The sequence below is a fragment of the Perognathus longimembris genome, chromosome 28 (genome assembly GCF_023159225.1).
Source record: "Perognathus longimembris pacificus isolate PPM17 chromosome 28, ASM2315922v1, whole genome shotgun sequence".
NCBI lineage: Eukaryota > Metazoa > Chordata > Mammalia > Rodentia > Heteromyidae > Perognathus > Perognathus longimembris.
This window is the reverse complement of record NC_063188.1, coordinates 101,272,749-101,522,540: the sequence shown is the minus strand read 5'-3', so window position 1 is coordinate 101,522,540 and position 249,792 is coordinate 101,272,749. Positions and strand designations below refer to the sequence as shown.

The following is a 249,792-nucleotide window of genomic DNA, read 5'->3' as shown; positions in this document are numbered from 1 at the left end:
GACTAGCAGTGCTTAGTGAGCACCCCTCCTCCAGGCTCTTTGCTCATCTCATCACAGGCGGTCGATCATACAGGACAGACTCCAGCAAAGCTATCAAGGAAAGGCAAGATGGCCTTCCAACTAGGCTCCCCTTCCTCTCTCTTTTCCTGCCTAAAATATGTAGTTAGGCATCTCAGCAAAAGGGCAATCTCTGGAAAGACGTGCAAAAGCAACTGGTAAGTGTATTGCTTCAGGAGTGGGGTCAGAGGATAGGGGAGGTACTCCTATTGGACCTCCTTTTATTCCTGTCACACACATCTTTTTAAAACATGAAGGGGCTGGGGGGTTAACTCAATGATAAAAAGCACTTTTCTGACATGCATGAGGCCCAGAGTCCAATCCTTAGCACAGCAGAACAGCAATAACAAAACAAAAAGTTTTTTTTAAAAAGTCATCTTTCCAGGGTCAGCTCTAGCCTCTAGGCAATAATAACCAATGAGACACAGCCTGCCCTACTGACAGCCCCAGGCTGCACATTTCTTTGGTTATCGTTGCTGGAGGGTGACCAGCCTGGAGGTTTTATCCTAACTCTGGAGGTGCAAGACCATGGTTAAAAATGAAGATGAAATCTGGCCTAGGTGGCTCATGCCCTAATCCTATCTATTTACTAGGAAGCTAAGATTGAGAGGATCCTGGTTCCAGGCAGAGTTGGAGAGACACACTTCTCAATCAGGAGCTGGACACAGTAGTCCATGTCTGTTTAGCTAGCTACAACAGAAAGTATAACATAGGCAAGCCATGACTTCTCAGGAAGCAAGACTTTATCTGAAAAAATAACCAGTAAAAGTCAGTATGGAGGCCTGGCTCAGTGGTAAGAGCCTGTCTATCAAGCAGAAGAACCAGAGTTCAGGATGGGGTGGGTACCTGGAGCAGTTATTCAGTTGTGATGACTTACATGGCTCAATTTTGGGTATATTACATTATTCTGAGATTGCTGCAGGGTGGGGAGGGAAAAAGAAAGTTGAAGGGTTGGAACTAGGAATGTGGCTTAGTGGGGGTGCTTGCCTAGCATGCATGAAGCCCTGGGTTTGATTCCTCAGTACTCTATAAACAGAAAAGGCTGGAAGTGGTGCTATGGCTCAAGTGGTAGAGTGCTAGCCTTGAACAAAAGCTCAGGGACAGTGCCCAGGGCCGAGTTCAAGTCCCAGGACTGGCAAAGAAACAGATGGAAGATGAATGTTGAAATACATGACAACTATGTGACAGGTAAAGAGAAAGTTTTAGAGAGCTATTCTGATCAAAATACAGTAAACATCTGAAATACTAGGCTGAAACCCTTTGGTACAATTAATACACAGTAAAAAAATTATTAAGAGCTGGGCACCTGCGGCTCATGCCTATAATCCTAGCTACTCAAGAGGCTGAGATCAGAGGATTGTGGTTCAAATCTATCCTGGTCAGGAAAATTCATGAGACTTTTACCTGCAATTAACCACCAAAGAGCCAGAAATAGTGACTCAAGTGATAAGAGCAGCCATGGACAGAACGACTAGTGATTCACACACAGACACTGAGTTCTAGCCCCAGTACCAGCACAAAAAAGAAAAATAAACAACAAAAAACAAACAACAGTGAGCAAGATGAGCCAAGTGCTGTTAGTGGCTCAGGCAGGGAAACCAAGACTTAAATGCAATTAACCAGCAAAGAACTGGAAGTAGAGGTGTGGCTTAAAAGGTAGGATGCCAGACATGAGCAACAAAAGATGTTTGAAGGGAGGGGTAAGCACGAGAGGACAAGGCCTAGGAGTTCATGTCCCAGTTCCTGCATACATATACATACATACACACACACACACACACACACACACACACACACACACTTTTCTTTGTACTGAAACATCTATTCGATATAACATGGCAACTTGAGATCATCCTGAAAAAATTGAATTACTACCAGAAAGACTTCTTTGGCACAAGTTAATGACAAATCCACCTGTTGAAAGACAACTCCATGTTTGGAATATAATTTAATGGGCCCATTCAGATCAAACAACCAAAACCAGGTAAAAAGAAAAAACAGATAACATAGCCTCTTCCCTCAAGTCACATTGTTTTCAAAAATAAATTTCAGAACAGAGTCACTATGAACAAGTTTAATTAAAAATATTAGTTTGCAAAAAAATCAATTGTGTACATTGTTCCAAGTTTCATATTTTATTTTCTAATTGCAGTCGTTTGCATCTGATTTCTTTACATTATTCCACAAGATGGGAAAGAAAACCTCAAACCAGCCAGTACTATTTATTTGTCATGAATCTATACTAAAACGTCTGACGCATTAGACTTCAGATGAAATACTCCCATAGCCATCAAAATTAGTAATTATAAACTTTCTCTAATGAAATATAGTGCAGTTGGTATTCTATAAAATATCTTCAAGCAACTTTTGAGACTTCCATCTGTTAGTCTTAAATTGATAGCAAGTATACTAAATATTGTGTCCACATGAGTACAAATATATATTCTACATGTTCCTTCTATCATAGGAGTCATATGCTGCAAGCAAAAGATAAGGTAAATAGTGAATATAGAGGACATGCACTTTCTCTTCTGTAGCCCTGGCTAACAAAGCCAAGAGGGAGACACTGCTCTAAGTGTGTTACACATACCAGCATCTACCTTATTAATTCTCCCAACAGTTCTGTGGGATAGATATTGTTTTCAGCATCCCTGCCTTCAGGGTGAGGGGTGTCGAGATGAGACAAGCTGGAGAAGGTGCAGGTGGTAGCTTGGTAGAGGGCAGAGTGCAAGTTAGGGTTCAGATCATATAATCCCAGCCAGAGCCCCCTACTTGCCCCTTCTTCACACACTGCCTCCTAAGTTCCTGGTGTGTGCATACATTCAATATACTTACCAAATCACGCAATCTGGTGTCTTTCTTTCCATACTATACCTACACTAAAGTCAGATTATTCTTGTCCAAATAGGAAGAGGAAAAACAAAGATTACAAAAGGACAATGGCTTCATGTAAACTAAAAGCACAACTGTAGTACTGTATGCAAAAGTCATGGGAGTTCTAACAGTATAAATGATACTTATCCTAACTAAGCAGGATAGATAAGCATCTCTTACCAATACAAATTCCTTTCATCTTTATGACAACACAAAAAAACCTTTAATTCTGACACATTAATCATTGAATCACTGTCAATACTGGATGTTATTAAATCTGCACACAATACAAACCAAGTAGAAATCTAGGTATTCTATTCAAAACATGCATTTACCTATTTGATTGCTCAATTACCCTGCAGTCAACACTAACAGTAGTTTTTACCTACTCATAACTTAATGTTTATGTAAGACATTCAATATTAAGTTCAATTACAAGCCATTTTTACCTACTTAGTCACAGTTCCAGATATGAAAAGTAATAGATCAATGGGTACTTTTCAACCAAATATAAAAACTTCCATCACACATAATTTCCACACTCCTAAAATGGGCTCTTTAGTAGCTGGATATCCAAGAAAAGACTTAACTACTAAATCTTAGCCAAGTCCTTTTATATACAATGTTTGGTTTGACATAGCTACATTAGTTAACACTACATGTATATAGTCTAACTGGAAATAGAATAAAGATATGACCCCATTAAATTTGTTTAGATGGTGCTAGGAAATGGAGATAGTGCTTTGCATAACCTTATCAAATTAGTAGAAAGGACCACACAAATTTAGCAGTAAAAAGCATTTATAGATTTCATTTATGTTCTCTCTGGGCATTGGCTTAACTTTCAGAGGACGGAATTTTTTTCCAAGAGCCATTTGGATGTTTGTGGTCTGTTCCCTCAGGTACAAAAAGATCTCAAAGGCCTTACTAGACAGCCTGAGGGGCTGGACATTCTCCATACAAAACATCCCCCAAAGGAAAGTTTTCGTGAGGATTATTTTTCCAAGAAGCATTTTTTATATGTGCTACATTACTTTTAACTTTTTCCCTTGCTGCTGCTCTTGGGTCTTACACTCAGGGCCTAGGTGCTGTCCCTGAGCTTTTTTGCTCAAGGCCAGTGCTTTACCACTTGAGCCACAGCTCCACATCCAGCATTTAGTGGCTAACTGGAGCTCAGAGCCTCATGAATTTTCCTGTCAGGGCTGACTTCAGACCATGATCCTCAGATGTGCACCTCCAGGTTAGCAAGATTGCAGGCGTGAGCCCTACCTTAACATTTTTAATCATGATTTCAGATTCTCCAGGATACACCAGCAGGGACTACCTTGTTACTATCCACATGGGTGAGTCTTAAGTTATAAATAAAAAAAACACACCCTTAAACTCCTTTGTAAACCTAATATATGCAGAGTTCCCTCATGACAAAATATCATGGAAGGCTTAAGATCAAGATACAGGAGCTGGGAATATGGCCTAGTGGCAAGAGTGCTTACCTCGTATACATGAAGCCCTGGATTCTATTCCCCAGCACCACATATATAGAAAATGGCCAGAAGTGGCGCTATGGCGCAAGTGGTAGAGTGCTAGCCTTGAGCAAAAAGAAGCCAGGGACAGTGCTCAGGCCCTGAGTTCAAGCCCAGGACTGGCCAAAAAAAAAAAAAAAAAGATCAAGATACACTGCAACGTTCCTTTTATACAGGAGCCTTAATACCTTAGGTTTAGAGTACTTATGAAGATAGTGGCTAAGTATACTCCTCAAGAGTGGTTTATTTTGCTATTAAAAACCAGTCAGGGGGCTGGGGATATGGCCTAGTGGCAAGAGCACTTGCCTCGTATACTTGAAGCCCTGGGTTCGATTCCCCAGCACCACATATACAGAAAATGGCCAGAAGTGGCGCTGTGACTCAAGTGACATAGTGCTAGCCAGGGACAGTGCTCAGGGCAAGTCCAAGGCCCAGGACTGGAAAAAAAAAAAGTCAGGCTAGGGGCTGGTGGCTCTGCCTGCAATCCTAGCTACTCATTCAGGAAGCTGAGATCTGAGGAGCTTGGTTCAAAGACAATCTGGGCAGAAATGTTTGTGAAACTCTTATCTCCAATTAACCAGCAAAAAGCCAGAAGTGGAGATGTGACTCAACTGGCAGAATGCCAGCCTTGAATGAAAAAGCCATGCAAGAGCACAAGGAATTGACTTCACAGCCAAGTGTGTACAACAGAAAAAAATGAGCCCTTGATCTCAGATGCATTCCACCTAGAAGTTGTCAGAAACTTCAGAGAATAGGAAGAGGATTACAGAAGATCTGCTTTTGTTGTTGTACATCCTAAGGCTTGAACTCAGGGCCCAGGAGCTGCCCCTGAGGTGTTATCCTCAAGGCCAGTGCTCTACCACTTGAGCCACAGCACCATATCCTGCTTTTAGGTGGTTAACTGGAGATAAGACTCTTTTGGCTTTGTCTTCCCAAGCTGGCCACCAATGCCTGGCTAGATCTGCTTTTCATCACTGTGGCTAACAGGTCTGACTAGCCCACCCCTAATGTCATTTTATTAGTTGTTAATAACTCAATTAAATAAGGGCCAATCTAAAGTCTCAACGTAAGCAAAAACCTCGCCTAAAAATCTGTCTTCATAATATACCCTTAATACAAGGTCAGGGTGTAATATATAGTGACATTTTACTGTATGGCTCTCAGCTACAGCTGTTCTATTTCAAAACTGGGGACTATCTTTCATTAAGTTTATTATTCCTCCTCTTTCCTCAGATATAGGTTGAAAAAGGTATATTTATGCCAGTTGTTATGAACCTAAATCTTCATTTATATACATTTTATAGGCTTACAAGCCACTCAAAATTAAAGATTAAAAGATTACATTTACATAACTTCTAAAAATAAAACAAAAAACTATCTTTCTGATCTGAAAAAAATATTCTAAACACATACAACAACAAAAAAACACTTTTGCATCTTTGGGAAATTTTCTTATGCACACTAAAAAAAAAACACAAAAAACCCTCATCTCAACAATTCTGTCAGTATTTCCAATATTAAGATAACTGGGTGCCACCTAGTGTTCAATTTCTGCAACAGCTAACATAACAAATTAAAAATTGCAGTTAAAATCTAGGTTCCAAAAACTATTTTGGAAATGCTTTTTTCCCCAAAATGATAAGATCATGAAAAGAATGTGTAGGATATCAAAATTAGTATAAAATACTAATGCTACTTAAATATGAAAAACACAACTATCAAGTTTGACATCAAATACAGACTTCGTCCCTCATATTGTAACAAACCTCAAAGAACCATCTAGGTAACTTGCACACACTTAAAGACTGCATAATCAACAGGCCAGTCAAGAGTAGGACTTAATCATAATTCATGAGTAGGAGGCAAACAAACTGTTTATTCAAGACATCAATTTACTTACTAGATGTGATCAAAGTAGCAAAAGCAGTAATGCTTTTTTTAACTTTTAAATTAAGTGTGGTCTTAACATAATGTCAACAGTTTTTAAAGAAACAACCTTAGTAATAAGGCCGTCTGCCTTAACGAATTACAGTCATGCTATTAAGTTTTGAATCTTCTTTAAGAGTTGCTGCCAGATTTCATACTGCCGAACAATCCGAAAAACTGGAATGTAAGATGCTGAATCGCACTAGATCTGAAAGACAAAAGAACATCAGGTCAAAGAAAAAAAGATAGCTAAAGAAAATGTCCACTGCCTTAGGCTGAGAAACAAACCCAGTGTGAAGAAGAAATACCCACATACCAGGCTTTTCTCAAGTGTAGCCTGTCAGTTAACTTCAGATCCTTCATAATATTCTGTTATGTACAACATTAAAGCATAAGGTTTTCTTTGCTTTTGTGCTAGTAATTTGCTATTTTATATTTTGGAAGTGAGCAGGCACACGGGAGCACACTTGTCCAATTTAAGAACAAGTATGTCCTAATTATTTTTCTCCATCTGGATATAGAAATACCTACAAAAGCTATAGCACCTACCAAAGCACATGGAAAAAGGTCTCAGGGAAGAAGTAGGGTTCTAGAAAGATCTCACAAATGCTCAAGAATGGAAATTATTTTAATAATCACTGTCTTTACTATCTCTCTTCCAGATTGCTGGGCATTGGAAAGCATTGAAACAGATCGTGAAGCTTTAATCCTAAGAAAATCTTCACCTTGCCTAGATCCTTAATCTATCACTTGGGTGTGTATGGTTAGGCTCCTTTATCTTCTAGAATCCTATCTCAGTACAGCTGTAAAAATGTTTGGTGCACTCCTTATTCAACAATATACCAGCTATGTGTCATTAATCTTACTGCCAAAATATTGCTAACTGTTAATTTAATTAAAAATCTTTTAGGCTGGGGCTAGCAATGTGGCTTAGTGGTAGAGTGTTTGCCTAGCATGTATGAAGCCCTAGGTTCGATTCCTCAGCACCACATAAACAGAAAAAGCCAGAAGTGGAGCTGTGGCTCATGTGGTAGAGTGCTAGCCTTGAGCAAAAAGCCAAGGGCAGTACTCAGGCCCTGAGTTCAAGCTCCAGGACTGGCAAAAAAAAATCTTTTAGGCTGAATATCAGTATCTCATGTAATCCTAGTTATTCAGGAGACTGAGATCTGAAAATCAGGGTTCACAATCAGCCCAGGAAAATTCACAATTCTTTGGTGTGTGCTGGTCTTGGGACCTGAACTCGGCCTGGGCACTGTCCCTGAGATCTACCACTTGAACCACAGCCCACTTCCAGCTTCTTGGCGGTTAATTGGAGATAAGAGTCCCACAAGCTGGGTGCTGGTGCCTCACATCTGTAGTCCTAGCTACTTAAGGGGCTGAGATGTGAAGATGAAGGTTCAAAGCCTACCTGAGGAGGAAAGTCTATGAGACTTTTACCTCCAATTAACCACCAGAAAACCAGAAGTGGAGCTGTGGCTTAAAGTGGTAGAGCACTAGCCCTGAGCACAAAAGTTCAGGGACAGCACCCAGGCCCAGAGTTCAAGCCCCACAACCACTAAAAAAAAAAAAAGTCACACAGACTTCCTGCTGGGCTGGCTTCGAAATGTGATCCTTGGATCTCAGCTTCCTGAGTAGCTAGGAAAGGCATGAGCTATTAGTGCCGAGCTGAATTCACAACTCTCATCTCTCCAAATAACAAGCCAAAAGCTCAAACTGGAAGTATGGCTCAAGTAGTTGAGAGCCAGCCATGGGCAAAGAAGCTGAATGAGAATATGCAACTAGAATTCGTCGCAGTGTGGGAAAATTGAATAGTGTCTGTACTTAACATGTATACTTTTTTCTTATCATTAATCTCTAAAATAATACAGGATGACAACTACTTACTTAGCATTTTCATTGTGTAAGGTATTAATATGTAATATAAAGAATATATGCAGGTCTTACGCAAATAATATAATAGCTTTTTATATAAAGGACTTGAGTATTTGAAGTGGTGTGTGTGTGTGTGTGTGTGTGTGTGTGTGTGTGTGTATGTGAATATACCCATGCATGTGTGTACTAAATCAATTCCTTGAAGTGACTGTAGAATCCCAGTGGTGGGTTATTACTCTCCCAGGCCTGGCCTTCCTATCTCTGAAAATCTTTGGTAATTCTATTGTACAACCCTGGCGTGAACAACTGTTCTAGGTATTATGAAATTACATTTCTTAATCAAATCAAACAATATTTTTAGACGTAAAACAACCCAAACCAGACTGAAGAGTATCTTATGATATCCTAATCAGTTCTTAAATTTATATTACTAAAAGATCAAGTTGTAAACTGTTAATTACAGTAACAACAGAAGAGCAGTGAGACACTGTTGTGGGTACTACTTTATTACTAGGAGAAACTATTTTCCTCAAAATACATACTAATTTCAAACCAGTAGTATGTCAATAGTGAACACTAAACAGATAAAATCATGAATTTGCCAATAGGCTTTTATTTTATCAAGGATTTCAATGTATGTTCTAATTTCAATGCTTTATATAGAGAGCTGGTTCAAACAGGATTTTTTTTAAAGGCAGTCATACTACATACCTAATTGGGATGATATGGCTATATCACCATGTCTACTGTATAATAATGATTCTTTTATTTCACTTGAGCAAGTACATTCCTTTGATATGATCTTGTATTTCCCAATTGCCTACTAAACTTGTTTGTGTGCTGGGTGCCAGTGGCTCATGCCTGTAATTGTAGATACTCCGGAGGCTGAAACTTGAGGCCAGTGATTTGAAGCCAGCTAGGACAGGAAAGTCTGTGAAACTCTTATCTCCAACTAAGCACCTACAAATCCAGAAGTGGAGCTGTGGCTCAAGTGGTAGATCACTAACCTTGAGCAAAAGAGCTCAGGGATAGCGCCCAGGCCCCAAGATCAAGCTCTAGAACCAGCACATACACAAAAAACCCCAAAATGTTGGTGGTGCAGAGGACAGAACCTGTAGCTTGGACATGCTAGACAACCACTCTACATTTCACTTACGTATCCCTAGCACTAAATTTATTTTTTTCAAAGCTTGGGGTTGAACCTTGGTCCTGACACATGAGCTACAACACCAGTCCTAGCTACTTTTTTTTGGTGGTATCAGGGTTTGAACTCAGGGCCTCATGCCTGCTTTGCTTGTATGCTCTGCTGGTACTGTACCACTTAAGCCACTAGCTTGATTTTTTTTGTCAGTCTTGAACTCAGGGCCCAAGTGCTGTTTCTGAACTTGTTTTGCTCAGGCTAGCAGCACTCTACCACTTGAGCCACAGCTCCATTCCCATTTGTTGGTTTTTTTTTTGTAGTTTATTGGAGATAAGAACCTCACGGACCTTACTGCCATGGATGGCTTTGAACTGTGATCCTCAGATCTCAGCGTTCTGATAAGCTAGAATTACAGGCTTGAGCCACCAGTCCCCAGTCTGGTCCTATTTATTCTTAAACAAGTTATGACTAAAGTAAAGTCAGGTGTGATGGTGCATGCCTGAAATCACAGCAATCAAGAGGCTAAGACAAGGGGGTCTAGAGTTCAGAGCTAGTATGGGCTACATAGTGAAATCCTGACCTTTTTTTTTTTTTTTGAGATCCTGTCTTAAAATCAATTTTTAAAAACCTAGCATATGGCCAGAATAAACAAATGAAGACTGTAAAAATGCATACATGTTCACATACTTTGTCCATATTCCCCCTCCCACCTCTCTCTGATCCCTTCCCCTTTCCCAAATAGTCACCCATGCAATCCCTCCAACAACTCAAATACTCTTATTATTTAAGAGCTCTATGTTTCTAATATTAAAGAAACTGAGCAGAAAGACCTGATTTTGGAGTATAATTCTTAAACATGAGTTTAAATATACTTACATCATCAATATCTTCATCATCGTCCCCAATGTCATCGAACTGAATTTCATCATCATCTCCGGGCCCAAAGGTATCAGTTTCATTGATTTTAGCTAAAGACACAATTAACAAATACATTCATGACGTAACTGAAATGTTTCTATACATAACTGTCTACTTTGCAGGTGGGTCTGATATAAAATGTGGTTACTAAAAAAAAAAAAAAAAAAAAAAAAAGAAAGAAAGAAGAAAGGGCTGGGGATATGGCCTAGTGGCAAGAGCGCTTGCCTCTTATACATGAAGCCCTCGGTTCGATTCCCCAGCACCACATATACAGAAAAATGGCCAGAAGTGGCGCTGCGGCTCAAGTGGCAGAATGCTAGCCTTGAGCAATAAGAAGCCAGAGACAGTGTTGAGGCTCTGCGTCCAAGACCCAGGACTGGCAAAAAAATAAAAAATAAAAAATAAAAAAAATAAAATGTGGTTACTATAAAAGGAAACTCTTTCTAAGCCAACCACATAACTTTATCAGTGCTTTTATTGCAGGAAGAGCCTTCCAAACTTCTTCCTACTCTACAGAGTATATTGTATCAAGCTCCATGTAAATGTTGTAAATGAACTATACAAGTTGTAGGTGGGGAAGGGAGGGATAAAATGGGAGACAGCCAGGGTAGGGGTCACATTATTCAAAAAGAAATGTATTCTTTACATGCCTTATGTAACTGTAACCCCTCTTACATCACCTTTATAATAACAATAAAAAACTTTTTTAAAGTTCCATATAAGGTCACTGTTGTGTCAAGATCAAAGGCTGTTTCTTGTTCACAAGGGCATTTTTACCAAGAAAGGTTTTAATTACATTAAGTCTGAAGCAGTTGCAATTTATAGATAAGCTTCCAAAGAGGTTTGAGCACATGTGAACAACTTCATTTCCTTGAAAGCAGCTAATTCAACTATCACTAGATAGACTTGCTGGTCAGAAATATTTGGTCAAATCATGCTTATTCCTAAGCAATGAAAATGAACCAAGAAATGCTAGTATTTCCAGACATATTAGCACCTCCTAGATCACAAATGCTAAGTAAATCATTAGCAGGCTTTTCATTATTAGACTAAGCCATGTTTTCACAAAACAAGCCCAAAATAAGTGCTGGGCCCATGCCTATAATCCTAGCTACTCAGGAGACTGAGATCCCCAAGACTTGAGGATCAAAGTTACCTCAACTCAGACAGAAAAGTTCTTAAAACTCTATCTCCAATTAGCCAGGAATAAACTGATGATGTAGCCTGAAGATGTGGCTCGTCATAAAATGCGAACTGAGCAAGCTCAAGGCCCCAAGTTCAAGACCCAATATGGGCACACAAAGAAAATAGCCAGGCATCATTGGCTTATACCTTTTGTAAATCCTAGCTACTTACTCAAGAGGCTAAAATCTGAGGATCCCGGTACAGAGACAGTCTGGGCAGGAAAATCCCTAAGACAAGTACCAAAAACCCAGAAATGGAGCTATGGCTCAAGTGGTAGAGCACTAGCTTTGAGCACAAAAGCTCAGGGATAGTACCCAGGTCCTGATTTCAAGCCACAGGACTGGCACTAAAACAAGAATAAAAAAGAAGCAAAGAAAAAAATGTATTACTTTTGTATAGAGAGAACAAAAACAATAACTAGTTTTATTTTTTTTAATCCTCCAGGACACTGATAAAAGGATACATGGATTGAAAATTGACTTTATAACAAAATAATTCCTCTTTTGACTGGTATCCTGCAGAATTATGGAGCTTATAAACTAATTTCAAAAAAAAGTTTCTTTACCAAATACCAACAGATAAACCAAACATATGACAATATAAATTCTGTCATTACCATGTTCTGGAAGCTCGCCATATGCCTTCAGACTTCTGGCTTCATCTGCGTTGTATTTCAAAATTACATCAGCTTTGTTATCCTTAAGATGAAACAAACAGCTTTCAGAACTGATTGTATTGATATACATGTTATTTCATAAATTATTTTCAAATTGAATTAAAAATCAATTTTAGCTTGGCACCGGTGATTCATGCCTATAATCTTCGCTACTTAGGGAGGCTAAGATCTGAGGATGGAGATTTGAAATCAACCTGGGGTAGAAAGTCCAGGATACTCTGATCTCTAATTAACTACCAAAAAGCTGGAAGTGAAGCTGGGAATTCCGTGGTAGAGTACGAGCTATGAACAAAAAAGCTCAGGGACAGCGCCCAGGCCCCAAGTTCAAGCCCCAGGACCAACACTCTCAACTGTTTTGCTACAATCTCTTTTTCTTTCAAAGTTTTCTTCTATTCTCTGGGAAACATGCTGAGAAATAGCTTAAATGCCTGATTAATAATTACCAAATTCAGAAAAGACATTTATAGCTTTCACTTTAATAAGAGCAGAACTGTGTACATTCAAGCGTATGTGTGTGTGTGTCAGTGTCAGTACTGGGGTTTGAACTCAGGGGTTGGGCGCTGTCCCTTAGCTCTTCTGCCCAAGGCTGGTGTTCTATTACTTAGGCCACTGCTCTACTTCTGGCTCTTTGGTGGTTATTGGAGATAAGAGTCTTAGGGGTCTTGGGCTGGGGATATGGCCTAGTGGCACAAGTGCTCACCTCGTATACATGAAGCCCTGGGTTTGATTCCCCAGCACCACATACACAGAAAACGGCCAGAAGTGGCGCTGTGGCTCAAGTGGTGGAGTGCTAGCCTTGAGCAAAAAGAAGTCAGGGACAGTGCTCAGACCCTGAGACCAAGCCCCAGGATTGGCCAAAAAAAAAAAAAAGTCTTAGGGGTCTGAAGGACTTTCCTGCCCTGGCTGGTTCTGAATCACAATCTTCAGTTCTCAGCCTCCTGAACAGCTATGAGTCACTGGTGTCTAGGTGTTTCTTCAATTAGTTTTTGTTATTATCCTTTAATTAGAAGTCTTTTGTCTTTTGTAATAGAAAAGTTTTCTGGGACCATAAATTGCAGTGATAAAACATTACAATTAAGTAACAGACTAGTAACATGGCCTAAGGAAATATACCATTCCATGTAGCTGTGCTTCTCAGGATATGTATCAATCAGAAGCTCCTGGAGCTTCTTTCTTGGAAGATAAGAGTCATAGATGTTAAGTGAAGACCACAAATTTGTACTTTTAAGTTTTTGGGTGTTTCTAATGTAAAGTGACACTAAATATTGCCTCCAAACATTGCTACTCAGGCTGGTGGCTCACACCTGCAATCCTAACTACTCAGGAGGCTGAGTTCTGAGGACCATGGCTCAAAGCCAGCCTGGGCAAGAAAGTCCATGAGACTCATCTCCAAATAACCACCAGAAAACTGGAAGTGGAACTCTGGCTCAAACTGGTAGAGTGTTAGCCTTGAGCAAGTACTCAAGAACAGCACCCAAACCCTGAGTTCAGGCCCCATGACTGACCAAAAAAAAAAAAAAAAAAAAAAAGAAGGATCTGACCCAGTTAAGGGATAAAACCTCAAGGACACACTGTTTTTTTGTTTTTTTTTTTAAAAACTGTAAAGTTTTAGAAAGCTACCTTTTTAAAAAAAATGCAGGAAATGATTGAGGGGGGTCTGAGGTAGGGCCCAAGAATGTACCCAGGAGGACTAAAGTTCCTGATCTGTGGGCCACCCTTAGATTACATAGTCAGAATGTTACTCCTTTTGGAACTTTGGTGCCTTTCCAATAGGAACCTAATTCTTCCTAATTATGGAGATACTATTAAGATCAAAAGAAAAAATGGTTTATGAATTTAAAGCAGGTTTTCTCAACCAAGGCACTAATGATTGTTGTGGAATGCTATCTTGTATAACGCAGGATGCCTACATGCCAGCTTTCCTCCCACCTTTTCTGACAATAAAGCCTCCAGACAGTCATGTCTTCTGGAGAACAAAACTGTCCATGTTTGACAACCCAAAGCTTTAAAGATTTTTAATTCTTTATTCTGGAGTACTAATTTAAAAATAAAACCTTATAAACATAAAAGTATAAAAAATAAAAACATGATCAAGGCTATATGTTATCAAATGGGGGATGAGTTGCTATAAAGGTAGAAATCAAAAAAATCTCCAAGACTCACAATGAGTATAGAATCAACTCTGAGAGCATGAAGGGCAATTACTATTTTTTCTCTTACTCGTCTAAACTTATAGCACATACCTATGTCACAAAGGATACATATTATAATAATAATTACTTGTGTGCCTGTCAGCTATGGGATAGAAGTTAGACTCACTTAAAGATTATACTTTTAAAAGCTAAAGGACAGAGCCCTGGCCATAAGTCAAGTCCCAACACAGACACACGCACACGCGCACACACACACACACACACGTCTAGCACAATGCCTAAAACTGGCTCTTGGCATGGTTCATCATACTCAAGAAGTATACAAATGACTATTATTTACATGTAAATACCAAGGTGAAGCCCCTTTGAACAAACATCATACACTAAAACAACAAACACACACAAAAAAAACAGGTCTTGTGTGAGGTGGGGTACTGGTTGGAGGGGGGGCAATTAGAGAGGGTGAAATAGGGTCAATACTTTATCTACATGTAGTCATGTCATAAAGTATGGAATAAATGTATGAACATGCACAATGAAATCACCATGGTTTGTTGAGAATGAGGCTGGACAATGTTCCAAGAGTGAAATTACAGTGTTCGTGTGTGAGGGGAAAATCAGAACCAGCCAGGACAGGAAAGTCTATGAGACCCATAAGACTCATATCTCCAATAATCACCAAAGAGCCAGAAGCAGAGCAGAGGCCTAAGCGATAGAAGAGCAGTTTTGAGCAGAAAAGCTAAGGGACAGTGCCCAAACCCTGAGTTCAGACCCCAATAATGACTCTTATAAAGAGTTCAATTGTAAATAGACTATTGTGGCTGTAAAAAAAAAAAAGAAACCCCCTTGTACATCTAATTGGTGCCAATAATAAGCAATATGGGTGGAGAAGAGAAATTCAAATGTAATACTTACCTGATAATCACGGAGGCCAACCAATATGATGTCTGAGGTATTTATCCAAACCTACAAAAGAAAAGTTATTGCATGTTATATTTAAAATGAATCAAGAATTTTCAGAGAGGGGCTGGGGATATGGCCTAGTGGCAAGAGTGCTTGCCTCGTATACATGAGGCCCTGGGTTCGATTCCCCAGCACCACATATACAGAAAATGGCCAGAAGTGGCGCTGTGGCTCAAGTGGCAGAGCGCTAGCCTTGAGCAAAAAGAAGCCAGGGACAGTGCTCCGGCCCTGAGTCCAAGCCCCAGGACTGGCCAAAAAAAAAAGAAAAAAAAAAAAAAGAATTTTCAGAGAAATAGTGATCTGCTCAGAAATTAAAGGATTTGAGATTGTGAACAAGTTCAAGTGGTTATTATATACAAGAATAGAAAATTATATGGTTTTATCTCTGGTCTCTTCCTGTTTTCCTCTCTTCCACATACAGTTTCTAAGCCCTCTTTTAGTTTGGGAACAGGATTAATAATCAATTTACAAAAACAAAAAACCAAAATCATGCCTGCAATCCTAGCTACTCAGGAGGTTGAGATGTGAGGATCATGGTTCAAAGCTGGCCTTGGTAGGAAAATCCATAGGATTATTACCTCTAATTAACCACCAGAAAATCACAAGTGGTTCTATGGTTCAAAGGGCCTTGAGCGGAAAAAGCTCAAGGAAAGCACTCAGCTGCTAAGTTTTTGTCAGCCCACAACCGACCAAAAACAACAACAAAAAACAAACAAAAACAAAAAAACAAAACTCAACCAAGGAGCTATGCCCTCATCCACAGAGAATTAAGCAACTTGATTCATATATAAATTTCCTAATACCCTTTACCGCTATCCTCCCATCCCCTAGCCCCTCACCCACACAGAATGGCTACCTACCAGTCCTTTTCAGTCTTCTTAAAACATAGTTAATTCTCTAGCCTTTTCCTCTTTCATATCATTAAATTTAAGAACCAAGCTGTTTTGAGAGTATCCCTCAGCTTGGACTTGTGGGCTATTTCCTTCTTAAATATTTTGGGTAGGAATACAACATAGGTGCCTTGCTGTGTGAGTTTGTAGGTAAACTACTGGCCCCCATAAAGTTTTGAGGTGAAGGCTGGGGATTGTACCTCAGTGGTAGAGCATAGTGTGCTTACATTGTGAAACAGTGTGCGCGTCAATTTTCTCCCTATAAATGATTTTATTTTTGCACAAAACAAATCTCCATACTTACCTTTTTTCTCAATTTCCCCCTAATATGACATAACCTCTTTACACCATCAAAACACATTGCTTCTAATCGCCCGTTTCCCAACATTTTGATCACTTGAGCATATTCTGGGGGGACAAAGAGGGTATGAAACATTACTCAGTCTTTTGATAAAAGCAATTTTAAATGTCTACACAAAATTGACAAAGAGTTAAAAAATTACATTGGCTGAGAATAAATACATACAATGTAAGTATAAATAAATACAAGGAATTTAAACATCAAGCCAGTTAATGGTAGAGCTAGAGACTCTGTAATGCTATTTCTTTTACAACCCATGTCTGCTGTTAAACATGCTTTAATTATCTACTCATTTTGAGTAAGCAGACTCCTTACTGTCTTCATGACTGCATGCTGTTCCTGGAGATCAAAGGTGGACTGTCTCAGAACGTATGCCACACCTCATCCATTTCTTACATTGAGATCCTCACCCAACTTTGATCTGTTCCCGAAGAACTTTTACAGGTAAAAGCTCATGGAATTTGTAGTATAGGTAGTTCTTTTGATAATGTTCTGCAGTTCTTAGAAAGTCAGAAAGATGTTCCAAAACAAAACGGCAAGTTTTTAGCCAGTATCTTTTCACTGCCTATGTTAAAGAACTCTGAGAAAGGGATTATGGATTATGAGACCTGAGGGGGGAGGGTGGCAACTCAGGGACACAGATTTTCAGGGGCTGACATGTGGAAGTGAGTTAACACAGCAGGCCTACTACCTCAAGATGATTGGTTCACTCAGAGGCAGCCTCTCCTCCAAAGTAGAGAAGAAAATACAGCAAAGAGGGGCTGGGGATATGGCCTAGTGGCAAGAGAGCTTGCCTCATATACATGAGGCCCTGGGTTCAATTCCCCAGCACCACATATACAGAAAACGGCCAGAAGTGGCGCTGTGGCTCAAGTGGCAGAGTGCTAGCCTTGAGCAAAAAGAAGCCAGGGACAGTGCTCAAGCCCCAGGACTGGCAAAAAAAAAAAAAAAAAAAAGAAAATACAGCAAAGATTGGGGGTAGAGAGCCCTGTCTACCCAAATAAACCACTGGGGGAGGCACAAATGATTAAGGCTAAGAAACTGTTTCATATTTTAGTGGTTTATAGGTACAGCACAAGGGCTCAAGCATCCCAGTATTGCAAAAGGGTAAAGGGAGAGGAGAGCAAAACCGTACAGTATGCTTATGAAACTATAACCCCTCTGTATATTACCTTTATAATAATGATTAGAATATTAAAAAAACTGTACAGTAAGAATATACTCACCAACAGTTCTATTATTATTGACCATCTACTAGATAACATATTAACATTAAATTACCTGAGTGTGAGACATGATTCTACTGCAGTCACACAGATAATATGCTTTCCTTCACTGGACCCCAGTGGCTCACATCTATAATCCTATCTACTCAGGAGGCTGAATTAGTGTGAAATCAGCCCGGGCAGGAAAGTCTGAAAGATTATCTCCAATTAGCTAGCAAAATAGCAGACCGGAGGTATGGCTCTAGAAAAAAGCTTGCTCTTTGGAAATACACGATGAAGTAGCAAAGGGAAAATAGCATGGCTTCAACTACATTTGAAATAGTTCAGGAAAACATACATGCTTCTATATACATGTATAAATTAAAGGAATTCACTGTACCCATACTACTTTTCTGTAGAAGTTTGGCACAGTGAAACACACCTATAATTCTCGTACTCTGGAGGCTTGGATAATATGGCAAATTCATGGCTGCATGGGCTACCTAAGATTAGAGGAAAATGCTGGTAGCTCACTCTTATAATTCTAGCAACGCAGGAGTCTGAGATCTGAGAATTGCAGTTCAAAGCCTGGGTAGGAAAATCCATGAGACTCTTATCTCCACTTAATCACCAAAAAGTGGAGTCGTGGCTCAAGTGGTAGAATGCTAGCCTTAAGCACAGAAGTGCAGGGACAGTGCTTAGTCCCCTAGTTCAAGTCTGGCACAAAACAGAAAAAGAAAAAAGCTCACTCTGAAAACCCTGTCTCAAACACAAACAAAAAGAACAAAAAACAAGGGCTCATGATGTAGCTCAGTAGTAAGAGCATTTGCCCAACAAGTATAAGACCCTGGAACCAATCCCTCAGTACTACAAGAAAAGCTAAGTGGAACCTACCAAAAGTTTAAACCTGACCATTATTGACATTGGAGACTGTCTTTTTTTTAATTCTATTAAGTACTTAGAATAAAACAAATCCTTTATTTAAAAAAAGTTCTAGAAACTTCCCAAATTATTACTGCTTACCTTGTCCGTCTTCCTTGAACACCAACTCTCTTTTCTCAGATTCATTCTCATTCTTACCTCTGCGTCTGTTTTTACCTCCTTTACCTAATGGTTTTTACAGAAAAAATGAAAGAAGATCTGAGTTATTTGCAAAGCACTGAGGGACATATCAAATGAAGGCTTCTAACATACATCACCACACCACCTTCCCTACTCTTCATGGAATTTCCTTTGACATGACTGACAAAATATAAATCTTCATTCTAAAACTTAATTTATGTTGGGCACCAGTGGTAACGTCTGTATAATCATAGTTACTTAGGAGGCTGAGATCTGAGGATTGAGGTTTAAAGTCAGTGTGGGCAGAAAAGTTTGAGATTCTTCTAATTATAATTACCAAAAAGCCAGAAGTGGAGCTGTGGCTCAAGTGTTGAACACTAACCTTGAGCACAAAAACTCAGGGACAGCACCCAGACACACAATCACTTTCTCTTGGGATGAAACCCAGGATCCAACACAAGCTAGGCAATTGTTTTGTGTCTTAAATAAGTGAAATTATATAATTAAAATACTCAACTTGGGACTGGGAATGTGGCTTAGTGGCAGAGTGCTTATCTAGCATGCAAGAAGCCCTGGGTTCGATTCCTCAGTACCACATAAACAGAAAAAGCCAGAAATGGCACCATGGCTCAAGTGGTAGCCTTGATCAATGAATCCCAGGGACAGTGCCCAGGCCCTAAGTTCAGGCCCCAGGACTGGCAAAAAAAAAAAACCAACAAAACAAACCAAAAAAACGCCACTTATTTTCTTTTACACAGGTGGTATTTAACTGATACCCTTGTTTCTATTTTGAGTACAACAGCAATGCTGGCAACTACTATGCAATAATACTACATCATATTTACCTGTCCCAATCACTCTATAAGGTATGTGAAGTCATTTATTCCTACTTACCATGTTCAATGAAGTTCAGGGATGTTAAATCAATATACTTGTATATCCTCAAGATTCTTTGTTTTAAAATACATGAAAAAAAACTATGTTGAAAATTAACTCTACAACTTATGGGCAGGGTCAGGAAGGAAAAACTAGGAAAGAAAAAAGGGGTGGATATTGTCCAAATAGAAATGTACTCATAAATGACTTACAAAATAGTAACTCTTCTCTACATCACATTTATAATAACAATAAAAAATAAAATACATGAAAAACTAAGGCAGTGGCTAGCTGGGTGCCAGTGGCTACCATCTGTAATTTTAGTTACCTAAGGGTTCAGAGTTGGCCCAAGCAGAAAAATCTGGGACTCCATCTCCAAAATAACCTGCAAAGAGCTGGGCCTGGAGGGTAGGGCTCAAGTGTTAGCTGTGAGCACAAGCAAGCCAGCAAGCTAGCCAGCCAAGCCAGGGAAAGGCCCTTGAGGAAAGGAAGACCCAGTTTGAGCAATAAAAAACTAATTAGAAAAAAAAAACACTAATAGCATAAATACAAAGCATCTAGTGGTGTAAAAAGGAAGCATTCATATATGCTTATACAAAGTTTATTTAGAAAACCAAATATAAAACATTAAATAAAAAGTAACCTGGGGGGGGCTGGGAATATGGCCCAGTGGTAAAATGCTAGCCTCGTATACCTGAAGCCCTGGGTTTGATTCCTCAGCACCACATATATAGAAAATGGCCAGAAGTGGTGCTGTGGCTCAAGGGGCAGAGTGCTAGCCTTGAGCAAAAAGAAGCCAGGGACAGTGCTCAGGCTCTGAGTTCAAGCCCCAGGACTGGCCAAAAATAAATAAATAAATAAATAAGATAAATCTGTGAAAAGAAAAACAAAACAATAAAACCAATCTGTGTTATAATTCTTAAATTCAAGGGTAATGGATTCTTAGTGTATATTATATTTCTGTATGCCTCAAATGTTATTTGTAAAACAAAGATTTATTTCTTGTCAACTTGGGCAGAATTAACCATACCTTAACCATTTCCTTTTCTATTTTATTGCTGTGAAATGAAATGTTCTTTATTTCTTCTTTGAAAGAATGATATCAGGCCTAAGGATATAACAAAGTAGTATAAAATCAAACATAGTAAGTCACTGTTTTGTTTTGCTAGTTTTGCCAGCACTTTACCACTAGGCCATATTCCCAGCCCCCACGGTTAAGTTTTTATCTGGCTATCTTTCTGAAAGATCATTTAGTCCCTAGATGAAATAATAAGTTGTTTTTTTTTTAAACTCAGGGCTTGAGCACTACCACATGAGCTATCGCTCCACTTCTGCCCTTTTCTGTGACTAACTAGAAATAAAAGTCTCATAACCTTTCCTGCCTGGGCTGGCTTCAAACCAGGATCCTCAGATCTCAGCCTCCTGAGTAGGATTACTGGCATGAGCCAGCCACTGGTGCCCAGCCCAAATGAAAAAACTTTCAAATCCTTTTTTAGAGCAAGAGAACTGTTTCAGGGAAATTTCTCAGATGGGATCTTTCCAAAAATGAACCTATTATTCACCTAAGGGTGGAGTCAACAGAAGGGAGGTGACTTAGTGTTACAAAAATTTATTGAGCATCTTCTAATTGCCAAGTGGTAGCAATGCAATATGATTAAGATAGATACTAGTCTGTCCTAGTCTAGTGAGGGAAATGGAAACATCATCCCTAGAAATAAAGGGGCGAGTAAGATGCTCATTGAAGTGATCCAGTTACCATCTCAGAATTAAGAAAAACACTATTTTTATGACCTCATTTCCCCTAGAATTAGTAAAAAATCCTTGCTACAAATACAACTTACAAGCTTCAATTCTGAGAACAGTGAGGTGGCCTGGCATGAGAGGACTGCACCAAATTCTGTACAGAACTGTGACCAAGTATTCTGTGAGTAGTGACAGCTACAAAGAATAAATACAGCCAACTGTCCAGTGAGAAAGAGTATAGTAGGCATGATTCAAGGGAGAAGATCTAAAGGATAAAATAACCAAAGGAAACGTATACTGAACTGTGTGTTCCATTCCTGTAAGAAATAGTTCTATTTCTGCTGTGCAATTTGATGCGGTCAAAAGATAATTTAAAAAAACACACACCACAGAACTCCTAAGTCTATAAAAAAGTAGAATTGCCTTAGGAGCAGTCTACTTTTACTTCACTTAGGCCTTCCATTCTTAAAGTTTTAAATAAACTCATCAAGTTCGATCATTTGTTAACGTGTTAAGCCCGCCTCGAGGCACCTTAAAGGTCTTTATTCCCGTCACAATGTGTACGCCTGATCTAGAGTAAAAGTAAAAAAAAAAAAAAAAAAAACTTGGTTAAATCGGGATCAAATACTTTCTGTGAAAGAAACCCTGTAAAGAGATGGGGCAAAATAAATCACTGAAAATAAACTTTTTAAAGCCACGCAAAGTATCGCCCACCGCTTAGAAGCGACAGGGAGTTGTCTCCATTAATACTGAACAAGTGTCCATAAAGCAGCTCCGCCAGGAGGACCAGATGGGCTCGAAAGCCGGCAGCACCCTTTCAAAGTTCAGAGGTTTTCCCCAGGGCCTAACTTCCCCAACCCAGAAAAGCCCCAGGACCCCCCATCTGCCAAGTCGCCAAGGCCCCGAGGAAGGCGTCCCCACGGCTTCCTCAGGAGCGGCGGTCAGTGTGGCGCGAATCCGGGGCAGAAGCCCACATTCTCCCACAGGAGGCCCTACAAAAATGGCGTCGGCTCCACCCCGGTGCCACTCAACTGGGAAACCCAAGTAACTTCCCCGCACCTCTCCCCACATCCGAGTGGGGCAGGCAGAGGAGGAGGGGAAGGCAGGAAGGTCACTGCGGCCTGGGTTGACCCAGAAGTGGCGCGCGGACGGGATCAGGGGAACCCGAGTGGCCGAAAACCTGGGTCCCGGGGTCCGGGGCGGCATTACCTTTATTCTTTGGCATGGTGGTGACTGCGAGGTGGTGGTACCGGTGACTTCTTTGAAGGAGGCTGCAGAGGGCGAGGGACTCCTCCTCTGGCGGACAAGCGGGGCGACTCTGAGGGCCGCGCTGGATGAAGAAAGCGCGGAAGGCCAAGCAACGTGCGCGGGAGCCTCTCAGGAACTGGTTCTTCCGAAATCCGCCAGCGCCCACGCTCGGCAGCAGCAAATGGCGTCGCTGTTACTTGCGTCGCTTTTCCCCGCCTCCCGCCACCCGCAAGCCCCGCCTCCCCCGGCTCAGAGCTACTAGATGGGCAGACGGAATCTTATTGTTGGAGCCGAGGGAGCTGAGGTGTTGGGGGAGGACCTCCGGCCGCGGGAAAGCACACAGGGGAGTGGCCGGGAACCTGAGGCAATTGAGTTCGGGCAAGAATGGGCGGGGCCTACGTCATAGAGAAAGGAAGGGGGGGAATTTGACGTAGCGCCATCTGCTGGCAAGGTTGGGCCTCCGCTGTTTCAATACAAACCCGACTCTCCGGGTTTCGCAAGCTGCTGACTCATTAACCTCCTGGCTGAGTTTTAACGTGGCGCTTTCCCCAGGGGAAGGCCTTCCTGTCATCCATTACCAAAGGGATACTTGCGAGATAGTTGACCAACACATTACAAAAGGCTGCCTTCTCTAGTTCACTGTAAACTTTTCTACGCAAAGGACACATTGATTGCACACCACCAGCACTTAACAAAATCCCTGGTGTGTAGTAGGTGTTCAATACACAGGATAGAAAGAAAGGGAGAGAAGGAAAAGAAAAGTTCAGTGTGAGAGGCTGAAAATGTGTGCAAGTGTCTCCTCAACCTTCGTCTATTGAGGCTCTAACCCCCTAGTACCACAGCATATGACTGTATTTGGAGATAGGGGCTTTGACATGAGATATTTAGGATGGCCCCTAATCCAGTCTGACTGGTGTGAGTTATTAGGACCTAGGTTGAAAAGGTCCTGTGGGCCCCTAGCAAGCCACAGAGAGGCCTCAGAGGAAACCAACCCTGCCCACACCTAGATCTCAGACTTCCAGCCTTCAGAGGTAAGTGAAAATAAAATTTCTCTTGTCTAAACTACCCACTCTGTGGGACTTTACTGTGGCAGCCCTAGTAAACGAATAGAACTGGCTGTACTGGGCAAACCACTTCAAAGTGGGAAAAAACCCTGCCTTATTTTTAAGTAAATTACCTTTCTGCAAATATTAAGTTTTAACATTCTCTCTCTAAGGAACTAGGTGTGCTGAGAAGACACATAAGCTATAATCATCTAATTGGGGGCAGTTGGCAGTGTCTGCAGACATTTCTGGTGGTCACAAGTGTAGGAGGGAGGTTAGGGTGCTTGGATCTAGTTAGGCATATCCAGCCCCAAATCCAACAACAGATGCACTTCTCAGAGGAAAACTAAAAGCTGGCAGGGGACTCATAGTTCTCTTTGACTTATGTTTGCAATGTATCCAAATTATTATTATTATTATTTTGCAAGTCCTGGGGCTTGGGATTCAGGAGCCTGAGCACTGTCCCTGGCTTCTTTTTGCTCAAGACTAGCACTCTACCTCTTGAGCCAGAGTTCCACTTCTGGCTTTTTCTGTTTATATAGTGCTGAGGAATCAAACCCAGGGCTTCATGCATGCTAGGCAAGCACTCTACCACTAAGCCTCATTCCCAGCCCCTATAGAAATTATTTTTAAGACAGGGTCTTACTGCTCAGAAAGACCCAGAACTCGGTTATACAAATCCCAGTTGATGTTGAGTTTTTGATCCTTCTGCTTCCTGCCCCAAACTGCTAGAATTCCAGGCATGCAACAATTTAATGCCTGGCTGCAATTTAACTAAGGATGAAATTTTTGTTTAAATTTTGTTTCCAGGACAAATGATTATGAAATTGGGCTGTGGAGTTACGTTGCTAGATCCAAACTCAGGCTCTGTAGCAACTTTTTCCTCTATGATGATGGGCAAGTTATGTCATTTCTCATCTCTAAATTAGGCAAAGGTACAGCACTTACTACTTTGGATTGTTGCAGAAATTAAATGGATAAAATACCTTGGGTGTTTACCAGTTGTACCTAATATATAAGTAATCAGACTCTAAGTATGAGAGAGACTCCAAATGTTTAACAATCAAAAGGCTCTGTTAATTACCTGATATAAAACTTCAAAGGAGGGCTGGGGATATAGCCTAGTGGCAAGAGTGCCTGCCTCGGATACACGAGGCCCTAGGTTCGATTCCCCAGCACCACATATACAGAAAAAAAAAAAAAACGGCCAGAAGCGGCGCTGTGGCTCAAGTGGCAGAGTGCTAGCCTTGAGCGGGAAGAAGCCAGGGACAGTGCTCAGGCCCTGAGTCCAAGGCCCAGGACTGGCCAAAAAATAAAATAAAATAAAATAAAACTTCAAAGGAGAGGTGACATCTGAGGGACATGTATTGGCAGAAAAAACTGCCTTGAGTGGGAGTGTGCTTGGCATAGTCAAGAAGTAGTAAGGTGGGTACACCTAGAATATAATGAGCCATAGGGAAAGTTGCCACAGAGGCCAAGATCAGTGAGGCAAGGAAATCATATCATTTGTAGTTTTTTTTTTTTTTTTTTTTTGGCCAGTCATGGGGCTTGGACTCAGGGCCTGAGCACTGTCCCTGGCTTCTTTTTGCTCAAGGCTAGCACTCTGCCACTTGAGCCACAGTGCCACTTCTGGCCATTTTCTGTATATGTGGTGCTGGAGAATTGAACCCAGGGCCTCATGTATACGAGGCAAGCACTCTTGCCACTAGGCCATATCCCCAGCCCTCATTTGTAGTTCTTAGTACGATGTAAACAGGTCTTTTAGGCTTATGTGAGGGGGGAGGGCGCCAAGGCAAAAACAGAAATCACCAGATTACAACAATTGTACAAGCAAAAACAATGGGGTGCCAAGATCTGGTGATCAAGCCTCTACTCCTAGCTATTCAGTAGACAGAGATGTGAGAACCAAGGTTCAAAGCCAGCCAGGGCAGAAAAGCCCAAAAGACTCATCTCCAATAAGCCAGTAAAAAGCTAGAAGTAGAGCTGTGGCTCAAAGTGGTGGAGTGCTAACCTTGAGTGAAAACTCGAAGGGACAGTGTCCAGTCCCCAGTTTCAAGCTCCAGGATTTGCCCCAAAGCAAAAGTAAGCAAAGACAATGCTGGTTTTGGAGATGAGGATACCGTTCTGAAATTAGATTATGATCATGGTTGAGCAACTCTGTACATTTACTAAAACTTGTATCCGTTCAGTGGGTGAAATTTATGGCATATGAATTATATCTCAATACAAGTATTGGAAAAAAAGATGGGAGAATGGATCTGAAGAAGGAAAAAGAAAAGGAATGATGAATGAGACTGTGGTTTGAGTTGAGATTAGAAAATACAAATATACAATGGCGTCAGTTTGTGGAATCAATATTGTTAGATCCAATAGCGAGGGTTCGGGGGGCTGGGGATATGGCCTAGTGGCAAGAGTGCTTGCCTCTTATACATGAGGCGCTAGGTTTGATTCCCTAGCACCACATATACAGAAAATGGCCAGAAGGGGCGCTGTGGCTCAAGGGGTAGAGTGCTAGCCTTGAGCAAGAAGAAGCCAGGGACAGTGCTCAGGCCCTGAGTCCAAGGCCCAGGACTGGCAAAAAAACAAAAACAAAAACAAACCAATAGCGAGGGGTCCTCATCTTGAGGCCCCTGACCAGTGCCTTGGTCTGCAACCACTCCAGCCTTACCTTCTCTCTTCTATGGCTGTAACCCATTTGGCTGGCAACAGACCAGGACTTTGAATCAAACAGGTTTTTGAACAGACAACCCCCTTTTTCTCTTTCCATTTCTCCAGGTTTGACTTATTTTTCTAGTTCTCACCATTAGTTCCTTTTATAACAACTCCCACCAGGCAGCTCTCCAATTTCCAAATATCTTGACTGTAAGCAAGAGTGAGTTTCTAAGCTTTGGCTGAAGGATTCTCTCTCCAAGTTTTCTTCCAAATAAACCTATGTTCCTGGTGCCAGTGGCTCACACCTGTAACCCTGACCAATCAGGAGGCTGAGATCTGAGGACTTCAGTTCAAAGAAGCAAAGTACACGAAACTTTTATCTCTAATTAATCACCAAACAAACAAACAAAAAAAAGGAGTCAGAAGTGGAGCTGTGGCTCAAGTGTTAGAGTACTAGTATCAAGTTGAAAAAGCTCAGGGATAGTACCCAGGCCCCAAGTTCAAGTCCCTGCACTGGCAAAAAAAAGAAGAGAGTAGAAAGGGATGCATAAGAAAGAGAATAGATCATATTGCTGTTTTTGTACTTTTAGTACTGGGGATTGAACCAAGGACCTCTTATATGCCTTCTACCACTTGATCTATGCCTCCAGTTGTGGCTTTTTGCTAATTATTTGGAGATAGATCTCACAGATATGTATGCCTGGGCTGCCTTCAAAGCTTGATCTCAGCCTCCTGAGCAGTTAGGATTATAGCTTACCAGCACCTGGTTTCATCCTTTCTTTGACAGTCTTGCTATGTAGGTCAAACCTCAAACTCTCCCGTTTTAGCTTCCTCAATGTTGAAATTACACACATGCATTACTAATTTTTCAATACACATTTGTTGCGATGTGTTACAAAATTGGTAGTAAGCAAGTACAGTTCTGACATTGCCTCAGCATAATGACAAACACACCTGATTCCTACTGTAGATTCCTGAATCCAGTGGGTAGCCCCTAAATCAGCTTTGTAAAAATTGGTTGTAGGACTTGAACTTAGGTCCTGGGCACTGTCCCAGAGCTTTTTGCTCAAGGCTAGTGCTCTACCACTTGAGCCACAGCTCCACTTCCAGACTCCACTGTATCTTAACATTCTCTCCTTGTCTGTAAACAGTATTTTTTTTGCCAGTCCTGGGACTTGAACTCCTGGCCTGGATGCTGTCCCTGAGCTCTTTATGCTCAAGGCTAGCTCTTTACTATTGAAAACACAGTGCCACTTCCAGCTTTTTCTGTGATTAATTGGAGATAAGAGACATGCACTTTCCTGTCCAGGCTGGCTTTGAACTGCGATCCTCAGATCTCAGCCTCCTGAGTAGCTAGGATTACAGGTGCTCGGCTTGGGAAATTCCATCCCAAACAAGCTGTGCACGATGGCATGTGTATGTGATCTTAGCTATGAGAAGAGAGCAGGAGCAGGATTGTCAAGGCTAGTTTGAGGCAAGAATGTAAGAACCTGTCTGAAAAATAACTAAGGTGTCTGCCTAGCAAATGCAAGGTCCCGAGTTCAAACCCTATTCCCACCAAAAAAAAAAAAATCTTCAAATGTACTAAAGCAAAAGGGCTAGGTATGGGGCTCAAGTGATAGAGTACCTGCCTAGTCAGTCTCTGTCTCTCACACACAGAATAAAAAAAGAACCGAGTAGCTGTGGCTCACACCTGTAATCCTAGTTATGTGGGAGGCAGAGAGTAGGACGATAGAGGTATCAGGTCAGTCGGGGCAGAAAAGGGGAGACTCCCTCTTGTAAGGAAGCTGGGGTTGGTGATACATAGCTGTGATCTCAGCAAGGATAGGAAACTTAAACTCTGAAATTCAGTCTAGGCATGGGCCCAGGGGAAAAAGACCCCATCCTAACAACAACCAGAGAAAAAAGGGCTGGAGGCATGGCCCAGAGCTCAGAAGGAAAGCATGTGTATGTGTGCAACTGAATTCAAATGAGGCCATTTGGATAGGGACTGAACGCAACATGATAAGGAGCACCAGGGGCATCTACGAACAGAGAATCCAACATGCCAAGCAAGCCAGAGAGAGGTCTCAGAAGAACCGAACTTTGCATGCACTTTTCATGGTGGAGAGCTTTGAAAAAATCAATTTCCATTCAGTAAGCCACTCAATCTGTGGTATTCATAATATAAAAGTACTGAAAAAGTCAACTAGGAAAAAAGGGCTAACTTTCGTCCTCCATATCATATTCTTTCTCAGCCAACACTCAATAACTTCAATTTTTCTTTCAAATAGGCAGGGATTTATTAGCACAAAGAAAAGGCCAAGTTCTTTTAAAACTGCTTATCGATACTTCCTTTAAGGTGGTTTATTGGATTTATGAGGCATGGTTGGCTGGAGAATAGGGGTTATTTAAATTATGTAAATAATGAATTATAAAAAGGGCATTTCCTTTTTTCTCCTTTTTTGGCAATATTGGGGTTTGGCACTCTACCGTTTGAGCGACACCTCCAGCCCTAAATAGGATTGTAAAAGTGAATGACTCCCATTTTTTAAACCAGATATTCATATATTACACTCAATATTCATATATTACACACTCAAAAGAATACCAGCACTTCAATCCTGAATCCAACATACATTGTGTGAGGGAGAAAGGGGGCATTTTTAGAGTCAAGTCTGGTAGTTTTAGACTTCAAGAAAATGTTTCATCTGTGCCTGGTGATCATTCTTATTTGCTGAATCATTAAGCTTGATACTGGACAAAATGTATGACTTACATGAGTCTGATTTGATAAGTCCTTTATTTAAAAATGATGCACAGCACAATTATTTTGTACTTTTTTCATTTTCTTGTTTTGGTTGTGGGGTTTGTACTCCAGGCCTGGGAGGTGTCCCTGAGCTCTTTTGCTCAAGACTATCACTCTACCATGTTGAGCTAGAGCGTTTTCTGGTGGTGAATTGGAGATAAGACTCTCATGGACTTTCCTGCCCAGGCTGGCTTTGCCATCCTCAGATCTCAGCTTCCTGAGTAGCTAGGAATTACAGGCAAGAGCCACTGGCGCCTGGCTCAATTGTTTTGGTGGTAGTGGGATTTGAATGCAGGGTCTGGCTGCTAGGCAGGCACTCATACCCCCAGCCCATTTTGTACTTGGCTCAGAAAGATTCCTGTTTTAAAGTTCTATCAATATAATTTCACAAATATACTTTGAATAAATTTGTTATTATAAGGGTTTAAATACATAACCAAAACAGTCTGAGAAAAGGGACATACATGCATTTATTTGAAATTTTATTATATAAATTTTCATTTCTTTTAAAGATTACAAAACCTGTTCTATGACAGGAATACAAGCAATATTGTTCCAGGATTATTCATGGATACATCTAAAAGAGCTTAGATTACACATTAATAGTATGATTTGCAAACTTCCCAGATTAGACTCTTAAGTGAAACAATTGAAAGTATTCAGTGATATTTGATCCTTTACAAGCATTTAATTATGGCGGCAGTGCCAAGTATCTGATGCGATTTAACCACCAACAGAAGGTACAATACATAAGAACTTGTGATATGGTACCTTGGGCTTCTGGCATGCCTTACTAGAGAGAAACTAGTATAAAGTAAGATCATATATAATAGTAGAAAAATATTTGTGATTTTTGTTTAAAAACTGCTAAAGTAGACACCCACCCCATTCCCACCCATGGCCAAAAATGCAAAATAATTACATCCCTTAGGTGTATACTTTCCCTTTTATTTAGGGCAAGAATTAAGGTAAACTAATATGTGTATATAATTTTAAGAGTTACAACTCATCACCCATGATTATTAAGGATGCTAATGAATGGCAATACACTGAAGCCTTTTAAGTTTAAAAAAAAAACACAAAGCTTTAGATGGTAAACTACACTTACAGAAACACAAACCAAACTTTCTCCTTATGCCCTTGACTTGTATTTGTTTTATTTTAAATACTTGTGAAAAACCCAGCATACAGTTCATTCAGTTCTACAGCAATAATAGGAGTAAAGATGATCATTTCTATTAGATATTGAACTAATCTACTTAGAGAGGACTATTTTAGTGACTCTCCTCATATACGTTACATATACTGTACTCAAATGGTATGTGCTCTAAAGACAAATTTCTCGAGGCTTGCACCTGTGGACTTAAATCTCTACATTTTCCTTTCCACTAATCTCTATTCAAAATGTCATATACTTTGCTAATTGCTCTGGGATAAGTCGTGGACGTTTAAACAGCTTATCATGCAGTTCAAGGTTATATGGCAAAACAATGAGGAAAGTGCCGTAAGAGGTAGGAAGTAAGCTCTCATCCCAACCCTCGGTATGCCCCATTATAAACAGTTAAAAGACTGGAATCAAAGTGGTAAATTTGAGACCAATAATAATATCAGACTTAAAATAAAACAAAAAAATCCTAAATTGACTTAGTTACTAGCATTACTTGAGAACATTCAGTCACATTGGAACCAGTTACAGGTCACTTGAACACACAGAATACAGCAGTGTCAAAAATACACAAAGCACACTGTAGATACAAACTCTTCTTGGCCATCCGTTTTTGGGTGTTATCATTGTGTAGAGTCTTCACTGGAAAAAGTGGTTAAGTGTGGCTTTGTAGAATACCACAGTCTCAAGAAAGTGAATTCATTCCTTCATTAATTGGTCTCCACCAATGGTCACCTGGGGAGACTGGCAAAATGGAAGCAACCTGGTGCTGAACAGAGGACTGTTTTCATTAGTTGAAATAAAAAGTTAAGTCAACTTCTCTGTGAATTAAATAAGGCTGAAAGCATATATCCAGCTTAGTCACAGGGCGTCAGACCATCCAGAGGGACAGATCTCTAGGACTAGACTGGAACCTCCTGGTTTAAGCACCAAGATTCAGCCGAGGAATCTATATTTGTTAACCATAGACAAAGACCTTTTCTGACCCTGAGCTATCTGTTCTAATACCTAAGTCTCACATGGACAACACTACCCTAAGATATAATTTACTTGTAGAATATAGTAAAGTAAGTTGAAAAATTGTGGGTCAGTTATGAAGGGCGAGGAGTAGAGGCTATTAAAACTTGTTAGGATATGTGTTGTTGGCCTTCCATTGCAAGTAGGCATATTTACACCAAAGCTTCCACATCTTGAATGTTGTTCTGCCAATTGTTTTTAACCTAGGCAGCAGGACCTACCCTACTTCCTTTCCTACCACACGTTCTGCCTTCTCTTGAAGCCTTTGTATTCACCAAGGCACAGCTAGGTGGACAGGCCCATCTCCCTTGATGTTCTCTGACCCCAACAGCAGTTACTTTTTAGGAAGATGAGAAATGGTTGATCTCAAACTGTTCTTTGGAGTGTGCTGCATGTGTCATACGAAAACTGTCACGCACACTCCGTATCTTCCCTCCAAACATGCAAAAGTGCACAAGTGACTTCCCACATGCTCATGGCACCTCAACTTTAGGCCGGGTAAAAGGATTATATCTTTCCACTTTGGAGTCTGCTTGTGAATAAATACATCCATGTCACAAATCTGTTAAAGTCAAAGGTCTAATGAACTTAGACGATATCTTTATAAACCAGAAGAAGCTGAAAGAATTCACAAAAAGTGAAAATAAAAAAGGACAAAAAAACTTACCTTAATATCATCACTTGAAAAGAAAGATACAAAACACATGGTCATGCATTCAGCAATGTCAAAATCCTATCATTTTGGGTATTAAATTGTATTATAAACTAAGAGAAAAGAGTGTAAAAGAGTCCTGATGGTTTAGTTCCTTCTTTCACAGTGAAGTATCTTTAAGACTGGACTGACAACTCCTGGGAGAAGTCCCAGAAAACGGCAGCAACTGGTGAAGGGCAGAAGACTTCAGGCGCTTCAATACCACAAGTATAGAGTCCTGGAACAATTGCAATTTATGGAGAGGCTAATCCAACACAAACACTACACTTCTGGCATCCTGCTGGCCATGACTGCCCCAAGGTAATGAGAACACCCAAACTACTGCTAGACTCATTTATGTTCATAAGCTGCTTTGTAGGCAGAAGGCCGTCTATTTTGTGAACCCAACTTGCTTTTCTCCCTTAAAAATGGCCGCTTGACTAGACAAAGAAGGCAATTATTCTGGAAAGAAATAAACTTGGCATCATAAAACAGTAGAGGACTGCCCCAAGAAATCTAAGGTTTTTTGAATTCAGCTACTGGTCAGGTGGTGATATGAAGGAAAGGCAGCAATGGTGTTATGAGGAAAAAGGAACTAAATGGGAAGAAGTTTCAGTCTCAGCTTGGGAAATTTGGGGTAATTTACAGGAAGTGAATGTTTACTTCTAGCTCTAAAAGACTGATGGACAATACAGCTAAGCAATTATGGAATGGCATAACTGGCAAAAATCTTAAAATATATCTATTTTCTGCTCAGAGTTACATTAACGTTTAAAAAGTGACAAGATTTTGGGATTACTATGGTTTGAAACACTGAAGAGGAAAAGACAAAAAACTCTTTCCTGGCAATGGAAAACAGCTTTTACTAGGTAGCATTCATGTACTCAAGCACTTCAAAAACTTTTTGCTAGATCTTCGGATAGTCTTTCTCCTATTCACTTTTCCTGTATTTGAGATAGAATTACATTTGCTTTCTATGCAGTAACCATTTTGTGTTACTTGGGCAAAGGAATATTATGGATTTTTCTCATTAATAGCATAGAGCAGAAATTAAGGAATGACAAACAGTGGCTTCCATAACATTTGGCTTGGTATGCTTAGGGGATGATTTAAAGCTTCTGGCAGGAGAAGATTTCTGGTATGTAATACCTGAGTACTTATCTATTTGGACACTCTTTACCTGTATGTTTTTCACATTACATATTTAGGGGTACTGATCGGTACAGAAGTTTATTTTGTCAAGTAATATAAAATTGTGGAAATAACAAATTGTGTGTACGTAATGAATGCCGCAACAGATCCAGGGGGTGATTACGAAAAATCATCTCTGCAGTCAAGGGAAATATCATATGGCTATAAATCAGGAGGGATTCAGAAATCACTAAGTGCAGAACATTCACTTAGCCTACCTTAGCTATAATTTCAGGTTAGAAGAGATAACTGTTTGATTAAGAATTAAATTCAACTTCATGTAGAGGCCCGTGGCCTTTATTACATAGGACTTCGATTACTAGTTGTAAATTTTCCTTCACCGATCTCTTGACGATGACTTTTAAAGGCCTTTGATGTACATTAAGTATGGATACTATGTAAGATTCAAAGTGCAAGGGTTATCTCCTTAATTAAGGAAAAAAGAACCCAAAGGAGTTGCAAAGTATATGGAATCACTTCACAGGTGTATTCTTGATTTCATGCCACACACATACGACAACTTTCTATACCATAACAGCTCTCTAAATTAGTCTGACAGAACACCCGATTTTAAGAAACAAACAAATGAACAAACCAGTGAAACAGACACAGGGAAAGATATATACATTTTGAAATATTACATTCAACAGCTGTTCCACAATCTGGCCATGTTTAGGGCTGTCCAACAATACTGTTAATCCAAGTGAACTAGTTAACCAGATTTAATAATCATTGATTAATAATAGGTTCTAAGTTAAACAAGGCATGTGTACATTAAAGAAAGCAGTACAGAAATGTACTGTATATGAACTGTTTACAAAAACATACAAAATGTTGGATGGCACAAGGGATACAGTGCTAATATAAATGGACTGTTTAAGCTAAGTGTTTAACATAAACTGTCCATCCCTATAACTAACAAAGGATATTTAAGGGACATGAAATATTTCCTATAAAAATAATGCTATATGGTGTAGAGTACTTTATTCAGTGTATTTTAGGTGGTATTCATATGTTCATTATTTTTCTAGTTGATTCAGTGATTATATCTCCATCATTGTTTCCATATTCATTCCATCCGAAGCTCCAGGAAAATCTAACTTGCTACCAATCATTTAAAGCGAGAAGAGACGAAAGCAGGAGCAGCAGCAGGAGCAGCAGCATTATGGGTACCAGCTGGGACAGTGTGTGCTTGCAGGTGTCTCTCAGATATGTGCTACCTGTCGCCAGAACTTGTGCTATCAGCTTACATCATGGTACCAGATATCTCACTGAGGTCACTTCACAGGGCTGTTGAGGTGATTTTTTTAATACCTCTCCGCTGAGCAAGAGTAGAGCGGCCTACTGGTTCCAAAACTGGTGACTGATTACGATTTAAAGCAGAATATGTAGCTGCCATGGCACCCTGGCAAACAGGAAAGAAAAAGGTAAAATGACATGTATGCAAATAGGAAATCAAGGTGTTTTTATACAATTTTTCATATGCAAATGTATATAGACATTATTAGTCTCATAATGAAAATAGCCACATTGATTCAAGTCTCTGATTTAACAGAAGCACGGGTCAATTTGGAAAGGTCAAATTGTACATGAGAGGCCAAGGATGGGTTCCAAACAAGTGGTCTTCAGTTTCCTCAGGGTTCTTTAACTTGTCTTGTCAGTGTTTTAATATGAGAGGTTGCAGGGCAAGCTCTTGCAGTTAGAAAAAAATCCGTCCTGACTGACAATGAGTATCTACTTAGGTAGACGGACCAAAATTTAAAAGTTACCCTAAGTTAATTCCATTGCTGATACTTTGGCATGCTTTGAGCTTTTCTTTTGTTAAGTTAACCATGTAAGAGAACTTCATACTTGAACTGGATTCAGGCTGAAAAGGGAAAGGCTCCTGAGGCTCAGCTGGCCCTGTCTGTACTGGAGGACATGCAGAAAATGGGAACTGTGAAGTGCTCACCTTTACTAGATGCGGTGCATCCTGTCTGTTCAATTGGTATTGTGGTAGTTGGTCCCAGTGGACAATCCAAGGATGTCTGAGCACAAGAGCAGCAGTCAGTCTTTGATGAGGGTCTACATGAAGCATCTTTGACACCAGGTCCTGTCAGGTAAGGGAGTAAAAACAAGCTTAATCCTTTGTTTTTATTTCTACTTGATTCTGGTAAGCATTCTTTAATGTGTGCGTGAGCGTGCGCGCACTGATCCTGGGGCTTGAACTCAGGGCCTGGGTGTTGTTCCTAAGCCTCTTATGCTCAAGGCTAGTGCTCTACCACTTGAGCCACAGCTTCACTTCTGGCTGTTGGGTAGTTAATTAAAAATAAGAGTCTCACAAACTTTCCTGCCTGGGCTGTCTTTGAACTATGATCCTTAGATCTCAGCCTCCTGACTAGCTAGGATTATAGTTGTTAGCCACCAATGCCTGGTTCTTTTTAGCTTTTATGATATTTTCCCCTTTGCTTTGATAACTGTAATAATTTAGAGAAAATGCTCCTCCCTGAATGACAAAGGGTTATTTTTCTTTTTTATTAGTGTATATTAATTTGTACAAATGAGTTTTATTGTGGCATTTTATTACATGCATACAATGTACTTTCATCAATATTGACCCTCCTATTATTATTACTCTTTCGTAGGCTCTTCCCCATATTTAAAAACAATTTAAATGGGTTTCATCATTGTATTCTTATACGTGCTTATGAAACACTTAAATGACTACATCTTATGTATCTTTTAAGTACTCTAGCTTTTCATTCATCTCAGATCTTATTTATGGAATTTCCTATAGATTTGGAGGTCTAACTATTCAAATACTTGGGACTTTTATTGTATGATGAGTAATACTGAAAAGCAGAACATAAATACCCACTAAAGGAATTTATTTAGAGTGCTTTAAATGCTCTCCAAAAGATTGTAGTAGACTTTTAATTTTTTCCCTACTTCAAAAGCAACTAATGGTATTACAGATAAATCCAAAAACACAGAAAAGTGAAAAAAAAAACATGAAGAACACCCATAATCCTGTTCTTCTAGACATAATACCAACATCAGTGCCTAGCTATCTGAATACCTTATGTGTGGAGTGGAATATAAATTCACACCATAGCTATATGGTTTTATACATTTCAAAGTGATAATGTTAATTGTGATCTATAAAGTCCAGAGAAGAACTTTTGCATTCAGTGAGGGAGAAACAAATAATTACACAGCAGTAAGCCCCCCCCCCCTTTTTTGGTTTGGGGCACTACTGGGGGTTTGACCTTAGGACCTCGAACTCGCTGGGGAGGTAGCTCTACCATTGAACTATGTTTTCCGCCCTTTCTTGTGCTGGTTATTTTTGAGATACAGTCTTGCTTCCTGCCTACGTATGTGCCAGGACTGAGATACTTATTTTAGGCTTTCAGTTGTAAATAGAATGATAAACATGTGCCATTATGAATAGTTTCTTCCACTGAGACGGAGTCTTGAGGACTTTTATGTTCAGGTTGGCTTATGGCTATGATCCTTTTCTCAGCTGGCACTGTAGTCTTAGCTACTGAGGAGGCTGAGGCAGGAGAAGCATTTGAACTCAAGAGTTTGAGTGACTGACCTGGATAACATATTGAGATTGAGTAAAAAAAAAAATAAAAAATTTAAAACATAAAAAAGAGGTGAAAAAGAGGGACTGGGGATATGGCCTAGTGGCAAGAGAGCTTGCCTCCCATACATGAAGCCCTAGGTTCGATTCCCCAGCACCACGTATACGGAAAATGGCCAGAAGGGGCGCTGTGGCTCAGGTGGCAGAGTGCTAATCCTTGAGCGGGAAGAAGCCAGGGACAGTGCTTAGTCCCTGAGTGCAAGGCCCAGGACTGGCCAAAAAAAAAAAAAGAGGTGAAAAAGAAACAAGTGAAAAAGTTAAGGATCTCCTCTATCAAATTCTAGAAGTAAGCCCAATTGCTTAAAATAAATAAAATTGCAAAATTGCCAGGGAAAAACAAAACAAGTGGTGTGTACCTGTAATGCTAGCTGTGGCTGGAGGCATAGGAAGGAGAGTTATAGTCTGAGGCTAGTGTTAGGTAAAAAAAATGTAAGACTTTATTCACAATATAACTAAAGTAAAAAGGACCAAGGACAGCTCAAGTGCTCTAGTGACTGCTTAGCAAGTGAGGGCCCTTTGTCTAAACTGAAAAAAAAAATACTGCTCCATAGAGTGCAAAAAAAAAAAAAAGGAAAATTTGATCACTGCACTGCTTAATATTTTTTAAAACTTCCATGATACTTAAGAATAAGCTCAGGCTGGGAATGTGGCCTAGTGGTAGAGCGCTTGCCTCGTATACATGAAGCCCTGGGTTTGATTCCTCAGCACCACATATATAGAAAAAGCCAGAAGTGGCACTGTGGTTCAAGTGGTAGAGTGCTAGCCTTGAGCAAAAAGAAGCTAGGGACAGTGCTCAGGCCCTGAGTCCAAGGACCAGGACTGAGAAAAAAAAAAAAAAAGAATAAGCTCGCAATCCTGAACATGAGCCACAAAGCTTTCCGTAATCAGGTCCTTTTGTACTCTTTTTTTTTTCCTCTGCTATTCTCATATTACTATTACCGCCCTAACTGCACAGGATGGACTATCACCTTTGGTTTTCCCATTGACCTGGAAAAGTCTTTTTATTGCTTCTGAAAAGCTTTCCCTAACACCCTTCAAGTGTCGCTTCATCTGTGATCTTTTTTATTTTTTAGCACAGAAGCTGCACACGAGGCATTGTACTGTGTATTTTTGGGTATCTCAAGGAGCGATCTGATCAGGAATTCTATCTTTACTATAACTTCTATCTCCAGGACTTTCATTTATTAAGTACATTTTAAATACTCAATTAACGGAATCAGAAAGGAAATAGGTACCCAGAACTTTATTGCTAGAAAAAGGTGAAGAATACTATTTTATCTCATTTTATTTTGTGCCAGGATTGAATCCAGGGGCTCATGCTAAGTAAATACATGTTCTACCACTGAGTTATACCCTTAGTCTGACATATTAATTTTAAAACTGTTTCTTTGATTCCCACCCCCCGCCACCCATGGTGCTGAAGTTTGAACTCTGCCTTGAGCTTGCTAGGAAGGTATTCTATCACTTGACTCATGCTGCCAGCTAACATTTCATTTTAACTGTAGTAAAAAAAAATAACAACAAGTATTTATTTGAACCTATATACATTTTTTGTGCTGTCCCTGAGCTTTTTTTGCTCAAAGTTAGTGCTCTACCACTATTTTGTTAGTCTTGGGGCTTGAATTCAGGGCCTGAGCACTGTCCCTGGCTTCTTTTTGCCCAAGGCTAGCATTCTACCACTTGAGCCACAGACCACTTCCGTCTTTATATATATATGTGGTGCTGAGGAATTGAACCCAGGGCTTCATGTGTACAAGGCAAGCATTCTACTGCTAGTCCATATTCCTAGCCCCAGTGTTCTGTCGTTTTGTTTTTTTTTTTTGGCCAGTCCTGGGGCATGGACTCAGGGCCTGAGCACTGTCCCTGGCTTCTTTTTGCTCAAGGCTAGCACTCTGCCACTTCTGCCACTTGAGCCACAGCGCCACTTCTGGCCATTTTCTGTATATGTGGTGCTGGGGAATCGAAGCTAGGGCCTCATGTATACAAGGCAAGCACTCTTGCCACTAGGCCATATCCCCAGCCCCGTGTTCTGCCGTTTTAACCACAGCTGTACTTAAAACTTTTTGCTAGTTAATTGGAGGTAAGAGTCTCATTAAGTTTATTGCCTGGGTTGGCTTTGAACTGATATCCTGAGATCTCAGCCTCCTGAGTAGCTAGGATTCCAGGAGTGAGCCACTGGCACTGACTTCTATAAACATTTTTGATGTGCTGCTTACTTCTATAATTTGAACCCCCAAGAAAAATCAGTGAGCTTATTTGCAATGTTTCTTTATTTCCTCTATTTTTTTTCTTATTTCAAAGAGGAAAAGTTCGATCTTTTAAAAAGGAATTTTCTATGAATAAAGTAAAAATAGAGCAGAGCTAGAAAGCAAATCAGTGCTATTCTGGGGATAACAGACCTAGAAGGGCTTTTCAAATGATTTTAGGCATCATTGTGCTCATGAGAAATAGCTTTAAGGCCAAACCAGTATCTTCTGGAAAAGAAACAAAGGAAATGGTCCATTTTGGAGTTCAAGTTAATTGGTAACATGACTTTTTTTTTTTTTTTTTGTCCAGTCCTGGGCCTTGGACTCAGGGCCTGAGCACTGTCCCTGGCTTCTTCCCGCTCAAGGCTAGCACTCTGCCACTTGAGCCACAGCGCCACTTCTGGCCGTTTTCTGTATATGTGGTGCTGGGGAATCGAACCTAGGGCCTCGTGTATCCGAGGCAGGCACTCTTGCCACTAGGCTATATCCCCAGCCCGGTAACATGACTTTTAACATACTACTTTATTAGCAAAATTTGCTAGTAAGTGTATCTGCTCATCATGGATTATGACAAACTATAGTCTCAGAATGTTGTAATAGGACCTACAGATGTAGGCTCAGTGGCAGAGCACTTGCCTAGCATACATAAGAAACTGCAAAGAAACAAAACAAAACAAAAAAGCTTATAGTAGGGCTGGGTATATACTCAGTGAGTAGTAGTAGACTGCATGCTTGCCATGCAAGGCTCTCGATTCAATCCCCAGTACTAAAGATAAAATAAGCTTTAACAGGAAGCCACACTTACTTTTGCTGTATCTGAAACTGAATTCCAGTAACCGCCACTGAGTGAGAATTTTCCACTACCTATTCGTGCGAGTATTTCCTCTGGTGTATCATCAGGACCATTTGCAAAGGGAGTGTAACTAAATTATAATAAAATTAAAACATTAATGAATAAAATTTCTTTAGTTAGTACTCTACACATTTAGCTGCAGATTCCAAAAGTACTTGGAGTAATCCAGCTCATACAATATTTTATTAAAAACTACAAAAAATACCCTACAAAAGAAATCAATGCAAATGAAGCCACAATTTAAGTGAGAAAACATTGATTTATGGGCTGGGAATATGGCTTAGTGGTAGAGTGCTCGCCTTGTATACATGAAGCCCTGGGTTCGATTCCTCAGCACCACATATATAGAAAAAAGCCTGAAGTGGTGCTGTGGCTCAAGTGGTAGAGTGCTAGCCTTGAGCAAAAAGAAGCCAGGGACAGTGCTCAGGCCCTGAGTCCACGCCCCAGGACTGGTAACAAAAATGAAACAAATAAACAAAACATTGGATTTATAAATAAATGACATATTACAGATAAAAAGTACTAAAAATAGTGCTTGGGCATGAGAACAAAAAAGGAATTCTTAAATTAACAAAAAGATTTTAAGACCTTGAGATAGATCTATGAATATGATGTTCCTACATTATAGTATTGTATGTACTACGTAGCATGAGAAAACATGAAAAGAGAGATACTATAATATAGGGATTAGAAAAATCCTACATCATTTACGCAAAATGTTGATTAAATAAATGCTTCAAATCTATGGTACATACTTACCCGGTAAGCATTGTATACAGGAGAACACCAAGACTCCATATATCACAAGCAGCATCGTAGCCTTGCCGTTTTAAAACCTAGAAAAAGTGAAGGAGCATTATTACCATACTAACATTTTCTGTGTGTAGAAGCTGTGAACTAACATTTTTTTACATAGATGTAAATAAGAAAAACTTCAATAGAACATGATTAAAATGAGGCAATTTTTCAATCCTATCTTAGGACATTCTACTACTAATAATTCCTATGTAGAAATTTGTCTTGGGTATATGAATGAATTTATAGTTTCAATATAAGTACACAGAAGAATATAGAATAAGTTGAAGGAAAGTTTTTATTTAATGAATACTGCATGGGGCTATAGCAATGATTATGATTCTTTAAAAAAGACCAATTTCTTTAAAAATTTAGAATCTAGCAGGGGAAATCAGATAAAAATGAACAATTAAACATGGTATTAGATCAAAATCATATCTGAAGTGATACAGGTATAAAGAGGAAGTAATTTATTATTATTTTTTCTTTTGCACAACCAGGGATCCAACTCAGGGTCTCCTGTGAGGTAGGTAGGTTCTTCACCATTAAGTTAGATCCTTTAAGTCAGGTGCTACTGGTGGCTCACACCTGTAATCCTAGCTACTCAGGAGGCTGAGATCCAAGGATTGCAGTTCAAAGCCAGCCTGGGTAGGAAAGTCCACGAGACTCTTATCTCCAAATAACCACCAGAAAAACTGGAAGTGGCGCTGTGGCTCCAGAGGTGGAGCGCTAGCCTTGAGCAAACAGAAGCCAGAGACAGAGCTTGAACTTGGGCTTGAACTCAGGGCCTGGCTTTTTTAGCTTATGCTTGGTCCTCTATAATTTCATACTCCAAGTCTTGCTTTTTTGCTGCTTATTTGGAGATAAATAAATAAAATCTCTTGGATATTCTGTCCAGGCTGGCTTTGAATGATGATCCCCAGATTTGAGTCTCCAGTAGCTAGGATTATAGACATGTGCCTCTCATGTCCCACCGTAATATTAGTATATTTTATTTTGTCAGTTGCAGGGCTTGAATTCAGGGCCTGGGTTCTGTCTAGAGCTCTACCACTTTGAGCCACAGCCTCACTTCAGTATTATGGTGGTTAACTAGAGATAAGACTCTCACAGATTTTCCTGCCCAGGCTGGCTTTGAACCATGATCTTCAGATCTCAGCGTCCTGAATAGCTAGGATTACAGACATGAGCCACCAGCCCTTGGCTCTAAATTACTTTTGGTATGCGCAGGGAGGAAAAACTAGAGGTCTAGGCAGTTTATAGCGAACAAATATGAACTTTAATTTTTTAATTATCTTCTTTTTGTTAGTCGTGGGGCTTGAACTCTGGGCCTGGGTGCTGTCCCTAGCATTCTACCACTTGAGCCACAGTGCTACTTCCAGTTTTCTCTGTGGTTTATTGGAGATAAGCGTTTCATAGCCTGCCCAGCCTGGCTCTGAATGACGATCCTCAGATCTCAGCCTCCTGAGTATCTAGGATTACAGGTGTGAGCCACAAGTGCCGCTAAGTTATCTTTATGTAGTTGTACAAAGGAGTTTTAATTCAACATGTCACTTTGTGAGTATAATGTATCTTGACCAAATGGTCACCTCCTTCCATCATTCTAGTAAAAAGTTGGAAGGGAACAAAGTGAGGAAGGGAAGAGTGTAGAAACAAGCAGGCAGAGCAGCATAGTCTTGGCAAGGAGTTTAGAGTGGTCAGAACTTTAAGTAGGCAATAGAGAGATTGAAGTGCTTTTTATAATATCTTACCAAGGAATTTTAGATCTTTTTATGTAGACAATCTGATATCACTGAAGCATTAAATGGGGAAATAGGGGCTGACAATCTATCTTAATTATTTTCTCAGTAACACTTCAATTAAACAATTGTTAACTATTCTATATTAAACCCAGAAAACAGGATCTTAGACACATTAAAACACTACACACACACTGCCTCACAATTACCTCTGGCGCAACAAAATTTGCAGTGTAACAAGGAGTCATGAGAAGACCATTTTCTGCTCTCAGCTGCTTTGCAAAGCCGAAGTCACAAATTCGAATAGACTCTGGATTACCAGATTCATCAACATAAAGAATGTTGCTAGGCTTCAAATCTCTGTGGACCACCTAATTGAAATACAAATTAAAGAGTCACATTAGCAACATATTTGCTTACTAAAAGTTCGTTATTCACGAATACTTAACAAGATGATTAATGTTGAGCTTTAGATTATCCCAACAGTATAAAATGTTGATAGAGGAATATAAGCCTCTATCTTTGTAACATAGATCTTGGAAGGTCAAGAAGGAGAAAAAAGGAACTGTACTTACCTACTCCTTCTATCCAATGGGAAGCTGGGCTAAGGTAAAGGCAAATAACAATAGCTATGCTCACTATGTTCACTTATCTATTCACTCATTTCAGAGTATTGTCTATCAGGCTCCACAGTATGCTGTAAGGGATCATAGTCAATGTGGTAGAAAAAAATCTGTGACATTCTAGCTGTTTCATACTAGGAACTTGCATGGTAGCAGAAAAGGCAGGGAACAGATATGCTAGGAGATGGTGCAGAGGGGTAAGGTCATTAACTTTACTTATCTTTTTGTGGTACTGGGGGTTTGAACTCAGGGCCTGTGCTTAGTAGATAGGCATTATCATTTGAGCCATGACAAGCTCTTATTTGCTTGAGGTATTTTTCAGGGAGAGACTTGCATTTTTTTTGCCTGGGGTTGTCCTTAGATCACGATTCTCCTATCTGCAGCCTATTGTATAGCTAAGATCACAAGCATGAGCCACCATGCTTGGCTTACAAATATCTTGACAGATTAAATGGGACAGCTATGGTCATCAGGAGTAAAAGGAAAGCTCATGTCTGTAATGTTAGCTTCTGAGAAGGCTGAGAGCTGAGTATTGTGGTTCGAAGCCAACCTGGGACAGGAAAGTCCATGATAATTTTACCTCTAATTAACCATCAAAAAACACAGACACAGAAGGAGGACTCAAGTGGTAGAATGCCAGACTTGAGCAAAAATGCTAAGGGACAGTATCCAGGCCCTCAGTTCAAGCTCCAGGACTGTCACTGTGTGTGTGTGTGTGTGCGTGCGCGCGCGCGTGTGTGTGTATAAAGAATATATATGTATACACACATATATATTCTTTAGTTTTATATTACTTTTTCCTCCTTTAACAATCCACTAGAATACTTTCGTCTTAAGCTTCTTTGACAGGCCTTTTTAGATTTAAATGTTAGTCTTCTATCACCAAATTTAGTCTATATTCTAACGAATCATCTTAGTTTGTAGTTTCTAACATCTAAAGCACTACTTCTCATTACTATTTTGCTAATTAGGAAAAGAAAACAGAACACTAAGATGATTGTAAATCATGAATTCTTCAGCCAATACTGAATTCCACTAATTTCAAGGTGCAATATTGGGAGAAATGTTGACAAACTAGCAGTCAAGAAGCTCAAGAACAAGTGTTTGTGTGTGTGTGTGTGTGCGCGCGCGTGCACGTGCACGTGACAGTCCTGGGGTTTGAACTCGGGGCCTGGGCACCGTCCTGAGCTTCTGCTCCTCAAGGCTAGCACTCTACCATTTGAGCCATAACTCTTACTTTGGGCTTTTTTGGAAGTTGGTGTAGATAAGACTTTCCTGAGTGGGCTGGCTTTGAACAGTGATTCTCAGATCTCAGCCTTCTGAGTAGTTTTTGCCAGTCCTGGGGCTTGGATTCAGGGCCCGAGCACTGTCCTTGGCTTCTTTTTGCTCAAGGCTAGCACTCTACCACTTGAGCCACAGCACCACTTTTGGCTTTTTCTATATATGTGGTGCTGAGGAATTGAACCAAGGGCTTCATGTATACAAGGCAAGCACTCTACCACTAGGCCAGATTCCCGGCCCAAGAAGTAATCTTTAAGTTGGGTGCAGCAGTACATGCCTGTAATCCTAGCACATAAAAAATGAACACAGGGGCTGGGGATATAGCCTAGTGGCAAGAGTGCTTGCCTCGTATACATGAAGCCCTAGGTTCGATTCCCCAGCACCACATATACAGAAAATGGCCAGAAGTGGTGCTGTGGCTCAAGTGGCAGAGGGACAGTGCTCAGGCCCTGAGTCCAAGGCCCAGGACTGGCAAAAAAAAGAAAAAAAGAAAATAAACACAGAAAGGTTTTGAGTTTGAGGCCAGCCTAGGATATACACATAGTGAGATTCTGTCTCAAAAATGATACCCTTTTGTATCATGTATACTGAATATATATGCAGTTTTTGTAAATTAAAACTGTAAAAATATAATTTAAACATGTAAAAATAAAGCAACATTTATCCTAGCTTTCACTCCCACTCCTCTGCTATTCTCCATAGACTCCCATACTTTTAAAATGATTTTTGCCATTTACTAAAAATATGTAATCAGGAAGAAATGAGGGGAGCATCCACCAGCCAGAAGCCAGGTTGACTGCTTGCTTGGCCCCACTAGTTTTAGATGTGACTACAAACTAGGATTACCTGGTTCTGCTTCTAACTTTAAGTAGGACTAATTTCTAATGCCATAGAGTGGCCTAGCTATGTTTTTCAGGTCAGAAGATCTCACCCACCATAAGAATGTAATATAAATAAGCCATGATTTCAAAGTAGCATTTCAACTTCAATGGGAAAAGATTATGTACAGATGGGCTGGGGATATGGCCTAGTGGCAAGAGTGCCTGCCTCGGATACACGAGGCCCTAGGTTCAATTCCCCAGCACCACATATACAGAAAAACGGCCAGAAGCGGCGCTGTGGCTCAAGTGGCAGAGTGCTAGCCTTGAGCAGGAAGAAGCCAGGGACAGTGCTCAGGCCCTGAGTCCAAGGCCCAGGACTGGCCAAAAAAAAAAAAAAAAAAGATTATGTACAGGAAGATCAGTAAGAAAAGGAATCGGACAGTATTGTTTATTATTATAGATAGTAACTTCCACATTTGTAATTGATTTCAAGTATTAAGAAAGGTGCATGTATATGTGGGCGAGTGCGAATAATGGTAAAAAGACTTACCCCTTGTGCATGTAGATATTCAACAGTTTTGGTTATAGTAAACAGGACAGCACTGGCCTCTCGTTCAGAGAAAAATTTCTGTCTAAGAATTTTGTCCAGCAATTCACCTCCTTTCATAAGTTCTGTTACTACATACACATATTTCCCATCGTCATATACCTATAAAATTCAATATCAAAACACAATAACAATGATTTGAGACTTTATTAGTGCTCCCAAATAAAGCTTAACATACTAAAGAGAATTAAATTACTGTATATTCAAAAACTTTTCCCTGTCACAACCAACAGAGAATACAAAACTTGGAAACGAAACTTAATGATAGTCCATGAGACTCTCATCTCCAATTCACCATAAAAAAAGCTAGAAATGAAACTGTGACTCAAAGGGACAGAGCACTATCCTTGAGCACAAAAGTTCAGTGCCAGCATCTAGGCCCTGAATTCAAGCCTCACAATAGGCACGAAAAAGAAAAGAAAAATTACTGAAAGCTCACTAGAATTTTCGATTTGTACTCTAAGAAATTTCTAACTGAAATTTCAGACCTTTCTAGTTTCCTCTCACCACAGTTCCCAGAAACTTTTATTTAGTTCCATAAGAGGTCCATGGTACTGTATAGGTGCCCGAGGCACTATAAATATGGAGAAAATGAAGTAGTACTTTCAAATTCTTTACTCTAGTATAGAGAAGCAAATATCAGTACTGGAGATACTGTAATACAAGTCTGATAAAATTTTTAGAGACTTTGGAAATGGAAATGAAGGAAGGAGCAAAGATGTAAAACAAAGAGTGACAGCTTAGAAAGTTTCCAAGACTAGGCTAGAACAAAATATTTCCTAGACTTCCTTTTGAATTTTTTTGCTGAATTCTTGGATATCATGCTAATTAAAGAAGTCACTTAAGTTGAATAGCTTCACATTTTAATGTGGCTAAGTTAACATTTTTCACCTAACAATGAGCAGTGAAAAGTTAATCTGAGGAAATTAAGGGTTTTGACAATACTCAGACATGACCTTAATGCCTGTGTGAGCATCAGTACCAAAGAAGACTGAATGCTACCTAGGGAGTGGACATGAAGAAACCAAATGTGCTCAGCATTATATAACATGACTGAACACAGGAAAAATACCACAGAAGCAGGCAGGCACTCGGAGGGCCAGGGAGAATGAACTGTCGTTAGTAACACAGGGAGATAGGAGCATTAGCTCGTTCTATGTGGAATATAGTTTGGGGAGATTACAGAAGCACTAATCAATCCTGAATATTAATTAATATTAACATTAGTCATTTATGCATATGTTCAACTAAATTGAGCTACTAAAATATCATTAAAATACTTTCTATCCATTTTTACTTTTAAAAATATTAGCTTACATGAAAAACTTTTAATGCAAAAGCAGAAAGCTATATAATTATATAAATGTATTTTTCTTTATAAAGGAAAGTTATGTCATATATAGTGTTCTCACATCTGCTTCATTAACTTACTATACTGGGATCTTTGTCTACCTTGGTATTTGAAAATATCTTCAAATAATCGTTGCTAAAAATCTACTTACATCCTTTAGGGTAATAATGTTTGGATGCTGTCCATAACGAAGAAGAATTTCAATTTCTTCTGTTGGGTCTCTCTTGCTTTTATCAATAATCTAAAAGGCAAACATTTATCATAAAAAGCTCACAAACATAAACTTTAAATTTTTAGACACATAAATGTCATCTTCTGTAAATATTCTACATATAAGCCCTTTATCAACCTGGTTTATTCAACTACTTTGTCAGATTGTTTAATTAGAAAGTGAATCGATATGGATGAAAAGCCCATAAATTCGAATCCATGAGTCAGATTCTCGGCATGTCTCTACAATATATATTTGTGCATGTTTAGGACTTAACTAATAATTCAAATGCTCAAGGAAACATATCAACAATAGAATTAACATATTTTTTTCTTCCATCCCTGAACACCTTAAGCATCTATAATATCACCAGCATTTGTGTATTGAATTAACTTTACTTAAAAGTACATTAATTGAGCCAGATGCTCATGCCTTTAATCTTAGCTACTCAGGAGGCTGAGATTTGAGGACTGAGATTCAAAGCCAGACTAGGGAGAAAAGTTTATGTGACTCTATAGTGCTAGCTAGCCTTAGCTGAAAAAGCTGAAGGACAATCTGTAGGTCCCAAGTTCAAGCCTCAGGACTAGCACGTATGTGCATGCACACACACACATGCACACAAAACAAAAACAGTTTTGTCAAAGAGAAGACTGTTGTTTAAAAATAGAGCCAGCTGTCCTTAACCTTGTTATTTTCTTGTGTCAGCCTCCAAGTAGCTGGAATTATAGTCATGTACCATTCATTGCCCATGCTCCTTTCTTAAAAGTGTATAATTTTTAATTGGTACTGATATGCATGAATAATAGCTGCTAGGAGTGGATTTTAAATCTAAAAATATTTACCTTCACTGCAAACTCCATGTTTGTAGCTTTATGTATACATCTCTTGCAAACAGAGTATGAGCCAACTCCAATATCTTCTTTTACTTCATATCCATCAGTAAACTGAATACTGTTCCTGTGCAACTGCTACAAATAATATACATTGATGAAAGTACTGTCATGCCTTGAGTGTATTTCATAATAGGGGAATACATTATTCAGCATGCACTGCTGATATTAAATATCAAAGGATAAGAGTATATAAGACAATATAAAATAAAAAATCCTTCTTTATAGCACTTATTCTTCTACAAGTGCATATTTATAGCAAGAAACATGCTCTTTAAACAATTTATTGTTAACAGTGAGACATAATATGTACAAAAGGAAAGCAAAGATACTTGATACGTGGCCTACATTCTTGTCTGTGATTTATCCTCCCCAAATCAGCTATAAGTTATCTGAAGCACCAATGCAAATGAAGAGAAGATTGAAATCTCTGGTGTATAACAAAAGATTTACAAGTGATACTAGTTGTCATTTTGGTCTTTTAGTAGCCACACAACTTTCTTTACCTTCAAGTTATTGCTTTATGCAAATTTAAATAACTAATAACATGTGGTACATGAAGAATAGCAAATTACTGTTTCCAAAAAACAGCTGAGGGAGGTTGTGTTGCCTCTCTTAGCTATAACTGACATTAAACCCTCTTCAACAATTAACTTTTGTATAGGGCAGAACTTGGAATTCTATAGCATATATGCTTGTAAGCGGTGTGCTGGTTGCTCACACCTATAGTCCTAGGTATTTGTGAGTCTGCGATCTGGAAGATTGTGGCTTGAAGCCACCCAGGGTAAAAAAGTCTTGATAATACCATCTCCAATGACACAGCAATAAGCCAGGTTGGGGGTGTGGCTAAAGCAGTAGAGTGCTATCGATGAGCAAGAAATTTGAGTGAGTGTGATGTCTTGTGCTCAAACTCCAGTACTGGCAAAAAAAAAAAAAAGAAAGCCAAATTAAAACAACAACAAAAAACCAGTGTTGGTGGTGCCTATCTATAATTCTAGCAATTTAGGAAGCTGATATCTGAGGACTGAGGTTCAAAGCCAGCCCAGGCAGAAAAGTCTGAGACTTTTTTTTTCCCCCAGAGTTGAGGGCCAAACTCAGGGCTTTGCACTTGCCAGGCAAGTGCTCTTCTGCTGAGCTAAATCCACAACCCCGAGACTCTTATCTCTAACTAACTAGGTGTGGCTCAAGTGCTAAAGCCTGGCTATGAACCAAAAAGTTGAGCCAGAGCACAAATCTCTTCATTCAAGCTTCAATACCAGCACCAAAGACAGCAAAACAAGGCAAGAATATAGCTGGGCACTGGTGGATCTTGCTTGCAATCCTAGCTACTCAGGAGGCTGAGATCTGAGAATCAACATTCAAAGCCAGGAAGGGCAGGAAAGTTTGTGAGACTCTTTATCTTCAATTAACCATCAATTGGGCAGAAATGGAGCTGTGGCTCAAGCGGTAGAAGCCTTGAACAAAGTGCTCAGGGACAGCATTCAGGCCGAGTTCACACCCCTGGACCAGTGCCCACGCGCGCACACAAACACACAATGTAAGTTTGTGGGCCCGTCTAGTTTCCTCTATGATTAAAAAGATGAATTAATTCTTAAAAACAATACATATTCATGCTAGTACTGAGGCTGGAACTCAGAGCTTTGAGCTCTTGCTCAGTTTCTTCTGATTATGGCTACAGTTCTACCATTTGAACTTTGTCTCCATTCCTGGTTGGTTAATTGGAGATGATAATCTCTTGGAGCTGTTCAACCTGGCTGTCTTCAAATTTCCATCTTCAGACCTCAGCCTCTAGAGCAGTTAGAAGTACAGATGTGAGTTACCAGCACCATTTGGTAAGTGCTCTTATTTGTTTTGGTTTTTTGTTCAGATAGGGTCTTTCTATGTAGCCTAGGTCTCAAACTAACAATTCTCCTCCCTTGACTTCTCAAGTGCTGGGATTATACATGTGTGCAACTATGCCAGGCACTATGGCTGCTTTTGTGCTATAACATACGAGTTCAGTAGCTATACAAAACCTCAAATGTTTACTTTCTAAATCTTTACAGAAAAATACCTGACCTCTGTTCTAAGGCTTCAAGGAAACAAAGGATCTCAATTCATCATAGCTGACCTACAAGGTGGGAAGCGAAACTTTCACACTATACCTGATAAACATTTTGAGGCACAAGAAAGGTCATAGACAAGATGGCTATATTTATCTCAGTCATCTTAGAATTCCACTTTCAAGTCAGATATTTAGGTTCATGCAACCTTTTCATGGACATCTAAAAGTGATTTCTTAGAGTAATGATCACAATGATATAAAATGTACGTTAAGCTGCTTACTTAAAGCCAATGTATAAAATGTAATATTATTTGTAGAGTAAAATATATCTATGGCATTTCAAATGTAAAACTGAGACATCCACTCACCTGAACAATTGAATGAACACCAACTGTCTGCATAGCTTGGCTTTCATCATCTGAGGTAATAGCAACAAAACTAAACCCTCGAAATAGCTGATGTGCATTAGCACTAGGTGGAATGCCTGGTGAATCTGAAAAGAATGAAAGTATTTATTCTGGAAGTCTTCCCAGGCCATTATACATCATACATACATACATAAATACATACACACACATATATATATAATACACACACATACATATATATCCTCTTACAGAATACCTCACTGAGGTAATACATCTGTACTGTCTTTTGCTATCATCACCTTCTCAATCTAGAAAAGTTATTTTAGCACCATCCCATTGATCTTCCAGATGGAAATTTTCTTACCTGTGATGTCCAATATGGTAGCCAGTAGCCACATATAGCTATTTAGCATTTGAAATGTGCCTAGTGTGGTTTAGAAACTAAATGTTAAATGTATTTAAATTTGATTAGCTACAGGTAGCTACTGGCGAACATACTGTACAATGCAGCCCTATATGATAACTTGTCAATGCTACATGTGGAAGATTCTTGTATAGAATTCTTGTGCAATTCATGTATAGATTGCTGGGTGAACACATAGCATCAGTTCATATTCTTATAATGGACTTTTTCATCTTTCATAATTTTGTGTAGAACATTAATGTAAGACAATGGTTTTTTGTTGTTAGTGTTTTTGCTTTTTTGTTTCTTTTTAAAGGGGGCAAAAGGAGAGTACAGAAAGGGAGGGAGGAAGGGTAAACAAATGCATTCACGCTATTCAGTATGCTACATACCTTGTGGGCAGGGATGACAGGGGAAACTGATGGAAAGCGAAGGAAGGGGTGACATTGTTCAAAATTGAAATGTACTCATTACCTGACTCATGAAATGGTAACCCCTCTGTATAGCACCTTAATAATAACAATCAAGTTATATTTAAAAAATAAAATTGAAAAACTCTTTGACCTGTGAAATCCTTTTCACAAGGAGGCTTTGGACATATGAAAATATAAAATAAAACCTGAGTAAGAAAAAGAAAGATTATCTGAGCCTTTGCTCTGGTGGTTACTAAGAACTTTAACTGGGAAAATCAATCCCTTTTTGCTTGTTACAATTCCTTTTTTTGTTGTTGTTGCTGGTTCTGGGGCTTGAACTCAGGGCCTGGGCACTGTCCCTGAGCCATTTTGTCCTCAAGGCTAGTGTTCTACCATTTGAGCCACAGTGCCACTTTTGGCCTTTTCTGAGTAGTTTATTGGATTATCGATAAGAGTCTCACTGACTTTCTTGTCTGGGCTGGCTTCAAACCATGATGCTCAGATCTCAGCCTCCTGAGTAACCAGGGTTATAGGCATGAGCCACTGGCACTCAGCTTTATTACTACTTCATCATGGTTCCTAAGTGGGAGGAAGAAAAAAGGTTGATATATAGCAAATTTAGGGGAATTAAGGTTAGTAAAAAGAATTACCTTGGAAAAGATTTTCTGATTGAATAAGAAATGGATTTCTCTACTGTCTGTTTTGGGAGAGGGTTAGTACTGGGGTTTGAACTCCACCTTGGACTTCTTAGGCAGGCACTGTACGATTTGAACTATGCCCTAATCCTTTTACTACCTTGAATACATTTTTATGATTCTTATTTACCTTTGGGAGTTTTTGCAGTAAACTCAGGATCAAAATAAAATGTATCTTCAGGCCTGCCAGTTGCAGGTTTAAAAGGTGGGTGAATTTCTCTTCTATACAGTTTCTGTAGGAAAAAAAGAAATATTTCAGATGTATGCTAATTATAAAAAATATTTCAAGCCAGTATTTTTTTTTGATGGGGATGGAACTGTGACCTTTTGCATGCTAGTCAAGTACTCTACTACTGAGTGGCATCCCTAGCCCTCAAGCAAATTCATACTATACTTACATTCCAGTCTATTGTTGAAAAAAATAAATGTCTTTTAATTTCTTCAACTCCATCTGGTCCCGCACCTATTAAAAATCGAATGGAAGTTTTATTTCAAGGATTCTCTCTCTTTCTCTAGATATCTATGTATGTATGAGTGTGTATTAATATTTGTCTAAATACCAACGTAAAAAATATTCATCTCTCCCAAGAAACCTCCAAACACAAAAACATATAAAAGAAACAAATTAATTAAAAATTTTACCTAATCTGTTCGCAGGATTTCTCTTGAAAAGCATTCGCAAAAGGCTCTGGGCTTCAGGACTCAAAAACTGTGGCATCCCAAGTTTGGCTCTAAATAATAAATCCACATAATATTTTACTTTTTGAGATAAACTTCATTTAAAAAATTTTATTTACTTTTTCTTGTGCCAGTCTTGTGGCTTGAACTCAAGAGCCTGAGCACTGTCCCTGAGCTTATTTTCACAAAGCTAGTGCTCTACCACTTGAGCCACAGATCCACTCTCAGCTTTTTTTTGTGGTGAAGTAGAGATAAGAGTCTCATGTACTTTCTTGCCTGGGTTGTTGGCTTTGAACATTAATCCCCAGATTTCCAATTCTTGAGTAGCTAGGATTACAGCGTAAGCTACCCATGCCTAGCTGATATTTTTCTTTTTAAAATGTCAAAAGGTAAATTCTTTATTTTAAAATACTTGTAGAACCCTTCTGAACTGAACTATAGTGTTTTATCATTAGAGATCCCCTTTACCCAGTCTCCTTAATGCTCACAGCTTATAGAACTATAGTGTTAATACACTATCACGTGCATAAATAAGCTCCTGTATGGATATGCCACAGTTCATTTAAGAATAATAATCTTGAGAAAAATGATAAAATAGAAACAAAATAGAGGAACAAGTTAATATCATAAGGAGAATAAAAGTTTACAGAGTTTTAAGAAAAGTTTGTTTTGTAACCATGGTATCAGTGAAAACTTGGCTGGCAAACACTGCTAAGTCAACTTAGCATTAAATTTGTCTCTGAAAATCAGTCAAACAAGAATAGGATCACTCAAAGAAAAAACAAAACAAAACAAAACACAAAGGGCTGGGGATATGGCCTAGTGGCAAGAGTGCTTGCCTCGTATACATGAGGCTCTGGGTTCGATTCCCCAGCACCACATATACAGAAAACGGCCAGAAGTGGCGCTGTGGCTCAAGTGGCAGAGTGCTAGCCTTGAGCAAAAGGAAGCCAGGGACAGTGCTCAGGCCTTGAGTCCAAGGCCCAGGACTGGCAAAAACAACAAAAACAACAAAAAACAAAAACAAAAGCCCCCCCCCACTCCCCAAAAGAATACCCTTAGGGTTGGAAGGCATGGCTCAGGTGTTAGAAACCTGGCCAGTGAGCAAAAGCATCAGATATTGAGTTAAGAGTCCCCATCTCAGACAAAAAAGAAGAAAAAAGAATAACTTTACTCAAACGCCCTTGCATGTCAAATGATCGTCTTTTCCAAGTAATTACTTTTATGGATAAAGTCCACTTGTAGACCTTATAAGTCTGCATTTCTCTATTGTCCCACCATCCTTCCTTTCTGAGAGTACTGGGGTATGAATTCTGGGTCTTGTTCTTGCCAGACAGGCACTCAGCCTCTCAGGCACTTGAGACACATTCTCATTCCTTTTTGCTTTGTTACATTTGAATAGATTCTTGAATTTATGCCAGGCCAACCCAAACTGTGATCCTCCTATTTACACCTGCTGAATAGTTGAGATGACAGACATGGGCCACCATGCCCAGCTCTTACTGGTTGAAATGGAGTCTTGGAAACTTTAGATCCTCCTCCAGATCTCTGTTTTTTGTTGTTTTTTTCCCAGTCCTGGGCTTTGGACTTAAGGCCTGAGCACTGTCCCTGGCTTGTTTTTGTTCAAGGCTAGCACTCTGACACTTGAGCCACAGTGCCACTTCTGGCCATTTTCTGTATATGTGGTGCTGGGGAATTGAACCTAGGACCTCCTGTAAACGAGGCGAGCACTCTTGCCACTAGGCCATATCCCCAGCCCAAGATCTCTGGTTCTTAAGAAGAAAAATCTGCCAATCCCTTTTTTGTGTATGTGCTGGTCCTGGGTGCTGTTCCTGAGCTATTTTGCTGAAGGCTAGCACTCTACTACTTAACCACAGCTCCACTTTGGTTTTTTCTTTTTTGGTCAGTTGTGGGGCTTGAACTCTGGGCCTGGGCACTGTTCCTGACCTCTTTAGCTCAAGGTTGGCACTCTACCACTTGCACCACAGAACCACTTCAGGTTTTCTGGGGGTTAATTGGAGATAAGAGTCTCACTGGTCTGGCTTTGAACTGATCCTCACATCTCAGCCTCCTGAGTGAGCCACCAGCACCAGCCATTTCTGGCTTTCTGTGGTTAATTAGAGATAAGAGTTTCTTGGAAGAAAAAAAACATTGGTCTACTATTTGGACTCTTGTCAGTCTTCCTTAAGCAATAAAATTAAGGATTGTTATTAGATAATAACTAAGCATTAAGTTAGTTTTGTTAGATGTGGTCATGTAAGAAAACATCCAAACTAAAAAAGGAGGTGAGAAATGTCACATATGGAGTGCTTTAAATATTTCAATTAAGCCAGGCACCAACAGTTCATGCCTGTACTCCTAGCTACTCAGGAGGCTGAGATCAGATCATGATTTGAAGCCAGCCCAGGCAGAAAAGTCTATGAGACGCTAATTACAACTAACCAACTAAAACGTTGATGGAGCTGTAATTTAAGTGATACAGAGGCTAGTTGACAAAGCAAATCAAGCAAGAAGGCGAGGCCTGGCGTTCAAGCCATGGTACCAGCACACACACACACACACACACAAAATTGGTTAAAGTAAGAAAAGGAGTAGGTGAAGCAACTGTGGCAAAATGCTGATGACTGTTGAATCTATGTGATGATGTATTTGTCTACTGTATTATCTTGTTTTCCAGAATTTATATTTGGAAACTTTGATAATTTATAAAACAAAACAACAGCTGGGCATTGATGGCCCACACCTGTAATCTTATCTGTTCAGGAGGCTGAGATACAGAGGATTGTTATTCAAAGCTAGCCCTGGCAGAAGGGTGCAGGAGATTCCATCTCCAAAATAACCAGCAAGGGCTGGGAATATGGCCTAGTGGGAGAGTGCTTGTCTCATATACATGAAGCCCTGGGTTTGATTCCTCAGCACCACATATATAGAAAAGGCCAGAAGTGGCGCTGTGGCTCAAGTGGTAGAGTGCTAACCTTGAGCAAAAAGAAGCCAGGGACAGTGCTCAGACCCTGAGTCCAAGTCCCAGAACTGGCAAACAACGTAAACAACAACAACAACAACCTTAAAAAAATAATCAGCAAAAAGCTGGGTTGAAGGTGTGACTCAGGTGTTATAGTGATGGCTATTAACAAGCAAGCTGAGCTCAAGGCTCTGAGTTCAGACTCAAGTATCAGCAAAACAAAAAAAAAGACAAAAAACAAAACAAAACAAAAACAGGTAGAGGAATGAATGTTTAAGCAAAAGAGATCAAAAGAAGGCAGGAGTAGTGCTCATAATCCCAACATCTAGGCTGCTAATGCAAAAGGATTATGAGTTGGATGCCAGCTTAGGCCACCATAGTAAAAAGGCCATGTCTCAAAAGAAGTAAAACCATCAAATCAAAAATACCAGGAGAGGAATAGAGGTAAGAGAAGCAGATGAGAGTAGGACAATCTAAGGGGAGGAGGGAGTGTCCAACCGTGTCACACACTCCTTTCATCTTCCCCTGTCCTTAACTGCTGCTTTCCCCTTTCCCGCCTTCACACATTAATGGGGGGGGGTCACTATTAGAGAACCCTGGCTTATTATCCTATAGCTCCCACTATCACCCACAATTATTGTATTTTTTGTTTAAATATTAATTCCTCATCTCTCTCACTTCATACGGTACCTGCAGTATGCTTAGCAAGAATTACTTGCTGAACAAACTGTGTGAAAGAATAGTGGTCACCTTGCTGACAACCAGCCATGAGTTTTAGCAATCAGAAGACCAATGAAAAAAACAGTGAAACAGTTTCAGTAGAGTGGTGGGATAAATGACAAGCTATGGAATCAAAGTAGTAAAAAAAAAAAAAAAAGTAATGAAAAGCAGACACTACTCTTTTTTTTTTTTTTTTGGTCGATTATAGGGCTTGAACTCTGGGCCTGGGCACTGACCCTGAGATCTTCAGCTCAAGGCTAGCACTCTACCATTTGAGCCACAGTGCCACACTTCCAGTTTTAAGGTGGTTACCTGGAGGTAAGAGTCTCACGGACAAGTATTTTTTGTTTGTTTTGTCAGTCCTGGGGCTTGAACTCAGGGCCTTATCACTGTCCCTGGCTTCTTTTGTGCTCGAGGCTAGCACTCTACTACTTGAGACACAGCGCCACTTCCAGCTTTTTCTGTGTATATGGTGCTGAGGAATCGAACCCAGGGCTTCATGCATACTTGGTGAGCATTCTACCACTAAGCCACATTCCCAGCCCCTCACGGACTACTCTTTAAAGTGGGTTTGTGCTGAAATGCTGTAGGAAGATGTGCAGTAACAGGGAAGGAAGGCTAGGTCTAAGAAGGGGATTGGTTTTGTCAACATTAGAGCGTGTCTGTAAGCTGAAAGGAGAAAAAAGAAAATGAAGGTTCAGTGATGTGAACATTTATGTAGTACTGACTTCTAACCTTTTGTATTGTAAGAATAACATAAAATGCCCCCCAAAAATCTCTCCAAATAAAATAACCACCTGAAGTACACAGCTCAGTGATTCACCACAAAGTGAATAAGCGATCTGACCATGACATATAACATTCCCAGAAATCTTCATTCAACATAATCACTTTCCTTCTTTTGATTGTAGCTTTTACCATCTAAATATGAGCCCTAAAATACTTTAGTATTGTTCTTGTTTAGTAAACTTTATAGAAAGAATCATATAGTATTTATTTATTTTTTTGTGCCTGAACTTCCTTTGCTCAACTTTCTTCTGGTAATCTAAATTGTTGTATGTACATATTGTTTGTTTTCTTTACAATATGGCACATCATACCCACGGGCCAAAGGCGTGGACCTGTTTTTGTATGGTTCTTTAGTTAAGAATTATTTTAGCTGGGTGTGGTGACACATATGTGTAATCCAAGCACTTGGGAGGCTAAGGGAGGAAGATGGTGGTGAGTTTAGACTATATAGTGAGACCCTGTTGCAAACAGAGAAAAGTAAGAGTTTATAAAACCTAGAGTATTTGCAAATAAATACAATTCCTATTATATTAAACTATATAAATATACTATGATTTGTCTCCTGCTGGTGATGATCTAGTTTCCACTGTTATCAATAATGTTGCTACGCATGGCTTTATATTTGTTTTCTGGTGTACCTTGATGTATATAAATTGCATGCCTAAGAGTGGGATAAAAATATGAAAATACAGATATATTTGTTTGAGGACAAGAACTGCTTTCCAAAGTGGTTATACTAGCATTTATTTATTTGTGTGCATGTGGGAGCCTGCATGTGCAACTCAGGACCTCGGTACTTTCAGGATTTTTAAAACTATTTTTATGGTCTATCTTATCTTGTCTTATCTTAATTCAATCTTTAGATGAGAAGCTTTCTTTTCCAGCTCTGTATTACTTCTTCATAGTAAATTAGGGTTTATATATATGTAGGTATGTTTCTGGCCTCTATTCTATTGTACAAGACTACTTTCTATACTTATTTCAATGCCACATTGTCCTAATTATAAAATTTGATACAAGTAAAGCCAGTCTTCCTATCTTAAGCAAGAGGGATTTAGTTATTCCTCAAACACTATCAACAGTATAGTCGGTCTATCAAGTTCCACATAAAAACTTATTAGGATTTTTATTTAGTTTTCTTCTTCTTCTTTTTTTTTTTTTTTTTTTTGCCAGTCCTGGGCCTTGGACTCAAGGCCTGAGCACTGTCCTTGGCTTCCTTTTGCTCAAGCCTAGCACTCTGCCACTTGAGCCACAGCGCCACTTCTGGCCATTTTCTATATATGTGGTGCTGAGGAATCAAACCTAGGGCTTCATGTATAGGAGGCAAGCACTCTTGCCACTAGGCCATATTCCCAGCCCCTTTTATTTAGTTTTCATTGAAACTCTAGGTTCATAAACCAGGATAGCAGTCACTAGATGGCCACGGTGTACTTATAATGCTGCAAGTGCAAATTGTAGTGAAAAATACATGCTGAATTGCAAATTCAAAAAATAACATCTCAATCTCTTTCAAAGACAGCTTACATGTTGAAATGCTAATCCTTTGGGTACTGGCTTAAATATTTTATTACAATTAATTTTAATTATTAGCTTTTATTGTTTTAAATGTTCTTACTAGAAAACATGTGGCTTACACTACATTCTATTGGATAATATTGGTTTATAAAACCAAAATCCTTATAACATTGGGTCTGTTATAATATAAACATGGGTTTTTCCTCCAAGTTATTTAAATTTTTTTGTTTAAAAATTCTCTATTTTTGGGAGGGGGTAAAGTGGGAGAAAAATGAGTTAGGAGGTAATAAGTTTGACAAAAACTGCCTTACACATGAAACTGTAACCCCTCTGTAATCACACTGACAATAAATTAATTAAAATTCTTTATTTTCTGCATCTTGGTCTTGTATAACTTTTGCCATTTTTCCCTAGAAATTTGATTATTTTGATTTTTATTGTTGATTGTAGGGCTTGAACTCAGGTCTGGGGGCTGTCCCTGAGCTCTTTTGCTCAAGGTTAGCACTCTACCACTTGAGCTACAGTGCCACTTCTGGTTTTCTAGTGGCTAACTGGAGATAAGAGTCTTACAGATTTTCTTGCCTGGGCTGGCTTTGAACCTTGGCCTCTTGAATAGCTAGGATTAGAGGCATGAACCGCCAGTGCATGGCATTTTATTATGGTTTTGATTTTCCATCTTCTGTTACGAGACTACATAAATGAAAGATTTACATATGAGTTTTACTTATTGGCCTTGTAAAAGCTGCAACTTTGCCAGGGTTATTCCAGAATTTATATGGTAACTAGATTTTTCTAAGGACATTACCTAAATAATAGCAATTCTATTGTCCCTGAGCTTTTTTTGCTCAAGGCTAGTGCTCTACCACTTGAGCCACAGCTCTACTTCTGGTTTTTCTTGTGTGCCAGACCTGTGGCCTGAACTCAGGATCTGGGCACTATTCCTGAGCTTTTGTGCTCAAGGCTAGTGCTTTACCACTTTGGGCCACAGCATCATTTCTGGCTTTGGGGTAGTTAATTGGAGATAAGTGTGTCACAGATTTTCCTGCCTGGGATGGCTTTGAACTATGATTTTTAGATCTCCATCTAGTGAGTACTTAGAATATACAGGCATGAGCCACAAGTGCCTGACTTAGTTATTTGTTATACTATATCCAGTAATCTAAAATCTCATTTCTATTATTTCAAAGTATTAAAAAAATCTCATCAAAATATTTTCAATAGGGAGTACTTACTTAAGAATCATAGTCATTGTTTCTTTTCGATCTTTTCCTTGGAAAGGTAGTGTACCAGTGAGCATTTCAAACTACAGAAAGGTAAAATAACCATATGCATTAGTTTTAATAAGCATACAATCTCAAGGCCAGAAGATAAATAAGCATCATCTTAATTATAACTAAGTTTTCTGAAACTACTCCCTATAAAAAGGTTATTCATTATTGTGCCAGTACCGGGACATGAACTCAGGGTCTTGAGCTCTTGCTTGGTTTTTTCCCACTCCATGCTGCTATTCTACCATTTGAGCCACAGCTTCATTTCTCAGGGCCTGAGCACTGTCCCTGGGCTGCTTTTGCTCAAGGCTAGCACTCTACCACTTGAGCCACAGCGCCACTTTGGGCTTTTTCTGTTTATGTGGTATAGAAGAAATCAAATCCAGGGCTTCATACATGCTAGGCAAGCATTCTACCACTAAGCCACATTCCCAGCCTTTTTTCCCTTTTCAAATGAGGATAAGACTGCGACCATTAATAAACCACACAGCCCTGTAAAATAATTGCCTGTAGGCAATTATTTTCCGTTTATTTATTACATATACTATAAAGCACCAAATGCAAAAAATACTTGTTTCTGTTTCATAATATTCACTGTTCATTTTCATTTAATAAGAAAAATAAGAACTCCCACCTCCTAAACAGAACAAAATAACCTTACCATTAACACACCAAAAGACCACCAGTCAGCACTCTGAGTATGACCTCTACGATTAACTACTTCTGGAGCCATATATTCCACAGTTCCACAAAAAGAATATGCCTTCTTTTCATGGTCAATAGACTCTTTACTTAGACCAAAATCTGCCAAAATAAGTATTGATTTCATAAATATCCCACAATAATTTGCACACATCAATTTTAAACTTCCAATTCTACTATTTCCACTAATTATTAGAAATTCTAGTAATACAGTTTTTTTTTTGTTTTTTGGTTCCAGTCCTAGGGCTTGAACTCAGGGCCTGGATGCTGTCCCTGAGCTTTTTTTTCCTTTTTTTTTTCGAGGCTGTGCTCTGCCACTTGAGCCACAGCTTCACTTTTGGCTTTTTGGTGATTAATTAGAGATAAAAGTGTCATGCACTTTTCTGCCTGGGCTGGCTTTGAAACATGAACCTTAGATCTCAGGCTCCTGAGTAGTCAATAAGCATGAGCCACTGGCCTGGCTTACAGGCTGGTTTTTTTTTAAACAGTGTATTACTCAATATTTGTTTCATAATCAACTTTATAGGAAATTTACATAGAGTAGGAGAAAATTTATTTTTATTTGCTTAGTTACACAAGGATATTTCTGTTATAGTTCCAGACAGGTTTATAATGTATTACAAGTAATCTAAGAGAGAATATTTTATAATAAGATGAAGATTTTTACCTGTTAACTTGATATGACCTTCTTCATCAAGAAGAATGCTAAAAGACAACAAAATCAGAAAAAAATTTAAAATCACCAAATAGATTTATGTAAGCTAAAACTGAAAATTCTATGTTTTAAAATGGTATTGAGATTTGAAACCTGAGCCTTGCAATTGTTTGGCAAGCATTCTACCACTTTATTCACATTGCAAACCCTTTCTTGTTTTAGTTATTACTTTGGATAGAGTACTGAGTTTTTGCTTAGAGCTATCCTTAGACCACAATCCAGTTATTTATATCTTCCATGTAGTTAAGATCACAGTCATGTACCACCACACTCAGCCTGCTGAAATTACTGAAAGCAAAGTTAAGATAAATGTGATCATTGGATACTTTAGACTGTTAATAAGGCAATGGCAGTGGGGGAAATTATTTTTCACATATATTTATAAGAGATCCCAAAGGCAATTCCATAAACTTGTATTAATGAGCCAGAGGTACCGGAAAATTATTTGGAAAAGAACCCAACAAGGTCTTTTCAAAGACACTTTTTATTTGATGGTACTGAGAATTGGACTTATTAGAGTCTTACACTTCACTTGAGCCATACATATCTCCAGCCTCTTAATAAATCGGTTATTATTTTTTTTTGCCAGTCCTGGGGCTTGAACTCAGGGCCTGAGCACTGTCACTGGCTTCCTTTTGCTCAAGGCTAGCACTCTACCACTTGAGCCACAGTGCCACTTCTGGCCTTTTCTGTTTATGTGGTACTAAGGGATAGAACCCAGGGCTTCATGTATGTGAGGCAAGCACTCTACCACTATGTCATATTCCCAGCTATACTTCTGGTTTTCTGGTAGTTAACTGTAGATAAGAGTCTCACGGGCTTTCCTGCCTGGGCTGGCTTTTAACCACAATCCTCAGATGGCAACTTCCTAAGCATCTAGAATTATAGGTGTGGGCCATTTGTACCGGTCTAACTTTTATAATGTAAAAATTAAGTTTTTCCATGGATGATAACTAATTCTCTAAATATAACCCACTGTAATATTCTGTACAATAGCTACTTTATAGCTAACATTGTTCTCTAAATACAACTCAACACACAATCTCATAGACTTTCCTGTCCTGGCTGGCTCTGAACTGTGATTCTCGGATCTCAGCCTCCTGAGTAGCTAGGATTACAAGCATGAGCCACTAGCTCGATAAGTATTTTAGTATGGTTAAAATACACATAAATTAACCACCAAGAAGCCCAAAGTAGAGGTGTGGCTCAAGTGGTAGAACACTAGCCCTGAGCAAAAAGGCTAAGTGACAGTGCCTAGGCCTCTGAGTTGAAGGCTCAGTCTTGGTGCATCTGCACACACATGCACATATACACACAAACACAAATTCAAACATGAGGGAGAACAAAGGAATGGGTAACATTGATCAAACTGTACTGTAGTCGTAAACTAATTTGTTGAGTTGAAACTACTTTGTACTTAAAAATAATAAAACTACTTAAAGATAATAAAAAATCACATCACAAAAAAATCAAAGTATATATAGGGATGAAGTGCAGGTAATCTAAATGCAACAATGTGGGAGTTCTTTAATGTCACTTTAAACTACCTTCTGAATAATTATATTACACAGTATTCAACTTAGCATGAATTCTTACTTTTCTGGTTTTAAGTCTCTATAAATTATTCCCAGGCTATGTAGATGGTCTAAAGCAAGTGCAAGTTCAGCCAAGTAGAATTTGACATCTTCTTCTGTGAACATCACCTAAAATAAAATAATACTTTTTATCTCTATTTTCTTTGTGTGTGTGTGATTTTTAAGTATTTGAAGCTAAAATAGTAAAAAATATAAATATGATAATTATACATAGCTTTATCTACAATTTACTCAAGAAAGAAATCTGAAAAATGATCTTATTAGTCAAGCAAAATCACTTATTAAATCTTAACTGGGTACTGTGGGGGCCTCATTTTTACATTCAAAGTAATAACTATATTCACGGTTGTGCCACTGTTGCCCCACCACAGTATTATTTTAGAAGTGAAAGTGATATTGAAAATGTATGCTGAATTGCCATTATTAATTTTACGTCTAAAAATACTATAAAAGAAGCAAGGGTTAAGATAAAGATACATGGTCAAATGAAAATTCTGCTTTCATTATACATTCAAAAGAAAGGAAAAGCACTCTTTAGCTCAAGATTCTTCAATTTAAACTTCTGTGCACTAGAGAAAATATGATACACATAATACTAAAATATAACAAAGCTGTAATTGAAACAGGGTAAAGTAGATAAAAATAGACATTAATTATATACCTCTTTGGATAAGCGTGTAAACAAATCTCCTCCCCTGAGAAAATCCAAAATAAGATACAGCTTCCCTTCAGTTTGAAAAGCTGAATGAAGAAATGAAAATTTTTATTTAATCCATTATAGTTTTAATTTTTAGGTTTATATTAGGTCAAGTCATTCACAAATAATTTATTTTCAGAAAATTAATGATCACATCACACAAAATTTTTACTTAGAAGAAAACACTGATTTCTCTTAGTTTCCATGTGGCACTTCTTATTATGGAAACCAGTAGATTCTTTTTTTTTTTTGCCAGTCCTGGGCCTTGGACTCAGGGCCTGGGCACTGTCCCTGGCTTCTTTTTGCTCAAGGCTAGCACTCTGCCACTTGAGCCACAGCACCATTTCTGGCCGTTTTCTATATATGTGGTGCTGAGGAATCGAACCCAGGGCTTCATGTATATGAGGCAAGCCCTTATCCACTAAGAAGAGGCACATGGCTTTATAGAAAGTTGATGAAAGTTTAAAGATGCTCACATTAGGAATCTTTCTTAACTTTAGGATGGGAGTACATACATGGACTATAAAATAGTGACATAATTACTAGAATAAAATGATCATTATATATTCCATGGCTATCTCTCAGAAACTAATTTTGTACTGTTTAAAATAAATGGTGTAAAATAAAATTTAAGAAGTCATGTTTAATTTCCATAACTCTACTATATGTATTTGCTAAAAACATGCAAATCATATACATTCATATATCATAATACACTTAGGTGGTGAGGGAATGAGGTAATGGGATTAGATAAGTGGTAGTTCAACACTTACCATAATGCAATTTGACAATAAAAGGATGGTTAACTTCTACCAAGATATCACGCTCCATTTTTGTCCGAACACGGTCTCGAACTATAAAAAATATTGCATATATTACATTGTAATTATCTATCAATGATGTTAAAAACAGATTTATTGTCTACTTTAAAATTTGCTTATGTGTATAAAATGTGATTTTATTGTTCTTAAATTCACAAATATAAATATTTTCACTACATTATGTAACCAAAAGAAATTATGCATTGTTATAAAAATCTGTGCTTTAAGTGAAACAAAAATACAAAGAATACATTGATGATTTTAATGTAAAATCGAAAAGTACTTTAATCAAAGTCGTGAATACATTTTTTTTAAAAAAACAAGGCATCTATAAATAACATTATGACAAAAAATTGGATCACCTCATCTCAACATTTGTTAAGTATCTATAAAATGTAGCAGACATGATGAAGGACAGACAAACCCAAAGGTCTATTCTGAGGGAGGAAAGATGACCAGGGAGACATGGAACACTGAAAGAGAAAAGAGTTTTGGAATTTGAAGATACCTCTAAGCTATAAAATGGGGCTAATACTACTGGATCTTTGAAAACATTGTGACCACTTGATGAGATAACGTTTCTACCCAGAGCCTGGTATGTAAGAAATATTCAAGTGAGTGGTAATTATTACCATGATACCCAAAGTACCACACTATGAATATGAATAAGGAATAAAACAATGAACAGTGTAGAAACTCAGAAAGAGCTAGATCAGTTTTAGTTGCGTAGAAAGGCTAGAGGAAAGAGTGAGGGTTAAGGTACAAGCTTTAAGAATTTTCTAGTGGACTTTAGGATGAGAGAAGGCCTAAACAATATTGGGTATGGAGTATCAGCACGAGTAACGTCATGGAGACATGAGTAATGAACAGGAAGGAGGCAAATTGTGGTGGAAACAAAAGTTTATGTGATGGCACAGCAGGAAGAGTTTGTTTGATCCTGAGGGAAAATTTCTCTTACAACAATGAACAAAGTCTACATGGTAGTAATTTGAAATACAAATAACATAATTTTCTATAATTCTTCTATTTTTTTTTTTTTTTTTGCCAATCCTGGACCTTGGACTCAGGGCCTGAGCACTGTCCCTGGCTTCTTCCCGCTCAAGGCTAGCACTCTGCCACTTGAGTCACAGCGCCACTTCTGGCCATTTTCTGTATATGTGGTGCTGGGGAATCGAACCCAGGGCTTCAAGTATACGAGGCAAGCGCTCTTGCCACTAGGCTATATCCCCAGCCCCTAATTCTTCTATTTTTGAATGGTGTATTTTTTTCATTCTTACTGTTGTAAATAATATTGCAATGATATCATAAACTCCTTTTTTGAATTTATGCTTTCAGATTAATTTAGCAATATTGATAACTTTTTATACTTATTGCAAACTGATTCCTAATTTACATTCCCACCATATGAAATGATATTCCACTATTTTAACATGCATTTCTTTGATTTTTTTCAGCAAAATCAAACACTTTCTCAAAGATTATGCTATCTTCTATTTAAACTGTTCTGAAGTTCTTTACACGGAGATTATAATGGTATTTATTACCAACTCCTAACTCTGTTATTCTTTTTATATTTGTTAGCTGGAATTCTGTTGGAAGGAAGAATTTTCCCATCTTCCTCACTAATTCACTTGTGGATTAACTCACAGATTGCTACTGAGTTCAGTGGGTTATTCTTTATTATTGTTAATTGGTGAAGTGTTCAAATTGTTCCAGATTTTGCCAGATTTAACCAAGTCTTTAATATACTATTCAAGCCAAGTACTTTGCTGTTTCCTATTTAAACTAGTTTTCATTGTGCAAAATATCAATTTTTTGTATGGTAAATTAGTTGTAATTTGTTCAACATCTCTTTTATAAGTTCCCTAGATCTGTTAAGTTGTAAAATTCAGATTGGCTGGAGTTTGTTAGTAAAGTTGACGGGAAGACAGTTTCTAGATTGCTCAGGGACATTTCAAACACAACTGTGAAGCCACTAGTTCATTTCCAACTCTTCTACAAACCTGTTTTATCATACAACACAGAAGGTACTCAATATTTGTAATGAAAATATTATACATGTATCATTAAATATAAAACATAAAGTAATGTATTTAAATGTAACTGGAAATAACAGCAGTTATTATAAGTAGTCCCTAAACATCTTAAAACATTATAAGTGACTACAAACTGAAGAGACAAAAATTGACATTAGGAATTAATACATAAGACATCTATAGATTATGTGGCAAAACAAGTAATATTATTAAATAAAAGTAAGTGTGAGTGTGCATGTGTGCTGGTAGCAGAGCTTAACTCAGAGCTTCCCATTGTTGCATGGCTTTTCACCTATGGCTGGTACTCTATCACTTGAGCTATACCTCCAGGCAATCCAGCTTTTTGGCTGATTAAAGATAGAGTATCTCTGCCAAGCTCAGTTGGCTCATGCCTGTAATCCTAGCTACTTAAGAGGCTGAAATCTGTGGATCATGGTTCAAAGCCAGCTCAGGCAGGAAAGTCCATGAGCTCTCTTATCTCCAATTAACCATCAGAAAACCAGATGTGGCTCAAGTGGTAGAGCGCTAGCCTTGAGCTAAAGAGCTCAGGGAAAGCACCCAGGCAAAGAATTCAGGCCTTATGACTGACCAAAAAAAAAAAAAAGATAAAGAGTATCTCATGAATTTTTCAGACGAGATCGGGCGCATTCAGGGTGGTATGGCCGTAGACTCTCATGAATTTTTCTACTATGGCCTGGATCCTTAGGTCTCAACCACCTGAGTAGCTAGGTAGGTTACAGGAGTGAGCCACTGGCACCTAGCACTAAGTATTTTTAAATTTATAATATCGTTTGGGGAGTGGTATTTGATTGTATTTGGTAGCAGTATTCTTGCTACACAGAAGCTCTTCCACCTGAGCCACATCTGTAGCACTATGTCTAATATCTTCTAAATGACTTTTTACATATAAAAGCCAAATCTTGTGTTAGAATTTTCAAAATCCCAGGCTCATCACAAAAATTTACTTGGAGACTAAAAGTCAAGATGATAAGAATCATTTAGAATTAAATCTAGTAAATCAGTAAGTTTTCCAAAATATTAAAACAACTATTAATTTGAAATCCATTTTATTTTTGTTTTCAAACCAAAGTTTACTTGGCTTTGAAATTAATCAAACAAAATTTTAATCTCAAATTCTACTTATTGAAAGCCCAAGATAAACTTCTTTCTTTTGTAATATGGCAATTTCTTTTCTTTCCTCTCTCTCTTTTGTTAACAGTATTAGGGATTGACTTCAAAACCAACCTCTTGCTTAGTATTAGTAGGCAAGTGCTCTATTATTTGAGCCATGCCCTTAGTCCGGGAATTTCTGTTCTTATTTATGTGATTCTCAACACAGGACAAAAAAGTCACTGAAAAAGGCAGTAACAGGAATATCAATTCAGAATTTAAGTAAGTGGTCCTAAGTCATATTCTATATGGAGACCTCCTAGTTTGTTTAGACTACATGAACTTTACAAACAGCAGAAGTACTTACCTTTCAGTGTAGCCTTCTTCAATACCTTCATGGCATAAAGCTGTCTAGCATCAGAGCCTGAGATTTTTTTAACTAAGAAAACCTGTATTTAAAAAGAGAAAAAGTATTATCAAATTTCAGAAACGATATTCCTTTGTTAAAATAAGACTCCTTCATCATAAGCTTATTGTCTTATTATATCTATCAGAATGTACATATATTCTGATCTATTATATTCTGTATGTATGTACATACATTAAATTCTGTATATATACATATATATATTCTGATACATTACAGATAAATTAATTCAAATGTATCCCTTATAAATAGTTATAACTTGAGGTATCAATGTAAGTACATTTTTTTTCTCATTTTGTTATTTGCCATTTCCCAAACAGCATGTGCTACAATAAGACAGAGAAAAGTCCTACACATTTAAAGCATAACATAAGTAGTAATGGCCCTGGTTTAACCAAAAATAAATTGTTTTGAGTCCATTGACTTTTTTTCTGTACTGGGGAATGGAACAAAGGGCCTCACATATGGGCAAGTATTCTACCACTAAACTCTACATAACTCATGGTCATGCTATATCAAGGCTAATATAATCCTATTCATTTTTTTACTATAATATTCAGGTAATTTTTGACCAAACCTTTAAATAGACTTGCCAAATGGACATGAGTTTCAACTCATTTTCTCTACCCTGTTTGTGATCTGTCACAGGTAGGAAGAGAAGCAATTATAATCAAGAATTAATTTCAGAGTACGTTCTCAATTATCTGACTTAGCATACCAGGGCTGGCAGCCTAAAGCCACAAAATGATTCACTGAACTGATTCTAGGGCAAGACATAGTTTTCTTATTTTAAGAAATGGTGCTAAGGTAATAGAATCAAGTAAAAAGCCCAAAGCTCACACAGAAACCCTGAGGCAGAATATGTTGCTCTACTATAATCCTGTCTTCCCTGCCTTTACTAAGCCCCATCCTTTAGCTCCTTTCAGAAAATTATAGGAAACAATCTAGAGAAAGTATTCTTAACCAGTATGCTTCTAATGTAGATTGCTTTTCAGTTAAAGGCAATCATAGATTATGAATACTTTTAAGCAGTAATAAAGTTGACTTCAGCGGAGATAATTAGGATTTATCTGAATTTTTTGTTAAGATCCTCCTATCAGGTCGGTCCTTTCCCATAAGAAAAACTCTTGTGGATGCCAAACTTTCTTCAGCCCTTAGTTGAAAACACCTCAACACTTTTTTCAGCACTTCTTAACTTGAAGAATACTTTAAGAAGCAACTGTAATACATCACCATGACGACTTCGGGAGGCAGGCATACTAAACAATGCCTATTTTATAGCTATCCAAATTAGGGCTTAGAGAAGTTAAAACAATTTGCTTAGTGTCACAGTGGAGATCCAGGAATAAGATCTAGAGCAGCCACCCAGTACTGGGCTTTTGCTCACAGTACTCTTGAACAGCAGGAGTTCCAGCTGCCACCTGACCTTCCTTACCCGAGCATTTCTGACCTTTCTAACTCCTCCATGAAGCTATTCTAAGCTCTGACAGGTCATCCCTGTTTTCTTGGCTTACACTGGCCTTTAAGGATGAGTAAGAAAGGAGACACCCTATTTTTAATGTTTGTTATTTATAGTAAGGTATTTAAGTTACTTAAAAAATAAAAGGAGAAGCATGCTAATTCCTAGGAACTTAAATATTATGTTCTCTTAAATCTAACACATAAAAATAAACTCATCTATTTGTGCTTATTGAGTTGCATGATAACATAATTTAATACCAGATATTATGTGTTTGGCCTTATTTCTCACCACTATTCGATGAGGTCAAGGCTATTGACTCACTCATTAATTCTTTTCAGAACTGTATGCTAGGCACTGTGCTACTGGTTAGTGCTGAGGCATGGCTCCTGCACTCATAGAACATAGAGTCTAGAAGGGAACACAGCTAATAAAGAATTTTACGAGGGGAAAACTGCAATTATGCTGAGGGTTATAAAGCTGAGGTATGTGATGTTGAAAGGGATTATGACCCAGGCAAGACTGATGGGAAACTTCTTTGAGATCACAGGTACAAAAGGAACTAACCAGCTGAGGAAGGGGTTGGGTGGGGCAGGCTATTTCCGGCAGAGAATAAGGACTAGGAAAGGCTTTCTATTGGGAAAAGGCCTGGCATGCTCGAGAAAAAAAAAGGCCAATAGAGGGGCTGGGAATATGGCCTATTACCTAGTGGTAAAAGTGCTCGCCTCGTATACATGAAGCCCTGGGTTCGATTCCTCAGCACCACATATATAGAAAAAGCCAGAAGTGGCGCTGTGGCTCATGTAGTAGAGTGCCAGCCTTGAGCAAAAAGAAGCCAAGGACAGTGCTCAGGCCCTGAGATCAAACCCCAGGACTTGCAAAAATCAAAACAAAACAAAAAACAAAAAAGGCCAATGGATTCAGAACACAGGGTTAAAAGTACATAAAACTCATGTTTTAAAGGTAACTAGGGGTCAGGCTGAGGGGTTCCTTATCTATTATAAGAATTTTTCTTATCATAAAAGCAAATAGAGGTCATTAAAGGGTTAAGGGGTTAAAATCTAAGACTATCATGTAAAAATACACCAAGGTAAGAATAACTTAACTTTGGGAAAACCCAGTTAGGAGATTCCTTCAATAGGCTAGGGAGAGACAGTGGTAGCATATTCTGGAGAGCATTATTTAAAAAATCATTATTAGATCAATAGGAATTGGAGATAGATCAAACTGGTGCTCTCTCTCTCTCTCTCTCTCTCTCTCTCTCTCTCTCTCTCTCTCTCTCTGTGTGTGTGTGTGTGTGTGTGTGTGTGTGTGTGTGTATTGAGAGAGACCTTAAAAAGATGTCAAGAAGGCCTTCCAAGTTTCTGGCTTTACCAGATGCCATTCATAGTAATGGGAAAAAAATGAAACAGGATAGGTTTAAGGATAAGGGAAGGTCACAAGAGTTTGGTCTTAGACTAATTAGTTAAGTTCCTCTATGACATACAAATGGAAAAAGTAGCTGTACATAAGAGTTCAGAGCTTAGAAGAATAATTTAATTGGATCTGTTATGTCGGCAGTATGTGAATTACAAATAAGATGGAGCACAGAGATAATCAATTAGTAGGAAGTACATGGAGATGGCAGCTTAGAATCAAACACGAAGGAACTTTAGTATTTAATCACTGGCTAGAGGAAGAAAACGGGGCTCCAAGAGGTTAAGTAACTAGCTGAAGAACACACAGTAAATAGAAGAAAAAATGGAATTCAAATCAGGCTTAGAGGATAAACTTAAAACCCTTATGTTCTGCCGGCTACTGAGTCTATATTTGGACTAAAAGCATGGTTTGGGTTTCAAAGACATTAACAACTATAACAAATTACCTATGTTACTCAAGAATTGCTAAATAGTCTCACTAAAATACACAAGAGAGTTAAGTTGGTGCTGTTTTCAAGCTTGTAAAACATGACATCTTTAAATGTTTCCTTATAGAGAAGTATTAGGGAATTACTGCACTGTCAAAGCAGAATACACTCTCTGAATTTTCCTCTTGCTGAAAACAGGTCTGGAATTAAAATGCTATAGTTCTCAAAATGGAGTAAAATGTGCCTCAATGGTATTCAGCAGGGGAATAAGGACAGTCTGAAGAAAAATGATTTCCCCAAACTTGGTAGTTTGGGGAAACACTTTTTTTTTCTAGTCCTGGAGCTTGAACTCAGGGCCTGGGTGCTAACTCTTGAGTTTCTTTTGCTCAAGGCTAGCGCTCTACCACTTCAGCCACAGATTTACTTCTGAGCCACAGATTACTTCTGCATTTTTCTGAGTAGTTTGTTGGAGATAAGAGTCTCATATGAGGGAGAGGGGAGTTAGGGGGAGGAGAGAAAATGAAGGAATGGGTAACACTGTTCATAAGGAAATATACTCATTATATAAATTATATAACAGTAACCCCTCTGTACATCACATTTACAACAAATTTTTTTAAAAGTCTCATGGCTTTTCCTGCCTGGACTGGATTGGAACTGTGATCCTGAGATTCCAGCCTCTTGAGTAGCTAGGATTACAGGTGTGAGCCACTCGTACCTAGCTTTGCACTCATTAAATATAGTACTTCCCAATCTATATAGGGACAGGAAAGGGGGCCAATATATAGACAATTATGTGAATTTTAATCATTTAAAAAGCATGACTAAAGAGGTCATGTGGTTGTAATCATAAAATGAATACTAAGTAAATAGTTCCAATTTCTTAAAGATTCCAATATACTTTTGAAATGACTTTATTCATTTTTCCATACTTACTGAAAGAGCTGTAAAAACATAGCAAACTACTGATAGGTAGATTTGGTGACATTTCATAAATATTTCAACTTTCTCATGCGAGGAAATACATACACACATACTTATATGAATTCTAAAAATCAACTATTTTATCCCAAGGTTTTTCAAGTTTTCATTTGGTTCCTTGTATTTTTTAATCTAAACCTTACTTTGTGCCTCTTCCATTACAGTACATATATATGCATATGTATTTTAATTGACACATTATAATTCTACATACTTAGGAGGTAGTTCGATAATCTGATACATGTACTCAATGTATAGTATAATTACCAAATCAAGTTAGCATTAGAAGTACAATTAGCATTCCCTTCTGTTTAAATATTTGTAGCTAAGTCTGATGTTATATGCCTATAATCCTGGTACTCTGATGGCTAAGGCAGGAAGACTGTGGGTTTGAGGCCAGTCTGGCTCTCCAAATATATCTGTAATTTTTTTGTGCTGGGAAGCTTCAAATTCTTCTCTTCTAACTCTAAATAAGGTGCATCATAAATTGTTGTGAGCTATAATCACACTACTATACTGAACTACATTAGGTATTATTCCTGTGTAACTGTATTTTGGTACTCCATTGTCCAACCTCACAAGGCCTTGCAATTCCCATTCTTTAGTGACTACTATCCTAGTTTCAACTTATATGAAACTTCTTTTGAGCTTTGAAAAAAGGAAATGTACTCACTGCCTTATGTATGAAACTGTAAATCCTCTGTACTTCACTTTGACAATAATAAAAAAAAATGTTTAAAAAAAAGAAAGAAATCACATGACTTACCTTTCCAAATGATCCCTGCCCTAATACTTTCAAAAGTTCAAACTGGGAAGGATCTGCCTTTTCATGTCCTTCCTTTACATGATGTGTGATTGCAATTTCTTTGATGCTGCCTTCTTCCTGTTGAAGTAAATATAAGGGGAGAAAACAAAGTTAATGAGAGCTACAGTCCCCCACTAGAAATGAAATAAAACTTAATTTACTATAACATATTAGAAACCCTTAATCTATAAAACTACTCTTTACTGACCTACTGAATAGAAAATATGCCAAGCAAATATACTTTCAAGTTAAATATTAGAGACAAATACCATCCCACTAGATAAGTCATGTTAATTTCCACATGACAGCACTAAGTATTTTCAAGTTTTCATTTCTCCTACTGGAGATAATCAGAATAGATAATAAGAGGGGAACAGAGGATGAGCAGAAATCTGTAAGTAAGAAATTTGAATAATATTGTCCTCTGGCATGGGACAAATACCACCTATATTTAAAGATCCCTGTTTATTGGGGGGCAGGGACTGAAAAATATTCCAGAATGAAGAAGCAGGGTTCTACCATAAAAATAGCTGTTTAAGAAAGAACCTAGTGTGGCTGGGAATATAGTCTAGTGGCAAGAGTGCTTGCCTCCTACAGATAAGGCTCTCAGTTCGATTCCCCAGCACCACATATATGGAAAACGGCCAGAAGGGGCGCTGTGGCTCAGGTGGCAGAGTGCTAGCCTTGAGCGGGAAGAGGCCAGGGACAGTGCTCAGGGCCCAGGACTGGCCAAAAAAAAAAAAAAAAAAAAAAAAGAACCTAAAGTTTGGCTGGGAGTGGTAGTTCATACCTGTAATCCTAACTCCTGGAAGGATGAGACAGGAGGACAGTGGTAGAGGCTTGCCCAGTCAAAAAGTTAGTGAGATCCTATTTCAAAGTATAAGCCAGGGCAGAAGGCCTGGCTCAAGTGGTAGAGCCTAGCAAGCTCAAGACCCTGAGTGCAAACCCCAGTATCACCTTCAAGAAAGGGGGAAAAAAGGAAAGAAATGAAGAGAAAGGAAAAGAAAGGAAAGAAAGAAGGAAGGAGAAAAAGAAGAAAGAAAAAAGGAGGGAGGGAGGAAGGAAAAAAAAAGGAAGGAAGGGAAGAAGCCAATTATGATGGCGCACACTTTTAATCCCAGCTACATGGAAGACCATGGTTCTAGGCTGTCAAAGGCAGAATGCACAGACCCTACTTGAAAAATAATTAAAGCAAAAAGGGATGGGGATGTGGCTACGTGGTAGAGCATTTTCCTTCACCCACTGCTAGCTAGATTTGCACATTTTTATTATTAAAGTAATTAACAAAACTAATACTCTGAGCCAGGTGAGATGGTGTGTGCCTGTGGTACCAACACACTTGGGAAGTACAAGCAGGTACATCTAGAATTAGAGGACATTTTGACCTGCATAGTAAGATTCTGCCTCAAGAAAAAAAAGAAAAAAACAACAACCCTTAATTAAAATTCAGCAATCTGAACCAAACCTTCGTGCTTTCTCCACAGCTTGATCCTGAAGTTCTTGAATGTGTATACAACAGCATTCATATTACCATGATAATATATTGTCCAACTGAAGGTAATACATTAAATTTCTGTTTAAATGGGCCCACAGCAATGATACCCAGGACAACACTAGGAAACTTAAAAAACAAGTAGCTGTGGCTCAAGTGGTAGAGCATCAACCTTGAATGGAAAATCTAAGGGACAATGCCAATCCTTGAGTTCAAGCCTCGAGCATGTGTGCACATGCACACACACACACACACACACACAAATATACACAGACACACACACACACAACCCACTCCATCAAATGCTTAAATTCACAATAAACATTGATTCCTATTTGTACTATGCATTTTTTTGGTTTTGTTTCATTTTGCCAGTTTTGGGGCTTGAACTCAGGGCCTGAGGACTGTCCCTGGCTTCTTTTTGCTCAAGACTAGCACTCTACCACCTGAGTCACAGTGGCACTTCTGGCTTTTTCTATATATGTGGTGCTGAGGAATCGAACCCAGGGCTTCATGCATAAGAGGCGAGCACTTTACTACTAGGCCATATTCCCAGCCTACTATGTATTTTTGTACTACTTATTTTTCTAGTTTCTAACAGCCCTCTACCATTCTTGGGGGGAGAGAGAATTTAATTTGACTACTAATGTGTTCTTAGCCCTTAACCCACACTTCCTATTTCTATGAGAGCCCCTTTCTACCTTGGAGACCTCTCCTATCTCCTTGGATTAGTGGCTTGCTGCAAACCCAATCATCCTGGGGTAGCTTTTCTGGATCTACTATTTTCAATTCTCTATGGGGTTTCTTTTTAGATTATCCCCTATCATTTGTCAAGAAAGGTGATATGGATGAAAACTAAACTTTGCATATCTGTAATGTCATTATTTTGCCTCATACTTGTAGAGTATGACTTGCTATCAAATTTTAGAATTAAAAACAATCTTGTATCAGAACTTTTGATGCCATTTTTTCCATTGCTTTCTAGCATCCAATGCTGCCCATGAGATGAATGATGACAGGGGTACATGGCTAGTGGTAGAATATCTGATTATCTAGCACAAAATTTAAGTTCAACCCCCCCCCCCGCCCCGCCCCAAATCAGAGATAAAGGATGCCCTAGCCTGGTGACCTGTTTCTTGTCCTTGTTTCTCTGAAACTCCATACGGAAGAAGTAAGGATCTTCTTAAGTCTCAGAATACTAGATGCTTTGTGAAGTTTTATCAATTGACCTGAATCATTTAATCTCTATATGGAAATTTAAACATTTCTGATAGTTTCCTTACATCCATTTTTAACGGCTTCTCTTTTTTGGCTATTAGTTGGGTATTATGTCTGGAATTGTTTTGTCACTTATTGCTTTCCTTCTATTTTGTGCCTCCACTTACAGATTGTGTGTGTGTACTGGTCCTGGGGCACTGTCCCTGAGCTAGTGCTCCACCACTTGAGCCACAGCTCCATTTTTTGGCTTTTTGGTAGTTTAATTGAGCTAAGAGTCTCATGGACTTTCTTGTCCCGGCTGGCTTTGAACTGTGATCCTCATATCTCAGCCTCTTGGGAAGCTAGGATTACAGGCATAAGGTACTGGTACCCGTGTCTTTTTGTATTCTGGAAAATCTTATTCTAAACTTGTAAGTCATCTCTTAGTTTTCTTTCATTTTTGGTTACAGTCCTGGAGCTTGAAGTCAGAGGCTGGGCATTGTTCCTGCGCTTTTGTGCTCAAGACTAGCACTCTATCACTTTGAGCCACAGTTCCATTTCTGGCTTTTTCATAGTTAACTGGAGATAAGAGTCTCACATACTTTCCTGCCTGGGCTGGCTTTGAACCACAATCTTCAGATTTCAGCTTCCTGAGTAGCTAGTGTTATAGGTATGAGCTACCAGTGCCCAGCTCTTAGTGAACTTTTTGTTTTGTTTTGTTTTGCCAGTCCTGGGGCTTGAACTCGGGGCCTGAGCACTGTCGTTGGCTTCTTTTTGCTCAAGGCTAGCACTCTATCACTTGAGCCACAGTGCTCCTTCTGGCTTTTTCTACATATGTGGTGCTGAACCCATGGCTTCATGTATATGAGGTGACCACTTTACCACTAGGCCATATTCCCAGCCCCACTTAGTGAACTTTTTAAAAGGCCATCATCCTCCAACCTTTATCCTCTCCTTGCAAACTCAATAGTTACAAATCTCTTTGAGGATTCAAATTTGCATTTAAAAATGTTCTTTTAAACGGGGCTTCAGAGAGTACAGGAAATTTTCCTTGGGGTGAGAGGGGGGAAAAAATCAACATTTGTGGCAAATTTGACAATGGTTTACTTCTAAAACCTTGTCATGGTTTTGTTCTGAATATTTTTATTCCTTCTAAAGCTCAAATTTTGTAAGGTCTAAATTTTTACTTATCAAATAAACTTTTCTCTATTGACTTTTGTGTATTATAGGCTTTTAAAATTATTTTGTTTAATAGCTCAGTGCTCAGATTGTATGCAATGACACTAGGTTATAAGGCCATGAGTATTTTAGAAATGATCTACTAGGACATAATACTAATGCTTGGGTAATCCTGGGCAACAGGTAGGAAATAAACGATATGTTTTTCTAACGCATACCTGGAATCCAATATGATGGATGCAGAGAGGACTATCAAATTTCCAACATGCCAGTAAACCAAGAAGAGACTGACATATACATGTGACAAAAATATGCCATTAAAGCATCTGTTTCTGAAATAAATGTCACATACAAACATAAAACTACACTTTTGACAGTTTGTAAAATTGTGTTTGTGCCTGTAAGTACTTGATGAAGCAGCTACAATTTTATTAAAACTAGAATTCTGTCAACAATGTGGAGTATAGACATAAAGTCACATTACAATCTAAGTGCTATATGCAAACATCAGGTATTTTACATTGTCTGCCACAACTTGTAATCTTTGTCCATTCATCATCACAAAAACACTGTGCACTTAAAACAGTTCCAAATTCATACTGTTATTTTTACAAAGTCTGCTAGGTCCCATTACAGTCAGAATTTTGAGGCTGGCAGTGAATCTGTATCACAATCTGTCATATTCTTCCATATGTCCAACTATTTCTTAGAGTCACCCAGGTTAAGGGTACTGAATACCTAGCACCACTAAAGGTCCTTAAGTATATTCTTAAATAGTCTTTGAAACTTGTTAATCAGAGAAAAATGTTAATCTAATATTTTCTTTTCAAGTTGCAAGGGAAAGCATAATTTGGATACTAACATGTAAAAGGGAATAAAGGATCTGCAATTAATGTTGTCTGCCTTAGTAATAATAAAAAAACACCTCAATAGTCCAACATTAAGGGAACAAACTGGGGGGATGCTAACTGATTTTAAAGAATGATTCAATCTTTGGCATCATGCCCTTCCTTGTATACATAATTTCCTTTTTCCTCCCCTCCCTTGAGTCAGGAAGTGTGGTCTTGAGGCATTTGTATTTTCTAAATTGTTTTAAATGCCAAAAAACATTGTTAAAACTTGGGAGTAAAATATTTAAATGTTCTTTGGTGTTATTGATAGAAAGGATTTTATAACCGTGTTTGTGTAACTATTTGGGGGTAACATAAAACAGACCTTTAAAATGAAAAAAATGTTTTTACCTCTTAAAAGTTAAAGCAAATAGAGTATCATTTTCTTATGGATACCTTGGTTTTCGATTGAAAAAAGATAAATTAACTTTCAGGTTTCACATGGCCAAGAGCCACAAAAAAATTGGTAACGACACAAAATTAGGCTGGTTATTCAAGCTATGATGAAAATCTACATTTTAATTTATTCTCGATTACACTTTCCTTCATTTGCAATTGGAATAATAAATGTGCTCAGTACTTTACATTTCTAACTAAATTCTTTAAAACAGTGTTACAAGCCAGCTGTGTACATTTCTAAGAAAAGTATATTGTTTGTTTTCAGACTGCAGTGGCCAAGAGTAGTTTTCTCCCAATTTGAGATCTCAATCAAACTGAATTCTCATAGCAAAATATAAGATGGATTTTGGCAGAATTTTAAATACAATGCAAAAAACACCCTACTAATTTGACATAGTGACTCTGAAAATTGTGCACACTGTAAGCTAGATAAAATTACTTCCTTAAGGTTTCTTAAGCAGAAGTACTTAAAATCGCTTAAGTTTTTACAGCAATTTATCTTAACAAAAATCTGACAAAAAATTTGACTGCTTAAAATAACACATTCTCCTATATGTTAGTACATTTTCAATTCTGTTCATTCCTAGTTTAATAGTGGAAATTAAAGCCATTTGTCTTATACGAAATTACAAATACAAACACAAACTGTAAAAAATTACCCTAGCACAAAACTAAACATAAAAATAAGTTGTTAAAATACATAAAGGTGAACAGTGTAATATAACTAGCTCGCTTTTAATATAAAAATATTCTTAAATGTTCTACTGAAACTTTTGAAAGTTCTAGTTTTTTTTTTAAAAAAGAATAGCTATCACATTAGCTTAATTATATTTAGCTCCATCTAAAACATTCGCTTTTTAAAAAGAAGCAAGCTTACCTGTATAGAGCGAACACGAAAAGACAAAAACTTAAACATGGCTAAGAAACCATGTTGGTGATACAGGAATTTCTGAGGGTAAAGCTTAAGTTAGAAAAGGAAGGCCAAGCGCCTGCAAGTTTTCTCCTACCAGCTGTTCCAACAATTAGAAAATTTCCTGTCAGGCGGGTCCTGAAAATGCTAGAAAAAGAGGCTGGACAGTTTTCCTGCGGCAAAAGAAAGGAGAAATCTGCCAATAGGGGCACTAGTGTAGCTGATAGGTAGGGAGGCCAGAACAGGAAACCACAACAGATTTTCTGATAACCAAATCCTGTTGAAATGTTCTCTTCTTTGTTCCCAGAAGTCCCGACAACTTTCACAACTAGTAAAATTAATGTTATTATTTTGGAATCCTGAGAAATGCCAACATTTCTTGACTAAAGCAACTGAAACTAGTACCACTATTAAAATAATAAAAGTTGCAGACGTACATGTGGAAGTTTACCCTTTGTATTGTTTATATATACACACTCAAGATATGTTCTCAAGTTGAATATAAGGCTATATATAGACATGCTACTGTTTCCTGTCAATAAGGAAGAGTTTCACAACTATACACCAAGAAGACCACACACAAAAAATGTTTTAAGTGTGATTTACAAGACAAATTCTTCCAATCCTAAATGAAGTAAATTATATTTAAATTTCATTTGGTTATAAACATTTATCAAACAAGTTATAGACTGAGGTCCATTTCCTATTGCTAAAGTCTAAATGAGAAGACAACCTAGAAAAGCAGGTGTCAAATAACCATAACCATCCCTCACCTCTACATTATCCATTAATATTTTAAAGAAGTTCTGTTTTTTGGCTTTTTTCCTTCCTTCCTTTTCTTTCTTTCTAGGGGAACAGTTTTGAATTCAGGCCTACAGCTTGCTAGGCAGGTACTCTTATCATGTGACTCATGTCCCTCAGAAGTTCTTTAAAGATATTTTGGTTTGGAAAATAATTTTGATACCTATCTTGGGGCTTGAAGTGATAGGGCCTGGCTATTGTCCATGAGCCTTTTGGTACAGATTGGCTGTTTACCATTTGAGCCACAGCTCTATTTAGGGCGCTCTGGTGGTTAACTGGAGATAAGAATCACAAGGATTTTCCTGCCTAGGTTGGCTTTGAACCATGATCCTTAGAGCTCAGTTTCCTGGGGAGTTGGGACTATAGGCATGAGCCACCAGAGGAGCCCAGCAGGAAAATACTCTTTAAAGTATGCCAATACTCAGCATGAGTATTGATCATTATAATAGTGGCACTTAAACCAATAGCCAAAGCACTAGCAGCTTTAAGAGCTGAGAGAAAATGTTCCACTTACTGTTGATTTTACCATAAAAACCTCAAATGTTAATCTATACAACCTATAAGAATTTAAATAAAATCATTGAATTTTTAAAACCTAGAGGGACACTAGAAAACTCTAAGAACATAGGTTAAGGATGTAGCTCAGTGGTTGTCTATATGTTTAGCGTGTGTGACTGCGCTGGCTGAATTCCCAGCACAAGGAAAGGAAAGGGGAAAAGAAAAGGAAGCAGCAAGAACAATAAGCTCATTTTCTGGATGAAGAAACTGTGGTCATATGCTGTTTAAAACAGCTCAAGGGAACCTTCAAGGAAATGAGATAAAAACAAGCAGATAATGCCAAGTGCTGATGACTCATGCCTATAACCCTAGCTACTCAGGAGGCTGAGACCTGGAAGATCACAGTTCTAAGCCAGCCCAAGCAGAAACGTCCATGAAACTATAGCTCCAATTAACTAACAAAAATGCCAGATTGGGGTTGTAGCTTACATGGTAAAGTACCAGCTGTGGGCAAGTAATCTTACAGCTCATAGCAAGAGTGCAAGGACTCAAGTTCAAGCCCAACTACCAACATACACTCAGACACACAAAACTAGCAGGTCAAATTCTCTGAGTATTATGAAAGGCATCGTATGTACCACAGGGCCAAGTAACTTTATGATTATGGAATGAACAGTAACTGGAATAATCATGAGTGAAAGACGGATGAAACTACTGCTCACATCTCCAACATGTCTTAAGAGCACTTAAGGCCACTGTCTGTGTACTCTTTTCTGTGTGTGTGTGTGTGTGTGTGTGTGTGTGTGTGCGCGCGCATGCGTATGTGTGTAATGTGCCAATCTTGAGGTTAAACTCAGGGCTTGGGTGCTGTTCCTTAGTTTTGTGCTCAAGGCTAGTGCTTTACCACTTGAACCACAGCTCTACTTCCACCTTTTTGTTAGTTAATGGGAGATAGGAGTCTCATGGACTTTTCTGCCTAAGCTGCTGTGAACTGTGATCCACAGATTTCAGTCTCCTTAGTATCTAGGACTACAGGCATGATCCACCAGTGCCCAGCTTATTTTCCTATTTTAAGTGACAAGTTTTCCTTTTATGCTTTTGTGTCTTTAACAAGGTAAGAAGTACTTGGTATCTAACAGATGCTAAATGCTTGGTTAGCCCATGATTAGATGTAGTTAGATGCAGACTGAGCTGCTGTAAGAAAAAGACCTCAGAATGCAATGTGATGACTCAAACAAGGTAAATACCTACTTTTCCCTCCACATAGAAGTTTGCAGGTAAGAGGGTAGTTTAAGTTTAAGGGAATCAGTGTTTTTTCACTCCATTGTCTCTATCCCCTCTCCTGTCTTTTTTTAATATATATTTTTTATTATCAAACTGAATTACAGAGAGGTTACAGTTTCATACATTAGGCATTGGATACATTTCTTGTACTGTTTGTTACCTCGTCCCTCATTCCCCCCTTCCCCCTCCCCTTTTCCCTCCCCCCCCCCATGAGTTTTTCAGTTCATTTACACCAAACAGTTTTGCAAGTATTGCTTTTGTAGTTGTTTGTTTTTTTTAACCCTGTGTGTCTTGATTTTGGTATTCGCTTCCAATTTCCTAGTTCTAATACCAGTATACCCGGTTTCCAATATACTCAGATAAGATACAGAGAAAGTGTAGGTACAACCACAGGAAGGTGATACAAGAAGATCATCAATAACAGAGGCTACAGTTACATATGGCACGTTGAAAGTAGTTACAACTGTGATATAACAATCGTTTCTGTAACATGGAGTTCATTTCACTTAGCATTATCTTATGTGTTCGTAAGGGTATAGCTATTGGGCTCCTGTGATCCTCTGCTGTGTGACTTGTCTAAATCTGTGCTAATTATTCCCAATAAGGGAGACCATAGAGTCCATGTTTCTTTGGGTCTGGCTCACTTCACTTAGTATAACTTTTTCCAAGTCCTTCCATTTCCTTACAAATGGGGCAATGTCATTCTTTCTGATAGAGGCATAAAATTCCATTGTGTATATGTACCACATTTTCCTGATCCATTCTTCTACTGAGGAGCATCTGGGTTGGTTCCAGATTCTAGCTATGACAAATTGTGCTGCAATGAACATTGTTGTGCTGGTGGCTCCCTCTCCTGTCTTATCTCTACCAAAACTTACTTATTTGCTGGACTCTGGTTGGCACACACCTGTAATCCTAGCTACTCAGTCAGGAGGCTGAGATCTGATGATTGCAGTTTAAAACCAGCCCAGGCAGGAAAGTCCATGAGACATTTTTATCTCCAATTAATCACCAAATACAGCCAGAAGCAGAGCTGTGGCTCAAGTGGTAGAGCACTAGCCTTGAGTTGAAGAAGCTCAGGGACAGTGCCAAGGTCCTGAGCTCAAGCCCAAGAGTAGCAAAAAATAAAAACAAGGATGGATAGATAAATAGACAGATAAGATAATATAGATAGCTAATACAAATTTTGACTATCTTGTAGGTTTAAAAGCACTGAAGAAATATTAAATACTAAGCATTTGTCTGATGTTTAAAGCTAATTCATAAAATCTGGAACAACTTAACAATCAAATCATATTGTTCATAATATCTTATTCCTAGACTGTTCTAACCTGTTTATAGAATTCAATTTTGTCCCAAACACAAGTGCTATGATTGCATAAGAGAAAATACAAGCCATATAACAATATAATGGAAAAATACTTAAACTTCAGACTAAAGAAAACAAGTTTTCCTTTCAACGGAATTGTAATGCAAAAAAAAAGTAGCTGCTGGGAGCTGGTGGCTCATGCCTCTAATCCTAGCTACTCAGGAAGCTGAGATCTGAGGAGCATGGTTCAAAGTAGCCCAGGCAGGAAAGTCCCTGTGAGACTTTTATCTCCAATTAACCACCAAAAACTGGAAGTGGTGCTGTGACTCAAGTGGTAGAGGCCCAGAGTTCAAGCCTCACAACCCCCACCCCAAAAAAGGTAGCCGGTGGCAGGAAAATCATTAATATTTATTGTTTTTACATTTGATTATATGTAAGTATATATATATATTCTAGATCAATGAAGAAAAAAAGGTCTCAAATGGTTTGGGAAATGATAGGAATGTATATCAAACCCAAAAGAAATATCAGGCTCTAGGAACCTAAATAGTTACCACTTATTTAACAAACACTGAACACCAACTGGGTACTACAGGTACCAAAGGCAGATTTGGTAACACTTCTGTAGGGAGTAAAGACAAGGGAATAAGCAATGTGATCTGGCAGAGTTTTGCTGTTAGGGTATATGGAGGTTGATATGGTAGCACAAAGAAAAATGTTAATTCAACGTCTAAGTGAAAGTGCTAAGTTGTGTTGGGAAGATGTTTCAGTTGAAATGATATCAAAGCTAGATCTGAAGTATGACCAGGAGTTAAGTGGAAGCAGATGATAAGGGAAAAGAATTATAGGGAGGAAATATGACTTGTGAAAACACAGAAGCCAAAACAGAAACTGATATATTTGAGTGAGTGAACTTGAGGGCAGGTATGTGGGGCTGAGGAGGATGTGGAGAGAAGCATGCAAAGGACTTGGTAGGTTACATTATAGAGTTTAGACTAGAAGTACAAAAATACTGAATGGTTTTAAAGCAGAAGAGTAAAATGACCTCACTTTTTTCCCACTCTTTTGTTGGTTGTGGGGCTTGAACTCTGGGCCTGGGTGCTCATTCTGCCTGAGCTGTTCAGCTCAAGGCTAGCCCTCTAGCACTTGAGCTACAGCACCACTATGACCTCATTTTTCTGTACTTGATGATGTTAATCCTAATTTGTTTAATTTCTGAAAAAATTAACTTTCCCAAGATGTTGAAAAGCTAACAGGATATGCAACCACACATTCTCTCTCTCTCTCTCTCTCTCTCTCTCTCTCTCTCTCTCTCTCTCTCTCTCTCTCTCCTCTCTCTCTCTCTCATATTAACCAGCTGGAAGATACAGAAGAAACTCCCATTTTCTTTTTCTTCTTTTTGTTTTGCCAGTCCTGGGGCTTGAACTCAGGGCTTGGACAGTCCCTGAGCTTCTTTTGCTCAAAGCTAGCACTCTACTACTTGAGCCACAGCGCCACTTCCGGCTCTTTCTGTTTATGTGGTTCTGAGGAATAGAGCCCAGGGCTTCACGCCATGCTAGGCAAGCACTCTACCACTAAACCACATTCCCAGCCCGAAAAGCCCATTTTCAACATAGCAAAAACTATGAAATATCCATGAACTAAGAAATATATAACTATAAGTAAGAAGCCATAAAATTTGGATAAATGATATATAAGAACATAATAAGTAAATAAATCTTCTTGGATATGAAAACTTAAATTATTTTTCCATGTTACTCTGTAAGCAGATTATAAATTATTATAAATTCAAATAAAAATAACAATATGAACCAGGTGCTGGTGGCTCACACCGTAATCCTAGCTACTCAGGAAGCTGAGATTTGGGGATCATGGTTCAAAGCCAGCCAGCCTGGGTAGCAAAATCCATGAGACTCTCATCTGCAATTTACCAGCAAAAAGCTGTGGCTCAAGTGGAAGAGCACTAGCCTTGAGCAAAAAAGCTCATGGACAGTGCCCAGGACCTATATACACCCACATCATTTTACAATAGACTGTAAAATCCATCTAGAAAATTAAATACAGGATAAGGGGAGATTGACTGGAATATATTGTAAAACTGGAAATTTACCAATGAAACCTGTATAAGTAATGGAAACAAATAAAAATGCTAAAAAGAATTAAATACATAAAACCACAATTTTGAAAAAATGAGAGAAGCTTTTCAAATATGGAAGTAATTGAAAGAGCACATAAAATCAAAATAGTCAAGGGGATGGAAGGTTAAGCTGTCATTCAAACAGACAGGTTAAGTTCAAGCCTCTATTAGCTGCAAATGTAACCTTATTTTAAACATTCTTTGCAAATGTTATAATTAAGATGAGGTTATACTGTGGAGGATGTTGGGGCTGTAATCTGACTGATGTCCTTATGAGAAGAAATTTGGAGACAAAGTCACAGACAACAAGAACAACATGTAATGACTGAGGTAGATATTGGAATGATTTGTCTATAAGCCAAGGAATACTAAGAACTACTGGCAACCACCAGAGGCTGGAATAGATAAGGAAGGAGTTCCTGTTGAAACCTTACTTTCAGAACTTTGGCTTCTAAAACAGTAAGAGAATAAGCTTTTATTGTTTTAAGCTTCCCACTTTGTGGTAATTTCTTAAGGTAGCTCTAGGAACCTTATATAGGGATTAGAAAACAATTTAAAATAAAAGTTATCTCAATTGAGTAGAGAAAGAATGGTAGAATTTTATTTGTACAATAGGGGTTAGGACAATAGGTGACCGACTACTAAAATGTCAAGTGTATCAAAGATGTAAATGAAAAAAAAACAAACAACCCCCCCAAACCACCACAATAAAATCCCAAGCAATAGTAAGTAAACCTGCAAAGTTTTTATAATAAGGATATTCTAAGGAAAACATGAATCTCCTCCCCCTTAAAAAACAAATAAGAAAAAATGAAAATAAGAAAAGAATCCCAGAAGCTAAGTGTGTTTAAAATGATAAATCAATGTTTAAGGATAAAATTTTGGAAGATCTACAATAGACATGGAATTCATAATCAGGATATATTCAGAGATTGTGTAAATGAACAAGGAGAAATGAAACTCAAAAGAAAACTAGACACATTAAAAATGAAAATACCAATAATGTGTGAATAATTAATCTTAATACTCAAGCAGGATGCAAATTAAAATGATGAAATATTAATTATTTAGAGTGGTTCAAATAAAAACATTTTGGGGCACTATTCAAAGAATGGCTGAACAGATACTCCCATGTGCTGAAATTTTTACAATCTTTTTGGTAGGTGTAATTTTGTTTGTTTTGTTTTTTTTGCCAGTCCTGGGGCTTGAACTCAGGGCCTGAGCACTGTCCCTGGCTTCTTTTTGCTCAAGGCTAGCACTCTACCACTTGAGCCACAGCACCACTTGCAGCTTTTTCTATATATGTGGTGCTGAGGAATTGAACTCAGGGCTTCGTGTATATGAGGCGAGCACTTTACCACTAGGCCATATTCCCAGCCCCTGGTAGGTGTAATTTTGCAATCTTTGTGCTAATTCCCATAAGATGTAAATGTTTATACTCTATAATCCAACACATCTTCTTCTAAGATTATATTCTACTGAAATCTAAGTTTATAAAGCTAAATAAAGGAAAATGGCATTAAATGTCAGATATGCATCAATGATTATTAGATAATAGGTTTTAGATACTAGACATTCAAGAGTAAACAAGAGATGAGAGAATGGTTAGTATTCACTTTCTATGTGTGTTAGTATTTTATTTTAATTAATTTATTTTTTGTCAGTTGTGGGGCTTGAACTTTGGGGCCTGGGCACTGTCCCTGGGCTCTTCAGTTCATGGTTAGTGCTCTACCACTTGGAGCCATAGCACCACTTCCAGTTTTCTGGTGGTTAATTGGAGATAAGAGTCTCACGGATTTTCTGGGCACGGGCTAGGCTGGGCTGGGCCCAGCTGGCATTCAACAGTGATCCTCAGATTTCAGTCTCCTGAATAGCTAGGATTACAGGTTTGAGCCACTGGCACCGGGCTTGTGTTAGTATTTTAAAACCAATCTTACTAATTTTTGAATGGTCATTAGCATACTCAAGAATATATTTTGGTCACTTTTTTTGGAGGTGTGGGGTTTGAATTCAGGACCTCATGCTTACTAGCGACGTACTCTACCACTTGAGCCCATTATGCTCTATTTTTGTTTCCTTTTTGATTAGTGCTGGGACTTGAACCTAGGATTGTGCATTTTCTGGGGAGGTACTCTACCACTTGAGCTATGCTTCTAGTTGCTTTAATTATTTTCAGATAGGCTGGCAAGCTTTTTCCCAGAACTGGCCTAGGACCATGACAATCCTACCTTTATCTCCTGCGTAGCTTGAATTACAGATGTACATCACTGTGACTGGCTAAAAGACATGGGAATCTCAATAATATTTTTTGCCTAGGCTGGCTTTGAACTGTGATCTTCCTGATCTCCACCTCCTGAGTAGCTATGGATAACAGGCACAAACCATGACAACAGGTGACAAGTTTCTAATATTACAAAGTGATTGTTCTGCTCAGTTTAAAAATAAGAATTTTATGGTATCTTATTTGCCTCTATCCTTTGTGATACTGTATTTTACTTACAGTTTGCGGATTAATCTCCTCCTCTCCCATAGGTTCATCCATAATTTGCTGTCCATTCTGTGAAAAGCATAGCAAGTAGAAAGTTAGCAAAACACAGTATACATCAAAAGAACACAAAGGCAGACAAAATGTCATTCAGGAATATTTTCACCCTTAAAGGGCTCTAAATGAAGTGAAGAACCATTATCTAAGAATGCACTTGCAAATTTGCAACAGGTTGTGCTTCAAAAGGTCATATGTAATTATTTAAAACCATAAAACACTTTTTCATTGAAATAATAAATGATGATTACCTTTACAGGTGAGCTCTTGAGTTCATTTGAATAGTTAAATGCATTATAAATGGTCTTAGCTAAGCTTCAACAAACAGTCACAACACTTTGTAGTGCAAAACAACTCAATAATTAATCAGTTTTTCTGATTAATTATTGCAGGGAAAATTAAACTTAATCTCTACATCAAAATAAATTCCAGATGGATTAAACATTTAAATGTCTAAAATTATGTAAGCATTAGAATATAGATGAATAATAATCATGAAGGAAGGTAGAAATCATAAAGAAAAAAGTGACAACTGAATCCATAAAAAGTTGAAAACTTCTTCTGCCAGACACACAAAAAGATAAAAGACAAACTGATTACAAAAAAGTAAAGCAACATATGACAGAGTTGGTATCCTTGATACATAAAGAGCTTGTTTTACAAACCTGTAAGAAAAAACGATGAACCTCAACAGAAATGAGCAATAAAGGAAAAAAGAGTTCAGCCTTAGTACCAATCAGAGAAATGCATTTAACCCAAAGATACCTCTTGCCTTTCAAGTTGGCAATGGTTTACAAAATAAATAACAGTGCTAACATGGGCATATGAAAAAGAGTATGCTAGATTTACTGCTAGAGAAAGTATAAATCAGCACAACCTTTCAGGAAGACAATTTGATTTTATATTAAAAAGTAAGTAAAACAACCACCATATCTAAAATTTGGAATGTCCCATGATTTCTACTTTCTTTTTTAAATGGGCAAGTGTACAAAGATGTATACACAAAAATGCTCACCATTTTTTCCAAAAGAACTCCAAATTGGAATCCTAAATTCCTAACAATAGAGAACTAGTTAAATATAGTATGGTACATCCATATAATGGAATACTATGTGGTTATTAAAATGATAAAGATGTAAATTTATTGACATGGAAAGACAATCACATATAATAAGTGAAAAAAGCAGTTTACAAAACAATATGAATTGTATGATCCCATTTTAGACAAATATATACATGTTTCAATGTATATATTTGTATGGGAAAAACTCTGGAAGGATATATACACCAAAATGTTAATAAGTGGCTATCTCTAAGTGGTAGAAATTTTACATAATTTACATTTTTTGTCTGCTTATTTGAGTTTTCTAATGTGCCTACAATATTGACAACCAAATTGGGAAAATTTGCACATGGTGGTACCGCCCTAGGGAAGCTGAGGCAAAAAGAGTGCAAGGCCAAATTGGATTACATTGTGAGATTCTATCTCATCCCCACCCCAGAAGTCAGGAATGCATAGGGTCTTCGTTCATCTTTCCCCACCACTGGAAAAAAAAGAATAGCTCCCTACCTACTTGTTCATCCAACAAGTATACAATGATCTAAGCTGATCATTTTTGGAGCAGTATAAACTGGGAAGTAAAAGGTAGCCTCCCACCACTCCATATACCTCATAAGGCAAATAAAACACGGTTCTCATCCTAGAAGATCTGACCTATAGAGAGGGTTCCTTTCATTTTTACCCATTCATAGAGGATGTTACTAGGTTGGAGATGGTCTCTACAATACCACAAGGTGTAGAAATAGTGCCAAATGCAGCAAATGGCAGGAGGGCAAGTATAAAATCTTCATTTTTCTAAGATAATCTCAGAGGCTACAATATTACCTGCTTCTATGGTAAGAGTAGCTGGACTATCTCTGGGATACTTCTCCTCATAGCTACAATCAGTACTTAACTGACTACTGGGTGACTTTAGTCCCACATCCCCCAAAGAAACCTTAGAGTAGCTCTTAAGAAAGCTGACTTTGACTAGACAAGGATGGCTCATGCCTATAATCCGAGCTCAGGAGGCTGAGATCTGAGGATCAAGGTTTGAAGCCATCCTGAGAAAGAAAAGTCTGTGAGACTCTTACCTCCAATTAACCATGAAAAAGCCAAAAGTGGAGCAAAAAAAGCTCAGGATAGCACCCAGGTCCTTAGTTCAAGCCCCAGGAGACCATACACACACAAAAAGGAATGCTAACATTGGAGATTAACATGTAGGTTCAATCCTATTCTGAAAAAAATATTGTTATAAAGGTGATGTAGAGGGGTTACAGTTACATAAGTCAGGTAAAGAGTACCTTTCTTTTGGGACAATGTCATCCCCCAAATCCTGTTCTTTCTTCTACTAATTATGATACATATGATAGGTTACTTAAATTAAGTTTTAGTTTCCTTCTATATAGAAACTGAAAGTTTTAGAAGTCTTATCTTCAGAGGTTTATTGTGAAGACAAAATGATAGAAAACCATAAGTACTTAGGATACTAAGCATTTAGTAAGTGTGAATTACTTTTTACTATCTCCAAAATTCAATCACTTCACCCATGACCCACCACCCTGCTACCTCTCCTTTATTTTCTATCTTAGTGAATGGGACTATCATTCATGGAGTAGTTCAAAGTATAAAATGTAGTTGAAAGTATAACGTTCTATAACACAGATCTGCTAATGGCTGCCTATGATTTGGCTTTTAGAACTTGGTCTAACTTGAGCTATACTTACATTTGCCATGGGAATAGATTTTGAGAACCATATGCTTCTTGCAATTTTTTTTTTTTTTTTTGGCCAGTCCTGGGCCTTGGACTCAGGGCCTGAGCACTGTCCCTGGCTTCTTCCTGCTCAAGGCTAGCACTCTGCCACTTGAGCCACAGCGCCGCTTCTGGCCGTTTTCTGTATATGTGGTGCTGGGGAATCGAACCTAGGGCCTCGTGTGTCCGAGGCAGGCACTCTTGCCACTAGGCTATATCCCCAGCCCTGCAATTTTTAATATATGCAAGCAAAACAAACATCACAATTCCTAATTTACTTTTAAGTCAAACTGGTACTGTAGAAATCACAGGGAACTTGGACTGATAGGGCTATAGCTACCTCTAAGCTTTATGATCTTAATTAAGCAGTTTGGAATTTCTCTTAGCCTATCACCTTATGTGCTTAAAGTGGGGCTATTTGCCCTGTCTTCCCAAAGGTTATTATTTAATGCAAAATTGAGATAACTCATAAGAAAGCACATGTATAAACTGTAAAGAGTTATATCAATTTAAATTACTCTGAAGATAGTTTCATGAGGATAAAATGGTGTTCCATAGTCCTTTTGATCTTAGAATAAAGTAAAAATAGGATCAGTAAGGGATCGCAGAAGTTTTCTGTTCCAATTTACACATCATTTGTTTCAATTCTTTCTACCCTGTTTTTACCTATACTCAAAGAGTATTAGGTTAAAAAAAAAAGGCAGGCCCACTAGGCAGACTACTATATTGTCTCAGAAAAAAACACAGCACTGCTAGATAAAATTCTTTATTCCATAATAACTTTCTTTAGCTACAAATTCCCTTTAAAAGGATTGTTAATAACTGAAGACTAAAGTGCCTGGAGGCTATATGAAAAGTCATAGGAAGTAACCCTACATCAATGAATGTAAATCACTGGGTCTTGCCTTTTCAAGATAGCTCAAATTTCCTTATATATCATCCTCTCTTCTGAGAACACTGATTCATCTTAAAGAGCAGGATATAGAGCTAGGCATAGTTCCATCTGCCAGTCATCCTAAATTATATGGGGGAGCTAAGATTGTGAGGATCATGATTCCAGGCCAGCCTGGGCAGAAAAGTTCACGAGACTCCATCTCAATAGTGGCATGTATCTGCCATCCCAGTAACTAAGTGCCCAGGCAAGAAGTGAAAACCGCTCTTAAAAATACATAGTGAAGGGCTGGGAATATGGCCTAGTGGTAGAGTGCTTGCCTCGTATACATGAAGCCCTGGGTTCGATTCCTCAGCACCACATATATAGAAAAAGCCAGAAATGGTGCTGTGGCTCCAGAGGTAGAGTGCTAGCCTTGAGCAAAATGAAGCCAGGGACAGTGCTCAGGCCCTGAGTTCAAGCCCCAGGACTGGCAAAAAAAAAAAAAAATACATAGTGAAAAACAGGGCTAGAAGCAAGTACAAGCCCCTGAGTTAAAACTCTAGTAGTGCTTAAAAAAAAGAGTGCTATAAAGAATTGTAAGCAATTAATAATCCAATATTGATATAACCAATACAAAGTAAAGGGCACTAACCCCCCCTCCCATTTACCTAGACATTAAGTTGTTATTAATTCCTTTCATATCTACATTATTATTGGTATGCCTACAACATATTGTTCATGCTGAAGTTCTCTACTGATTCAATCCTCACACTAAAACTAAGCCCTGCACCCTTTATGCTATATCTAGTGCTCTTCCTACTCTTGTGAACAAAAAAGCCTTATAATTTTTTTAACTGGTATGGGAGTTTGAATTCAGGATTTTGTGATCATGTGGTTTGGTTTCCTCTGCAGGCTATCACTTAAGCCATATCTTTGGTCTAGTGTTTTTTTCTGTTGATTGGAGATAAAAGTGTTAACTTTTCTGTTCAGGATGGCTTTGAATCATGAACCTCAGCCTCCTTGTTAACTAGGATTACAAGTACGAACCACTAATGTCCAGGGAACCTTATAAATTCTTAAATCATCTTTTTTCTATCTCTGATACACTGCTACAGTTTCTATAGTCGACTTCAAATTTGTTGATTTCTTTACTATATTCAGCTTCATGTCACCCACAGATTTTTATAATGTATTTTATTTCCTGATCTACTCAGCTAATTTACAGTATATACAAACAAAGCAATATAAGGAAAAAATTTAAATGATCTCAAAGCTAATTTATTTTCTATTGTTTTGAAAAGTATCTGTTGCCTAAGTTTAGCAAAAGATTTAAAATTTTAAACTTAATATTTCAAGTAGAAAAATATGAAAACCTATATTATTTTACGTACCAGAGAAAATGCACAAAGTTTTTTCCATCAAAAAGCACCTTCATTTCAATGAACTAATTTTCATCAAAAAAGGACTCAAATGTTATTTATTTGAAATGATAGTTTCTTCTACAATTAAAAATGTTAAGTTTTCTCTAGGAAAATAACCCTCATAGGTGAATTTGTTTGAAGTAGAATGCATGCATCTATGGAACTATCAAAATGAAATCTCTTTGTGCAATGAAAGCTAATATAAAGAAAAACGACCCTAAGTTTTTGTTTACTTACAGATTAGGTTAAGTGGATCATGTCTGACTCAATACTGTACTTTCTATAGTTCCCAAAGTTCAAGGAGTAGGACTTATTAAGCAAGAAACTATAGTTCTCTGATTTCTAGAAACAAATAGAAACATGTATTCTGAACCTGGACAGGGCCAGGTCTAAACCAGCGTTTTATCACTTACTGGTATATTTACCTGAACATCATTTAAGTTTGTTAAAATTCTGAGCCTCAGTTTCTCCATTCATGAGATGTACAAAATCGCTACCTCACAGGGATGTTGTAATTAGAAAGATTTGCCAAGGGATACTAAATCTTCAGAAAATGCTACTTCTCTTTTGCCTCAATTTGACTATGTGATGTTTATGTTTCTTCAGATAACTTCTAAAGATGTACCACAATAAAAAAGTGTAGGAGAGATGCCTAACTCACAAATTTTTGCAGAAAATTTCCTACAACACATGGTGGAAGAGATCATTCATGTGTGCTATACTATATTTCTGTACCATGTGGCTAAAGAATGAGTATGGACAAAAAATAGTATAAAGGCAAGGCAAATGTATTTATCCTCTCTCATCCCACCATAATGCATGCCAGCCAAAAACACTGTGGAATCTGGCAGATTGCGTATATGCAAATATGTGAGATACTGAAAAAGGTTAAGAGATGCTAATCATGCTTTGTTAGTCTGAAATATATAAAGTCACAAATTGGAATAATCTACAATATGGTCATCAGAACAAATCATATAAAAAAGACTGTTCACTCAGTTTCAGCAGGAATTGTTTTCAAAACAACTTTCAATTTTGTATAAAATTATCACTAAGATCATCTTTCAGGTTTAGAGAAGAACAATTCAATCAGTAATTGGGAATTGACATTTTCAGAACCTCGATAGAATCTCCAAATATTTTAAGGGAAATATGGACATGTTTAAGAATATTTTCTTAATTAAAACTTTCATTTTAAGCAACCTTATCATTAAGACTTTGTTGTAATGCCATGTTACAATGCACAGTCATAGGCTCTTGGCTTTGAGTCTAGAAAGATCAGACCCATCATGTACAAGTATAGTAGGGCTTAGAAATTATCTGTGATTGATACAATTTGACCTTTACATTTGAATAACATACAACTACTGACATATTCTTACCTAGAAATAAACTGTTCATCTGAACATTAGGAGAAAAAGATTCCTCACAGAAAACAAGTCTGAAATAACAGGAAGGCAAAAGGAAAGGAGGGTTCAGAGCCATAGTGTATTACTATGGAGACCCAAGTTGTAGGAATGAACAAGGACCACACTTTTGTAGACCATCCTCAAGTTTCCGCAAGTGTATCTGCCTTCCAAACTCCCTGACATCAGCAGTGGTTTTTCTGCCTACAACATATGCCAAAAGGAGTTCTAACATGAAGGTACTGAGGATGGGGTAGCAGAGATCTCTTTCCAACTCTGGTTAAAATACCATTGTATTTTGTAAATCCAAAGAATCTTCTAAGCAATCACATTGAAACAATAAGAAACAAGCATTTTATATTCTTAATAAGGAATGTATATAATCCTTACCAATGTGACAGGGTTAAGAATCAGCTCCTCATTTATCCTAAGGAAATATCAGAGATGTGCATAAAGACTTATGTACAGTGATATTCATCATACTCATTATACTGAAAAATAGAAAACAATCTAAATGACCAACAGGGGACTGGTTAAGTAAATCATATACATCTACTCATATGTAGGATACTAAGCAATGGTTAAAATTAGGGCCTCAAAAATTAATGATGCAAAAATATGCTTGTAATATATCAAATTATAAAGGATATAAAGCTGTAAGTATGACCCCAATTTTGTATCCTCCCTCCCAACATGGGTGCATGTAAGTGGCAAAACATATAAAATCTTATTAGTAGTTACCTGGGCCATAGGGTTTTCTTCTTTGTACTGTCTTTTCAAAATATATGCATTTCTTATGTATTATTTTTATAAAGAGAAAAAAAACAGCGAATATAATTAGAAAAATCAGCTTATTTCTAGTTACAGTGCCTGCCGTGGTAACTCTAGCTATTAAAGACCTGTTAGCACCCAAGACTGTTCAATTTTCTAGAAAAGGGTAGGGGTGACCTCTGGTTATATCTATATTTTTAAGTTTATGAGGACCCTTTCCGAAGCTTTTTTTTTCTGGTTCTGCAGTTGTAGCCTCAGAAAATAAGTTTTAGGTCTGAACCCACCTCATGTTTTTTGAAGTGTACCTCTACGGGGAATTCTGCTTATGAAACAAGGTATGTTGAGGCAAGAATAAAGAAATGAAAACACAGTAGCCAAAATTAAGTCTGTATTGCAAATAGCAAGTATTAGAACAAACACTGCAGAAAACAGAATCCATGCCACAGAGGACAAACTTGAGTAAATGAAAAAAGGAAAGAAAAGATTTAAAACTATGGAAGACAGACATAGAAATAATCTATGAGTAACAGATGTTCCTAAAGAAAAAGAAACAGAGCAGTTTAATCAATCAAAAGCATAAGAAAACTTTCCAGTTCTGAAAAAAAAAATACCTGAGACTGCAGAGTGAGAAGGTTCAACAGAGATCATCAACACCAAGACATGTCCTGGCAAATGTTTTTAAATTTCAAGGATAAAGATATAATCCTACAAGCATACAAGCAGAAAAAAATAGGTTATTTCAAAGGAACTAAAATCAGATTGACCTCAGATTTCTCCTCTGTGACAACAAAATGCCAGAAGACAACGAAGTAGTGACCTATAGAGAGTCGAAAGGGAAAAGTTAAGATCTAAGAATTTTATATCTCATCCTATGTTTTCATGTACAAAAGTCACAGAAAATTATTCTTAGATCTGCAAGTCTTATAAAATGTCACCATCCTGGTAGTATCTTTTAAGAAATTGTTCAACCTAGACCATCAAAAGAATTAAAAAAAAAGAGGTCAAGAATATTGAAGTAGGAAAGAACTAGGGAAGTATACTGACACCAACTTAACATCTAGAAATAACTGAATAAAAGAATTAATCCCACTAAAAGAAAACTGGTAAATAATGAAGAATAATCGATACAAGTAAAAAACCAACTAAAAGAGCACTTCAGAAAGTTAAAGTTTGTAACTTCAGGCTAAATTAATGGAGGCTCAAAACAAAAGGTTGTAGGAGAAGGAAGATTCCAAATTCTCCATTTTTCTAGCAATGACTATTTTTAGTAATTGTCTAACAAATTTATAAATTTTTGAAAACCACACAGTAATCAAGAATAGATATTACAGTTCAAATCACTAAATAAGATAATAAATGGCAGATAATGGTATTTTATAAGGCATCACATTCAATCCTAAGAGCATGGCATAGCATAATTACTCCTCCTTTACAGTTGGGGAAAATGAACGCTCAGCAAAAATTAAAATTAATTTATGAATGATAGAAGCAGCATTCAAACCCAGGCCTTTCTAGCACCATAACTTTTTCTTCTATATTTCACAGCCTCCTCAAAAACAGTCTACATGGCAGAAGAAAATAATCCACAAAGAAAGAATACATAAAATGACAGAAATCATTACAAAAGTAATAATGCAAGAAATGTAAAGTTTAGTGGAGTGTACTGGGTCATACCTGCAATCCTAGTTACTTGGGAGGCAGATGTTTGAGGAACATGATTCAAGGCTACCTCAAGCAAAATGGTTAGTGAGACTCTATGTTAAAAAGCAAGCCAGGCAAGCCAGGCGTGCAGACCCTATGCCTGCAATCACAGCTTCACAGAAGGCAGAAGAGGATGACAGTCTGAAGCTGGCCTTGGGCAAAAGCATGAGACCTTATCTGTAAAATAACTTAAAAAAGTAAAAAGGGCTAGGGGGCATGGCTCAAGTGTTAGCAAGTAAAAGGCTCTGAGTTCAAACCCCAGTACTATAAACAAGAAGTTTAAAGTGTCTAATAGGATGGTTTTCTATGTATTTGATGCTATTAGAGAATTTTGTTATTTAGTGATGATAGTATGGTAGTTATGTGTTCTGAAATGTCTTTATATTTAAGAAATACAATGTATATAGGACTAGTTTAGAAATAATCCACTGGAGCTCGGGATGGAAACCATGTAGGATGAAGCAAGAATGAAATGACTGGTCATGAATTGATAATCCTTAAGGCTGGGTTATGGAAATATAGTGATTCACTATATTACTCTCACTAGTCTAGTATGTATTTGAAATCTTTCACAATCAAAACTTTAAAAGTTGGCTTATATTTTCTAAGAATTAAGTTTATAATTATAAAAAGTAATACAGAGATAGGCACTGATGTCTCACACCTATAATAATCCTAACTACTTAGGAGGCTGAGATCTGGAGGACTGCTGTTCAAAGCCAGCCCAAGAGGATAAACCTCATCAAGATTCCATTTCCAATTAACTGGCAAAAAGCTAGTATGGTAGAATGCCAGCCAACCAGCAGCAAGCAAGTTAAATGAGCTGGAGACACCAGAGGGCTCTCACTTCGAGAGATATACCATACTACGAGAGGTATACATAGGAAGACTGTGGGATGAAACCATTAAGACACCTTATCAGAGAAACAAACATTTCTACTTAGCTAAAAGGGATGGGGAATGGCTCAAGTGCATACTTTGGAAGCACAAGACACTGAGTTCAAATGTCAGCACTACCCTGAACACCGCCCCCCCAAAAAAAAAACAAATACAAAACAAGAAAATCAAAGGGGTAAACAAAGTATGGAACTCTATCCAGGAGCTGGTGGCTCACTCTTGGTATCCTAGTTACTCAGGAGGCGGAGATCCGAGGATCATATTTCGAACCTAGCCTGGGAAGGAAAGTCTATGAGACTCTTACCTCCAATTACTCACCAAAAATCCAAAAGTGGAGCTGTGGCTCAAGTGGTAGAGCATTAACATTGAGCAAAAAAGGCTCAGGGACAGCACCCATACCCTGAGCAGAAGCCACAGGTCTGGCATACACACACAAAGTATGAAAGTCATTTTGTACAATATTCACTTATTTTAAAAAAGCAAGTATTTTTACCATTAATGCCCCAAAATAAAATGTAAGGCAAAACTTTAATGTAATCAAAAGACTGCTTTATTTGGACTGAAGAAATAATTATTGAATATACACAGTAACAAAATTGCTATTATTTCCTCAGTTCTTATTCTTACCCCCTAGGTAAATTCTAAGTATTAATGATCAGTGATGCTTGTAACAATTTTTGATGTATTATCACCATTTTGCAAATAGGGGAAATTAAGCCATGATGGGTAAATCACTATTTTTAAGCAGTGCATTTCCAGTTCCAATGCCTGGCACAAAATAGGTACTCAATTAATATTTGCTGAATATATGAAAAAGTCTATCTTGCCTAAAGCTAATAAGTAGAGCCTACATTTAAACCCAAATCTAAATCTAAACCTTTGACTTTTTTGCCAGTACTGGGGCTTGAACTCAGGGCCTGTGTCCCTGGCTTTTTTTTTTTTTTTTGGCCAGTCCTAGGCCGTGAACTCAGGGCCTGAGCACTGTCCCTGGCTTCTTTTTTGCTCAAGGCTAGCACTCTGGCCACTTGAGCCACAGCACCACTTCTGGCCATTTTCTGTATATGTGGCGCTGAGGAATCAAACCCAGGGACTCATGTATACGAGGCAAGCACTCTTGCCACTAGGCCATATTCCCAGCCCCATCCCTGGTTTCTTTTTGCCCAAAGCTAGCTAGAACTCTATACCACTTGAGCCACAGCACCACTTCTGGCTTTTTCTATATTTGGTGGTCCTGATGAATCGAACTCAAGGCTTCATGTATACGAGGCAAGCACTCTACTACTAGGCCATATTCCCAGCCCTAAACCCTTGACTCTTAACCACACAAAAATTTTAAAGTGCAGATGTTTAAATTCTGTGTAACTCTATTTTTCATATCATGTACAATTAGCATGTTTTACTTTTTAAACATGAAACTCATGAAAAGTAGTAAATGTTTGTAAACAGTATCAAACATTTATCCACAAACTAAACAAACCTCAAACACAAAAGCAGATGCTTAGGACTATAACATGAAATAAATGGAAACAAAGTGGATGTGAAAGTTTCAGCACACCAGTATCAACTAACATAATGAACAAATAAGGGCAAATCACTTGAAATAATTTATATTAGGATAGGTAAACACCAAACTTAATGGAAAAATACTATGGGCTCTTTATAAAAACTGATTATGTATAGGCCATGAAGTATATTTAAATTCTTTTTAAACATTATTTTGTATTGTTTTTTATAAAGGTGATGTATTGAGGGGTTTTAGTGAAATAAGTCAGGTAATGAGGACATTTTTTTGTTGTTGTTGTTGGTTGTGGGGCTTGAACTCAGGGCCTGGATGCTGTCCCAGAGCTCTTTTGCTCAAGTCACAGCTCCACTTCCAGTTTTTGAGTGGTTAATTGGAGATAAGGATCTCACTGGAACTTTTCTGCCCCAGCTGGCTTTGAACCATGATCCTCAGATCTCAGCATGAGACACTGGTACCCAGCATGAGTACATTTCTTTTTGTCACCCTCTCCTTCGCTCTCTCCCAGTTTGTTCCTCCTGTCCCAACCCATATGTTGTATAGTTCATTTCCAACATAGTGTCTAGTGAGTACACTTTGTCCTTCCATATCTGTGTTCCTCTTGCCCTCCTCAAGGAGATGAACAAACAAGACAAAAAGAAAACCAAACCAACAAAGGAATAAAAACTCATTTCTATTTCCCAGAGTTCATTTTAGCTAAACTCTCAAAGGCAGAAATCAAACATGTTTTCTGATCATGATGAAAATTGAACAAGAAAACAAAGCACTCATAAGTGAATACTCTTCTAACTACTGACACAAAGAAATATGAATAATTGTAAAAGGTTGAAAGTTAATAATTTGTCCAATATACCAGAGCTGTTTTGTTTGCTAAAAAAACTGAGCCTAAGTTTAAATCTAAAGGCTCTACTATCTGTACCTTGCAAGAGACCATGTCATATCACTGTTAGAACTAATGTGCAGGCTCTGCTCATGACTCTATCCATAAAAAATTTTGTAATAAAAGCAGAGAAAACTAGAGTTCTTTAAATACACTGTGTTAGAAAACTATACATTTGTAAATACACTATTCTAAGAAGCTTAGGGTTCATTTTCCTAACACATCATTGATTGGATATAATATTCCAAATTATATCATCTCTTACAAATAGTTCTTCTAAATATATTCATTCTCAATAGGACAATAAAAAAACAAAGAAAACATAAAACCAATTGAACTATGCATATGATAAAAATTAAACATGCTTTGCCATTAAATTTTGACAAACTAGCATGACCTTGGAAGTGTCATTTTTTTTCTGGTACTTATAATTCAGGAGAATTCTACAGAGCGTTGGTCAGCATGAATTTGAAATTATATCACAATCTGTGGGCAAGTTCCTAAGCCTCTCTGAGCTGTGGTTTTTTTACCCATAAAATACATGGCTGAGAGCTCTCTCTGCTTGATTTTAAGGATTAAAGTTTTAGAGTAAGATTATTTAAGAATTTGTGTGGATTATGTACCTGAGAAAATTAGATTCTGTCATAAGGAAGTTTTTTATATTTTTAATTCTACCTCTTTCTCATTTATTTGCATTCAAAATAGTTTTATCTATAATAATCTATAAAGTAGTAATTCTCATGTAAAACAAAAAATGGCAAAGAATTTGTGCTACAAAGTTACTTAAAGAAAAATAAGAAGTATTTTTCTGTACAGATTAAATAATCAAATTCAATTTTATGATTTCTATAAGCCAATCTTACACTATTGTTTTTTGGGGTTTTTTTTTGCCAGTCCTGGGGCTTGGACTCAGGGCCTGAGCACTGTCCCTGGCTTCTTTTTGCTCAAGGCTAGCACTCTGCCAACTTGAGCTACAGCACCACTTCTGGCTTTTTCTATATATGTGCTGCTGAGGAATCGAACCTAGGGCTTCATGTATATGAGGCAAGCACTCTTGCCACTAGGCCATATTCCCAGCCCACACTATTCTTGTTATACTAGCAGAGACAACTTGTAAATTTCCAACTTCTTTTTTTGTTTTTGCCAGTCCTGGGGCTTGGACTCAGGGCCTGAGCATTGTCTCTGGCTTCTTTTTGCTCAGGGCTTTGTACATGCTAGGCAAGCACTATACCACTAAGCCACATTCCCAGCCCCCCTTCCAACTTCTTAAAAACTTAAATTTTCTGCCTCTTCAAACCCTATTCTGTGTATGTGGGTATATCTCTGTGCGTGTGCCAATCCTGAGCTTGAACTCAGGGCCTAGGCTCTGTTCCTGAGGTTTTTTTTGTTCAAGAAGAGTGCTCTACAACTTGAGCTACAAAGCTCCACTTCTAGCTTTTTTTAGTAGTTTATTTTTTGCCATGCCTGGGGCTTGAACTCAGGGCCTGAGCACTGTCCCTGGCTTCATTTTGCTCAAGGCTAGCCCTCTTCCACTTGAGCCACAGTGCCACTTCTGGCTTTTTCTATATATGTGGGACTGAGGAACTGAACCCAGGGCTACATGTATGCGAGGCAGCACTTTACCACTAAGCCATATTCCCAGCCCTAGTTTATTGAAGATACAAGTCTCAAGGTCTTTCTTGTCTGAGTTGGCTCTGAACCATGATCCCTAGATCTCAGCCTTCTGAGTAGCCAGGATCACCTCTTAATATAAAACAATAGTATTTCTCAAATCTGCCTGACTACATTCTTGTTAAAGATAGATAATTTGTGGGCTGGGAATATTGCCTATTGGTACAGTGTTTGCCTCATATACATGAAGCCCTGGGTTCGACTCCTCAGCACCACATATATAGAAAAAAACAGAAGTGGCGCTGTGGCTCAAGTAGTAGAGTGCTAGCCTTGAGCAAAAAGAATCCAGAGACAGTGCTCAGGCCTGGAGTTCATGCCTCAGGACAGGCAAAAAAATATATATATACATTACTTGGAGGCTGGAGTTGTAACTTAGTGGTAGAGCATTTGCCTGTGGCCTGTGAGGTGCTCCGTTCACTCTTTAGCACTGCAAAAAGATTAAACAAAGCAAAACAAAACAAAGTTAGCAGGTTTCCCTCAGGCCAAAACGGAACTAGAATTTCTAGAAGCTCCATAACATAGTATTTTACTTTGTAAATGGGCACCTTAGGTTACTCAGTGCTCAAACAAGCCTAGTAAATCAAAGTAGTGAAAATATCACAGGCCATCTTGATATATCAAGTTTCAAGACCTGGCTTTGCTCATTACTATAGGTGTAACTTTGGACAAGTGACGTTATTACAGTTCTATTATCCATAAGATTTGGAAACTAAATGTGCTGGAGGTTGTAGTAAATGCTCAGCTAAGCCAGATGTTAGATGTTATGCATCAACTTATCTTTCTGTTTATTTTGCCAGGGGAAATGACAAACATTAATATTTGAGGATATTTGAGTATTTCATTGCCCTAATGGGTCCTCTACCCCTTCTAGGGTAAAAATCTTGAGTTCTAGGTAACTTGGGTTGGCTATTTCAGAAGTCTCAGGAATAAACCTATTTATGGTTCCAGGGGCTCAATGAATGAGGATTGCCTGTTCAAAGCAGACAACCACTTCACTTCAATATATAAGAGTTTATTCTGCTGTGATTGTGGCAAAATCATTTGGGCCCCTTGTATAACAAGTGATGCTTAAACATCGACTAAATTGAACTTTAATATCTTACTAATAATTGTTAATAATCATTTAAAATTAAATTCACAGGGTTTTATAAACATCATTCAGCTAAAATATGCCTTTTTGAATGAATGAATTTACTAAGAAACAAACTGAAAATCACTCTAGGAGCAGGGCAAGCTAGTGCATGCCTGTAATCCCAGTTACTTGCAGATTAATTATGACTTCCAGGTCAGCCTGGGCAAAGTTAGAAGACCTTATCTCAAAAAGAAAATAACATGGGCTGTGAATGTGGGTTAGCAGTAGAGTGCTTGCCTAGCATGCACGAAGCCTTGGGTTCTATTCTTCAGCACCACATAAACAGAAAAAGCCAGAAGTGGCACTGCGGCTCAAGAGGTAGAGTGCTAGAAAGAGGCTCAGAGACAGTACCCAGGCCCCAAGTTCAAGCTCCAGGACTGGCAAAAAAATAGAAAAGAACTCAAGTGATAGAGCCCTTGCCTGGTAAGTGTGAAGCTCTGGTCCACTGCCAGCAAAGCCAAGACTTACTTAGTTCTGAAAAGATAACCCCAAATAAAAGTGGTTTCTAATTACAGTTCTATGATTAATTCTGCCTACATATTTATTAGGCCTAACACTAACAACATTTTACTAAAAAAACTGTTAGTAATAGCTGTTCACATAAGCAATAAGCCATTTACAGAAACCTAAGGAAAATTTAAGAATCCCAAGAATCTGAGAACTTTCAAGATACAAGGAAAAGTTATGCTCAATTCTTTAAAAGAAAAAAAACAAAACCCCTCAAATCCTAAATTACATTAAACCATAGATTTTTCTCAATTTCTTTTCAAATTATTCTTCAATGTAACTTAGTAAAGGCTATTTTATTGATTCTGGAATGTATTTTGTGGAGTATCATTTGCTGATTAACAGTTTTAGCAAACCTTTTTTAGTGGGTTTCCTCAGATTATCTGAGTAGATGATTATATCACCTATAAAGTTATCTTTTATTATTTTTGGAATACTAATTTTTTGACTAATTACATTAGCAAGGTCTTCTAGAATCCAAAGTAGAAGTGAAAATAGCAGCCATATTTAGTGAGTGCCTATAGGGACCCCATCAATCACGATGGTTTGAGATAACATTTTAATATTAAGGACACATTCTTTTTTTTGGAGGGGGGAGGAGGAAGATCCTGTGTTTATTGATCCATAAATTGGATTATTAACATGATACGTGCATATTAAACATGGTTGTTGAAAGCATTTTCTTTCTCTCTGGAATAAAAACGAAGTGAAAAGCTTACAGCATAAATCTCTTTCTTGTTCCATTTTTTTTTCTCCGCTCTTCTACACTTTAAGGACACATTCTTGACATGATAGAATTACAGAAATGAATAAATCTGTAGTTACCAGATGTTAGGAAGAGGAGAAAGTGAAGTCATAAAGGGGCAACATGAGGAATCCTGGTGCTGATAAAACAGTATTTTACTGTGATGGTAGATATTGAGACTTACAAATGTGATAAGAAAATTATGTAGAACATATATACACAAGCAAGTGCCTGTAAAACTAGTGAAATCTGAATAATTTCTGTGCTTCACATCAGTATCAGTTCTTGGTTTTTGATAGGAAGTTATATAAGATGTTATAATGGAGGCAAACTAAGTTAAAGGTATATGAGACTTCTCTTATTTTTGCAACTTCTTTTAACAGGTTGTTTCTAAATAAAATATAATAGAATGTATTAGGTAACATTAAATATCTATTTTTGTTTGAAAAACTACTGTTAAGATCTTTACATGGGCATATTTGCTACCTATTCTTTCTTGAAATATTTGTTTATCCCTTCTGTCCATTTTCTATTCTTTATCTTTGCTCCTGTTGAGTTTTGAGTCCTTTTGTTATAAATGCAATTCTTTTTTTTACTTTATTGCTTCATTTATTTTTTAATATTTACTTATTTATTGTCAAATGATGTACAGAGGGTTACAGTTTCATACGTAAGGCAGTGAGTACATTTCTTGTTCAATTTGTTACCTCCCTCATTTTTCTCCTCGCCTCCTCCCTCCCCATTTCCCTCTCTCCCCATGAATTGTACAGTTGGTTTACACCAAATGGCTTTGATAAATACAATTCAATACCAGACATAGTTTGGAAAATATATTCTATTTGTAACTGTCTTTTCATCCTCTTCAAAGAGCTTTATTCAGAGAGAAATGTTATGACTTTGATGAAGTCCAGTTTTGAGTGTATAGTTCGGTATATTCACATTATTGTGCAACTAATATTTCCAAACAATTGAGTTATCCACTAAATAGTAACTCAATTTTATAGGTTTGTTTTTGAGTCTAGCAGTAAGTAATTTTACCTTATCTTGTCTGCGTTTAATTTAACCACTAGAATCTGTAGGGTTTGTGGTGTGTGTGTGAGTGTGTGTGTGTTTAATCATGTGTGAAGATATTTCAGCCATTAAATTTGCGTCAGTCCATTTTCTTCTTTCTGGGACTTTGATGACAAGAAATTTTTGATAATGTCTCCTAAGGCCACTGCTTATATTGGGTAATTTCTATCACTTTATCTTCAATATTACAAATTCTTTCTAGTCATCTCCATTCTTCCACTGAGCTCAGGATAGTCATCTTATCTGTTAATTGTACTTTTCAGTTCTAAAATTTCCATTTAGTTCTTCTTTGTACCTTGTATTTAATTTTTGGCAGTTATGGTGTTTGAAATCAGGGCCATGTTTGCTAAGCAGGCATTCTACCACTTGAATCATGCCTCCAGCCTTTTTTGTTCTTTTTTTTGAATAGGATATTGCTTTTTGCCAGGGCTAGCATGAAGTGCTACTGATTCCCAAGTAGCTGTGATGATAGGGGAAATGGCACTACACCCACTTTAAAAAAATCAGTTAGATGGAGCCTTGAAAACATTTTTGACCTGGCTGTCCTTGAACCTTGATCTCCCTAATCGCAACCTCCTGAGTAGTTAGGATTAAAAACAAGCCATCATAACTGCCTCTTCATTTATTTTCTGAGACAAAAAATTCATTTAAGTATGTTTATGATGCTCACTAAAGCATTTTTTTTTTACAATTGTTGCTTTAAAATCCTGGTTAGATATTTCCAACATTTGAATCATCACAATATTAGTGTCTGTTGATGTATTTTCCTAATTTACTATGCTCATTTGTCATGTAACATCCAAGGCATTTAATGGTAAGGACCTAGAAGAACCAGGGTTTTTCATCTTGACAAACCTGAAGACTTTTCCAAGAGATTTTTTTTCCTGTCAGTCATGGGGCATGAACTGGGTAGCATCCCTGAGCTTTTGAGTTCAAGGCTGGCGACTACACCACTTGAGCCATAGCTCCATGTTTGGCTTTTTTTGGTGCTTAATTGGAGATAGTCTCACAAACTTTCCTACCTGGGCTGGCTTCAAACAGTGATCCTGAGATCTCAGCCTCCTGATTAGGTGGGATTACAGGTATAAGCCACCAGTGCACAGGTCCTCCCAAGTGACTTTTAAGTTGAAAACATTTATTTTCTGTTTTTCCACATTATGGTTTAAAATGAACTAAAGAAAACTATTATGTTATAGATTATAATTTTCCCCTAAACATTCAATTACATCTGTTTACATTATTCTTAATTTAGCTTACTTAATGCTATTCAGCTGTCTAGACAAGCTGGTACTTTTAGACAGGAAAAGATTTCTATTTAACTCATTATCATCTATTTCTGTATTATACCTATTCAGAAGGATGAAGAGAAAAAAATCATCTAAAACAAATTTATTAGTTCTTTTTGTTAATCCAAAGACAATTTTTTTTCTGTGATCTCTGGGTTTAAAGTCAGGGCCTGGTTTGCTATCCCTGAGCATTTTTGCTCAAGACTAGTACTCTACCACTTGAGCCACAGCTGCATTTCCAGCTTTTTGATGGTTAATAGTCTCAGTCTTTCCTTCCTGGGCCTTGCTTTGGCTTGAACCATGACCCTCAGAGCTCAGCCTCCTGAGTAGCTATGATTATAGGTTTGAGCCAGCAGTGCCTGGCAACAAATTTATTATTATTATTGCTGTTATTGTTGGTTGTAGGGCTTTTCAGAGTCTGGGAGCCTCTTTGTGCACAAGGCTAGCATTCTACAACTTGAGCCACAATGCCACTTCCCGTTTCTGAGTGGTTTATTGAAGATAAGACTCTCATGGAGACTTTTCTTCCCGGGCTTCTTTGAACTGCAATCCTTAGATCTCAGCCTCCTGAGTAGCTAGGATTACAGGCAAGAGCCACCAGTGCCTGGCAAATTTATTTTATTTTTGTCAATCATGGGTCTTGAATTCAGGGCTTGGGAGCTGTCCCTGAGATTTTTCACTCAAGGCTAGTGATCTATCGTTTTAAGCCACAACATCAGTAACAAATCTTATTTTTAATTTTCCAATGGTATACCTCTCTTTAAGCAACCCTCCTATTGATATCAATATTGATTGTAAGTTATTCCTCTTGAGTTCTACAAACAGCAAATAAGAACTTTAAGGAAAGGAGACAATAGAATTCTATTTACACATTTTACTTTTTCAAACGAAATGCATATATATTATATTTCCCTTTAAGATAAATTTTTGAGGATAATTCATTTACATGTTGATTTACATTTAATTTCAGAAATTTTTGTATTTTTACTTTCAATGAATTCCTGCACTTTTGCTTTAAATAAGAAACTAAAGAGGAAACTAAGTCACTGTAACTTTCTATAAGTAAATTTTAACTCTATGGAATGTTCCTCTAGGAAGCCTCTGTGGCTCAAATAAGGGGTACTCAGGTAAAGAGGTATCTGAAGGTACTTTCATAGAACTTAGGGCTCTAAGAACCTGGATATAAAACCACTATTCTAGAAAAAGTCTTGTTTTTATTACTTCTGAAAACAAAAGTCTTTAAAAATACACATTAAAATCAAGTTTTCTGAGAATATACATATACTATAAATAAGTAGCTGCTAATATTAGTATCAGAGAAAAATTTCATTTAAGTTCCCAAATCAGTTACAAAATAAGCATAAGATTTATGTCTTGTGGGACAATAAGCATATGAAAAGATCCTGAATACCATTAGTCATTAGTAAAACACAAATGAAATCAATGAGCTATCGCTTCAGACCTGCTATGATGGTTACAGATAAAAATAAAGACAGTAACACATGTTGGAGAGGATGTGGAAAACTGGAACTCTCATATACTGCTAATAGGAATGTAAAATAGGACAGTTGAGCTTGAAAAGTTTGGCAGTTCCTCAAAATATTAAATATAGTCTTGAACACATAACTCAGCAGTTTCTTTCCTGATATATTAACAAGAGAATTGGAAACATATGTACCCTGAAAAGCTTGTACTCAAATGTTCAAAATAGTATTATATAAGTGGTTATTATAGAAGCCAAAGTAGAAATAAGTCATCAAATTTTACCAACTGATGACTGGATAAACAAAATGTGGCATGTCCATACAATGGAATATCAACCACAAACACAGTGAAGCACTGATACATGTTATAATATGGATAGACCTTGAAAATATCATGGCAAGAGACACCAGATACAAAGGATACATATTGTAGGATTCCATTAATATGAAATGTTCACAATAGGCAAGTCTAGAGGTAGAAAGTAGATTAATGGTTGCCAGGGATTGGGGGAAGGGACATAAGGGGAATGTCTCCTAATGACTAGACATTTCTTCATGAGATAATAGGCATGGTGAAAGTTGCACAATTTTGTAAATATATTAAGAACCAACAAATAGTATGATTTACAGAGGTGAAGCTTATGGTATACAAATTATATGTAAAATACTCTGGTTTCTCTTCAGATCGTATAAATCTTTCGCCTTTTACAAATTATGTCAATTAAAAGCCAGAGCTTTTTGATCTAATAATTTCAAAAAGTCTAAAGAAAAAAATCCAATGATTGTATAATTTTAATTATTCTTCTTATACAACAGCTATTCAGAAGGCTGAGATTGGAGGAGCAAGGTTCAAAGCCAGCTCAGGCAGGAAAGTGCGTGAGACTCTTTTCTCCAAATAACCAGCAGAGAACCAGGAGGGGCACTGTGGCTCAAAGTGGTAGAGGGCTAGCCTTGAGTAAAATAGCTCAGGGATAGTGACCAGGTCCTGAGTTCAAGTTCCACAACTGAGAAAAATAAAATTAGCATTTTTGTGTATGAGCCATACCCTGTTTTCTGGCAATTTGAAGGACTATATCAAGTAATTTTTCAGAAGAAAGGTAATAGGTAAGTAATAATGTACTAAAGTGCAAATAACAGCAAATTGATTCAAGCATATACCTAGGAGATTCTGCAAAGAGAAACGTTAAGCAGTGTCTATGTAGCCCTTCTCTCTTTCTATCTCTTGTGCAGATCTTGGAGCTTGTACTCAGGGCCTGGGCACTCTCTCTAAGCTTTTTATGCTCAAAGCTAGTTAGTCCTCTACCACTTGAGCCACAGCTCCACTTCTAATTTTTTGGTAGCTTATTGGAGATGAAAAACTCACATACTTTCCTGTCTCAGTGAGCTGGCTTTGAACGGTGATCCCCAGATTGTAGCCTCTTAGTAGCTAGGATTACAGGTGTGAGTCATGGTGTCAGGCAGGCCTTTCTCTCTCTTTCTCTTCAAATATAAAGGCATTATGTCTCATACGTAAGACAGTTGTCTTTTAGAAATATCAAAGCATTTCCCCATAAAATGTCAAATGCTCTTTCTTAGGCCAGCTTATAAAAGCCCACTTAGCCCCGACTATTTGGAAAGTATATCAATTTTACTAAATTTTCTAGCTTCATTAACTACTTAAACGTTTCTAGCTCATGTCGGGATCATGGTTTCTTCATAGGCCCACTCGGTAAGAGGAAGGTTTCACACTACATACAAATATGTAAATACCTATCATTTTGGTCATTATCTTTTTCTTCTGATCTCTGACTGGAATTGCTGAGATCACAGGCATGTGCTACTACACCTAGTCCTAACTAACTGCAGCAGATTTTGACAGCTAAATCTCATAAATGCTTCAGCATTATCAACTTGAATGAGGCATTCCACTATAAAACTAGTACAGTAGAAAGAGCAGAATGGTGATGCGTAGGGTACCACTTAAGAAAAAGTAGCTTATGGGTTAAGAATGTGGCATAACAGTACAGTGTGCGTGAAGCCCTGGGTTCAATTCCTCAGCACCACATAAACGGAAAAGCCGGAAGTGGTGCTGTGGCTCACGTGGTAGAGTGCTAGCCTTGAGCAAAAAGAAACCAGGGACAGTGCTCAGGCCATGAGTCCAAGCTTCAGGACTGGCAATAAAAAGAAAAAAGAAAAAGTTTATTCATTTCAAAACATAAACTGAAAAGGCATATACAGCAAAAAGGCTTCAAATTATACAAATCCTATAATCTAGGAGTGTACTACTTAATGTATTAGTGGACATACACTGGTGGTTATTAATTTTAAGTCAAATTAAAATTCAGGACTGGAGACTTGGTTGAGTGGTAGAGCACTTGGATAGCAAGCTTGAGGTCCAGAATTCCACCTCCAATGTAAAAAGGCAAAAAAAAAATCAGGGCTGGGAATATGGCCTAGTGGGTAGAGTACTTGCCTCACAGACATGAAGCCCTGGGTTCGATTCCTCTGCACCACATAAACAGGAAAAGCTGGAAGTGGTGCTGTGGCTCAAGAGGTAGAATGCTAGCCTTGAGCAAAAAGAAGCCAAGGACAGTGCTCAGGCCCTGAGTCCAAGTCCCAGGACTGGCAAAAAAAATCAGGCCAGTTCTAGTGAGTCAGGCCTGTGGTCTTAGCTACTCAGCAAGCTTTGATCAGAAGATGGCAGTTCAAGGTCAGCCTGGGCAGAAAATTATCAAGACTTCAACTCCAATTAACCAGCAAGAAGCCAGGCTGGAGGTATAATTTGAGTGGTAGCATTATACAAGTGAGATGCAGTTCAATCTATCAATGTCAAAATGATCTTTTACTTCAACCTATCGTTTGTCATCTGCTCCTAACACATATTAAATGACTGAACTAAGTTTCCTATGACAAGCTGTTAGACTAAAGCATTAGAGTTAGGCTCACAGAAAGCTAGATGGCCAGGTCAGATTTAAAGATAAATTAATCATCATATGTAAGATGATATAAAACTGTATATACTGGAAAAAATAACTAGTTTTTTTAAGGTGTATAACAGACTATGGATATGTTAAGATGAGAAAATTCTACTTAGTATGACTATGAGTCTATATCATGGAAGGATCACACACACAAAAAAAGTGCTACTGGATTTACATTCAAGTGTAGTATTTCTAATATTTAGGAAACTAACACTATTTCATGAAAACAACAAAAATGGACTCGATATGAAAACCTGTCTGCAGGTGGAGCAGTAACAAGCTACCTTTCCATCCCACTTGTTTTTTTTTCTTTTTTGGTGGGTTTGAACTCAGGGCCTTCTGCTTGTTAGGGAAGTCTCTTGTATATGAGGCAAGCACTCTTGCTACTAGGCAATTAGGGAGATCTCTTATCACTTGAGTTACACCCTTGTCCCAAGCTCCCAGTTCTTCAGTTCACATACATCGTACTTTCTAGCTCATGTGCAAGAGAAGGTAAATATGCACAGTAGGTAATGCCAATAATCAAGCCATTCTTTTAGGGTATTTCAAAACACAAATCAGCTGGGCATCAGTGGCTCATGCCTATAATCTGGAGTCTGGAATCTGAGGATTTAGGTTTGAAGTCTAGCTGGGCAGAGAAATTCAAAAGAATCATATCTCCAAATAATCAGCAAAAAAAAAAAAAAGCCAGAAGTGAAGGCAAGGCTCAAACAGTTGAGTGCCAGTTGTGAGTGAAAGCCAAACAAGAGTACGAGATCCTGAATTCAAGCTCTAGTACTAGCAAAAACAACCCCCCCCAAAAACCCCATAAACCAGTTTATTAGGTTGTTACATGCTCAGCAAATATCCTTGACTCCATAGGTTAAGTACCTGATGGGCAGAATATAGCAAAAGGGTGAGGATGCTATATTATTTGATGGGTTTTGTTTTTCCAAAAGGAGATGTAGCCAAAAAACAGTCCCAAGTTAAAAGTGGCTGCACTGAAATACTATTAAACCCTGGTTATCTATTCTCTAGTAACTGCACATCAGAGGAAATTAATTTAAGAAAGTACAGTGGTGGAGGCAGGCAGATGGATGGAATACAGTGGTGTATAAAAAGAGAAAATTTTAAACTATGAATATTGGGCTTCAATTATAGAGCAAGTTTGCCATCACTAGTGCTTGAGCTCTCATTCAGCTTCTTCTGCTCATAGATGGTGCTCTACCACTTGAGCCATACTTCTAGTCTGGCATTTTTCTGGTTAACTGATATCTCTTAGTGCACACTTGGACTGCAATTAGCATCCTTTAAGCTTTCCATTGTAGCTAGGATAGATATGTGCCACGCCATCCAGTTCTCAAATATGAGCAGGTCTTGTGAACTTTTCTGCCTGGGCTGGCATTGAACACCATCCTCACAATTTCAGCCTCCCAAGTAGCTAGGATTGCAAGTGTGAACCACCAACTCTTGGCTATTGTATAATTTAACCCATGAAGATTTCAATCATATATGAAATAAAAATGCTTGACAAAACAAAAACATTTGATATAGTCAATTAAATATAATGGCTCATTTCCAGGTAATACTGGATCAATGTCTCCATAGACTTCTGTGTTTGAAAAATGCCATGTAGTACTTAAAATTTCTTAAGTACCTACACTTTGTAACAGACAAAAATCCAAAGGAATGGATTTCTAGACAGGAAAACCCAGTTATTCATGGCATATTCAAACAACCAAAATAAGTGTATAGCAACAGGGAGTTGCTCTATATTAGCTCATTTCCCTAAAGTGAAAGAAACAGATCTGATTAATATATGAAAAGTACATACCTTGTTTGGGGGTATGTACTAGAAAGAAAATGAATATTCTACTTAATGATGTTGTATATTGGCTTTAATTTTTTCTTCAGGGACACATTACCTTCAAGAAGTTGGCGTACAGGGGCTGGGGATATAGCCTAGCGGCAAGAGTGCCTGCCTCAGATACACGAGGCCCTAGGTTCGATTCCCCAGCACCACATATACAGAAAACGGCCAGAAGCGGCGCTGTGGCTCAAGTGGCAGAGTGCTAGCCTTGAGCGGGAAGAAGCCAGGGACAGTGCTCAGGCCCTGAGTCCAAGGCCCAGGACTGGCAAAAAAAAAAAAAAAAGAAGTTGGCGTACAGAATCTAACATATTTCACTGATCATAAGACATCATAATATGTAAGATATATTATTACTTTACATGTCACTAAGGAGAAAAGCCAGTCCTATTTAAACTACATTCCATGGATTGTGATATGTCTTCCAATCATGCAATGTTAAAATGTGAGCATATTGTTCTTCTTCCTTATTCTTCACAATATTCTTATCCGTTTCTCTCCTTTAAAGACAACATTGGAAAAGGAATATACATACATATACATACATATGTATATATGTATAACAATACTTAAAGAGATTTCTATTCACCTTACCCTTACAAATATTTTCAGATATTACAATGACTGATTAAACAGCTCAACCAAAGAAATAGTTTCCAACTACTCTGCTTGATTCTAGAAAAAATCCCAGAGGTAAAACTTTCTCAGACAGTTCTTCCAGAGACAAGATTTGTTGTAAGATTATTTATTAAACATGTAAGCCATGTATTGTACAAGTGTTTTACATATACTATTATCTCATTTAATTCTCACAACTCTATAAAGCAGAGCCTTATTTTGTAGTTTTGAACATAGAGATATTAAATAATTTCATGAAGTTATCAAGTTACCCTGCTAGACTCAAACAGGTCTTTATGGCTCTAAAGCTTATGGTTCTTTCACATTTTAACATTTATCCAAATTATTCCAGTTTCTTTTAAAAATTTAAGGAGATAAGCAAAACTGAAAACACTTAAAGTAACTAGTGTATTCACTTAAAATAGGCCAAATGCAATGAATAATCATAAGTAATGAGGGTATTTTTTTCTGAATTTGATTTCTAAACTATATGCAGTATATTTTTGTTTGTTTTGTCAAATAGTGGCCTATTTTACTTAATAAGTAGGATTTATGGGTTTTTTTCCCTTCCATCTATACTTTTTGGTATTAAATTGATAAATCAAATATCTGAGGTGATATTTATTCCAGATAAATGATAGACATTTCATTAACTCTAAAAGAACACATTGACAGATGAGAAGGGAAGTACATTTAATGCTTAGTAGTAAAATGTACTCATGTGAACTGAAGGAATGAGATGTGTTTGTTATCAATACTTTAAAATCTGTTATCCACTAAAATACATAAAGAACCAAATACTAGTACATTTATGCATTACTTAGGTAGACTAACAAGATGTCCCTGAAGTTCATTATAATCAGAACCATTTAAAGGCCCCAAACGTCCCATCTGTATTGGGGGAACTAGGCTACTCTGACCTCACCCATCATTTGCAGCGTGACAGATCACATGTCCCTGAGCATGGAAGTTTAGAACAAATCGTATTAATTATAACAACCATATGGATTTTTTTTTTTTTGGCCAGTCCTAGGCCGTGAACTCAGGGCCTGAGCACTGTCCCTGGCTTCTTTTTTGCTCAAGGCTAGCACTCTGCCACTTGAGCCACAGTGCCACTTCTGGCCATTTTCTGTATATGTGGTGCTGAGGAATTGAACCCAGGGCCTCAGGTATAGGAGGCAAGCACTCTTGCCACTAGGCCATATTCCCAGCCCCAACCATATGGATTTTTTTTTTTTTTGGCCAGTCCTGGGCCTTGGACTCAGGGCCTGAGCACTGTCCCTGGCTTCTTTTTGCTCAAGGCTAGTACTCTGCCACTTGAGCCACAGCGCCACTTCTGGCCGTTTTCTGTATATGTGGTGCTGGGGAATCGAACCCAGGGCCTCATGTATCCGAGGCAGGCACTCTTGCCACTAGGTCATATCCCCTGCCCCCATATGGATTTTTTAGTAGATAATAACATTTAAGACATCTTAACAATTCTGAAATTTGAACTTTTGGATAACTTATTTGTTAATTTTAATTTTTTTTGTAATTTACTAAATGTTATGTTCTTGGTCAAGAGTGTACAACTTAATTATGCTACCCTTCTTATGTAAAAATAAGATACATTCTAAAGAAAAAGTAAAGTCTGCTTATACTTTTTTTTTTGGTGTTTGTCCTTGTTTGAACTCAGGCTAGGATGCTCACTCACCTTTTTTTCTTAAAGCTAGCACTCAGCCACTTTAGCCACAGCTCCAATTTGGGATTTATGCTGGTTATTTGGAGATAAGAGTTTCACATATTTTCCTACCAGGGATGGCTTTGAATCATGATCTTCAGATTTCAGCCTCTGAGTAGTTAGGATTAGAGACATGAGCCACCAATGCCTAGCTTATACTTGTTTTTGTTTTATGCCAGTCCTAGGGCTTGAACTCAGGACCTGGGCACTGTCCCTGAGCTTCTTTGCTCAAGGCTAGCACTCTACCACTGGAGCCACAGTGCCACTTCCAGCTTTTTTCTGTTTACGTGGTGCTGAGGACACGGGGCTGTATGCATGCTAGGCAAGCACTCTACCACTAAGTCACATTTCCAGCCCTACTTGTCTAATTAGATAAAATTTTATCTCTTTTTCTTAGAACCTAAATGCACACAAGAAGTTTCACATTTTGGAACTACACCATTAGTTCAAAATCAAAGTGCTAAAATAAAATATTTTCTTAGATTTTTGAAAAGCTACCATCCCACATCACAATCACTGAAAATAATGAAGTGTTCAGTAATGTGTCATAGTTGTTAATTGACAGTTGACGTGTAACAATACCTGTCCTCTCCTCAGATCTTCAGTTGTGGGAAAGAAAAAAAACCTGAAAAGTGGTAAAAAAAATGAAACAGGAAAGGAAAAGAAACTTAATGAAACATTTTTCAAAATCCATAATCATAGTTTAAAAACATTCTCCTATAGACAAAATGTGAAAAAAAAACTATGTAACACTGATGTAGAATAGAATTTCTGTACGACATTCTATATCATACTATGCTAAAAGTACCATACAATCTTTTTTTTTGCCAGTCCTGGGGCTGGAACTCAGGGCCTGAGCACTGTCCCTGGCTTCTTTTTGCTCAAGGCTAGCACTCTACCACTTGAGACACAGCGCCACTTCCTGCTTTTTCTGTTCATGTGGTGCTGGGGAATGGAGGGAACCCATAGCTTCATGCATGCTAGGCAAGCACTCTGCTGCTAAGCCACATTCCCAGCCCCTACACAATCTTCTGAAGTTAAATGATTACACATTCACCAAATATGGTCTCTAATACAAAGCTATCATTTTTATGATTGAGTATTTACCTCATATTTTGAATGGTTTTTAGGTAGCTGTTTTTTAAAGGATGTAAAGATGGGTGTTTTTTATCCAAGACATTGTACAAAACACACTGTTTAGATTATATACAACACATTGTATTGAGACTATTTTTATAAGACACAAACAAAAATAACCTCCTTAATTTTATTATTTTTGAGGAATGTTTATATTTAGATCTACTCTCATTTACACCTATTCCACTGCAACCGAAACAAATACTGTTCTCAGACCAAATTATGATCTAGTAAATGTTCCTGACAGAAGTGGGAAGGAATTTGTAGAACAGAAGAGCCACAATTGCTTGATACCTATCACCCAAGCAGTCATATATTCAGAAAGGAAGTAACATCATTAAATAATTCACTAAAGAACTCTGAATTCACCTAGGCCATTTAGGAAGTGATTTTGTGTGTTGTTTTTTTTTTAATCTTGCTCCAACCCTCACTTTGCTTACATAGTACTTCCTTTATTATCTTAAATTTGGGTCTTTAAACACTTGGCCTAGTTCTAGCCTATCATATTCTGACCTATGTTTGAGTTCAACCACAAGGGTTTTTTTGTTTTGAACACTATGAGACTTGTGTGAGGTCTTAAAGCAGGAAGGCTGGTGTAAAGGAATGAAGAAAAGTGCTTGTGTTGTTAGTGAGGCACTTAAAAATTGTTAATATTTCAATGTTTGATTAAAATGATAAGAACAGGAGTAAGATTTATAATCAACCTATTCCTAATCCTATGATTCATTCAGCAGACATTTATTGAGTCCATAACATGCACTGTATTAAATGCTGAGGATACAGAGAGAAAGAAAAGTCTCTGCTTTAAAAAGTTTACAGCACACTAAGGATGAAACCCTAAATGTAAATTACTATGTAGACAATCTTGAAATCTTTTAGCCTGGAGAGAAAAAGTCTGACATATTTGCTCAAGTAAATAACTATTATAAAATGATGTTACCCAGATAAAATACAATTGTTCTCTGATATGAATCTTCTGAGGAAGACAGGTATAATAATGTTATCAATACTAGATCTGAATGAAGACTCTCCCAATCCTTCCTTCATTGGTTTCAATATTTCCAAATTATATCAGAAATAACGAGAAACAGGTGAATAACCAAGTTGAACAAAACATCTACAGGCAATTTCTGGAAGTTTAGTTTTAATAAATCTAGGCAATGGCTGGCTCTGTTTGACAGACCTTATGGCAGAATTGCAAGAAAATTATTTGAAAATGGCAAATTGTGAAATTCTACTTGCCAGGTCTCAGAAAACATGACAGCAACTGAAATAACAAGGCTTTAGCAAAGACATCTCTTATAATACTATGTTTCTGAAAAAAATACATGACCTCTAAATACTGGCATATTTATACCCTGAATATTTCCATAAAATATTTGAAGCAGCTATCCTAAAGCACATGAACAGTATTCCACTTGGCTTTGAATTATGGTTCTCCCATTTACTGCTTGTTAATTTTTGTGCCTAGGTTTCCTAATCTGTAAAAATGAAAACCATAATCCTCCCTGCTGGGTCACAGGAAGGATAAAATGAAATACCGTGTGTAACACAGTACCTAGTAGATGCCAAATAAATATTCTTTTTGCACCTTCCTTTGTCCAAATGAATGCTATGCAAAAGAGGGATAAGATGGGATTTTAAATGACTTCCCCTACATCTTAATCCATGACAAACTGAACTGGAAAACTAATTTTGAGTTGCAATTGTTAATATCTGTATCTAAAAATCAGGCTCAAAACAAATTCAATTTCTTTTACAGGTGAACCCTTTGAGAACATTTTATTATCTTTTAAGCTGTATTTAATGCATTTTTTTTCTGAAGGCAAAATAAAGAAGAGGCCAAAGATTTTTAGTACCAGATAGCTAACAAAACGAAATTCTGCCAGTCTTAAAAAACAACAACAACAACCCAAAAAAACAAAAAACAACTTTTCCCCCCAGGTAACACACATGAATATCTTTCTTATTGAAGAGCAGCATTTTGTTTCAGGTTTTAAAAGCATTATCCAAGTACCAAAATATGAAGCACCACTCTTAAGCACTATTACAACTCTGCTTGCTATAAGGAGAACAAGTAAATATTTTTATCCAGCAGTGGAGGCGACTGTGGGGGGGGGGGGGAAGAGATTGAAAAGCGATTTAAACTCTTTTCCCTCCCCCTTCCATCATCCTTGAGAATGCAAGTGTCTCGCATCTCAAAGCAAACTTAGCTTCAGTTTTACTGACGTAACCAGTAACCCTATCCACCTCTCACACTGCGGAGGCTGGCCGGGCAGAGGCTGCCGCCAAGTACACCACTCATCAGAGCCTGCCCCATTCCACCCCCGCGTTTCACTCATGCTTTCCAGAAATGGGGTCACTCACTCTCTAACTATTACACACAGGTAGCCTATCATCCTGTAATTCCCCCAAAGTCGGCTGCGAGGAAAGAAGGCAGCAAAAAGTCAAGAAGGAAGAATCACAGACGCACCACCATCAGGAATTGATTTTCCACTCTGGAGAGGAGATGACCTGGAATGGGGTCTCGTCTGGATTATTTTCACAGACCCTGAGTTGGTTCTGGTACAGAAGACGACTGAGAGTAGCTCAGTACTGTGATGTGTCCGAGGGAAATTGTTTTGCCCCGTTTGGGTGTATCATTTGATACTCGGGTGGGTGTCTTAGGGACGATCGCCGTATCCCGGGCAAGGAGAACCAGAAAGCCCTTTACCGCGGTCGCTGATCTCCTTGAAACATCACCCACTCACCTCCACGGACAGGAAACTCAAGTTAAAGTCGCAGGGACAGGGGTCCTCGGGCTCAGCAACCTCAGCAACCAGGGGGCAGGGGATGGAGGACCTTAGGCTTCTACTTTTTTTTTCCTTTGCAGCAGCAGAAATCGCTGCGGCAGATGCGGAGGGTTTCGAAACCCTCGGCAGTCCCGCACCCCTTATTTCAAACCCCTCACTGGTGGCCACCCCGACCCCCACGCGCCCGTCTCCTGAAGCAACCCCCCCCCCCACTCCCGTGGCTAGATCGGAATTTCTGTTCTCGAATGAAGCCAACCCATACTCCTCTCTCATCCCTCCAAGTCGCCAAGGTCCGGGGAAGCCACCGATCCCACAGGGCCAAACTTCCCCCAAGTCCCCGCCAGCCCCCACTCCGCCTCCTGCTCCCCCCACGCAAAGTTGATTTAAATCGGCTTCTCGCAAAGCCTCCGCGCCCACTCCAAACCCCACGCGCCACCACACCGGCAGACCCCAAAGCCAGGGAACGAGGTGAGGGTGCGGGTGGGAGGAATAGACAGACGGGCAAAGAGATGAACCCCAACAGCCCCAACCAGTTATCTTGTACCGGGGAAACGGAGAAGGGGAGGGGGGGGGAAGACATGGGACCGAATGGCCAGCTCCGGGAGAGCGAGCCGGTAAGGGACTCGAAGAGGGGGCGCGCCGGCCCTAGGCGCCCCGCTGTACTCACCTCAGCGCTGTCGGACGGGCTCTCCACAGCCATCTTCTGCCACGGGTCCGCCAGCTGCGCCAGCGGCATCTTCCCCCCCGGCCCGCCGCCTTCACAGCCTCCTCCCTCCCCGCCCGCCCCGCGGCCGGCCCCGCTCTGTCGCCGCCCGAGCCCCACGGCAGCGGCGGCGACAGCGGCAGAAGCACTAGAACAGCAGCAGTGGAGCAGCGGTGGCTCCAGAGAGAGCTCAACGCCGTCACTGACCGACCGAAAGCAAAGCGCCTGGCCAGAGACGCCCGCGCACCGAGCTCAGAGCCTTGTGCCGCCGCTGGGAACCCAGGCTCGCCCCTTTCTTCCTCTCCTCCTTCCGCCGCCGGGACTACAGCTCCGCCCCCTACCCCGCGCCGGTTCCCGCGCCCGCTCCCAGCAGATCAGCGACCGCCGCGCGCTCCCCTACTTCCGCTCACAACATGGCGCCTAAGCGATACCTGTCTCTCAGAGCGAGGCTGGGCCGCCGCCGCCACCGCCGCGCGCACCCAGGGGGCAGGGCTAGCGGAAGCCACGCCCCGGAGCGGGGTTCTCAACTCCTCCCCCTCTCCCACCCCACCCCTCCCTTATTGCCCCAGCCTCAGCTTCTGGGCCGCGCCTACTTTCAGGAAGGGCGAGCCCAAGAGATCTGGGGGCGTCGGCAGGAGACGAAGGAAAGAAATGGGAAACGCAGGAAGGGCAAAAAGCTGAGCGCCTTGAATTGCCATGAGGCTAGGCAGATAGGAGGCTCCGTGGGATGGAGAGAAAGTGGATCCTGCCCAGCTGGGGAAGATAGGCTAGGCGCCGGGTGTGTGTGTTGGGGAGGGGGGGGCGGGGGGGAAGGTCCGTCCCTTTCATTTGACCCAGGGCAGAGGCGTGAAATGTCTCTTTGGTTTTTCTTCTCCAGGATGTGTGTTGTGTTGGCGCGCCAAATCGTGGGACAATTACCCTGATGACCTAGGTACCCACCCTTCCACGGTCACAGCCGGACATTCACCTGCACACCCCCCCCCCCAACTCCTGCTCCAACAGGGACTCGCGAGGCTTTGTGCTTGGCAGCGCTGGGTGGCTCCTGGTTTCACATTCTAGGTTCCCCAAGTTGACGCTCTGGTGTTCAATTGTTGATACTGGGGGGGGGGGGGGAGTGTCTTTTTTTTGTCCTCCAGGAGCCCTCTTCCCCACTATAAAACCCCTTCCCACGGATGTAGAGCCTCCAGCTTCAGCCCGGACCATCCGCACGACCTTCCCCTACTTGAAATCTTCCAAGAAACACTGGGAGCTGTCGATCTTAACGTTGCCCTTCTCAGGAGAGATTGGGGAGTTAGTTAAAAAAAAAATCTTGTAGGTTGGAGCGCCGGGTTCTTGCTCCACTGTTGACTTTAAATACAAATTTTGATTTTTTTTTTTTTTAAAGCGGGCTGGTCGTGGGCGGAGGAGAAAGGGAGGGCAGAGTTCTGACTCCACCTCCTGCCCAAGATGGGGGAAGCCCTGAGTTAAGGAAACCCAATCCTCAGATGGTGATCAAGCCCCAGAAGACTCGAGAGGTTGAAGCTAGAGGCCTGAGCGTCCGAAGAAGATTCCAGTCGGCCCTTCCCTGAGCCAGGTGTCCTGGCATTCAGTGTATGCCAGGGTAGAAATGTGGACAAATCACTGGCGGAGTGGAAAGCTACTGCAGCCCCTTGGCTAATCACCCTGCTAGGCGAAGGAGAAAAGCAAAGTGAAATCCTCCCAGCCGGCCTGGCCTGCCTTTTTCTTTTTCTCCCCCAACCCCAGTCCCCAAAGCCTTGGCGGAGGCATCCCGGTCCTCCCACGCCCGGCTACCACAGCGCGTCTCCCCCCTCCCCCTGCTGATGCATGTCTTTTAACAGCTGCCTTTCATCATCCCAAGACTCCAGCACACCTGGAGAGCCCTGGCCTTCCTCCTTCATGCAGGTGTAGAAATGAGATTAGAGACTCACACCCAGCCGGCAAGATCTAGCTGTTTCTCTCAGGGCGTGGGGGAAGCAAGTGTTGGACTCTGTTTTAACTGCCTTCCACTGCATTTCCCTTCCCTTAGCCTCCAGGCCTGGGAACCTGGAGGCCATCTGAGGAGGCTCCGACTGTTTTCAGAAAGCACTTACTTGAAGGCACCTGAAATCCTTGCTAGCGGACCTCTTAGCTTTGGAATCAACTCTGGTTTGGCAATAATTTAGGACTGAGGAAGCTGGGCAGATGGGGCTACTAGGCTCTTGTGGTTGCCATTTCTCCCCAGATAGTTGATCGGGTTGCTGCAAATGCAACTGGGCCCCAAACTCGGCTCATTTGGCAGCACCTTCTTCATGTAATTCTAGACAACAAAACGTGCTTGAAGAAATTCGAAGAGTTGGGTATTCTTTTGTTTTTATCCACAGAGCATCTAATTTAGCTTTCACTAACATTGCCAAGCTGTATTACCACTCCTTATGGCAAAAAGGAGTTCATCAATTTGCTTTGTTTAAGGTAAATTAGCTCCCCAGTGATCAATTATTCTAGTTAACTTTGTTGCTTTAGTAAAAACATACATAGTTGAAGAGACGGTTAATATGTATCTAACACTCTCCAAAGTGAATTACCCTACCTAAAGCATGAAATAACCTAAAAACTAAAGCATAAACTAAACCATATCGTAGGCCATTTTCAGTATCAACTTTTATTAATTTGTTTACCTTGACATCCAATAGGAATAACTTAAACCAAGTTAACCAATCTATAAAAGTAAACAGTGATTACAATGGTGGGAATCAAACATTCAATGGACTGTGAATAATGGGTTAACGTACCAAAGATGTCATGCACTTAGAATCCACTTGAAAAGTGTAGGAACTGATATAGAAAAATACAGTTCTTCATTTTGCTCCAAAAGAAAAGAAAGTGATTTTTTTTTGCGGGGGCGGGGTGTGGGGGTGTGGGAAAGGAGGGGGAAGTTAACAAGAAGTCATTTTTATTTCTTCTATTAAATCCAAGAGTGATGATACAACCATTTTCCTTGTGAATTTAGAAACAATGCTGGAGATGTGTGTGTGTGTGTGTGTGTGTGTGTGTGTCTGAGTGTATGGTATGTGTATGTGAGTGCTAATCTTGGGGCTTGAACCCAGGGCCCAGGGGCTGTCCCGGAGTTTTTTTGCTCAAGGCTAGGTCCTTATCATTTGAGCCACAGCTCTACTTTCTGCTGTTTTTTTTTCCTGTCCAATTGAAGATCAGAGTCTCACGGACTTTCCTGTCTGGGCTGGCTTTTAACTATGATCCTCAGATCTCAGCTTCCTGAGTAGCTAGGGTTACAGGTGCGAGCCAGTAGCACCAGGCTGAGGCTGGAGGATTTTTTAAACATCGTAATTGATATTGCCCTAAGCAGAATTACTTTTTTTTTCCCCAAGAAAGCCAAACTCTAACTGTAGCTATTCAAAAAATAGCTGCCCTCTGCTATTAGTAGTTTCATGTGACTACCAGCCACATGAAACTACTGATCATTAAAAGGAGATTGACTGATTGAAATTGAGATATAAAAAGAAAAAAAAGCAATTGAGATGCGCTCTAAGTGTAAAGGTGATACTAGATCTCAAAAACTTACTAAAAAAGAATGTGAAGTATATCACTAATAATTCCTATATTGAATACATATTGTCATAGTTTAGTCAGTTGGATTCAATAAGATATTTCATTAAACCTTATTTAATTTGGGGGGGAGGGGCAGATGGTTGGGACAAGGTCTCACTCGCTTTGTAGACCAGGCTAGATTTAAACTAAGGATCCTCTTGCCTCTGCCTCCTGAGTGCTAAGATTACAGACATTCACCTCTATTCCTGGCCTCCAATTTTACTGTTTTTTTTTTTTTTTTTTCCGGTGACAGTCCTGGGGCTTAAATTCAGGGTCTGGGTGCTGTCTCTGAGCTTTTTACTGAATGCTAGTGCTCTACCATTTCAGTCACAGATCCACTTCTGGCTTAAAAATAGTTTAATTGGAAATAAGACTCTCATGAACTTTACTGCCCTGGCTGGCTTCAAACCTTGATCCTCAGATCGCAGCCACCCAAGTAGCTAGGATTTACAGACATGAGCTACAGGTGTGAGCTACTGGTGCCGGGCTCCAACTTTTTTTGTGTAGTTACTATAAATGTAGCCTACAGATGTGGCTTGCTTATAAAGAACCACACTAGAACAGCCCTGCTCTAGAACTGTCTTTCAGCTTTGACACTTGTAGTCCTACAAGTCCTATAACCTTAAATGTTATCTTCAGATTTCTATCTTTTTGGCGTCCTCAGTTGCAAAATCAGCAGAAAGGTCTAATTTGGTTATCTCCTGATCTCATTACCCCAAGACTCCAGAACCAAAGTATTGGAAAGCAAAGAAAACAGCAAACCTCAGTAGAAACTACAGCAGAGAAAACAGCAAACCTCAGTAGAAAAATCTAAACTAGGATTCCAAGAAATCATGCCTAATGTATGACAGGACAACTAGATTTAACCTCCTCTGCCCCCAACAATTTCCTGCTATAATTATAACCTTTGTATTCCAGTTTAAATGGGCATTTAGTTAACAAAATAACATTTGTTCCAAAATGGAGTTAGCCCAGTCTGGAAAAGTTGCAAGACAACTAACTATGGTTCATGGTGCAAACTCTACCTCACATCCAAATTCAAACTCTATACATATAGATGTGCCTAAGTGTAGATATTTTCTACTCTAGAAAACTCACAAAGCAAGATCATCACCTCCTCCTTTTACATATTTATTTTTCACACAAAAGTAATCACTAGAAGTTACTTAACTGTTTCTTTTCAGAGACAAAGCAAGGTAAGATTTAGGTTTATTTTATCTGACACCAGATAGTTATTTAACAAAATACACGATGGCATGCGTTTCATATATATGAATGTTTTTCTTTGAAACTTCTCAAATAAAAAGTATTAAGAGTATTTTTCCTGGGCTTGGATGTAACTCAGTGGCATAGCTCTTTCTTAGCCTGAATGAGGTCTCAGCTTCAATCTCTGATACTGAAAAAGAATGAACAAAGGAATGAAAGGAAGGAATAAATTCCTGATTGACACACACCTTAAGAAAGAACAGGAAAGATCTATTTGAGGATGTGAGGGTAATCTGGTTGCAACATCTGTCACCACATTAATCAACAGAGTGATTTGGCTGATCTGGCTGGCTAGGCGGGTTTCCCTTCCTCCTTCACCTCTCCTTGTACTCCACTTGTTCAAAGATGATAGCTATCTCCCAGTAGAAAAGGATCATTCTTTGGTCAAAGGTATACAGGTAGCTGTTCTCCCCTGCTAGACTCTCAAACAAGTTCTCAAAGAAAGATCTAGTTGGAAAAAAAAAGGGAATTTTTGAAAATAGCAGGATCTTCTCTAGGTTATTCTCCAGATATGAGGTTTAATTACTTTATATGGTTTATATGTATATATTTATTTTATATTTTATTTTTATTTTTTTGTTGGTCATAGGGTTTGAAGTCAGGGCCTGGGTGCTGTCCCTGAGCTTTTTTTGCTCAAGGCTAGCATTCTACCACTTTGAGCCATAGTGCTACTTCTGGTTTTCTGGTGGTTAATCAGAGGTAAGAGTGCCATGGACTTTCCTGCCCAGGCTGGCTTTGAACCTCCTCGATCCTGAGATCTCAGCCTCCTGAATAGCTATGTTTATAGGCATAAGCCACTGGTGCCTGGCTCTATGCTATATATTGATTATTTAATTTTGTGATGTTGTATATAATGAAAGACATTAAGGTGAAAATAATTTTAATGTCACACTAATGTGAAAACATTGTATGGTACAAATATGTAAGCAGGGTATGGTGGTACACACCTATAAGACCAGCACGCAACAGTCTAAGGCAGGAAGATTTTAAGTTCCAGTCATCCTGTGCTAACAGACAGAGCCTGTTACAAACAAACAAGAAAACAGAAAACACATACAAGAAATATTCTCTTTAACATTATTTCCATAAAGTTAGGAAGTGGTCATGATAAAAGCAGTAACAGGCCTGTGTTAAAATTTTACATTCTTTCCAGGCACTTGTGGCTCATCCCTATAATTCTAGCTATTTGAGAGGTTGAGAGCATGGTTCAAAGCCAACCAAGGCAGAAGTGTAAGTGAGAGCCCTTCTCAACCTCTAGCTTGGTGTGGTAGTGTGACCCTCATCCTTGCTAATTGAGATGTTAAGAACAGGAGAATTGAGGTTCCTGGCCAGCCTGGATGGCAAAGTCTGAGAGACTACATCTTAACAGAAATTTGGTGTACACTTGTCACCCCAGCTATGACTGAAAGCCAAAATTAGGTATTAAGGTCCAGTTACAGGCCTGGTAAGAATCAAGACCCTATTTCAAAAAACAGCCTGCACATAAAAGAGCTAGAGGCATTGCTCAGTGGTAGAGCACTTGCCTATCAAACAGGAAGCACTTAAGTTCAAGCTCCAGCATAACTCCATCAAAATTCGAGGTTCTTTTATCTTTTCTAAACTTCGACTTCATCTAGAACAGGGACTGGTACAAAAAGTAGTTATTCAGCAAATAGAATTCTCAAAATAAGCTGTTTTCCTTATCTGAAAATAGATATAGTCATGCCTTGTAGGATTGTTTGGAAGATTAAATAGAGAAAACATTTGTAAAGCATTAATATAGGGTCTGCCACATTAAAAACATTTAACAAACAAACCATTATTAGCAGCTTCAGAAAGGGAGTATTCCCTCGTATATACTGTAATTGAAAACCATTCCTCTTAAAAACCATCTCTTAGGGGGTGACACTCTTCAAAAAGGCATGTACTCCTTACCTGACTTACATAACTGTAACCCCTCTGTACATCACCTTTACAATACAAATTAAAAAAAAAGTCATGTCTTTCCATTTGTTGTGTGAGCATTTTCTGGTAGTATTTTCTATTTCTTTAGGGCACTCATATTACACAAAAGATACTGACTAACTTCCTGTGGAATTCAAATAAAAAAGCATGGAGGGCAAGTGACTGTTGTGTTTTTCAAGTTACATGTGTTGAAATGCAAATGATTACAGGTCAGTTGCCTCATAGGCTATGATCAAAACCTTGTTTATATAATACTCAAAAGAAACTAACAAATGTTTGATTCAAAGTTAACATTACCTGACTCATACTTATGTAGGGGATATGGGAGGAACAAGGAAGTATGGTGCCTGTGTCAGGCATGCTTTAATGTTTTCTTCCTTTATTAGTTTCCAAAATGTTTAATCCTTAGAGGTGTCATTTTGTTTCAGAGTCCTTTGAAGGAAAAGAATTATGGAGCTTTGAGACTTGACAAGGAATGGAGAAGTCATTCTGGGAGCTTTAATAAGCTACTGTTTCTCTTCAGTTTTCATTTTCCTAGAACAGCAAAACTCCTCTAAATGTTCTTGTTTATAAACACTAATTCATAAGAGGGAGATAATACATTAAAATTTCATGCTCAAACTGATATTAAAAATGCTGCTTTAACATTAAGCAAAAATGGCAGTAGAAAGTATTCCTTCAGCGGATAAACATTCCTGTTTTATAACTATCAATTTCTTTGGTTGGTTAGAACATACTTCTCAGTTTTAAAATTTTTCAATTCACAAACCATTTTGAAGTAAAAAATTCAAGGACCCCAACAGAAAGAGAGAGAAAGAGAGAGGAGAGAGAGAGAGAGAGAAAGAGAGAGAGAACGAGAGAGAGAGAGAAGGGAAGGGAAGGGAAGGAAAGGAGGAGGGAAGGGAGGGAAGGAAGGAGGGAGGGAAGAAATCCCCTCAACTTTCAGGAACATGGCTGTTATTATGGTTATATTTTTAAAGTTTGTATTTATGCTTTTGAATATAGATATAATCTGCAGCTAGAAAAATTTGTACTTCTTAAAACTGACTCATATTGAAGATAATTTCATACCAAGAACTCAATTGGAAGTGACACTATGAAATTAATTGAAACCCCTTTCCATAACCACCAAGCAAATGTCAAATCTCTGTGCTTGAGCAATCTGTAGCTTTATATCCAAAATCGTATCAGCAAAGCAGTCAGTGTCAGCTCAGGTCTCTTACTGGAAAACTGGTGATTATGCTATCTTTTATGAATGAAATAACTCATCAAAGAACACATTGATTATGACTCCAGTAGCTTATTTTCAAGTCATGTTCATTGTAATTAGTAAGATAAAATACCTTAGAAGGCACAAATATTAAGTTATTTCTTTTCTTAAAATCTGAATGGAAATAACAACTACCTACTGGATAAGGGATGGATTTTATAAATTCAATGGCTTCATTGAAAATTTAAGGAATTTCACCTAATAAAACCCTATACAGGGCTGGGGATATGGCCTAGTGGCAAGAGAGCTTGCCTCGTATACATGAGGCCCTGGGTTCGATTCCCCAGCACCACATATACAGAAAACGGCCAGAAGTGGCACTGTGGCTCAAGTGGCAGAGTGCTAGCCTTGAGCAAAAGGATGCCAGGGACAGTGCTCAGGCCCTGAGTCCTAGGCCCAGGACTGGCCAAAAAAACAAAAAACAAAAAAACCAAAAAACCCTATACAGCACCTGGCACTGGTGGCTCATGCCTGTAATCCTAGCTACTCAGGAGGCTGAGATCTGAGGATCATGGTTATAAGTCAGCCCAGGCAGAAAAGTCCCCAAGAGAATCTTATCTACAATTAACCACCAGAAATCCGGAAGGAGTGTTGTGGCTCAAAGTGGTAGAGTGCTAGCCTTGAGCAAAAGAGCACAGGGACAGCACCTAGGCCCTGAATTCAAGCCCCATGACCAAACGCCCCCAATACACACACACACACACACACACACACACACACACACACACAATGAGTTTGTGTTTAAGCAAGAATAAGTCTATTGAAAGTAGAATCTGACAGTTTTAGGCACTTTAACTTCTTTTATAAGTGGTGATGATAATAGCAACAGGTATTTACTTGTACTTGCTCTGTGCCAGGCATTAGTGTGTTACACATGTCTTAATCTCTCAGTCATCGTAATCCTAGGAGTAATAACTATATATTATTAGCAGCTATGAACTACTGAGTGTATTTAACGTATTAAATGGTTTATATACAGTTTTTGTGACAGTCCTGAAGCATTAACTCAGGGTCTGTAGTACTCTACCACTTGAGCCACAGCTCCACTTCCTGCTTTTTGGTGGCTAATTGTAGATAAAAATCTCATGGACTTTCCTGCCCAAGCTGGCTTTACAGTCCCTAGATCTCAGTTTCCTCTCCTGAGTATCTAGGATTACAGGGCCTGGACCATGCTGTCCAGCTTATGTACATTGTTTTATTTCATTTTTTCACTAGATACTTCTTAGCACAAATTACCACCCTTATTAATTCTTTAAGAAATGTCAGGAAAATTATTGGGAACCTCTCTCTCTCTCTCTTTCTTTCTCTTTCTCTCTCTCTCTCTCTCTCTCTCTCTCTCTCTCTCTCTCTCTCTCTCTCTCTCTCTCTTTCTCTCTCATTCTGGGTTCTGAGGCTTGAACTCACGCCTGGGTGCTGTCCCTGAGCCTCTTTATGCTCAAGGCTAGTGCTCTACCACTTGAGCCACAGTGCCACTTCCAGCTTTTTTTTGGGACATTTATTGGAGATAAAAGTTTCACAGGGACTTTTCTGCCCAGGCTGGCTTTGATCTGTGATCCTCAGATCTCAGCCCTCTGAGTAGCTAGGATTACAGGCATGAGCCACCAGCACTGGGCTAGTTCCTGAACTTTTTTGCTCGAGGCTACCACTCTATCACTTGATCCATAGCTCCTCTTCCAGCTTTTTGCTGGTTAACTGGAAATAAAGAGTCTCATGGAATTTCCTTCATGGGCTGGCTTCCAACTGTCATCCTCAGACCTTAGTCTCATGAAGTAGGTAAGATTATAGGTGTGAGCCACAGGAGCCAGCGTTGCTCTGTCTCTTACTAATTTATTTTTGGTGGCACTGGGGTTCATGCTATTCTTCTTTTTATTCTTAACTTTATTTCACTTTGGTGGGAGCAGACTTTGTGAATTGTCTTTTAAAAAAGTAAAAATAAGTTGTTTCCCCAACCCCCCCCCCCCCAAAGAGCGACATGTTTCTGAGAGCTGGAGATGCAGTTCAGTGGTAGAGTACTTTGTTAATATATGTCAGACCCTAGGTTCACTCCTGGGGCCACAAAGAAATATGATTGTGCACTGTGACTCACGCCTACGATCCTAACTACTTGGGAGGTAGAGAATGAGAAGAACCCAGTTTGAATCTCACCTTGACCAAAAGTTAATGAGATCCCATCTCAACCAATTGCTGGGTGCAATAGTGTGCACCTGTCATTTCAGCTGTTCAGGAAGCACAAATAGAAGGGTTAAGGTCCAGGTCAGCCTAGACATAAATGTGACACACTGTCCCCAAGATAAATAGAGCAAAAAGGGCTGGAAGTGTTGCTAAAATCGCAGAGTGCATATTTATCAAGCACAAAGACCTGAGTTCAAAGCCCAGTAACACCAAAAGAAAATGGCTTTGGAAGACTGCTACAAAAATCTTTTCCATAAGTTATCATAAATTTAAAATGTTTTTTTAATTTTGGTCTTGCAAATTGAACCCAGGGACTCCAGAGGCTAGGCAAGTGTTCTACCACTTTAGCCATTCTCCCCAACTCTTTGGTGTGTGTGTGTGTGTGTATACATATATATGTATATATATGTGTGTATACATATATATGTGTGTATACATATATATATACATATACATATATATGTATATATATATATATATATATATATATATATATATATATATATATATATATATCTCACTAACTTAGCCCAGGATGGCCTGGAATTCATCTTCCTGCTTCTATCTCCCCAGTAGGAGGGATTACAGGCAAGTGACCCCGTACTTGGCTATCATATCTTTTTAGACAATTGTTATGAGTTGAATTATATCCCTCTCCAGAAAGATATATTGAAATCCTAATCCCCCAATACTTTGGGATGTGACCTTATTTGGAAATAGTGTCTTTGAAGATGTAATTAGTTAAAATGAGGTCATATTTGAATAGAGTGGTTCTCTCTAATCCAAGATGACTGATGTTCTTGTAAGAAGATGGCCATGTAAAGACAGAGACACAGGGAGAATGTCATGTAATGATGGAAGATTAGAATGATGTATCTAACCATCCAAAGACTGCCAAAGATTTCTGTCAAACTGCCAGAAGCTAGGAAGTTTCAAGGAGCACTCAAGAGGCAAGGAGGTATTTCCTACAAGTTTCAGGCAGAGCCCGGCCCTGCGACTCCTGCCTTGATCTTGCAGCTTCTAGTCTCTAGAACATTGAGACTATAAATTTCTGCCACTTGAAATTTGAGATCAGGTTTTTCTATATAGCTCAAGCTGTCCTTCAACTCACTCTCCTCCTGCCTCAGGCCCCCAAGTGCTGAGATTACAGGCATGCACCACCACACCTGGTAACTTTCTGTTGTTTTAAGGCACCCAGTATGTGGCAGTTGTCTTAGTGACTGAGACAACTTTTGTTTATACACCTGCGCAGCATTTTTCACTTCTGAAAGTACTATATCTACTACTAAGGGTTTCCAAAAATAGTAGGTGTATCTCTGTACACAACAGGTAAATAACAATAGAGAAGAATTTGAAATATGTTTGAAAATGGATCGATTAGAGATAGAGACTAGACTTAATTTCTTCAGGTTTAGAGCTCTGGACTCTAGGTCATTCTATATGAGCATCTTCTCACTTGAGATGGCTTAGTATTACCATTATTAGACTGAAGTGAAAATATACTAAAGCTTCTTAAATCTTTCCTTCTATCTAGACATCTATGTTTGGGCAGGTTTAGTTTTGCATTTAGAAATAAATTCTTTTCAGCTTCTCTTTCTGAATGTCTCCAAGGTGTTTGTGCCATTATCATTTCTTTGGCTTACCAAATTAGAAATAGGGAATTGAGGAGCTGGGGCATGTAGCTCAGTGTTGGAATGAGTGCTTAGTTTATGTAACGCCTTGGGCTCAATCCCCAGCACCAAAATTGAAAAGAAATGCAGCATTCATCATGTTATCCTACTTTCCTCTTTCTCCTCTATTACTTGACAGCTACATTACATGGATGCTACCTTGTAATGTGAATTCTGTCAAACTCTTTTCCATTCTATTCCTCTCCTCACCTCCACACTATAGCCAAAGGGAATATCCTACAAAGGAAAATCTCATCTTCATTCTCCACTTAAAACCCACAATGGCTTTTCATAAATCAGAATAAAACTCTAGCACCTTTGCATAGATGGGGCTGGTAAAAATGAGAAAAGATTATGGGTCTGGGGCTGGAATTTCTACCAGGATATTTGAAGCATGGAAAAGAGGATGAATGGCAGAATCCTGGAGAGGTGAGGGTCAGATGAGCAAATGGCTCTTCTCTTTCTTCCTCTGAGGAAATGCTACATTTTGGAAGCCCTTCACAGTGGTCCTTAAAGACAGAAACTGAACCATTTGCAAACCCTACTTGCTAGATTGAGTTCCATTAGTTCCAGACTTGGTAAATTTGGTTTTCTTTGTTAATTCTTTTTCTCCTCTTCTAAAATATAGATCATATCTAAAGTTTTGCCTTTTAAATCTTTTATTGCTGCAGCAATAAATACATCATATAAAACGTACCATCATTTGTTTTTAAGTGTGCAGTTCAGTAGTGCTAAGTAATTCACATGGTTGCACAGTCTCCAGAACTTTCTTAACTTGCAAAACTGAAGTTCTGTACCCACCAAACAACCAGCCCTCATTTCCCTTTTGCCACAGGACTTAGCAACCACCATTTCTGTCTCTATGACTTTGTCTACTTTAGCTACATCATATAAAAGGAATCAATCCTATATTATTTATCTTTTTGTTATTAGTTTATTCCACCTAGCATCACAACCTCAAGTTTCCTTTTTGTTGTATGTAGCCTGCGACAGCACTGTCTTCTTTCTTAAGGCTAAATAATATTCCATTGCATGTAGGAACATAATTTTAAAAGATTTGGTCTCTGCCATAGGTTCCTGACATAGAGCTTCAAAAATCCTGAACATAGGTATGTCTTTTGTTTGAATGGGTGATTTTTGGTGGGCTTCTAGGGGAGGCTTGTTACCAGAAAAACTGAACATGATTAGAAGCTTGAAACTGCCTTCTGCTCTCAGGGGAAGAGAGACATAGTAGAGACTGCCTTAAGCATCTTCCATAAATAATAAAGCCTCCACTGAAATGTCCTTAAGCTATGAGGTTTGGAGAGCTTTCAGGATGGTGAAATATATCTACGTACCAGGAGGATGCTGCAGCCCACCTCTCCAGGGCACCTGTTCTTGATGCCCTTCTGGACCTTTTCCTGTAAATCTCTTTATATATGATTGTTCATCGATATCCTTTGTAATATTCTTGATAATAGATATAATCAGCAAAATGATATTTTGTTGATTCATTCACCTGTCTGTGGAAACTTGGGTTGCTTTCCCTTTTGGCTATCATGAATAATACCGTTATGAACCTATGTATAGAAGTCCATAGTTCCATTCTTGGTTATATGATAAGTTGAAAAATGGTCATAAATGATTCTACTTCCTGTATCTGCCATGTGACATCGCAGCTTCTTTCATCAAAATCCAGCTTATTGTTCTATTACTTTGAGTCTGAGATAGCCTGATGTGATGAAATCAATGTGCTACAGGAGTCAAGTCTGGTTTTTTTTTTTTTGCCAGTCCTGGGCCTTGAACTCAGGGCCTGAGGACTATCCCTAGCTTCTTTTTGCTCAAGGCTAGCACTCTGCCACTTGGGCCACAGTGCCACTTATGGATTTTTTTTATACATGTGGTGCTGAGGAACTGACCAGGGCTTCGTGTATACAAGGTGAGCACTCTACCACTAGGCCACATTCCCAGCCCCAGGAGTCAAGTCTGAACCTCAACAGTTCTTGCATACTTCTGATAGCTCTCTTGGAATCCCTGGCATCATGTTCAGATAAGAAGTATTCAGGGATGAGAGAGAATATGAAGCACACATGAACCATCTTAGCGGAAGCCTGTAAGAACAGAGAGCACCCAGCTAAGATCAGCAAAGTTGACTGCAGAGACATGAGGGAGCCCCCTAAAAACCAGTACAAATGTTCAGCTGAATTTAGCTCATATTTCCAATCTATGTGATTATAAGCTCAATAAATGGCTGCTGCTTTAAGCAGTTGCAATTTGTTACATGGCAACAGGTAATAAATACAGATTATTCATCTTTTAAGTATACATATTATCCTTCAGAAATCTAGTCTCATAGGGACTTGATTTTATTGGTGACACTAACATTGATTCAATAAACAGTACTCAAAATTTGTCATTTCTTCTTTCATTCTATAGAAACATGGTATCTTTTAAAGTATCTTTATATTTGCCAATTTCCCTATCTATCTATCTATCTATCTATCTATCTATCTATCTATCTATCTATCCATCCATCCACCCATCTGACCTATTAATAGCTTCCTTACTGTTCTCCCACCTCTGGCATGTGCAGTTTCAAATTTTAAGATTTCTGTTTTTTATTTAACCAGTCCTAGGGCTTGAACTCAGGGCCTGAGCACTGTCCATGGCTTCTTTTGCTCAAGGCTAGCACTCTACCTCTTGAGCCACAGCACCACTTCCTGCTTTTTCTGTTCATGTGGTGCTGAGGAATCGAACTCAGGGCTTTGTGCATGCTAGGCAAGCACTCTACCGCTAAGCCACGTTGCCAGCCTTAAGATTTCTTCTAAGATACAGAATAATGAGTTTGTCTCTCAGCTTTATTCATGTGAATATTCCAACATCTGGGTTCTCTCCATTGATTAGCTTTACTTGCATCAGTCATGTTTTCCTATTTCTTCCCTATGTCTCAAAAGTTTGGATTTTATCTTAGATATTGTGAATGACATGTGTTAGGGATTCTGGATTTTGTTATATTCCGTTAAAGGAGTTTTTGTCCTTTTGTTTATTTTTTCAGGCATTGAACTTAGCTGAACTCAAATTCCAAACTCTGTCTACCCTGTGGTAGGTAGCAGCTGAAGTCTTAGCCATTTTTTTAAGTTGTAGAATGGATTTTTTTTAGCCTGCCCTCTACATGTGCTTCCAGGATCAACCAAAGATTCAAGCAAACTTTAAATACAGAATTCAAAGTAACAATAATCTGTCTTTCTCATTTCAGGGCTTTCTACTTCCCTCCTTAAGTGTTGCTTTTTGGCTCTTTTAATTCAGTAGGATTGCTGATTTTAGCTGTCCTGGTTGGTAAAGATGGAAACATGTCTTTAGGCAAAAGTTAATAAATATGTGTGAGAAACTCACAAACAGCTGGTGCTTTGCTTTAAGGATTGACTCCCTTTGCTCCTCAAATTTGAGAGGCAGAATCACTCCTTTGAAGTTTATGGGCCAAATGTAAGAGTTGATATCTATAATAGATTCTCTCAAATAGGTTACTCACACTTTCCCACTTATGCTAAGCATGTCCTTAACTCTTGCTCATTTTATCAAATGACCTTTCCTGTTAGATAACCTTTCCTGTTAAATGACTTTTTCATTTCTGCCTATCAAATATTATCCATCTGTGATGTTCCCTAGGCTTGATCTCTGGTCTTTCATCTTATTCTATCACTCTATTTCTCCCTACTGACCTTTCCCTGATCCATGGATTTAGATATTATGTATATACTGGTGATCCACAAATCTATATCATCAGTCCTTAGGCATCCATTAAGCTCCAGATTTGTATATTTAACTGTAAACTGGACAACGCTCCTTGAACATCCAATAAGTAACTCAAACTTAACGTGGTCAAGTTAGAATTCTTGTTGATCTTTTCTCTCAACTTTATCACAAACATTTGTAAGCAAAAGCCTAGGAATCATCCTAATTCCTCTACTTCCCTTATACCTCACAGCAATCCATCTGCAAGTCCTTTGGGCTCTAGCTCTACAATAACAGGTCTCGAATGTGTTCACTTTTCTCTAGGCCCTTGGCTACATGTGGGATTTAAGGCACTATGATCTTTCGCCTGGACTTTCAGTAGTCTCCTGACAGGTGTTCCTGCTCCCATTCTTGCCTCCTTACAGTCCATTCTCCACCCTGTAGCCATATGACTTTTTGAAAATATAGGCTAGCTCATATTGTAGTCCTATTTAACCCTTCAGTGTACTGTGTAAAATCAAACTACTAACCCCAACTGCTTAGTGTAAAATCCAGTCCTTCTTCTGTCCCATGTTGTCTTACATGATCTGAACCCTACTTAGTCCTTAGAATTCATCTCCTCTTCTTTTTGCCATACACTCTGCCCATCCATATTGGCCCTGTTTCTGTTTCATGTCTATAAGTTTGTACCTTATTCTTGTATGCTCTACTCCCAAATCTTTATTTGCTTATTATCTTTCTTTCATGTCAGATTCTACTTACTTTGAGGGTAAGGACCTTTCCAGTAAACCTTTCTTGAAAGAAGAAATGAATTCATTATCAATATACTTTCTCCACAAAGCCTTTGCTGGCTTCTCTGGAGGGAATGTATTCTTACTGTCCTTAAACTTCATGTCCATGTCTCTTTTAGCATTTGCCATTTCCTATCTCACATTTACTCATGTGTCTGTGTGTTTTATCTTCCCAAACTAATTACAAAATTGGAATGGACAGAGTCCTTGCCTGACTCATTTGAGTATTCTCTACATGGCCACCTTTAAGGGGTTGGTAGAGAATAATGCTGATATACATTGAGTGAATGACAAATAACTAACCAAGTCTGCCAGGCACTGGTGGCTCATGCTTGTAATCCTAGTTACTCAGGAGGCTGAGATCTGAGGATCATGGTTCAGAACCAGCCCAGGCAGGAAAGTCTGTGAGATTCTTATCTCCAATTAACCACCAGAAAACAGGAAGTGGCACTGTGGCTCAAATGGTAGAGCGCTAGCTTTGAGATGAAGAGTTCAGGGACAGCTCACAGGACCAGAGTTCAAGCCCCATGAGTGAAATAATAATAAGAACAATAATAATAATAACCAAGTCAATATTGCCTTCCACTGAAGGGGAATATTGTTATTAACATTAAAACAGTGCCAACAATGGTCTTAGGTTATTCCTAAATTCCTTTGGTATAAATCTAACGTGACTCCTTCATTTAAGTCTACATAATGAAATGTTCTTTATATGACTCTTAATGAATCTAAACAACACTGACTGAAATGGTCATAAAACTAATATGTCTAAATGTCATTTAAAATATGCCAATGAATCATGAGTAGTTTAACTAGAATGTCACATATGGTCTGTATAAAGGATAGATAACAATTAGGTCATATTCTTAAGGTTTAAATGATGAATTTTATCAAAATCCATTTGGACCTAATTCTAGTCCCTTATATGGAAAAGTTTTCACTTTAATTACACAGATCTCTGACATGGACCTTAAATAGACTGCTTTTTATGATCTCATCTTCCTCCTTGGCTCCATTGCATTTATTCTTTCTAGTTTTCCAGCCCTTGCTGATGAACTATGCTTTTTCCTGGTACTATTTCAAGCTTCTACTCAACATCTAAACTCATTAACCAAACCCATTAATGTCACAACAGTTTCACCTCAGACAGAAATACTCTTTAAATGTTTTTCATCCAACAGAATTATTCACAACTATGACTATCATATTTTGCTGGCCATTTTTATTCCTTTTCATATGCTTTATTAACTACATAGCTAGGTCAACATTCTAAATTACAGTTTATTATGTGAGGTGATGGCTTACTTAGTTCCATTTTCTCTGCTTTTATATTTCTCTGAGGTTCAACCCAGAAGATTTTAATAAATTGAAAAGAGAAATTGAAGCACAGCCAAGATAGAAAAGTATATGATCAAAAACTATGTGACCAAGACAAATTAAATGCAAAGCTAAGATGCTTCTAATCTTGACCTGCAAAAGGCATTGCTCATAAATGACAGTGTGGAACAAAGTATTAAATAATTCAAGACCATTGATGTCATTGTTATCTGCACAAATACATTCAACTGAAGATGAATGATCTTTTTCTCTCTTCAAGTTATTTTGTAGAAAAGAATTTTCCCTTCTCATACAAAATTTCAATTCTATTCATCTTTTTATCTGGTGGTTAGGCTTTTAGAGTCGTGCACAAAAGCTAATGCGAAATGAAACTAAAGCATTATCCTTTTGTACCAGGGAAAGCTTCTCAATTGGGATATTTTTGACTGCAAATTGCTGAATACTCATACTAAAAGTAACATGAGAAATAATAGCCCTTGCTTTCTTAAGTAGCAAGAGGACTACTGGTAGAGCGATTGCAAGGTTAGTTAATGAATTGATTTGACAATGTCATTGAGAGCCCAGAATCACTGCATTTTTCACCCTGCCATTTTTCAGATAATTGGTTTGGCCCTCAGGCTTGTCCCAACAGTTCCAAATGTCATGTGTAAACATCTTGATATCCTGAGGATAGTGTCTCTTCCTAGGTGTATTTTTTTTTTTTAATTCAAGAAAGAATTGTCTTGGAAGTGGTGCTGTGGCTCAAGTGGTAGAGTGCTAGCCTTGAGCTGAAGAGCTCAGGGACAGCACCCAGGCCCTGAGTTGAAGCCCTATGACTGACAAAACAATAAAAGAAAAAAGAAAAAATGTCTCCATACAAACTATATATTTCTTCCTCAGGTTCCATTGGCCAGAATTGGGTTATATGTATATCCACTAGAGGCTGAGAAAGCAAGTATCTGTCACTTGCAGCCTTCAAGCCTGAGAATACCTTCAAAACCTTATGTAGTATTCCTGCTCTTTCCCTTTTTTCCTTTTCTTGTTCTCCCCTCTCTTTTAAAAAAAATATACATAGCCTATGCTGACCTGGAACTCGCTGTGAATCACAGGCTGATCTTGAAGTTGTGATCCTCCTGCCTCAACCTCTGGAGTACTGGCATCTCAGGCCTGTGCCTCCACAACTTGCTGTAGTCCTTGTTTTCTGTAACTTTATCTCTCTCTCTCTCTCTCTCTCTCTCTCTCTCTCTCTCTCTCTCTCTCTCTCTCTCTCTCTCTCTCTCTGTCTCTAATTCTCTACTCAGCCACACTTTCACTTTTGCTATTTTTGAAATAGGACATGTATATAATAAGGCCTTTGTAAAAGACACTATTCCCAATGCTTGGAAAGCTCTTCATTCAAATCTCTTCATTTAGGTATCTATAATGTATTATGATGATAATGAATATATTGTATAGATAATATATTGTATGACACTGAGGATTGAACCTCAGGCTTCACAAATACTAAGAAAGTGCTCTATCACTAAGCTGTACCCCCAGAATTTATTTTGAGAGAAAATGCTTCTTACCAGATCTCAAATTCCACCTGAACAAAGTGGTATGTCTGTGGTTCATTTGCTGTACCTCCAGTGCATGCAACTGTGTCAGCTACGTGGAAAATACTGAACAATATTTGTTGAAGAGCAAGGAAAAAGACAAGGTCAGGAAAATCCTTACTGGGTGGACAATCACCAGTTTTTGCTGCAGGTAGGGATGTTTATAAAAGTATCTCTGCTGGCCAGCTGGCAAGAGGTGGTTGGTTGCATGTTTACGGGGGTGTGGGAGAGGAGAGAACCGTAAGGGCATGACCCAGTTCTTCTAGGTGGCAATCTCCCATATTGTCTAGTACATCTTAAGAACAAAGTAGATAATCAACCCATAAAATAAATTGGTTATATTTGACTTTTTGAAGGTTTCCCTCAGAAGCTCTAGAAAAGAGTCACATCAAGATGTGCTTTCCATTGGCTGACCTATCTTGGAGATCACTGCATCCTTCAAATATTTAGGCATGACAATTCCTGAGACACCTTTTCAATTGTATTCCTTTCCTAGGGTTGGTATCAAAACACCACAATCTGAGTAATTTGAGACAATATAAATTTGTTCTAATTCTCTTTGCAATATATCCAATATCAGGTGTGGGCAAAATTGGTTCTTTCTGGAGAGTCTGAGTGTGAATCTCTTTCTTGCCACTCTTCTACCTTATGGCAACCCAATATACTGGCCATCCATAATGTTGCTTGGTTTGTAGTTGTACCCATCTTAGCTCTGCCTCTGTATTCACACTCCCTTGTGTGTCTCTGCACCTCTTCATGATTTTCTTATAAGAATATGTTATTAGATTAAGGCTACCCTGATGGAGTAGCAACTCATCTTAACAAATTACATCTGTAAAACCCTGTTTCACAGTACAGTCATGTTCTGAGGTTCTGGGTGGAGACCAATTTTGGAAAAATATTGTTCAGCACTATTTGAGATTTCATACTTTCTAGATTTATGTGACCCTTAGCAATTTAATGAGAATGAAAGAATTGTTTTAAATATAGGCCAATTGACAGCCTGAAGGAAAATGGTACGAACACCGTAATGAACTTATTTCATTATTACTTTAGGTGAGAGGTGTAGTTCATTGGCCAAAGGTTTGCTTAGCATGTACAATGATTGGGATTGGATCCCAAGCACTACATAAAAAGTATAGTTTTTTGTTTTTCTTTTAAACTCAATTAATTGAAAATAGAGAATGTTCTCAAGCTATCACAAGATGACTCCATAGATATAGATATTCAGTTCATTTCTTCTAAATAATGAACAAAACTAATGAAGAAACCTAAGCAATTTCCATTGCTTATGTCTAAAATCCACGCATTTGTAACTCTCATAACAATGTAAAAAGTATAGTTCTATATATTAAGTGTTTAACACTTTCTGATGCATACAATTTTGTCAAGTTTGTTTTATTTCTGAAGGTATTGAGTAACTCTGCATAATGCTCATGCACATTTATGCATATATTTATGTTATTATGTAAATATTCTAGGTGGAAGACAGTTTGCTTCATAGTGAGTGATTAATGGTAAATCCATATGTTACAAGGTTTCAAAAATTATATTGCAAAAAGCAAAACCAGAAACAGCAAATCCTGATCACATAGTATTTAACAAAGAAGAATCTGAAATGTAATACAATTTTTCCAACTATGTTCAATTGATTGTGAAGTACTTGGTTCAGTTTGTCTCAAGGATTCTTCTTCTTCCATAAAAACCAACTTGTAGAAACATGTTCAGTAATTTCTCTGCTATCATTACATACTAATTCTTAGTTATTCTCCTAAACACGCTGGACTCCCAGGTTAAAAACTAGTCAATAACTTCACAGAATTCCACAGAACGTTTGTAAACTTAGACCACTTCCCAGCATTGATAGAAAAAGGAGTAAAGAAGATGGGGAGCAAGAAGCTAGTTAATGTATAAAAAAGTTCCTTTTTGATCTTTGTGACAAGATATTGGCAATAAATATAATGCTCTTCCCATGTCCAGAGAACCTGGAAGAATTGCCAAAAATACTGTCATAATCATAAGAGCATCCTGGTTCTTTCGCTTTTGTAATGGTCATTACACTTGTAATTACTTATTTATTATCTCATGGGGCTTACATTAGCTCCATGAGAGAAGGGACTGAGTCTCTGTTATTTTATCTCCAGTTTATCCCAGTGACTGGCAAAGGGAAACAATCAAATATTTGTTGAAGTGAGTTGAACTGAAAATGGTCTTAACTCCTTAAGGATATGGCAACTCCACTGCTCATATTTTTTTCAGTCAGGTCCTCTACTACGTGAGCCACACACACTCCCAGATCTTACCACTAAATGCTGAATGAGATTTACCAGCACATTATTAGTGTTGATTCTCGTAGATTGTGTCATTGTGTATTAGGAACACACATCAAAGTATTCCTAATAACCATTTTCTTCATTGTTCCTTTTTTTTTTGCCAGTCCTGGGGCTTGGACTCAGGGCCTGAGCACTGTCCCTTGTTTCTTTTGGCTCAAGGCTAGCCACTATTCCACTTGAGCCACAGTGCCATTTCTGGCTCTTTCTATATATGTGGTGCTGAGGAATCGAACCCAGGGCTTCATGTATGCAAGGCAAGCACTCTACCACTAGGCCATATTCCCAGCCTCTTCATTGTTCCTTGGGAACAAGGCTACTCATGCTTTTTTTCCACCTTGTTGCTTGAATCACAGATGTGATACATGGAATCTAGTTACCACTTTGTAGATCATGAGGATAGAGGATATAAGGTAGGGATGTAAAATACTATAATTTGAATTTATGGCCTTGGTAGGCTACAAGGTACCATAGAGCTATGCCTCCAGTCATGTTTTTCACTTGTTTTTAGGATAGGATCTTGCTTCCTGCCAGGGCACTCTCCTGAACCCTAATAGTTGTTGTGATCATAGGTGTGCACCATCCAGCTTCCCTCTGTAGAGATGAAGTCTGACAGGCTTTTCTGCCTTGGCATGGGTGAAACATTGATCGTCCCCATCTCAGTTTTCCATATAGCAAGGGATGACAGGAGTGTACCACTGAACTCAGTTATGAGTCGAGAAAGGATCTTACATCCTTTTCTGCCTGGGTTGGTCTCAAAACTTCAATACTCCAGAACCCAAATAACTAGGATTACAGGAGCGAGCCACCAGTGCTAGGCTGGGGTTTGTATTCTTGACGATTTTGTGAAACAGGGCTTCTATATTAGCCCCGGATTGTTTACTGCTCAAATTTTATGTGAAGAATAAGTATTTATATTGGCTAAGCCACAAATATTTGGGAGTTTGTGTTATTTGTTGCCAAAGCTAATCCTATCTGATAGATAGAAATAAGATTTTAGGACATTAACAGCTGAAAGACAACTCACTTGAAGCTTTAGTTCACTGATCTCATTTGACAGCAGTTGACCTGAGAGGTCATGTATACCAAGGTCACAAACATTGAAGGGAGGTAAAGCCAGGTTTAAAGTTCAGTTCACTTTAGGTCTCTCTTTTTTAGTCTGTGTTGCTCATGCAAATGATATATCTAGCAAAATAGTTTGTCATTCAATTCCCACTTTCCACTGACATTGCTTACAATATTCCAGATATCTCCATTTACAAGTAGATCATCTTTTGGTCAGTTGACTTAAATATTTTGTAAAAAAAAAAAAGGATGCCCTTCTTTCATATCTATTGATTACTTAACCACATGTGTGAAAATCACAGAGTCTGTATTCATGATAATATTAAATTGAGATAATGCAGCTGGATTATCAGCCCATGATTCACTAATTGGTATAGCCGTATGAAATACTACCTATTCCCACTTGACTATTCTTTAGGCATAAGTATAGGTTGATACAAACAGCTTCTTCCTTTATTAAGTCGATATGCCACGGTTATTACTCATGCATGCCTTTTTGTGGCCTATATAATAAAGGCTGGTTAAGGAGGTCATGAGAGTTGATGCAGTTTCTAGAACTTATTTCCTTCCAAAGAAACTCAGGAAAAGATGTTAGGATAAATCTTTAATTATAAAATATATTAACAATGATCATGGACAAGGGCAGGGACTTCTCTTGTGAGTTCTCTTTCTCAGTCTGAAATGTTTTATGCTCCATTTTTCTTTCTCTTTTTTCCCAAGACCCTTAAAAAAAAGACAAGGTCTTGCTAATAGCCCAGTCTAGCCTGAAGCTTGTTATGCTATGCTCCATTTCAAACTAGTATAAATCTTACAACCATCATTGCACAGACTTTCATCAATGACCACACAGGAAATGATGAGTCTATTCTAATCAAAGGTATGATTTGGTGCCTTCCCTTACAGTAAACTGGATGGTACCAGAAAAACAACTATACTCCAAGAGAATGACTATGAACTGTTTTTGTCTGAGATGATACAGTTCTTAGTTTGGATTATAATAATTTAGACTTTCTGGTGATTTTACATGTGTTTATCTTCGACAGTTCTTAAGAAAATTTGAACATATAGAAATACTAAAGAGAGTATGTATACTGATCACTAGTGGGAGAATGTCTAAGGACATAAGCTGCAGTAAGACAATACTTTGAGATCAAGATTGCACAAGAATTTGATGGAATTTATGGATGCATTCCAAGAAAATATCTATATACATGAGAGCAGGCATATGTTGGGATTATCTGCTAAGTTCCCTTCTGGGAACTGCCTTTTCATTCATTTGACCTTTATAGAACCTACAATGCTGGTACAACATGATGTAGCCCTAGCTACAAATAATTGTCATAAAAGGACCACTTGACCCAAGTAAAATCAATCAGAGTCTGAGTCTGAGTCTTTTTAGAACTAGAAAAAAAGCAAGAGGGCCATTTTATCATTGGATGCTTGAAAAAGTAAGCCATAAAGCAGTTGTTAGTATAGAAGCCAAAAAATATCTTTCCTTACTATTGCTAGGTTCATGGCTGAGGCTCTTATAGCAAAAGACAGATTGATAAGAGAAGAATCATAGAAATATTTAAATGTTTTATATGACATAGAAATGTTTATTATTATTTATTTATTTATTTATTTATTTTTTGGCCAGTCCTGGGCCTTGGACTCAGGGCCTGAGCACTGTCCCTGGCTTCTTCTTGCTCAAGGCTAGCACTCTGCCACTTGAGCCACAGCGCCACTTCTGGCCGTTTTCTGTATATGTGGTGCTGGGGAATTGAACCCAGGGCCTCATGTATACAAGGCAAGCACTCTTGCCACTAGGCCATACCCCCAGCCCCACATAGAAATGTTTATAAGGAAATGAAAACCTAAAGTAAGAGGCAAACTTGTATATTTATTATGCTAGATTTTGTGGAGAAATGGATTGTTGTGAGAAGTATAATAAAAAAAAAGTATGATCTGGAAGTGGAGGCTCAAGTGATATTGGGCTAGCCTTGAGTGAAAAAGCCAAGTGAGAGCACGAGGCCCTGAGTTCAAGCCCCAGCACTAATACACACAAAAATCAAGTGGTCCAAAAAAGGCATGATGTAATGATAACAAACTGGAAGAGGAGACTTATTGAGACCCATTTCCCCAGTTTTCTCTGTGATAAGGTCTTCCAGTGAGGAAGCCCACCTCTTGAATGAAGTTTTTATCACTTGTGTTAGGGGAAGGTCAGAAAATACTTGCTAGGTTTAATGACCTGCTTAAGAGGAGAGGGGCAGAGGAAGGTCAGAGAGTACCCTTCCTGCTTCTGTGGTTTGTCTCAAATGCCAAGTTACCATACTTTGGGGTAGTATGACCTGAACCATATCATTATCCATGTTTTTCTATCACATGGAGGGAGTTGATTTGCAGTAAGGAAGAATAGAACCAATGAGCAGAGAGTATTATTGGATCCACCAAAGATGTCTCTTAATCTAGAAGTTTTTTCTTTTTTTTTTTTGAGACACAATTTATCTAATATTGCCCAGGCTGCCTTGAGGGTCTGAGCTCAAGTGATCCAATTCAGGGTTTTGGGCTTGGTGAGTAAGCTTTTCACCACTTGAACCACACCTCCAGTCTAAACTTAGTTTTTGTTGGTGGCACTGTAGTTTGAACTCAGAGCTTCATACTTCATAGGTAGGTACCCTACTATTTGAGCCACGACTCCAGTCCTCCAGATATTCTAATATATTTTATTTTATGTTTTGCTCTAAAATAACTCTTTATTAGGGAATTTTTTAAATGCTCTGCAACTCACTCTTACATATAAACTAAGTATAGTCAATGCATCAACAATAGTGTAATAGTCTATGAAATGTGTGACTGAACTCTTTTATCATTGCATAAACATCATGGTCTAATAGATTTTACTGTTCCACTTATTACATATTTGATTTTAGATATTTTTGAGAAATTCTTACCTTCGTTTTTCTGCTTAAACGATTTTGACTTGACTAATTCTCATTTATAACAGAAAGAACACTACAGAAAGCACACAGATATATTGGAAACTGTCCTTGCAATATCAGGAGTGTCACTAGGGACTAAGAACTCTTCTGTGTATTAGTGTAATTACTTGTAAAAATGGATTTTGCTAATTAAACATGGATGATCTATTAAATGAAATAATTTCAACATGTCTCTATTTACAAAAGTCAGTTATCAGATTTTTAATTATGTGCATTAAACACATTTTTAGTTAGCAGGGGCATGCTGTTAGACTTATCCATATCTCACACTTTTCCATTGTATCTATTAAATTTTTTTTGGTGGTACTGGGATTTGAACTCAGGGCCATGAGCTTGTTGGGCAGGTGCTCTACTGCTTGAGCCATACCCCCAGCCCTTTTTGCTTTCATTATTTTTCGAATAGGGTCTTGAATTTTGGCTGGACTGATTTGTCACAGATTCTCTTATGTATGCTTCCAGCATAGCTGTGATGACAAGGACACACTACCATGGCCAGTGTTTTTTATTAGTTAAGATGAGGTCCCATGAACTTTTTGACTAGGCTAGCCTTGACTCCCCCTCTCCTCCCACCATTCTCTTGATGCTCAACTTCCCAACTACGATTACAGGAGTAAGCCACCGAATCTGGCTTATTTGTCAAGATTTAAAAAAAATTTTTTTAAGTGCTTTTAACATAGAGTATTGATTTTCCTTTTGAATATGAAATGAGAGAGAAAAGAAACAATAGTGAACTAGTTTATTTCTTCCTGCTCTGGGAAGCAATCAGGTCCCAGAAAACCATAAAATAAAATTTATAGGTGTCCAGTTTGTGAAGCAGAATCAAACTTTTATTTATTTATAGAGGGGTGTAGACTTTTCCAGTGACTTGAACAGTAAAGTCTTTCTGGTATCGCCAGTTGGTGTTGGTGTGGATGGAATTAAACAGAGAAGAAATAATGATGATGTGTAATATAGTGTCCAGGCTATAATAGAGCATACTGAACTACTCCAATACAAAATTGTGTTGGTGGAAAAATTCTACTTATGTTTCTCATAGACACTTTTTTTTCTTTTTTCTTTTTGTGCTGGTATGGGGGCTTGAATTCAGGGCTTTAAGTGATGTTTTTCCTCATAGTGAGTGGTTTACCACTTGAGCCACAGCTCCACTTCTGGCTTTTTGCTGGTTCATTCTAGATAAGAAACTCTCCTATTTCTCTGGTTTGGCTGGCTTTGAACTATGACCCTTAGATCTCAGCCTTTTGAGTAGCTAGGATTACAGGGAGAAGCCATTGGTGCTAGACTTTTTTTGGGGGGAGGGGACAGTTTTCTACCAGATGAGTCCTTGATTTTCTTGAATTTTATTAATCTCCATAAGAGATATAACCCTCTTTCTGACTTTTGCCTGATTTACTATTCATTTGCCTCCTGCCTTCACCTCCTGGGCTGGTAGCTCTGTATTATTCCTCACGTTCAGTACATTTAACCAGGAGAAGGGCCACAGAAATCTGGCAACTCCAATCCCCTAATAACAATAAATAAAGAAAAAGATTGATAATAATGTATGCAAATTGTAGGGTCATAGTCTGAGAATAAGATTGTAACCTAACATTGAAAGAAGAGGCTGAAGAGACTGAGTGCTTAGAGGATGAGGTAATTCTCCCCAACCAAGTTGGCTCCCATTTTATTTCAATAAGGACACTCCTTTTATACACAGGTGTATGTAATAGAGTCTCCACACTGAGTAATATTGTCATTAATTGTTTGCAATACTACAATAGCTACAGTACAAAGAAATACCTTCAAAATCAGGAGGCTTCCCATATTTCCTGCTTTAAAATAGTCAAGCTTCCTTTGTTACTATCCTCTTGATTTTATGCTATAGTATTTCCCCAAAGCTTATTTCTAGACTTTAGAAATATACATGGGCTATGATATTTGCAGCCAGGGTTTGACATTTAGATGGATTCATATTCCAAACTTGTCTTTCAAAATTAACATAGAAGTTAAAGGAAAAAATGGAGAAAAGTGTTCATATATACACTTAAGGGTTTTGCTTCAGACATTAGAGTACGAATTGGCATTGGATGTGTAATATCACAAATATCAACAGTAGTGTTCTAATGAGTAAACAGTTCTTAAAACTGAGTCCCCTGGCCCCATCAAGCCTTCAGATGACTGCAGTTCTGCTGCAATCTTGGCAATAATTTCAAGAGAGACCAAAAAGCAGAACTTCTCAATTAAAGGACTAAAACATTCCTGATCCAGAGGCTGTGAGATGCTTTAAGTTGCTACATTTGAGGTAATATGTACCAATAGATAACTGATGAAGCTTATAAGGTAGTATAAGGTAGAAGTAGCTCAAGGCTATTTCTCTACCTGCATCTCCTACCACTGCACCCATTGCTCACTGACTCTAGTCTCTTTTAAAAATAGAATAAAATATTCTTTTTTTCTCGGGTGGGAGAATGTCTGAGAAGAGTCTATTTCTTCTCCTTCCTTCCTTCCTTCCTTCCTTCCTTCCTTCCTTCCTTCCTTCCTTCCTTCCTTCCTTCCTTCCTTCCTTCCTTCCTTCCTTCCTTCCTTCCTTCCTTGCATATATGGAGTTTCACAGGCATATTAATCTGGAATAGGGTAAAATCAGCTGTATCACAAAGGAAACAACCAATGGAGTGAAGAGACACTGTACTGTGTGGATGAAAATATTTGCCAGATATTTATCTGACAGAGTTGATTATCTGGGTTCATATCCAGAATGTATAAAGAAAAGAAATCAACAAAACACAAGTAATCCAATTGAAAATAGGCAAATAATTTGAAGATACTTTTCAAAAGATGAAATACAAATGACCAGTAAATATATGAAAGTATATTCTTTATCATTAGCACTCAGAGAAAGGCAAATTAAAACTACAATGAGGCAGTACCTCATTCAAGTCAGTATAGCTATTGTGGAAAAGCCAAACATAACAGACACTGATAAGGTTGTGAGGAAAACAGAAGTTGTACATTGATGGTGGGAATGTAAATTAGTGCAGCCATTATGGAATACAGTATGGAAAGTTGTGGTAACTTGTAAGTGTGGAGCCATGAGGTCTGTCAAAGAGAATTGGAAAGCCATTCTCTGACTCTCAGAAGGCTGACAGAGACCTGAGAAAGATCTGTTGCTCTTAGTATTACAAAGGCCACAGATTCCACCCTATGCGTAAACTATTCAGCTTCTAGTGCTTCCTCAGACCTGGCACCCAGGCAGGAGCCTATGCAAAGTGTGTTAGTTTGCTGCTCACCTTCACCTCCTGTTTTCAGGAAGTCACCAATCTTAGGATCCTCTCCCCCACACTGGTGTTGGTAACTTCAAAAGAGACTGCTACCTTGTTTTCTGCTCCTACTTTCCTATTTGATGTTTAACAAAAGCCCTGTTCCTGGGACCCTCTGGATCTGTTGCTGGCATTAGGCAGCAGGTACCCTGGTACCCCCGAAACCAGTTCCACGATCTGGTCTCCGTCATTGTTTTGCTCTTGTCTGGTACTACAAAAAGTGAAAATAAACAAACCAACCAACACAGACCTTATCCATTGTGGAGAATAAGACTATATTTAAGATAGGTTAAATGTTTAAATGCAAAAAGAAAAATATCCCATTAGAAAAATCTAGGAAAGTACATGTAGAAACAGGCTGGGATAGGCTATACCTTCATAACCCAAACTGGTATTTTTAAAAAATGTAAAAAGTCCAAAAGTTAATGGACAAGCAATATTTTAAAAATATTAGCAGTAATAGACATAATATTTTTAAAAGAACTTTCTGAAGTCAGTATAAAATGGGCAAAGGAGTTAAAGAGGCAATTAGTTCAAAACTCACTCTTGAAAATAATTAACTAACCTAATTTTTGAAGGGACATGTATTTTTACAGGATAAATAAAAACATTTTAAAATCAAGATCAGCTTGCACTTAGTATGTTTCAGTATTTTTTATAATATGTAATTGCATAATAAATACAAAAACATTGCAATGACATGTCATAGGTTCTCAGCTTTTGTCCACGTATTTTATCTGCAAATAGAAAAATAGGCCTGATAACAAAGTCAAATGCTCAACAACACAGAAGATACTCTTAGCAAAGGAAAGTACAAAAGAGAATAGAATATTGCCCTTGAACTAGTTCCAAAATTGATGAGGCTCTATAGCACTGGTTTCTGGTTGGATGCAGGGGAAAGGACACTCATTATTACTGCAGGAAATTTGATCTATACAGCTCTTTGAAAGATGATTTGGTAACATCTGTTAAACCTAAAAATATTCATACTATTTGATCTAGTCATCCCTTTTCATTAACAATTGTGAGCACACACGTAAAGCTTATATTGGTAGAAGATGATTGCCAAAGTAAATGCCCATCAATAGGGAACAGTTAAAGTTGATATGTTTACTGACAGTAATGTTGTTCAGTTGCCTAAAAATGAATGAGAGATGTACTGGAGTACTTGAAAGTTTTCAGATAATATTTCTATTTTTCTGTAATGGGGTTGGAACTCAGAATTTTACCCTTGCTAGAAAGGCACTCTACCATTTGAGCTATACCCACAGCCTTTTTTGTTTTAGTTGTTTTTCAGATAAGGTTTGGCTTTTTGTTCAGAGGCAGTTAAGTCTATGATCTTCACTTTTACAGATCCCTCTAGTATAGCTTAGTTTGTTGAAATGGGGTCTTGATAACTTTTGACTTGGCTGCTCTTGTACTCCAGTTCTCCTTATTTCTACCTCTTAAGTAGCTGGGATAATAGGCATGTGCCATCCTGTCTGGCTCCATATGGCATTTTTAAATGAGTAAAACAAGATGCAATAAGCATGTATTAATACAATCTCATCATTCCAAAACAATGGCTAAAATAACTCCATTTGTAGGCATATGCAGATAGATATATATGTGTATAATAAATTTATATGAGCATAGAGAAAATGTATTAGCCAGATGTAGTGGTTCAAGCCTATACTCTTAGCTACTTGAGAGGCAGAGACCATGGCATTCTGGTTCAAGGCCAGCACAGGCAAAAATGTTCATGAGACCCTTATCTCACCAGTGACTGGGTGTTATGACACATGCCTGTTATCTCAGCCCTGGGGGAGTACAATGGCTGGGCACAGTGGCAAATGCATCTGTCATCCCCAGCAACACAGGAAACCATAGTAGGCAGATCATGACTCAGGCTAGTCTGAGCATAAAGCAAGATCCCACCTTGAAAATAACCAACATAAAAAGGGGGTGGAAGGGCTGGGAATATGGCCTAGCGCTCGAGTGCTTGCCTTGCATGCATGAAGCCCTGGGTTTGATTCTTCAGCACCACATATACAGATAAAACCACAAGTGGCGCTGTGGCTCAAATGGTAGAGTGCTAGCCTTGATCACAAAGAAGCCAGGGACAGTGCCCAGGCCCTGAGTTCAAGCCGCAGAACTGGCAAAAAAAAGGGGTGGAAGCATGGCTGAAGTGGTAGGGTGTCTTCTTAGAAAGCTCAACACTCCGAATTCCATCCCTGGTACCACCACAAAAATGGAGAGAAAATATTTATAGAGATGAAATTGCTATTATGGATTGTTTGGAAGGAAGATATATGTGAAGGGGAGGAGCAAGAGATGAGGAGAGGGAAGCCAAGCTGAACGGGAGAAGTAAACAAGACTACACCCCAAATCCAAATGGGTATGATAATATGTATGCATTTTTGTAAAATTGCATTCGTAGGTAGAAATGTAAAAAGGGAAAAAATTTAGATGTGAATACCAGATTTTTATGAAAGGAAACTAAGTGTTCTGAGCTCAGGGCATAATTTGAAAATATTTTTATAAGGTGAATTCGTGCCACGAAATTCTTTTCATTTTTTCTTCTTCTTGCCTTTTTTTCTTTTACTACAAGCCAAAGACCAGAAAAAGTGGTAACAGATATTCTGATTGAGTTACAGTGATTATAAATCTTCCTTAAAGAAAGAGAATTACATTTGCCACTGTGCTCTGAAAAAATTTCACAGAGATGCCTGTCACCAGAGGACAATAAATTTATATTTTGCCTTCTACTTTTTTTTTAAAAGACATCCACGTTTGTGAGGAAATAAGCATATTTAAATCAGTGAAATTATTTAATGTCCTATTTACTCCCTGTCAGTTAGGGGCCTGCCTGGAAACTGATGGTACATTCAGACTGGGTAGGGAGAGCTTGCTAGAGTAAGTACTTAACAAAGCATCAATAGGCATTAGAGACACTGCAAATGCGGAGTGCTCCACCTTGTAATAGTAACTGCTTGGAGGCCTGGAGTAATAAAGGGAGGGAATGTTAGGGAGCCCTGATGCCTGGAGAATGTGATCTGGTAGTGGCTGTGACCTCCCACAGAGAGATACCGCCAATCTAGAGATCCTATGGGCATACAACTGAAGGAATCTATACTCCAACCCCATGTTCTCTGAGTTGTCAGATCTTGCTGATACACCTTATTCTTGGAACCCAACTAGAAGCCAGCAGACAAGGGAGCCCATTGGTGCCAAAGTGCCAATGGATCCCTGCATTGTCAGAAATGATTCTTTTACTTTGGGTCTTATTTAAAAACAAGAATTACAGGGCTGGGGATATAGCCTAGTGGCAAGAGTGCCTGCCTCGGATACACGAGGCCCTAGGTTCGATTCCCCAGCACCACATATACAGAAAACGGCCAGAAGCGGCGCTGTGGCTCAAGTGGCAGAGTGCTAGCCTTGAGCGGGAAGAAGCCAGGGACGGTGCTCAGGCCCTGAGTCCAAGGCCCAGGACTGGCCAAAAAAAAAAACAAAACAAAAAAAAAAAAAAACAAAAAAAAACAAAAAAAAACCAAGAATTACAAAGGAATCTCCTAGGACTCTTTATTGTGGTTTAATAAAACAATGTCTTGACTTGAACTCCACCAGCATGGTGTAAGTACCAGTGATTCCATCCTCCTGCACCCTGCTCATGCTTTATCACTTAATAATGCAGCCTTAAAGGGAGCATAAACAGTCCACCAAAGGACTAATTACAGTATCTTTCTAAGGAGATGCTATATTCCTCTTGCTGTTGCTACACTTGCTGCTCTGTGATCTATGCAGTTTATTTTGTTTCAGTCCTCCTTCATTATTTCTGTAAACAAATTTTGGTAGCAAATCAAGAAATGAATCCATAAAAGGAATCATCACTAACTCTTGGAGAAAACTGCTAGTAGAGACATGTTGTTATTGATACTTCAACTGTCTTTATAATTCACTCTCACTCCTTATTAGACAATTCAAGTGATAGTTAACTGCATTGCTTTACTCCTCCTGTCCCTTAAAGAATTCTAAAGATAAAGCGGTAGATAGATTTGAAGACATTTTCTTTAAATAACAGCAGTAGTGTCTAGAGGAGAGATAGTGCAGTGCATGTGCAAAGTCCTGGGTTCAACCCCAGCCCTCCAATGAAATAAAATGAAAGTGAAATAATATAGTACATTCACCAAAACAAAAATACACTCAAAGTTTATCTACTGGGATGCTGAATGTCCTTGACTTCATTTTGTTTGTTTATAATTTACTCGTATTTCCACGCAAGAATGTGGAATAATAATTAAGGCACTGCTAAGGAAATGAGCCTAATTATTGATTTGCAGTTTTATTTATGGGGAAACTACTAGCAGGATGCATTTATGTTTAGGGTTTATTTTGGTCTTGATTGGGAAGTAACCTCATGAAATTGTTATCATAAATGGATTACTTATCTCACTTGTTTACTGAAGTGCTGGGCTCATTATAGACTTGGCCCTAAGGGGAATGGTATTTTCAGTGCTGAGATTTAATACTAGTTTTGAAGAGATCTTTGTCTCCTTGTAAGAGTTGAACCTCTGGGCTCCATGCTTCCATTTATATCTTTGGAAAAGCAATATGTATATTTTATGAGATAATTTTAGCAACCCATTTATTATTTTTAATCTTTAAAATACTGTATATTCCTGAGAGGTTTTATTGGCTTTTTTCTTGCAACTTGATCCACACTTTGAGATTCATGTAAAATGGCTCACCTTCTCTGTATTGAGAGATTTAAGAAAAAGAAAAAGGCTGTCAAGGCATTTGTTATACGTGGGATGCAGCTACTGTGACCACATTGACTTATTTTGGACATTTGTTAAAGGTCAGAGAGATGCTGCTTCAAGGCATTGATGGAATGAATGCTGATTTGAAATTCAAAAGGACATTATATCCTCTCTGCAGAAAATTTGACTTTTTCTCCTTTTCCCTTGTCCTGTCCTCTTCCTCAAGTTTGATTCTAAAATGATACTGTGGAATGAATATGATGAGGTATGGCTCAAGTAATAAAGAATCAATCGTGAGTGCAAAAGCCAAGTGACAGTGTGAGGCCCTGAGTACAAACCCTGGTACACACACACACACACACACACACACACACACACACACAGAGAGAGAGAGAGAGAGAGAGAAAGAGAGAGAAAGAGAGAGAGAGAGAAAGAGAATGATACTTTACTTTAACATCAAGGCCATTAGAAACAGTAAATAAAATTCCTAATGTCACTACTGTCTTTTCAGTTTGTTGCTTTCTATTCTTTGCCATCAAAGTATATATACAGCACTGTATTCTTTTTCATTGAAACTTGTTTTGAATGGATACACAAAGAGATACAATTTGTACATATCATATGCTGTTTTGATATATTGTATGATGTTTTTTTTTTTTTTGGCCAGTCCTGGGCCTTGGACTCAGGGCCTGAGCACTGTCCCTGGCTTCTTCCCGCTCAAGGCTAGCACTCTGCCACTTGAGCCACAGCGCCGCTTCTGGCCGTTTTCTGTATATGTGGTGCTGGGGAATCGAACCTAGGGCCTCGTGTATCCGAGGCAGGCACTCTTGCCACTAGGCTATATCCCCAGCCTGTATGATGTTTTAATCAGGGAACATTTGTCTTCTCAAGAATTTATTTATTTATTTTAGGGTGCAAACATTCAAAATCCTTTCTTCTATCTTTTTTTCTGTGTGTATGTGTGCTGGTCCTGGGGCTTGAACTCAGGGCCTGAGAGCTATCCTTGTGCTTCCTTTGCTCAAGGCTAGTGCTATACCACCAGAGCCACAGTTCTACTTCTAGCTTTTTTTGTGATTAGAGATAAGAGTGGTATGGACTTTACTGCCTGGGTTGGCTTTTAACCATGATCCTCAGATCTCAGCCTCCTGAATAGCTAAGATTACAGGTATGAGTCACCGGCACTCTGCTCTTGTATCCTTTTGAAATACAGTACATTATCACCTGTAGTTACTCTACAACAAGATGTTTTGAAATGAATACATCATGAAATGGCTATGTAGAGATAATTACCATATGCATTACTGCACTATTTTTGTGGTAAGATTACTTAAATCTATTTTCAGCATTTTTTTGGATTTTTAAGATTGTCATTATAAAGGTGATATTTCCCACATTTTAAATAATTCAGTGTATCATTATATTCACTATATTATACAATAGACCTTTTACTTTTGTGTCAGTACTTGGGCATAAACTCAGGCCTCACACTCTTGGCTATTTGCTCAAGGCTGGCATTAGAGCCATGCCTTCAGTTCTGGTTTTTTGCTGGCTAATTAGAGACAAGAAGCTCAGATTTGTCTGCCTGGGCTGTCTTTGAACCTAGATCCTCAGATCTTGTGGTTTGAAACCAGCCTGCGCAGGAAAGTTCATTACACTCTCATCTCCAATTACCATCAAAATGCTGGAAGTGGAGCTGTGACTCAAGTGGCAAAGTACTAGCCTTGAGCACAAAAGCTCAGGGACAGTGCCAAGGCACAGAGTTCAAGTCTCAGGACTGGCCAAAACCCCCAAAAACGCAGGGACATCACCCAGACCCTGAGTTCAAGTTGTAGGACCAGCACTAAAAAAAAAAGTGACGTATCTTAACCATATATTTGAACCCAACCATCTTGGCTTGGAAAGGGTATGGAATGCAATTAAACTAAATTTTGTGAATGAAAGTAGAGCATTTTCTTTCTGCCAGATTGTTAATTAAATGCCATGGAAGACTTGCATATTTAATTTTAGCCATGTAAAGAATGTGCAATCGTTGGTAGGCAAGAGTTTTGGCCAGGGAAGAAATAAAACTATATTTTTAGATCATTTTGCCATCTCACTTAATTTCTTATCCTGTGATGTAGCTCAAGTATAGAAATGGAAACATTTCTTGATTTGATCCAGAGTTGGAGGGTTGCCAGACAGAGGAGTACTTGAGAGTATTGATGAAAGAATGGTTGAAGCTCTGGGCCTTGTAGTTCTTGGCAGAAGAAGGAAAGAGATGGAGGCAGGTGAAGATTGATAGGTGAAGATAAAGATAAAGAAGGGTAAGAAGAACAGATATGGTGGCAAAAATAGAACAAAAGAATAAGAAAAGTGGAAGATTATATTCAGTACATTGATTAAAATGGAAAGAAAATATGAAATGCAAGTGAGTTGGCCTATGTTTTTGTCTTTCCTAAAAATTGTCATGTTGTGAAGCATGAGGACCAGAACAGAGAGTAAGGCATGGGAGTTGAAATCAATTCACTAAATCATTCCTGATTTAATGAAAGAAACACCTTGCTTCACCCCTCTAGACACTCTTTTGGCTACTGGGATCTACTCATAAACAAGGAAGAATATTTTCTGATTGGTTGGGACTTATACTCAAATTGGAGGAGTTAGGCACCTATTCAATGAAGTAATCAGCTGTAATAAGAAAAAGAAATTTTAGCAAAGATATAGAAGCATGAGAATTGAGGAGCTATTGTGGACAGATGAAGGGAAGGGAGGGCATTTTAGGTGAAAGAGCAAAGGCCCTGAGAAAGGAGTATGCAGGGGTTGGAAATATGGCCTAGTGGCAAGCTTGCCTCGTCTACATGAATGAAGCCCTGGGTTCGATTCCCCAGCACCACATATATAGAAAACGGCCAGAAGTGGTGCTGTGGCTCAAGTGGCAGAGGGCTAGCCTTGAGCAAAGAGAAGCCAGGGACAGTGCTCAGGCCCTGAGTCTGAGCCCCAGGACTGGCAAAGAAAAAAAAAAAAACAGTCTGAGAAGGGAGTATGCTAGGTGGGCCCGTCTAGCATACTAAAGCAAGATTATAAATGGGAGCCATGTACTATATAGTACATGTTAGAATTTATTCAATGTAGTCTACATTCTTTTAGGGATTAAAATACTTCAATAGCAGCTTCGAAATCCAGATTTAGAATTCTTGGCCTCTTCAGAGTCCTAGTGGTACAGAGTGAACCATTCCTTAGCTCTCAGGCCTAGTTCAAGGTCAATCTTCCTTTTTTTAATCCCAGGATTCTCATGTAACCATGAAGGGCCTTACAAATATGGGTGAACATCCTATCTACTGCACAATCCCAAGCTTTCTCCATACAGTCCCAAACAGATGCTCTTTGGTAGCATTTGAGGATTTGGGAACATACACATTTGTGACATAGTCCCAGGCAACGAACCCAGGCAGCTTAGACCCAGAGAGAAGCACTTAAGTTATTTGGGGAGCATATTCTGGGGATTGTGTCACCTTGAATGGAGTATAGATGGGGCACTGCTCCAGATGGGCACTGCCCCTTGATGTACCTACTTGTGTCCTTTGAGGAGGAGTATAGCTGGAGAGGGGACAGAGCAGAGGCCTTGACATCATGGGGTTTGTGGCAGGAGTCCTTTGGCCAGGACCTAAAAGGTGGCACTTTTTCTTATCACGTGTGAGGAGGCTATTCCTACATCTTCAGGATTTGAACGGTGATGAGGGAGATACAAAGCTTCCGTTCTGTGGAGGGGCTATAAAAAGTAAAGGAAGGAAGAAAAGGAAACCAGAATGTATGGAGCATCTGCGTCGAGCTCGGCTGTGTGAAATACACTTTTGCTGGTGTGATCTAATTTAATCTTCCAAATAACCCTGGGAAGTAGGCTCTGTTCTTTCCTGTGTAAGGTTAAGAAAATAAACTCCAGGAGGTCATTTACTTGCCTAGAGTCTGCCAGTGGTGCACGGGCAGCGGCTCAAACCCAGGACTTGAGCTTTTTCTAAAGCTCATATTCTTTCTGTTGTACCATAATGCCTTAGAAGGCTGTCCTCAAAGAAAAAAAATTATTTGTAGAGAATGAAGAGTGACATAGAAAGTATACTCCTATATTGTTCAGGGTCAAAAATGACTATTAGGTTTCTGTCCTGAGATTCCCAGATGTCTTGAGAATCTATGAAGATAGTTACCTGAGTTTATAGGCATATTAGTAGTTTTTGAAATTGAGATAAAATTTACAAACTATGAAATGCACAAATCTCCTCCTCTCGCTCTCTGTAAATGCATATGTGTGCATGCTTGTCCTAGAGCTTCCTAAGTTGTTTCTTTTGCTCAAGGCTAAAGCTCTACCACTTGAGCCAGTGCTCCACTTTGAGATTTTGTGGAGTTGTTTATTGAAGATAAGAGTCTCATGAACTTTCCAGCCCAGCCTGCCTTTGAACCACGATCCTCCGATCTCAGCCTCCTGAGTAGCTAGGATTAGAGACAAGAGCCACCAGCTCAAAATATACAAATCACAAATGCACATTTCAAAGGGATATTTTCCCCCAAAACACCTGTGTAACCAAAGACCCCAATCAAGGTATTTCCTGAAGCCATGTTGCTCATTCCAGGAACTTCCCTGTGCCTCTGCGGTCTCGACCCCCCCCCCCCCCCCCCGCTTTCCCCACAAAGTAGGTAACAACTGCTCTGGTTTGTATCACTATGGATTTGTTTGGCCTGCTTTATAACTTCATGTAAATTGAACCATGCTGCATGTTTTCTTTTGTATCTGGATTCTTTGAATCAGTATAGGGCCTTCTTTTTCTTTTTTTTTTTTTTTTTTAAGATTTAGCCATATTGTTGGCTAAAAGGAATTCTCTCCCTTTTATGGCTAAGTCACATTTCACTGGATGAATATATCACAATTTGTTTATTATTCACCTATTGGGCATTTTTTGGCATGTCTTCTATTTGTGGTTATTATGAATAAAGCTGGTATTAAAATTTTGTACATGTCTCTCTTGTGAGTGTATGATGTATTCATTTATCTTGGGTCCATACCTAAGATGAGAATTGGTAGGTCTGTGGGTTTAAGGTTTTACTGCCACACCTTTTCAAATTGAGTATATCATTTTACATAGCCTACTAGCAATGTATAAAAGTTTTGATTGATGAACTTATTTTTGAGTTTTTACATAATATTCATAACTGACATATACCAGTGTTGCTGTTTTAACATGTTAAGCAATTTTCTGTGTTTGCGCCATATCTTAATAAGTGAGATATTACAGATACATTTGGAGACTGTTTTCCCCATATCCTTCCTTTTCCTCCTTCCTGGAAGTTAGCATCATCATGAAGCTAGTGTGTATGCTTCCCACGTCTGTCTATTTTTAAAATCTATGACATGATATATAAAGCATTTTCAATATTTCATTAAGTCTAACAGAGATGGTCTATCTTTCTGTGATAAGTGTGGGTACAGTGTTTGAAATAGCAGTCATCTTGGTAAATCCATCAATCTAGTCCTTGAAATATTTTTATTTCCTGCTTATTGTTGTCATTTACTTTGAATATAGATTAATTAGGTTGTTTACCTTGCAATTTATAGAAAATGAGAATATTAATCTGTAATTTTCAAAGGCAGTTTTATGTGGAAGTGGAAGTCCTTCAAAGCTTAGAATCCTTAAAGAGACAGTGACAGGCGTTGCTTTGCTGGGGCTGCCGAGCTAAAACAAATGAAAAGGAAACAGAACTGTATGCCAGTTGTGATTTGCTAGGTTTTTATAGCTAATGAATGCCAGGGCAGTACCAGAACCAAATCTGTTAATCATTCTAGAATTCTGCTGATTAAACTATGTAGCTTTTATGCCAGTGATGGTGATCAAAGATGGAGAGGGAAGAAAGGAGAGAAGAAAATATGATGTGGAGGTGGGAGGAAGGAAAGACTTCATAAAAGCAAGACGGCAGAAATGTGGTATTTTAAGGAAGAGCTTTGCCCTTCATATGAATGATTCTTGGATTTTAGGTGTATATTTTTGGTAGCAGTATGCGGTGAGTCACTAACAAAGAGTTTAAGACAGATGAGTTAACATAAATGGACCAAAATAAGCTGTGGTCTCTAAGCTGAGCAGCTGTTGGACAAACCTGCCAATATTTTATTTCCCAGAGACACTTGCAGTGGATTAAAGTGAGCAGGCAGCAAGGGCCTCATTAGAAAATTCCACACCTTTCTGTTGCCCGTGCCTGAGCTGTGGCTATCCAGGGCAAAGGGGAAAGGCCCAGGCTCTTTGCTGAACTTGCTTTGTGGAAGAGGGTAGGTAGCAGAGTGTGCTGTTAGAAGGGCAAAGCAGAGATGTACAGGAATCAGAGAGCCTCTAGGTTTCAGTTCTGATTGGGCCCCTGGCTATGTAACCAATGGGAACTTCGGCCTCTGTGTCTTCGTTTACCATCTTCTAATTGGGTGGCTTCCTAGGTGCTTTTGTAGCTTTTAAAACAAGAACATAGTTTGCACTTACTGAGTACTTAATTCCAAAGTGCATAGGAAAGTGTTGAGGTAGTTTCTCCAGTAGTCCCATTTTCCAAGTAAAGAAACCAAGGCTTAGAGACACTAAGACATCTGCCTGAAGATGGGGGGGCGGGGAGAATGATAGAAGGGGTGACAATGATCAAGATGCATCATACTCATAGACAGGCATATTGAATTAAAACCTGTTTGTAAAGCCATTTAACAATAATAAAAAGAATAATACAAATTAAATTTAAATTTAAAAAAGAAGCCAGGTGCTGATGGCTCATGCCTATACCTAGCTACTCAGGAGGCTGAGATCTGAGGATCATGGTTCAAAGCCAGCCCAGGTAGCAAAGTCTATAAGAATCTTATTTCCAATTAACTACTAAAAAGAAAAAAAACCACCTGGAAATGGAGTTGTGGCTCAAGTGCTAGAGCTATAGCCTTAAGCAAAACAGCCATGGACAGTGTTCAGGCCCTGAGTTCAAGTCCCAGGACTGGGAGAGAGGAGAGGAGAGAGAGTGGAGAGGCAAGGGGGAGTAGGGAGGGGAGAGGAGAGAGAGAGTGGGTGGAGAGGGAGGGAGGGAGGAAGGAAGGAGAGAGGGAGAGGGAGAGGGAGAGAGAGAGAGAGAGAGAGAGAGAGGAGAGAGAGAGAGAGAGAGAGAGAGAGAGAGAGAGAGAGAGAGAGAGAGAGAGAGCACCTAAAGTCTGAAGTCATGTAGCCTAGGCTCAAACCTGAGACTGTGAGACTGTCTAGGGGAACCTGGGTACATTGTGGTTTTGTTGGGTTGTCATTTGGGGTACTGGGAATTGAACTCCGAGCCTTACATTCTCTACCACTTGAGCCATACTCTTCACCCTCCCCTCCCTCCAGTCCAGGGTAACCTGGCTTGTTAGCTACCATTCTTGCCTTTTCTTTTCTTCATAGGAAATTAGCAATGTGTTGCCTGCCCATCCTCCTGCCTCTCACATGGCTTTCTATGTTTGAAATCCTTATGCTTCCATTGCACTGTAGTGGATTTTCAGTTCCTAATCAGAGCCCCTTTGCTGCAATCCACACACTACCCCATGGGTGAATGGCATTAGAAGTAGTAAATCAAATTCAGGACACACACCTCATATGGGACAGAAATAGTGTCAAGCAGGGCACAGCAGGGCCATTTGATTCATAGGCTCTTCATTGGCTTGACTATTTTGTACATTCTCTCCAGTGGACACTCTGTACCCAATGTTCCCACTGATGTCACCGGCAGAGATTTCTTGTGAGGAGTATGGTGTTTGAAGAGCTGTTGCAGTAACCTTCCCTATCCTGATTTAATATGATATGGCCATGGCAACGGCAATAATAGGGGTAGCTCCTTTGTTCCTATTCCTAACTGACGCACAGCCATTCTTCCAGCAAAAACATTAAATATAGGAAGAAGATTCCGCTCTTCAAGGTAAAATAAAGTAAATGCCCTCTAAAGTTGTGATCAATGTTATCTAACTGGTGTTTAAGATAGGTCTTTAGATAGTAACTGTAGATTCTGTTTTAAAGTCTACAAAGGTTATTCATGAATGAAATCATACTTTCTATAGACATTTCTTCCTTTTACTTTTTTTGTTTTGGTCTGGGACCGGAACTCGAATTTAGTACCTGATGATTTCACTCACTGGCTAGCACTCTACTAACTGAGGCACATCTCCAACCCCATTTCTTCCCTTTTATTTTGTGCTGGTACTGGGGTTGAACACAGGGTCCTGAATTCTTGCTTGACTTTTTTTTTTTTTTTGCTCAATGCTGGTGATCTGCCACTGGAGCTACACCTCTACTTCTGGCTTTTTGCTGTTAATTGGAGATTAGAGTCTCATGAACTTTCCTCATCAGACTGGCTTCAAACTGAGATCCTCTGATTTAAGCCTCTTGTGTAGCTAGGATTATTGGCATGAGCCAAGTAACGAATGTTTATGTATATCCAAGGGCATGTACAAGGCTGGGTGTGGTGGTGCATCTATGTAATCTTAGCTATTTGGGAGGTAGTGGCAATGTTTGGGAGACTAGCCAATGTTAGTAAGTCTCTACCTCAAAAATGAAATAAAAAACGAAAGGGCTAGGGGGTGTGCATAGCTCAAGTGTGTAGTTTTTCCTAGCAAGTGTGAGGTCCACCGTTCAACCCCCAGTACTCTCTCTCTCTCTCTCTCTCTCTCTCACACACACACACACACACACACACACATACACACACGAAGCCATACCCAAAAGTACTTACTATAGCTTCATTTATGATAGCCTAAAGCTGAAATGTATATCAATGGGAAAATGGATAAATTGGGAGACATTTAACAGAATAGTCTACAATAGACTAGTATACAGAAATCAAAAGAGCAGGCTGCTGCTACACACAACCACATTAAAGAATTTCACAGGAAAGATGATGAGCAAAAGAAGCCAGGCAAAAGAACCTCTGGTATGATTCCATTTGTATGGTATTTAAGAACAGGCAAAACTAAATTGTGCTGGTAAGAGCTGAAGTAGTGATTGGTTCTCTATGAGGGGCTATTGCCTGGGAGGAAGCAAGAAGTGCTTCATATATTGCCTATCTTGATGTGGGTGGTTACATGAGCATATACATATATACATAAAAAGTCATTGATGTCTACATGAATTATATAATAAAAATATAGCGAGGAACCAGTAGCCCATACCTAGAATCCTAGCTACTCAAAAGTCTAAGACCTGAGGATCACAGTTCAAAGCCAGCGTAGGCAGACAAATTCAAGAGACTCTTATCTCCAATTACCCAGCAAAAAGCAGGAAGTGGTAACATGGTACAAGTGGTAGAGTACCAGTCATGAATGAAGCCAAATCTCTGAGTTTGAGTCCCAGTAAAACCCACCAACCACCCCTCCCCCATGCACAGATACAAATATAAAAATATGTTTCATGAGATTCAAGGATATTTTCTGATTTGGCTTGACTACCAGGCACCAGTAAATGACTGTTGATGACTTGTTGACTGAGCCACTGAATAAATATAGATTTGCATTTTTTTCTTACAAAATTGAACCCAAAACTTCAGCACAGTTTTATGGGATATCTACTTATGTGCTATATATTTTAGAGGAATCAAAGATGAATGAATTGCTGGGTGCCCATGGTTCACACCTATAATACTAGCTACTCAGCAGGCTGAGATCTGAAGATTGTAGTTCAAAGCCAGCCTGGGGAGCAGGAAAGTAAATTGAGACTCTTATCTCCAATAAACTACAGAAAAGCCAGGAGTGGAGTTGTGGCCCAGGTGGTAGGGTGCTAACCTTGAGCACAAAAGCTGAGGGATAACGCCAAAGCACGGAGTTCAAGTCCTAGGATTGGCAGAAAAAAAAGATGAATCTAAGAAGACTTACAAGTAATTATGTTAAATGGGATACAAATGCTATAAAAGCAGATGCTATGCAAAGTGTTAGCAGTGAGAAAAGAGAATGAGAGAAGCTTTGGGGAAGTAAGATTTGCTCTGGCCCTGGAACTCTTTCTGTATGTAGGGCTGGGAAGGAGAGACACAAAGAAAGGGATGAGTGTGAATGGCCAAGAACAAAGCCTCTGAAACAGGAAGCCCAGGACACATTGAGGAAACGGCGAAATCTCAAGTGGATGAATCAGGGGTAGAGAGTAATGGAAATATGAAGGATGAGTATCTTACAGGGCAGGTTGGGGCTGGCTCAGGAAGATCCTGGAGAAACTGGCAACAAATTCTGACCTTTCCTTTAAGCCTGGGAGTGAAATTTAAAGGAGAGTAATTTTAAACAGATAATTCTTATTCTTCCTAAATTAATATTTAAAATGTGTTCATTTACAAAAACACCTAAAAGTCAGTGTACACAAAAGATACAGACCTGTTCATTGGCTTACACTTATCATTGCATGTACTCTGGAGGATGAGATTAGGAAGATCATGGTTTAAGGATAAACTAGGCAGAAAAATGTTACTGGGATACTTTTTTCTTTCTTTCTTTCTTTTTTTTTGGCCAGTCCTGGGCCTTGAACTCTGGGCCTAGGCAAAGTCCCTAAGCTCCTTTTGCTCAAGGATACCATTCTACCACTTGTGCCACAGTACCACTTTTGGCTTTTTCTGTCTCACACACTTTCCTGCCTGGGCTTGCTTCGAACCACTATCCGCAGATCTCAGCCTCTAGAGTAGCTAGGATTATAGATAGGAGCCACCAGCACCCAGCTTGAGATAACATTTTAATCAACAAACCAAGGGAAATGTACATGCCTGTGGTCACAACTATACAAGAGGCTGTAAGTAGAAGCGTTAGTCTAAGGTGGGCTCTGGGGAAAATATGAGACCCTAGCAAGTATTAAGCACTGAATGTAAACCCCATTACCACACAAAGAAAAAAAGAAAACATTTCATCCGTATTAGCAGTCATTCTACATCTCTTTATCTCTTTCCTCTAAATCCCTGACAACACCAATCAACTTTACACCTCCAGTTTTTCTCAGGCATATTTTCTATATTTATACATACATGTACACATACATACACACAGAGCATATAATTGTGTAGACAGAACTTAGTGATTGATTAGAAATGTAGAGTAGGAGAGTGGCAGGGATAAAGGGAAAGGACAAAACACACATATAATTCAAAAATTAACACATATATACACAGGCACTTGCTCAGTGTCTACTTCATGCTACAAGCAGTTCTAGAGATTCAAGATGCAGATGAATTAAGATAGTTTTTAGTTACATTTTTTTGTTTTTGTTGTTGGTCGTGGGGCTTGAACTCAGGGCTTATGTGCTGTTCCTGAGCTCTTTTGCTCAAGGCTTGTACCCTACCACTTGAAGACACAATGCCACTTTTGGTTTTCTGGTAGATTAATAGGACCGCATAAGACTAAAATGTTTTTGCATAGCAAAAGAAACAATTACCAGAACCCAAAGAGAGCCTGCAGAATAGGAGAATATCTTCATCAGCTATTCAACAGGTAAAGGATTAATAGCTAGAATATATAAAGAACTCAAAGAATTAAAAAGTAAGAGAGGGCTGGGAATATGGCCTAGTGGTAAAGTGCTCGTCTCGTATACATGAAGCTCTGGGTTCGATTCCTCAGCACCACATATATAGAAAAGGCCAGAAGTGGTGCTGTGGCTCAAGAGGTAGAGTGCTAGCCTTGAGCAAAAAGAAGCCAGAGACAGTGCTCAGGCCCTGAAGCCACGCCCCAGGACTGGCAAAAAGAAAGTAAGAGAATATAACCCAGTTAATGAATGGATTAACAAATTGAATAGATTAGATTTTTTTAGTCAAAGATTCTACAATTGTTTAGAACAACAGAGAGTGAAAAGCTAATTGTAATACATTTTATGAGCAAATAATAGGAATAGTGGTGAGGAGATTTTAAAAAGTGAAGATAATACAAACATTAAAGCTGGGGTGCCTCCTCCTCCTCCTCCTCCTCCTCCTCCTCCTCCTCCTCCTCTTCCTCCCCCTCCCCCTCCCCTCCCCTCCCCTCGCCCTCCCCCTCCCCTCCCCCTCCCCCTCCCCCTCCTCCTCCATTGTCAAAGTGTAGTACAAAAGGGGTTACAGTTTCATATGTAAGGCAAGTACATTTCTTATTCAACTTGTTACCCTCATTCCCCCCCTCGTCCCCCCCCATTTCCCTTCCCTCCTCTGCAGTGTCTCTTAAAAGATAGTAAGGCTATCATGCGATGTGGACAATACATATGAAAGTGTGATATTTGAAAATAAATGTCAAGATTAATATGTCCACCAAAGAGTTGGAAAAATGAATTTCAAATTCCTGAGAAAGGTTTTGAATAGCATGATAGTTAATAACTTAGGAGTGAATGAGATTGTCAAAGAAGATCATAGAATATGGAAACCTGAGCAAGATCTAGAGCAGCTTGACTAATGTCTAATCGCAGCCCACCTGTATTAGTTACTTTTGCATATGTGTGACCCAAATACCTGACATAAACAAAGGAAGAAGGATCTGTTGTACTCATGGTTTCAAAGGGTTCAATCCACGGTTGCTTATTTCCAGGAGCTTGGGCAGCACATCATGGTGGCAGGAACACATAGCAGAAGAGCTTCTTTACCTCATAATGGACAAGAAACAGAGAAAGGAATACAAGAAAGGGCTAAGGCAAGATATAGCCTCCAAAGACATGCCCTCAGTGACTTATATTCTCCAACTAGGCACAATCTCCTACCTTTATCCACTTCAAAATAATGCCATCCTTTATGAATCTATCAAAGCATAAACCCATTGATTAGGTTAGAGTCCTCATGAGCTAACTATGGTGAGCCCTCACATATATCCCCAGGTGTTTGACTTATTCATTCTCCCACCCTCCCTCCCTTCCTTCCTTTCATCCTTCCTTCCTTCCTTCCTTCCTTCCTTCCTTCCTTCCTTCCTTCCTTCCTTTCCTCCCTCCCTCCCTCCCTCCCTCCCTCCCTCCCTCCCTCCCTCCCTCCTTCCTTCCTTCCTTCCTTCCTTCCTTCCTTCCTTCCTCCCCTCCCTTCCTTTTTTTTTTTTTTGCCAGTCCTGGGCCTTAGACTCAGGGCCTGAGCAGTGTCCCTGGCTTCTTTTTGCTCAAGGCTAGCACTCTACCACTTGAGCCACAGTGCCACTTCTGGCCGTTTTCTATATATGTGGTGCTCGGGAATCGAACCCAGGGCTTCATGTATATGAGGTAAGCACTCTTGCCACTAGGCCATATTCCCAGCCCTCTTTCTTTCTTTCTTCCTTCCTTCCTTCCTTCCTTCCTTCCTTCCTTCCTTCCTTCCTTTCTTTCTTTCTTTCTTTCTTTCTTTTCTTTCTTTCTTCCTTCCTTCCTTCCTTTCTTTCTCTCTCGTTCTTTTCTTTCCTTCCTCCTTCCTTCCTTTTTTCTTTCCTTCCTCCATCCCTCTCTTTCTCCTTCCCTCCTTCCTTCCTTCCTTCCATTCTTTCTTTCTTTCTTTCTTCCTTCCTTCCTTCCTTTCTTTCTTTCTTTCTTCTTCTTTCTTTCTTTCTTTCTTTCTTTCTTTCTTTCTTTCTCTCTCGTTCTTTTCTTTCCTTCCTCCTTCCTTCCTTCCTTTCTTTTTTCTTTCCTTCCTCCATCCCTCTCTTTCTCCTTCCCTCCTTCCTTCCTTCCTTCCATTCTTTCTTTCTTTCTTTCTTTCTTTCTCTCTCTCTCTTTCTTTCTTTCTTTCTTTCTTTCTTTCTTCTTCTTTCTTTCTTTCTTTCTTCTTCTCTCTCTTCTCTGTCTGTCTGTCTTCTTCTTTCCTTCTTTCTTCCTGTGCCATTCCTGGGGTTTGAACACAGAGGCCTGGATGTTGTCCCTGAGCTGCTTTTGCTCAAGGCTAGTGCTCTACTAATTGAGCCACAGCTCCACTTCCCACTCTTTTTCACAGTCTATTGGAGATAAAAGGTTCATAGATTTTTCTGCCTGGGCTGGCTTTGAACTATGGTCCTCAGATTTTAGCCTCCTGAGTAGCTAGAATTACAGGTGTGAGTCACTGTTTTCCTGGCTTAATCCATTCAAGTTGATAAAAAAACATTAGCCTTCACAATCAACCTATACAAGCACTCATGACAGACATAACTATTTGACTACAATTCCCTGAATCCTTCCAACACATGCTTTCACATGGTAATAGCTACCAATAAATCTACTTACCATTTCTTATTTCTTCTCAAAATCTAGGCGTGGTGACCAAGAGCAGTTGTGGGCCTCCAAGGAAGAACAAGCTGCTTGGTTCTTAGTTACAGAGTGAGCAGGAAGGCAGGGGAAGTGCTAGGAGCAAAGGGGATCTTACACAGGAAGAGGAATATTTCCAGAAGAAGGAAATAGAACATCTGGCAAATGACTAAGCTGAGAATTTGGGGATTCCATGGGATTTGAACTTGGAGGCTAGTGATAACATTCTGGAGAGTGGTTTCTTTAAATTGTTTCAAGAGAAGAGAGATGACCGAGATCAGAGCAGAGAGGGAGAGGTGCTTCCAAATGCTCTGTCTGTAAGCTGCCTTGAACCTATGTAGAAACTTCTAGCACACCCCCCCCCCCCGCCCCCGCCCCGCCGAGTTATGACCTCAGGCCATATTTTAAAGAGCATTTTGATTAGGGTTATTTGTGAGGCCAGAGAAATAGAGGCTTCTGGTAGGTGCTCATTGTAGCAGCTTGTTACTGTCCCTTTTGCAGACCTTCCTGCACGTCTCATTCAGTACGCACCACTTGCTTTGCACAGAAGTACATGTGACACTGCCTGAGGACTTTCTCTGGCCGCTGGAGCATGCTTGACTTGCTTGCCAGAAATGCCAGAGAGTTAATTTCCCGAAGATCAGTCCTCAGCCAATGACGGATAGAAATGGGTAGATAAATAGCTTAGTTTTTTCTTTTTTTCTTTTTCAGGAGGCAACAACTTAAAGTTTGTTTTATATAGAATCCAAGATGTTTCCAGTGGGGTGAGCCTGAGTGTCCAGAATGAGCTCACTAATGTACTCTGGTTTGACTTCCCTCCATTTGCTGTGTCATTTCTCTGCCCTTCCCTTATTACTGTTCACCTAAACTATTAGTGCCCATAGCTCTGTGTCAACATCGGCTCTTGGGGAATGTCCAAACTGTGATGCTTATGACTCAATGCTTTCTTTCTGGGTACAACACCTACTACCTATTCTAGAAGCTCTTGAAATCTGGTTGGGTCCCTATAACTGGGCTCTAATTCTTGGGTAGCAGTGATAAATGTCCCCTGTGAACCCAGTCACAAAGCTCCTGATATGATCATTCTTTGCATTCTTCTGTTCTGGGGTGACTTTTGATGCCATGCATTTATGACGGTAGCATCATAAGACAGAAGTTGCCTGGATTCATGGCAACTAGAAGAGACTTATGAAGGAAAGCTGTTCCTCCTTTGCCAAATTGTGACTTGAATGAACAAGAAATAAACCTTTAATATGTGAAATCATTGAGTTTTCAGTATAACAGCTAGAATTAATTACTTTGACTATGATACCTGGCCTCTCAGTGATCCCTCTCCGAACTTTCCCAAATGACTGCTCATTGCTCTTGTAAGAAAGTTTCCATTTGTGCAGTGTGGCTAACAATAGAGCTGAAAACTATGTATTTAAGGCAAAGCCTATGATAATGGACAAAAGCACCCTGAATTGTGAGCAATAGGTACCACATTAGCTTTTAAAAGATAGTTTTGTTTTCAAGTGGATCCATGAATGGTAGGATCTATGAAGGAGATTTGTCAAATATTGGAGACTTGTGGGTATTCTCGAATAATCATTGACATAGCCTCCTCCAGCTTTATTTGTGTTGTCTAGAAGCAAAAGAAAGAGGGGTCAGCACTTCTAAGAGATTGCTGACCTCTGGCCTTAGGAATAAAGTGCAAATTCCTTTTTTTTCCAAACTCCTTAATCTTGTATATCCAGGTGCCTCCAGTTGACACCAACGAACATTCTTACCCTGATCTTTGATACCCCATCTCCACTGAAACCTCTCAAATCATACTGCTCACGACAGCATGTGGTTTACACTTTGCCACTTGGCTGTCATTGTATCTATCCTCTACTTGTAGTGCCCTTTCCCCAATTTTGCTTCTTTCTAGACCAAAGGGCATACTCAAATTCTGCTTCCTCTACAAAGATCTGAAATTCTATTTTCCTTTCCTTTTGCTGCTGCCATTCAATATCCTTTTTTTGTTTTATGTCTTTTCTCTTCTGAACTAGATATAAACTATTTAGATAAAAGCAATATGCCTAGTTGTCCCTATAGCTTTTAGGATAGTTCTAGGGGCATAATTACTGAGGATTGAGATAGATGATGTATAAATACATAAAATATATGGCAATTAAACGTTTTAAAAAATATCACAGCCACAAACTTTAGTTCAAGGATGCTTTATTATTACTTTTCATTATCTTTAAATAGTTATGCAAAGGAGTTTTAATTCAATATGTTAATTTATGAGTATAATGCATCTTGATCAATGTCATCCCATCAAACAAACTTTTAATAATACTTTCAGGGTATGTGGCTCAAGTAGCCTAGCAAGCACAGGTCCTGAGTTCAAACATCAAAATGGTTAAAAAAAACTTTCATTTGGATACTTTAAAATTTGAAGTCTGGAAAGAACAAACATAGTACAAATAAAGCTGGACATTGGTGGCTCATACCTATAATCAATAGCTACTCAGGAGTCTGAGATTTGAGGCAGGCTATTTTATATATGTACATGTGGATTGATATGGAGTTTCTGAGTTGTGTCATAATCATTTCCTGTTCAAAACCCCAAATGTTACCTTTTATTCCTTTATACCTCGTAATCATCAATGACAATATCTTTTAATGCTGCTATACATAAACTTTTGTCTTATTTTATTAATAATACTTTTCTCCTTAGTTATGTGAAGCTAGAGTGGAAAAGGAAATAAAAGATCTCTTTCTCTTCCAACTTCTGCTGGGTTGCAGGCTGCAGGGGAGGAAAAGTCAATAGAGGAAGTGAGAGAGTAAACTGAGAAGTTGAAATCAAAGTGGTGGGCTGCTGAGTCTGGGTTGTGGTGTATCTCTGAAGTCAAAGCATTTTTACAGACAGCCTTCAACCACAGTTAAATAAAATCCCTATGCTGTAGAAAGGGAAGGCTTTAGTAATTTTCATTGTCTTTGAGTGGAAACAGAGATACTGAGAGGCTCAATGGCTTTCATACTTTTGAATCTGGAAGGCAGCAAGGAATTATGGAAAGGGGCCTAACAAAGGATTGAATCCACCCAGAAGATCTGAATCTATTTATTACAAGTGCTGCCAAATTGTGTGGCGCAGCAAATCATACCATCCCAGAACCTTGGGATCATTATCTGTAATGGTTTGCTGTTTCCTTCACTCTAAAATTCATTGGTAATGAATTCTGGCATGAATTCAAGGTATGCTTATGAACACGGGGCTAGGTGCTATAGACACCATGATAGGTAGGGCCTAATCTTTGTTTTCAAGGATCTCCAAGCATGTTGGTAGGGGGCCAGGTAAGTGAGCAAAGAATTGTGAGTCAAGGTGATTAAGGGCAAGTTCAAGTACAAGATGCAGATAGTACAAAGCAGATAGTAAGCAAGATCCGGGAGAATGGAACATTTCACAGAAGTGACAGTGGTTGTTAAACTGAGACTTGAAATGGGGACAAGGTGTTTAGGCAGCTGAATTGCTGTTGGTAGATTATCCATACTTTAGGTTTGCTGGAGCACAATGTGCCAGAGCTAAAGTGAAGACAATTAGGCTGAAATGATAGTTAGGCAGGGGCCAACTCTAGGGGGCCACTTAGCCAAGTGGAGAGAAATTTGAGGCTGGGAAGAAAAGATGAGGCTGCCATTTGTGACAAAGATCAATAGGGACTCCATTGCAGAAGATAAAGGATTATGAGTCATTAGTGAGAAGAAACAGCAGAGTGATGGCAGACTATGTAGGAGAAAGACTTGAGAAAGCTCACTTACTGGCCATAGGGGCAGGTGGAGAAATTCCATAGGAATTCTATATTTCTGATTTACCCTGTTGACTGAATTGAAGTGCTATTTACTGCAACCTGGAGTCTCAAAGGAGGAGTTGGCTAAGAGGATCCATAGAGTTCAGTCCAGATTATGATAGCCTTGAGAAATATATAGTACACCCAAGTGGATGTATCCAATAAACAATTGTACAAAGGATCTGGAACTCTGTAAAGAAGTGTGATCTGGAGACAGATTAAATGGTTAACATGTTATAGGTGTGAATAATGGCACCTGGGGAGAGTATAACTTCAACAAGGATTGTAACAGACAGAAGAATATGAATTCTGTCACTGTTTTACATGTGGATTCTTGTTTGTGGAGATCTTGTTGGTTGTGTGGGATCAGTTACGTAATTAAATCTGAATATATTCCTTTATTTTTTAAAAAAGAATGATGATTCCACTTTGGAGACTTGTAAGAGTTTGTGATTAAAAAAATCCAATTGCCTGAAGTTGTAAGAGGAGCAGGAAGGAAACCCTGGGAAACACCAATAATGCAGGGTTTTATTTGTCTGTTTCCTAAAAGTGTCAAAAGGAGCAATTTGCTAAGTTCTCTGTGCTCTACTGCCTTTCTTGTCATATTAGCTAGTTATGAGTTGCTTAATTTCCTTGAGCCTTGGCTTCCTTCTCGGCAAAGCAAACAATAACAACTCATCTAGTTATTTCAGAGGTTCATTTAAAAATCAGTGAGATAAGATCTGTGTTAACATAGCAATTTACAATATAAAATGCTAGTTATTATCAATATGAATGGAATGAACAGATATGCACTCTTTTTTTTTTTTTTTTGCCAGTCCTGAGGCTTGGGCCTAGGGCCTGAGCACTGTCCCTGGCTTCTTTTTGCTCAAGGCTAGCACTCTATCACTTGAGCCACAGCGCCACTTCAGGCTTTTTCTATATATGTGGTGCTGAGGACTTGAACCCAGGGCTTCGTGCATGCTAGCCGCTACCGCTAAGCCACATACCCCGACCCAGATATGCACTATTACCCACCATTTTCTATACTGGTATTTCTATGGAGGGTCTGTCAATATGATCACTAAAGAATGATTTAATTCATTAGACATAGAACTGGAATAAAACTGAAAGTCTCTGCCTCTCAACCATAATTATATCAATCACTGTGGAAGGCTCCTACTGATCTCGCATTTACTTCTCGAAGGATTGTTAAATGTGGGCCAGCAGTAAAGGAGAGTGGGAAGGAGGAAGTAGAACTGTGGATTGGAGAATTTGGGAGACCACTAGGCTCTTGGGGTCCAATTAGATCACTGTTTCTCCTCTCTACTGCTCCTTTAATGGAGGAAGTATAAAGACAACTCTGCTCTTGATGGTGTGGTCTCAACTCCCCCCTAAAGCTTCAGACTTGTGCCTCCAGATGGGAAGATAACTCACCTATATAAAAGTAGCTTTTATACAAAGCATGTTAGCAGGACAAGGACCTCAATGGATGTTAGCTCATTAGGCAGGGAAGATAACAGTATCCACTGGGCAAGGCAATCCCCGGCCCAAGCTAAGTCATTATTAGAGAGGGATCACACCAGTTCTGGTCTAGAGGTAAGAAAGGATGAGATCGACTACTCAGCCTGATAATGTTGCTTTTACTTCTCCCTCCCTCCCTCCCTCCCTATATCCCTCTTTCCTCTTTCTTGGTCCTTTCTTCCTTCCTTCCTTCCTTCCTTCCTTCCTTCCTTCCTTCCTTCCTTCCTTCCTTCCTTCCTTCCTTCCTTCCTCTCTCCCTCCCTCCCTTCATTCCATTTCAATATAGACTTTACTTTTTAGAAAATTTTCCTATTACAGAAAAATTGAGCCAGAAGTACAGATAGTTCCAATATAGCCCTCTCCCTGTTTTCTGCTCAACACACAATTTCCCCTATTATTGTCATCTTTTAATTAGTAGGGCACATTGGTTAAAATTGATGGACCAAACAAAGCCCATACATAGTTCATGTAGTTTTCCTTTGTTTCCTTAATGTCCTTTTTATGTTTCAGAATTTCATCTGGATACCATGTTGCATTTACTTGTCATGTCTCCACAGGCTCTGTTTAGCTATGACAGTTTCTCACATTTTTCTTGACCTTGACAGGTTTGTGGAATGCCAGTTAGATTTATTTATAGATTGTTCCTTTTTTTTCTTTTTATTCTCTTTTTTTTGACAGTACTGACATTTGAACTCAGGACCTTGTACTTGCTAGGCAGGTGCTCTACCATTGAAGCTACACCTCCAGCTCTTCATGGTTTTGTTACTTTTTGAATAAGGTCTCACTTTTTGTGGGGTCAGCCTGGACTGTGGTCATTCTATTTATGTTTGCCATATAGCTGGGACAACAAACGTATAGCACTACACTCAACTCTTTTATTGGTGAACATGGGGGAGGGTTGTCTCATTACCTTTTTGCCTATGGTTGGTCTCAAATTGTGAATCTCCTGATGTCAGTTTCCTGAGGAGCTAGGATTTCAGGTGTGGTTGGCCATGCTTAGCTCATACAATTCTCTTTTATCAGAATTAGTCTGACATTTTTCTAAGGATTAGGAAGATCACAGAAGCAAAGTGCCATTTTCCTCACATCATGTCAAAGGCACATACTATCAAGATGATTTATGACTTAATCTCTTGGCTGAAGCAGAGCTGGTCACTTTTCTCCACTATAAAGTTACTGCATTTTTCCTTTCTTTCCCATTCTGTATTCTTTGGAGAGCACTATATTGTGGCCCACATTTACGGAGTGGGAAGCTATGGTCCTCTTTCTTTAAGGCAGAGAGTCTACAAGGTTTATTGGGTTTCTCCTGCATAGATTTATTTCTTCGCTGTTTATAATTTCGCAAATCATTTATTTATATTAGTATTGACTAATGGATATATATTATCCTTTGCTTATAATCCAATCCTTCTTTAATTATTTTGTTGTTCAAACCACTCAAGTTTGGAGTTCTCTCTCTTTTTTAAAAAATACATTTTTTTCTTTATTGTCAAAGTGTGATACAGAGGGGTTACAGATTCACATGAAAGGCGGTGAGTACATTTCTTGTTCTACTTGTTACCATCTCCCTCATTTCCCCCTCTTTCCCCTGGAGTTCTCTTGGGTGGCTGTTGGGTCCCTTTGGGGTGTGTGTGTGTGTGTGTGTGTGTGTGTGTGTGTGTGTGTGTGTGTGTATGTGTGTGTGTGTGTTGAGCACTTTCCTATACCATAAATCTCTTCTGAAAAATAATTATTCGCTTAACCAAAATGTAGCGAGAGATTATCCTGTAGTAGGCAGAACTTAAGGGCCTGGTCGTTGTCATTGGGGGTGATAGAATGGAGGACAGACAGGCACTAAAAGAGATTAAGACAAGAAAACATGGTGGGAACTTTGGCAGAGGGTGGAAGCTCAGGATGCCTGACTCCATTCTAGGCCCTTTTCTTTCCAGCTTTCCCCAAGCTTTTCTGACTGTTTTTCACTGTTTCTTCTTTCTGTTGGTCTCTGTTCATTCATTATACTTTTTCAATTTTTTAGTTTTTATTGTTGCTCTAATGGAGATGTACAGAGGGGTTACAGTTACATAAGTCAGCCAAAGAGTACATTTCTTTTTGCACAATGTCACTGCTTCCCTCATATTCACCCAGATTTTCCCTCCTGTCTCCACTCATAAGTTGTATAGCTCATTTTCAACACAATGTCTAATGAGTAGCACTGCTGCATTTGTTCACCCTATGTCCCTCCATTTCTGTGCCCTCTTTAGCCTCCACAGACAGATAATCCTATGCTTCTCTAAGCTGTGCAATATTATAGAAAATATGATGCTCATTGTAGATCTACCTCAACTAAAATCTATATTGATATTTAACACATGTAAAACGGTTCCTGATGGTAGCAAAGAAGACTGATAGCAATCCTTTATTAGCCCTTTGCAGCTTTTATTTGCTTGGGCAAGGAGCTGTTTATGGAGAACAGAAAGGGAAAATACACGAGAGCTGTAATAGTAGGAATTTGATTTGATTCTTTTCCAGTCTACGGAATTTTGATGCTCAGGATCCCAGGAACCTGCACTCTCAGACCTCGGTTTCACATTTCTAAAGCCCGGCTCATGGCCAACTTTTGGTTAATCGACATCTAAGCAGTAATTATTTTTAGATCACCCACTATATGTTCTGCCACTCAGTGTTATGTGATCATGTAATGAAATCCATGCCCTAGTGCATTAACTAATCTTTTGAAAAAAAAAAAAAACACAAAAACCTTTCAATAGCCTTTCCCCCAGGCTCCCCCTTCACAAAGAGCTGGCAAAAAGCTCCCAGACTTGAGTGCTAAATGTTGAACCATTAAGAAGACTGGCGAAAGCTATGAAGTCATCAAGTATTGACCTGAGAGAACATTTAGCACCATCTGATTTCTCCATCCTGACATCAACATGAAACAGACCTTACATGCCAATGAATCACTGTCCCTATTTAAGTTCACAGGGTTTGTCTAAAATAGCTCCCTTGGTACAAAATGGAAATTCAGCCCAGGGAATACAATGGTGAGTTGACTGGTAGATTCAAGTTTCATGCTTTCATCCTAAGCAAAAGAGGGTTTACCAAAATTAGATTTTGGGGGGTGGGAGTAAGGGAGGGATGACAAGGTGGAGTTGCATTCTTATTCACAGAAGCCCTTAGAAAATCAGAAATCAAATTACTTATATTATGTTTGCTTTATACTCTGTTTTCCAGCTATAGTGTGAGTTTGTTCAAAATGCAGATTCTAGCTTCACTCAGACATGTTGATTTAGTTGTATAGCAGATAATAATGTTCTTGCTAGTGTTTCACTTCCTACCATTTCAATGCACCTCACATTTATATCCGACTCCCAATACCTGCAATTTTTTTGGTCAAAGGGCACTGATTTTACAGAGCTAAACATGTCAGGAAATTAATTCTACCCACACACAGCTTCAACCAATAATGGAGAATTGGAATCTAAACCCCTCCACTCTCTCATCTGTTTGGTGATACAATTCTGAAATGTGTGTGCTGCATTGTTTTCAAAGTTTCTTGTGGGATTAAAGTGCACATGCCTGTAGGACTAGCTGGTTTGAGAGTGTACCTTTATTTTTTGCAGGGGGGAGGGTGTTCACTTCTCTCTCTCTCATTTTCTGGGATCATCTTTTGAATTGAGCTTCTGCAATCCAATCCTGTCCTGTTTCTGGGAGAACCCAAACGTAGACAACTGATCATGAGGTTGAGCCCAGTAGTCTGCATTTGGAACAGATGCCCTAGGATGATTCAATGCATCTGACCCAACACATGCCAATTTGGGGGAAGCTCTGCCCCAAGACTTTTATGATTATTAAATGTAAAATTGCCAGAATTATTTCCTTATTGGTGTACTATTTTTTTCTAGAGCATTTGCATTTCCCTGAAGTCTTATAGTTATTGTTTTCAGGGCCCAAGCTGAATGTCAGAGCATATGAAGGGAATTTGGAGAAAAATTAAAGGGAGCCATCGTTGAAAGAGCTGCTTCGAGTCTGTGTCATGATGGAGGGGAAAAAGTCCAGAAATTCAGTAAGACTGCCAAGTGATGGCACAATAAGATATGTTGCTCACAACCTGAAAGTTACTAAGCCAAACTAAAAGAGGCAAAGGAAATGAACTGAAGGTATCATGAGATCGAAGGCCTGTTCAGAACTGATCACTTGGGTGCCAGAGGTTCACTCTGTAAGTCCCTGATGTTCTTTTCTAAGCTGGGGGTAGATCAGTACAGATATATAGAAGATAGATGACCTATGCACAGGTCATCTAGCAAACTAAATGAAATGAACGCATACACCCATTGTAGTGGGGACACACACACACACACACACACACACACACACACAATTGAAGAAGCTGGATATTAAGAGATCATTTTGAGGACAAACTCATAGGACAAAGTAGGACAATGTTGGACATCTTTATACTTGTTTTCTGGTTTTTGTGCTATTTTCATCCTTTATTACTTGTCTTTTCAGGGATGAAAGCCTCTAGTGGTCCTAAACTGACCCTGGAATGGACCCTCAAAGAGCTCAGCAAGCACGGCTAGGGGTGTGACTCAAATGGTAGAGCACCTGCCTACTAAGTGGGAGGTTTGAAGTTCAAGCCCCAGTTATTTTCCCCCTGGCAGTGTTCAGCCGCTTACACTTACTCTTTCAACTGTCCTTTATCTTGATTTCAATCTGAATTGTCCCTTATAGTCCATGCACTGATTTTTATGTCTGTTAGCAAAGTTCCCAAGTGAACATTGGTTCATTTAACTAATAGCCTATGCCTGATGAGCCTTTTCCAGGTTTCATTACCTGAGGGAGTTAGACTATCCTGTGTGCCGCTAGCTACTGGCTGATCCTACTGATAAGAAGAGGCCTCTATTCTTATTGATCTTCCTCTGAGCCTCCAGTTCTTGGATCCCTGCCCAGTAGATTATCAGATAATTTTGACTATTGGAGCCAGCTGGAAAGACCCTAGAACATTGTGATATAGATTACTAGTTATACTTCTTGTGAATATCCTGTGAACCACTCATAATATTTAGCTGAACCCCACTGAACCTTGCTATGGGGCCTCCATGAGCCCAGCCAATTTTGCAGTCAAGCTTTCATACTTAATTGAGAAGAAAACACTTTATAAGTTCTACCAATGGGGCCCCATTTATTTTTCAGTGGTGTTTCCCAAGCCCTTTGAAGAGTGGCTGGCACAGTAGGCACTCAATCAAACTTTGTAGAATAGATGATGTTGAAGACTGATATGATGTTGACAAGGAAGAAAAGAAATATGGCATGTCACATCGGGAGCTTTTCAATTAGCTCAGATATGTATGCATTATAGATGGAAAGGGGACCAGATATAACTGTTTAATGAAGAGTTTCAACTCAGTAGGGACAGAAACATGAAAGTGTTTTATTTAGCTTTAATCCTGCTTCCAACTGTGCCCTGTCTTATTGCTCTTCCTGTTTTCTTAATAATATTTTGGGTAGATTCTATAAGTTTCTGGCCACTTTTGATTATTGGAAGTCCAGTCTAGTTTTAAAAAAATTCAGTCTCAACTTTGATCAAAATCTCATTTCCTCTTCTTGCCCAAACTCAAATTGAAGCTAGGTTGAAGTGGCCTGGTGTAGCTCTAGAGTGTCTCCAAGACATTTTGTAGAGTGTGGTTCAGCAAGCATGGTGATATGGGGTGGTGAAAAGGAAAAAGGATCAGTCTCTGGACAGGCTGCTGTTGTCACGCTTTCTCTTAGTGCTTAAGGCTTCTTTGGTCCATACTGCCAGGCCTCTGTGCTCTTTGGTGGCAGCCTTTCAAATGTTGGCTTTCTGGTAGGACACTTGGCAATTCTTTTGGGTAGCAATTCAAAGACCCTTTCTTTGGTCTGAGATCAAAGCTATTTTTATGTTAATATTAAAGATGCCATTTGCCTTTTTTGGAATGATGGTGTGAAAACAGCCATGGGCTTCCTGCCAGGGGCTCTAGCATGTAATACTAAATATTCAGGAGAATGAGACCTGGAGGACTGAGCAGAAAATATGAGAGATTCTATCTCTTGAATTAACCAACAAAATGCTAAGGAATATTAGAGGTTCTATCTTTTGAATTAACCAGCAAAATGCTAAGGAATGCTCAAGTGGAAGAGCACCACCTGTGAGCAAGAAAGTCGAGCAAGAGCAGGACTCTCTGAGTTTAAGCATTGGTACTAGTACCAAACCAAACAGTGATGGGTAAAAAAATTCAGATAGGGGCTGGGAATATGGCCTAGTGGCAAGAGTGCTTGCCTCGTATACATGAAGCCCTGGGTTCAATTCCCCAGCACCACATATACAGAAAACGGCCAGAAGTGGCACTGTGGCTCAAGTGGCAGAGTGCTAGCCTTGAGGAAAAAGAAGCCAGGGACAGTGCTCAGGCCCTGAGTCCATGCCCCAGGACTGGCCAAAAAAAAAAATTCAGATATCTTAGCACAAAGCAGGTAGTGGTACCAAAATATACTGGTGGTCACAATAGTCTCCATTGCTGTTCACTCCAGCAACAAACCAAACCAAAATAGACTCCAATTATGATTGAGAGTGTTCTTGATGAAATGACAAAAATTACAAATTATATTAAATCTCACCCTCTGAATCTAAATATTTTACTATTTTTCTTGTCAGTCATAGGGCTTAAACTTTGGGCCCGGGAGCTGTCCCTGAGCTCTTCAGCTCAAGGCTAGTGCTCTACCACTTGAGCCACAGCACCACTTCCAGTTTTCTGAGTGGTTTATTAGAGGTAAGAGTCTTAGGGCCTTGCCTGCCTAGGCTGGCTTTGAACTGCAATCACAGATCTCAGTCTCCTGAGTATCTAGGAGGCATGAGCCACCAGCAGCTTGCCTTTTATTATTTTGTATGAAAGAAATGGATACCAAAGTATGATGGTTTTCAGAAAGATGATGTATACAATTGGGTTGTAAGCTGAGCTGGGCACTTATTTTCAAATAATATTATTTTTAGGTGAAAAAATGGCTGATTAGTAAGTTATGGCTTTGTTTTGGTGGTGCTGGGGTTTGAACTCAAGGCCTTACATTTGTTAGGCAGGTGCTTGAGCCAGGTTCCCAATCCTTTTTGCTTGAGTTGTTTATTTAGTTATTATATTCCTACCTGGACCTGAATCCTCCTATTTATCCTTCCAGCATAGCTGGAATGACAGGCAAGTGCCACCAGATCCAGCTTTTATTGGCTCTGATGGGGTCTCGTGAACAGTATACTGCCCAGGCTAACTTCCAACTACAGTTCTCCTAATCTCTTCCGCTTGAGAAGTTAGGATTACAGGTGTGAGCCACCATACCAAGATAACCTCATTGTTATTTAGGCTTGGATATTTACTAATTATTTTCTTGCAAATTAAGGAAGAAAACCCTGTCACTTCAAAGAAAACCACTTACACTTTTTGTTCTCAATCATACAATGAAAATTTTGGAGGGCATATATCTACCAATGTAATCTTAAAGGCTTTGCAGTACTTTAGAAAACATTTTCAGGGAGCTTACTGCTGAGATCAATGATGGTATTAACAAATGTGACTTTTTGAAATTGTATAATGTAATCTGTTAACATGTGGAACATCTGCATAATGCCATAAGTTTAACATTACCAATGTTACAAAGTTATGTAGAAGATCTATTCAAGGTGCAGGACCAGCCAACTGATTTTTAATGTAAGGAAGCATGAAAACTTCACTGCTACAGTTTCAGATTCCACATTGCAATTACCCATTAACAAATAATCTCTTAACGGACATTTGGTGTATCAAAGAAGAGTACTTACAATTACCTGAAAAGGTTGTCACAATATTCCTCCTTTTTGCAACTATGTATCTGCATGAAACAAGATATTTTCATCTCTTTCAATTAAGCCAATACATCATAACAAAAGCCAATTTGAGAATCCAGCTGACTTCTAAGTTAGAGACTTACAAAATGGTAAAACAATGGTACTCATTAAATTTTAATTTTGGAAAATAGTTATTTTTTTGTAACAATATGTCATTTATATTAACATGCAATTTATTATTATTATTATTTGGCAGCACTACAGTCTACACTCAGGGCCTTGTGTTCACTAGGATTGCTTGCTCACGGTTGGCACTCTACCACTTGAGCCACACTTTTGCTGATCATTTTGGAAATGGATTCTTGTGGTCTTCACTGCCTGAGCTAGCCTCAAACTGCCATCCTCCAGATCTTAGACTCCTAAGTAGTCAAGAGTCATTAATATTTAGATATTATTTTAAAATGAATCATGAGTATACATAAAATGATCAGTTTTATAGTAGATATCATTAACTATCACTCATATAAGCAAAAGTTCTTTGGGATTCGCCATAATTTTAAGAATGCAAAAAGATCCTGAGACCAAAGTACATATATCTATTGATTTACAGCTCTGATATCCATATATGGAGGAGCAGACTCTGAATCACTTGGGTTCTTGTTAGGATGTGGAATCCCATTCTAAATTCAGTAAGTCAGACCTGCATTTTAGTACATTTCCCAGGTGACTCAAAGGCGTGGTAAAGAATGAGAAGTACTGCCTTAGAAGGATATGGAGGTCCCATTCTGTAGGTCTCAACTGGGGAGATCTGAGTCAGTCTTTCTCTTCTGTCTCCCTTAGCTACCACAAATAGGTGTGTGCTCAAAGCTTTTTGCTGCTGGGTGTGTGTGTATGTTGCGGGGGGCTTTTATCCATAAGCCAACCCTCTTAAATGGGGTGTCGGCATGATTGCTCAAACCCAGAGACATTCTTTCTCAATGTTTCCTTGGCTTATAGGAAATAGGTTCATTTGACTTTGCCGAAGTGGGGCTTGCAGTGTGCCCATTGCTGTCCTCTTTGGTATCATGCTAGGTATCTTGCCCTGTTCGATACCTCTAGGCTAGAAGCCGACACCAGCTTCCATGCTCACCCAGGACTCTGAACTATCCAGCACTCTCTCACCCAGTTCTAATATCTACCATGATGGGCCAGCAAATTCTGTCCCTTAATGAGCAGCAAGCTAGAGAAGGGGGCCAGGATATTTCTTCTTGTTTTCCTTTAACTTTTTCTCCTGTCCATCCCCTTTGCTTGCTCTTCTTACTTTGCAATAACTGTACTGAAATATAAGTAACCTATCATACAGTTCACTGGGTTATAATAAGTATATAATTCATTGTTTTTGATACATTCCTGGATCTTTGTAACTGTTGCCACCATCACTTCTAGTATATTTTCATTACTCTCAAAAGAAACTCTGATAGGATGTGATAGCACATGCTTGTAATGCCAGCATTCAGGAGGCTTAGATGGGAAGATCATAAGTTGAGGCTAGCCTGGGCTACATAGTACGACCTTGTCTCAATAAAAGCAAGCAAGAAAAATAGAAACAAACAGCACTACCAGACCCCCCAAAACAAAACAAAACACAGGGCAAAACAAAACACCAGAAATAAATCCTGTATTGCTTAGCCATTATCCCCCACTTCTGTTCCACTCAGCCATAGGCAAGTACTGATGTACTTTCTGTTTCAATGGATTTGCCTCTTCTGAATATGTCATATGAACAGAATCATATACTATGTGACCCTTTGTGTTTGGCTTGTTTTGCTTAGCGTATGCTTTCAAGATTCAACTATGTTGTAGCATATATCAGTATTTAATTTGTTGTGACTGGATCATACTCTATTGTATGGGATATATTTATGTATTCATTTGTCTTTTGATGAGCATTTGAATTGTTTCCACATTGCTTTTTCAGGATGGAACTCAGGGCCCATGCTAGATAAGTGCGGTATCATACAGCTACATCCTCAGGATTTGTTTCCACAGTTTTACTATTATGACTATAGCATTGAGGTGGATATTTCTGTCCATGCTTTTGTACGAATATGTTTGCAGTTGTCTTAGCTATCCCCTTAGGATTGGAGTTGCTGATTCACATAGTACCTCTTTGTCTAATCTTTTGAGAAACCACTAGCCTTTTTTCTTCTTCTCCCAAACCGGTAGCTCCATTTGACATTCCGTCAGCAATGTATGACGGCTCCATTTATTCCCTATTCCCATCACCATTTGCTATTGTCTATTTTTTTCTTTGCTGATACCAGTGTTTGAACTCAGCAAGCACGCTTACTTGGCTTCCTTTTTCAGCCAGCACTGTACTAGTGAGCTGTGCCTCTGTGCCGTGTATGTCTGGGTTTTCTTTTTGCTGGTTCTTTTGGAGATAGAGTCTCCAGGACTTTTCTGCCTGGGCTGGGCTTGAACCAAAATTTCAGCTTCCTCAGTAGTCAGAGGCGAGCTCCCCGTGCCTGTCTTTTTGTGTAGTCGTATTCTGTGGAATGGTAGCTCATTTTAGGTTTGCAGCTCATGCTTGTAGCAGACACTGCTTCACTTTGCTAAGGGTGTGGAGGGGGTGTACCTTTATCCTTTTCATGAGAAGATGGAGTCTCCCACTCTTGTGCTTCCACAGGAGGACTGATTACCCAATGTCTTCCTCAGCATTTAGTTTACAGAGATTGGAGGAAATTCTACTTCTTCCATGCCTGGGTGTGATGACTGATGGAAGTGGGGTCTGTTGTGTGAGGTATCTGATTACAGCTGTCCATGACTTTCTTTAGAAAGAACAGCACTTTATGACTTCTTTGTCTTTAGCTTGAGGCCCAAAGTGCTACACAAAATTCTCCAACTTATAAAAGAATGAATACAAACCTATAGAAACAGAGTCTGATACTGGTGACTCACACCTCTAAGCCTAGCTACTCAGGTGACTGAGAACTGAGGATTATGATTCAAAGCCTGCTTGGGTAGGGAATTCTGTGAGTCTCTTACCTTCAATTAACCACTAAAAAGCTTGAAGTGGAGCTGTGGCTTCAAGTCAAAAGAGCACTAGCCTCGAGGGGAAAAAAAGCTCAGGAATATCATACAGGCCATGAGTTCAAATCCTAGGACCAGCACTACCACCACCACCAAACTCAACTCTATTTTGTTTTGTTTTGTTTTTTGCCCATCCTGGGGCTTGAATTCAGGGCCTGGGAACCATCCCTGGCTTCTTTTTGCTCAAGGCTAGCACTCTACCACTTGAGCCACAGCACCACTTCTGGCTTTTTCTGTATATGTGGTGCTGAGGAATCGAACTCAGGGCTTCATGTATATGAGGCGAGCACTCTACCACTAGGCCATATTGCCAGTCCTCTAATTTTTTTTAAAGAATTGGATCCATAAACATTTTTCAAAAGGGACCAGAGGGAAGTACAGAGACGGATGACTAAAATAACAGATGCTTATTTTAATCCCAAATGAATTAAAGTTTGATTCCCCCCCACCTGCAAAAGCGAACTCTTTTTTGGGGGTAGTTTTTTTTCCCCCAATTTATTCTTTGTTCCTCCCAAATATGGTCAGGATTAGTTTGACTGCTTGCTTCTAATGGTGTCCTGTCAGTGGGCAGTAGACAGTATAGAAAGGTCAGGATGTATTTTGCTAAGAGGAATTGAAGCCAGAGATAAGTGAGGCAGTCATAAGAAAGCCACAAGCTGCTATAAATGGATTTACGTCTTCTGACACAGAAAAATGACAATCGGAGGGAATTTAGACAAATGCAGATGAAATTGCTAAGCCACTGCTGGTAATTCTGAAGAACTGTGGGGAAGGAGGAGAGCTCAAAGACTGGAAAAGGAAAATGTCCTAATTTTCCCCAAACTTTAACCTCAAACTGGAAATTGAATTCACTCAAACTTCTAGAATGAATTATTAAATGGAGTGGTTTATGGGTACTTAGAAAGGGAAGCCGGTTTGGCTATTCCTTGTGGAGTCACTAAGTCATGCTGGGAGAGGCTCATTTCCATGTGAATAGAGTTAGTGCCTAGGCGGATGAGAGGTGGATTCTGGCACTAAGACTCTTACTTGCTTTTAGTCTGGGGTTTCAGTGTGTTTTTATCAAGATCCACTTCTTGATAATATGGAGAATTATAGACTGGAGGAAAAACATTGAAGATGCACATATGGAACCAGTTGAACAACTCTACCTAATGAGTGCTAATTTAATGTTAAACCAGATCTCTAGCAATAAAGGTAATAATAACAATGACAATAAGGGTTAAAATAATAGAAGGTGTTACTTATCCCTTAGTGAGTTCTTATTCTATGCCAGTTCTTATTTCCATGCAAGAACTGTGTCTATATGTGTGTGGATTTAATACTCCAACTTTATTCATGAGGCAAGAACTCTGATTATGGATAGTCTATAGATATGAAAAGTAAACAATTAAGTAATTTGTCTTAGACAACGTGGTAAATGATGCAGCTGAGTCTTAAATGCTTCTTCCTACCCTCCTTCCCTCTTTTTTTCCTATCTCTCTCTCCCCTTGTTGTGTGGTAAAATATACCTTAAATCAGATATAAAACCAGTCATGAGAAAATAGTGAAGCCACATCTTGAAAGTCCAAATTTTGGAGTCTATTGGGAGGCTAGTGGTCTGCGGGAAGCCAATTACAAAAACCTGCAGCCAGAACAGAGCTTGCACCAAGCTTTTAAAGACAAAGTTACTTGTTGGGTGGAGATCCAGCCTTTCAAAGCGTTATATATAAACACAGCACAAAGCGCAGAGCTCATCCCTGGCTAAACAACAAAAGGTATATACATATTACCCAAAGCTAGGCCCTCCAGACTTTACCCACAGAGCCAGGCATCTGCAATTCAAAGGATGGCTTGTCTCACTTCCAGACTCTGAGCTGGGTAAACAGTCCTCCATCTCTGGGTTAGGCTCCAGGATGTCCGTGAAAACAATAGGCCCCCACCTAGCCAGGCAAGGGATGGCTGTGACTCAGTTTCCACATTACACCCTTTCCTTCCTTCCTTCCTTCCTTCCTTCCTTCCTTCCTTCCTTCCTTCCTTCCTTCCTTCCTTCCTTCCTTCCTTCCTTCCTTCCTTCCATACCAGCACAGGGGCTTGAACTTAGGGCCTTGAGTTCTTATTGGTTTCTTTGCTCAAGGCTGGTGGCTCTACCACACCTCCATGTCTGGCTTTTGTTGAATAATTGGAGATAAGAGTCTCATGGACTTTTCTTGCTATTTTGGCTTCAAAGTGGGATCCTTTGATCTCAGCTTCCTGAGTTAGCTAGGATTCCAGGCTTGGAATGCCAGATTCAGAAGTGTTCTGTCTTCTAAGATAAATCTGCCTCATTACTTCTGAGAGCAAGAAGGACTCAATAGGCCTGGTGAGCATTTTAAAGCTGGTGGAAACACCAGAAAAGAAGGTGTGTGATGACTGATGGAAAAGTACACAGAATCAACACAAAGCACAAGTTGATTAAATCTCCATTTTTATTTTTAAAAGAGATTTACTTTATTTGTATATTTATTTATATATTTTTTTAAGCTGGTCATCATAGGGCTTGAACCTGGGGCTTGGGCACTGTCCCTGAGCTCTTTTTGCTCAAGGCTAGCGCTCTACCACTTGGTGCCACAGCGCCACTTCCAGTTTTCTGGTGGTTAATTGGAGATGAGTCTCACAGATTTTCCTGAAGATCCTAAGATCTCAGCTTTCTGAGGATTATAGGCATGAACCTCCAGCATCCATCCCTTATTTATTTTTATTATTATTTCTTTGCAGTGCTGGGGGTTGAACCTGTGTGTACTAGGCAAGAGCCTCAAGCCCTAAGCAAACTCATTTTAGGGTGAGAAGAGGAAGGACATTCAGAGTATACAGTTAAAGATTGTTTGAGGCTCTCTCTTGTTCAATTTTATTTTTGCAAATTTATGAGTAGCGTGCCAAGATTATTGACATATGTCTAGGTTTTCATTGACCTGACCAACTTGTATTTCCTAGCAATGGCCTTAATGAGTTCACATTTGAACATCAATTATAACTATAGGAAGTCAGAGACATACAAAAGCAGCAAAATTTGAGACTTGAATGCAATAATGCAGCCCCAACAAGGTCTGGTATATAATATCCCTTTTGCTTTATGAAACCAATTTCTGCTTTGGTGTAGAGATTTCTGGAAAAGGTCAGTTCAGATACTGGAAGGGAACATTTAATAAATACTAGTATGTAAAAAGATAATACAGAGATTACATCAGACAGTAACCTTTATTCTCCTTGACATAAACCAACCATTACTAAGAATATTGAAATGCAAAATGATTGTGTGTTGAGTCATATTTAGAGAATAATGTTAGCTATAAAGTAGCTATTATACAAGATATTACAAAGCAACAGCATTGGGTTATATTTAGAGAATTAGTTATCATCCATGGAAAAACTCAATTTTTGTATTATAGAAGTTAGAACTGGGTGCAAGTGGCTCACATCTATAATCCTAGATGCTTAGAAGGTTGAGATCTGAGGATCAAGATTCAAAGACAGCTTAGGCAGGAAAGTCCATGAGCTTCTTATCTCCAGTTAACCACCAAAGAAAGCTGGAAGTAGAGCTGTGGCTAAAATTGTAGAGCACTAGCTTTAAGCAAAGAAGCTCAGCAACTGCATCTAGTTCATGCCTCAAGACTGGCACAAAAGAAGTTAATAAGTGCTTTTGTTTCAAGGTGATGCATCATTTAGTTATTATTCATGCTCTTGGTAAAATTGTCACTGAATTTTAAAACATACCGAGGGAGGGGGTAACAAGTATGACAAGAAATGTACTCACTACCTTACGTATGTAACTGTAACCCTTCTGTACATCACCTTGACAATAAAATAAAATTTAAACAATACCTCATGTAGATTCTGCTGCATTATGCTTTATTTTAGAAGAAAAAAAGAAAATGCAGTAAAATTTTTGTTTTGTAATTTTTTTGTTTTATTTTTTTTGCCAGTCGTGGAGCTTAGGACTCAGGGCCTGAGCACTGTCCCTGGCTTCTTTTTGCTCAAGGCTAGCACTCTATCTCTTGAGCCACAGCACCACTTCGGCTTTTCCTGTTTATGTGATGCTGAGGAATTGAACCCAGGGCTTCATGCATGCAAGGTGAGCACTCTACCACTAAGCCATATTCCCAGCCCTTGTTTTTTTTTTTAATTTTTAAAAATACCGGGCTGGGGATATGGCCTAGTGGCAAGAGGGCTTGTCTCATATACTTGAAGCCCTGGGTTCGATTCCCCAGCACCACATATACAGAAAATGGCCAGAAGTGGCGCTGTGACTCAAGTGGCAGAGTGCTAGCCTTCAGCAAAAAGAAGCCAGGGACAGTGCTCAGGCCCTGAGTCCAAGGCCCAGGACTGGCAAAAAAAAAATACCTCCAGTGTTATGAAAACTGGCCAAATATTATTAGAATATAGGAGATTTAGGGCTAATAATCTAGAATGTACACCAAAATGTATGGATCAATCATGATTTCAGTAAGAACTAATAGGCAGTCAGGGTTGTGTGTTGTCCAAGGAATTTTGTTACAGGATGATAGTTGAATACTGAAGGACTGACCCCCACTCTATTGCCCCAGGTGCATACAGACACCAGGCAGAACCTCAGGTTTATGTGAACCTGCTTGGATATGCAGGCAGGGCAATTCACCTAAGCCCAGCTGTACACAATCCCTTGTGGGCCCAAGGAAAAGCCACCAGCTTCCTAGACCTAGTGGCTCCTTCATTAACCTCTGCCTCCTTGCTCAGACCCCATGTAAGCCTGGTCCCAAATTCACCGCCTCTCACAGCCTCCAAACCCCTGGGAAGGTCTGTGCCCCTCGCTGTTCCTCAATAAACAGTCCTTACCTGGTGATGATGGAATTCAGTCCATTCCTTTTCCATTCTCCTCCATTTTCCTAACAAATACTTCACAGGAGAAGGTGTTGTCATCTTCAGGAAAAGGAAGTCTATGATAATGAATCACCCGGGCATCCTCCCTTGAGCGGATTGTTCAGAGATCCTTACTGTTTTAGCTTTCTAAGCAGCCTTTCTTTGAGTCAGCCATTCTTTCTTCACAGGTTCACATCAGGTTCTACCCCATCCAGCCTGAACCTCACATTAGCTGAAATGGTAAACAATATGCACTTTGGTGGTGGCTGATTCTGGATTCAACCCTCCGCTCTGCTACTTCCTAGGTGTGTGCTTTATACTTGTGATAACACTATCTCATTATCAGTGTGTGTGTGTGTGTGTGTGTGTGTGTGTGTGTGTGCGCGCGCGCTGTTGGCCTACATTTGTCCATACCATTTCTTTTTCTTTCTTTTCTTCATTTATTTATTTTTATTTTTTCCAGAGTTGAAGACAGAACTCAGGGCCTTGCACTTGCCTGGCAAGTGTTCTTCTGCTGAGCTAAATCCCCAACCCCTCTTCATTTACTTGAATGTGTAACAGTTAAATATATTCCTCCATTTGGTTACTGGGCCTATCTTGCACCTGCCCCCCTTGGTCTCACACCAGAGCTTCCATCAATAGATGCAGTGTAATCCAAACCTTGAAGTGGCTACTATGAAATCCTGCTATTTGGTCTGTGGTAAGACTTGTGGGTGGTTCCAGGGGCTGAGTTCTTGAAACAGGATAGCAAGTTCTATCAAAGAAGGTATGATGGACAATTCATCTCCGGTCCAATTCCAATATCTTGAACATAGCAGGTACTAAGTAAATATCAACAGAATCAATGAGGATCACAGACTGGGCTGGAGGAAAAAAATAGAGAAAAGCATTGGATTGTATAAATAATGAGTACGCGTAAAAGACATCAATACTCAAAACATTTCCCTTGCATGTTGTCTTTACAGTTTAAATGTGGTTTCACATGCACTATAATTTAAGACTTTCTTCCAGTTGACTCTGTAGATCCTTTTGAGTAACTTTTCTTTTTCCTTGGGTTATAAGCCTTGACCTCTGGGCCTAGGCACTGTCCCTGGGCTCCTTTTTGCTCAAGGCTAGCTCTACCACTTAAGCCAGAACACCACTTCCAGCTTTTTCTGTAATTAATTGGAGATAAGAGTCTCACAGACTTTCTTGCCTGGGCTGGCTTTGGTGATCATCAGATCTCAGCCTCCGGAGTGGCTAGGATTATAGGTGGGAGCCACTGGAGCCTGGAAGTAACTTTTCTCAATATGAATCTAACTTTGGCTCTGTCTTTCAGAGCAGACTACCTGACTTTAGGATAACATTTTTTTTAACCAGTCCTAGGGCTTGGACTCAGGGCCTGAGCACCGTCCCTGGTTTCTTTTTGTTCAAGGCTAGCACTCTACCACTTGAGCCACAGTGCCCACTTCTGGCTTTTTCTGTGTATTTGGTGCTGAGGAATTGAACCCAGGGCTTCAGGCATGCCAGGAAAGCACTCTACCACTAAGCCACATTCCAGCCCTAGGATAACATTTTATTTGCTTCTTTGTCATTACCTTCCCTCTGTTGTTGGATACACAGAGGTCACTAAACATACAGACCCCCTGCCAGTACCACCTTCAAAAGTACATGTCTACTTTCTGCTCATTCTAGTTCCTCTGCATAGAAGACAATTGGGTCTAGCTACTTTATGATTCCTATTCAGCCTTATATATTAGCTCAAGAGTTGTTGTCCTGAAAGCATTTTCTAACTGTCATACTGGACTCTCTCAGAAGCAAACTCCCTTTAGTAGAGCTGGTTAAAAATGACCTATGATGAGTCACACCTTCTTATGCCCATGTCCCTTTGCAATATGACTTTGCCACTTTTCTCACCTAGAAGCAGAACCTATTTTCACATCCTTTGATTCTAGAATAGCCTTGGGGATGCTGTGATTAATGGAATGTGATGGAAGTTATATCTTTGTCTTTGTGAATGTAGGTATTCAGAAGCCTGGTAGTAGATATGGTGATACATATTGGTAATCATAGGCAGGAAGATTGCAAGGCTAGGATGTCTTAGACAGTGAGACCCTTTCTCTCTCTCTCTCTCTCTCCTCTCTTTCCTCCCTTTCCCACCTCTCTCTCAAAAAGAGGTGTTGTACCTTTTGCTTTTGCTGTCACAATTCCAAATATAAAGAAGTTCAGGCTAGCTGTGTGTGGTGGCTCAAGCTTGAACTGGCTGACATACCATCCCTGCTGAACCCTGTCAAAATTCTTCACCTCTAGAATCACAAGGAAGGAAAGAATTGGCTTTTTATTCCCTTTTTTGTAATTTGGAAAATTTTCAACTATATACAGAAGTCAAAGATAGTAGAATGAATCTCCATGGGCACAACATGCAGCATAACCATTATTGTGTTACCACTCTTTTTTTTTTTTTTCCAGTCCTGGGGCTTGAACTCAGGGCCGGAGCACTGTCCCTGGTTTCTTTTTGCTCGAGGCTAGCACTCTACCACTTGAGCCACAGCACCACTTCTGGCCTTTTCTGTATATGTGGTGCTGAAGAATTGAACCCAGGGCTTCATGCATGCTAGGCAAGCACTCTACCGCTAAGCCACATTCCCAGCACCTATTATGTTATCGTTCTTATTTCAAATATACCTACATCCCCATTATCTGATCCTCCCATAATATTGTTAACAGTTGTTGTTTGAGCCACTAGAGTTGGAATGATTTGTTGCATAGTGATGGATAATCATTGCACGTTGAGACAAAGATTTGAATAAAGTAGTTCATTTGGGAAGGGATCTGAGGAAGTATTGGTTGGGGATGGGGAACGGAATCAATATACCTGTAATGGTGAGTAGGTTATCACTATGTACAACTGGGACTCAGGCCTGCTGGAGAACTAGAGGGAATTTGTAGAACTGGCCTTATCTCACGGGACACAAAAGCTAAGCTATACTATCCATCATTCCCTCTTATCACAATTTAAGATGGTAGCTGGAACATCACCTCTGTGGCTTTTCCATACCATGTGAAGGCTGAGATAGAGAATCAGAGCAGATTATAGTAAGAAGCTGCCATTGCATAAGAAGGTTGAGGTCTGGCTGCTTGCATACTTTTCTTCTGAGATCTTTCTTTGTTTGTGTATGTAACACCATGTGATGATTTTTATTGTAGTATTTGTTAGACCAACTGCATTCATTAATTTTCCTTAATGAAGGTTCCAGGCTGTGAGCTCCTCTATAACACGGTCTATATTTTATTAATCTCTGGCCTACTAGAGCTCAGCAGAATACATGGAGTAAATTACATGGCAACAAATACTCCTGGATTGTCTATCTTTGTTTTTCCCAGAAACCTGTGATACAGGCAGGTCAAGGAAGTTAGACACATGACGACTTGACTATAATTCCAGAAAATATTCTAAAGAACATTTTCCCCCTAGAATTGGTGCAAAAAATCATTTGGTGACCACACCTACTGTGGACTATTATGGCACTCATTTTAGGCTTACCTAGTACAAGTATTCATGTTTGTGACAGAGACATAGTGGTGTTTGATTAATGAGTGTTGCTTAGACTCCATCAGAAATACATAGAGATGACTATACAATGTGCTACTTTCCTAGAAGCTAAGAAATTTGGAATTCTGAAACAGGCTTTGATTCAGGGAACTGTAGACTGCATTGCCATTTCAATTACAAAGGGTGAAATTTGTTCAAGTAAGAACTATTTTGAGAACCATGTTTTTCTGACTTTTAGGACAAAGTTCAATTCATTTTACCATTCTAGACGTAGTGGGAAATGTGTCAGATAGAATAAAATTTCCTTTCTGTTAGCTAATGGATCAGCATCAAAAGCCTTGTTTTAAATATGTTACTGTGATTCTCTAACATAGCAGACTCTACACAGACAATCATGCAAGCTCATAGTTGATAATCAGTGAGCTATTATGTATTGAGGTAGGTAGTAAAATCCCTAAAGGGGGATGAATGATACGTGTAGAACCAAAGGGATATTAGACTCAAAGATACCAGGCCCAGAAAATCCAGACAAACAATTGGGAACCAAAAGAATGGTTTCCTTCTATAAAATCACGATCAAATAAGCAGATGAGATCATTGTCAGAGGAAAGGATTAGGTGACACGAATTGTGGCTAGGAGTGCTTTTGTTTTTTAATCACCTATTTGCGAACACCTGGTCAAATTACCGGACCACTCCATATCTGTTTTGTCACAAGTAAAATGGAAATAACATTTGCCACACCAGCTTATAGATCACAGAAACAAAGGAAACAATCTATGGGATATTCTCAGAAGCTCTAACACTATATGATTTTCAAGAGCCATGAGAGGATGAGGAACAAATTAGGACTCAGTTTTGGTTGTTTTTTTTCAATTTCATTTAAAATATATTTATATATATCAATATATTAATTGTATTAGAGTTTTATTATGATACATTTTAATACAGGCTTACAGTGTGTTTTTGAGTTCACTCACTCACCTATTGATCTTTCTTTTTCCTGTTCTCTCTTTAACCATTTTTAATGAGTTTCATTATTCTGTTTTCTATCTGTGTATTGAATACTTTGATCTCAATAATTTCCCCTCATCACTCCCTTTCTTTCACCTCTTCTTTGCTTTATTCTCATGTCATATTTTTTGATCTAGCTTTTTGCATAAAAAAGAATATATGATATTTGTGTTTTTGAGTCTGGCTAACTTTGCTTAACGTGATCCATCCATTTTTTTTTTTTTTTGGCCAGTCCTGGGCCTTGGACTCAGGGCCAGAGCACTGTCCCTGGCTTCTTTTTGCTCAAGGCTAGCACTCTGCCACTTGAGCCACAGCGCCACTTCTGGCTATTTTCTATATATGTGGTGCTGGGGAATCGAACCCAGGGCCTCATGTATACGAGGCAAGCTCTCTCGCCACTAGGCCATATCCCCAGCCCCATTTTTTTTTTTTTTGCAAATGACACAACTTCATTCTTCTCTATTACTGAATAATACTCTATTGTGTGTATGTGTGTATCCTACTTCCTGATTCCATAGACAGTGTTCAATTCTAAAATGATTTTTATGTATCCTGCTAAGAGGTTTCAGATTACTTCTATGAAGGCAAATAACATTATCAGGTAAGCAGGCACGTTTGAACATTTAGTTGTAAATACCTTGGCTGGGTTACAGAGCATGTGGATAGGACCCAGAAGCAAGGCATTGGCTATTAGTACTGGCGCTGAGATCAGCAAAGCCCATTGTGAACAACACTGTTTGTTAGGTGACACTAGTCACCTAGGGGAAAGGTAGTGGGGTAAAATGGGAGGTGAGGAATGTACATTTTTTTAATGCAGATTTAAACCTCAAAAAGAGTGAATGCAATCCATGTATGAATACATTTCATGATCATTCTTCAAATCAATTGCCCTAGGTCCATTTCTTAACCAAGGCATCAATTAGATATAAGCTTTCCCATGAAGTATAGGTCACACATTTGGCTGCTACAAGTGATATGAGGGTAGGGCCAATTAATTACACTTCTACATAAAACAATTCTTGAAATGGCTCTTGAAGTATAATTGCTCTGGGTGTAAGTGTGAACTGTCACAAAGGGAAAATAATAGGGTTGTCTTAGCATCTTGGCCGATGATTGCCATTTTCACCAGGACATCTAATGTCATTTGCCTTAGGGAATTTTAATGATGGTATAATTTTCAGTGAACGCTGTTTAATGGAAGGCCTTTTGTGATAGTTTCACAAAATATAAAAGCTTGATTTGTTGGTTCAACCCATACACTGGGATTTTCCAAATGTGGTGCAATAGTGCCGTTAGAAAGCCAGTGAATGAGCTAATGAGGGAGGATGTTGCCTGTGATCACAGAGAAAAGGCAATAACAGTTTTATTAGAATCAAGTAAGATAAAAATATCATAGTGGGTCCATCTGGGAAGCCCCTAATTCTGGGAACAGGAAGGGCATAGCTAGTATTTTTTTTTAAACAAATTATCTCTTTAAATAGATTCTCCCAACTTGGCAGATCCTTCCTTTGCCTTATGCAAAAGTTCTCTATACTTACTTTTTTTTTTATTTGTCTACTATTTTTCCCACACTTAGCTAGTTTCCTCCATTTCATTTCCAGTTGTTTAATTCCCATTGACACTTGGATTATTTTTGACCAGACAAGAAGAAAGTATTAGAGTTTGCCAAAGGTTGATGCAGTAACTCATTGTAATCAAAAGCCGGAACTCTGGGCATCTATGCTGAGCTTGTGAGAGATAAGAGCTTCCAAACAACACGAGTTTACTTGGCTCAGACCCAGACCTTTCTGTTCTTTAGCTTTGCCTATATGCCTCCCAGAGCACAGAGAAACGAGACTGTGTTGACTTACACAGATTTCCTGTCAACTAATTCAAGCTTATTTTAAGCCTTTCTTCTCCCACTTTCCCAGTTGGGTACCTAAAGGGAGGCCTGGATGTAGCAAACTCATGCAAAGCCTCTTCTAGAAATACGAGAAAAGACCACCATGATAGTCTTTTATATCTGTCAGCTTAGTCATCTCACTGGCAAAGTTTCCTTGGAGGTTTCTTTTCCTTCATATTAAATAACATCCTTTCTCCAAAGATCTTAGTCACTTAAAAAAAATCCAAGTCTTCTCTCTGAACTAACATCAGCTTGTCCAAGACCCTGGTATTCATTTATTTGGTCAGGCAATATGACCAGACGTTTAGCAGAAAACAATGACCGTGAATACAATGAGGATACATGTGTATTCTAGGTGCATTCTCTGGAAGTCTGATGTTGGAATTTGTAGTTACTATGACTCAATAGGACTTGGTCCCTTTATATGACGACTGTCTGCTTCCCTCTCCAGCTTGAACTATTGCTACAGTCTCCTTTGCTTTCAAGTTACCAGCTTACTGTAATATTTTCAGTGTCGTGAATTTGCCAAAGCATCTGTTTCAAGTCTAGTGTAAATAACAGAACTCACTTGTACTAGTTAGGGTAATTTTAGCTGCTACTACAGACAAACACTAATGTCTCCACAGCTTTAAGCAGAAACTACTATCTTCCTCTCTGAACTTATTTTCTCCTTCCCTCCCTGCCTTACTCTGTGCTCCTATAACAGAAGATCTGAGATGGAGTCATTTGTGAACAGAAATTTATTTTTCAAAGTTGTAGAGTATAAAAAGTTCAAGATCAAGTGATGTGAGCCAGACCCAAAGAAACATAGACTCTGTTTTCCCTCATTGGCAATAATTAGTACACATCTAGAATAGTGCTAGCAGAGGATCACAATAACTCAGTGACTATATACATATGATCATATAAGATGATGCTACGCAAAATGAACTCCAAGATATAGAAACAAGTGGTTTTTCATTATTGTTGTTATTTCTAATGTAATATGTGAAATGATTTCTTTTTGCCTGTGTTTTTCATCCCTATGGTTTAGCCCCTGTTGTCACTGTATTTGATTTTAGTACCCTGGGTATTGTATATACATTTATCTGAATTAGGGAAGGGAAGGGGAACATCAAAATGGTGAGACCAAGGACAAAGGGCGAAACAACGTAACAGCGATACTTACAAAAAATATGTTGTAAACTAACTGTACAACTTGGGGTGGGGGGAATTGTGGAGACGGGAAGGTGGGAGAAAAATGAAGGAGGAGGTAAGAAGTTTGACAAGAAATGTACTCACTACCTTATGTATGTAATTGTAACCCATCTGTACGTCACTTTGACAATAAAATTAAATGTAAAAAGTCGAAGTTCAAGGCACTGGTGAGGGCATCTGGCAAGGACCTGCCTGCTGCTTCCTGAAATTGGCAATTAGAAGGGCTAAAAGGGCCCTAATGCTGTGTCCTCACATGGCAGAAGAGCAGAAGATAGTTCACTTGTGTAAGCTCTTCCGCTCTTCCATTTATGAGGGCAAAGTCCTCATGACCTAAACACCTCTCCAAAGGTCCCACCTACCAACACTGTCCAATTAGGAATTCAATTTTCAACCTATGAAGTCTGAGGATACTTTCAGATTATAGCAAAATTCAAAGTGGATGTTCTTGATTCACAGGTAGCCTTCAAAGTGATTCTTCAGGACTCAGATTTATTTCCTCTTGAGGTTTTGTGTCTGCTTTCAGCTGGCAGAGGTGAAAGGGAGGTTTTTATGGCCTAGACCTGGAAGTGGTGAATCATTACCACTGTTGCACTTAGATACATGAGAAAACCCAGCTGCAAAGGGAGCTGGGAAATGTAGTTCAACTTCTGCTAGGAGGGAGAGGTTTGAGGAACAACTAGCCAAGCTACAAGGGGACCATGATAGCTCACTATAGAGCATCTGGTGGCTCAGAAAACATTTAGAAAGCTAGAGAATCAGGTTTGGAGGCTATGTGACTAAGAATAACAGTCATGTAACACCCTGGACTGCTTGCTCAATGGAGGCCCAATTTTTTATTTTTTGGTGATATTATGGGTTGAACTCAGAACCTCATGCTTGCTAGGCAGGCACTCTACTGTCTGAGACAGCCCCTTTTTACATGAATTGTTTTTGTTTTGTTTTTGGCCAGTCCTGGGGCTTGGACTCAGGGCCTGAGCACTGTCCCTGGCTTCTTTTTGCTCAAGGCTAGCACTCTGCCACTTGAGCCACAGCACTACTTCTGGCCGTTTTCTGTATATGTGGTGCTGGGGAATTGAACCCAGGGCCTCATGTATACAAGGCAAGCACTCTTGCCACTAGGCCATATCCCCAGCTCCTTACATGAATTGTTTTTAGGCTAAGGTCTCAGTTTTCCTGGGTCCGGCCTCAGGTTGAAATCCTTTTATCTATGCTTTCTCCATTTCTGGAATTATAGACATCCACCATAACACACCTGGCTTGCTGGTTAAAACAGACTCTTGCTAACTTTTCACTTGGATGGACTTTGAACTGAAATCGTCTCGATCTCCACACAAGTGAAGTATAATTCGAGGTGGGCTGAAAGGATTCCTCCTTTCCATGAATGATTTCCCTCATTAGTGAATAAGCATACTATTATTCTCAAAACCTTTCAAAGGTCATGCTGACTTTCAGGTCTGGCACCACAGACTTTTCTAGTGGTCAGGATATATAGATGCAGCATGATGTAACTAGAATTTGTTCATATTTCTGTTCTTTTAGTTGGGGGGATTGGGGTTTGAACTCAAGACCTTTCTCTCATTATACAAAAGCTCTACCACTTTAGTCATACCCCAACACTTTTGACTTTAGCTTGTTTTTCAGATAAGGTCTCACACTTTTGTCCAGGCCATTCTTTTTTTTTTTTTTTTTTTGCCAGTCCTGGGCCTTGGACTCAGGGCCTGAGCACTGTCCCTGGCTTCTTCCCGCTCAAGGCTAGTAGCACTCTGCCACTTGAGCCACAGCGCCACTTCTGGACGTTTTCCACATATGTGGTACTGGGGAATTGAACCCAGGGCTTCATGTAAACGAGGCAGGCTCTCTTGCCACTAGGCCATATTCCCAGCCCTGTCCAGGCCATTCTTGAATCACGATCTTCCTATTGCCACCTCCCAGGTAGCTGGGGTTACAGGTGCACAGCTTCACATCCAGGTTTTTTTTTTGTGTTTTTTAGATAGAATCTTCCTAAGTTTTTGCTCATGCTGGCATTGAACCACAATCTTCCTGTCACCCCCTCCCAATTAGCTGGGATTACAGGTATGAACCACCATGTCCAGTTGAATTTGTGGTATTTCTAAAGCAATCCAAAAATCTGATCAGTAGATTGGTATCAAGAAAGAATATCTGCCATAGACACATGAATCCAATAGACCTCAAAGAGATTGTCCATAAGACCATCTCCCAGACCCCTCTCTTTGAACTCTGGCTGTCTTTTTTAAAAATTTAATTTATTTATTAATTGAACACAAATTTTTTTGAGGTGTTGTGCAAAAAGGGTACAGCTACATAGTAGGGCAGTGTGTACATTTCCTGTGATATCTTACGCCCTGTTTTTCTTTCCCTTCTCTAGCTCAGGTAGACATATATACAATGTACAATGTATCAAGAACATATACAGTAGCCACGTGGCCAAGCCTAAGAAAATTCGCCTAGGGCTTTAAATGTAATGTCGACATTAGACAATATGTCGACAGTAGTCTTATATGAACGTACATACATAGATTTTGAGCTATTGTATTCCACTGAGAGGTCAATTTTTGACCTTTATATGTTGAGTAGTTGTTCGGTTTTAGTTACATACTGTTGGGTCGCTGCCCCAATCCTGTGGGAAATACCATTTGACAAGCAGTTTTTGGTTTCACAGACTTGGTCTCTACTGTCTTTCCATCTCCCTTTCTTAACAGTCATATATCAGGGAGATCATGCCCCTTTGTTTTCTGTGTTCTAGGCTTGTCTCGCTCAACATTATTTGGTCGAGTTCTGACCATTTCCCTGCGAATAACAATATTTCACCTTTCCTAATCGCTATGTAGTATTGCATTGTGTATAGGTACCATATTTTTTGGATTCATTCATCTGTGGAGGGGCATCTGGGTTGTTTCCATATTTTGGCTATTGTGAATTGTTAAAAACATGCTATTTTTTTTTTTTTGGCCAGTCCTGGGCCTTGGACTCAGGGCCTGAGCACTGTCCCTGGCTTCTTTTTGCTCAAGGCTAGCACTCTGCCACCTGAGCCACAGCGCCCCTTCTGGCCGTTTTCCATATATGTGGTGCTGGGGAACTGAACCGAGAGGTTCATGTGTAGGAGGTAGGCACTCTTGCCACTAGGCCATAGTCCCAGCCCCTCTGGCTGTCTTAAGTGAGAGAAGTAGGTTAAGGAAAAGCTTTGGGGTGGCTCATTGTCTCCAGGACAGCTGGAACTTAGCTCAGACATTGGCAGATACTGTACAGGCAAATTTTTGTTTTTTTTTTTAAAATCACATTTTGTTGATGATCCTCTTGTATCACCTTCCTGTGGTTGTACCTGCACTATCACTATATCTTATCTGAGTACATTGGAAACCGTGTATACTGGTATTAGAACTAGGGAAGTGAAAGGGAATACCAAAATTGAGAGAGAAAGGATAAAAAGACAAATGACTACAAAAGCAATACTTGCAAAACTGTTTGGTGTAAACCAACTGAACAACTCATGGGGGGAGAGGGAAAGGGGGAGGGGGGAATGAGGGAGGAGGTAACAAACAGTACAAGAAATGTACCCAAGGCCTAACGTATGAAACTGTAACCTCTTTGTACATCATTTTGAAAAAAAATAAGAAAAAAATCACATCTCATTGAACATTCCTGCTTCCAGTGAACACTGAATGCCACAGCATGTGTCCCTATACCTGTGAAATTAGACAATGGATGCTACCTCCTCTGCCCTGGCATGTAGCTTTGGCCACCATTGTTACTGCTGTTCTTTTCCTCATTAAGATGAATTCTCCACTGTCCTTGCTCCTCTTTTACCAGCTCCTAATTCTATCTTGGGAAGAGAACATGCAGCGATTGGAATAGTCTCAGATTGGCAAGTTATGTGAAATTGTAGGAGCAATAAGACATTATCCACTTTAGGGTATCTTTTTTCCATTGTCAAACTTCTGGCTTTCAGAAAGTAAATCATAGAAGTTGGTCTCCATAATACCAGATGATCTATAAGGTCCTTACTTTTTGCCCACAAGAGTCTGTGATTTGCTCATTTCTATAGCTAACTACATTTTCAGTGGGGGATTTATTCTCTAGGGCAAGGGTATTACAAAATATATGGGTATCTTTCCTGGCTCATTTACTTCTCAATTTTATGCTACCAATTTTTGTTTCAGACTAAAAGGGCAGAAACCACATTTCTTCAAAGCATCAGACTGTATTAACTTAATGTCTTAGTATTTCAAGCCAGCCAAAGGGCTGCGTCAAAGATATGTAGGTGTTTTTACTTCCATAATAGACCGGTTTTAGTAAAGTGGGTGTGATCTCTCAGGCACTCTATTACAGTTGGGAATATGAAACTGCTCTTCAAAATTGCTAAAAGCACTTCGGTGTATCTGCAGTATGATAACACTAATCCTAGCTTGACATAAATGCTAGCTTTATAGCTAACACTCTGTAAAAAGTATATTTTCCCCTGAGGAAAATGCCAATGTTTAGATAGCATTGACTTTATTTTGTCTCTTTTGGTCTGTAATAATCAGGTTTAATTTTGACACACTGAATTAGACATCTTGAAATCCAAAATGCTCTGTTACAGTAAAAGAACTTGGAGTTGAACACAAATTTTTGTGATTGGATTCTGAATTGTGTTATCATTTAGGGAAAATTTAGTCCTGCACACATTATCACTTAGTTATATGAAGATTTTAAAAAACTTTGGTCAGACTTTTATTAGGTTGTTCAATGGAGGAAAAATGTAATAGAATTGCAAAATCCTGATTTGATAAGGACTGGTTAATGTTCATTTTATTCTGTTTAGTTAAAGTATTGGTAGATGTTTGATAAAAAAGTAGTTCTGTGGTCAAAAATGTGTAGGAAATGCTGTATGTCTCTTGGAGATTCATAAGGTATGTAGAAACTTCACCTTTGTAGCATCCTTCTTAAATTTGACCATGAAACCTGTCTTTTGTTTATTTATTTTTCCATATACCTGTTGACATAATGAGATAAAGTTTCCATTCAGTTTGCAAAACACATGTAATCACAACCTTTCAACTCATTCAAAACATCCTTGCTGGACCCATAGTAATCCAGGCTTTGTTTGATAGTTACCTCGGCCAAGTCAAAGGCAGTATTTTTTTTTTTAATCATGGAATGTTGTGAACAATATAGTGATTCTCATTCTTCTATTAAGATCTTCAAAGATCAAACTGAACTGAGCTGTTAGATTACAAAGGTATAATTTGGTGGGCTGAAATATGAAGTTTTCCCAATCTATGTAATTTTCTTCAAACTATCTTGCCACCAAACATACTTTTCACAAAGACTTCTAGAGGCATTCTTAATGAATGAGCACTATTTTATTTTCAAATGAAGTATGTTTTTAATTCTGTGTTTTCAGTTAGATAAATTTGCTTGAACAATGCCAAATTTACGGCTGGGAATGTGGCTTAGAGGTAGAGTGCTTGCCTAGCATGCATGAAGCCTTGGGTTCGGTTCCTCAGCACCACATACACAGAAAAGGCTGGAAGTGGCACTGTGGCTCGAGAGCTAGAGTGCTAGCCTTGAGCAAAAAGAAGCCAGGGACAGTGCTCAGGCCCTGAGTCTAATCCCCAGGACTGGCAACAGAAACAATGCCACATTTATTTTTACACAACAACCTTAAATTTCATTGAATAGTAAAATTTTACATACATGTAAAACTATCTTTATATATACACATAATACACCCTCACACACATACACATATACAATGGAAAATTGCATATTCTTTTGTTTTTATATGATATGATTGTATTTATGATTAAACATTTTATTGTAAAGGTGATGTATAGAGGGGTTACAGTTGCACAAGTCAGGTATTGAGTCCTTTTCTTTTTGAACAGTGTCACCCCCTTCCTATTTTCTCCCAGTTTTTTTCCCCTCTCTCCCCTCCTCCCTCCTCCAAGTTGTATAGTTCATTTCCAACATAGTGTCTAGTGAGTATCACTGCTGAAGCAAGTCACCCTTTGTCCCACCATTTCTGATGAGCAAGGTATCATCCAGTATTCTTTGATTTTAACTATTATACTATTCTTGGTTATGGTTACACCCTATCAATTGTGTGCTACAGTTTTGTGGTTCTGTGTGAATTGGCAAGTTTTGTATCCATAGAGTGATATTTGCTTCCTCTTCCATTTTGGAAATGGAAGTTGTGGTATTAATGGTATTCATTTTTTTTTCCTTGTGGCCAGCTCAACTACCTGTTTCTGGGATATGGCTCAGGCCTGGCTAATCAATCCAATCCTTCCTCTTTTTTTTTCTTATTTATTGTCAAAGTGATGTACAGAGAGGTTGCAGTTTCATACATTAGGCCTTGGGTACATTTCTTGTACTGTTTGTTTCCTCCTCCCTCATTTCCCCCCTCCCCCTTTCCCTCTCCCCCCATGAGTTGTTCAGTTGGTTTATACCAAATGGTTTTGCAAGTATTGCTTTTTGGGGTTGTCTTTTTGTCCTTTGTCTCTGGAGTTTGATATTCCCTTTCACTTCCCTCGTTCTAATACCAGTATATACAGTATCCAGTGTACTCAGATGAGATACAGTGATAGTGAGGGTACAACCAGCACAATGATTCAAGGTTTAGCATGTGATACAATGTAATCCAATGAACCTAGGTCTGAAATTCTGTAGTAGGAGCTGAGTACTTGTTTATCCCATAACCTTGAAAGTGTAACCTCTGTCTCCCTTCAGAGTAAAAGATGGACATGTTTACTGTCCACTATAATAAACATAGCCTCTCTTTCTCTTCCCCCACCCTCCCTGGCCCAGTGGGCAGGCATCTTTTCTGCCCATTAGAAAAGCTTCAGGTTCACTAAGCTCAAGATTCCTTCCCTGAGAGCCAACAACTCACATGTACACTGTTCTCAGGATTGCCCTGTGGGAACTGAGTGTAGGACACTAGCACAATCCTGATGGGCAGATACTCTAGCTACTGCTACTGCTGTAAGAAACTGTCCTTCATCTCCGACATGGCATCTCATGGCATCTACTGGCACTCATGAAACTGACAAATGTAAAATCGCAAATCTTTCCCAGTTCTTGACCCTTTGGCTGTAACTCCTAGTTGTCTATCTTCTTAAGTCTCTGAAGAAGGAAATGGGATATAACTTACATATGAACTTGGCTTGCAGCTGTGTTGCTACCACAAGAGGAGGGCTTATCTGTTTTGGAATAAAAGTAGTTCTAAGGAAAGTAAAATACACAGAGAGGGCATATTTGTCTCTGTGACAAAACACTGACGAGAAATAACCTAATGGAGGAGGAACTTGGTTTGGCTCATGGTTTCAGAGGGTTCAGTTCCTGGTCACCCAGTTCTACTTCTGTAGATGTGAAGTGAGGCAAAAACATGATGGAAGGGTATGATGGAGCAGCGCCACTCATCTTGTGGCAGTTGGGAAGCAGAGGGACAGAGACACTAGATCTGGGGACAAGATACATACCATTCAAAGCATGTCCTTGTTGACCTGATTTAACTATTCAGGTCATAAACTATGACTGCATTTATTGCTGGTTTGTAAACTCATCAATGAATGCAGTCATCTCTGTGCTGTCTCATCAGGGCCAAACCCTTCAACACATGAATCTTTATTCAGGGGCACACACCATTTTGCAGAAGAGGCAACTGAGCACCAGCAGTTAGGCTCTTCTTATATGTGGCTCTATAGGGAAATCTAAATATTCCCTTTCCTTTTTTGTGGTACTGGAATTTGAACTCAGGACTTTACACTTTTGCTTGGTTTGCTTGTTCAACTGGAACTCTACTACTTGAGCCATGTTTCCAGCCAAGCTTTTTTCTGGTCATTTTGGAGATGGCAGGGGAGGGAGGGTGACTCATAACCTTTTCTTTTCTTTTTTTTTTTTTTTTTTTTGGCCAGTCCTGGGCCTTGGATTCAGGGCCCGAGCACCGTCCCTGGCTTCTTCCCGCTCAAGGCTAGCACTCTGCCACTTTGAGCCACAGCGCCACTTCTGGCCGTTTTCTGTATATGTGGTGCTGGGGAATCGAACCTAGGGCCTCGTGTATCCGAGGCAGGCACTCTTGCCACTAGGCTATATCCCCAGCCCCTCATAACCTTTTCTTCCCAGAGTGGTTTTGAGCTGCAATGCTCTAGATCTCAGCCTCCTGAGTTGCTAGAATTACAAATGTGAGCCACCAGGACTGGGCTTTCTTTCCTTTTTATTTAGGACTTTTCTATTCAAATATTAAATAGTAAAATCAGGAAATGATTTTTCTGATAGTTCTTTTAAAATATCATGAGTCATTTCTTTTTTTAAAAAAAGCAAAGTATTCTATTTAAATAGCACATTATTTTTCGAATAGTCATCTGTAAGTATTATCTACTCCCCTAACCTATGCCTTTATTCTCTTCAAAACTCTTAGACTCAGAAGTGCAAAGACCTTGGAAAATTACTTTACCTTTGTGTGCTTCCTTTTCTTCATTTATAAAGCATGAATAAGACTGGCCACCTGTTAGGCTTGTGATCATTATTTGAGCCTCTACATCTAAAATGCTCAGTACAGTACCTTGCATGTAGTATAGCCCCAGTACATAGAAGCTAGGATAATTTTGATTTGAGGTGGTGAGAGTGGGTTCAGAGAACAAGGATGGAGATACAGAAGCATAGTTAAGGCTTTAGAAAATCTTCTTTTCTGGGAGAAGCTTTCTCACCCCCACACTTTTCTTTCTTCTTTTTCTTGCTCCACATAAAAGAGAAAAGGTAGAAAAGAATATAAAATTACACCCTGGGAACATTCACCTGTGGTCACTCATCAGGAGGCCGAGGCAGTAGAATCACTTGAGCTTCAGAGTTTGTTGTCAGCCTGACCACCAGCAAGACCCAGTCTCCATCTCCACCCTCCCCCAAAGAATAGAAATGTATTTAACCTTTTGATAAACTCCCTCAGATCAGCAAACTACACTCCAGGCCCTACATTCCTCTTTATTAATATTCATAACTCGGTTGCACTCTTCACTTTTATAATCTGTTCAGATTTCCAAAATTCACAGAAACTGAGCAGTTCCAGATGCACTGACACATGGCTTCCTGCTGGTGCCATGCTGATCTAAGAACTTAAATAAATATTTAGATTTGTTATTTGGTGGGAAGAAAGAACTAAGCCCTAAAATACACAAGCACCTTCCAACTCCTTAATTTATTTCATAATGGGTTAATTTAATACCAATGAACAGTCACTGATTTGAAGGTGAACCTTGCTCAGCCTGGTCATACCCTTTGGGTTTCACTTTTGTTCTTCCTCAATTTTGAACTTTTCTGCAGTTTCTGTCTTAGGTACAGAAGCAGGGTAGCTGGGGTAGGGCAAGGCTAGCTGGTAGGAGGGACATTCTTGCTGTTGATTTGCTTTCACCACCTGCTTCTCTGCTTCCTGGAAAGAGGTTCATTTTAGCCAGGTGTCAGTGGCTTATGCCTGCAATCCTAGCTACTCAGGAAGCTGAGGTCTGAGGGTTGCAGTTTGAAGCCAGCTTGAGCAGAAAAGTCCTCATGAGACCCTTATCTCCAATTAACCACTCAAAAACTGGAGTGGCGCTGTGGCTCAAGGTGGTAGAGTGCTAGCCTTGAGCAAAAAGAGCTCAGAGACAGTGCCAAGGCCCTGAGTTCAAGCCTCATGAATGACAAAAAAAGGTTCCTTTTACTAATATTTAAGTGGATGTTCATATTCTTTGACTGATGCCAATTTCATTCTATAAAGACATGAGCTGGCTGCTTTGTTACTACTGCGGGAGATAGGCTGGGACTATTGGAAAAATTCAGGCTGGGATAAGTTTTTCTTAGCTCTATGTCCAAGACAGCAATAAAAACAAAGATAACCAATGATATCACTAACACTAATAACAGCTCAGTGGTGTTGACAGGTTTTTATCTCAAAAATGTTTACACTTAAAAAAGTCAAGGACCTCAGAGAGCTATTGTTTGGTGGGTTATGTAATTACAAAACTTCGTTTTGACCTCACAGCTTCCTTGAAAGGGTCTTGTGGACCCTCAGAAATATCTGGATTTCATTTTGAGAAGCTCAGATAATTTTTATTTGAAGATTGAACTCATAAGGGCTGAGGTTATGGATCAAGTAAGAGAGCACCTGTCTAGCAAGTGGCAAGGCCCTCAGTTCACACTCCATATGGTCAGGGAAAGAAGTGAACTCTGATGGTTTAAAGTCAAATGATAGGATGCTAAAGATAAAACAAGATTCCATATAATTAAGGAGGAACTGATTTCTTTGTCTTCTAGGTGATGCTGAGAAATAAAATTTTGAGTGAATCAAATATAGGGGAATCTTATAGATCAGCCCTGTCCAAAGGAATTTTCTGTGATAATGAATATGTTTATATATGTGCAAATATTGTAGGTGATTACTGTGCATTTGACATATAGCCACTAGGAAGTGATATGAATATATATTTATGTATATGTATATTTTCCCTAGTAACTTGGATTTGAATTCAGGGCCTTGTGTTTGCTTAGTTTTCTTACGTGTTTTGTATTCTAGCATGTAAACCATAGTTCTAGCTTGGCTTTTTGCTGTTTTTTTTTTTTTTTTTAAGATAGATCTTCTTGGATTTGTCTGCCTAAACTGGCTTTGGACTATGATTCTCAGACCTCAGCCTTTTGAGTATATAAGATTATAGTCACGAGCCACTAGCACCCAGCAAGAAGTTCAGTTTTAACATCTATTATTTAACCAATTTAAATATCAATAAATAGACCTATACAGACCATGGCTGCCATATTGTATTATGCAGTTCTAGACTCTGGGAACAGCTTAGAGGAAACCAATCCTTCCATCAGAAGAGCACAAAAGGTTGTTAGAAGGAGACATTCCATGTAGAAAGAAATTTTTACTCCCCACGTGACCTCAGGGAGGGCTGAGGAGATTAAAATGAGGCTACAAATGGTATTTCTAGGGGGAGGGCGGGGCTACCATTTGCTAATCTGGTATTCTATCCTTAGGAGTTGGTTATTGTTAGAACCGAAGAGTAATTTCTTATTGACTTATTATACAGCCTGCCATTTTTCAAGGTACATAGTTCTGCCATAATACCAAGTAAAATGTCACTTATGATTATTTTATTCTGTCCAGGGCACCAGAATTTCTCTCTTCTTGGTATTAGGGCTTGAACTCAATACCTTTCACTTTTGCTCAGATGGCTGGTACTCTGCCATTTGAGCCACATAGTTCCAGTCTATCATTTTGATGCTTAGAGACAGATCCTCTTAGATTTTCTGCCTGGGCTGACTTTGAACTGTGATTCTCCAGATTTCAGCCTTCTGAGTCAATAGGATTACAAGTGTAAGCCACTGGTGCCTAGCTTTATGACTTTTTTACAGTTTTCATCTATAGACATAGATTGTAGATGATACATTTTGTAACCAGTTGCCTATTCATGACCATTTAATTTATTGTCAATCTTCAGTTTTTTGACTCTCACTTTTTTTTGGTAGTTGTAGACAGGTGCTCTACTACTTGAATCATGCCCCTAGCACTTTTTACTTTTTCAAGCAGGGTCTCACTTTTTTTTTTCCAGTCCTGGGCTTGAACTCAGGGCCTGAGCACTGTCTCTGGCTTTTTTGTGCTCAAGGCTAGCACTCTACCACTGGAGCCCCAGCGCCCCTTCTGGCTTTTTCTATATATGTGGTGCTGAGGAATCGAACCCAGGGCTTCATGTATATGAGGCAAGCACTTTACCACTAGGCCATATTCCCACCCCTCACTTTTTGTTTCTTCCTACCTATAGCCTCTTACATAGCTAGGATGACAGGCAAATGCTATATTCCTAACTTTATTCATTGAGATGGGCTATATTAACTTCTTGCCTGTGTTATCCTTGAACTATGATCTTTCTAACATCTGCATCTTGAAGAGTTAAAATGACAGGCATGAGCCACCAAACCAATGTATGACAAATCATGTCATGCAGTTTTAATATTGTGATGATCATGTTAGAGATCTGAGGGTTTTATGACAAAAAAATTTCATTAGGAAGATCTGATGTTTGAAATGACATGTGAAAAAACACATGCAGGTCTAGGAATGTGGTTTAGTGGTAGAGTGCTTGCCTAGTATGCATGAAGCCCTGGGTTTGATTCTTCAGTACCACATAAACAGAAAAGCTGGAAGTGGCACTGTGGCTCAAGTGGCAGAGTGCTAGCCTTGAGCAAGAAGGTCAGGGACAGTGCTCAGGCCCAGAGTTGAAGCCCCAGGTCAAACAAAACCAACCAACCAACCAAACACCCATACATTAGAAAGTGAACCTTCATTTAATAAATTTACCAAAGTGCTCCTTTATGGCCCAGTTGCTATGATTTAATCTTACAAAAATTCAAAGTCTCTTCATCTTTACAAGTTGTTTCTATGTTGCATTGTATTGTTCACATACTGTAGATGAATTTTTCAAGGCCTATTTTTTTTTGCAAAGCATATTTAAGCATATATACATATACATAGTCGTGGGGCTTGAATGCTGGGCCTGGGTGCTGTCTCTGAGCGCTTCAGCTGAAGGCTAGCCCTGTATCACTTTGAGCCATAGTGTCACTTACGGTTTTCTGGTGGTTAATTGGAAACAAGAGTCTCATGGACTTTGCTGCCCGGCTTGGCTTTGAACCGTGATCCTCAGATTCAACCTCCTGAGTAGGTAGGATTACAGGCAGGACCCACTCTTGCCCGGCTAAGCAGCAATATTCTTGTGCTGAAATTCTGTTATAGTAAATGGACGTTGGTTGAGGTTTGGCAATCTCATTATTAAGTAAACATTTTTGTCAAAATAGTACTTATTTTATGCAACTTAAACTGAAATGATCCTTTGGGATCTGGAAAGATCCCAAAGATGTAATTCACTACTTAGAAGTTGACCTTGGAAACTATTTTGGCTTGGTATTGTAGACATTTTGTTTTCCATGTGAAGCATCTTCTCAACTATCTTTACAGTTTTCTCTTTAATTGATTAGAATTCTTTAACTAAAAGGAAAATGGACTCAGTATACATAGGTGAAAGTGCAACTGGGAAACTTGAGGGGCTATGTGGGTTTGGGGTAGATGGGGTGGAGAATGATGGTAGGAGGACAATAATCAAGATGCACTGCACTTATAACTGGACATGTTAAAGTGAAATTCCTTTGTATGACCATTTGAAGATGATGACAAAAAGTAAAAAAGAAACTTAGAAACCAAAAAAATAGAAAAGAATAATCAATGTTTTCTTCAAACGGAAGTGTTCTATTAAAAAAAAGACAATTTCCCTCTCTGTACATCAGTTTTATAATAAAAACTTAAAAAAAAGACAATTTCCAAGAAATAAAAATGTGTAGTTTTCAAATTGTTGAAGATAGCCTAATTACATTAGAGCTAACTTTGTGATATTTTATGAGGTTTTTCTGAGTATTTCCTTCCATTTTTAGTAGGATCTTTTAAAATTCAGATCTATATGACATAAATTACACTTTCAGGTTCAAAATTTGTTGTTTTAGTTCACTTAAAGTAACACTTTGCAGTTAATTCCTGCCAATGTTACACCTGAACAGATCGCAAATTCAGAGATGTGTTAACAATACTGTTTTCACAGAGAACAGAAGTTGAAGAATGTTAATTTGGAGGGCGAATTTACAGGTTAGTAGGTCTTCAGTTACCTCAGAAACTGGGATGTAGAAATTGGTGCTAGCCAGACATGGCTCATACTTGTAGCTGCTGCTTAATTGGGAGGATCATAGTTCAAAGCCAGCTTAGAGAAAAAGTAATATCCCTCACTCAACCAATAGAAGTCTGGGTAGGGTAGCACACACCTGTCATTGTAGCTATTCACATGTGAACAGGAGGCTCTATCTCTTCCTGGGCAAAAATTGAGACTCTCTTTTAGAAATAATGAAAGCAAAAAAGGTTGGAGGTATGTCTCAAGCAGTTGAGCACTTGTCTAGCAAGTGCAAAGCCTTGAGTTCAAACTCCAGTACCACCAAAAAAGTATCCCTGGCCTTACAGATCATCCCTGAATACTGGTTGTCATCAGTTAAGTACATACAAGTAAACATTAGTCCAGGTAAGAAAGAAATATGTTACCTAAGAGGAGAGAGGGAGTACTCTCATTACACACGGGAAGGGTTTTAAGGCCAAAGGTTCTTTCGAAATTTCTAGATGTGCCTGCAGAAATGACAAACATTGAAGAGTCCCAGACTTTTTTTTTGAACAGAATTTTGTGGCAAAACATGGAAAACAGAGAAAGCAAGTCATGTTTTATCCATTTACTCCGTTGTGCCAATACTGGCTGAATGTTACACAACAGCACGGTAGCTGCACTTACCGCAGCTGTCGTTGAAAGGAATGTGGCAGATTTTGCTCGACTTGAAAATTGTTCCAGCAAAAATTCCATTTTACTTTAGGAATTTTACTTAGGATTTGGGGAGAAGGCTCAGAGTTGGGGTGGAGGGGGCGGGGGATACAGTTGGATGCTACCTGCTATGGATGTGTCCCAACCCCCTTCTCTGATACTTGGGTTCTGTGTGGGCACAGATGGGGCGGGTCTCAAAGGAGCACATGAGGACAGACAGGGATGGAGTGGATGGAGAGCTACATTTTACCCCAGAGTAGGTTGTAATTGAGGAAGGGATTGTTCACTTTTCTCTCCCTGCACCCCTAAACAAGGCAAAGTCCAAAAATAAGAAATTCTGAAGCTAGTGTTAAATAAAAGAGTCTACAATAATTTTGGATCCCAAGTGCCTTTTAAATGCAGTTTTCTTTGCAGGCTCTCTGGACGCCATGCACGGGTGTCTTCTGTCTCTCCCCTGTTCTTTCCAGCTTCCTTTCACCAGTTGACCCAGTGTGGAACTCTGAAAATCTAAGAGCTCACCCATCTGGAATGTTAAGAGGCAGCAACTAGATAAGAGGGGTTTGGATTACACGAGGGAAACCCAGCTGCTTTTTCATTATTTTTCCCTTTCTATCGACTTGTTTCTTTTTAAACAAAATCGTTATAAAATACACATTACACAAAATTTACCATTCAAACCTTTTTTGGTGCTGGTACTGGGGCTTGAATTCAGGGCTTGGGCTCTGTTGTCTCTCAGCTTTTTTGCTCAAGGCTGGCACTCTATCACTTGAGCTATATGACCTCCATTTCTGGCTTTTTTTTTGGAGGGGGCAACTCTTGAGGAGCTTGAACTCAGGACCTGGGCACTGTCCCTGAACTCTTTTTGCTCAAGGCTAGCACTCTACTACTTTGAGCCACAGAGCCACTTCTGGTTTTCCAGTAGTTAATTGGAGATTAGAGTCTCACAGACTTTCCTGCCTAGGCTGACTTCAAACCATGATCTTCAGATCTCAGCCTCCTGAGTAGCTAGGCTAACAGATATGAGTTACCAGTGCCTAGCTGCTTATGCCTTTTTTGCTGGTTAATTGGAGGTAAGAGTCTCATGGGCTTAAGTCACAGGGCTGGCTTTGAATCACAATCATCAGATCTCAGTCTCCTGAGTAGCTAGGATCACAAGAGTAAGCCACTGGCACCAGGTTTAACCTACTTTTAATTGTACATTTATTGGGGGTAATTACATTCATATCCATGTGTCAGCAACATCAGCATTCATCTCTAGGACATTTCATCTTCCTAAACAAAAATCACATACCCCTTATCTACTAGCTCCCCACTTCCCCTCCCCCTAGCCCTGACAAATACCCTTTGATTTTTTTGTGTGTGTCCATGTGATTCTTTTGTGTGTGTGCTGGAGATCGAAGCTAGGGCCTTGCACCTACCAGGCCCATGGTCTACCACTGAGTTATGCCTCCCAGCCCAGCCTGGATGAAATTGAATACTTTAGATACCTCATCTAAGTGATCTTGTTGTTTTTGTGCTCATAACTATCTTCCATAACCCTGTTTGCCATGTACTTGCTGGCGGAGGTCTTACATTGGGAATAGCCACCACTGATGGGGTATTGGTCCAGCTGGACAAACACTGATTGTGGACACACCGCACATTAACAATCTTTACACCCGTGCTCATGCTACCTGGGAACGAGTGAAGAGGAAGCTTCCCTACTAGACTGTAGTTTGGGATGAAGTGTCTCTGTATTTTACTTACTCACTGGTAGACAGAGGAAGTTGAATTCTAAAAGCTGTTTAATGAGGGAATAGGGAGGGCTGGGCAAACATGATTAGTCACAGAGCTCCAGGCCTAGGTTATTTATTCTCTGAAGAAACCCAGGGCTTGTGTGTGGGATGGATTGCTGAATAGGAAGCTGAGTAAATTTGACCAAGAGGCCTAAACTGAGAGGGAAACTGGTCTCTTTATGAGCTCTATTGACACTGAATAGAAATGTGGGCTTAATTCCAATTTGTTTCCTAGCAAAATAAATACATAAATATCAAAGGAACTTCCTTGTTTTCACAAAGAGGAAAGAGTTGAAGTTACTGTAAGTAGAAAAGGCAAATGAAAAGGAGATGAGTTGTTTTGAGGATACGATAAAAATATCTTGGTAGGCAATTATATGTAACTGTAAAAGGATACTCTGAAATCTTTCCTGGCTGCAAGGGCAAGAGGACTGAATTACATACAGTACCCAGCAAGGTTGTGGGTGTGATTAAATTCATGAGCATTCTAGGCTTGGACATTGGACCAAGTGACAACATAAACCTTAGAAATAGTGTGTTTGTTTTGGTCAAAGTCAAGACAAAGCATCTTTCTCAAAATACTAACACTGTGTTAAAAATCTTCATCCAAATATGCCCATAAATATTCATGGACTAGATTAATAAACATATACTTTAGAACCATACAGATTTATTCTTGTGAAGAAATCATATGTATCTTAAGATACATAGGCAGATCCTTGGTTCCTGACACTGTTTTGCTTTCAGCTCTTACCACTACACTTGCTTTAGTTAATGAGGATCTTTAGGCTATTATGGGAGGCTTCTCATAGGAGTTACATTGTCACCACCAACACTTCACACTTGTCAAGCAGAGAATAGTCTGTCTATTCACCATGTCTGTCCATTGTTCCATACAACAAAACAAACACTTAAAAGTGAGTTGAGGATTCAAGATAATTCCTTTTGTAATTATAATTTCCTATTCCAGCTTAGATCATTTAATTTACTTTTAATTCTTTTTCTTGGTCCTGGGGCTTGAACTCAAGGTTTTGTGCTCTTGTTTGGATTTTTTGCTTGTGGCTGGCACACTACCACTTGAGCTACACCTCCAGTTCTGTTTAATTGTTGCTTAATCAGAAATAACAATCTTTTGGATCTGTCTTCTTGGTTTGGATGTAAACCACAATTCTCAGATCTCAGCTTCTGGAGTGGTTAGGATTATAGGCATGAGGCAATGGTATACATTTGGCTATATATGATATTATCGTGTCCTAATAATACATGCTTATCATAGATAATTTAGGAATCACAGACAACTCTCATGAAAAATAAAAAATTACTGGTAATCTATTATCTAGATGTAAATATGGTTATATGGTTATGCATCTTTTCTGTTGTCTAAATCTATAGATTTACATAGACGATGTAGTGTTTTGCTTTTTCACTTTCAACATCTGTTCATACTCATTTTTCTCAGCCATGGAAGAATTTTCAAAGTGATTATGATAATGGCCATATGATTTCACCATGTGGATGTATCATATTTTGTTTAACTCTTCCCCTGATGTTAGACGTTTAGATTCAAGTTTTTGATAGCAGAAATGACTTTTTGATAAACATTCTTTTTACAACAATCTTTGTTTTCTAAGCCCAGATAGGAATGGTTCTTTAAGTTTCTAAACATTTTTGTTTTCATTCCTTTCTCTCCAAGTTGTTCTAACTTTCACTGGCAAGATATGAGATATCTGTTGGTAAGAGTCTTAAAGCTAGGTAAGCACGAGAATTTAAAAACAAGCTTTTTTATTCTGTGGCAGGCATAAAATGATGATCTTAGAGTTGTTTGTATTTCTTCTACTGCTAATTAGACAAACAACTTTAATATGTTACTTGGTTTTTTGTATTTCTCCTGTTCATATCTTTTGCCCACTTTTATTTGATTTCTTTGCTTTTTTTAGGATGGCATTGGAATTTCAACTCAGGACTTTACACTTGCTCATTCCTCTTGAACCATGCTTCCAGTTTGCATGAACCATGATCCTCTTATTTTACCTTTATTGTATAACTGAGATGGTAGGTGTATACCACCAAATCAGTTTTTTATTGGTTGAGACTGGTCTGGTGAATTGTTTTGCCTAGGCTGGCCTGCAACCATTATCTTCCCAATCCCCGCCTCTCATGTAGCTAGGATGATAGGCAGGTGCTACTGCATAGTGTTATTCATTGAAGTGGTGGGGAGGGGCTTGTGAACTTTTTGCCCAGCTAGCCTTCCCAACTGCTCTTGCCCCCAAAAGTAGGGGTCAGGCTTGAGCCAATGTGCCTGGCTTATTTGCCTTTTTTATACTTAATAAGGTTTTTTTTTTCTTCAAAATTTGGACACAAACCTATCATTCTTTGTCTCCAGGAGTAATTAACATACAATCCAGTGGAAAAATGTTTATAATAGCCATATAGATCATAAAGTTCCTGGAAGGAGTATATGGAGAAAAAAACCTCATGGAGGACTTACTATTCTACCACATATCAAGACACATTACAAAATTTGAAAAGCCTAATATTGATATAGGAATAGACAAGTGAATTCATTACACAAGATAGAGGGTTCCTCCCTGCCCCCCAAAGCCATTGATACATAACATAAGATATTTCACAAATCAATAGCATAAAGACTAACTCTGCCCAAATAATGGATGTTGGGACAATTGGCTCTCCACAAAGAAAAACAAGTTTTAATTAGATCCTTATTAGAACCTTATATCGTATCCCCAAATACATTTTGCTGAAGTCCTAAAGGTTGAAACAGTAACAACAATAACAAAACAAACAAGTCTCCAAAAAAGAAGGAAATGTAGGATGATGACATAGTACATGCAGCTATTATTCTTTGCTTGGCCACCACAGTCATTTTCCAACTAATCTTCCTGTTTTCTCCCATGCCCTGCAGGACACATTGACCCTTCTAAATTGTAAGTAAGATGGTATCTCTTTTCTGTTCCTCTACAGTGGCCCATAGTGTCCCTTGACCTGCCTACACATCGTAGTTGGCTTTCTACCACTTGCTCTTGCTCACTGAATTCCAGGATTCACCGCCCCTGCCTCCCTGGATGGTTATTCCTTAAACATGTCAGACATGCTTTGCCAATCCAAGGCTCCTTCCCTGGCTTTTCTCTCTACTTGGAATGGTCCTTATAATGGCTTATTCCCTCACTCCAACCTCATCTCTACTTGGAGTGACATCTGACCATGCTAGGTAAAGTAGTTCTCTTGTCCCTCTCTCTATTCACTCCTTCTTGTTTTTTCATTTTTCTCTTTGGAAAATGTCACCCCTCCCTCTTGCTTACTTTTCTTCACAGCCCTTTCACTCCCTGACAGTGAATTTCATATTTGAGAAAGCTCTTTGAAGACAGGAGCTTTGTCTGTTTAATTTATTACTGTAAGTAGTAGATCCTCAATAAGCTTATGAATAAATGAATGAATAATCTTGGATTTACTCCCTTCACCCAGTCTTCCTTTTCTTCCTTTCTCCATGACTCTCTGTATCTCTCCTGCTTTTTCTTTTTTGGTACTATATAAAAAGCTCAAATTATAAGAAAAAATAGATTAATTTGTGTATCAAAATAGGAAATGGCTACTACTTGGCATTCGATATCACAAAAATGTTAAAGTGAATTATGAGGAAGAGAAGGCACCTAAAATGTATATAACTGACAAAAGGTAAGATCTAGAATATGCAAAGAACTCTTCCAGACCAATAAGAGATTAACAGTGAAATATTATTGAATAAAATGTATGGCTAGGCAAGTCACAGGGGGCATTTGAGTGACAAATAGACATGTACAAAGATATTTAACCTCATTTATCAGGAAAATTCAATTTAAAACATTTGAGTACTATTTTTTCTCCCAGGTGAATATAGAAAAAAAGGAATTAGAAAATATTGAGAGTACATCCCTTTACCACTCCAATCAAAGATGTAGAATCAACATTTCCATTGCCTCAAAAGTCCCCTTCTTCCCTGTCTTAAGTCAATTACCCCTTTTCACAGGCCCAAACCCACACCCAGGGAACTACTGATCTACTCTGCATGGATCTCAAATATTCACCATGTAGAAAAAACAGGGTAATAGTTGATATCTGTGTAGTTGTTTTGGGGGGAGTGGGTATTCAACCTCTGTATACTCTATTTTGTGGGAACCTTTAACCAGTCTGAGAAAAGAAAGTACATGGATACTTCTGTCAGACTTTATAAAGAGCTGTTAACTAGCTACTGGAGAACTGAGAGAAAAAGGGATGCACGAAGGAAAAACACCCCCAGGGATGGAAACAACAAAACTAAAAAGTTGGTGTTTTAAAAACTTACAGGCTTAGGGGAATGGTGTCATGGGTCATGCACTTGAGCCTGTGGGATAATTGGTTGGTACGCTTGCCTTTGAGCTTGAAGGAGCCATGATGAGCTGGTTCTAGAAACTTTGGAAATGTTTCCATCTAGAATCTATTGCTACTACTGGCATGAATCATCACTGCTGGGGTGAAGAAGCATTACTAAAACAGTGCTGACAGACATAGGAAGTAAACAAAGAATTGACCTTTCTTCTCTGGATTTCCAGTTTGCTTCTAGAATCTTCTGTTGGTAGATCAATATAGGGACTAGGTGGTAAAGGAGAAATGTGGTTTACAGAGTCTCACTCTCAGCAGCAGAAAATGGTATAAAGGAAACTTGGCTTAAGACTGAGAAAAAATAATGTCATAATTGGCACTCCCCTATTTTGTCTTTTTTTTTTTTTTAAATTTGAGACACAGTGTGTTATTTCTGTAAGAAAGAAGCCTCTCCTTAGGCTTGGCAGCTTGAGTGCTGCTTTGCCCATTTGAATGGACTTTGAATTCTGAGAGTGATGTCAAGATTCAGGAAGGGTTGAAAAGTAACTCATGATTGAAATAGCTATGTTGAAAGCCTAGAGGTAGGAGTGTCTAATGGCAGTGGTGATTGGACCACTGAGGAGCTGGAAGCAAGAGTTTCCACAGGGAGAAGTCAACCTCCATAGGAGGCCCCTAATAAGACTGTTCCAGTGTCATAATTTGGCAATGCTTCCAATTGTTTCACTGCCCTTGCATTTGCCTGTCTAGGAGACCATCTCGAGACTTTCCTTTCATACGCTAATGACCCAATAACTCAACTCCGCTCACTTAGCATCCAAACACTCACATCGATAAATGATCATGCATGGGAAGTTAACAAATGACTGGAAGCAAATACAAAACATTACTTTTGGGGTTGGAAGAGTTTGGTTTCCTTTGCATTCATACAATTTTAAAGCTTTTCAAAAACGATTACAAATTAAAATTTAACACACATTTAAAACTGATGTCAAAAAGCTCACAAGGTAGAGGATTCCATAGTTCTTTCCATTTTCCTACACACACACACACACACACACACACACACACACACACACACATAACGATATATTTTTAACTTTCAAATATAGCTGAAAATTAATTGGTAGATACAGGAAGCAATGCTTTTTATATCTGGTATTTTTGTCCCACACAACCAATTTTCTCGGCATTTAATTTCCTAAGCCTATTTGTCAAGTAATATTAACTTGAATTAGTTTTCAAAAGTTCTTCTGTATTTCTGGTGTCTTCCAAGGCTTTAAGCAATAGCCTTGAACACGTTGTCGTTGTAAAAGGCAGAGTTCCAAATGATTTTAAACCTCTAACTCCAACTATTGCAGGTTGGGCTTTCTGGAAAGCAGGTTTTGAGAGTTTAGTGGGTGGGATGCTTAGTAAATGTGCCCTTGGGGCCAACACCTGTGGAAGGGAGGAGCTGGAAGCAGGAGTTTCCAGAAGGAAAAAGTCAACCTCCACAGGAGGTCCCATGACAGCTCAGAGCATCCCTGTAAGGGAGCTGGTGACAAACATGCTGCAGCACATGTGTCCTGGGTTGAGTCTAAATTATGGTCAGCCTTTAATTCCCTACCTTTCCAGTGTGGACAATCCTGGAAGTGATGTGCTTTGGAGCCTAGGAATCTTTCTGCAGCAAAGATTGCCCTGGAGAGGCTGAGCCTTCTACAGAAGTGCACTTGGGTGGTGAGTTCTGTATCCACCATGTGCCCGAACATTCCAGCAGCATGTTCCGTGTATCAGGCCTGTGCTGGAGCATGTTCACATTTGTCCTATCACACAATTCTCACAGCACTGGTAGGTATGCGCTGTGGTTTGCATTTTACACAGGAGGAAAGTTGGCTTGTGTTTGTTTTTCCCCATGAAAACCCAGCATGGGGCAATATTTCACAGGTGGCCAACTACTTGAAACAGTTTGCCTGCTTAAGGAGAGGAAGAGTGCCAACTCTTTATTGGGGAGTGTCGGACATTTACACCAGGCGTTCCATTTTTAACTTCCTCTTTTACCTTAAGGTAATTACTTTTGTTCTCATTCCCTCTTTTATTTTAGTATATGATTTTTAAAATGTGTATAAGTTGAAACAATACTAGTGCAAACTACAGGGAAGTCCTGTCTTTTCATCCTAAGGTTCCCCTCCCCGCCCCCTCCCCCCCAGTGGGGTGACTTATCTTGATGTGATCAGGAAAATAATCAGAATGTATTCCTCTGACGTATTCCCGAATTGCTTCCATGCCCTTCATAGAATTTCTTATTAGTCAGCAACTAGATGTCCCAGTCACAGGAACAAGGTGACTCAATTTATTATCTGATGACCCAGAAAATCAACACCAGCAGGGCGGTGCTTAAGTATCATTAGGGGAAACAAATGGGAACTGTTTAGAACGTTGTAAGCCATTTCTCGTAGAGAATTTCTGGACATAGTTTTCTCTTTAAGCAGTTAGACAGGGGAGACTAAGGGAAGTGGGAAAGAGGCCAGTTCAAGGCTGTATGGAACATGAGAAAGAGGACTCTAGTCCTCAGTTTCCTATTCTGTAAAAGGTTTCTCAGAGCTCTCTGTCTTTCTGCTGTCATTCAGAAAGAGAAATGCCTAACATTTAAAAAGAAATATATGAAAGCATTAAAACTGGAAGCCAAAGGAAAGGATAACAACACCCCAAATTCCAAGAGCTGGGCATGTAGCTCAGTGGCAGAGCAATTGCCTAGTACATGCAAGGCTCTGAGTTCTAGCATCACAAGAAAGTAATATTTATAATGATTTCAATTTATGTGGGGAAAGAGCCTCAAGTCAATTGTTTTTAGAAAGTTGAGTCTTGAGGTGACCATCTTTATACTTTGAACAAAGGTGAAACTAATATTTTCACAATGAAAGAATGGTTCTGAAAAACTTGGCATATTATAGAGAGCATTCTAAATTTCTAGAAATTGTAGTTTGTGGTTTATGTTTTCTAAAAATACTTTGTTGGTCCAAATAAAATGATGAGAGATTAATAGCCCAGTTGAGCATAGGTACAAGATGTAGAATTAATTAAAAATACAGGCTTAGACTTGGTTACAATAGTCAAGAGGAAATAGAGGCCTCTATTGTTTTTCTTTTTAGTAAAAGCAATGCCAATGAACTCAAGAACAGTACAGTAGAACCCTCAGATATACTGGCTCTGGAAAAATCTACAGAACCTATTGACTCTTAGTTTCTGCATTTTTTCCTTGCTGTTGCTTCTGGTGGTACTGGAGATTGAACTCGGCTCCTTGTGCTTGCTAGGGAAGGTGGTCCACCACTTGAGCCACACATCCAGTTCTATTTCATGTTGGTTAGTTTCAAGGTTGGGTTTCTCCTTATGCTCAGGTTATCCTGGGCTGGGATCTTCTTACTTATGCATCCCTGTGTCACTAGGAGTGACAAGCCTATGTCACTATGCCTTGATATTGTTTGAGATGGAGTCTTTTGAACTTCACTTTTGCCCAGGTTAGCCTCAAACTTTGATTCCCCTATTTTTGGTTCCTAAGTAGGTAGGATTACAGACTTGGGCTACCTGGCTCAGTTCTGCAGTTTTGAAATCAAGAAAATATTAGTACCTATCCTTTTGAAGATGAAAAAAATGCCTACATAGTGTCTGACACAAAATAGAAGCTCAAAAATAGAAGAATATAAATCTGCAATGAATGCCGTTCTTTTTAACAAAGCCTTTCTGGAAATGATAGCAATTACCAGGCAGAGAGAGATGCGAAATGAGGACATCTGACGTATGTAACTAATGTCATCTTCAAACTCAACGGTGCAGATTTTAGCAGAGAACCAAGACTCTAAATTCCTCATTCTAGTCACGATGCCATTTTATGCCGGAACTCTGGAGCTTCATTACTATTTCCTGTCACTTTAAATATTTCACTAATTACGATGGTCTCTGAGAATGAATTAACAAAATTTCATTTAGACTTGTTTGAGTGCAGAAATCATCTTATTTTTTAAATAAAGATTTTGAATGGCTTCATTGTGAGCAGACACACACACAGCAGGATATTCGTGTAATTGATTCTCTTATCTTAGAAAAAAGGCTAATCTAATGCCCCGTTTGATAAAGAGAGAAAACAGCCCCTTACTGTTTGTGCTTCTTTAAAATGCTTTCCTGGCATTATCAGTATGGTTGACTCAAATGTGACCTTATCCCATAGGCAGTGAACCAAATCCTTTCAGACTACAGTAACTCAGTGTGTGTGTGTGTGTGTGTGTGTGTGTGTGTGTGTGTGTGTGTGTGTGTTTTCCTTTTGGGGTGACTTTGACTAGTAAACTTTATAGTAAGCATTCTATTCTACAACTATTCTGAATTACCCAGAATGGAAGGTTTCTTTTGCTTCCTTCTTTTCTTTTTGTTGCTTAAGCAGGGTATTTTTTGGTATGTAAATATGTATGTATGATTCTGTGTATGAATAAAATATTGTAATTATATTTCATCTCAAGTGGATGCAGTGATGTAGCCATCTGACATTTTGGGAATGTTGTGGAATAAGTAAAACAGAACTCTGAGTAGCTAAACTAGACATCACTCAATCCTTGCCAAAAGTGTGTGCAACTTATAATGGGATGCTTCCTGGACTCTTACTCAAAGCCCATTTATTCATTTATTTACTTATTTATTGCTGGTCATAGGGCTTGAACTCTGGGGCTTGGACACTGTCCTTGAGCTTTTGCTATGCTCTTAAAAATTTTTTTTGGTCAAGGCTAGCATTCTACCACTTGAGCCACAGCACCACTTCTGGACTTTTCTGTGTATGTGGTACTGAGGAATCGAACCCTGGGCTTCGTGCATGCTATCACTAAGTCACATTCCCCATCCCACCATGCTCTTTTTTTTTACATACAATTCTTTTCAACATGGTTATCTGCCCTCATTGCTATCCTCAACAATTCACAACAGATTAGACACAGCTAGTGAGAAGAGTTTTGGCAAAGCACGTCCATGGAGGAGTCACTGCTGAGAGCACATAGGAAGGCTGGAGAAAGAAAACTGATAATATAGACTAAGAAATTCAGTGATTCGGGACCATTATATGTTGGGGCAAGTACATTGGTTCCAAATAGAAGAGAGTAATTGTTACCAATAAAGGTAAGATGATGTTTAGATGTAGAAAATTCAAGACAATGTATAATTCAGTTGCACAGACTTCAGTCTGAATTGATGAAAAAGTTTAAAGACAGGTTTACTGGGGCAGAACCTCTAATAAAGTTCACATTTCTTCTCTGTACAGCTTTATAAATATTGAGAAGCAGAAACAGTTGTGTAACTACAGTAGGTAGCCCTTTAATTTCACCTTCTTTCACTAAGTGCAATGCTTGAGACTCATTCAAATGAACTTATTAACACACAAAACAAAGGCCTGTGCTTAAAACCGGAAGAACTTACTCATCTAAGGTGTCTTGATAACAGACTTGATAACATAAAAATAGCAAAAATACCTACTCTAGGCGAAAATAAGCAGCGATTTAACCTGTTGGTAGGGGGAATAAATTGGTGCTAACTTTCTTAGTCTTGGGTTTTCCTTTTCCCTTCTTCTTGTCAAACTAACATACTAGAAAAACGATGGGGTGTGCCCTATTATACTAGGCAATAGTCTGGTATTCAATAGTTTGTTTGTTTTTTTTTTGCCAGTCCTGGGGCTTGAACTCAGGGCCTGAACACTGTCCCTGGCTTCCTTTTGCTCAAGGCTAGCACTCTGCCACTTGAGCCACAGCACCACTTCCAGCTTTTTCTGTTTATGTGGTGCTGAGGAATCGAACCCTGGACTTCATGTATGCGAGGCAAGTACTTTACCACTAGGCCACATTCCCATCCCCTCTGTAGGTATTTAGTAACTATTCTTTTACAATTTCATTTTCTATTCTTTTCTATTATATTTCACTTCCCTTTCATTTCCCCACACCCTTTGATGCTCTCCCTTCAGGCTGCTTTATACTTGCCAAGGTGAGTATTTATAAGGGTTACTTATCATTGCTCCAATTCCCTTGACTTCTAAGGAGCATCTTGCAAATGTTAGTCTCTTTCAAAACCTCAGGAACTTAGTCATCTGCTGATAAGTTATCTAAGGCAAAATAGGGCACACGGTCTTGGCCTAAGATACTGTGTTTATTTACAATTGTGTCAGACCTTTTTGGGGATGCCAACTAAACTCACTCTTTGAAATTTTCTTTGCTGAAGGGGAGGGCCCAGGCAGCAATATTTGTACTGCGAAACCCTTGGCCTTAGCTAATTGGACTGGGACTGGATCTCTGATTCAAAGCAGCCAATTAGAAGCTGTTCTGGCTTAATCTAATTATCTTGAGAATTGAAACAGAAGAAGGCAGAGAAAGCCTCTAAGATTCTTTTTCTTTTTTTCTCTTCAGAAATTGTTCTTGTTTTCTTTTCACGTTTATCTCAATGTGAGAGAAAGTTTCATTACTCATTTTATTTCTAGTACCAAAAAATTGTTCACTATGTCCTGTTCCTATGGTCTTTAAAAAGGATCTACTTGAATAGTTCCACAACAAATCTATGAAAGTCCTTGTTTGTAATTTTAAAGTCAGTATAAGAGGAAAAATTTGAGTCAGCATGTACACAACTTCTGTCTCATATCTGTATTTTGAAAAATCTTACCTGCTTTACACAAAAATCGGTAGTAATGGAAAATATATTTGAGGAACTTACCTTTTAAAAAAATCTTTGGCAAGCCAGGTAAAAGCAATAAGAATTTGAAGTTCTGGTTTTCAGTTTGACTCCCTTGCAAGCACTCTGCTAGCCTATTTATTTTTGCTTCAGTTATTTTTTTCAATAGGGTCTCTTGCATTTTTATTGTTCTTAGATCCAAGGTGGATTCTTGAATTGAAAACTCATCTAGGCCTGGCTCTCAAAAGTTGGTCCTGAGAGAAAATGGAGATGACCCAGACTTGCTGAGAGATCTTTGGGAACTCAGAGAGGCTCCAGAATTAGTCTCTTTCCTTAGTATGTCAGGCTCTGCCTCTTCAGGGGCCAGTGATGCCTTCTTGGATGTCTATCTGTTGGATTGCCTACTGTATTTCTACCATTGCCTTTTCCCTTCACTCATGCAAATGTGAATGGGTTCCAGTTTACTGCAAGCTATGTCTATTAGGACAATCTCCTTGCAGTTAGGATTTATCAATTGATGGGATTTTTTTTTGCCAGTCCTGGGGCTTGAACTCAGGGCCTGAGCACTGTCCCTGGCTTCTTTTTGGTTGAGGCTTGCACTCTACCACTTGAGCCACAGCACCACTTCTGGCTTTTTCTATATATGTGGTGCTGAGGAATCGAACCCAGGGTTTCATGTATGCGAGGCAAGCACTCTACAACTATGCCATATTCCTAGCCCCTGGAAATGTTTTTATGAATACAAGTCTTCATGGAATACATAGATATTTCAAAATGCTAACCTAATAAGTGCCTTAGTTTTTTTTTTAACTGATGTTGTAACAATTGCCAGACATTTAGTGGGATAAAACAACATAACTTAAATTTGTTATAGTTGTAGAGGCCAGGAATCCAGAATCAATTTACTGAGCTAAAGTTAAGATGTTGGCAGGATTTCATTCTTTCTGGAGGCTTCTGAGAAGAATCTGTTTCTTTGCTGCTTTCAAATTCCAGAGGTCGTCTGCATTCCTTGGCTCAAGGTCTCTTTCTTACATCACTCCAATATCTTCCCTTCACTTTAACCTGTTGTTTTTGTTGCCAGAGTTTCTACTGTCTCCTTATACTTTTCTGTCTTCATATAAGGACTCTAGTGATTACATGTGGAAGCAACTCAGGTAATATAGTCTCAGGATTTCAAGATCCTTAGCTTTACCATAGTTTCTTTTGTTATTGAAGGCAACATTTACAGGTTTGGGGGGTTAAGATGAAGATGTGTTTAGGATCCATTCAACTGCCTGCTATGGAAAAAGTATTTTAGTCTTACCAAGTCAGAGTATATATCAAGTGGAAAGATGTATTAAAGAGCTGTGTGAAGTTGACTAAACAATAGAGGAATTGAGGGACAAGAAGCTGGAGAATATAGGTAGACTTACATATTCTGAGTCTGAAAGGCTAGGAAATGGAAGTATAACATTAGAAGGATCTTAGACATGAAGCATTGTCTTACTGAAGGCAGGCTGAAATGCATTAGAGATGTACTATACACCCTGAAGAAGCCAGGGGCAGTGGCTCAGGTTTGTGATCCTAGCAATTTAGGAAGTGGAGATTAAGGGATCATGGTTGGAGGCCAGCCCAGGCAAAAAGTTTAAGATAATCTGTTTCAAATGGCTACACATGGTGACTCATGCTTGTTATCTCATCTATGGGGGAACCACAATGGCCACCTCTCATCTCCAGTGATACCAGGAAGCACAAGTAGGAGGATCACAGCCAAGGCTGGTCGGGGCATTAAATGAGACCTTACCTCATAAGCAATGAATGACAAAGGGGCTGGAGGCATGGCTCAAGTAATAACCTACCTGCTTTATAAGCACAAGACCCCTAGTTCAATCCCCCCCCACCAATAAAACCCTACAACAAATCCTACTAGACTAACAAAAGTTTTAACTAATAAGCTGAATAAAAGAGATACAATGGAACGAGTTAAAATTTCAATTCAATGGAAGAGAAAAAAGAGGAAAGAACAAAGAATCGATGAGATAAATGGAATACAAATGGTGAGATGATAGATTTTTATACATGTGTCAGCAATAATATTATATGTAAATGTTCACTTAATTGAAAGGCAGATATGTTCAGAGTATTTTAAAGCAGCAAGACGCAAACCAGGTGTGGTGGCTCATGCTTGTAATCCCAGCTCTTTGGAGGCGGAGGCAGGAAGATTCTAAGTCTGAAACCAGCGGTAGCTACCTAGTTTGTTACAGGATAGTTTGAGCTACATCGAGAGGTTAGTCTGGGCTATATAAGGAGACTGTCTTAAAAAAGAAAGAAAAGAAAAAGAAAATGATTCAGCTATGTCAGAAATACGATGATAGTACACCAATTATTTTTGTTATTTCACTATTATTGGATGGTTTTCTTTCAAATGTAGCTAAGCATTCTAGACAAAACTTGAATAGCTCATGTTTTCTATGAGAGTTTTACTCCTCAGGTGAAATATAGGGCAAAGTTATACAATTTGTTAATCTCAAGTACAAGTAAGAACTTTAAAGAAGATGAAATAAATGTACAGGTAATAGGAATATTAACAAAGTGTTAATTTAATGATTTTAGAGAATTCATTACATTCTTTTTAAAACCAACACATATTAAAAATGTAAATAAAAAAGGGAAAAGCCTTCTGAACTCTCACACTGTCTTATCCTCAGTCCTTATATGTGAAAGGTACAAAGAACATGAAGAAACTATACATTATAATATGAAAATGAAGCATGCCACGTCTCTAATGTTCTTTTTTTTTTGTGCCAGTCCTGGAGTTTAAACTCAGCTGTTCCTGAGCTTTATCTACTCAACGTTAGTGCTCTACTACTTGAGTCACAGCTCTACTTCTGGTATTTGGGTTGGTTAAATGGAGATGGGTCTCATGGACTTTCTTGCCTGGGCTAACTTTGAACCTCAATCCTCAGATCTCAGCCTCCTGAGTACCTAGTACTGTGAGCCACCAGTGCCTGGCTTCCCAATATTCTTTTATAAAGTAATTATAAATAACTGTATAAAAGTGAATCACTAAAGTACAACATAGCTGAAATTCCTTTTTTTATTAGCTATTCAGTTGTTTTCCAGATTTCTGGGCGGTTATAAATGTGCTGAATGTTTTGTACAATTTATCTTTGACTTTATCTCTGAAATTTTTCCTCTCCTGAAACATTGTGCTAATTTCCACTCCTACATCTAATATATAAGAGTACTATTTTCCTAAACCCTTGCCAACGCTGACTATTATTAGGTTGATAATTTCTGACAAATTGATAGGCAAAACTGGCATCTCATTATTAATTTATTTTGAAGTCTCTTTTGGTTACTTGGTCCAATTTTTTTCCCTTTTGTAAAATTCCTATTTATGTTCATTCTTTGTTGTCCAGTTAGTGTATTTTTTCATGTTTATTTATAAGACTTCTCTGTTTATACAGTAAGGATATTAACATTTCTTTGTTACAAATGGAAAAGTGTTGCCTTAGAAATGCCTTCTATATTCTCGTGTGCATGCTACACTGATATGCTTGGGTGGAGTGGGTAGAGAAAAAGTGAATATGAAGGTGTTTTCTGGGAACATTATTGGTGGGGAGCTGGTAAGAGTGAGCAGAAATTCAATTAATCTTCTAGACATCTCCAGACTTTTTCCTAAAATAATACTGTCAACATGCCTTCTTTTGCTCAAAATCTCTCCATTTGTCATTATCAGCCTTCTACCAAAGCACAACTCCATTAGCCAGGCACGAGCAGTTCTCTAATATTTGGGCTTCCCAGTATTTGTTTCAAAATATGTCCAACCCAATCCAACCCAACCCAACTCAATCCAACTCCGTCTAGTGTAGTTGAATGTGTTAAATGTTGAGGATATAGATGACAAGTCTCTGCTTGCAAAGTGCTCCCAGACAGAGGATCACAGTTTATTATAACTGTCCCTCCTGTCAGGGACATGTAAAAGGTATTACAGGTGAATAGAAGACAGCCTGGCTGGAAGAGAGGGTCAGGAAAAATTGAAAAGAGGATGACTGCAATATGTCTTGATGATTGCATATACTTATCCATCAGCCAAAGAGAGGTCTTAGGGGGAAGGACTATTCTAAGAAGAGGGAAGATCAGGTGAGACCCGAAGCGGAGAAAGCTGAGTAGAGTGACTGAAGATGAAGTAGGCAAAGACCAAGTTAGTCTATTGCAGCAAGGAGAAGGAATTTCTTTTTTACTTTAGAGTAGTGGAGATAAATTGAAAAATTGTAAATCAAGACTTCTAAGGGCCATGCCTTGGAAAAAACATCACCCTAGCTGTATCCTGGAGAATGAATCAGAAAGGGCATATTTAAAATATTTAGGTCTCTGTTGGCCTAAGACAGTTTTGATTTTATACCTGTGGTCTTGGGATTCTTCCCAGCTTAGCATTTGTCCTAGGTTTTTCGTTTTAATATCAAGTATATGTGAAAAACTGAACTAGAAATTTGAGAAGACAGGCAAGATTGGATAGATATGTGGGTGAAGGATGGTAGAAGGGGTGATTCTGATCAAGATGCATTGTACACATAAATTGACATGTTAAATGGAAACCCCTCTATAGAACCATTAATATGTTAGGGCAAGTTTGATAAACCTCCATTTGGTACTTTCAGTTTCTGCCATGCTCTTGTCTGGTAATGAGATGGTGATGCACTCAGCAGAGGACTTACTGTGTTACATGGTTAAATGTGAAGTCAAACCAGCAAACCTGCCTCTCTCTCCTCTACTTTCCATTTCCATTTACCTTCAGTAAAGGGGAACACAGACTATTCCTTGATATGCCAAGTGGTTTCACTATTAATGGCTAGGTAGAAGGGGGTGATATAAGTCCTTCTGTTATCAGGTGGTGACAGGAGAAATATTTTTTTTCTTATTTATTGTCAAAGTGATGTACAGAGAGGTTGCAGTTTAATACATTAGGCCTTGGGTACATTTCTTGTACTGTTTGTTACCTCCTCCCTCATTCCCCCCTCTCTCCTTTCCCTCTCCCCCCATGAGTTGTTCACTTGGTTTACACCAAATGGTTTTCTAAGTATTGCTTTTGGAGTTGTTTGTCTTTTTATCATGTGTCTCTCAATTTTGATATTCCCTTTCACTTCCCTAGTTCTTTTTTTTTTTTTTCAAATTTTTATTACCAAACTGATGTACAGAGAGGTTACAGTTTCATACGTTAGGCATTGGATACATTTCTTGTTCTGTTTGTTACCTTGTCCCTCATACCCCCTCCCTCCTCCTCCTTTCCGTTCCCCCCCCTCCCCGGAGGTGTTCAGTTCACTTACACCAAACAGTTTTGCAAGTATTGCTTTTGTAGTTGTTTGTCTTTTTTTTTACCCTGTGTCTCTCAAATTTGGTATTCCCTTTCAATTTCCTGCTTCCAATACCAGTATACACGGTTTCCAATATACTCAGATAACATTACAGAGATAGTGTAGGTACAACCACATCACTTCCCTAGTTCTAATACCAGTGTATACAGTATCCAGTGTACTCAGATAAGATACAGTGATAGTGCGGGTACAACCACAGGAAGGGGATACAAGAGGATCATCAACAATAAGAGCTACGGTTTCACATGGCATGTTGAAAGTAATTACAACAGTGATATATCACTCGTTTCCATAACATGGAGTTCATTTCACTTAGCATCACTTATGCGTTCATAAGGGCATAGCTACTAGGCTCTTGTGATCCTCTGCTGTGACTAGCCTAAACCTGTGCTACTTATTCCCTATGAGGGAGACCATAGAGTCCATGTTTCTTTGGGTCTGGCTCACTTCACTTAGTATAATTTTTTCCAAGTCTTTCCATTTCCTTACGAATGGAGCAATGTCATTCTTTCTGATAGAGGCATAAAATTCCATTGTGTATATGTACCACATTTTCCTGATCCACTCATCTACTGAGGGGCATCTGGGTTGTTTCCATATTTTAGCTATGACAAATTGTGCTGCAATGAACATTGTTGTGCTGGTGGCTTTAGTGTGTTCTTGTTTGTGGTCGGGAGAAGACACTGTTTCCATCAGTCTCTGTGTTTCAGTCAGTTGCGTCTCCTGCTTCAACCTGAGTTCTATGTGAAGCTGCATAGGCCACCTATAGGCTGTGTCTAGGGGGAAGTATGGAGCATAGTAGTTTATGACACATGAAACATGTGCAGTTAGATAAGGGCTAAATAGTGCTGTAGTGGAGGGTAGAAAGGACCATGTCAATGCTTTGGCTAGATGACTTTTGCTATTTATTGTACAGTACACATCTCCATCTATTATTTTTATAATGATAACTAGTGCTTGTCTTTTTTGTTCTTTCAATAAGTAGCTAGGGCAGCAATGAGCCCAAGGAAAGTTTATTGAAAAATGAAGTCTAAGAGTCTCACCTTTCAAGGATGTTGATGTCGCGTGTATGAATGCACAATGCTTGTGGATATTTATTAGCTGCCAAGGGGGAAAAGAGGTGTCACTAATGCCATAGGAAACAGAAGACAAGAAGCGAATGGAGAAGCATTGCCATCTGCTTCAGAAAGTAGTGGTCACAGTGAGAAGACTGTCTGGATAACATTTGTGGGCCAGGGTCAAGAGAACCAATGAAACCTTACATTTCATTAGGGTTAAATATTTACAAGTTCTGAATCAAGCTAGCAAGCTGTAAAACATATATGCTCCTACCTTAACAAAAATACCTTTATTATGATAAAAAATTATGTATTTAGCTTGGATTTCCTGATGGCAAAACTTAAAGGTGACCGAACTTAAGTACATTGAAAGATTGCCATGGGTCTATATGAAAATGATAGTAAAGTCACACTTTTTTCATGATTTATTATGTGTGTGCGTGCGTGCGTGCGTGTGTGTGTGTGTGTGTGTGTGTGTGTGTGTGTGTGCAGATCCTCGGTCTTGAACTCCGAGCCTGGGCACTGTCCCTGACACATTTTGCTCAAGTCCAGCTAGCACTTTAATCACTTGAGCCACAGCTCCACTTCCTGCTTTTTGGTGATTAATTGGATATAAAAGTCATGAACTTTCCTGGCCCAACCAGTTTTGAACCTCGATCCTCATATCTCAGCATATCTCAGCCTCCTGAGTAGCTGGAATTACAGGTATGAGCCACCAGCTCCCAGCCATTATGTATTTATCCCACAGATTTTAGTGTTCTTGGGGATGGGGGTATAGATCAGTGGTAGAGTGTCTGCTTAGCATGTATGAGACCTGGAGTTCAATACCCAGAAAACTCCTTCTAAAAAACTGTAGTTCTTTCATTTCAGCAAAAATCACTACTTTTGTTATTTAAGAATTTTATGAGTTAGGCATGGTGGCACTTAGTTCTAATCCCTACTACTTGGGAGGCTGAGGTTAGTCTGGGCAACTTAGACTCTGTTTCAAAAATCAAATAAGAGTGCTGGGGATATAGCCTAGTGGCAAGAGTGCCTGCCTCGGATACACGAGGCCCTAGGTTCGATTCCCCAGCACCACATATACAGAAAACGGCCAGAAGCAGCGCTATGGCTCAAGTGGCAGAGTGCTAGCCTTGAGCGGGAAGAAGCCAGGGACAGTGCTCAGGCCCTGAGTCCAAGCCCCAGGACTGGCCAAAAAAAAAAAAAAATCAAATAAGAAGAGCTGGCGATGTAGCTGAGTGGTGGAGTGCTTGCCTTGCCTGAGTGAGACCTTGGGTTCAATGCCCTGTACCGCCAACACAAGAAAAACATTGTTTTTGGTGGTATTGGAGTTTGAACTCCAAGCCTTGTGCTTACTTAACTTGCTTGCTGGGCTAAGCACCCTACTTCCTGAACCATGCCTCCAGACTGGCTTTTTCTAGTTATTTTTGTTGCCAGTCCTGGGGCTTGAACTCGGGATCTAAGCACTGTTCCTGAGCTTTTGCTCAAGACTAGCACTCTACCACTTGAGCCACAGAGGCACCTCTGGCTTTTTCTGTGTATGTGGTACTGAGGAACCGAACCCAGGGCTTCACGCATGCTAGCTAGGTAAGCAATCTACCACTAAGCCACGTTCCCAGCCCTTTCTAATTATTTTTGAAATTGATTCCTGCAGATTCATTTGCCTGACCTGGCTTCAAACTTTGATCCTCAGGATCTCAGTCTCCTGAGTAGCTGTGATAATAGGAATGAGCCCAAAGAGCATGGTGAAAGTTTTTCATGTAATTTGCATTCTACTCATAATGAAGTTTTAAAGGATTAAAAATAAAATCTAATTATATTCAAAATGTATAACGTTTGAATGTATGTTCATCCAAATATGTAAATCAAGGGGAGTTTAAAAAATAAAAAAGTTACTTTTTGTGTTTTCAGAAATAATTTTTCTTCTAAAATATTCAAAATTATTAATTAGAATTAAAAGATGAAACACAAGCTATAATTAATGAATATCATGAAAAAAGTAAGTCAAAATTACATAGAGATGAAAACTACACTAAGTAATTTTATAAAAGCAGAACTATTTACAATTCTAGGGTTCACTGTCAGTTGCCAATTTAAAGAGACAGAAACTTGAAAGACAATATATGTTTTTACTCATATACAGAATGTAGACCTAAAAATAATATGGCATGATTTTAAAAGGGAACTTCTGTGGGGGGGAACAAGTGAGAAAGAATAGGGGAAAGAAAGGGTGCTGAGGCAAGGACATGATCAAAGTATATGTATGATGAAAAAGGTATGAACATAGCATGATAAAATCCACTAAAAACTGTTTCAAGAACAGGGGAGGCAGCAGGGGTATTAAGAAAGAGTACTATAGAGTGATTATGTATGGTATGCATGTATATACATATCACATTGAAACCCTTTGTACAATTAATTTATGTTAATAAAAATTTAAAGAATCAAGAACCTACAACTGGCTTTATCATCTGTGTTTTAGCTAGATTGAATGATACTTTATAAATTATGAATGGATGGATATATGGACACACGTGAATTAAAACTAATCTGAATTATTTAATGTTAGAGAATATTACAAATCTTTACTACATTGTTAGTACTTTTGGCACCCAAGAGTGGAATGGGAAGGAAAACAATATTCTTAGCACTAATGCCAAACAATGCTTGCTTATATGCTAATCTACTGCATTCTTGCTATCTGCAGGGAAACATCCCTCAAGATAATTAATTTTCCTTTTGACTTATATAAGTCCCTCCACTATTCAGCATATGATTACCCTCTAAAATGTTTGTCCCTGACTTTAAAAACAGTGTTTGGCTACAAGTTTTCCTTCCTTCCTTCCTTCCTTCCTTCCTTCCTTCCTTCCTTCCTTCCTTCCTTCCTTCCTTCCTTCCACACTGGGAAAGAGTTGTGGGAAAGCAATTCCTGACCTTTTAAAGTCATTATTTCACAAAATATTGTAATGGTCCTGGAGCTTCAAGTCAGGGCCTGAGTGCTGTCCCTTAGCTTTTACACTAATGCTATACCATACCACTTAAGACTTTTGTATGGCTAATTGGAAATAAGAGTCTCATGGATTTTCTTGCCTGGACTGGCTTTGAACCATGATTCTCAGTTCTTAGCCTCCTGAATAAGCTATTATTACAAGAGTGAGGCTCTGGCACCCAGCTAAGGCATTACTCTTGACTGTGGAGATTTAGGAAGTTGGCTCACCATCTACTAGAACTGAGTTTTGGATATGGAGTGACAGAGTTGCTCATGTGGTTTTAAATGCACTTACTTTTAGGGTGTATTTATGCTATGCAAGGATTCTTCTTATCCATGTGGATGGGAGTTTATATACGATTTTGTCCAGAGTATATTTTCTTTAGGTTCTAATAAGGAAACTTTAAGTTTTTCTTGTCCTCATGCAAAAAGTAAGGCGATGACTGTCAATGGGTTGATTCCATCAGAAGATGAAGTTCATAAATAGTTTATGACACCAGTTTCACATTAGTATCTTCCACTGTTTTGAATAAAATATCAATTCCTTCCAATTATAGTTTGATATTTTAATCCAATTTATAGATCTAAATACATTCTTTGCAGGTTCATTATGTCAAAGATGGTAATGTCTGCTATGATTGTGAATGCTATAGTAGATTCATTAAAAAAGTTTAACACTGGGGCTGGGAATATGACCTAGTGGTAAAGTGCTCGCCTCGTATACATGAAGCCCTGGGTTCAATTCCTCAGCACCACATATATAGAAAAAGCCGGAAATGGCACTGTGGCTCAAGTGGTAGAGTGCTAGCCGTGAGCAAAAATAAGCCAGGGACAGTGCTCAGGCCCTGAGTTCAAGCCCCAGGACTGGCAAAAAAAGTTTAACACTTGAAGATAAGATTGTTTGCATTGGGGTAATAGTACGAGTATAAAGTAAGAGCATACATGATGTTGGTAACAATGTTGGTAACAATGTTGGTAACAATGGTAACAATGTAAGAAGTCTATGGGACTAAGCTATGCTTGTTTGAAATTAGTCAAGGTGCAGGCATAATTCATAATTAATTGTATAAAAGCAGCTGTAAATGAACCAATCAAAATAGAAACCATACTGGGTGCTGGTGGCTCAGGCCTGTAACCCTAGCTACTCAGGAGATTGAGATCTGAGGATCATGGTTCAAAGCCAGCTGGGCAAGAAAGTCCATGAGACTCTTATCTCCAATGAACCACCAGAAAACCAGAAGTGGTGCTGTGGCTCAAAATGGTAGATCACTAGCCTTGAGCTGAAGAGCTCAGGGACAACGCCCAGGCCCTGAGATCAAGCTCCACAACCACCACCACCAAACAAAAGCCATGGTTGTCAGAATTTACAAATGTTTCTACTTATAAAATGTGTGAGCAACTGAAATATGAAAAATTTATGAGAATACTGATGTTGAAGTCAGGTGTGGTGGAGTATGTTGCCATATTCCCAATTATTCAGGATGTGGAAGAAGTTCTCTAAGGTCCATGCCAGCCTGAGTTATATAATAAGACCCTGACTCGAAAGAACCAAATAAAGCAAAGCTCATGCCTATAATTCTAGCTTCTTAGAGGAGGTTGAAATCCAGAGGATTGCAGTTCAAAAGTCAGCCTGGCAAGAAAAGTCTGTGAGACTCTCTCCACTAAATAACCAACAAAATGCGGAGTCCTGGAGGTTTGTCTCAAGTAGTAGAGTGCAAGCTGAACATGTAAGCTGAACAAGTGTGAGGCCCTATGTTCAAATCCCATTAGTGCCAGAAAGAAAACGAACTACTTAACATGGCAGTATTGTGTATCATTAAGTGGAGTTTAGAAATGTGCAGTCCTTTTAAAGAACTGCTATGTAAAGCAACCAATGTGGCCTTTATCAACCTTGAATATTTTTCCAAGTCTTCTAAATTTTATTTCTTGATTTCACCAAACAAGTTGGAAATCTTTAGTCAAAGTATTCAAAAAGGGTTCACATTTTAAGATTTTGGAAAAACAGTGCTCACAAACAGAAAGGCACAGATTTATGTCTTCAAAACAAGAAGGGAACAAATTAAACAAATTAGATGATGAATAGTTCAAAATAACTTATAAGATTTAATTTTGCAGTTCTATAATTGAATGTTGGAGTATGTTGACTTTGAAATGTTTTTTGATGAGGCTCCTATTTTTAATTGGATAAATTTATAGTTTGGACCAAAATAGAGTGAAATTGAGAGCTGCCCTATAATTTTGCATCATCGACTTATACAAAGCATTAAAAGGGATTAAAAAAATAGAACCAATTTATTTCAACAGTTTTTCACATAAAAATATTTTTCAATGAAAGGTACTCCAAAGGAAGGAAAAATGGAGACTACCTGCGAAAATATTTAGGCTTATGTATTTAAACAAACATATAATTTGAAATATCCTCCAGGGACAGAATTTGTACCTCAGAAGTGAAAGATATGTTTTCCTCAATTAAAATATTATGCCTGACCCACCCATCTTTGGTTAATTGTACCCATCTTTGGTTAATTGTTTTTCAACAAGGGTGCCAAGATTTTTCAGTGTGGGAAAGAGTAGTCTTAAAAATGGTTTTTGGAACTGGGAGAGAGCAAGGGAAGAGGTGACATTGTCCAAAAAGAATTGTACTCTTTACCTGACCTGTGAAACTTTAACCTCTCTCTACATCACCTTTATAACAACAAAATTAAAACATGGTCCTTGGACAACTGGATATCTTACCACAAAAGAATGACTTTACCCTCAGCTCTCATACTATATGAAAAAGTTAACTTCAAACGTGTCAAACACCTAAATATAAATGCTAAAGACTATTAGAACTCTTAAGAAGGAAACAAGTGTAAGTATTTATAACCTTGGATTACTCACACTCACTAGAATGGCTATAATAAAACAATGAAAATATGAAGAAAAGAGTTGGTTAGGGTGTGGGAAAATTGGACCTGTCCTACATTGCTGGTGAGAATGTAAAATGGTTTGATAGCTCCTCAAAAAGTCAAACATACATAGCCAGGTGCTACTGACTCATGCCTATACTCCTAGCAATTTCGAAGGCTGAGCACAGAAGGATTGCAGTTCAAAGCCAAGCAGGGCAGAAAAGTTCATAAACCCCTATCTCAAAAATAATCATCAGAAAACAGGGCTGGGGAGATGCCTCAAGTGATAGAACACCAGACTAGCAAGTGCAAGGTCCTGAGTTCCAATAAACTACAACAGCTGGAAGTGGAGCTGTGGTTCAAATGGTAGAGCCCTAGCCTTGAGCATAAAAGCTCAGGGAAAGTGCCCAGGCCTGGCAGTCAAGCCTTAGGACTGGTGTACACACACACACACACACACACGCACACACGCACGCGTGTGCACACACATACACACATGACCAGAAATCAATGAAATAAAAAATAGAAAAAGATAAGGAGAAAATAAATGAAACTAAAAAGTGATTCTTTTAAAAGATCAGTAAAATTTAGAAGCCTCTAACCAGACTTCTCAGGAAAAAAAAAAAGATACAAATTACCAGGCTCCAAAATGAAAGAGGGGACAGCACTGAAGATCATAGGAACATTAAAAGCATAATAACTGAATATTTTGGACAGCTTTATGCCAGTAAAATTTTTCAACTAGATGAAAGGCACAATGATCAAAAGCTTATTAAAGGAGAAGTAGGTGATCATTATCACCTAGTTGCTGTTAAAGCAATTGCTTTCATAGTGAAAAACCCTCTTCTCCCAAAAATTTTTGGTGAATTCTACCAAACACAGAAGCAACAATGCCATTAGAATGCGAAAAAGACCTAATGTGGGAAGTATAGATTAATATCTTTCTTGAATATATGTAGAAAAATCCTTAGGAAAATGTTAGCAAATCAATTAAGCACAACCTGAAAATGATATTAAATAACAAAAAGGTAGATTTTTATCCCAGCTATGCAAGATTGGTTCAACATTTGAAAACTAATCAGTATGCTATATTAACAGAGTAAAAAGGAAAAAAAGATCATTTGATTCAACAATTATTTGGAGAAAAATAAAGAAGCATTTTTTGTTGACCTCTGAGAAAGCTACTACTAGATGGGAATTTCCTTACCCTAATAAGGGATGTCTATGAAAAACCAATAGCTAACTTGAATGATGAGACTTTCCCTCCTGGATCAAGAACAACGCAAGTATATTTATTCTGATCACATCTACTTAATATTGTACTGGAAATCCTAGCTAGTGCAGAAAGGAAAGAAAAAAAAAGAAAAGGTATACAGATGGGAAAGAGTTTGTGAGAAGTGATTAAATGATCAGCAATGTAGAAAATACAAAAGAAACTCATAAAAAAGAACTACTGAAACGAATGTTAGTTTAGTACAGTTGCACATATTTCAACATAGTTAAAAGATAGGCTTTTGAGTATTTTACCACAGAAATGAAGAACATTTGAGGGGCTGGGAATAATATTGTATATAAATTTCCTTAATTATTTCTAATATTTGTATGTACTTTACATTAGCCCAGACCTTGAATTATTTTTTCATTTTTGGAGAATTTTTCTCTGCATTGTACTTATAAATGGATACATTGAATCAAATTTCCATTGTTTTTGCTAAATGGCAACTCCTTTGTACAACTACTTAAATATAATAAAATTTTTTTAAGTAATATGATTTCACAACACAAGATCATAACAAAATACCCTAGCAATGGCAAATTGAAATAAACATCATTTATAAAATCATGAAATACCATGAAATGGGTATAAACCTAACAATCCAAGAATGATTTTAATAGTTATAAAATATATGCTGTAAGAAATTTAAGACCTAAATAAGTGGAGAGATATATTTATCAATTGGAAAAATCAGTATTTAGATAACAAGTCCCTCTGGCTTGATTTATGAATTAAAAAAAATGAAACAAATTGTTCCAGTTTTAGGGCTTGTACTCAGGGCCTGGGCACTGAGCTTTTCTGCTCAAGGCTAGTGCTGTGCCACTTGAGCCACAGCACCACTTCTGGCATTTTGGTGCTTAATTGGAGAGAAGAGTCTCATGGACTTACCTGCCCTGGCTGGCTTAAACCATGATCCTCAGTTGTCAGCCTTCTGAATACCTAGGATTACAGGAGTGAGCCACCAGCGCCCAGGGTTAGTTTACAGATTTAATATGATCTCAATAAAAATCCCTGCAGAAATTTTTGGTTTGCAAGTTGCTTCAAATGTAATTCATGTGCAAAAATGTATCAGCTTCATTGTAAGATAAAATAATGCTGGAAAACACTTATCGAATATCTGCTCTGTGCCAGGTATTGCTTCATGAACCTTGAATTTATTGAGAAATCGAATCTTCACAACAGTCCTCTGAGGGAGAAGAAATCATGTTATCCCCAGTTTATGGATATTCAAACCAAAGCACAAAGAGTATGAACATCTTGAGTTAATCAGCTTTATTGTTGATGATGGTGGTTGTGGGGCTTGAACTCGGGGCCTGGGCACTGACCCTGAGTTTTTCTGCTCAAGGCAAATCCTTTACCACTTTGATACACAGCTCCACTTCTGGTTTTCTGGTGCTTAATTGGAGATAAGAGTTTCACAGATTTTCCTGCTTGGGCTGGCTTTGAACTTCCACACTCAGATCTCAGCCTTTTGAGTAGCTAGGATTACAGGCATGAGCCACCCACACCAGCTTTTGGTTAAGAGAGTTTGCCACTGAACCCAAGTAACTGGAATCCAGATAACTGCCCTTTAGTTATGTATAATCATTGATTTCATTACCAACTATTTATTGTAGCAAACAACCACAAAATCTCAATGTAAACTGAGAATAAGCCCTTCATTTTCATGGGTTTGCAGTTTGGTTGGCTTGGCTTTGATGAGATCGGTTGGTTAGATCCAACTGTAGGTAAAGTTCAGATCTGGCTCACATCTCTCATCTTCCTTGCATCACTGGCTTAGTCCTGGCTTCTTCTTGTGGTAGTGACAGAAGTAGGAAAGAGAGCCTCCAAGTAGAACTAAGGTTCATATCAATTTATCTATTATTTCTACCTTTAATTGCTCAAATAAAGGGGGAGCAAGTAAAAAAATGTTGTTTTCTTTTCTAGATCAAGGAAATATCACTATGGTGTGCTTCTAATGGAAGAAGTGACAGTAAGGCAGGCTATGGAAAGAAAGTCAAGAACAGGAAGGTCATTGTGTTCAGTGACATATATACAACCTGACAGAAGATTGGGGATATCAGACTTTGATTTGTATTCATTAAGGATCTTTTGGACAGGGGAGTGAAGTGTGAAAGCTCTGTCTACAACTTCTCTGAGTATGGAGAACTGTTAGGGAAAATGTCCGGATTGCCTGGCACTGGTGGCTCACACCTGTAATTCTAGTCCCTCAGGAGGCTGAGATCTGAGAATCATGGTTCAAAGCCAGCCCCAAACTCTTATGTCCACTTAACCACCAGAAAACTGGAAGTGGCTCTGTGGCTCAAAGTGGTAGAGCACTAGCCTTGAATAGAAGAACTCAGGGACAACACCCAGGCCCTGAGTTCAAGCCCTATGATCAATGACAACAACCAAAAAAATGTCAGGATCAAGGAAGGACATTTGAAAGAAGAGTGATTTCTCTTATGGAAGGTAAGAGCTGGCCTCTGCACTTCTTGGCATCCTCTTCTACTTCTTAACATAGGACTATTGACAATGATGGCTGCTCACGACTTATTTGCTGTTGGAAAACAACAGGAAATGGTTGCATTTTCACTATGGGGGAAGAACTTCAAGATTTTTGTCTTTCAAACCTCAGTTCCTGGGGGTTCTGCTTGGTTTGGCAACATAATACATGTGTTTGCATTCTGAGAAGTATTTGGGCCATTTGTTTTGGTTGCCCTGAGTTACTCCAATATAGTCCAGAAGAAACTTGTTCTGCTGGGATTTATCACTGATTGCAAAACTACCCCTGGCTAGTGAAACTGGTAAATTCCTGTTTGTATTGTTCTTCCCATAATTATTCTGGAAGGTTCAATCATGTTTCTCTCTCATCATATCTTTCTGTTTCTATAGAACTACAAAGAGTTACCGAGTGTCTCCAGCTGTCACCTAAAGTCATCACTGAGACAGTTTCCGACTGCTTATTTCTGGAGTAGGAGAGTGTAGGATGGGAGGTAGAGGCCTGTGCCCTTATATAAACCAAGCATTATTGGAAGGAAGGAAATGAAACTCATCAGAACTTTAAACCTCTTCAGAGCCTTCAGCACTGCAGGGTTGCAGAGATGAGACCTATAAAAATTGTTCCAGGGCTGGGGATATGGCCTAGTGGCAAGAGTGCTTGCCTTGTATACATGAAGCCCTGGGTTCGATTCCTCAACACCACATATAAAGAAAACAGCCAGAAGTGGTGCTGTGGCTCAAGTGGTAGAGTGCTAGCCTTGAGCAAAAAGAAGCCAGGGACAGTGCTCAGGCCCTGAGTTCAAGGCCCAGGAAAGGCCAAAAAAAAAAAAAAGAATTGTTTCAGAGAAACACATGGATAGAAATGGACCTTTTCTCAATTTAAAGTGGGAACATGTCACTCATATTTCTTACAAAGGATCTTCCAGAAATAGGTAAAGTAATTAAACTGCATCCATTTAGTTCCAATTCTACTATCCTGAGTCCCTTGAGGGTAGGGAACATACCTTCCAATCCAGCATTTAGCACTTGCTTAGAAGAGACATAATGTGAGTGGCATGAATACATGAAATAATGATGTATCACTTCCTTGATGAAGCTTCTCACACTTTGAATCATTAGCGTGTCTGGAAATTTTGTTGCTTTGTATTCATTGTAATTATCATATGGATAGGGCACGTTTATGGGTTAGCATGTGCTGTTTCCATGCATGCGTGCATTGTATAATGTTCAAGCCAGGTAAACATACCTATCTCCTTAAACACATTTCTTGTTTTGGTTTGTTTTTAGGTTGTCTGGGCTGAGCTGGGTGATTGTGCTCCAAGTGCTGTGGATTCAGCTATGGTTGTCTGCGGGCACCCGATGAGTCGAGTATCGGGGTGACTTGCTCACATGGCTGCTGGCAGTTGATGCAGACTTTTTTTTTTTTTTTTTTTTGCCAGTCCTGGGCTTGGACTCAGGGCCTGAGCTGTCCCTGGCTTCTTCCCGCTCAAGGCTAGCACTCTGCCACTTGAGCCACAGCGCCGCTTCTGGCCGTTTTCTGTATATGTGGTGCTGGGGAATCGAACCTAGGGCCTCGTGTATCCGAGGTAGGCACTCTTGCCACTAGGCTATATCCCCAGCCCTGATGCAGACTTTTGACTGGGCAACCAGTCAGGGTTTTCATGTGCACAAATATCCATGAGCTCTCCACGTGACTTGGGCTTCTCATAGCATGGCAGATGGCTTCCAGGGAAACTGTCTTAGGTGAAACTTTTTGAAGACACAGGAAAGAATGGACGCTACCAGTCAGTCTTCTTCCAGGATAGGTGAAGAATCAGCAATACAGCCATCTCTAATTTAAGAGGAAGGAATGTAAAGTCTGCCTTTTTTTTTTTTGGCAGTCCTGGGGCTTGGACTCAGTCAGTGCCTGAGCACTGTGCCCTGCTTCTTTTTTTTTGCTCAAGGCTAGCACTCTGCCACCTGAGCCACAGCACCACTTCCAGCTTTTTCTGTTTATGTGGTGCTGAGGAATCGAACCCAGGGCGTCATGCATGCTAGGCAAGCACTCTACCGCTAAGCCACCTTCCCAGCCCAAATCTGCCTTTTCATAGGAGAATGATAAAGAATTAGTGATCATCTTTGAGTCACCACTTTGTCTATGTAGTAATGGATTTGAAGTACCATGCGATGGTAAAAGGGATGTCCTGAAAATCTAGAGGGAAATCTGCAGACAGAAGAATAAGGTGAAGAGGGAGACTCTCATTCTTTCTGTTGAAATGGATATTAAAATAAAAGACTGACATTTATGCTAGAAACACACACATGCACATGCACGCACACGTGCACACACACCATTTTCTTTCCATAATTTCGTATAGATTTTTATTGATTTCTTAGTCTCTTTTGCAAGTCGTTTCAGACTTGACTCTGAGTTAATTCAGTATAATTGTTTTTCAACAACCACTCTAAATTAGTTTGTTTCTCTGATGTGAGCTTTCTTTCCATCCTAGATATCGACATCCTCATTTGTAACTTAGTAGGCTGCTTGCAAACCCTTAAAGTGCCTACCTTGCCTGGACTCTTCCTTGCAGCTGCAGGGTAATGACAAAGGCCAATGCCTAGAGAATATCGACTTCATGATGATTTCCAAACAGCAAAAATAGAAGATGTAAAATTTTTCTTCAATTAGTTTTATGTGGTAAAGTACATATAAAACATGATTTTTTTGTAGACAGGGTCTTGCTATGTCTTACTCATGATCTTCTTGTCTCTACTACCAAATTTTGGGATTACAGGCACATACCATGGCACTCAGCTAAAGTTTCCTACTATCTTAATCATTTTTAAGTGTATGGCTCAATGATATTAAGTATATTCAAGGAAATGTGGCATATATATATATATACATATATATATAGTGGCATTTTACTCTTCCATTCAAAAGAATGAGATTGTACCATTTGTAAGGAAATGGAAAGATTTGGAAAAGCATATGTTAAGTGAAGTAAGTCAGGCACAGAGAGACAGTGGATGTATGTTTTCCCCTCCTATGTGGAAGCTAGATTTAGCTTATAAACTTCTAAGTAGATACATTGGGTGGTATGCAAGTGTGCACAAATGTTTTAACTGAAATCTGGTAGATTCAAGGAAGAATGCAAATAGTTCAATTTCTTAAAAAGGCAAAGTCAAACTCCAGGAAGCAGGTACTTGAAAAAGGGTGGAGTGGGGCCAAGAGGAAAGAGGTAGAAGAATGCAGAAGAAAAGAGGGGTGAATGCAGTCAAGGATTCAGTGTATATTCACAAAATTAAGAAGAGTGAGGGAAGGGGTAGATAGGAGAGGGATAGGTAAGAATGATGGGATGAAAGGGTTGATATTGATCAAGATGTACTGAATTCATAAACTGCTTTGTTAAATGGCAATTCCTTTGTACAACTACATAAGTATTATTTAAAAAATATAAAACATGTATTCATATTTTTGCTCAATCTTTTCATCTTGTAAAACTGAAATCTGTATAACAATGAAAACAATTCCTGTTGTCCCTCCTCTCAGCTCCTGGCCAATCACCGTTTGACTTTCTTTTGCTGTGATTTGGATTAGTCTAGGTACTTCCCATAAGTAATTCCCAGCAGTAATTATCTGTTTGTATACGAGGCAAGCATTTCGGTTAGTATATGGTCCTCAAAGTTCTTCTATGTCATATAGCATGTGTCAGAAATTCATTCCTTATTAAGGTTCAATAATATTCTACTGAATGCACATACCATATGTTGTTTATCTGTTCATCTGCTGATGGATAGTGACTTTTTTGTGTTTTGGCTGTTGTGAATAATACTGCTATAAATATAGGTGTGTCAGTATCACTTGAGACACTGCTTTCAAATTTTTGAACATATACTCAAAAATGGACCTAAACAATCACATGGTAATTCTAGTAAATGTCATGTTTTAAGCCTAGCTCAAAGGCATTCATTTTGATATAAGCTTAGTCATATATAACACAAAATCTCAAAACTCACCTTCTATTACAGTCATTGCCATAACAACATTATATCTCATAGCATGTGGTTGTTGTGAGGCCATTTATTTTAATGGACTCTCGCAAAGATGACATGATATTTTTGTGCATGTTAGTTTAAATCTTTACCCTAGGGGTGGCTAGTTAACATTTGAAGTTCTTTAATTGAGGATGTTCATTCCAGGGATTATTAGCTCTTCAAAGATTCTAATCAGAAATCAGCATTTTCCAAGCAATTGCTGTAAGCCTTCAAATATCTTAATCTCAAATCAATATTGCAGGCTTGGTTAATTAGCCTAATGGATGTTAGAAATGACTTTTCATTGGTAAGATGAGTGATATTCAGCAATTGTTCATTAGCTAAAAATGTGGTCTAGGAAGTCCTGTCCCTACATCATAGGGATATGAAAATCCAGAGGGACCAATGGCCCTTTAAAGAATGGCACTCTAGACTTAGGATCCCAGATTGATCTCTTGTTTAGTCACTCATTGGAAGACTTGGTTTCTTGATTTTGCTGAGAAGTTCCAGTATTGAACATGGACTTTTCCTGCAAGGTGTAGTAAGAGAGCAAAAGTTCATGAAAATAGGACTTCACTGGATTTCCAAGACAAATTGGATGCCATCGAGATGTCTCCTTGCATGACTTTGTATGAGTATCATAATTGGGCTTAATACTTGTTTTTAATGTTCTACTTGGTAGTGAGATTGTTGGAGAAATTGACAACCCTAATTTGTCTAACAATGGAATGTGATTTCTGTTCATTCATAAGTCTCAAAATGCAAGGATCATCAGTTTGCTTAGGTCAAGTTACAGCAAGTGACTTACTAAGAAACAAATGGAAGGATAAACTTACCTCTGCAAACTTTTACCCAATTTGGATTTTTTTGCCTGCTTATGGAGTGCTTACCCAGTAATCCTTCCACCGGTTGGTCCTTAGTATCTAGGAACAGAGTCCCTGCTCAAAAAGAAATAAAAAAAAATCACCCCAGTGAAGCTTGCTACTCCAACACCTTGATATCTTACATTTCAATTCCTTTCATATATTGCTTCTTCAATGTCTAGCGATAAAGTTGAGGTAAAAACTGAAAACTACATACTGATGAAAGGAGATGGTGAAATGTTGCATTCTTTTTTTTTTTTTTTGCCAGTCTTTGGGCTTGGACTCAGGGCCTGAGCACTGTCCCTGGCTTCATTTTGCTCAAGGCTAGCACTCTACCATTTGAGCCACAGTGCCACTTCTGGCCTTTATGTGGTACTAAGGAATCGAACCCAGGGCTTTGTGCATGCTAGGCATGCACTCTACCTCTAAGTCACATTCCCAGCCCTGAAATGTATATATATATATATATATATATGTATGTATGTAAGTATATATACATTTATGTATATATGTATATATACATATATATGTATATATACACATATATATATACATATATATATATACCATTCTGACCATTCTGCTGAGAGGAATATGTAGAGAGAGAAATAAAGGAGAGAGAGAGAGAGAGAGATACAGAGACAGAGAGAGGAAAGAAGAGACAGAGATATATATAAATATATATACATATATATACATATGTACATATATATGTATATATAAATATATATTTATGTATATATATATATATAATTTTTCATTCTTTTATGGCCTTGGCCCTAGGAAATACAAGATGTTGGATGTTCCTAAGGATCACGGACATATTTAAGAGAAAAATCATAAGTTTTTGATACACAATTAAATGGAATATTTTGATTCAAGTAATTATTAGAATTCTCCCTAGTTGTTTCAGCCATGAATATACTTTATGAATAGCAAATTACAGACCGCAAATATAGTTATGATATGAGAATATTGACTTTCATATGTTTCTCATAGAATAAGTTTCATGGATTACTGTCTCTATCAATGATCAAAACCTCGTTAACAGGACACATTTTAATGACAGATAAATAATTGCTATTGTGCTACTTGATGATTTAGCCTGAATTGTAAACATATCACTTAAATGATGTCATTAGATTACATTTATAGATTGGAAACAATCTTTTTTTTTTCTTTTTGTACCAGTCCTGGGGCTTGAATTCAGGGCCTGGATGCTGTTACTGAGCTTCTTTTGCCCATGGCTAATGTTCTACCACTTGATTCACAGCTCCACTTCTGGCTTTTTGGTGGTTAATTAGAGATAAGAGTCTCATTGACTTTTCTGCTAAGGCTGACTTCTACCTGCAATCTTCAGGTCTCAGTCTCTTGAGTAGCTTGGATTATAGGCATGAGCTACCAGTGCCCAGCATGGAAATAATATTTATGCTTTTCTCCTCTCATTCTGATACAAGTTGTGGGCTTTAGAGAACTAAGATTCCTCATCTCTCAATTGTTTCACACATGCAAATAAATGGCACTCATTTATGGCTGATTTTTTCTCACCCATTATTTTTTCTTTTCTGGGTATTTTCATATTCAAAGTAGGAAAAACAGGAAATTAAATTGAATATCTGTAAGCTGGCTTGGCACCATCTCATCATGAAAAGCTGTCAAAGACCAATTTTTATGTCAATATGTTTTAGTAGTTATTTGTGGATAGATCAAATCCGTGGGTAAAGTGTTTTGGGAATTTCAAGTCATTAAAACAAAGCATCCCTTCCCTTGGGGGCTCTCTGAGGACTCTTATTTATGGGTCTCTGGGGTATCCCTACCATTTCTGGGACAGGCCAGTCTAAGCATGTTACCTCCATTAATGGCCATGAGTCCATGGTCTCAAGACCTCCTTAATGCTCCTCCTTAGTATGAAAGCTGATTCAAAGACTTTGAGGTGGGGAATGGTAGCATAGTAGCTCCTTGGAGGAGTAATGGGAGCCTTAATCTTAGGCCACAGAGTGTTGAGGACTTAGGAACAAGAAAAGTCCAATGGTAGGTGTGTTTGGGGTTTGCCTTAGCTATTAGGTGGGTGCCATTTTGTGTGTAGAAGTGAGTGACATTAATTTTGTGCTTGGAGAAAACCAGATGAGATTACCTTGGGAATCTGAGTTGCTGGACATCCTGGAATAGAGGATACTAATTTTAGGGTAGAAGCCAAAGAAAAGAGAAAGGAAGATGAAAGAGTGTCTTTGTTTTGCTTTTCTACCAGGGAACACCCAATGGGAATGCTTAATGAATACATTCCCAGGAACCAAGGTTAATTGCATGTTCTGAAGCTAATAAAACATCCTGTGTTTAGTGGACCGAGCACTGCCTTTGGATTCAAATCTAAGTAGGTGACTTTGGATTATAATCTTCAGAAGCCTTCAATCATCTATAAAATGGGGTAAGTGTGGATTTGTTTGGTGAAAGAATATACTAAAGCACCTAGGACTATATTATGGTGAGGTTCTGGAGTCTTCTAGATCTATAGACCTCATGAACCATGTCTCTCTACATTCTTTTCCTTGTGTTGTGGCTATCCTTGAGTCAGTTTGGATGTGTGACTCACTTTAATTAATACAGTGTGCTTAGGATCTAAACCTAAAGAAGATCTGGCAGTTTCTGCCTGACCATTCTGCTGAGAGGAATATGTAGAGAGAGAAATAAAGGAGAGAGAGAGAGAGAGAGAGAGAGAGAGAGAGAGAGAGAGAGAGAGAGAGAGAGAGAGAGAGAAAGAGAGAGATACAGAGACAGAGAGAGGAAAGGAGAGACAGAGACAGAGAGAAAACCAGAGGAGAGAGGAGGAAAGGGAGGAAAGGAGGGAGGGAGGTCCAAATCCTAGTGTTACATTGGAGTCCAACTTTGAACCAACCTGCTGGGCACACAAATGACAAGACTCTCAGAACTGTGTAGCTGAGTCCAGCCTAGATTGTGGAATTGTGAGTAAATAAAATATCTGTTGCTATAAGATATTACGTTTTAGAGGCTGGGCACAGTGGCTTATATCTGTGATAATAGTTACGGGAGGATAATAGTTCCAAGCCAGTCCAGGCAATAAGATAGTAAAATTCCATCTCAATAAACAAGCTCTGCATAGTGGTGTGCACATATAATTTCAGCTATGCAACAAGCCATTAATAGGAGGATTGTGGTGAGAGGCCTAATCCTGCAGGCAAAATCTGAGATCTTATTTGAAAATAAAGCACCAAAGGACTCTGGTATTATGGCTTAAGTGGCATAGCACCTGCTTAACAAGTATAAGTCCCTGAGTTTAAACCCTAGTATTGCCCCTCCCCTCCCAAAGACATTAAGTTTTAGGATATTTTCTTTTGCTAGATAACTGAGACTGGGATTATGGATGCTATGTAGATGTTGTTTATATAGTAGGACTATTTATGAAGACCATGTTCTAGGTCTACATTATAGCATTTAATCCCATGCATAATATGCAGTTAGGACTAAAATGCTTGAATGACTCCTTTAGACTTATGATGGTTTTCCAATATGGTTTATGTGCAATCTGTTTGTAAAAAGACCTTATATCCCTTCACCCCTAGCAATAGTATCAATGGCTGCTGCCATCCAAGGAGCAAATTGTGCCTCAGGTTCTCAGCTTCCTGTAGCTGCAGGAAAGGCAATCAAAGCCACTCAGAGATATGGTTGACAGGTGGTCAGCTTGGTTCATTCATCAGCAAAACACTTCTCATGGCTTCTTGGCTTCATAGCATGGCAAATGTGATTTCATGCCTTAGCAAACTTACAAATTATGAATGTCATGGGTGTTTTGGGTGATTTCAGAATGGTTGGAATCATGGCTGTTAACTCTACAAATGAAAGGGAGTAAACTGAGGTAGCTGGAGTGGCAATTACTTCTCTCCACCCTTTGCGTAGCAGAATTTGTTAGGGAAAACCAATTCCAGATGGACTGATTGGACATGACTCCTCCTTCTTCCCACAAGGTTAGGACACTAGGCCCAAGGTGGCACTCAGTACATGTTGCCCCCCCTCCCCCTCTCTCCCTCCCCCTGTTTCTTTTCCTGGGGTTTGAACTCTGGGCCTGGGCTCTGCCTCTTAACTTTTATGTGCAAGGTTATCTATCTCTCCACTACTTAAGCCACAGCTCCACTTCTGGCTTTTTTGTACTTTAATGGAGATAAGAGTGCCATGGTTGGCTTTGAACTGTGATCCTCAGATCTCAGACTCCTGAGTAGCTACAATTATAGGCATGAGCCACTGGTACCTGGCCATTTTGGCTTTTCCTGAAAAAAAAAAAGAGTCTTTAGTGGCTAGCTGCTGGTAGAAACTATGTGACTTTTCCTATATAACAATATCCATTGCAAGCAAGTCTAAGGTTTAATATCTCCTTAACAAATGTGCAAGTATTTATTAGCTAGCAGACCCCAAACATATCATCCAGTTTATTCTGTAGTTCATAAAAGTTCCATTCCTACCTAGACACTTTAAGGAGTATCTTGGCTGGAGTCTCTGATGGATACTATAATATGCTTCTTCTTCTTCTTCTTTTTTTTTTTTTGTCGACCGTGGGGGTTGAACTCAGGTCCTGGCCATTATTCCTGAGCTCTTTTGCTCAAGACTAGTGCTCTACCACTTTGAGCCACAGCTCCACTTCCTGGATACTGTAATATTCTTTTAGTCATATGGGCCTATGCTGTAAGTGGGCTGGTGGCAGACATTCCCAGAAGTGGAAGAATACAGGGCAGTGGGACTCCAGCCCCAAAGTATCACCTGTACCATTTGGTTTCTGAGCTTGTCAGGTCTTCATGCAAGGGGGACGGAGCTTTTACATGTTTCCAAATTATTGACTACTTTGAATATCACTTATTGCATCTGTGATGTTTTTCTCACATTCTTTTATTTTTTTTGCCAGTCCTGGGGCTTGAACTCAGGGCCTGAGCACTGTCCCTGGCTTCCTTTTGCTTAAGGCTAGCATTCTACCACTTGAGCCACAGCGCCACTTCTGGCTGTTTTCTATGTATGTGGTGCTGAGGAATCGAACCCAGGGCTTCATGTATACAAGACAAGCACTCTTGCTCCTAGGCCATATCCCCAGCTTTTCTAACATTCTTTATGGTAATTAGGAAACTGACTGTGGAGATTTTAATAATAGATTTCCAGTGCTATATCCTCACATGTTTGTCTAGATGTCGCTGCCAAATTTTCTGTCCTTGTCTTCTGGCCTAGGAGGATACAACCCCCCCTCCCCATCCTTATATGGACTGGCCCCTTACCCCTTGGGG

At 38.9% G+C, this 249,792-nt stretch overlaps 2 protein-coding genes and 1 long non-coding RNA gene across 6 annotated transcripts; 1 reads left to right on the top strand and 2 right to left on the bottom strand.

Annotated features, from left to right (window-relative positions):
- Positions 1 to 6,310: 6,310 nt before the first annotated feature.
- Positions 6,311 to 22,874, bottom strand: Eif1ax (eukaryotic translation initiation factor 1A X-linked). The gene is made up of 7 exons (XM_048335743.1): positions 22,635 to 22,874; positions 18,768 to 18,851; positions 16,483 to 16,586; positions 15,241 to 15,291; positions 12,113 to 12,194; positions 10,270 to 10,361; positions 6,311 to 6,588 (listed from the first exon to the last, which is right to left on the bottom strand). Exons 1-7 carry the CDS (start codon positions 22,648 to 22,650, stop codon positions 6,583 to 6,585), a joined length of 435 nt encoding a protein of 144 aa, XP_048191700.1. The 5' UTR covers positions 22,651 to 22,874; the 3' UTR covers positions 6,311 to 6,582.
- Positions 22,875 to 29,608: 6,734 nt separating this feature from the next.
- Positions 29,609 to 120,270, bottom strand: Rps6ka3 (ribosomal protein S6 kinase A3). 4 transcript variants are annotated; one of them, XM_048336855.1, is made up of 24 exons: positions 119,844 to 119,900; positions 95,822 to 95,915; positions 94,830 to 94,866; positions 87,905 to 87,961; positions 73,270 to 73,386; positions 68,158 to 68,239; positions 64,597 to 64,677; positions 63,788 to 63,867; positions 63,128 to 63,234; positions 61,484 to 61,521; positions 60,776 to 60,918; positions 60,079 to 60,149; positions 52,825 to 52,913; positions 52,581 to 52,645; positions 52,313 to 52,415; positions 50,672 to 50,796; positions 48,212 to 48,337; positions 47,310 to 47,399; positions 45,751 to 45,909; positions 42,685 to 42,846; positions 40,704 to 40,780; positions 39,897 to 40,014; positions 35,172 to 35,312; positions 29,609 to 34,625 (listed from the first exon to the last, which is right to left on the bottom strand). In XM_048336855.1, exons 4-24 carry the CDS (start codon positions 87,944 to 87,946, stop codon positions 34,503 to 34,505), a joined length of 2,139 nt encoding a protein of 712 aa, XP_048192812.1. In that variant the 5' UTR covers positions 87,947 to 87,961; positions 94,830 to 94,866; positions 95,822 to 95,915; positions 119,844 to 119,900; the 3' UTR covers positions 29,609 to 34,502. The 4 variants fall into 4 exon arrangements, with proteins under 4 accessions (XP_048192812.1, XP_048192813.1, XP_048192811.1 ...); XM_048336856.1 differs by lacking the exon at positions 95,822 to 95,915 and having other exon boundaries at positions 119,844 to 119,926; XM_048336854.1 differs by lacking the exons at positions 94,830 to 94,866; positions 95,822 to 95,915 and having other exon boundaries at positions 119,844 to 120,270.
- LOC125344237 lies at positions 100,157 to 116,168 on the top strand. Its single transcript, XR_007209448.1, has 3 exons — positions 100,157 to 101,076; positions 101,285 to 101,385; positions 116,106 to 116,168. It is a non-coding gene; the product is annotated as an uncharacterized LOC125344237 (long non-coding RNA).
- Positions 120,271 to 249,792: the final 129,522 nt, after the last annotated feature.

Excerpts from the sequence above, each read along its gene's own strand:
- Rps6ka3 (XM_048336854.1), bottom strand. The coding sequence starts at position 119,912 with ATGCCGCTGGCGCAGCTGGCGGACCCGTGGCAGAAGATGGCTGTGGAG. Across the intron at positions 52,646-52,824 it reads AAATCCTGCGAACAGATTAG|GTGCGGGACCAGATGGAGTT; the intron begins GTAAAATTTTTA and ends GATTTTTAATAG. Across the intron at positions 50,797-52,312 it reads TACTGCAAAAACTCCCAAAG|ATTCACCAGGCATTCCACCT; the intron begins GTAAATAAGAAT and ends CATTCTTTTCAG.
- Eif1ax (XM_048335743.1), bottom strand. Across the intron at positions 15,292-16,482 it reads GGGGGAAATTGAGAAAAAAG|GTTTGGATAAATACCTCAGA; the intron begins GTAAGTATGGAG and ends TTTCTTTTGTAG. Across the intron at positions 12,195-15,240 it reads TTGGCCTCCGTGATTATCAG|GATAACAAAGCTGATGTAAT; the intron begins GTAAGTATTACA and ends TTTCATCTTAAG.